The 230,633-nt window shown below is 39.1% G+C and overlaps 1 protein-coding gene and 1 long non-coding RNA gene across 4 annotated transcripts; one reads left to right on the top strand and one right to left on the bottom strand.

Moving 5' to 3' along the window:
* The first annotated feature begins 2,391 nt into the window (after positions 1-2,391).
* Positions 2,392-31,926, top strand: LOC122235367. The gene is made up of 3 exons (XR_006213433.1): positions 2,392-2,574; positions 28,681-28,769; positions 31,433-31,926. It is a non-coding gene; the product is annotated as an uncharacterized LOC122235367 (long non-coding RNA).
* Positions 31,927-34,531: 2,605 nt separating this feature from the next.
* USP9X (ubiquitin specific peptidase 9 X-linked) lies at positions 34,532-188,839 on the bottom strand. Of its 3 annotated transcripts, none has more exons than XM_042974466.1 (45): positions 188,744-188,839; positions 129,367-129,620; positions 127,255-127,400; positions 124,526-124,605; positions 122,733-122,845; positions 121,212-121,430; positions 118,902-119,017; positions 118,393-118,644; positions 118,178-118,316; positions 116,350-116,502; positions 115,070-115,174; positions 111,183-111,389; positions 109,543-109,679; positions 107,923-108,071; positions 96,552-96,639; positions 93,344-93,686; positions 90,854-90,949; positions 90,225-90,436; positions 89,043-89,283; positions 88,561-88,710; positions 87,261-87,381; positions 79,380-79,510; positions 78,911-79,189; positions 76,819-76,944; positions 75,794-75,919; positions 74,410-74,576; positions 68,425-68,533; positions 68,056-68,202; positions 67,151-67,297; positions 66,183-66,405; positions 63,286-63,506; positions 60,193-60,383; positions 55,151-55,324; positions 52,101-52,242; positions 50,142-50,895; positions 49,401-49,524; positions 48,462-48,687; positions 47,799-47,928; positions 43,970-44,155; positions 43,273-43,493; positions 43,094-43,182; positions 39,389-39,545; positions 39,026-39,238; positions 38,567-38,662; positions 34,532-36,443 (listed from the first exon to the last, which is right to left on the bottom strand). In XM_042974466.1, the coding sequence occupies exons 2-45, from the start codon at positions 129,460-129,462 to the stop codon at positions 36,306-36,308; spliced, it is 7,680 nt and encodes a 2,559-aa protein (XP_042830400.1). In that variant the 5' UTR covers positions 129,463-129,620; positions 188,744-188,839; the 3' UTR covers positions 34,532-36,305. The 3 variants fall into 3 exon arrangements, with proteins under 3 accessions (XP_042830400.1, XP_042830399.1, XP_042830401.1); XM_042974465.1 differs by lacking the exon at positions 188,744-188,839 and adding an exon at positions 163,973-164,748; XM_042974467.1 differs by lacking the exon at positions 188,744-188,839 and adding an exon at positions 163,973-164,748 and having other exon boundaries at positions 107,923-108,056.
* Between the last annotated feature and the right edge of the window lie 41,794 nt (positions 188,840-230,633).

Below are 230,633 nucleotides of genomic sequence, written 5' to 3'. Positions count from 1 at the left end.
ATGAGCTTACTTAGTGAAAATAATTCTCACTGGATCTAGCTTTTAACAAATCTATGGTCATTTTATGATTCTATATATTTTCTGGAGTAGAAGTCTGATGACCAGCACCTTTTTACCGATAAAAAGAGCTACTCCGAAGCACACAAATGTGTCTAGGGAAGGGGTCTTGTGCCTCTTTTTACTCAATGAGCCTGTGGTTCTTCTTGGTTTTCGTGTATATGAGTGTGTCTGTGTGTGTGCACATGGGCGTGCGTGTGCACATGTGTGGGAGAGTAGATCCAGGTTTTGTGGGGTTTTTTTATTTTATGATTTGGGGGATCCCTTAAAGAGAAAAAAGAACAGAACATTATGGATACAGAATTAGGTAGGAGAAGAATGTTATGCAGATTCAGAAAGAAAACACAATACATAGCATACTTTAAAAAAAAATGTTTATTTATTTTTGAGAGAGAGAGAAAGAGAGCACAAGCAAGGGAGGGGCAGAGAGAGAGGGAGACACAATCCAAAGCAGGCTCCAGGCACAGAGCCTGATGTGGGGCTCAAACTCATGAACCACGAGATCATGACCTGAGCTAAAGTTGGACACTTAACCAACTGAGCCACCCAGGCACCGCAGCATACTTTTTTTTTTTTTTTTTTTTAAGTAATCTATAAAGGGGTGTGTGGGTGGTTTAGTTGGTTGATTGTCTGGCTCTTGATTTCGGCTCAGGTCATGATCCCAGGGTGATGGGATTGAGCCCTGAGTTGGGCTCCGAGATGGTGGCATGGAACCTGCTTGAGATTCTCTCTCTCTCTCTCTCTCTCTCTCTCTCTCTCTCTCCCTCTGCCCTCTTCCCCTGCTCAAGCTCGCTCACTCTCTCTCGCCCTCTCTCTCAAAAATAAATAAATAAACATTAAAAAACTAATCTCTACACTTAATGCGGGGCTCAAACTCACGACCCAGAGATCAAGACAGCCAGGCGCCTAACATATAGCATTTTAAAGGCTGAGAAATACCTCAAATCTCACCTAATTCAGAAAACTGACATAAAGTTTTGTTAACTGCCCGACAAACCCCTACAAGCCTTTTTTCCCCTACGATTTTTGGCTGCAGACTCTTTCAGCACCGTTTTGTGTGACAACAATTTTGTAATATCATTTTCTAGCAAGAGGATAGATAATTCATTCTGGTTTTCTTCTGGCATAGTTGATGGAGATTTGGTTTTCATTATTTATAGTTTAGAAAACTTTCCACTTCAGAGTTTGTTACTCATTTAAGGGACTGCTGTCAAATATGGGGGAACCTCTATTGAGTTTCTTTTATGAAAAGCTGTACATTTTCAGAGCATATCAAGGGTTCACTTTCAGGGAGCAATCTTAAATACTCTGAATTGACAATTCTCACCAGCCAACTTGACCTCAATGTCTTTTACAGGTCTGAGATTTGTTATCTTTGTCAATGTCAGTGTTTTGGTCAAATCAGCAAGAAAGTTAAGTATTTTTCCCATTGTGTTCGTATACTTCACTTCTTTTCATTGAGTAGGTTATTAAACCAAGAACCCATATGTTAGCTCTATTCAAAATGTATCGCTTTCCCTTTTGGTATGATGTGAAAAAAAAGAAAAACTGTTACAGTTTACTTTTCCATGCCAGAATTGTTTCTATTGGTTACATATGGGCATACTTGAAAAATAATTTCATTTTATAGGGGGTTTGCAATTATATTCACTGCATTATTGATGATATTCTTAGGAGGAAAAATTTCTGTTTTGATCTGCTCACAAGTTTAGGTATTTGGTGATTGGAAGAATTTCCCACAGACTAGCTTCCGGCTCTGTACATTTTTTTAAACCTCATTTCTCCTCCTCCCACACCCCAGCTGCTGTAGTGCTCGATGTCATGATGCCAGGTGGGCGGTGGGATTATTCCCGGAAGTCATTCCTACCCCAGGATGGCCAGTAATAACTACATATGTAAACAGTTCTCATTAAAGGCACATTAAATGTATCCTCAACTCAACTTCCCCTTAGCCAGCCCCCAAAGGCCCTTGGCCTCTCCAGGACCGGAGGGGAAGTGTGACAGAGAGAGCGGGAAGAGAGCGATCTTAACCAATTACAGCTCAAATGGTTCACTTCTGCAAATCGTAGAAACAAACACGACCACGTGAATACGTTTCTGGGGCCCTGGGCAAATGAAGTGCCCTGACACTTAAGCTTCATTGCTCCGGGCAGGCATGAGTGTGCGAGGGTTTTTTGTTTTCTTTAACAAGCGGCAGCGGCATACCAAAGGCCCAACTCCAGAAGGCTCGGATCTGTGTCTCCCTATGACCTTGAACAAATCGTTCGCCTCTCAGTCCGCCTAGGTCCCGCACCTGCCAGCCTTTAGCGCGCGCAGAGGCCCTCTAGCGCCCACCCGGTCCCCGGCCGTACGGCCCCGCGGCCTCTAGAGGGCACCACATCCTCATCCCAGGCACGGGCCGCGTGCGCTCGCTCGTCCAGCGGCCCGCAGCGTCTCGCGGCTGGACTCGCTCCCGGGGACTTCCGGTGCCCTGCGCCGTAGTTCTCCAGGTGGACCGTAGATGCCGGCAGAAGCAAGGTAAAGCCGGCAGGGGCTCGCGCGGACCCCGCCAGATGGGGCAGGAGCCTCAGAAGCGGGCCAGCTTCCCCACTGAAGTTCCGGGGGCCCTTTCAGGTGTACAGAAGAGTTTTCGTCACCCATAGGCCCCCAGGGGCAAAGGGTCGGGACCCCTCGGGGGTGTGCTGTCCGCTGAGGTCTGTGAGGTGGGTGTCCTCTCAAGCATGGGGCTTTGCCACCCCTCAGGCTCCTAAAGCGTGATTTGGGGTGTCTGGGACTAGGGAGGGGGCTTAGTAGGTGATCCTGGGGTGCTTGTGACCCGGCGCGACCACGAGTCAGGGTGGGCACACCAGCTGGACACGAAGGCTCAGGGTTTTGGAGGGCCTGTGTCCGTGACACCGCCCTGAGCCGGGCCCATGATCTGATGGGGTTCACACAGCCCTTGTTTGCAGGTTGGGCTGCCCCCCACCTTCCCGCCCCCCCCCCCCCCCCCCCCGCCGTGGCCCCCTTAGAGGCTGGCTGCCTTGGGCCTTGGAGCCATGGGAATAGCTAATGTTTTCAACAAGGCATTGTCTTTGACCCCTGGGACCCAGCCCCCCCCCCCCCCAGGGGTCTCCAAGAGACTGTCCAAAGCTTCCCTTACTCCAGAGCTGTCCTTAAGTGTCTGAGTAGGGGGTTGGGGTGAGGAGGCAGAAGTGAAGGATTTAGGTGAGAAAATCACTCTGAGGAACATGACGACTGTCAGTCCTCACAGCCGAACACCCCGTAGCCCCGGTTCCGGTGGGAGGCCTCTGGGCCTGGCCCATTGTGGGCATGGCACCTGGGGCGTGGGGGTGGGGGGTAGGTGACAGGAAGGGCTGGCCAACAGAGAAGGTACAGGAGATTATCTGTGGAACCCGTGTGTTGGGGGGAGGGGATGAGCAGGTGAGAGGGTTCCTTATAGCCACAGGCAGGAAAGGCACATGGGTTTGTGTGTGTGTGTGTGTATGTGGTAAAATAAGCATAACGCAAAAGTCACTATTTTAATCATCTTAAAGTGTATATAGTTCAGTAGCATTCAGTGCCATTATGCTGTTGTGCAACCAGAACATTCTTACCAGGGCAGAAGGAAACCAGTACCTACTGGCAGTCACTCCCTGACCCTACCCCTCCCCTGGCCCAGGAAACCACTGATCTTTCTGTCCCTGTGGATTTGCCTATTCTGGATATTTCGTACAGATGGAATCATGGAATAGTTGGTCTTTGGCTTCTTTCACTCAGCATAATGTTTCCAAGGCTCATGCATGTGGTAGCCTGTGCCAGGATTTCATTCCTTTTTGTGGCTGAATAATATTCCATCGTGTGGCTATAATTGTACTGCATTCTTTTTATCCGTTCGAACACTTGAGCTGTTTCCATATTTTGGTGATTTTGAATAGAGACACACGTGCCTTTGCTGTGTGTGTGTGTGTGTGTGTGTGTGTGTGTGTGTGTGTGTGTGTGTCTATCCCTCATCTGGGACTTCCTCTGGGTCCAGTGCTCTCTGCTAATGCTGGGGTGTGAGCAGGTGTTCCAGCACCTGCGCTTTACCGTAGCTCAGGGAAACTCGGGGCCCTTCAGGCACTCAGACAAGGTCCACCTGGAGTTATTTTGTTTTCTCTCAGGCGCCAGGCCTTTACAACTCACATGCCCGAAGCAGCTCCTTTCTCTCTGTTTTCTCCTAATACATCCTTAAAGCAAAGAACAAGACTGGTCTGGCTGTGCTGTGCTGAGCCAAGGATAATAGGAAATGCTGGAAGGGGGAACAAAGGTAACACTTTAGCAGTATGGTCCTGCACATTTTCATCTTCAAATACCCCCTTGGATGACAACTTGTACAAATGACTGGAGGGCGGGACAATGAGGGCCATGGAGGCCATGGATGAGCAGACCAACGTGGTCCTTCTTTGCCAAGGCAGATGGGCACATTGTGATTGCCAATTCTAGGAAAGATAGCCAATCTCCCCTTTAGTTCCAGAAATCTCTGGGTGGGGGAATCCATCTCCAAATCCACATGCAGGGAATCCTCCTTGGGCCTGTGGATCAGTAAACAACAATGTCAAGGTAGGGTTTGAGTGGCCTGGAGTCCTTTGACCTGTTAAGTCTTCTAGTTACAGAAGATAAACCAGCCTCAGTCCTCTCTGTCCCACCCTGCCCTTTGTGGGACTGTAAATCGGCTGCTCAAGTGAACATAAGCAGCCCCATTCCAACTCCCATCACTTGGAATTCAGCATTTACTAACTGACCTACCATGGCTGAGCTGCCCTCAGAGTTCTGGTTCCACGTTAAAAATTTTTTGTTTTAGGGCACCCAGGTGGCTCAGTCGGTTATGCATCCAACTCTCGATCTCTGCTCAAGTGATGATCTCGCAGTTCATGGGTTGAGTCCCACATCAGGCTCTGCGCTGACAGTGCAGAGTGCCTGGGATTCTCTCTCTCCCTCTCTCTCTGCCCCTCCCCTGCTCTCTCACTCAAAATAAAGTTAAAAAAATTTTTTTAAATAAGAAAATTTTGTTTTATTTTATTTTAAATTCCAGTATAATTAACATAGTGTTATATTAGTTTCAGGTATACAATATAGTGATTCAATTCTATACATCACTCAGTGCTCATCACAATGAGTGTGCTCTTAATCACCTTCACCTGTTTCACCCATCCCCCCCATTCCCCCCCCCCCCCCCCCCCCCCCCCCCAGTAGCTACCAGTTCTCTGTATTTAAGAGTCTGGTTTTGTTGTTGTTGTTCTTTCTTTGTTCATTTGTCTCATAAATTCTTTTTTTATTTTTTATTTATTTATTTTTTAATGTTTATTTATTTTTGAGACAGAGAGAGACAGAGCATGAACGGGGGAGGGTCAGAGAGAGGGAGACACAGAATCTGAAACAGGCTCCAGGCTCTGAGCTGTCAGCACAGAGCCCGACGCGGGGCTCGAACTCATGGACCGAAAGATCATGACCTGAGCCGAAGTCGGCCGCTCAACCGACTGAGCCACCCAGGTGCCCCTTGTCTCATAAATTCTACATGAGTGAAATCATATGGTATTTGTATCTCTCTGACTTCTTTCACTTAGCATTATGCTTTCTCTGTCCATGTTGCAAATGGCAAGGTTTCATTCTCTTTTATTTTTTTAAAATTTTTATCTATTTTTGAGAGAGAGAGCACGAGCAGGAGAGGGGCAGAGGGAGGGAGACAAAGGATCTAAAGCAGGCTTAGTGCTGACAGCAGCTTGCCCAATGCCAGGCTCGAATTCACGAACATCGAGATCATGACCTGAGCTGAAGTCAGATGCTCAGCCGACCGACTGAACCACCCAGGTGTCCCAAGATTTCATTCTTTTTTATGGCTGAGCAGTATTCCAGTGTGTGTGTATACACGTGTATGTATATACCACATCTTCCCTATCCATTTATATCTATTGATGGACATATAGGTTTTTATATCTTGGCTACTGTAAATTATGCTGCAATAAACATAAGGGTGCATATATGCTTTTTCTTAAAAAAGTAGGTTCCATGCCCAGCATGAAGCCCAACACAGAGCTTGAACTCATGACTTTGAGATCAAAACCCGAGCTGAGCGGCACCTGGGTGGTTCAGTCGGTTGACCCTCTGACTCTTGATTTCGGCTCAGATCATGATCCCAGGGTCATGGGATTGAACACTCCAGCAGGTGGGGCTCTCCCTGAGCCTCTCCTCCCCCAACCAGTCCCCCCATCCCACCCCTACTCCCTCATACCGCTATAAAAAAAAAAAAAAAAAAAAAAAAAAAAAAGACCTGAGCTGAGATCTAGAGTCTGAGTCAGATGTTTAACAGACTGAGCCACTCAGGTGCCCCTCTTTTTTAATTAGTGTTTTTGTTTTCTTTAGGTAAATACCCAGTAGTGGAGTGACTGTATCTAGTGGTAATTATTTTTTTTTTTTACTTTTCTTTATTTTTGAGAGGCAGAGAAAGACAGAGTGCGAATGGGAGAGGGGCAGAGTGAGAGGGAGACACAGAATCCGAAGTAGGCTCCAGGCTCTGAGCTGTCAGCACAGAGCCCGATGCAGGACTCGAACCCACGAACCAGGAAATCATGACCTGATCTGAAGTTGGACGCTCAACCGACTGAGCCACCCAGGCACCCCATGGTAATTCTCTTTTAAGTTTTGAGGAGCCTCGATACTGTTTTCCACAGTGGCTGCACCAGTTTGCATTCCCACGAACAGTGCACATTCCTTTCTCTCCACGTCCTTGTTGACACCTGTTGTTTCTCGTGTTTTTGATTTTAGCCAGTCTGACAGGTGTGAGGTGATAGCTCATTGTGCTTTTGATTTGCATTTCCCTGATGATGAGTGATATTGAGTATCTTTTCATGTGTCTGTTGGCCATCTGGATGCCTTTCTTTGGCGAAATGTCTGTTCATGTCTTCTGCCCATTTTTAAATTGGATGATTTGGATTTTTTTTCTTTTTTGGTGTATATATGTTTTTTATAGTTCTGTCATTTTAGTGACAGTAATTTATTTTTATATTTTATTATTGAGTTAATAATATAGACAAGTTACAAAAGCAAAGGTATGAAAGGTTTATATTGAAAAGTGTGTCGCTTCTGTTGTCAGTTCATGTACATACATTTTTTTCCCCTCAGAGGTTACCAGTTTTTAAAAAATTATTCTGAAGATGTCATAGGAATAAGAAACTATGTGTGTGTGGGGGCATATATATATATATATATATATATATATATATATATTTTTTTTTTTTTTTTTTTTTTTTTTTTTTTTTTACCAAAATGGTGGTTTACTGTAAATAATGTTCTTCAAGTTGTATAAGGTCTTTATATATTTTGGATACTAACCCTTTATCAGATATGTCATTTGCAAATATTTTCTCCCATTCAGTAGGCTGCCTTTTTGTTTTGTTGACTGGTTTCTTTGATGTGCAGAAGCTTTTTCTTTTGATGTGGTTCCAGTAGTTTATTTTTGTTTTTGGTTCCCTTGCTTGAGGAGACATCCCTAGACAAATGTTGCTACAGCCAATATTAAAGAAGTAACTGTCTGTGCTCCCTTCCAGGATTTTTACAGTTTCAGGTCTCACAATTAAGTTGATTTTGAGTTTATTTTTGTATATAGTATTAGAAAGTGGTTCAGTTTCATTCTTCTGCATGTAGCTGTCCAATGCTCCCCATTTGTTGAAAAGACTGTCTTTTTCCCATTGCATATTCTTGCCTCCTTTGTTGTAGGTTAATTGACCATATAATCATGGGTTTATTTCTGGGCTCTCTATTCTGTTCCTTTGATCTATGTGTCTGTTTTTGTGCCAGTATTGTACTGTTTTGATTACTACATCTTTGTAATATATCTTGAAATCTGAGATTGTGATATCTTAAGCTTTGTTCTTCTTTGTCAGGATCGTTTTGGCTATTCAGGGTCTTTTGTGGTTCCATAAATTTTAGGATTGTTTGTTCTAGTTCTGTGAAAAATGCTGTTGGTATTTTGATATGGATTGTATTAAATATGTAGGTTACTTTGGGTTGGACATTTTAACAATATTGGTTTTTCCAACCCATGAGCATGGAATGTCTTTCCATGTGTGTTTTCTTGAATTTCTTTCATCAGTGTTTTTTATAGTTCTCAGAGTACATGGCTTTCATCTCCTTGGTTAAGTTTATTTATAGGCATTTTTGTTCTTTATGGTGCAATTGTAAATGGGATTGTTTTCTTCATTTCTCTTTCTGCTACTTCATTACAAGTATATAGAAATGCAACAGGGGTGCCTGGGTGGCTCAGTCGGTTAAGCGTCCAACTCTTGGTTTCGGCTCAGGTCACGATCTCACAGTTCTTGAGTTCTAGCCCTGGGTCGGGCTCTGCACTGACAGCTCAGGGCCTGGAGCCTGCTTCTGATTCTGCATCTCCTCCTCTCCCCCTGCCCCTCCCCCGCTTGTGTGCATGTACATGTGTGTGCACTCTCTCACTCTCTCTCAAAAAAAAAAAAAACATTAAAAAAGAAATGCAGCAGATTTTTGTATCTTGATTTTGTATCCTGTGACTTTACTAAATTCATTTGTCAGTTTTGATACTTTTTTGGTGAAGTCTTTAAGGTTTTCTATATATAATATCATGTCATCTGCAAATACTGAAAGTTTTGTTTTTTCCTTACCAATTTGGATGCCTTTTATTTCTTTTTGTTGTTTAATTGCTGTGGCCAGGACTTCCAGTACTGTGTTGAATAAAAGGGGTGAGAGTGGACATCCTTATCTTGTTCCTGATTTTCGGGGGAAAGCTCTCCATTTTTCACCACTGAGTATGATGTTAGCTTTGAATTTTCATCTATGACCTTTATTATGTTGAGGTATGTTTCCTCTACACTTTGTTGAGAGTTTTTATCATGAATGGATATTGTACTTTGTCAAATGCTTTTTCTGCATCTATTGAAATGATCATATGGCTTTTATCCTTTCTCTTATTGATGTGATGTATCATGTTGATTGATTTGTGAACATTAAACTACTCTTGCATCCCTGGAATAAATCCACTTGATTGTGGTGAGTGATTTTTTTAATTGTATTGTTCTATTTGGTTTGCTAATATTTTGTTGAGAAATTTTGCATCTATGTTCATTAGAGATAATGGCCTGTTCTCTTTTTTTTATAGTGTCTTTATCTGGTTTTGGAATCAGGGTAATGCTGGTCTCATAGAATGAATTTGGAAGCTTTCTTTCCTTGTCTATTTTTGGAATACTTTGAGAAGAATAGGTATTAACTCTTCTTTATTTTTTTTTTAATTTTTTTTAACGTTTATTTATTTTTGAGACAGAGAGAGACAGAGCATGAATGGGGGAGGGTCAGAGAGAGGGAGACACAGAATCCGAAACAGGATCCAGGCTCTGAGCCGTCAGCCCAGAGCCCGACGCGGGGCTCGAACTCACGGACCATGAGATCATGACCTGAGCTGAAGTCGGCCACTTAACCGACTGAGCCACCCAGGCACCCCAATTAACTCTTCTTTAAAAGTTTGGTAGAGGGGCGCCTGGGTGGCTCAGTCAGTTAAGCGGCCGACTTCAGCTCAGGTCATGATCTCGCGGTCTGTGAGTTCGAGCCCCGCATCGGGCTCTGGGCTGACGGCTCAGAGCCCGGAACCTGCTTCCGATTCTGTGTCTCCCTCTCTCTCTGCCCCTCCCCCGTTCATGCTCTCTCTCTGTCTCAAAAATAAATAAAGGTTAAAAAAAAAATTAAAAAAAAATAAATAAAGTTTGGTAGAATTCCCCTGTAAAGCCATCTGGTCCTGGACTTTTGTTTGTTGGAAATTGTTGATCACTGATTCAATTTCATTGCTGGTAATTGGTCTGTTCATATTTTCTGTTTCTTCCTGATTCAGTTTTGGAAGGTTGTGTTTCTCAGAATTTAGGCATTTCTTCTAGGTTATCCAATTTGTTGTCATATAATTTTTCATAATATTTTCTTACAATCCTTTGCATTTCTGTGGTGTTGGTTGCCATTTCTCCTGTTCATTTCTGATTTTGAGTCCTCTCTCTCTCTCTTTTATGAGTGTGGCTAAAGGTTTATTAACTTTGTTGGTTTTTTCAAAGAACCATTTCCTGGGGCGCCTGGGTGGCTCAGTCGGTTGAGTGTCTGACTTTGGCTCAGGTCATGATCTCATGGTTGATGGGTTTGAGTCCCTCATCGGGCTCTGTGCTGACAGCTCAGAGCCTGGAACCTGCTTTGGCTTCTGTGTCTCCTCCCTCTGTTCCTCCCCTTCTTGTGCTCTCTCAAAAATAAATAAATGTTTAAAAAGTAAATAAATAAAACAAAAAACAAAGAACCACCTCCTAGTTTCATTGATCTGTTCTTTTTGGTTTTTTAGTTTCTATTTCATTTATTTCTGCTCTAATGTTTATTATTTCCTTCCTACTTGTTTTGGCTTTTGTTTGTTCTTTTTTTTCCTAACTCCTTTTGTTATAAGGTTAGGTTGTTTCCTTGACATTTTTCTTGCTTCTTGGAAAGGTAGGTCTGTTTTGCTATAACCTTCTGTCTTCAAACACCTTTTGCTGCATCCCAAAGATTTTAGACCATTGTGTATTCATTTTTATTCATCTTTATGTATTTTTTTATTTCCCCTTTGATTTCTTGGTTGATCCATTCATTGTTTAGTAGCATGATATTTAACCTCCATGTATTTCTATTCTTTCCAAGTTTTTTTCTTGTAGTTTATTTCTGGTTTCATAGCCTTGTCATCAGAAAAGATGCATGATATAAGTCTTTTTTAATTTGTTGAGACTTGCTTTGTGCCTTAACGTGATCTTTTCTGGAGGATGTTTCATGTGCACTTGAAAAGAACGTGTATTTTGCTGTTTTAGGATGGAATGTTCTGAATATATCTGTTAGATCCATCTGGTCCAATGTGTCATTCAAAGCCACTCTTTCCTTGTTGATTTTCCATTTGGAGGATCTATTCATTTATGTAAGGGGGTGTTAAAGTTCCCTACTATTATTGTATAACTCTTGATTTCTTCCTTGATGTTTGTTAATTGCTGCTTTATGTATTTGGGTATTGCCATGTGGGGTGCATAAATATTTACAATCCTTATATTTTCTTGTTAGATTGTTCCCTTTATGTTTATATAGTGTCCTCCTTTGTCTTGTTACAGTCTTTGTTTTATTTTATTAAATTTTTAAAAAATGTTTATTTTTGAGAGAGAGTGTGTGCATGTGTGCATGTGCACGCACATGCACACACACACACACGAGCAAGGGAGGGGAGAGGGGCAGAGAGAGAGGGGATAGAGGATCTGAAGCAGGCTGTGTGCTGGCAGCAGACAGCTGAATGTGGGGCTCGAACTCATGAACCACGAGATCGTGACCTGAGCTGAAGTCAGATGCTTAACCAACTGAGCCAGGTGGGTACCCCTACTTTATTATTTTTTTAATGTTTATTTATTTATTTTGAAAGAGAGAGCAGGGGAGGGGCAGACAAAGATAGAGAATCCCAAGCAGGCTCTGCACTGTCAACCCAGAGCATGATGTGGGGCTCAAACTCACAAACCATGGGCACCCCATCCATCCCTTCACTTTCAATGTGCATGTGTGTTTAGGTCTGAATCACTTTTTCTTCTTTAAGGAGACCAACATTGGTTTGCCAACTTTGCGTTTCAGCAAGTTAGAGAATTAAAAAAAGAACAACAACCCATTAGTATCGTCATCATATAAGGATGGACATTTGAATTTTGAAAGATCCAAAGATCCTATAATCTCATAGGACAGTCCTAAATGGAACAAATTCAGTTATGAAAATCTTACTGTATTGTCTTGATTTCCCTCATCTGCCTCATTTTAAAAATTTGGGGTGGGGAAGGGGCAGAGAGAGAGAGGGAAGGAAAGAGAATCCCAAGCAGGCTCCAAACTGTCAGCGAGGAGCCCTATGCAGGGCTCATCCCACGAGCCATGAGATCATGACCTGAGCCAAAATCAAGAGTTGGATGCTTGGGCACCTAGGTGGCTCAGTCGATTAGACATCTGATTCTTGATTTCAGCTTGAGTCATGATCTCACAGTTCCTGAGTGGAGCCCCACATTGGGCTCTCTGCTGTCAGCATGAAGCCTGTTTTGGATCTTCTGTTCCCCTTTCTGCCCCTCCCTCCCTTGTGTGCGCGTTCTCAAAAATAAATAAACGTTAAACAAAAAAAAAAAGAGTTGGATGCCTAACTGATTGAGCCCACCCAGGCATCCCACATTTGTCTCATTTTGACTAGACAAATCCTCAGAGTATGAAGTTTGGGGACCAGCCCAGTGTTTAGAAACCCTCCTCCGTAGATCCCTCCCTTAGGGCCCCTGGGATATTCCTATCTAGTTATCTTGTTTCCTTCTTAATTATTCTTCCCAGTTTGCTTTTTTAATTTTTTTTAATGTTTATTTATTTTTGAGAGAAAGAGAGAGACAGAGCATGAGTGAGGGAGGGGCAGAGAGAGAGGGAGACACAGAATCCGAACCAGGCTCCAGGCTCTGAGCTGTCAGCACAGAAGTCAGACACTTAACTGACTGAGCCACCCAGGTGCCCCTTAGTTTGCTTTTAAAAAACTTTATTTATTACTTTAAAAATTAAAAATTAAAAAGAAAAAAAAAGAATCTTTGGGGTGCCTGGCTGGGAGAGTATGTGACTCTCCCAGTTGGGAAGGCATGTGACTCTTGATCTCGGGGTCATGAGTTTGAGCCCTATGTTGAGTGTAGAGATTACTTAAAAACAAACTTTAAAATCTTATTAAAATTTTTTTAATGTTTTATTTATTTTTGAGAGAGTGCAAGTGAGAGAAGGACAGAGAGAGAGGGGACAGAAGATCTGAAGCAGGCTATGTATGCACAGACAGCAGCAAGCCCGATGTGGGGCTCGAACTCCCGAACTGTGAGATCATGACCTGAGCTGAAGTCAGACGTTCAACTGACTGAGCCACCCAGGCACCCCAAACTTTAAAATCTTATTGAGTAATAATTGACAGATATAACTGTATATAGTTAAAGTGTACAACATGATGATTTGATATACATACATATTGTAGAATGATTGCCAAGACCAAGATAATTAACAAATCCATCACTTCACATATGTAAAACATAGCTCTTGTGCATGTGTGTTGTGAGCATGTTTAAAACTATTCTCAACAACTTTCAAGTCTACAATTCCATATTATTAATGATAGTCACCATGTTGTACATTAGATCCTGAAACTTCTTAAAGATTTTTTTTTTCATTTTTTTAAAAGATTTTATTTTTAAGTAATCTCCACACCCAACGAGGGGCTCGAACTCACATCTCGAGCATGGCTCCGCTGAGCCAGCCAGGTGCCTTGGGGTCTTTGGCTAATTAGAAATCACACTGTTCAATCAGAATCTCTTGTAGCTTCTAGAAATCTCTTAGCGGTGAGCAACGTTTATCTCCCCTCACAGATCAATTTAGGGGGAAAATGATGCTTGTGGGTTGCATTTATTTTTATTCCAAATGAAAATAACTTTGAGTCCCATGGGGAGGGGATGTATTTTCTTCCAGGGTAGAATGCGTGGGCAATCAAGGAGAATTATGCCAATGAGAGACTGGTGCTGCTTTCCAGTTTCTGAACTGTTAATATCTGGCATAGTTGAAAACTAGTTACTTAGGGGCAGCTTTCTAATTTTTTACCCTAAAATTCGTTAATAGGCTGAAGGTATAGGAAAATAGAAGGAAACAAAACCATTTTTCAGGAGGAGGCTTCATTACTCCCCATTTGATCAATCAGACTTGTTTGGATCCAGTACAGGAAACCAACTTATTAAGACTTCTGCTTGTCCTTGGTACATTGTACACTGTACATTTTAGCTGGAACTCACGTGGCTTCTAAGGTGTAGCGATAGCAGCCAGTGCTCAAAACAGCTGCTGTCCGAGGGTAGCAAGGGCTTTGTAAGAGGTCCTTAAGGAAGCCCAGAGCGAACCTACCCCAATCGCTGTTCATGAAGGGTTTAAAAAAAGTTACATGGGTGCCTGGGTGGGTTAGTCGGTTGAGCATCGGACTTCAGCTTGGATCGAGAGCTCATGGTTCAGTGAGTTTGAGCCCCCCATCGGGGCTCTCTGCTGTCAATGCGGAGCCGGCTTCCAATCTTCTATCCCCACCCCCACCCCTCCCAGTCTCTCTTTCTCTCTCTCTCAAAAATAAACATTTAAAAAAATTACAAAAAGTGCTTCTGTGTCATCAGGCAGATTTTACATAAAGATCATAAGTCAAATTTGATGTGGTTGAAGCATCTATTCACTAAATCAAGCCAGTGCCAGCTGAGCAAAGCTGTGACAAAGAATGTGGTCCAATTGATCCCTGGGCGTTTGCACTCTGGAGTCAAACCGTGAGGGTTCAATTGGTTCGATTCCGGGGGAGCATTGTTAACTAATTTAGTCACTGCTCAACCCCATGCGGAGGGACTTGCAAACAGGACCGGTGGAGTGTAAGGGAGTTAACAAGACGTCAAATACGGGGACTTAGTGACCCAGCGGAGGAGGAGCAGACACAGGGTAAAGAAAACTGAGAGAAATCACATGATTGAGGACACGCTTCAATATTCATTTCCTTATGCTTGCAGTTTCAGGCAAGGGTGTTCTTTACCAGAGCGTAGAATCGTCCGCCAGGCCATCATTTTCAAGTGGCTCTTCATTTTAAAAAAATGATTTAAAAAGTCCTGAAAGGAGGGCGCCTGGCCGCCTCTGTCTGTAGAGCATGTGACTCTTGCTCTCCCAGTGGTGAGTTTAAGCCCGACATTGGGAGTGGAGCCTTCTTAAAAAAATAAATAAATAAAGTAAATTAAAACATAAAAAATTCTGAAAGGGAGTGGTGGTGGGGAGGCTTTTCTAGAAGCTGCAGCATTGCTGCTCCAGACATCGCTGCTCTGCACTTATTTTCTGCAGTACCAGTTTTATGCAGTTTCATTACATTTTCTGCTGTGGTAATAAATGAAGAAAGCAGAAGAAAAAGGATCACCTATTTTTTAAAAACCCAACAGTTACTGGCGTTTATTCATTAATATGTATTAATAACTTTCAATCATCGCAAGTCCGTTTCCTTCTGTCGAACTGTGTCCGACACGCACCGCCGCACACACTGAAAGCGCAGCCGCTCCTTTGTTTTCTTCGAAAGAGCCAGGAAGACGTTTCTGGACAAAAACGTCTTTCATGTTCTCCCCTCTGGGTACGCAGCAGTTGTCCCGTGGGGGGTAGAACTGATTACAAAGTAGTGCCCAGGCTGCTGTGAGTGCCAGTGATCTCTTCAAACCCATAAAACCATACTCGTTTGTCCCCGGTGCTGCACGTGAGACATTTTGCCATTGAACATTGCCAGGTGACACAGCGACACCCTGTCAGCGCTCTTCCCGAACCCCTCCCCCCACCACGTGCATTTGAAATGCTGCCTCCTGTTTGTTTTACTTATTTGACCAATAGTTTGAGACAAAGGAAACGAGTTTTTGTTTTTTCCGTCTCCCTGCCGAGCAACCAAACCCAGGAAAGTCTTGTAAGCATTCTGACCCCAAATTGCTTCCCCCGTTCTGGGGGACATTTGACCTTCCTCGAAAGGTTACATGGGTTAGAGCTGCCCTACAGCTCACTGAGAACTAGCTAATCCAACCTTTTCACGTCGTCCGGTTCTGTAGAAAACACCAAATAAATGTAATGCTACCTTGTGAGGTTCCTGAGCCAAGCAATAATGAGAAGTCCCCATTGGGATTTTCCAACGCAAACAAAACACAAAGCCAACCTCCGATGATCATCCATGAACATCATCTCCCAGGCACCACCAGGAACCACTTGGTGAACTGGTTAGGCAGATGTTCCAGAAGATTCTTAGTGCTAATTTCAGCAACAGAGCCAAATTTAGACATAAAAGCATGACCCCAACATTGTGACACCCCCACATTCTCCTTGCGTTTCAGAAAGGACAGACTGGCAATGCCAGAGCATACTGCATTTGTTGCTCTAAAGCAAAACACACCTCCTGAAACATCTTGGACAAAAATAAATTAAGTCGTGTTTCTTTCTGAGATGGAAATTACTTCTGGCTGCTCACCCAGCCATGCCTTTTGCTAAATGCAGGGCTTTGTTTTTGCTTTTTACTGCAGCAGGTTTATAAACACCAGAGGCAAAATGCACCAACTCGAACAGATGGCTTAAAGTGCTATTTCATTTGTCATTATTTGTCCGGGGAATATTATTGCATAGTGGGCTGCGGGGATGGCAGACTTAAAGCTAAGAGGAATTGTCTTGGGCAGAATCAAAGCTCCCTAGTTGCAAAGCTAGGGCTCAGTACTTTTCCTTTCCTGAAAGGAAAATTTGACAGAAACCATTCTCCTCTCACTCCTGAGATTCTAATCACAGGTGAGAAAGAGCAGGTGACTAGGAATCTTGTTTGCACAAATGATGGAAGGCAGTCATGGTATACCCCACGTCTGTGGAGAGCAGCATTTCTTTATTTTTTTTTTAAATGGGTTTATTAAAGTAAATTACATTTTAATGCCTAATTAACACAATTTAGAAATGATCAATTACAAATTAAGTAGTTTGGTGACCATAATAACTTCTTATGCTCTACCATTTCCTATTTTTTTTAAGTTTATTTTTTTTAATCTCTACACGTGGGACTCAAACTCACAATCCTGAGGTCAAGAGTTGCACGCTCCTCTGACTGAGCCAGCCAGGTGCCCTACCACTTCCTAATATTTTTGTGGAGAATGCCATTTCTAACCCAGAACCCCATTATCACTTCTGGAGAAACACCATCCATTCCTTTGGACCCTGGCGCCTTTGCTAGAAAATGCGATGCTGTGGTCATTTTGCTCACACAGTACATCCTCAGTGTTCCTGAATGTACAGGATGTTTTCCTTTTTCCTTGGAATTGGTTAAGATCCTCCTGGCTCTTCTCTGGAGAAACATCCCTGCCCATCCTTCCCGTGAAACTGCCACCCTAGGTTTGCCGTGGCCTCTTGAACTGGCCACCTGTCAGCAAGGTTGTGCACCATTACAGACTGTGCCTGAAGGGCACACACCAAATCATGACGGTGGTGGCCTGTGAAGCAGGGTAAGAGAATGGGGCTGAACACTGGGGAAAGAGGGACTTTATCATAATACCAATTTCTCTCTCCCTTTTTTAAATGTTTGTTTATTTTTGAGAGAGACAGAGCACGAGCAGGGGTGGGGCAGAGAGAGAGAGGGGGACACAGAATGTGAAGCAGGCTCCAGGCTCTGAGCTGTCAGCACAGAGCCCAACATGGGGCTCAAACTCACGAACCGTGAGATCATGACCTGAGCCGAAGTCAGATGCCTAACCAACTGAGCCACTCAGGTGCCCCCCTCTCCCAGATTTCTTTTGATGGAAGTAATACTTGAAGCAAATATGGCAGTTCAGAGTAGTAGGTACGTGGGTGTCATATTTGTCTGTATTCTTTTTTTTTTAAGTTTATTTCGGGGGAGAAAGAACATGAGCAGGGGAGAGGCAGAGAGGGAGAAAGAGAATCCCAAGTGGGCTTTGCATCGTCAGCGCAGAGCCTGACTCAGGGCTCTAACACATGACCTGAGATGAAATCAAAAGTCAGACGCTTAACCAACTGAGCCACCCAGGCGCCACTGTTTGTCTGTATTCCCGTCTATAGTTTTAAAGTTTGGCAATCGCCCTGGCCACAGTTTCCATTCAAAGCACAACAGTGCACTGTGGAAATGGTTTTCAAACTCCACTGTGGTCGCATGTGGCACTTAAAAAACAAAAAGTTACAGACTCCTGGACACACCACCTCCATGCTCAGTTTCCAGGAGAGGGACCCAGAAACTGGGTTTTTCAACAAGCTCCCCAGATGTTCTTCTTCATTCAGCCAGTCTCACACCAGCCCTTGGAGCAGCTTAGAAGCAGAACTGCCTTGCAAAAGTCATTCTGGATATATTTATAATTCACCCTGTACAACACGCAAAACCACCTTAACTCACTTAAAAACCAGAAAAGCAGCAGTGTTATCTGTCCATGTGGGGATTCAATCGTCTCTGTCCAGCAGAAATCATTACTATAATAAGAACGACAGAAAAGATCTCTGCAAAATCTCTAGATGTGAAAACTAGGTCAAAACTCACTTGACAACATACCGGCTATCATCCTCATGCAGTTTTAAAGCTAAGGCTTTAAATTTTAGTAGTTTAGATTACCACACAATCTGTGAATGGCATTTCAATATAAATGAATTTCCTTCTCAGAATTTCTTTCTCTGCAGCTTTAATCCTGCCAGCCTGTGTGGGGCAATACAACTTGCCGACGGCATCTTTTTCACAGCAGGATTGGATGTTACAGATTGCACACAAGATTTCCTTCTGATTGTCCTCGTTTCAGTTTTAATTTTCTTCACCCACGTCCACTCAAAATGATCTTTTCTGTGTTTTGAAGGTAACGAGTTTAAGCCCACCATGTGAGTGCTCACACTTACATGCACACACAGTCACTCATTGGGACTGGAGCCCCAGCCTGCATGCTTAAAGCCTCTTGCTTCATTCTCTTTTTTTTTAATTAATTAATTTATTTTTAATTTACAACAAAGTTAGTTAGCCGACAGTGCAACAATGATTTCAAGAGTAGATTCCTTAATGCCCCTTACCCATATAGCCCATCCCCCCTCCCACAACCCCACCAGTAACCCTCTGTTTGTTCTCCATATTTAAGAGTCTCTTATTTTTTTCTCCTTCCCTGTTCTTATATTATTTTTGCTTCTCTTCCCTTATGTTCATCTGTTTTGTCTCTTCAAGTTCTCATATGAGTGAAGTCATATGATATTTGTCTTTCTCTGATTGACTAATTTCGCTTAGCATAATACTCTCTAGTTCCATCCACATACTTGCAAATGGCAAGATTTCATTCTTTTGGATTGCCGAGTAATACTCCATTGTATATTTATACCACATCTTCTTTATCCATTCATCCATTGATCGACATTTGGCTTCTTTCCATACTTTGGCTATTGTTGATAGTGCTGCTATAAACATGGGGTGCATGTGTCCCTTCGAAACAGCATACCTGTATCCCTTGGATAAATGCCTAGTAGTGCAACTTCTGGGTCATAGGGTAGTGTTATTTTTAATTTTTTGAGGAACCTCCATACTGTTTTCCAGGGTGACTGCACCAGTTTGCATTCCCACCAGCAGTGGAAAAGAGATCCTCTTTCTCCGCATCCTCACCAACATCTGTTGTTGCCTGAGTTGTTCACATTAGCCATTCTGACAGGTGTGGGGTGGTATCTCATTGTGGTTTTGATTTGTATTTCCCTGCTGATGAGTGATGTTGAGCATTTTGTCATGCGTCTGTTGGCCATCTGGATGTCTTCTTTGGAGAAGTGTCTATTCATGTCTTTTGCCCATTTCTTCACTGGATTATTTGTTTTTTGGGTGTTGAGTTTGATAAGTTCTTTATAGATTTTGGATACTAACCCTTTATCTGATATATCGTTTGCAAATATCCTCTCCCATTCCATCAGTTGCCTTTTAGTTTTGCTGGTTGTTTCCTTCGCTATGCAGAAGCTTTTTATTTTGATGAGGTCCCAATAGTTCATTTTTGCTTTTGTTTCCTTCACCTCCGGAGACATGTTGAGTCAGAAGTTGTTGCAGCCGAGGTCAAAGAGGTTTTTGCCTGCTTTCTCTTCTAGGATTTTCATGGCTTCCTGCCTTACATTTAGGTCTTTCATCCATTTGAGTTTATTTTTGTGTCTGGTGTAAGAAAGTGGTCCAGGTTCATTTTTCTGCATGTCGCTATCCAGTTTTCCCAGTGCCATTTGATGAAGTGACTGTCTTTATTCCATTGGATATTCTTTCCAGCTTTGTCAAAGATTAGTTGGCCATACGTTTGTGGGTCCATCTTATATTCTGTTCCATTGATCTGAGTGTCCGTTTTTGTGCCAGCACCATACTGCCTTGATGATGATAGTTTTGTTATACATCTTGAAGTCTGGGATTGTGATACCTCCAGCTTTGGGTTTTTTTGTTTTTTTTTTCAATATTGCTTTGGCTCTTTGGGGTCTTTTCTGGTTCCATACAAATTTTAGGATTGTTTGTTCTAGCTCTGTGAAGAATGCTGGTGTTATTTTGATAGGGATTGCATTGAATATGTAGATTGCTTTGGGTAGTATCAACATTTTAACAATATTCTTCCAATTCATGGGCATGAAATATTTTTCCATTTCTTTGTGTCTTCTTCAATTTCCTTCATAAGCTTTCTATAGTTTTCAGTATATAGGTTTTTCACCTCTTTGGTTAGATTTCTTCCTAGGTATTTTATGGTTTTATAAATGGGATCGATTCCTTGATTTCTCTTTCTGTTGCTTCATTATAGGTGCATAGGAATGCAACTGATTTCTGTGCATTGATTTTATATCCTACAACTTTGCTGAATTCATGGATCAGTTCTATCAGTTTTTTGGTGGAATCTTTTGGGTTTTCCACTTAGAGTATCATGTCATCTATGAAGAGTGAAAGTTTGACTTCCTCCTGGCCAATTTTGATGACTTTTACTCCTTTGTGTTGTCTGATTGCTGAGGCTAAGACTTCCAATACTATGTTGAATAACAATGGCCAGAGTGAACATCCCTGTCGTGTTTCTGACCTTTGGGGGAAAGCTGTCAGTTTTTCCCTATTGTGAATGATATTAGTGGTGGGTCTTTCATATATGGCTTTTATGATCTTGAGGTTTGATCCTTCTGTCCCTACTTTCCTGAGGGTTTTTATCAAGAAAGGATGCTGTATTTTGTCAAATGCTTTCTCTGCATCTATTAAGAGGATCATGTGGTTCTTGTCCTTTCTTTTATTGATGTGATGAATCACATTGATTGTTTTACGGATATTGAACCAGCCCTGCATCCCAGGTGTAAATCCCACTTGGTCGCCGTGAATAATTCTTTTAATGTATTGTTGGATCTGGTTGGATCTGGTTGAGGATTTTTACATCCATGTTCATCAGAGAAATTGGTCTGTAGTTCTCCTTTTTAGTGGGGTCTTTGTCTGGTTTTGGAATCAAGTTAATGCTGGCTTCATAGAATGAGTTTGGAAGTTTTCCTTACGTTTCTATTTTTTTGGAACAGCTTCAAAGGATAGGTGTTAACTCTTATTTAAATGTTTGGTATAATGCCCCTGGAAAGCCATCCGACCCTGGACTCTTGTTTTTTTGGGAGATTTTTTTTTATTACTAATTAGATTTCTTTACTGGTTATGGGTCTGTTCAAATTTTCTATTTTTTCCTGTTTCAGTTTTGGTAGTTTATATGTTTCTAGTAATTTGTCCCATTTCTTCCAGATTGCCCATTTTGTTGGCATATAGTTGCTCATAATATTCTCTTATTATTGTTTTTATTTCTGCTGTGTTGGTTGTGATTTCTCCTCTTTCATTCTTGATTTTATTTATTTGGGTCTTTTCCCTTTTCTTTTTGATCAAACTGGCTAGGGGTTTATCAATTTTGTTAATTCTTTCAGAGAACCAGCCTCTGGTTCCATTGATCTGTTCTGGGGTTTTTTGTTTTTTTTTTGTTTTGATAGCATTGATTTCTGCTCTAATCTTTATTATTTCCTGCCTTATGCTGGTTTTGGGCTTTATTTGCTGTTATTTTTCTAGTTCTTTAAGGTGTAAGGTTAGGTTGTGTGTCTGAGTCCTTTCTTCCTTCTTTAGGAAGGCCTGGATTCCTATATACTTCCCTCTTGTGACCACCTTTGCTGTGTCCCAGAGGTTTTGGGCTGTGGTGTTATGATTTTCATTGGCTTCCATGTACTTTTTAATTTCCTCTTTAACTTCTTGGGTAGCCCATTCATTCTTTAGTAGGATGTTCTTTAGTCTCCAAGTATTTGTTATCTTTCCACATTTTTTCTTGTGGTTGATTTCGAGTTTCATAACGTTGTGGTCTGAAAATATGCACGGTATGATCTCGATCTTTTTGTACTTGTTGAGGGCTGATCTGTGTCCCAGTATGTGATCTATTCTGGAGAATGTTCCATGTGCCCTGGAGAAGAATGTATATTCTGCTGCTTTAGGATGAAATGTTCTGAATAAATCTGTTAAGTCCGTCCGGTCCAGTGTGTCATTGAAAGCCATTATTTCCTTGTTGATTTTCTGCTTAGATGATCTATCCATTGTTGTAAGTGGGGTGTTGTAGCCCCCTACTATTATGGTAGTATTATCAATGAGTTTCTTTTTTTTTTTTTTTTAACATTTTTATTTATTTTTGAGAGAGAGCGTGCCAGCAGAGGAGGGACGGAGAGAGAGAGGTAGACACAGAATCCGAAACAGGCTCCAGGCTCTGAGCTGTCAGCACAGAACCCGACGCGGGGCTTGAGCCCATCAACTGTGAGATCATGACCTGAGCTGAAGTTGGATACTTTACTGACTGAGCCACCCAGGCACCCCTCAATGAGTTTCTTTATGTTTGTGATTAACTGATTATATATTTGGGTGCTTCCACATCTAGAGCATAAATGTTTACAATTGTTAGATCTTCTTGGTGGATAGACCCCTTAATTATGATATAATGCCATTCTTCATCTCTTGTTACAGTCTTTATTTTAAAATCTAGATTGTCTGATAGAAGTGTGGCTACTCTGGCTTTCATTTGGTGACCATTAGCATGATAGATGGTTCTTCATCCCCTTATTTTCAACCTGAAGGTGTCTTTAGGTCTAAAATGGGTCTCTTGTAAACAGCATATGGATGGATCTTGTTTTCTTTTTTTAAGAAAATATTTATTTTTAAGTTTATTATCAAGAGACAGAGAGAGACAGAGCATGAACATGGGAGGGGCAGAGAGAGGGGGAGACATAGAGTCCAAAGCAGGCTCCAGGCTCTGAGCTGTCAGCATAGAGCCCCATGTGGGACTTGAACTCACAAACTGCGAGATCATGGCCTGAGCCAAAGTTGGACACTTAACCAACTGAGCCACTCAGGGACACTGATGGATGGATCTTGTTTTCTTATCCATTCTGTTACCCTATATCTTTTGATTGGAGCATTTAGTCCATTGACGTTTAGAGTGAGTACTGAAATACATGAATTTATTGCTATTATGTTGCCTGTAGAGTTGGAATTTCTGGTGGTGTTCTCTGGTCCTTTCTAGTCTTTGTTGCTTTTGGTCTTTTTGTGGGGTTTTTTTGGTTTTGGTTTTTGTTCTTTTGTCTCTTCTCCCCTCAAAGAGTCCCCCTTAAAATTTTTTGCAGGGCTGATTTAGTGGTCACGAACTCCTTTAATTTTTGTTTGTCTGGGAAACTTTTTATCTTTCCTTCTATTTTGAATGACAGCCTTGCTGGATAAAGAATTCTTGGCTACATAATTTTCTGATTCAGCACATTGAATATATCCTGCCACTCCTTTCTGGCCTGCCAAGTTTCTGTGGATAGGTCTGCTGCAAACCTGATCTGTCATCCCTTGTAGGGTAAGGACTTTTTTTCCTTTGCTCCTTTCACGATTCTTTCCTTGCCCAAGTAGTTTGTGAATTTGACTATGATATGCCTTGTTGATGGTTGGGTTTTGTTGAATCTAATGGGAGTCCTCTGTGCTTCCTGGATTTTGATGTCTGTGTCTTTCCTAAGGTTAGGAAAATTTCTGCTATGATTTGCTCACATAAACCTTCTACCCCTATTTCTCTTTCTTCATCTTCTGGGACCCCTATGATTCTGATGTTATTCCTTTTTAATGAGTCACTGAGTTCTCTTATTTTGTGCTCTTTTGCCTTAGTCTCCCTCTTTTTTTCTGCTTCATTAGTCTCCATAAGTTTGTCCTCTATATCACTGATTCACTACTCTGCTTCATCCATCCTTGCCGCTGTGTCAGCTATTTGAGATTGCAGCTCAGTTAATAGCGTTTTTTATTTCATCCTGACTAGTTTTTACTTCATCTCTGTGGAAACGGATTCTAATCTATTTTCAACACCAGCTAGTATTCTTATTATTGTGATTCTAAATTCTGGTTCAGACATCTTACTTGTATCTGTGTTGATTGAGTCCCTGGCTGTCATTTCTTCCTGTTCTTTCTTTTGGGGTGAATTCTTTCGTTTTGTCATTTTGAAGGAAGAAATGGAATTAAAGTAAAAACAAACTAAAATTAAAAAGTTAAAAACAGGGGCACCTGGGTGACTCAGTCGGTTAAGCATCCGACTTCGGCTCAGGTCATGATATCACGGTCCGTGAGTTCAAGCCCCGTGTCGGGCTCTGTGCTGATAGCTCAGAGCCTGGAGCCTGCTTCACATTCTGTGTCTCCCTCTCTCTCTGACCTTCCCCATTCATGCTCTGTCTCTGTGTCAAACATAAATAAACTTTTAAAAAAATAAAAAAAAATTGAAAACAACATACAAAAAATCAAACACAAGATGCTAGATCCTAGGTGTGTTTTGGTCTAGTTGTTGAAAAAAAAAACTTGATAGATTAGAGAAAAAAGGGAAAGATAAGAAAAGGGGAAAAAAGAGGAAAATGTTTGAAAATTTGAAAAAATGGATACAATAAAATAGAATAAAATGAAATCATGGAAGTACAATAGAATTTTAAAAATTTACAAAAAAGTAAAAAATATAGTAGAAAAAATTAAAGGGAAATATTTAATGAAAATGGAAAATAAAAATAAATTTTCTTTCTGTATTCGAGAATAGGAAAAGTAAAAGAAAAAAATTGAACAGATGGACCAGTGAACAGAATCAAATACGATTGAAATTACATCCCGTTTCCCCTAGAAGTCAAACTATGAAGCACTGTATAGTCTGTAAACTAAGCAGGAGGAGAGACTTGTGGTGTTCCTCAAGAGCGGGGTTGGCCCAGTTGGGCAGGCGGGGATTAGTATAATGGCTCCGTTCTCCACTAGATGGTGCTACTTAGTTTACTGGATTGTTGTCGCTCTTGTAGGTGTGTATGCACATGCGTGGGAGGGGTGAAAATGGCATCACACAGCTACCTAGTCTCTAGTGTCAGAACTCTGTGCTCTCCTGGACTGGCAATCAAGCACTCCTCCTTTGTCTTCAGCTTCTGTCCACTCCCCGCTTATAAACTGTCCATGACCAAGCCATCAGGCTGCCAGGTGGCACTTCCTTCCTGAGTTTTATCTCAGATGGGACTGTTTCCCAATCCCTTACTTCCGAGGGACTGTGGCTTTGACCCATTCTGACCCTCTGAGAGAGGGTCTTGCTGAGCAATGGCCGGGTGCCAACCTGCCCCCAGGAACGTTTGCGAGACCATGCCACTGCCAATTCCCAGAGATTGCAGCCAGGCGCCAGCCCGCCCCAGAAAAAGTTTGTGCAATCATGTTGTAGCAGTGTTTCAGGGTTTATGGTAAATCACAACACACATCTGGCATCAGGCTTTACCATCTCTTAATGTCCTTGTTCCAACACCAACAAGTGTAGCCATTCTCCAGGGTCTGCTGGGACCTTTGCCTGTGGGGAGGCTGCACCGCCTCTACCAAATGTCCTCCCAGCAGGGGAACCGCCTCTCCCTGTGTGGTCTGAAGACCTCCGGACTTCACTCTGATCCCAGGGATTCGCCCTTCCCACAAGAGCACTACCAGGTATCGAGCTGCAGAGCTTCGGACTCTGCTCTCCCCTGTTTATAGAGTGTTAATGGAATTTAAACCCTCTCCTTTCTCCTTTCTCCCTTTTTTGTTTAGGCCCTTATGGCTGTTTCCACTTTTCCTTTTTCTGTCCAGCTGCTTTTGGGGGGGGGGGATGCCTTTCCCATACTCTCCCCATTTCCATCCTCTCTCCACAAGCAAAAATAGCTCCCTGCCCTCCGTGGCTTCTCTCTCCCCCAGTTCACCTCTCTGCGCTGTGTACCTGCTGAGTTCTGTGGTTCAGTTTGTGCAGATTGTTGTGTTAATCCTCAAATCAGTTTTCTAGGTGTGCAAGGTGGTTCAGTGTTGATCTGGCTGCATTTTAGGGATAAGAGATGCAAAAAAATAAACTTCCATGCTGTTCCAGCATCTTGGCCCCCTCCTCCCCTTGCTTCATTCTTGCTTCTTATTTCGTATTATTATTTTTTGCTAATCACCCCCATCCTTCATCAAGTGTTGAGTAGTGAAACAAGGAAGAAAATTTATTTTAAAATGTTTATTAATTTTGAGAGAAAGCGAGCATGAACAGGGGTGGGAGCAGAGAGAGAGAGAGAGAGAGAGAGAATCCCAAGCAGGCTCCTCACTGTCAGTGCAGAGCTGGATGCAGGGCTCAAACCCACAAACCAGGAGATCATGACCTGAGCCAAAATCAAGAGTTGGACGCTTAACCAATTGAATCACCCAGGCATCCCAAGAAAGCAAATTTAAATAGTCCTTTTTGCAGCTTGGTACCAGGTAGCCAAAAACAATAAAAACCAGAAAAATTTTATGACCATCTATGGTTTTCTATCAAGTATATTTTATGCCTGACTTCCATCATGACAGCTAAGACTGGGCTGTGTTTTTCTTCTTTTAAAATTTAATATCGAGCTTGGAACAGGTCATAACTTCTGCATAGAAAGGGGTCCTCCAGCCCTGGATTTCGGGACTGTATTTGGAATGAGCGTGGCAGTGAGGCTTCTTCACCGAACTCAGTGGAAATCACCCAGGATTGCTGGGACACCTGTCACGTGTCCAATAATGTCACACCTACACTTGAGCAAATAGCCAAGATTGAGGAGATTGCCCTTTTCTCGATGTAAAATTCTCTTAGTCTATGACTTGTTTACAGCTTCATCCATAGGGAAAAGTGTACTCTAAGCACAGAGCCAGAGACCTAATGGTCTACTGGTACTTGGGCCAACTGTCCCTGCTCTTTTTGCCTGGCTCCAGGCCTCTCCTAAGGGCCACTGCAGCTTTTGCTAGTTCCTTGACTTTATAGCATTAAAAAAAGGAGGGCAAGGGGCACCTGGGTGGCTCAGTCAGTTAAGGGTCCAATTTTTTATTTCGGTTCAGGTCATGATCTCACAGTTGTTAGGTTTGAGCCCCACCTCAGGCTCTGTGCTGACAGTGCAGAGCCTGCTTGGTATTCTCTCTCCCTCTCTCTCTATCTCTCCCCCACTCGTGCTCTCTCTCTCCCTCTCAAAATAAATAAACATTTAAAAAAAAAAAGCCTTAACAAAAAACAAAAAAAAAAAAAGGAGGGCAAGGTTGAATCTACAGGAGTGTTGAAACAGCAGAGTTCAATCATTTTTAGTGAAAATTCATTCTACCAAATACAAAGTGGCCTGAGTTGGACAAAATTATATTCCTTAAATGCATATATGTTCAAAATCTGAATAAGATATGAAAGAAAAAAGCAACGAAAAAGCTGACAATACAGACAAACCACTCTTTGGGTCGCATTAGCCTATCCAGCTAACCAGGCTCAACGTGATTTTATCTACAGGTAATCCTACACTTATCAAGTGTTTGATTTTAATTCTAAGCTGAGAGATTTTATTGGTTGCCTTTCTTTAAACATGAAATTTGCATTGACTGTAAAGAAAGCTGGCTTTTTTTTTTTTTTTTTTTTTTTTTTTTTAAAGAAAAGACACCAGTACATCTGCAAAACCCCAGCAAGGATGTGCCTGACAGTAGCATTTCTCCACACTGAACATATGACTTTACACCTGATGCATACCTGGGCACCTGGCAACCAGAGGCCAGAGCTTTCCAGAGACCAAGTTGGGACCCAATCCCCCATACTCAACTCGAGAGCAACTGGAACAGAGTGCAGTTTTAGGCATTATCAAAAAAAGAATGTGTGTTTGAATGGGCATCGGGGTGGCTCAGTTGGTTAAGTGTCTGACTTCAGCTCGGGTCGTGATCTCGCAGTTCATGAGTTCAAGCCCCGTGTCAGGCTCTCTGCTGTCAACACAGAGCCTGGAGCCTGCTTCGGATCCTCTGTCCCGCCTCTGTCTCTGTGCCTCCCCAATGCACGTACACTTTCTCTCAAAAATAAATAAAAACATTAAAAAATATATGCGTTTGAGTGAGAAGTGCACTTCCCACTTAGAACTTGGGCTTCAATTCCGATCTTCACCCTCCCCTGCTTTCTTTATGGTAATCTTCTTCAGCACCCCGTGACTTGTTTTCAGCATTAAGCGTTATTCCTGAGTGATCGCTACAGCAAAATTAATGTCTCATGAAAACTCATTTTAACAAAGACCAGAGTGAAATGCAAATGAGGATAAATCTTGCCCTGAGGCTACCAGTGTGCAGTTTAAATTCAGACCATTTCAGAAAGCTTTATAAGGAGGTGTGTCTTTAATCAGAATTACCGTGGTGGGGTTTCATGTGAATAAACAAACTTTTTTATTGTTTTAAAAAAATTTAATGTTTATTTATTTTTGAGATAGAGACAGAGTGTGAGCAGGGGAGGGGCAGAGAGAGAGGCAGACACAGAAACTGAAGCAGCTTCAGGCTCTGAGCTGTCAGCACAGAGCCCAACATGGGGCTCGAACTCACAGACCGCGAGATCGTGACCTGAGCTGAAGTCGGACGCTTAACTGACTGAGCCACCCAGACACCCCAAAGTATGGGATAATATAGTATCTTAGGCAGCTATATTTCCTCTTTTAATCTAGACACAAAATGCTGCACTGCATTTCAGATTTAATATATACAGTGGTGAACAAATTCAGGACACAAAAAAACCAACCTTGAGTTTTTTTTCTTTCCAGACTCACTAGTCACATTTAGAAGGCCGAGTTTTAACAACTGCTTTCAAACCAACCGAACACCGTACTTCAGTATTTAGCTGGAGATTAAGGTATGGCATTGTTTATGTCTTTTTTGGCCCTAGCCTTATATTTTCAGTTCGCTCTTTACTTGGGAAAAAAAAAAAAAAGCAGTTCGATATAAACTTTCTAGAGTTAAACCAGCTTTCCCATGATATAAATTATTACCCTTCTTGTTTCTCAGCCTCAAATTGATTTTGTAATGACTATTGCCCATCATATTTCATAGTGGAACAGCAATTAAAAGCTTAAATGTGAATTGAATATTGATAAATCTTTACTGTTCAAAAGCACTGGAAAATGTGTTACTCTTGGTTGCTCAGCACTGCGCTCTTCTAGAGACAAAAACAAAATGAGAGGAGACATCCTATAGCCATTTTTGTTTTACCACGGGAGGTAAGATGTTTTTAACATTACGTTCTTCTCCAGCCTGCACTCCTTCCAAAACAGTATGTTGGATTCTTTTCCCTATACAAATGGAGTATCTGCTAACCTTAGTGTGAGAAGCCTATTCCTTTGTTTTCAATTTAAAAAAAATTTTTTAAATATTTTTGAGAGCGAGCGAGAGCGCGAGTGAGCAGGGGAGGGGCAGAGAGAGAGGGAGACACAGAATCTGAAGCAGGCTCCAGGCTCCGAGCTGTCAGCACAGAGCCTGATGCGGGGCTTGAACTCCTGAGCTGTGAGATCATGATGTTGGACAGTGAACCGACTGAGCCACCCAGGTGCCCCAAGAAGCCTATTTCAAGTGTCTAATGTTGTATCAATATGTGCTAAACAATAACGTCGAATTTAGCACTTATGTTATTGGTGACAATTGCTAACCCACGCTTCGGTGGCTACATTAGGCAAATCTGTTCCTATTTTATTGCAAATCTGAATTTTTGGATTTTGCTTTTTAATTAGAAATCCCAACCCTGGGGCAAAAGAGAAAGCTAATGCAACCTAAGAGCTCGGTATTTAAAACCGACTCGGTAGCTTTAGCTTGTAAATCTTTAGCACATTCGTGGTCTTAGTGTTTGACTAAGACTTCTTAAGGAAGGTATGTTAGAACAGCCTTTTGGGAATCTGTATAAGGCCTGTTTTGCTGAAAAAAAGATTTATACTAAATGCTTAAGGAGAGACTCTGAAAGTAGATGGCTGAAAGAACTAACTGGTACTACCAATTAATATTTTCAATAAGGGAAGGTACTCGCCTAAGTTAAGCAGTCGTCATCTAGATTTCTGATTTTATTTAGTCAAAAAAACTTTTTTTGTTTAATTTTTTGAGACAGAGCGAGCAACATGGGGAGGGGGAGAGAGAGAGATTCCCAGCAGGCAGTGCATGGTCAGCGCAGAGTCCGTTGTGGGCCTTGGTCCTACAAACCGTGAGATCACGACCTGAGCTGAAATCTAGAGCTGGATGCTCAACTGACTGAGCCACCCAGGCGCCCCTGTTTATTAAGGTTTACTTATTTTGAGAGAGAGAGGGAGAGGAGAATCCCAAGCTCACGAGCTCATGAACCTGAGATCATGACCTGAGCCAAAATCAAGAGTCGGATGCTTAACCGACTGAGCCACCAGGTGCCCCTAGATTTGTTTTCAAATACACCCAACAGAACACACTAATCAAGAACTATGGGGCACCTGGATGGCGAAGTTGGCTGGGTGCCTGACTCTATCTCGGCTCAGGTCATGACCTCACGGTTTGTGAGTTCAAGTCCCACATCGGCTCTGCACTGATGGTGCAGAGCCTGCTTGGGATCCTCTCTCCTTCTGCCTGCCCCTTCCCTGCTTGGGTGTGCTCTCTAAATAAACAAACTTAAAATCTAGGTCAGGGACACATCCTGAACATATAGAGACCTTAGGAAAATGGATTAGGAAGGGCTTTTCCTCAGTACACTCTGAGCCCTAAGTGTCGACCTATTGCCTTGGCACCCTGCGAATAGATGCTTCCTTGTGCCAATGGCCGTGGTGCAGGCAGTAGTTAGGTCCAAAGGCAACATGATTCCGAACCTTCATGACGCAAGGCTTCTAAGACACCAGATTTAAGACCCCAAATTATCTTTACTTCTAAATTGCAAGGGTATACCCAAGGTCCTATCGGGTAAGGAATTACACGAGAACTTGACAGAAAGGCGGGCTACGTACAGCCAACGCTCGAACATGTTTCTAAATCCTTGTGCAAGCGAATCCCTCCAAAGGTCTGCTGGAAACCCTTTCGGCATCCAAAACATCCATTTTGAGTATCTTAACATCAATACGCTTGAAAGGAAATAGAAAACGAATAGGATCCTTACTCTCTTGTGGGTGATTCTGACCACGCCTCACCTTTGGGGAGGAAGAGTCGGGAGGGCGGGGAGACCTGCTTGCTCCGCCTGTTCTAACACAGGGAGTGCTTTGACAGACACAGAAGGGAAGCCCTTCTGGAAAGGCCGGAGACCACCAGTGGAGCCAAAAAGTCTTGACCGCGTCTTAACTATAGCGTGCCTGAAAAGAGAACTGGGGGCCAGAGAACTGCTTCTATAGGGCACTCCATTAATAGTCTGAGGACCCCTCAGAAGGTTCAGTTCCATCAGACTTTTTCTTCATAAACTTGCCAATTGGCCAGCTTTGTTACTCAGGACACACAAAAACGGGGATTCTGTGCTCTGCCAGGTTAATGGAAAAATAAGCCACACAACAGAAACTCAACACAATGAAAAACTTCTATTTCCAGATACTACAAAAAAAGTACTTGCTGTGGACTACTAAGAAATGGGATTCCCCACATTTTACTAGGCCTGAAAGTTGGCCCTTTCGCTTACTGGTGCACCTTGGAAGACGGCGTCTTCGGCTGAAGTGTGGTACGTTCTTGCTAACGTTGATGGAGCACAAGAGGACCTCTGGTTTTCAGAGGACAGTTAAAAGCACTCCCACTGTGCTCCGTGGAGTCTTGTACATTTAAATGAAATACCTTTAAAATAAGTGATTTTTACATGGGTGTGAAACTTGTTCTATAGATGAAAGTTTGTGTGGCCGAAGGAATTTCCTGAGACTTTGTATCCCTAAAGAAAACGAGTTAGTAAAACCGCTTACATAATCCCCAGCTTTGAACTTTTGAGGCAGAGCGATCATAAAAACTTAACTGCCAATTTACCTACCTGTAAGATGTCAGGTTACAATGAAGCACTTCGGAACGTTGGTGGCTGTGCTCTACGTAGCTCAAAATACTTAAAATGCTAACGGTTTAATGCGAGGAGCGTTCCAAGTTGCACAACAGTAGTCTTCTGATTTTATCTTTCAGAAGTATATACAAATCTGGGCTAGGTCCCTGTCGCTAGTCTTTTTAGTACTCCAACTTGGAGGACACACCACAGGCTTCTATGGAAGCTCTAGTTCCTTGGAACATTGCAACAAAGGATCACTTTTCAGATACGAAAAAGAGCAGATGAAATTTGCTGGATAACTGTTTTCACTTCTAGAACTCCCTCAAAACATGTGACCTGCTGCACTTCTGATACTTAAACGAACTTTGAAACACCAGAGGGTTTTTGCCAAGTCTCGGTTTTAGACTGAACTCTTAAGCCAGTAATTAGATCACAACTCGATTTTTGAACTTAGATGTGAATATACTGTAGATATACAAAATGAGGGCCAAAAGGGCCAAATTCCGCTATTTAAGCCCTTCCTTTTAACCTATCACACTTCTAATTTACCTCCATTTAGAGATCTTATTGTAATAAATAAAAGGAAAAACCGAAATTTAATTTATAAAGTTTTATTTTTGTATATGTGCTAAATCTTAGGAACTGTGGACAATCTTCAGTCAGTGTGTTGGCTTGTAAAAGGCTGAGAAGTGTGTGAATTTCCTTTGGGGAATCTGGATTTCAAAAAAAAAAAAAAAATCACTCATTTGCAAGTTTAAAACATGGTGCACCTTTCCCCCTTTTTTTCTTACACCTACGTATTTGGAGGAAAAGCGCTACATTTCTGCAAATGTAAAATAATTGTTATAAATACAGTCGGCATCAAGTTCTTAATACATTTAGCACTTTTTGTAGTGATGTATCACACCCAAAATCTTATTTTCAAACACTAAACACTCATGTAGGTTCGGGACCAAGTTAGGTTGAGCACTACTATGAAACCAGTACTGAATGGGGTTTGTTTGTTTTTTCCCAGAAACACAAAAGTGGGGTGGGGTGGGAAGGATGTTGTTTTCCTTTCTCTGCAAAATGTAGTACCTTCCAACTAGAGACCAAAATTGGGCACTTGTAATGAAAAGGCAATTTTCTTACCCAGTTAGAATTCTAAATAAGGCAGGCTAGATCCAGCAAATTAACCACAAAATTCAGCAAAATAAGAGTTCATGGGGCAACAGAAGCTGGAGAAATACTAAGAAAAAAAGTGCAAGAACGATTTTGTTGGAGTAGTCATCTGAATATTCACAGACCTTTGCTTTCATTTACAAACGTAATTTCAATAAAAAAGGCTCCTCAACTTTTTAACCACTACTAGGATTAAATACTTATCATTCACTAATAAAAGTTAATCATGAAAAAAATATAAAACATTTTAATTCTAAATTTGTATATAGAACAGCTAAAAGACACAAGGTTAGGAAATTATCAGAGAAAAAAATCAAGGAAAGACCAAAACCTCAAATGATTATCGTTATTTCTGCCTCTACAATGCTGAGCATGAAAATTTGGTTGGTGGAGGGCTTAGAGCAGCAATATGGTTTTTACCAAGTTGTGCACGGAAATACTTAGATCCAACAGAGCAAAGCCCTCATTCACAGATGACCAAAAATATCTTCAGTCTTTACGTTAACAGATGCGACTGTCTTCTATGAAGTAATCATGCCATTTAGAATCCTGGGGGTACTTTGAAAGGAAGAGTAGTGATTCTGAAACAAACATTTAAAGTAGGAATTATATATATGGCTCAAGAAATCAGTTGAGGGAGAAGTAAATAATCTTTAGGCACTTTGAAGACTTGAAGTTTAAAATGTGCCATTTATGTTCAGAAAAAGACCTCAACGTCACCAATATGTTGCTCTTACAGTAACATGCGCCTTAACACTTCCGCTTACATGTTAATGCTTAAGAAGTTAAATAGAGAAAATAATTCGCACAAAAAGAAATCTCCCTGTTCACTTTCCCTGGATCCTGGTCACAACACGGACAGCTCTTCCTCGAATGGAGGGGAATAGGGATTCACAAGCCCTCACCTGGCACCAAGGAGAGATTGTGGTTTCAAAGCAACCAAGGTGGGATCCTCCCTCCAAGGAGAAAAATTCACAGCCTTTTCAAACGTCAAGTTTTTTGTGTCTAGGAAGTCAGTAAAGTTTTTAAATTAAGTGCATCACATACTTTGTTAAAGAGTGGGAAATGCAAAACCCACCTCTCATATGGTGAGATGGGTGTATTTAACGACAGCAACTTGTCCAAATAAGGTTAGCCTATTCTGCTTGTTCACTGTTAAGGAAGCCTGGAACTGAGCAACTTTTACATTAAAGCTACCACTTGGGAACTGCAGTGTATAGGACTTTTGCTCAAACTTAACAAATCCAGATAGAATATATTTAAGGTGAAAAACAGGATCTATCTGGTGTTAAAATTTCCTAATTTTACAGAAAACTTTGAGGCATTGATGGAACTATGGAGTGCTGCAAATAAGATACCCAAAGCTTTATCTTAAATACCTGCCCCTTTTAATCACAAAATAAAGCAATTCTCATTTTTGTTTCTGCTTTGTTCAGTTCCAACTATAGCCTTTTTGACAAAACATTTTCCTATTAACTGAATTGTAAAAAATACAACCAAGCTTGTGCTCATTAAATATACATGTATATAAAAAACATACAAAAAGTACAAGATTGATTAGGAAACTTTTACAGCGTCAACATCCTGTTTTCTCTAAATCTTTAGTAAAGGGCCAAAGGTTGAATCTTTCTGTGCACAAAAACTTAACGTGACTGAACTCCTGAATTCAGTGTCATGCCTAAGCATGCTATATGCACAGAATTTTAATATGCAGTCCTTCAAAAAAAACAAAACAAAAATGGACAAAAAAAAAAAAAAGTAAGAAAAAAATTAAACAAAAAAAACCAAAAACCCAAAAACAAAAACACACCACAGGACAAAAAGTTCTTCGTAAATCAAATTCTATTTGTGAATTCAGCAAAATAATTTCTATAAAATAAAACAGCAAAATATTTAAATAGAAGAGGGTGGACTGTATCTGAAGGGGTATTTGGTTTTTAGACAGGTTCCAAAAAGTACACACATTCAAGTTACCGATTCGCTTTTAAATACAGTATTAACTGATGAGTTTCTTATCTTTAATTAAATGTTTATGCTGCAATTATGATACCTCAATTAACTAACCAGTAGTTTCCTTTTTAATTAGACCCTGCTTCGAACATGGAAAGTTTTGGAATCATGGACAAGGAGCTAGGACAAGTCTTGCTTTCAAGTAAAACTGTGACTGAGCAGAAAACTCAGCCAGACGTCTTGGGGCAAGTGGTGCTCCAAGTACTGTGGGATTCTGGTGACTTCCGCTTCACTGGGGTCCAGCAGAAGGAAAGTTTTAGAAGATTCACCTAATAAGCTCTACCAAAGAAACGAAACAAGCACACCAAATACAGTCTTCTATTATGCTCCAAGCATCCTGGCATAGCAAATTTTTGCATATTTGTTTTAAATCTTTAAAAATTCCCATTACTCATAGATTTCTTTATCCCACCCAGAGATTGAACTGTCAAACATTAGACATAAGCAACCTATGTGTAACTGAAAACCGCCTGTTTAATCACGTCTCCCCTTGTTTTATATTTATAGTCTAGGTGTGAGAAGGAAAAGCTCTGAGCGATACAGCTGTCACACTGGGACAACCGCGGTCATTATGGTAATTTTTTCCTCACTGGCTACACTAACCTGGTGTGAAGCCATGCTAAATGTTACAGCTTAACTATAGCTTCAAAGTGATTAACCTAATGTCAGAATAAAAAGGCAATGAAAAAGATCTAGAAACAATGTTACATCACCAATTCTCCACATCAACCAAATAATTTAAAGGTTACCAGCCTTTCATTGCTCATAGTAAAACTGCCTCCAGTGGCAAAGAATTAACATGAAACTATTGGTGTGGTTGACATGGACGGGCTCTGGTTTGTTGTTGGTGGTGTATTTTTTGTTTTTTTTTGTAAAGGAATAGATCCAACTGCCATGAGGCAGGCAACACTGGTTGCAGAGTGCAATGGGTAGAACAAGAAAATTAACTTTTGTAGTTTTTGTAGATCTGTGAGTCTCCTCAAGAAACGTTTCTTGCTTAAGAATTAACAGTCAAACATTAATATACTATATACACCTTTGCCATTTACACATTAGCATCAGGCCATTTATTACAAAACACTATACACTTTCCACTGCAGGCGGGTTATATATGGACAGCAAATTTCTGCAGATAAGACAGTGAATAAACTCTCCACTTCATGTTGATTAGGAATAGTTTTTCTAGTTTTAAATATTAGCCAGACACAGAAAAAGGTTGGACTGTAAGGCCTGGGTGCACAGTCTTGATGGAACCAGTTAAGTATGTGCATTTCACTGATCCTTCGTCTGAGGTGGGGACACTTCTTCACTGCCTTCGTAATTTTCTTGTGCTCGCTGGCCAGTTCTCTGAGGGTTGTTCATGTGATGTGCTGCTGGGCCTGTATATGGCTGTCCGTGCACATGGTTATTCTGAGAGGGGAGAAGAGATCTACGTTAAGACTTTTTCACATATTAAACTTTCAGAATCATGGGCTGAAAACATTTCTTTTATTCCTGGGACTTACAAAAAGTCAATATGCTGGGCCTGATGGTGAGGGGAAAAAAATGGTTTGGAAGAGAAAAACCCAGGGCCCCTGGGTGGCTCAGTCAGTTAACTGGCCGACTTTGGCTGAGGTCACGATCTCACGGTTTGTTGGCACGACGAGCTCCAAGTCCGGCTCTGTGCTGACAGCTCGGAGCCTGGAGCCTGCTTCGGATTCTGTGTCTCCCTCACCCTCTGCCCCTCCCTCGCTTGTGCTCTCTCTCTCTCGAAAACGAGTAAACTTAAAAAAAATTTTTTTTTTTAACAAAAAAACACACACCACCTAAACTGCAACCCCCTGAGCCCCAAATAAAAGCAGTGTAGGTCTGTGTAAAGTTTCAGCTGAAGTGATTTTTAGTGCCCCAAATTACTCAGACCAAAGTCTGACAAAGAGATTATAGCCTATTTATTGTCAAAAAACATTTACAAAAAAAGATTTCTGAGCCAGAATACATCTATTCTGACTCTTCCAAGTACCTTGAAGCTTCTATAGGATAATGATGAATCTGGTCACAGGACATCTGCATTAGCAGTGACCTTGAACACAGAATGGTGTCACTAAAAACAAAACAAGGCTAAAGATCTGGATTAACCAAGCATGAGTAATACAGGAGCTTTCTCAGGGCTGAGGAAAGTAACTTTCTTCCTCGTGAATTTGGTTTTGTAACGTTTTAAACCCATGAACCCTCATTTTTCTGTACATTCCCACCAACCAAGAAGATTTTAGATCTTTCTAGAATTTGGATTACAAAAATAAATATTATGAATATGGATTTTCTAACTATTCCGTATGCTTCTGTTTCCAGCCTGAAATATAGTCCGAAAGTATAAGTGGTTTCCAGACTAGCACCAAGCATCAATCACCTGGGGACATGTCAGAAATGTAGATTTTTCTGGTTCTACCCCAGAGCTAAAGGAATCAGAAGCTTGGGGTGGGGGCCCAGCAACCTGTGCTATAACAAGCCCAGCAGGGGATTTTGGTTTTTTTTTTAAGATTTTATTTTTTAAAAGCTTATTTATTTTGAGAGAGAGAGCAGAGCTAGTAGGGGAAGGGCAGAGAGACAGGAAGAGACAATCCCAAGTAGGGTCCCTGCTGCTAGTGCAGAGCTCCACAGCACAGGCCCCACATAGGGCTCAATGACCTTAAGACCTTGATATCATGACCTGAGCCAAAATCAAGGGTCAGACGCTCAACCTACTGAGCCACCCAGGCGCCCCACCTCTGACCAAGAGGGGATTTTTTTTTTTTTTTTAACGTACTTATTTTGAGAAGGAGCAGAGAGAGTAGGGGACAAAGGATCTGAAGCAGGCTCTGTCCTGACAGCAGAGGCAGAAGAGAGCCCGATGTGGGGCTTGAACCCATGAATCACAAGATCATGACCTGGGCTGAAGTCAGACACTTAACTGGCGAGCAATCTAGGTGCTCCCAGGGGAAAAATTTTTGATGCTTGTTCAAGTTTGAGCATCACTGCCTCAAAAGATGTGAATTAGTCACATCTGGTTTTAGAAGGAAAAGTTCTCGTTTAGAAAATTTCATCATTTAAATGTTATTTATTTAGCTACTGATCTTATAGGAAATTTTATGGAAATCTGTCAAATCCTTGGTATTTTTTAAACAGTTGTTACTGTCATTGAAGTCTTGGTTAGGCTAAGTAACCAAGAACAATTTCCTTCATTGCCACATCTTAAATGTCTTTGGAATCCATTTGTAGACTCTAACAGGAAATGTCATGATCCCTTTTACTAAGTATCATTTTATGTGGACATCAATTGTCACACAGTTTTAGTAACATAGGAGTACAAAGAAGGGCACCTATTTGACCAGGAAAACACAACAAGGAGGAGCTGAAACACATCATACTGTGACCCTGTCCCAACGATTATTCTTTTGATCATGCCCTAAAGGTAGTCTAGTCTTTACTCCTTTGCAGTCACAACAAAAAATTTAGTCATCCTTTAAAGCATAAAAGTAGGTTCTAGGGATGAAAACAAAAACCGGCCCCCCATTTACCTGTTGATACTGAGATCCAGGTGAGTGGGGGTACAACGGGGCATCTTCAGGTGGAGGCGACTCATGCTCATCAGGGGCATCTTGGTCATCCGGCTCCTAATTTTAAATATTTAAAGATAAAAATAAACTTGAATCTGCCTACATAATTGGTTTTTTTCTAGTTGAAATAAACACTTAACCTACAAAACGGACTCACAACTTTCCTTTTACTGAAGAGCAACAAATGTAAAGCAGATGAATAAACCTGATTTGGATTCTCTCAGAGAGACTACATTTCAGGCAATTTCAGAAATTTCTCTAGAAGGCGGCTCCCTCATTAACTGAAGGCTATACTGGCCTATAAAGGAAAAAAATTGCTTTCTTTCATTTCTATCTGCTATACACTTGTGGCTCTTTTTTCTTTCTTTCTTTCTTTCTTTCTTTCTTTCTTTCTTTCTTTCTTTTTTTTTTTTTTTTTACCTCCTCTGGACAGAGTTCACAAGCTTTTGCAAGTGTCATCCTGGCACTATGTGATCTCTCCAAGAAATAACCATTTGATGTTTCATTGCTTTGCACTGGAGGAGACCAGTTGTTGTAAGTGTATTGAGGATTGCCAGTATATGGTCGTCTTTCAAGTTCATCCCCAAGCCATTCCACTGCCCAGGTCCACTTTCTCTTAAGATCTCCGTTGCCCTTCAAAAGAAAATAAAACCATGTATGTAAAAGGCTCTGGAATATTTCTCAAAGTTAAAATAATTCCAAATTCCCACTATTCCTTTTTTTAAAAATGGAATCCCTAACTCGGATTCCAATTTCTACAAAACTGTAAGAAAAAACCCTCACCTGCAGAATCTGGTAAGCAACAGGACAATTGCTAAAAAGAGCTACCATACATTTTATACACTGGTATGCTCTTTTTTGATAGTGATTCTTCGAGCGCTGGATTGTGTCAAACAGCCCATCTCGGTCATCTGGGATTCCTTTAAGTGCATTATGAATTCTGAAAAAGAACCAAATATAAAAACCTGGAAGATCAAACAGCAGCTAACATTCCTTGAATGTACTAATGCTAGACAGCAGGTCATTACTGTCAAACACCTGAACAGAGGAGAAAAGGGGTACTGACAGGTTAAACGGCTTGCCCAAGATCAGGCAGCCACCTAGCAGTCTGTGCTCTTACCAACCTGTTACCAATCCAAAATGATTTTGTGATGTAATTCAAATACATTACTGGAAGTGAATTTAGGACACTAAGAGTAATACAAACTTAAAGTTAACAACTAATGTTATAACTGCTGTACCTAAGAGTTTGCTTCAAGTCAGTCCCTTTTATAAAGCTGCATTTCTTTAGGAAGTTAGAAATCAGTGACTGTGACACAGTGATATAATTTGGAAGTACAAAATGACCTTGAATTCTAATCATGAGGTGCTATACGACAAAGTAATTTTCACCAATACTACTACAATTTAGCTGATTTGCCAAAGATGGGTGATTTCATTTCAGTTTGTGCCAAGTCCCAAAAGAACAATATACAGTCAATGATTTCTTGTTCTCCCCCCTACCTCAATAAGCAACTTAAAAAAATTATAGCGGCAAAAAACCACCCTGTTTCTTTTGTGTTCAAAACCTCACCCACCAGTAAACAAAATGGGGTGTATAGACACTGTGGATTATTATTCAGCCTTAAAAAGGAATAAAATTAAGACATAGGCTACAACATGTTTGAGTCGTGAAGACATGAAGTAATGGGGAGTTATGGTTTAATGGGCACAGAGTTTCAGTTTGGGATGAGAAAGTTCTAGAGATGGATAGTGGTGATGGTAACACAGCATTATGAACAGAGTGAACGGCAATGAATTCTAACTTAAAAATGGTTAAAATGGTAAATCCTATGTTATGAATACTTTGCAGTTTAACTAAAAAAAAAACAGTAAAATAAAAAATTTACCTTCCTGCAATTCTACTCTGAGAACTGAAAACAGAGGTTTAAAAAAAAAAACCACATATACAAATGTTCACCGTAGTATTCACAACAGCCAAAAGGTAGAAACTACCAAAAGTCTAACAATGGATGAATGAATAAACAGAGTGTGGTATATCCGTACAATGGAGTGTTATTTGGCCATAAAAAGGAATGAAGTACCGACAGATGCTCTAACACAGAAGACCTTGAAAACATTATGCCAAGTGAAAGAAACCAGACACAAAAGGACATTTTATAGGATTCCATTGATATGAAGCGCACAGGCAAATCCAGAGACAGAAAGCAGGTTAGTCGTTACTGGGGGATGGGGGGGTAATAGGGAGTGACTGCTTAATTGCATATGGGGTTTCCTTTTGGAATGATAAAAATGTTTTGGAATTAGATAGTGGTAATGATTGTACAACACTGTGAATGTACTAAAACCCACTGAATTGTATACTTTAAACCAGTTAAAATGGTGAATTTAACCTCCATAAAGAAACACTACCTGTATAGTCAGGAATTACAAAAAAACAAAAAACCTTACATAAACCATAAATTTTACTTAGGAGAATGTTTCCAAATAAAAACGCAAGTTTGGTTTTTGTTTCTGCATTACATGCATTCCTGAAATCTTTTGTTTGGAAATCATGACTTCAGCAATTTTGCAAGGTTTAATAATTTCAGACTAATCAATCATGTACAGGCTTCTTGCTGTTTAATCTGAAACACTTCAGTGTATACTGTTTTTGCCTTCAGTTTTTTCAAGTGATAATGAAGTATAAGGCATTATTTCTACCACATCACATCTTCTTGCCATTAGTATTAACTGCTTTCAAATACTGTTTTGATCAATATTATCTTTGCCTGCTTTATTCCCCAATGCCTGCTAGTGTCAGGCACATGGTAGACAGATACTCTGTAAATATTCACACACTGCTTACCGAATGAACTCAAAGCTCACTATGAGAAAATTATTTTCAAGCTTGGGCCAGTGATTCATAGTAACAATACCTTACTAATCTCATTACACAAAACTCAACTGTCCATATTTATTCCAGCACACGTGCCTTTCCCATTCCTGCTTGCTTCAATAACTCAAGAGAACTAAGATGTAACCGTTTTAAAGCTATACATGCTTATAACATTTTTAAATGAAAAGAGTGAAAGATTCCATTAAAAACACCTTTTTTCAAAAAAAATAATAAGTTTATTTATTTTGAGAGAGAGATATAGCACAGTGGGGTAAGGGGCAGAGAGAAAGAGACAGAATCCCAAGCAGGCTCCATGCTGTCATTGCAGAGCCCAATGCGGCGCTTGAATTCATGAACCTTGAGATCATGACGTGAGCTAAAGTCAAGAGTCCAATGCCTAACCAACTGTGCCACCCGAGTGCCCCCCTTAAAAACAATTCTTAAGAAAAATGTCAAATCCTAGAATCCTGTTGAGAAGGGTACTGGATAGTGCTCAAAATACACGGTTATAGTTTTGGAACTACTGATTTTTGTCTCCTGAAAACTGATTTTTGGTTTAAGGCTATTTTTACAAACAGTAATATGACTTGAATCTACGATGGTAATTTTGGAGATAATCTGGAAATATGGATTCATGAATTCTGGTATTTGCAATCCCCACTAAGACTCAAAATTGTAATTTCTCTTTAAGTGTTTTGTTATAGAACTTGTTTCCAAGTTGCTGTTTTAATTATTATATTGACAGATGGGAGGCGGTCCATTATATAGATTTTGAACTGTTTCTGTCAACTAATTCCATACTTCACCATCATCTGTATAATTCTTGGGATTAAAGAGAATACATTAAACTTTAGGACAGAAAGAACAAATGGAGGAATTCTGGAGAAAGCCTGAGGGGACAGTTATGCTGGATAACCTCAGTTAAAAAAAAAAAAAAAAGAAGGGGGCACCTCGGTGGCTCAGTCGGTGGAGTGACCGACTCTTGGTTTCGGCTCAGGTCACGGTCTCACGGTTTCGCGCGTTTGAGCCCCATGTCGGGCTCTGCGCTGGCAGTGTGGAGCCTGCTTGGGATTCTCTCTGCCCCTCCCCTGCTCTCTTCTCTCAAAATAAGGAAATAAACTTAAAAAAAAAAAAGCACACTTTAAAAAAGGTTACGTATAGATTGGTTGACACGAACACAACCAGAGGCTTGCAGGAAGCCAACCCCACATTTCCCCCAGGAGCACTGGTTCAGCACTCCCCCATTCAGTGTTCACAGCAACTTTAGAAAATGTAACTACCATGAATAATGAGAACTCACTGTGCTTAACTTACCTAAGGACTATTTTTAGATAACCGAATGTTACCTTACCTCATGTGACTAATTTTAAAAGAACCCTAGCATGTCATTAATGAAATTAAGATATTTACCAAAAGCTTATGCTAGTTTTACTTAATTAAAAAAAAATTTGACAGCTAGTGGTAAGCATGCAACACGGGCAACTCTTTATTCACTCTTAAGCTTTTAAGAGGACACATTTATTAGATCTCCAGGAGGTATTAAAAAAAAAAGTGCTGACTGGCAATTTCAGTTAGTCTAAAAGTTGGGCAAGTAAAAAAGAGGATCAAACCTGTGAGTCTGCCAGGAGTCCTCAATCAGTAAGATTTGCAAAAGCAGATCCAAATAGGGCCGGAGTTCGTAAGTGTAGGAATATGCAACCTAAAATCAGGAAAGACACGGTGAAATAACTTGTTTAAAGGAATGACAAATGACAAATTATAGAGACGTATGAATGTTTATTTTCCTAACCTGCCAGAGAAGTTCACTGAGGACAGTAGATGAGAACTGAGGATTCTCCCAGCAGCAAAAACGAAGCAATTTGACAGTTTCCTCCGAGTTACTGCAGTCCTCGATGATTTTCTTCACATAACTTGTTCTCACAAATAAAATATCCGCCACATTCTGCTGAATTGGCATTATAGGTTGTGATAAATTAGGATCACCAAAAGGATTGGGAAGAGGAGGATTACCTAGAATACAGATTTGTCATCAATGAAAAACGAATAGGCTTCTCCACAATAATCTACAGGTTTCACCACAGAAAACAGCTTATGAATTTTGTATTTTCAAAAAGTAACATTTTAAATCAATATTCCTAAGTCCAATGAAACAATGAAGAAAGGAGTATCAGGCATTACAATAACCAGATAGACCAAGATGATAAGATGCAAACTTTAAATGCCAACACTGCCATTTTCCTATATAAAAAGTTAATTCGTAAACTACTTCATAAGGTATCAACCTCAGTAGCAAGTAGACAAAAAAAGATCCCCTTTAAACAGGTGAAAAAGGTATAGAACCCAAAATATTACAAAATATTCCAAAGCACAGATAGTCGGACTCTTGTTTTTATAAACATCTTCAGAATTAAAAGTAATTAACTGGGCACTACATATGGCCAGCAGTATTTAAAACCCAATGTAAAGAATGGGGCATTTGATTTTACCATTGATTGAAGACTGCATTCTTGAAGAGACATTGCAACAGCGGATCAGCTGTGACACTACCGAGTACAGTTTGCCTAATTCAGCATACTGATACTTGATTGGAGGACCTGGACCTTCATCTAAAGATACGAGCATAAAGGTAGCAGGTACATTCAATTTTAGAAGTTGTGTCTTCTCTGCCACACCTACAGTGAAAGACGAAGAAGCGGGAAGAATTACAAAAGAGAAAAGAATTCAGATGGTAAGGGCTTCGTAATAACAGTAGTTACATAAAATATTTTTTTGTAATTTTTATAATCACAAGACCACTCTTAGCACTCAGAGAATTATTTAACCAAACAGAAAAGCTATGTCACTTAATCGGATTTAAGTTTTAAGATGGTGAAATAAAGACCAGGACATTCCAGTCAAACCAGGCATAAAGAAAACGACCACCTTCTATGGCCTGAGCGTCTGGGGGGACTAACCTACAGTGCCATCCTCATCTTTAGGGAGGATGATGAAAACTAAGTGAGAAACAAGAATTCTTATGTAAACTGCCTCTCTAATTTCTTCCACAGCTAAGCTGCTTGAAAACCATGCCTAAATTTGGCTTCTTCCCCCTTTCTTGGAGCAAAGCTAAGGAATAGTTCTAAACTGTAACTACTTCCTCTCCTACTTGGATTCCTCTCACATTTTCTTTCAACCTCCTCTCCTCGGTCTCATTTGTGAGTCCTCCTTCCTCCGTCTCTGAAAAATCAATGCGCCTCAAAGTTCCCACATGAGGCTATCTTCTCCCTCTGTATGCTTATCCTGAATGATCAAACCCACTCTAATGGCTTCATGTTCCAGCTATTTTCACCCAGAGGATTCCAGAAGACTTACAAATATCTTAAATATTCTACTGAATAATGAACATCACTATTTGGGTATCCAATAGGCTCAAACTCAATTTGCCCAAACTGAACGTTCACTCCCCTTATCCATGTCTTTCTGGTCCCCCCCCCCCCCCATACATGGCCCCCACTATCTATTCAGTTGGAATCCTGGGCAAATTTTCAAAATATAACTTATTGTCAAATTGGTTTCCATATAACACCCAGTGCTCATCCCAACAAGTGCTCTCCTCAATGCCCAACACCCACCTTCCCTTCTCTCCCAGCCCCCATCAACCCTCAGTCCGTTCTCACTATCCAAAAGTCTCTTTATGGGTTGCCTCCCTCCCTCTCTGTAACTGTTTTTTCCCCCTTCCCCTCCCCCACGGTCTTCTGTTTGTCAAGATCCACATGAGTGAAAACATGGTATCTGTCTTTCTCTTATTTCACTTAGCACAATACCCTCCAGTTCCATCCACGTTGCTGCAAATGCCCAGATTTCATTCTTTCTCATTGCCAAGTAGTATTCCATTGTATATATAAACCACATCTTCTTTATACACTTGCCAATTGATGGACATTTAGGCTCTTTCCATAATTTGGCTATTATTGAAAGTGCTGCTAGAAACACTGGGGTACATGTGCCCCTATATGCATCAGCACTCCTATATCCCTTGGGTAAATTCCCAGCTGGCATCACTCTTAACATCTCTTCTGTGTTCCCCTCTCCTTAATATCCAATCACTGATTTCTACTGACTTTGCAAAGTACCAGAATCTGTCCACTTGGATCCCCCCCACTCCACTGTCTGTTCCCCAGTACAGGCCACAACGATCTTCTGCTATAGATCATTTTAACAATCTATAGTCTCATTTCCCTACAATCCATCCCACACTGTGGTCAGAATGATCTTTCTACAAGGTATGTCCTTTAAAAACTCTTACCATGGTTCATCAATGCCCTCAGGATGAAGTCCAGAATCCCTCACAAGGCTTGCCACAATATCCTGATCAGAGAATCCTGTCCAGTGCTCCTGCCATCGCCACCTTAGATCAATTCTAGACTGAATAACTTTCACTTTATCCAAACTGAGTTTATGCTAAGTCTCTGCATCTGCTGTTCACTCTGGATGGAAAACTCAGCAACCAATTCCCACATCAACTTCTCCATTAAGTCCCCTAAACTCCCCAAATCTGATCTGGTATCCCTGTGATATACTACCACAGCACTTTGTACTTTCCCTATTATAACCATTAACATACTTTATGTCAGTTATCTTTCTATTTGCTTCTATACCCCATTAGACAAGACACTTTTTTTTAATTGTCACATTCCAAAAGGTATAATGAATACAGGTGCACAATCCCTTATCTGAAATCCTGAGATTCAAAAAGCTCTTATCATAAATATAAACAAAATTATTTCATAAAGTTGGGTGCCAAAATGTGTTTGCTGGGAAAAGCTAGCCTGAAGTGACAAGAGGCTATTTCTAGTCTTCATTTATCCCCACGAATTAACACTATTCGTGTTTTACTGCAGAAATATTGTGTATGTTTATAAGGTGCTGTCTTGGATCCTGCTATAGGGATGTTACATAATGTGTGATATATATACCGCCTTACCTTTCTTAAATCTAAATAATTCTGAACCCGAAAGCATATGTGGTCTTAAGAATTTCATGTTAAAGTTTACGGATCTGTATTTGCTTTTAGCAGGGAAATTTTAATTACATTATGGACCAATGATGTATGGTTTGTGAATAGGCAATACCTAAAAAAGAGAGTTGAACAAAATAGGATTTTTGTGAATGCCTAAATTTGATATTTCATAGTTTGAAATGCAGATTGCACTTGCTTGTTTGTGTCATAAATACTCTCTCCCTTCTCAACTACAAATAACCAAGCATCTCTAGTATGGAGAGATAAAGGAAAAAACCAATTACAGAGACAAAAAGTGGAATGTTGCTTATATTAAAAGAGCCAGAGATCAACTGGTGATCAGTAGGTTCACATACAAAACAAACATGGAATGACAGGGATGTTTGAGTATTTCTGGAACTTAATTTTGGATATATGTTTGTTTTTTTCTTTTAAACTTTTAAAGAAGTTTTTTAAAAAATCACTTAAGTCTTTGAATCAGTTCCCAATCTGGCCAAATATTATCATCGCTAAGATTCTAAATGGAATGTCTCAATAAATCATTTGCGGATCAGTGCACTAACACTTGGTCGGTAAGAAATTTTTATAATTTTAGGGGCACCTGGCTGGCTCAGCCAGAAGAGCATGCGACTCTTGACCTCAACCATAGGAAATTTACCTCATACAAAGCCAATTAACAAACACCAAAATGTCAATGGAAGGATTTCTGAATATTCCTCATTATTCATTCGACATTTACTGAGGCTAATGCGCAAAGTTTTGCAATCGAGTTGGGGAGAAACACCAAAATTTGAATACAATCAAAAACAACAGAGACTAAATATAAGATAGGATAACATACTTTTTAAGGTAAGTGTTATTGAATCACTGATCAGGTGATGTTAGAAAGGTTGCTTTGAAAAGAAAAGTCTTGTTAAACAGAGATAATAACATAAATAATAGGGTAACAGAATATTTGTATTATCTCTAACTTTAATTTAGTTTACTTCAACAAAAACTTACGTACAGAGTTAAGTCCTTTCCCCAAACCTGGGTGAATATTCACAACCCTCTGGGGACTTTTTGAAAAGGTGGATTCCTTGTGCTAGCTCTGAGAATTCTGATTCAGTTGGTGTGGGATGGGGCCTAGGAATCAGTATTTTCAAATCCAGACATTAAAAATATGACTAAGACATAGATCCTGACCTGTGTCTATTGCAGAGATACACATAAATAAAGTACAAAGTGAAAAGTGCAGTGAAGAAGGTTTCATTACGTGGCTTAAAAGACTCTGCCAGTTAATAGATTAAAACAATCATAAAAACTTAAATTCTTACCTAAATTGGCATACATTACAAACAGATTGAAATACTGCTGCAAATGACGCCCATGCTCTGAAACTTCCCTTCTCAAGAGATTTAGAACTGCCCTTAGTAGGTGATCGCTCAGGCTTAAGTTGTCATAAGCCTGTAAAGGATAAAACATTGGCTATTTTTCAGTGACAAGATATAGGTACAATGTACTTCTATTTGCATAAAAAAGGGATACACGTGCGCGTGCACTCACACACGTGTGTTCACACAGTAAGTTCAATCCAGGCAGAAATTTCTGGAAGGAACAATCACACAAGAGACGATTAAAAAGGGATGCTTCTTAGGAAAGGGAATGAAGATCTGAGGTAGATTTCATTATAGAGCCTTCCATGCTGTTTTAATTTTTAATAAATGCAAGTCCGTTAAAAAAAAAAAAAACTTTAGAAATAACCTACATAACAATATGTATAATTAAGCCACTGTATGTAACTGAATGAACAGTCAATAATAGCTATTCATTGCTGCGAAGTACCTTTAATGGAACTCCTAGACATCAGTGGTATGGTGTGTGTGCACACACACTTGTTAGGCAAACATATGAAACAGATGTACATATACTTGTGACTTCAACTTCCAGGAAAGAGATTTGTAAGCATTTAATCATTAGAAAGAAAACCCGGCAATTACCTGACTAGAAGGTCCAGGAGATGCGAAAGGTGAAGGACACGGCCCATCTTGCAAGGAAAAATGTGCAATAAAAACTATAAGTTTTGCAAATGCACCCCTCACTTCTGCACTAGGGCACTCCAGAAGATATTCAGAAAAGCGATTTGAAACATTAAAAAGGACATTGTGAGCAAACCAAAATCGTACATTCTTGCTGTGACGAAGGAGAATACACAATGCATCATACCTAAGACAAAACACAAAAATCTATGAATACCAATTCAATGACGTGTCTCATATATAGTACAGATTTGGGTCTTTATGAACCCAATAAAAATCAAAGACCTTCTTTTACTACTGGAGGGAGAGAACCAGCAATGGTTGCTTCCAGTACCAATATGAAAATGACAGAGGATTACTACAACTTGGTCTATTCTCACAAAGTGACAACACAGAGAAATGAAAGCTACAAATTCATTACCAAACCATTCCTAGGTTCGATGACAAAAACAATCCCTCCCCCAACCTTCCCTTGACATCTTACCACTAGATGAACACATAAAAATCATTAAATCGAGGTATTATAATGGCCTCTATACTTTCACAGTTTGTAATTTAGGAGACTCATTTTATTTATGTTTTTAATCTATGGCAGAATTTAATCTAGGGAAGCTAAAACTAGTAATTTCTTCATTAAATAGCTTAGACTTTCAAGTATCATCCTGTAATATTTTGTACAGGGATGTCAAAGATATGACACAAGAGAACATAAGCAAAAGCCAGCTTCTGAACAATAAAAAGGCCACATAACTATTTTAGTATGATTTCTCTCACTACTGCTACCAAGAGTCTTTGTATTCTGCATTCTAGATCTGAAACATTATCATGATTTGAAAAAAATAAAGCCATATATTAAAGAACCAAACTAAGTATAATAGGAATGAAAACCCAAAGTAATACCAATCACTGGCAGAGCCACGGACTATTTTCTTGGTGTGAAATCCTGTGGTAAAAAGGAACCTAGCGGCAAGCTGAATACTAATCATAGTGATTTCTTCTGCTTCAGGCAACAGGTGATCTTGCCCTATAAAAAAATGCAGATACGTTAAAAACAAACAAGCAAATTTCTATGTCTAAGCTCCATTTTCAAACAAGTCTGCATTTCCATTGATTTCCAGAAGTCTTAATTTTGCTAACCGCACCCCACCCGGCTACTTATGAAATTCTTACTCCAGTAAAGGGTATTTCAAACTAATGCTGGAGTCAAAACCAAATTGGTATAATAAACAAAAGCTCCTCTCTTTCCAAATAGCAAGAAAATACATGCTGCTCAAAGGTAAGTCATCTGAAATATGGCTTTAAAGTAGCCCAAAGTAAAGATGCAAATGTGTCGACGCCTGTAGGAAATCCTGCAAGTAAATTAAGAGTTCTGCTTCATCACTAAGAAGGTAAATTCTTTTTTAAACGAAAGCTTACTTCTTAAAAATACTTATTTTTGAGAGAGTGCATATGTGCAAAACAGGGGGAGGGGCAGAGGACGAGAGGGAGACACAGAATCTGAAGCAGGCTCCACCCTCTGAGCCGTCAGTGCAGAGCCCAACGCAGGGCTTGAACTGTGAGATCATGACCTGAGCCGAAGTCGGACGCCTAACTGACTGAGCCATTCGGGCACCCCTAAGAAGCTAAATTCTTGATGCTCACCTGGTGGAGGATTTAAGTAAACACCATTACATGTAAGGAGTTTTTTCATGAACTGAAAATATTCCAAACTGTACTGCATTCGGTTATGCATGAATTGCACGTTCTGCTTCCGCACACTTCTCTCAATGGCTGATGGCATGATAATTTGATGGGGTCTTGTGGTGATAGCGAGCTCGGATATGTATCTTATCAACTCATCACCCTGGTCTATGGTATCCAGTCGTTCGTAAAAAAGTATGTAAGCATTCCACCACCTTTTCTGGCGCCTGTATGACATGCGCTTCATCATGTGATCAAACACTTCTCCCATGTACTCTCCACCAAAACACTGGTTTTTCATTTCTTCGTCGTCGTCCATTTTACACTCTGTTACATCACCGTCATCAAATTTATACCAGCGATTTCTCTCGCCATCTCCACCATTCCTTTGAATGATATACGAATAATAATGTCCCCCACTTGCTTGACCACTGTGCACCAGCACACCCACAAGTCTGTATTTCGTGCTTCCTGCCGTCTCACTCTCAGACTGCTCATTCTGTTGTATCAGCTGACTCTCTGGGTTTACGTTATCTCCTTCCAGCTTTGCGACACCTGCAACTGTGTAAGGCTCCATGTCCAGCTCGCGAGGAAATTCAAAGTAATCATTGAACTTGATTGCACATTCTCTTTCCCAGTCATAGTCGAATCGTTTCAGTTGGATGGCAAGAACAGGAGGTAATTTTTTAATTAGCAAGCGCTTTACGGTATCAACCTAAAATAAACAGAGCAAGTTACTAGATGTTCTTTTATAATCCACTGCAAAAAAAAAAAAAAAAAAAACCTAGAAAATTATAGCATTAAATTCTCTTTAAGACAAATCTGAGGTTATAAATGAAAACACATGCCAATGAATACAATCAAGGTGATTCTGTCACACTGGGTATTTCAAAAAATGCTAACACTAATATGGAAATAGCTGATGCCACTTGTTACAAATTGCAAACAGTAGTGAGGCAGACATTACTCACTGCCTGCCTGGCTTCTATATTGTCACTGCCATCTAATCATCGTTACTTGTTTGACACTTATTGTTATTCTAATGAAGGTGTGCTTTGTTTTGAGCCAACTGAAGAAATGTAATAGCAGCTAGTATTTCCTGGGCCATTAAGTGCCAGATAGTATGCTCAGTACTGCCTGAGCAGTAGCACGTTTAATCTTAACAGCCCACCAGACAGGAACGACTGAATGGTAGTGGGAGAGTGGGGAGAGTGGGGAGAGTGGGGAGAGTGGGGAGAGTGGGGAGAGTGGGGAGAGTGGGGAGAGTGGGGAGGGGATCAGGAGCAGCACAGAGATGGTGTCACTTGCCTCAAGCCTCAGAGCGTGGGTGACAGGCAGTATGGTTTTACAGTTCTCGTCTCCACCTCTAGACTGTAATATCTCCTTAGGTGGTGTGCAAATGTCAAAACAATACAGGTGACTGGGACGTGAGAAAATTTGGGAGCCCAGAAAGATACACATTGTAAGTGCCCAGAGATAAAACTTTATTAGGTGGGCCTAAAAATCTCATGTGACCAAATTAATGAAGGTTTCAGTAAACTTCTTGGTCTTTACAATAACTAGATATGATAGGAGAAATGTTTTCCCACCAGCTCTATAGCTTTGAGGGGTTCAATCGCAGTTTGGATGGACATGGATGGAAAGAGTATGTGGAACTCCAAGAAGAGAATGTGGTATTAAACTATTATGATTTCTAATATGTTCACTCTCACCCATTTCCCTAGCCCTTCTGGCACTAATTTCTCTCAATCTTCTATCCCTGAAAAACCTTTATATCAGTTATCTTAACTACCTTCTGTTACCACTCTAACAAAGCAGGGTAGGGAATAAAAAGAGGGTGAACTCTGATGACAAAAGCAATCAACTTTCAAATCCATTAAAGGGAAACATAATTACTTTAAAAAACTGGATAAGTCATACCTTTTTATTGCATTTTTCACAATGATATGCATTTGCACCTTCTAATAAATCTCCTTTGACATATTGTTCCAAAGAATCAAGAAGATTTTGGTGATTTCGGATGTCTACATTCAAAGTCGTAAAAGATTCTTCACACTCGTATCTAAAGGTATCATTTAAGAAATAATCAAAAAGGATTTCTTAGTTTTCTAAACATTTTTAGTTACAGACTTAATGAAAACTAAATTTGTGATACTTGTAACATGAAACCCGTAAGCCACAGAAAATTAGCAATAAATGACATGTTTTTGGGTCACTTATCCAGTGTTGGGCACCACATTAAGTTGTTTATACACTATCTATGCACCGGGTTCTTGGTCTTCATGACAAACCTACACCATCTCCATTTCAGAGATGAAGGAACAGGGGTTCAGAAAGGTTAATCTGGTCAAGATGACTAGGCAAAACGGTTTTGAAGCCGGTCTGTCTAGCTTCACAGCTTAAAGTCTTTACAGTCTACTGGGCTGCTTCCACCGTCACCTGTTTAGGTGGTTAAATACATGCCAAGACCAAAGCATGAATTCATCAACATCTGGAAACATCGGGAAAGGTCAACTATCAGAGATAGAATCTCACCTTGTGGAAATTTTCTACTAAGGGGATTTTCAGATTTCTGAGGAGACACATTCCATAAATTCAGAACATGGGATGTGGGGAATACACTCTCAACCATCAAATTCATTCAACAAATATATTCAAAGTGCCTTTGATAAAAGTACTCTGGAATAGCCACTGTTGAAGACAGTCCCTTATATTTAGGGCTTTTCAGTTTAGTTAGGGGAAAAAAGGTAGACAAAGGTATTTTTAAGTGGCACAAATGGAATATGAAGTAGATATTAAGTGCACTGCTACTTACTATAATGAAGGAACAACCCATAAAAGAGAAAAAAGGAGTCAAAACTTATGACTTCACTTAAAAAGTAGGGCACTTGAAGATGAGAAGCCAGCAACATTTTTCTATAAAAAGTAATGATTACAAGCTTTTCTTGGGCCATGAGGTCTCTGACTGTGCTGTTACAGGGAAAGAAGCCGGAGAGCAGGTAAAGAGATGGGTATGTTCCAATAACCCTTTATAAAAACAGATGCAAGGCTGGATTTGACCTATGGTGCACAATTTGTTAACCTGTGATCTACACAAATAATACTCTAAAACAGACAGACTTGGGATTCTTTACATAACCTTCTGGCATGTGCTAATAACAAAACTAGCTTAGTTGTGGAGCAGATATCTGAACTTTAGGGATCTTACCTATGATCGTGCTCTCTGGACATTTTCACTTAGCAAAGAAAAGCAATAATTTCCAAATAACTTTGAAAACATAACAAAACCAAGTTTAAAACAAACCAAGAAGGACTGATTAGAATAAATGACCAAAAAGGTGGCTATTTTAAAAACAAAAGGTTAAAATGACAGTTTTATCGCCCACGTAATGCAAAAGGTCTTCCAAAAGGACCAAAAGTTGTCCAGGCTACATGAACAATACATGGGTCTTGTTCTGAGTGAACGGTTTAACCTCACAGAAACTTCTCATTACCTCTCCACCAATCATTTCCCTTTGACCAAAATTATGAAGCACTCCCACCAGCCATATACACACACAACACTATATATAATAATGTTTGGGCTTGTAGAAAACACGGTCTTACTGTGATATTTTGGTGAAAAGTGACATGAAAGCAACATTAATCAATAACATGCAAGAGAAGTTCCGAAGTAAAACTTCCATGTGACAGGGATAAACGTGTACCTACAAGAGTGAACTATAACAGTCGTTTAACTATTTTCAGTAAGAGCCCTTAATTTCCCGTTTAAGTCAAAAACACAATTTGTTCAGTCAACTCTTGTTTTGTTTTCTACTGAAAACATACTTTAAGGATATTCACACCATAATCAATGCTGTTTTATTTTTTAATTTTAATTTTTTTTAATTTTTTTTAATTTTTTTTTTTTTGATGTTTATTTTATTTTTGAGAGAGACAGACACAGAATGTGAGTGGGTTGGGGCAGAGAGAGAGGGAGGCACAGAATCTGAAGCAGGCTGCAGGCTCTGAGCTGTCAGCACAGAGCCTGACGCGGGGCTCGAACTCATGAGCTGTGAGATCATGACCTGAGCTGAAGTTGGACGCTCAACCGAGTGAGCCACCCAGGTGCCCCTATTTTTTAATTTTTAAATGTTTATTTATTTTGAGAGAGACAGAGCACAAGCAGGGGAGGGCCAGAGACAGAAACCCAAGCAGTTTCTGCACTGTCAGCACAGAGCCTGACTGATGTAGGGCTAGATGTCATGAACCATGAGATCATGATCTGAGCCAAAATCAAGAGTTGGACGCTTAACCAACTTATCCACCCAGGTACCCCACCATAATCAATGCTATTTTAAAAATTACGGGTGTCTGAGTGGCTCAGTCGGTTAAAGTGTCCAACTTCAGCTCAGGTCATGATCTCACGGGCTGAGTTCCAGTCCTGCGTCGGGCTCTGTGCTGACAGCTCAGAGCCCGGACCCTGCTTCGGATTCTGTGTCTCGTCTCTCTCTGCCCCTCCCCCACTCACGCTCTCTTTCTCTCAAAAATAAACATTTAAAAATTTTTTTAAAAAATTAGTATTTCACTTACAGAGGAAATAGTACTCCATGTCTGTCATTTCCTAAGCTTACTTACTTTAATTCTAACATAAAGGGCAAATTTATAAGTAACACCTGTAGCTACATGCAAAATGTTATTTGATTTTCCCAGGAATGACCACACATAAATCAAAAGGAACCAAAAGTTATTTGACCAACCCAAACCAAAACGAAATCCCCAAAACAAGCAAACAAAGAACCAAAAACCTCCATGAAGCCACCACCACCACCACACACAAAATCGAAACCCACAATAGTGAGGTACCCACACTGTAATTCATCCAGTCTGAGGCATATAAATTGGTGGCATACTCCACTCTTGTACATAATCAAGGTTTTATTTTTGTTAGTAAATCAACAGTACAATTTAAATAGATAACCGGCACTTACCTATGTGGGCAGCCCTGGCAAATCTTCTGATCAGCAAAGGAACCTCCTAAGACTTTACTTAGCATAGCTGGATGTCCTAAGGCTTTCAAAGCTTCATCTAAACTATCCACCAATGAATTAAAAAATTCTAAAGCGTCATGCTGTTCGCGCAGATTAACAGGTTCACCCCAAAGCCTAAGAAATAAATGGAATAAAATATGTAACATGTCATACTCTAACAACATATGCAATCTTTTTTCAGGAGAAGAAAAGGGATACACCACAAATGACAATACATAAACACATTTTCCCCCCCTCAACTACAGAAGTAGAAAAAAAAATAAACGCTCTTTATGTATAGAGTGTAGTGGGAGAGAAACTGAGGCTCAGAGTGAAAGTGCACTCCAGTGCAAGAGGCGTCACTGTAAACTGCCAGTGTGGCTGACAGGTATGACAGGATCCAACAAAGCTGGCTGCTTCAGGTAACATGGTGAGTGCATGCATTCTGATTCTACTTGAAGACAGCATGTGGTGGATCTCACTCTTAGGTAAAGGTTATAAATTACTATTTCTTTCATTTTGCTTAAATTTCATGTTATAGGTACAGTGTGGAGATTAATTTATTTTAAAAAAAATGTTTATTTTTGAGAGAGAGCATGAGAGAATGAGTGGGGGAGGGACGGGGGGGGGGGGGGGGAACAGAGGATCCAAAGCAGGCTCTGAGCTGACAGCAGAGAGCCTGATGCAGGCCCTGAACTCACAAACTGTGAGATCATGACCTGAGCCAAAGTCTGACACCCAATTGACTGAGTCACCCAGGCACCCCTATTTAATCTTAATTAAACTGCTTTTTCCAAGTGAAAAGAGAAAGGTTTGACATGGTCTGAGTAATGAGTAAAGTATGCAAACCAATCTTGAGAAAACAAGTCTTCGACTGGGTGTTTCACAAAAATGAGACCAGACACTGCTAAAAACCTATACACTGCTGGAAAATATTAATGACATCTAATTTTTATTTACAGAGTGACATAGAGAATAGAAGTTTGAAAGCATTCTAAGAATTATGACAAATGTATTTTAAATATGGTAGAGGAATTGTCTTTTGATGCAGTATTTGTAACATTTTTTCTACATAGTAAATCATCTTATTCCAATTATATTTAACACATTTGATACAGTTGAGTTTAAAATAAAAAAATCAATTTATTTCACCATTGGAAATGACACCAATCCATTGTACTTAATTTCAAATTATCACCGATTGTCCCCAAACTTTCAAACATGTAGTCAACCATTAATTACAAAAGGGAAAAGGTACTTTCATAATGAATAGATCTAAGACAACTGATCAATTGGTGGTTAATATCACCAATAATCAGATAAACTGATACCATGTATCTCCCAATATAATGCCATAAGAAGCATTTAATACCACCTACTGTCGTTTTCTTGCCAAAAAACGTGTAACCTGAACCTAATTATGAGGAAATAATCACACAAATCAAAGTGAGAGACATTCTGCAAGACAACCGGTCTAAACTCTTCAAAAATTTCAGTGCCATAAAATCATGACAAGTTGGGGACATTATTTTAAAGAAAACTAAAGAGGTAATCACCTCTTGTGGTTCCTTCCAGGATACCAGTCTGGCATTGAAAAAAAAAAGTTACAAAGAATATTTTGGGGGAAATCAGAATACATAATGATGAGTATTAAGCATCATTTTTATTTTTTAAAAATATTTAAAGGTAGATAATTTATTTTCCTTTTTTTTTCTTCATAAGAGCTACACCCAATGTGGCACTCAAATTCACAACCCAGAGATCAAGAGTCGCAGGCTCTACTGACTGAGCCAGTCAGGTACCCCATATTAGGCATTATTAAATCAGTATTAAATTTAATAATTGAATTCATTGAGTGTGATAATGGTATTATGTAGAAGTAGGAAAGTATTTTTTTTTTAATTTCTTAAAATGTTTATTTTTGAGAGAGAGAGACATAGTGTGAGCAGGGGAAGGGCACAGAGAGACAGAGGGAGACACGGTATCTGAAGCAAGCTCCAGGCTGAGCTGTCAGCAAAGAGCCTGATGAGGGGCCTGAACCCACAAACTGAGATCGTGACCTGAGCCAAAGTCGGACGCTTAATTGGCTGAGCCACCCAGGCACCCCAGGAAGTGTCTTTATTCTTGGCAGATACAATGAAGCACATGTATGCGTGTGATGGGATAAAGGATCATGCTTACAACTTACTATCAACTGGTTTAGAAGAACCAAAAACCCAAGTACAGTTGACACCGGGAACAATAAAGGTTTGAAGTAACGTGGACTTATACATGGACTTTTTTCACCATAAATATAGTACTGTAAATGTATTTTCTCTTATGATTTTCATAATAATATTTTTTCTCCAGCATACCTGATTATAAGAATACAGTATATAATACACAGAACATACAAAATGTTAATTGTTTATGTTATCAGTAAAGGCTTCCAGTTATGGGGCGGGCATCAAAAGTTATATGCGGATTTTCAACTGTGAGGGGAACCAATGCTCCTAACCTCCACGTTGTTCAAGGGCTAACTGTATACACATAAGCAAGCATGGCAAAATGTTACCAGTTGCTAAATCTGGGTAGAGAATATAAAGATGGTCATTATACTACTTTGTCGCTTTTTCCGTTGGTTTCAAATTTCCAAAATAAAAAATTGGGCATGGGGTGGGGAATGTGATTAACCCCCATGTATGAGGAGTATATTACATGTTTAAAAAGAGAATAATCCAGAAGTGCTAGTCTAGATAAACTGGAAGTTCCACTAGTATAGGAAGTAATTTAGAAATCAAAATGCAAACGTATTAGAAGAGAGAGGTGCCTGCGTGGATCAGTTGGTTGAGCACCTGACTCGGGTCATGACCTCACCATTCATGACATGGAGATTTGCATCGGGCTCTGCATTGCCAGGGTGCAGCCTGTTTGGGATTCTCTCTCCCCATCTCTCAAAATAAACAAATACACACACACACACACACACACACAAACATATTATAAGAGAGAAAATGATTTATAACAATGATAAATTTTAAAATAGAAGCACGAAAAGTGTGAGAGTAATCTGGAAGAGGAAGAACAGAAATGCTAAAAGCCTTGTGGCAGAGATGGGACAGGCTGGGGAACGAAAAACCTGGGGTAGGCAGAGAGGAGGGTGTGTGGTATGCCAGGTGATGGGACAGAAAGAGTAAAAGCAGAGCTGGGAAGGAGGGTGGAGCATGCAAGCCAGTTACGGATGAAGCAGGGGGCTTAGGGGAATCAGAGGAATTTGTATGGTGAGTCACAGGAAAGCCATCATACTACAAAGCAGTGGTTTCAAAAGGAATTGAAACAGTGTCCTTCTAGGGAAAAGGGAAGCTGCTCTGACAGAAGCCGGGAAGATGGGGACAGGAGTGTCGGGTGACCCTTCGCTTCCCCTGTTCTCAGCTGTGTGCGAGACCTTAAAGAAGTGCTGAGGAGTGTTAAAAAAACCCACTGCTGTGTAGGATTACAGCCTCTTTCATACACACCAAAGAGTGAGGTGGTTGTACTGTGGTATTTTAGTACAGTGCAGGACACACAGTAGGCGATGATTTAAAAAAAGAAATTAAAATAAGTAAAAAAACAAAACCAAGATACAATTGAGAATTTTATTAATTAAAAAAAGTATTCCACCTTTCCTACAAAATTGTACATGAGGACAGCCATGTTGTTGGTGAGGAAAGTATCCTTTTATAGACGTATTCTAGCTAATAAATCAAAGAATGATAAAATTAGAATACTGCCATGTTGTAACCCTGATGAAATACTTTAGGCAGTGACGATTAATGGCTGTTATCATGGGAGACAGACATTATGTAATTCTCCTCACTGAGGTAAACATTACCACCTATAAAGTAGCTTTGACTGTCGTTTCAAAAAAAAGAGAAAAATACCACCTCAATCTGATCAAGTGTCTAGATCTTGCTACTTTATTTATAGGAAATACAGTAGACCGAGGAAAACAGAAAATACAAAAATACCACAGAGAGCCCATCAATAAAATCCAGATGGTGGGAAACTTTACAGGGTAAAACTACCTGTTTTTTTCCAACAAATCTCAAGGGAGAAAAAAGATTAGAAGAGGGAAGAGTCAGAGCAACATTTGAGGTATATGGACTTCATTTGGATCCCAATTTCAAAAAAACACAAGGATGTTAAGGATTTTCACAAAACATGGTAATAGTATCATGGTTATGTTTTTAAAACACCAGAGATAAATACTACACTATTTATAGGTGAAAATGTGTGAGATTTGCTTCAAACAATGTGGAAAAAAGCAGATGGGGAATGTAGATTAAACAAGATTGGGCCTGAGTTGACAACCGCCGAAGTTGGATGATGAATACATAGGGGTTCACACTATTGTCCCTACTTCTGTACATTAGAAGTTTTCAAAATAAAAAAAATTACTAACATCTTAAGAGACAAAAGAATGCTGCCTCTCTAAAGTAGGACACTTTCTACCTCCAACTTTAAAGACAAGAAGAAAAAAAAAAAAAAAAAAACCTAAGAAGCTTTAAATATTATAGCTGACACTTGAACATGAAGGTCAGGGGTGCCGACCCCCATGCAGCTGAAAATCTGCCTAGAACTTCTGACTCCCCAAAACTTAACTACTCATAGCCTACTGCTGACCGGAAGTCTTACCTACAACATAAATAGGCCATTAACACATATTTTGTTATGTTTTATGTATTGTGTGTATTCTCACAATAAAGTATGCTAGGGAAAAGGAAATGCTATTGAGAAACCAGAGGGAAAAGAAAATATATTGGAAGTACTGTATTCATTGGGGCGTGGGGGTGGGTGGGGTGGGAATTTGTGTGTAAGTGGACCCGTGGAGTTGAAACCCATGTTGTTCAGGGTCAAGTGTACTACTGCTTAAACATTCAACATAAAGATACCTTCAACATGTATTTTGGAAGTTTAATGTTAGGGTACAGAGATGTTCATAAAGGCTTAAGCAGTATCCCCATTTCTGTCCACTTATAGTTTACCTGAACTGTTTCCAAAATCCTCTGGGCACATAGTACTGTAGTCGAGAAGCAGCTAAATGACCAAAGATGACCTGAAGGTGCCTTAGAACACCAATGTTATACTCTTTCCTGTCTTCTGTTTTACTTAATGCTGGCTTGTCTTCAAATTGTTGAGGGTATCCAAACACATCATCTCGGGGATCAACATTGCTCTAGAATTAAAAAAAAATATCATTAATAAGCTAATCTAACTTTAAAGTACAGTAAAATATGTTGAGACAAATGCCCAACAGTTAGTGAACAAATGATTAATCATTTGTACTTCTAATTTCTTATATCCAAAGCACTTAACTTCCAATTTATAAATTTTAATTAAGTTAGTATTCATCCCCACCATTTCACAGAGTAGTTGTCATGAAGGAATGATGCTGACCATGTATGGGAAAGGCCGATAATAAAGGCAACACAGAGGAGTGTTGGGTGTAAGTTAGACTGAACTGGACCCCAATGCAGGCGCTGCCACTTAGAAGCCAGGTAACTTTGAGCAAGTCAGCTACTTAACCTGTGTAAGCTTCAGTTTCTTCCTGGGGATATGCAGCTGTGGTGAGGATTATGAGGTACTCACTCAGAACTATAAACAGTCAATAAAGTATGCATATTAAGAGGAGCACTCTTCAAAAAACGATGCCAGAAAAAGTAGATAGCCGTATGCGGAAGAATAAAGTTGGACTCTTCCGTAACACTAGATACAAAAATTAACTCAACAGATCAAAGACCTGAATGCAAGAGCTAAAACTACGAAGCTCTTAGGGCAAAAACGTCACGACACTGGATTTGGTGACGATTACTGGATAGGACAGCAAAAGCGCAAGTAACGAAAGAAAAATGAGACATACTAGACTTCATGAAAATGAAAACCTGTGGTGCGAAGAAACTAGAACACCTGTGCACTGTTGACAGAAACGTAAAGTGGTGCAGCCACCGTGGACCAGTTCCTTAAAAATTAAAAGCAGAATTACCACATGATCCAGCAATTCCATGCGTGGGTATATACCCAGAACTGAAAGGCCTCGATGAGATATTTATACACCCATGTTCACAGGAGTACCATTCACAGTGATCAAGAGGTGGAAGCAACCCAAGCGTCCACTGATGGACAAATAAACAAAACGTGGTCTATCCATACAATGGAATATTATTCAGCCTTAAAAAGGGAGAAAATTTGGACACAAGCTAGAACACGGATACACTTTGAGAACATTATGTTAAGTGAAATAAGCCAGTAACAACAAGACAAATTATGGTACGATTCCACTTATGTGAGGTACCCAGAACAGCCATGTTTGAGGAGATGGAAAGAAGTTTGTGGCATCACAGACCTTGGATACAGAAACAGATAACATCCAGTCCCTGCCCATGAGAAACTCCCAGTCTAGGGAAGGAAAGAACACAGGCAACAGGCAAAGAACCACAACACCCCACAAGTGCAGTAGAGAGCTGAGACAACACAGAGCAAAGGTCCCACGAGAGCAAAGATAGGACACCTTATTGGAATCTTATCCTATATTTTCTGCCTTATTTACTCTTTGCGAATATAATCAGCTATCTCTCCCCGTGCTTACCCTCATCATCCCAGAGATGTGATGGGCTGTAAAATTCTGAACTAGAATTTTAATTTCCACTTGAAGCAGTGGTTCCTAATCTGGTAGAGGTGTTAAGCATTCCCACTACAAAGCTTTTGTAAAAAGTAAAAAATGGGGGCGCCTGGGTGGCTCAGTCGGTTAAGCTCCAACTTCAGTTCAGGCCATGATCTCACGGTCTGTGAGTTCGAGCCCCATGTCGGGCTCTGTACTGACAGCTCAGAGCGTAGAGCTTGCTTCGGATTCTGTATCTCCATTGCTCTCTACCCCTCCCCTGCTCATGCTCTCTCTCTCTCAAAAATAAACATTAAAAAAAGTTTTTTTTAAATAAAAAGTAAAAAATGTGCAGATGCTAACCCCTGGATGATGTGGTTTGGGTGGATTTGGGAAGGAATTGGGACAAGTCTATGTTTCAGAAGCCCTGTAAGTGTTAAACTACCTCAGAGCAAATAGTTCTGGTGATTGAAGACAGGGAATGAGGGAAGAACCACTAAAGACATTAACTACAATTAAAACACTCTGGTTTCTCGGGGTGCCTGGGTGGCACAGTTAGTTGAGCGTCCGACTTCGGCTCAGGTCATGATCTCACGGTTCGTGGGTTCGAGCCCCGTGTCTCAGCTGTGCTGACAGCTCAGAGCCTGGAGCTCGTTTCAGATTCTGTGTCTCCCCTTCTCTCTGCCCCTCCCCCACTTGTGCTCTCTATCAAAAACAAAAAACAAAAAAAAAACCCCACTCTGGTTTCTCTCTGCAGTTCTCACCAATGCCATGAACAGGAAAAGATCAAATAAAAGCAAAGAAATACAGAATGGATATATAAACATGACCACAACTTAAGTTTTGCAATATTCTCTTGTTTACAGAGCCGTGCCACCGTTATGTCCAACCTGATCCGTCAGTACAACCTAACTTCTGCGTAGCTTTATTGTGCACTGGATACTCGGAAAGCAGCATAAATTTTGTCACAAGACCACGTAATATTTAAAGTACAGAGAAGTGTGTTTCCTAAGTAAGAAGAGCTATGATCTGGGGCAAATGTAAAAGTAACCTAAAAGCAAGCACACAAAATGAAACTGGCATAGTATATAACTTGGCATAAATTAATGGAGCTATAATTAAAAATATCAAGTAGAAAAGTGAAAATATAATTTAAACTGTTATAAAAATGAAAATCCTCATCATTATGCACACTCCAAATTATACTAAACACTTTTCACATACAAAAACGGATTATGTGAACAGCAGCTCTAAAAAAATAAATTATCATGAACATTAACTGCAGTTTTAAGTCTGGTAGATAGTGAGCACTAGACTATGTCAAGACACAGCAGCCCATGCTGGGAAGACTCTAGCTTTATTTTTAAATCTCAGTCAACAAGTCCAGTGAAAGTACAACACTCCATAAGATAGAATGACAGTATCTGGTATTTCAAACAAGAATTTCAAACAAGAAAGGAAAATGCTAAATAAAATTTACCTCATTGTCCTGCTTCTCATCCCCAGACATATCATCATCTACATCACTACCTGTGCCTTCAATTGCAAGAATACCGTTCCTGATGGAGGGAATCATGTAGAGTTGCTGAATCACAGAATTCATGTAACAAGTAGCACCGGCATTTTTCAGCCCCACAAATCCTTTAGGTGGACGGGGTCCAACAGGTGGCAGATATTCCCACTCTGTAAGCGCTTCACAAGCTGAGAAAGGAGAAAAGATTCTTGTAGCAGGAATATAGCCTTTTTGTCCACCGTTAGCTCTATTAAGCTGATAAGTTAACATCACCAACAACCCCACTACTGCTCCAGGTAGCTGAAGCAGCACACAGAGTGTGCATTTCCACCACTGTAGGGATTCCTACACCCCACTACGTCAGAACCCGCGTTTCACTGGATGTTGCTTCTACAGAAGTGTCTGAAACCATTTCATGAGATTGTACGATGCTGATTTCTATGTGCTCACTTTATTATTTAGTCACTGTGAACTTTCAACTTTTGTAGGTTTTTTAAAAGGGTCTTCAAATTCATTCTGACATGACATGTTAACATAAATCCATCCACATATTTTATAGCTTGTTCAGGTTTAAAGCATTTTAGCACCACTGGGTTCACATCCAGGTTCTGACGCTTGCAACTCTTTCCCCTTCAGGTAAGCTTCTGTTTTCTTACTAATAAATGTAAGAAGAGGAACACTTGCTTTGCCTGTATCCACAATGTTATTTTGAGGAAGTAACAAAATAGCAGTGTTTGAAAGTTCTGTGAGAACTGTAAATCACTGTACGTCTCCCTCTAACTAGTATAAACCTGGAAACAATGTAAATATTATCACTGCTTATGGGACTCATTACATACATCACAGTATACTGAATTGCACAATATATAGCCAATAAATGGAATTAGGCAAATATGTATGTGTTGATAGGGAACAATTGCAGACATATTAAGAGGAAAAGAAAGTGAAGACACCGTGTACACATGACAATCTGTAATTAAAAAAAGAAAACAAAACAAAACAAAACAAAAAACTAAGAAAAAGATTTTTATGTGGATTTTCCATACAGAGATGCTGGAAGGACAGACACAAACTGATAATAACAGTTAAGCTATTCAAGGGCAGCTGGGGACTAAAATGGGCAGGAAACATACTTTTTAGTATGTAGCTTCTTTGGTATTTCATATTTTTACCATGCAAACGTACTACTTAAAAAACAAGTAGCCTTTTCTGTTTCTGCCATCTTCAAGCCTGTGAAGGGGTACTCAGAATAGGACTTTTAAAACAGCAAATCTGGAAGGCTGTGGTCCAAGGCTACCTTTTTGCTGGTTAGACGTGGGGTTCTCCAAAAACAGAGTGAGCACACAGCTCATCTTAAAATTGAAAGCGTTCACGACCAAGATGAAATTAATTTTATCTGGGTTCAAGAGATGTGCTCATGTGTACAAAGCAAAGAACAACATAGTGACTCCTGGTGGGGAAACTGAACAAAACCAGAGTACTCTGAGGAAAGGTAACCCATGCTCATGGAAGCCATGGTATGGTTCATGCCAAATTCCAAAGCAAGCTTCCTGGACTTGGAATCTGGACAAAGCCACTGGACATAGAATCTATGATACTGTACCCCTTGAGGATTTCAACTTACTGAAAATTAAATGAATGTGTGAATTTATTAAAAACAAAGATCCTTCTTTAAAACAAAAACTGCACCTCACTGAACATGGATTTGCTAGAATAGCTAAAGGTCTAACCTTTTTTTTGTTTTTTAACTTAAACTTTTTTTAAACGTTTATTCATTTTTGATAGAGAGAGAGAGAGAGAGAGAGACACAGAATCTGAAAGCAGGCTCCAGGCTCTGAGCTGTCAGCACAGAGCCCGATGTGGGGCTTGAACCCACAAACCACAAGATCTTGACCTTAACCGACTGAGCCACTCAGGTGCCCCAGGTCTAACCTTTTAAGCAGTTTAATTAGAACCTCCTAAAATGTTATTAAGAATGTCCTTATGAAATACAATATATCAAAAAATAAATTGATGTTTTTAAAGATTTACTACGATCAATGACACATCCTTAAGCTTTGTAGATAAACACTGGTTTTCTGAAATCAAAACAGCCTCCATTATGTTTGATTTATTTCTGCTTTTTTGGTCATTGAATATTGCCCCAATCCCTCTGGGGCCTCAGTTCCACATCCGTAAGATCTGGAGCCCACAACTAATTTCAAGGGCTTCATGTGGGCATTAGCTGAGAACATAAGGTGCATTAGAAGGTTATCTTTTCATCTTCTAATCTTTAAAACTAGATTTCCTTCAAGCTCATATGAAAACAGTATTAAAGAGCTTCTAAGTGAGGAGGGCCTGAAAGGTTTTCTAAGTCATGCAACTTGAGGTTTTTTTTTTTTTTTTTGAGCCAGTACAAGCAGGGGAGGGGCAGAGAATCTGAAGCGGGCTCTGTGCTGACAGCAACAAGTCTGATGTGGGGCTTTAACTTATGAACTGTGGAGATCACGACCTGAGCTGAACTCAGACGATCAACTGACTGAGCCACCCAGGTGCCCCTGGAACTTGAGTTTTAGCTTTGAACTCTGGCACTTATTTTGACTAGTTATCACTCTGTAGTTTGGGTTTTACTCCAGATTTGACTGAGACAAAATTTATTTTGCTAAGTACTCAAACCCCTTACAGGAAGACATTTAATAAACAACTGATATTTTTTCTACATCAAGGCTCTCTGCTTGTAATGGTGTTAAATTACACATCCATTTCCTAGTTCCTGAAAGAAAAACAGGAGTTGAAGATGTTTACTAAAAGAAAAATAGGAAAACAGAATTTGAACACATCAGAGAATTACCTGTCAGCACAACACTGTATTTTACTATACTTACTAGTTATTGCTGTGCCAATGTAATACATTTCAGTCAAGGAATCTACTATCTGTTTAAGATTCCTCACGCAGCCAACCGCTAATGCTACAAGTAACTCAAAACCAGCATTAATGGTAGCTGGGGAGCTACAGACTGGAATTGCTTGTTCAGCGGGCAGCTCTCCATTTCTCATATACTGCAGGTAAACATTGGATGCAGGGAAGATGAAATCATCAATTAATTCCTGCAAGAGATGAAAAGAGGATTACACATTTAGCAGTTGTAGATGTCTGTTATATTTTTTACATATATGTATAGCTATCTTTATATAATGTTTATACATATGACACACAAAGTTGTGTGTATATCTATATATGCCTTTTTAAGGAAAGAAAGAAATCTCTCTTGGAAGGGAAACAGTGCTAAAATTAATGGTCAGAATTAAAGGTATCATCACATCTGAGAAAACTTACTTGGATTTTCTAATAAAAAGATTCCACGTCAAACCACTATTTACTACAACTTATACCCAATTTCTCAGGCTAAAAAAATTTTTTAAGCCCCAGGTTGACTGTAGCACTTAACAAAATTTACATTTTAAATAAGTTTATTCCTTTAATCATATGTATACCAAAACTCATTTTATTTATTCATTTATTTTTATTTGAGTTTGAGAGAGAGAGAGAGAGAGAGAGAGAGATGGAGATGGAGAACTGAAATCAAGAGTCAAACGCTTAAATGACAGAGCCACCCAGGCACCCCCAAAGCTCATTTTGAATAAAAATAACATGTACTGATACTTTTTGTTTCCTTTAGTTACACATATGTAAAGAAACTCATTAAAAATGATAAACAACTTGCACAGTCTAACAATTCTTAAAAAGTAGAAGAGAGAAAAAATTAAGACAATACACCAAAGACATACTATAAACCAACACACTTGGTAACAAACATTTAGGTTATGATATCTAGCTTAGGACAAAACTTACTTTAATGAGATTAGCACCTCCTTTTTCACAACCAATGTGATACTTTTTCTCAGGGGTTTGAAAGGCCAGTAATTCTTTTGTTACCCCAAGGTGGCCTTCCAAGATCGTCTCTTCAACACCGGTTTCACCTGTTCGTTTAACATCATCCTGCCAAAGAGAAAATCCCAAATGCCTAAATTATGAAAGGGAGGGAGGAGCCAGACAAGAGTAAACTGGACATATGTGAGGTAATTCCCCTAAACCTTCCCATTCTTTTAAAATAATTTTAAAAATAAATCAACATATATATACGTGTGTGTGTGTGTGTGTGTTCCAGTGTAGTTAACATACAGTGTTTGTTCTATTAGTTTCAGGTGTACAATACAGTGATTCCACACATTACTCAATGCTTACCACAAGAAGTGCTCTCCTTAATAATCCCTATTACCTATTCCCTAAAATTAAGACTCCCTTTCTTGCCAAATCGTCCCCTTCTAAGCAAGATGGAAGTTCTTTTCAGAACTTTCTGAAGGCTACAAGCAAAAGCTATGAATCTCTTTAGAAATAAATTTCTCACACAATTCTGAGTAAAGAGTATCTAGTATTAAAATCAAAAGTTAAGTGCTAGTCTATAGACTGATTTTTGATGAAAACAACTCAAACTTTTTAGAACATAAAAATCTGCAAAAAGGCTCAAGATTCTAAAATGCAAGAAGCTAAAATTAAGTATTTCAAGTTTCAGGTAAAACAAAGCATTTTATAAAACTAGTTATGCATTCATTCTGTGACTCATGAGTTACTAAGGTATTCTTTAGTTCTTTTTATTACTCTTCGATATTTTTCACTTAACCAAAATGCTCAAAACTACAAACTCTTTACAAAACACTCTTACTGATATAATAAACACAGTATTAGAAGCAACTTACCCTAATTCTTTTAAGCCAATCAATTTCATTATTGAGAAGAACTTCGGCATTGGGTATATTAATATTACTATTGTAAGCATAATTAAGAAGATGCCTTAAAAGGGTGAAGTAGTCGCCTGAATGTTTGGCTCTCTCTCTGGCTGTGCTCTGAAACAATAAAAGAGAATAATGTGAATTTACATGTCCAAGCTCAGAATCTACTTTTAAAAAACCTAGAGTTAACCAGAGCAGATATTAAATTAGTATGGGAAATTATCATTTATTTAATAAATCTAGACTGTTCTAACTTTAACCTATAACCATAAATTCCTGAATGCTTTGTTTACAGAATTAATCACATTGATATAAGCATATTAAAAAATGTCTCACCCCCAAAACGGTAAAGAGCAGAGTAATGAAGAAAAGTAGAGGCCTGTGTCCCATGCAACATCTGGTGCACATTAAAAAGAACTGCTCCTGAGCCACCTGGCGAACAGTTCTGAAATAAAAATGTTTCACATTTAATATATTATTTGCATGAAGAAAAATAACGAAATTCCAACACTGGTTTTTCTTTGGGGGAGGGGGTGGGGTGGAATAAAGGGTAAATTAAAAGTAAAAATACAAGGATACAAGGTAATACCCCCTTAAGAAGGCAACATAGAACAGACAACTTAGTAGGCTGTATGCCAAGAACTAGAACCTCAAATTGTCACAGAAGAGTTGAAGGGATGTTCTGTAACACCGGTTTCTTGAAAAAGGCTGGAAATGGTCCGCTAGATACAAGATGTTCCATAGGGAATCTTACACGTCTTTTTGGCCATCCACAGAATTTTTACTCAACTGCACTTTGGAGCAAAGAACTCTGTAGGAATTCTGTTGCAATTACAGTAAGGATATTGCTGTAATGTCCCTTATATTATACTAGTGGTTCCCAAAACATGGTCCTCAGATCAGCAGCATCAGCATCATTTGGGAACTTGTTAAAAATGGAAATTATCAGGTCACATCCCGGACCTGCTGAATCAGAAATACTGGGGGTGGTACCCAGCAATCTGTTATTTTAACAAATCCTTCAAGTGACTTTGTGTAGTAAAGATTGAGAACCATTCTATTATACAATATTCTATGATGACCCATGTGAAGAACTTATCTATGGTCCCAGTAGTGAGAATTTTATCATTGTGAATCTCACCCACACACACACACACTATATATATATATTATTATATATATACATATGTGGGTGGCTCAGTTGTTTAAGCATCCGACTTCGGCTCAGGTCATGATGTCATGGGTCATGGGTTTGAGCCCCGTATCAGGCTCTGTGCTGACAGCTCAGAGCCTGGAGCCTGCTTCAGATCCTGTGTCTCTGTCTCTCTCTGCCCCCTTCCCCACTCATGCTTTTTCTCTCTCTCCCAAAAATAAACATTAAAAAAAATTATATACTATATAGATCTCACTAGAGTAAATGTCCAAGAGGGTAGAGACATCATATATTTAGTTTACCGTTGTCCCTCCAGAACCTAGAATAGTGTCCGACATAATACAGATGTTGAGAACCAGTTCAGTTACCACATGCATAAATGTTGTTTGCTTAGAAGACAGTGGTTTGTCTCCATTAGAAAGTGGAGGGCTTTGCTTTACAGATGCCAGAGTTTCTGACACCCAGAACAATGTCTGACATATGGAAGATGCTTAACAAGTATCTGCCAAGTATTTGTGTATCTTAACAGACATTGCAAACTACATTTCGTAACTATCATGTTTCTTTGTGCTAGCTGACAGACAGCTTAGAACCAAATTTATAGCTCAAGGTAAAGGACTTGACAGCACATATTCTGTGTACTAACCCCCCTCCTGAATGTTTCTAGAAACTTGTATATGATCTTATAAACCAGAGGGACTTCAGAAGATTTGTGCGTTGAGTTTGGTGGAATACAAATAAACTGAAGTCAGGAGTACCTAAGTTTTCTGGGGAGAAAGTCCATAACTTTTATTAGATTTCCAAAGGTATATGTCATTTGCACTATCCTAGTTAATTTTTTAAAAAAGGTAAGTATACAGCCCAAATAAAGTAGGGATCTATACAGAGTATTTGTCATTTCCTGATGAAATCTCTCACATACATGCAGATTTCTGCAATGCTTCCAAAGAAACTTCTATTAGATTTTCAAAAGTATAGGTCATTCGCACTATCCTAGTTTATTTTTTAAAAAAGTTAGGTATACAGCCCAAATAAAGTAGGGACCTATACAGATTATTTGTCATTTCTTGATGAAACCTCTCACATACATGCAGATTTCTGTAATGCTTCCAAAGAAACATTTGCCTATCAACAAATCCTGTTGCTCACACCTTTACAAATTACTCAAAAATTCATTTCTCACCATTTCTAATACTACCACCCTCCAGGCACTGTCAATGTTTTATTTGGATTAAAAATCCGTTTTTCTTGACAATCTAGAACTTATTCTCAACAAAGCAACCAGAATAAACTCAAAATGTTAATCACTCAGAGCACATGATTCTTCTGCTCAAAACCGTAAAACAGGATTCCCATCTCACTTATAGTAAAAAAACAAAACCAAACAAAAAATCCATGTCGTTACGATGATCTATAAAATCTTAACAGGCTGCCTGTTTATTTTCTGACCTCACCTCCTACAACTGCCTACTCCTCACTCACTGCTCCAGCCATACTGGTCTCCTTGCTGTCCTGCCTCAGGACATTTACATCTGTTGTTCCTTATGGTTAAAAGGCACTTGCCCCATTATCCTACATGGATCACTACCTTACTCTTTCAGAGCTTTGTTTAAATATGTCACTTTCTTAGGCAGCCTTCTCTATCCTATATAAAACAACTCAATGGACTCCCTACTACTCCTTATCACCTTCCCTGCTTTATTTCTCTCCATAGCATTTATTACTATCTAACATACTATATATTTTCCCATGTCTGTCCTTCCCACTCCCCATCCTCATTAGTACTTATACTCTAACAAGGCTGACGGTTTATTTTGTTTAGTGCTATATGTCCCTAGTAGCTACGATAGTGCTTGATACACAATAGGTACTTGAGAAATTATTCACCAACAAGACTGCCTACCGTATTAAAATTAAACACTACTTAGATCTCAACATCAAAGACCTTCTGTAAACCAACTCCCACTAATCCCCTTTACAATATTATCCTGTACTCTTCCTTCACACATCAAACCAGACTACTCAGCTCTTCCCTGAAAGCACTATGCCAGGGGTGGCAAACTCAAATGCCTTCATCAATCAGAGGTACCATAAAGGAGTTAAATAGGCAGGGTATAAAGCAACAGGTGCTAGAAGCGGCTAGAAAAAACATAGCCACCTAAAGGCATTTAAATCCAGTTGTGAGTGATTACAATAAGTTCAGTGTTATGATGTGGAAACAGACTTCATCTAATATGAACAGAGGTCTGGGAGACTTTCCAGAAAACGTACTGGAAAGTGTGGCACTTTAAGTTAAAACATGAGTAGAAGCACGGGCCGAACCGTGGAGTGGTTATGAATCAAATTTAAATATTTAGACTTTATTCAAAGGCAATGGAAAGGCATAGAAAGACTTTAATAGGAAAACATGATCATGCTTGGCAAAGATCATACTGTCTGAAGTGTGGTCACCAGATTAGAATAATACTTTAGTGCTGCAGCACTAGGGTGGGAAGATTAAGGATACTGTGGTTGTGCAGGCAATGGGTGCTGGCTGCTTAGATGAGGGTGAAAGCAATATAGAGGAGGTAGAAAAGTATATGGAGTCTAACAATACAGAAGTAAAAACAACATAATGGGGAGTGAGGTTGAGGGGGAGCACTGCCAATGCCCATCTTCAATTTGTATGTATGCAGAAGTCTTACCCAAGACTCACACGTTATGTTCTGCAAAGAACCTTTACTTCTGCTCATTCTAGGTAGAAAGTAATTGTTACTCTTCTAATTCCCAGAGTACTTACTCTTCAAATTCCCAGAGTACTTTGCCTTTTATGAACCTAATTTCTGTCTCAAAGTTTCATGAGTACAAGGAACCTATCTTATTTAACTTTGGACTTTTCATTGCCAAGCACATAGTAGGGGCTCACATTAATTTGCTCATGGGTTATGATTACACCGAATACAACTGTGTAGCAGAAAGTTAGATCTCAAGAGATATGACACTGTCACAGAACTTCAGCCTTAGTCCCTTTAGCAGCAGTCTACTTCTGAGTTGCTACAGAATTAAGGGAGAAAACACATGTGGGAAATGCACTGTATATAGGTATACTGGTATACCTATAAATTTGATCTGAAGAATAGCCTCATGTAGGCAGGTCCACAATGCCATAACTGAAACTGTTGGGAGCCAGATATGTTTGGGGATTCGGATTTTAGAAAGGTAATGCCAAAAAATTATGGTCAAGTCAGGTTTGCTGTCAAATTCTTACAAACTGGAAATAAGGGATTTTGAACCTACCGTAAGTACTCAGCTATATATAAAATGATTGAAAACTCAGGGCAAGATGAGAGCCAGTACTACAGAAAATCAGATGCCTAAAGCTCAAAGAGATTTTGACCCTAGAAGACTTATTGTGTTGTTGAAGACAAAGTGACAGAGGAGAACTGAGATGAAGTGCTGTCTACAGAACTTTACTTCATTGTGTGAAATTTTGGGGAGGGGGAGAGGAAGAGGGAAATGGTTCTAATTTCCTATAAGGGGGAATTTTCATAAAGGATAGAGAGCAGAAAACCTGCAAAACCAAGTTCCTTAATACTTAGCAGCCAAGGAAGTGAAGTAAGTTCCAAATTTAGTTTCAGATTTAAAATTCAACATAGAATGAAAAATTTGCTACCTCTAGGTTTGACTTCACTATAATTGGCCAATCATCTTTCCTCTCCTCCCTCCACCCAATGCATTATTAAATAAAACCAAACTCATTCAACCTATTTTTCTTAACATACAGCGCTGTCCAATGATGATCAAGTCTTCTCAAGCAGATAGCAAGCTCAGTATTATTGGGGGGGGGGGGGGGGGGGAGGTCCTGTCAAAGGACTTTCGGAATAGGCTGTAATAGAGGTCTTCAAGGAAATTACCAAGGAACTTCTAAAATAGTAGACATTCTCAATTCACGTTACAGCATCCTATGGAATGAGCACTTTTTAAAAAGTCTTATCACTGGGTTTTATTTCAGCAACTGTTTATTCTGACTTTACATTAATTTAATCAGTGATTTCTGTCACTGCTGAATGGCATTTGAGAGAATAAAAGTGAGCATTTTGGGTCTTTTCACAAAATGCATGCAAGACAGATTAATTACATAGAACAGGGACACAAATTAGAGCTCGACTTTAAAAAATCACCTTATGAAAGTCAGGATTAGAATGACACAAGAGGATGGAAACCAGTATTTTCTACAAATCTAACTGACTTGCACAAAAAGAAGTCCGAAACAAAGTTTATGTCAATGATTAAATGATCCTGAACTGAAAACGAGGGCTTTATATAAAGTTCATCTTTATTCTCAGTATAGAACGCAGAAGTTCTTACCATAACCCTGCTTTGTGAATTTCATACTGAATCGACAATTTCTCTTAAACAAACCTGGCATGTAAGTATCCAAGATAGAATGTTAATGTCCCATTTAATTGATTTAAAGTTTATTTATTTTGAGAGACAGATGTAGGGGGAGAGCATGAGTGGCGGAGGGGCAGAGAGAGAGAGAATCCCAAGCAGGCTTTGCACTATCAGTACAGAGCCCAATGCGGGGGCTTGAGCCCATGAACAAAGATATTATGACCTGAGCCAAAATCAAGAAGCAGACGCTTAACCACCTGAGTCACCCAGGCTCCCCTGTTTAGTTTAAATCCTATAAACAAGGGGCACCTGGGTGACTCAGTCGGTTGCGTGTTCGACTTTGGCTCAGGTCATGATCTCTTGGTTGGGGAGTTTGATCCCCACGTCCGGCTCTGTGCTGACAGTTCAGAGCCTTGAGCCTGTTTCGGATTCTGTGTCTCCCTTTGTCTCTGCCCCTCCCCTGCTCATCTCTGTCTCTCTCTCAAAAATAAACATTAAAAAAAAATTCCTGTAAACCAGATTTTAAAAGAGGATTAAAATATGTACCTCACTTAGGCAAGACTAAATTCTGAAATTAGAGAAAAATTAATTGTACTCTGAGATTTAATGTTGCCATTTTGCGAGACTAAAACCAAACAAATTTAGGTCCAGGCAAAAACATAGTTAAACAAAATTTTCCTGAACATTACCATGCTGTAGAGACAATAAATATTTGATATCTGGGATAAATCCTGCCAGCATACATTTCTGTTTAACAAAAGATCAAGTTTCTTACAATTAAAAAAGACACTTACTTGCTGTGACAGTGCAACAGTAAGTCAATAATGAATGTCTGCCAAGCCTTTTCTTTACTAAGAGCATCTAAGGCTGTCGGAATCAAGGCAAAACATAATGTCATCACTTCCAATGCTTCACAGCAAACCTGTTCATCCTCCAAGTCTGGCTCATTGCCTGCATTGGTCTGTAAAATTATGGTCAGAGGCAAATTACCTAGAGATGCACTTACGAAAAATCTCATACAACTTCAAGATAGTGCTTAAAACTTACCGACTCACTTAAACCATTTGGCCTCAGCCTCTTTACCTGCAATTTGAGACCAGTTTAGAATAGTATGGAAATGACTACAATAGACAATGAAGTCTAATTCCAGTATTTTTCTACATCCCAAGGACGGAGTATTTTTCTACATCATCCAAGGAGGACACTGAGAATACCACTTGCTTTTTTGTCCTTCAGGCTTCTCAGGACCTTCTGAATAATCATTCCTTTCTCAAGAACCACTCTAGCACTGCAGAGTTAGGAACTTAGGACTAGTTCCAAAGCGTAGTGTACGTATAGTGCCGTTTTATTTGAAAGCAACGGTCTTGGCCAATCAATCATTCAGGAAGGTTTTACAATCTAAAATATGCTTCGGTAGGTAGTTATTAAATTCTAATTTGACTTTATCAAAAAGTAGTAATTACACTACATGCCTAAAATAGAATAAACATTCAAATACTAGCCCACGCACTGTACCAGACAGATGCTATAGGACTCCAACATATATCCTGGGAAAAACAGGGTGACATTGGCCATAACAAGGAGGCTCTACCGAGCTGCGAAGTTCCTACAGTTTAATTTCCTCTTCTAAATATGCATAGTGGTTATCAAAGGCAAGGTACATAGGACAGGAAATCAAAGAGTCAAACACAGACTTGCTTCTGTAAATAATTTGCTTAATTTAATCTAAGGGAAGGTCAGACATGATACCTAAATTGGCTGACACTTTCTACTTTTGACGGCTTTAAGAGAATCAAAAATATTTAAGCACCAGGATACCACAGCTGACAGTTACCTAAACGAATATTTAGGACAGAGACATTAGGACAGAAAAATGAAAGAAGAATGGAGAGAATGGGAAAAAACACATTCAACACGAGATCATTGTATCTCACCTTAGTGAGAAGTAGAAAAGGTTTCTTATTTTAAAAAAGCAGCCTCATGGCAGGATTCTGAAGTACTTTATTTCAAAAGTAAAATTTTACGGTATTCTCATCTTACCTATAGCTACCCTCTAATTTTCAGCCATTAAGATGCAAATGATTGCATTTTTAAAGATAGCAGATGTAATAATTTGGGCCTCGTGCACAATTAAACAACATTTATTTAAAAGGTAAACATTTTTGAGGTAATTCTTACCTTCTCATAAATTTTAGTGATTTCCTCATTTGGGCTAAATACTAGCTGTAGGGCCCCACATCCTGATGCCCAGATAATTTTCTGAATAGCTCTAATTACACAAATATCAGGCATATATCTTGAAGCCTGCAAGACAATAAATAATAAAAAACTGTTTGACAGAGTATTAGAGTAAGATATTAACAAGGAAAAAATGCTTCTCCTTATAAAGGAGATAGGAATGGCTATAAAGCAGTACCATTATTTTTAGGTTCCCAAATTGCTTTTGTCCTTTCCTCCCCCCCCCCCCCCCCCCATTTAACAGCAATACGAGAAATTATCTGGCCCTATACTACTTTCAGAAGAATCTTAAAATGACTACAAAGATGACCCACATCATTATACTCGTTTTTTTAACCCATGAAAAATGAAAACCAAGTCCACACAAACACCTGTATAGAATGGTCACAGCCAGAACAGGGAAATTATCCAAAAGTCCCTCGCCAAGTGTACAAATGTGGAATACTCACAATGGGATACTACTCACAGCAGTAAAGAGGAATGGACTAATCAATGGTCCACACAGCACAGACAATTCTCAATGTCATTATGCGGAGTGGAAGAAGCCAGACATGAAAGAATACACACACTGCACAAAATTCTAGAAAATGAAAACTATTCTATACTGACAAAAGATGACTGGTTACCTGGGGTTAAGGAGTAGAGGAAAGAAGGACTGCAAAGGGGAATACAGAGCAATGGAAATGATGGTGGACTTAAACATACATGCATTTGTCAAAATTGAATTACATACTTTAAGGATGCTGTTTATTGTACATGAAGAGGATTCTAACTGGAAAGTACTAACATTGATATTAGATAAAATTCATATTAAGGGAACTCTAGAGTGAGACAGTGACTAAAGTGGGCCTAGGAAAACTGAGCCCTAAATTGTGATAAGGGTTATTTCTTAATTAAACAGAGGGTCAAAAGTGGGAAGAAACAAACCTTGCAGGATTTCAGAGCTTAAAAACTTTAATACTAACCTCATCAGATATTTGCTGAGCAAGACGAATTGACACATTTCTAAGCATGCATTCAGATGATGGATTAGGAATGCTCTGAAGGGCACTTTGTAGCACCACAGCTTGATCATGAGTAACTTGGTTGACCTGAAAAAACATAACCATTTTACCTGGAAGTAAGTTGTGCAGAGCTCCCATCCATCACCACTCCCTCAAGATGACCCCCCTTCCATATATACATACACATTGGAGAACCACAGGGACTTACACAAAAAGTCCATCTTGCAAACAATGTGGGCTTCCACTTTTTCTTGTGCTACTTAGTGCTACATGTCCCTCTGCAAATGCCCATTCTAGCTCAATTCAACTTGTGTCTCTACATCTGGGCTCAGCGTAACTTGTAGAGGTAAGAGATAAACTGAAGTGATGGTTCCACAACCCTATCTAGAGGCTCAATAAATTACTCCATGTCTCTTACGTGCATGCTCCTGGGAGACCCTGCTCCCAGTTCCCCTGGTCATCATTTGTCTTCTTTGAAAACGAGAAACATTAAGGAATTTTCATAACAGAATAAAATTACCAATGTATGAAAGGTACCACTGTTCTATTTAATAGTATAACCGAGTTTTTAAACCTATTTAAAAAACTCGTACTTATTAGCCAGGCCATTCTGACTGCCTTTCAAGTTAACTCCTTTTCTCTATGTTGTAGGAAATACTTAGTATTTAAGACATGTCTGTTTTACTAAGTTTGCCTTTAGCTCCTTAATAAACTGTGTGTTCCTTGAGATTAGAGACTATTATTTATAAACCTTTGTATCTACAGTGGCATATTTTCTGAATAAATCTTGGGAGAAAAGTGAAAGTGTAATCACTTTCTGCGTACTTCATTAAGCACCTGTGTCAAGGACCATGGTTTGAATCTGTTTATCTTAATATAGAAGCACTATTTTTTATCCCAACCAACATGGGACCCTAAAAAACAATATAAACTTAGGCCATTTGTTTTTCTTTACTGTTTTAAAGGAAAACTTCTTACATATACAAGAGGGGAGAGAACAGTATTATAAACTCTCACATACCCACAGCCCAGCTTCGATAATTATGAAAGAAGGACCAAGAGTGTTTTATCTAACCACTCCCTATCACTTTCCAATCCCTCCAACACCAGAATTATTTTGAAGCAAATCCTGGATATCATATAGTTTCATCTGTAATATATCAGCAATTATTTTTTTAAATGTTTATTTTGAGAGAGAATGAGTAGGGGAGGGGCAGAGAGAGAGAGGGAGAGAGAATTCCAAGCACACTCCATGCTCAGCACAGAGCCCAACACCAGGCTGGATCTCATGATCTCATGGTTCATGAGCCAAAGTCAAGAGTCAGAAGCTCAATGGAATGAGCCACCCAGGTGCTCCTCAGCAATTATTAAAAACAAAAAGGGAGGGGCACTTCCTTTAAAACATAACCACAATATCATTATCACACCTAAAACAATTATAAATGCTATTTTCACGATATATATTACTCGGTATCACAGATTTATCATATTACAGATCTAATCAATATTCCAATTCCCTGATTAAGACCTAAGCCATTTACAAAAGAAAGAATCTATATTCCTGAAGGTTTTATCTTCTTTGGCCACTTATGATGAATACAGAAGACCTCAAATTTTAGTCAGAATGAAGTGGAGCAAGGATACCACCAAGGCAAAGACAGATTAAGAATAAGTTCAGACCTGAAGGTTAAGCCTATCAAGATGGGAAGAGAGGCTGGCCACAGGCTAAGTCAATTACAACTTTCTTATTACCAACTGTATCTTCATATATCTGCTAGCTACAAATTAATAAGAGATTCATATGCAGTTTTTATCAGGTTTAAAATAGCTGAAAGTCAAACAAAGTTTAAAGGAACAGGGAGGAATTGTACTCTTAAAATTAGAGGATAGTCAGTAAAAAGCACTTTCACTTTCAATACAAATATCATTTAATAGAAGAAAACCTTTAAAATAGGGTACCACTGGAAAGGAACTTGAAACATTCTGAATCACCTCTGAACTCAAACTTTAAAAATTACTATTACTATAAAGACATTTTTAAAAAGTCTATTACCGATGTCATGGGATTCACGCCTTCTACACCTGGCTGACAAGCTTCTGCCACAGCTCGAACGTGGCCATAGCCAATGGCAGTTAGCAACAGTTTGGCTATTTTAAGAGCATTGAGGTAAGCACCCCTTCGAGTTTCCATATCTGCATTTGGTAGGAAGTTATTTCTGGTTAGCATGCTCAGGACAAGGGGTAGGCCACCACTTTTTAAGAAGTGAAACTGAAAATCAGAGGAATCATCAGCCAGAGGTGCACCAGCAGGCATTAACAAGGCATAGACTACCTGGAAAAAGAAAAGAACTATATTAAAAGGGTTTAAAAAGGTAATTTCTATTTTCCCTATCATCATTGTGAAGAAATTCTTGACCATTTGAAAAATTTTTCATTATAAATTGTATCCACGTTCTTCACAATACCATGTAAAAGGTCAAGTTCAAAGAACATGAAGTAAATTCAAAAGGGAAAAAACTAACCTCTGTTAGGTATAGCACTTGTGAGGCTGAAGGACCAAAGAAAAGCGAGTCAAGAGATGGACTAAGGCTGCTTTCTCCAAGTTTGGCATGGTCTAAACAAATAGCTCTTAATTTTTCTATTGTTGTGCTATCTGTAAGAAAACAGGAGATATGGTCTAAAAACATAATTCATGCATTCATAGTACTTCACTTTTGTATTTTGAAGACTACTTTAATATGGCATAACAATCAATTCACTGAATTACAGGCTCATACTTCTCAAGAAATAGCCAGATCTGGATTAAAAAATAATAATAATAAACATTACAATGAACCAGGACTCTCTAATCAGTCAACCCAAACATGAGGCAGTCTCCACTAAAAGATCTCAAATCAACATGCCTCTTCAGCCAGTGGAAACCTAAAAAATACAGTACACTTCAAAAGGAAGTAATTCTTATTGAAAAGAACAAGATAAAAAATGAGAAGCCCTTCCTTCCAACTTCTCTATTATTAACCTTTATGACACTATCCGCTAACTGGTTTATTTTCCTGAAAGGGGCTTAGTGGTTACCTTAGAAACTGAACTTTAACAGGAAAGATGGGAAGGAAAAAAAAAAAGGAACATAGGGACCCTCCACCTAACACAACTTCACCTTTATGAAAAGAGGCAAAAAGCAAAAATAGCACTCAGTGTTTATTCTGCAGAGAACTGTTAAAGAGGCAGCATACAGCCCTGAGCAGCGAGAGTGGCCACGCCAAGCTCCTTCCCTGGGAACTACACTCAGCATCTCAGCATCAAGCCGCCAGAGCTTCGAGCTGCCTCTGTGAGTGAGCATCTATGCTCTTTCTTAATTTGTGCATCTGTTAAAACAAGATGTGCCCTTAGGTATCAGAAAAGCCTAAGAGGTTAACTGGGAACACTCAAAAATTTTTCCACATAAATGGTAAATGCCTCTTTGCTTTATACCAGTTTTGGCTTATAAAAGTTTTCATAGGAATACTCTACTTTGGAGTAGCAGGAGAAACTTGTAATGATTAATGTTAACCTCAAAGCAAGCACAGTTTTTTTTTTTTTTTCCCTTCATGGTATTAAAATACAAGTTTCTTTTACATCATAGTGAAAAGACAGTTAAAAAAAAATACCATGATACAATTTGGCATTGGCTACCAAACATTCACACTTAAGAATAGTCCATCAACTTTAGAACGTACTTTACTGTTTGCAAATTTTTATATAAATTCTAGTTAACATACAGTGTAATATTGGTTTCAAGAGCAGAATTTAGTGATTTATCACTTACATACAACATCCAGTGCTCATCCCAACAAGTGTCCATCTTAATGCCCATCACCCATTGAACCCACCCCTCACCCACCTCCCTCCATCAACACTGTTTGTTCTCTATCATTAAGAGTCTCTTACGGTTTGCTAAGAAGTACTCTGTTGATCAAATTATCTCCCAAGTAATTAAATGCGCTATGATTAAAACACCACTTGATAAGTAAGATTGCTTTAAAAAAATTAAAAGCTTTTTTGAAGAATAAAGATCTATTACTATAATTTCCATAGCCTAGAAATACCTTACCAAAAAAAATCTTCAGTTTGTTTTACAATTGGTTTTCCCTTTTCTGAAGAGATACTGACATATAATGTACCTAAAATATTAACTTATCAAACATCTGTGAATAGCTTCTCAGGTCATTAAATAGTCATCCCCTGTATTATTTTTAAAGATTTATTTTAAAAAATTATTTAGTTATTTGGTGACAGAGAGTGATCAAGCAAGCGTGAGCAGGGAAGGGAGAGAGGGAGAGAGGGAGAGAGGGAGAGAGGGAGAGAGGGAGAGAGGGAGAGAGGGAGAGAGGGAGAGGGGGGGAGAGGGGGGGAGAGGGGGAGGGGGAGGGGGAGGGGGAGGGGGAGGGGGAGGGGGAGGGGGAGGGGGAGGGGGAAAATCCCAAGAAGGCTCTGCATTGTTAGTGCAGAGCCCGACGCAGGGCTCGAACCCACAAACTGTGAGATCATGACCTGAGCCGAGATCAGGAGTTGGAAGCTTAACTGACTGAGCCACCCAGGTGCCCCTTCCCCTGTATTATTTTAACTGGTGAGTAAAAGGACATTGTGTCATTTTACCAGTTGCATATTATTAGGCATTTAGGTTGTTTCCAATATATATATTTTTTAAACACTCAAGATCCTAGCAGCTAAATCTTCCAATTATTTATTTCATCAGGAATAAATCCTGCAAGCAGAATCGCCAACGTCCAAGACCTCTGCATATATCATCAAATTGCTTTCTAAAAAACAAATTCATATGCTGTATGAGAATGTCTTGCTTGGTTTAAAAATATTGAGTGAAGGATGAAGGCAAAAGGGAGTAGGAGGAAATACAAACTAAGAAAAAGCAGTGAATACTAAGCAAATCATTTAATGTTGCATTATGTTATTCACCTGTGCTATGTAAACCAAATGATCATTAGTGGCTATTCCAACTATAGCATTCTTCAATCTAAATGATCTCAGATGCCCAATGATATGCAAAGCTCATTTCACACAACATGGAAAACGGAGAAAAATTTAAACCATCCACAATCCTGTCATCCAGATATAGTTAAGATTTTAGTTTATTCCCTTGTCTTTCAAAAAGATACCTAAACCTAATCAATTATATGTTGCAGTGGATTATTAAAATGTATAGAAAACGCACAGTAACACAGAGTTATAACAGTATAAATGCCAACTGCCTGCATGTGAAACCTAGAACTGTCGTTTAAGCTACATGTCCCTAGTCAAGTAACTTAATAGCTGGGTCTCGGTTTCCCCATCTTTAAAATATAGATTAAAAATAGTTAATAGCTTCATAGGGATGTTGTGAGGCTTCAATGAGCTAATAAATATGAAGTGCTTATAATGGATTCCAACATATTTTAAGATATTAATTAGACCAAACTAGCGGGAAAAAAGGAAGCACTGAATAGGAAAAGCAACTCATTGTGCTTCGTAAAGCTGTGTACATTTTAACCACCCAGTATGAAGGAAGAATCTGTTTTCCTGGTGCATGTAGGGAAAGGACACAGGAACTCCTGAGTACAGTCTAAATTACAAGAGATTAAATTACCTACACAGAGAAGACTGGAGAACATTCTAAGTTTAACAGCAACCCATACCGGAGGCACCTGACTTCAGGCAGATTCAGAATGAATGAAGAGAGGTAAAGCTGATGGCTTGGAAAAAAGCTATTAATTCCATCTTGGTGTTCTCCCCCTTTAAAATATATGCAGCAAGTGTGTACAAACACTAAATGATTATCTGCGTCCTTTCTTAAAGGAAGGAGAGCACGTGCACAAGCAGGTGTTTATGTGCATGTAGCAACCATAGTCACAGTGAGTTCAACATTTTGTTGAATACTCATTAAGTATCAGTCATTAGGCAATAGGTTTTCCATATGCCACTCATGTAATCCCTGTAATCCCATGAAATAGTTATTAGCCCAGTTACTTAAATAAGGAAGTTTTGAAAGACAAAGAAAACATGTTGAAGGCATGGAATAGCAACTTGAATCAGAACTTGAACTCAAGTCCATCTGTGTCCAAAGCCTGATTTGTCTACTGTAATATGAATATGGAAAGGTCTACTGGCCTTTTCAAATTTAGGTACTATACTTTGAAATAGGAAAAAAACACTCTTGCTTGAGCTACTGGCAAGAGCTCACTCTGTGGTGGCATTATGCGCAAATCATGAGATCGGAGATTCTAGGGTGTTTTCAAGTACGCTGTGAAGGATGACTCTGCATACATAAAGCAACAGTAACTGTTACTCAAACACTGGTAAATAAGACAATACAAATCCTAAATAATACAACAGGTAAGGGTTAAGGATTAAATTAAATGGTTGAGAGAAGCTTTAGTTAAGAACCTAAATACTTGAACTGATTATGTCTCATAGGAATCAGAAAACAAGACGGGAAATGTCAACATGATGTTTGCTTTAGAAAAAGGAGATAATGGTAACACAACGCAGTTTTAACAATTACCTGGGACAATTATTGAACTGTTTTTATCAGCAATGAATCCACAAACCACACCACAAAGAGAATGATTACAAAATATACAATATCAAAAGGACATACAAATAGGAGATGAAGAAACATTAGAAAGATATGAACAAATCAAATCATTGAAGGTATAGAGGAGATGGAAGACAGATAATCTGGCTTCGATGAACCAGGAAGCACTTGTGAGGGGAAGAGGGTACTTAGTAAGTTAATGCGCCCACTGAATCCTAGAAAAGCTAAGAATATGAAAACAATAGGTAGTTGGGAAAGAAGAGATGAATCAAAGACCAAACCAAAGTTGCTGAAGTCTGCATACATAAGCCATGCCCCATCCCAACAACAAATTGATGAAAATGGGAAGAAAACAGCTCAGAAATGTAGAGACAGATACAAATATGAAATGGCGAGAGACCAAGAAGCTGGAGTAGGACCAGTATGAACCCGTGTTTTTTCCTAATAGAGACAGACACAGAAACTGATAGAGATGTGCATTAACTTCCTCAATTTAATGAAAAGGCCTAGAAACAAGATACCCCAGTATTAAACCCAATTTAGTTCTCAGATTTTGTTCCTAAATATCCTCTATCATCACTGAAAGGAGAAATGGCTGACTACAGGGCTAGGATAAAGTACTAGATGAGCTGCAAAGTATCTTTTACCAGAAAGTAATAACATACTCAAATAATGATGAGGCTATATAACAAGGCATTAGGTCCATCCAATGACCACATCTGGGACAACTGAACATCAAAATCAGTTATGATTATAATAGCTATAACCCAACAGGGTTATATATACATATAAAACACAACAAATGGGGTTCTACTTTGCCAACCAATAAACGAAGAAAGAAAAATCAAGTAAAACGAAATCACCATGTTGTAACCATCACAGGAAGAACCCATTCAGGCAATCATCACAAAGAATGGTAAAACAAGTAAAAGTTTGATGAGGAAAAAGTTACAGGGTCTCAAAACATCTCTCCAAAAACAGGCAAAATAACTTTACATTGGAGAAACCTGACAGGTATCAATTAAGTGATCTTGGATAATGTCACCAATAAAGGACTAATGGACATGTGCCTCCTGATAGAATGCTCTTAGAAAGACAGAGCATCACATAAGTGGTACTGACAAAATGTACAACCTGTATATAACCATCAGGAAACAGACAAAACCCCAAACAAACACATTCAACACCACTGATCCATGCTTTTCAAAACCGTCTAAGTCATAAAAGACAAAGACTGAGAAACTGCTCCAGATTAAAGATACCAACGAATGATGCAATATAAGAACCTAAATTGGACCCTCAACCAGAAAACACTGTTGTAAGGTTCATTATTGGGAAAATGTGTGTAAGGTCTGTAAATTATAATAAATTATCAATGCTATATATTTTCTGATACTGTGGTAGTATTAAGAGAATGTCCTTGTTCTTAGAAAGCAATACGTATTCAGGGATAAAAAGATACGGTATCTACAACTTGTTCTCCAAAGGAGATCATCAATCTCTGATGCAGATGAGAGAGAGAGATGTAACAACTATAGCAAAATGTTAACAACTATTGAATCTGGGGAAGGGAAGATTGTACTATTCTTTGTAAGTTTGAAGTTATTTCAATAAGAATAACAGGTTTTTTAAATGCTTATTTTATTTATTAAGAATTTTTTTTTCAATGTTCTGAGAGAGAAACAAGAGTATGAGTGGGGGAGGGGCAGAGGCAGAGAGAGGAGGAGGCACAGAATCGGAAGCAGGCTCCAGGCTCTGAGCTGTCAGCACAGAGCCCGACGCGGGGCTTGAACTCATGAATGCTGAGACCACGACCTGAGCCAAATTCAGAAGCTTAACCAACTGAGCCAACCAGGTACCCCTTTAATGTTTATTTTTGAGGGGAGGGAGGGGCAAAGATAGAGGGGTACAGAGGATCTGAAGTGGGCTGTGCGTGGACAGCAGAGAATCTAATGCGGGGCTTGAACTCACTAACTGTGAGATAGTGACCTGAGCTGAAGTTGGATGCTTAACCAACTGAGCCACCAAGAGGCCCCAGAAAAAGTTTTTAATAGGAAAAAGGGACTCTACAAAAAGCAGAGACAAGCAGGGAACAGAATACAATAATGTATCTACCAGTAATAGCTTTCAGGGTAATAAGTACAGTCTGTTAGGTTGTAACACTTCTTTCTAAAACCCCAATTAGCTCACATTCAAATGGCAAACAAAAGGGTGTCAGTATGATGTGAAAGGTGAGCTTGCTCACATGTGATTTCTCCCAGACAATGGGAGCCAGTATAGCAGAAGAAGAAGTGTAACTTTTAAGAACAACCAAACCCAAACCCAACTAACCAAAAACCCCTTGGCCTGGCAGCTGTGCAGGACGAAGCCCTTTTAACTTTTTAGGAAAATGAAAAGTGAGCACCTTCCCCGGTACACTCCCAGCCTTTCATGACTCTTGGCAGGCTTTACTTGGTTCTGTGCCCACTTTAATGGTAGCTCATCTGTCTCTGAGCTCCACTTCCATCTTTATTATAATCTCAGCACTATCAACTCATCAATTTCTATTGTTCCCATGTCTTTTATGAAGACTCTTGAGGCAGTCTTCAGCCATACTCAACTATCTGGTGGGCTGTTCAAGTTATCTCTGAAGACACTAATTATTTTTACTCGTGCTATTTAAACTCTATGTGACAGGGCTGCCTAGTCTAGCATATTACAGCCCAAGCAGGGTGAAGAAGACATTCATGGAGGAGGGGAGAAAAAAAAATAAGAAAAAAATCAAGAAAGGCCCAAGATATAGGAACCTGAGAATAGGGATCCTGCCATAGAAAGAAACCACCAGATATGAGGAGGAGGAGGAGGAGGAGCAGGAAGACGAGGAAGAGGAAAAGCTCTAGAAAATAGTGAAACCTAACAGATTATATAATGCAAATAATAATGGGAACTTATTTTGAGAAGTTACTAGAAGATATGTGGGATGAACTAGTGATAGGTGTATAGAAAATTAAGAAAACGAAAAGAGGAAATCATTAAATCCAGAACAAAGTTGTCAGTAATCCAGGCAAACTACTTTTCACCAAATGTAAATCTACATTTTAGTGTCCCAGTTAGTGGTGGACTCGACCACGTGACCCTGAGATCAAGAGTTGCATATTCTCTCAAATGAGCCAGCCAGGTGCTCCTTTAGTGTCAATTTTAGATAAGAATTCAAGCAAAAATGGGGAGGATGTGAGAATAATGTTTTCATCTCCGTAAAAAACTCAGTAGGTATCCAAAATTGATACATACAGTTTAAGAGATTTATAGACATAATAGCAATATCCATATACAAGAAAAGAGTTGCACGTTAAAGTGGTTGTCTCTAAGGAATAAAAAAGGAGCAGTGCCACAGAGGACACATGGCCCATAGTACGGTGCAGAGGTCAGCACGTTTTTTCTGTAAAGAGCCAGACAGTAAATATTTAAGGCTTTGCAGGCCATAGCATGTTGGCCACAACTACAGAGCTCTACGGTTTTAAAACAAAAGCAGCCACAGATAGTATATAAGTGAATGGGCATGGCTGTACACTGATAAAAGTTTGTTTAGGACACTAAAATGTAAATTTCATACAATTTACATAAGCTATAAAATGGTATTCTCTTAATTTTCTCCCCCCACCTATTTAAAAATGTAAAAACCATCCTTGGTTCCTGGGCCATACAAAAGCAGGCAGTGGGCTGTATTTTGCCATTTCCTGACACGGTATTCTATACCACAAAGTATGTTCCATCTAGAAACAGAATTTATTAATATACCACATTATTGTCCAGCATGTACTTCACGAACATTATACATATAAAAAAAAATTCTTACCTGGCGGCATAAGTTTCATAAGTACTCTTGCTCCATCTCTAAGAGGCGGCATATTTAGGCTGCTACCTAAGTCTGCAACTTGCCAAAGGAAAGAGATGTATCTGGGATGTAGTGACATAATCTAGAATACACAATACACAAAATATTGACCTATAAATTATACGTCCCCCAATAAAAGAACCCCCAAATAAATTAATTTCCAGTTTTGTTTATTTCATTTCTACTCTCTAAAAAGGCCTGCCTTACCCATCTTCCCACCTGTATAAATCCTTCACAATGCAGACTGAATATATTACCCGAGCCATCTTCGGTAATTTCTGTGTGACAGCTCTTTTAATATTTTGTTACATTATTTCTCTCATGCCTACAAGTTAGACTCTATACATACAAAAGGCTGTCATGCCTGCTAATAAATTCCTAATTCAATTGTTGTAGGGGGCCAATTCTTCTGACACTGGAGTGGCTGGTTATCACCATAGCCATTAAAATTTTCTTGGGGAGGGGAAGTAAGAGAGGAATCAGGGTTTCTTAACATACGAGATATGTAACTGACTTGAGAAAGATTACAGACATTTTCCTACAGAAACAGTTGTGAAGAAAGGGTTCATTTCTGTGGTACAAATACAAAATACAGTGGTAGTTTTCTAAGTTTATATATTCAATAGTTATAATTACGCTGTATAATAGATAATTTTATGTAAACATATTATTGTATCTAAAGGGAAATTTTTTTTTTTAAGGTTTACTTAATTTTGAGAGCGCAACCATGAGTGGGGGGGGGGGGGGAGATCTATTCTGAAGCTGATGGTTAACTATACAGTTCTTTGATATTTTGCTTCATTAAACTAAGCTTCTCAACAAAAAAGAACTATTCTGTATATAGCTAGAGCCCTTGAACAACATGGGTTTAAACTGCACAGGTTCACTTACACAGATTTTTTTCCCAGAAGTACAGTAAATGTTTTCTCTTTATGATTTTAACATTTTCTTTTCTGTAGCTTATTGTAAAAATACAGTATATAATACATACATTCAGTATAAAACAGTGAAAACACAATAAACAATACCTGTAACATATGAAATAACATGTTCATCAACTGTTCATGTTGCTGGTAAGGCCTCCAGTCAGCACTAGGCTATGAATAGTTAAGTTTTGGGGGAGTTTTGAAGTTATACGTGAATTTTCCACTGCATGGGGGGCAGGGAGCAGGTGGTTGATACAAGGTCAAACCTTATTTCTTTACTCTCAAAGAACCTCGCATAATGCCTTGCATACAGTAACTCAAAACCATCTACTCACCACCCCAGGCAAACAGCTTTCCACTTCTGGATTGGGACCATCACTGTAATGATTCCCATGGTTTCCAGGAGATCCAGTTGAGGAATCAGAAGAGCTATCAGGGCTTGAAGGCATATTGGAACTTATTTGTGTAAGTTTGGCTGTAATTAGCTGAAAATAATACACTAAGTTATTATCAAAAACCAGGAAAAATATGCAAAACAGAAGTCAGTAACGTACCAACAAAAAAAACCCTACGGGCTATACTTCTAGAAATTCAATTTATAGGTGTTGCCTAATAACCACTTAAATAGTTTTGTTTTTAGAAATCCGTTCTTCTACTATATTATAAGTACCATAATGCCAGTCTTATGTAGGGTTGTAATCCAAATAACTAATATAGAGCCTCACACATAACATGTCGAATGAAATATTAACTAGTGAAATGAAAAACAGTCTCAGGTTTGACTTTCTTGAAAAGGTTGGCAACTGTAGATACTTACCGATTTATCTTTTAAGTTTAATTGTCCAATTAACTTTCTGTCATCTGCAGGATCTATCAGTTCACCACCCACAAAGAGCTCAATTTTTGTATGGGCAACATTGGCTTTAATACGATTGAGAATGTATCGTCGTACTGAACCGATCGTATCATTTGTATGAGACCATACATCCAAGTCATCAACTTGTCTGCCCTGGTTTGGAAATCGAACTATAAAAGAGAGGTGTTTACCACGGAAAGCTCTGGGGGGAAGAAAAGAAAAAAAATCACCCTCATCAGCAGGATTTCCTATCTTCTTATTAAACAAGAAAAAGTGAGTTAAAGGATACGTATTTTTAGGATCTTGAAAATAAAAAATTTATAATCAAGAGTCGAACACTCAACCGACTGAGCCATCCAGGTGCCCCTACTGCCCTCTAATTATAAATATTTTAAGCAATCTTTAAAAATACAACAATCCTATCTCATTGTTATTCTTGTACCTATGGTTGCAGAAAATGAGAGGTCTAGTTTTAAGAAATTAAATCAGAGACCTGAGTTAACAATATTCTATGTAATGCCATGAAAATGCAACTCACTAAGACTATTTTTAAATGTGAAAGATACTTTAGCTTGAGAATATTAACAAAAATGCAAAGATGTAAATATTTCGTGAAAAATTATTAATATCAAAATTTAGACGCCAAATATTTGTTGATAATATCTTCTTATAGATAAGACAGAAAAACTAAAATTCACATTCAAGAGGCAACTTAATATAGTTTCATGGTCAACAAAGAGAACTCTTTTAAAATAAATACTGATGGCATTCATTCTATAAACATCTCTAAATTATAAATACTATTTGAATTACTCAATGGTGAGACTTTAACAGAAATACCAGTACATCATTTGGAAGTATTTCTTGACATATCAGCTATCTGTCAAAAGCAGCTTTTAAGAGTTATTTACAGTTAATTCTCCAATCTGACTATGCAATTATTTTTAACCGTATAAATGAACAGCATTGAAATACTTCCAACTGCAAAATATCCTTGACAAGACTTAACTAACAGGCAATAAAGTGAACGGCAATAAATAAATAGATGGAGAAAACTAGACTTAATGCCCTACCAACAACAACAAAAAATAGATTCTAGGAAAAATACCAAGTAATTAATTAGTAGATCAGTTATTCACAAACCTTGACATAGGTAGAATTGTTCTTTCCTCGTGGTAATCACTGTCACATTCATTTATATATTCCCTTAACACAGTTAACACTCGAACCATTCGAACAGCTTCTTGCCTTGCACAATTAATACTGTCTTTGTCACCATCCAAAACACACAACGTGTCATAAGATGCTTTCAAACGATCAAAGCAAGACTGAATGAAGTCTTCATGGATCACCACCTACAAACAATGGGCCAAATAAAGACAGTCCAAGATACTTTAATTGCCATGATATTTAACCAATGTCTACACTGATAATAAAACACACCACATTTTGTCAAAGGAAGCCAGAGTTACGTAAGTTAACAAGTATAAATTAAAGAATGAGCTTCAAAGTAGGTAGTAAAATCAAAAGAAATTCAGTTGATATCTCATGCCATAAATATACACAAAATAATCACTTGAAGTAATCAAGATTCATGTTGTCTAAACAGCATTTTGTGGAATGATAATACAGACAAATATTGTAGGTATACATTTAATCAGAGTTGAAACAAATAACTTAGTTAATTCAGAATTCAAAAAATTCTTATAAGCAAAAGAGTTCGTTAACTAGAACTCTAATTTGTGGACGTTTTAGTGAATGTAAATCCTCACCTGATTGACCTGCAGCCTTGGACCAAGGTTTGTATATATCTCTTTAAGTAGATCTATAGCTCTGCTGGCAATATCATCATTACTTTGAATCACCACCTAGGTTCAAAAAGATTCAAGTGTAAACAACTTTCATGACATATTTTAGGTGGACATTTCAATTCAAACCATATCCATTGAAATATGGATATTTCATACCCATGAAAAACCATTATTTTCAATACAGTATTCCATAATTTAAGGGTATATTTACTTTGATAATCAAGTAAGTCAAGTAAAATTAAGAGACTGAAAAGAGTAATAAAATGCAAAACTCAAGTCTTTGACTAAAGCAATTTAAGAATGGAAGACACATTTTACTAAGAATAAAATATGCTTTGAGTAGTATTAGTGAACCCTGCAAATCAACTTGGTAACCAAGTTGTGAGACTGAAGGAGGAATTCAAATTAGTTAAAAGGAAATAAAACATATGTTAAAAATTAGTTAAAAAGAAAAGAGTGTGAAAATTAGCTAAAAAGAAACAAAGTGTGAATGAGGGAGAATTCTCAGGGAGAATGAGCAGAGAAAAACAAAAAACAAACAAAAAAACTGGCTCTCCCTTGTCCAACCAGTTTTACATTTTGGAGTACTGTATATATTTTTATTTAAATTTTTTTTAACATTCATTATTTTTGAGAGAGATAAAGAGTGTGAGCGGGAGAAGGGCAGAGAGAGAAAAGGAGGGAGACACAGAATCTGAAGCAGGCTCCAGGCTCTGAGCTGTCAGCACAGAGCCCGATGTAGGGCTCAAACTCACGAGCCATGAGATCATGACCTGAGCTGAAGAAGGATGCTCAACTAACTGAGCCACCCAGGCGCCCCTATAAATTTTTACTTTTAAAAAAGGTTCTGGCTGTTTAAAAATATTGAAACCCACTTAAAGTCTGAAAAATCAAATGACACAGTAAAGAGCCTACAGTTTGCAGAAAAATATATCCAAAACCCAATATAAACTGCTATGAACAAGTGAGATTTAAAAGTAAAAATAATATATTAATACTATATTGGCACAACATGGAGAGACATTGAGGACATTGTGCTAAGTGAAAAAAGTTCAGAGAAAGACAAATACTGCATGATCTCATGTGTATGTGGTATCTAAAAACAAATAAAAAACAACTCAGAACAGACTGGCGGTTGCCAGAGGCGGGGAATAGACGAAATGGGTGAAAGTGGTCAAAAGGTACAAACTTCCATTTATAAAATAAATACTGAGGATGTAAGGTACAACACAGTGGCTACAGTTAATACTGTACTGCATACTTGAACGTTGCTAGGAGACTAAATTTTCAATGTTTTCATCACAAGAAAAAAATCTGTAATGACTTGTGGTGATGATTGTTAACTAGATTTATTGTGGTGATCATTTCACAATATATACAAATATCAGATCATTATGCTGTGCACCTGAAACTAATATGATGTTGCATCCATTTTATCTCAAGCACATATATATTTTAATACTAAAACAGTGGAGAAGCACCTGGGTGGCTCAGCTGGTTGAGTGTCCGACTCTGGCTCAAGTCATGATCTTATGGTTCGTGGGTTCAAGCCCTGCGTCCAGCTCTGTGCTGACAGCTCAGAGCCTGGAGCCTGCTTCAGATTCTGTCTCTCACTTACTCTCTGTCCCCCCCCCACCCCCCAATTCAGGCTCTGTCTCAGTCTCAAAAATAAACATTTAAAAATTTTTTTAATAAAAAAAAATACAACGGTGGAAAAATAAGACAGTAATATTTCATTCCCTCGGGTGTTTAAAAACATCACAAGTTAAAACTGTGCCAATAAAGTATACATTTGTAACCCATTCTAAATAGTCTTCTCTTCTGTCCTCTATTTTAGCATTGCATGTATAATAATGTAAAATTAACAATGAAGGAGGGGCGCCTGGGTGGCTCAGTCGGTTAAGCGTCCGACTTTGGCTCAGGTCACGATCTCACGGTCCGTGAATTCGAACCCCTCGACAGGCTCTGGGCTGATGGCTCAGAGCGTGGAGCCTGCTTCCAATTCTGTGTCTCCCTCTCTCTCTGCCCCTCCCCCGTTCATGCTCTGTCTCAAAAACAAATAAACGTTAAAAAACAAAACAAAACAAAACAATGAAGGAGAAGAAACAGGATCTACACTGAATGAAACAAAAGGAAGAACAATGACTTCTATGGGGGGCAGGGGAATGAAAAATCTATATGGTAAGTATATTTCTAAATACACCTGGAATGATCAGACTCTAAGCCAAGACAAAAAGGATTATCAGTGACAAAACAGGGGAGGGGAAGGGAGAGAGAGAAGAAAAAACCTAATGACAAATGATACAATAAGACAAAAGTGAACTACCACTACCTTCTAGACAAGCATCAGATCAGCATATATACGTAATTTACATGCAAACTTGTGACTCCTTCTCTATTTGAAATATTTCATCAGAAAGAATGTTGACAAAGTTCCTACTTTTCACTTACCCTCCAAAGGTAGTCTAATCCTATTAACTCCAAATCATCCATCATATATGCCCTCCTTTTTGCTACTAGTTTTCCTTCTCGACAATTCACAGCTTTGAAGAATCGCTCAAAACATTTCATTCCGTTTTCAGTTAATAGGGAAGGATCAAGCTGAAGCACGTTACTTTCAAAGAAGTCTTTATTAATATCAGGATCCAAGTCTGGTTCATCTCCCATCAACTTGGAATACCACTTAAAACAGGCTTCACGATCACAAAGGTAAACTGCATTCTCTGCTAAGCACTTCCATATTTGTTTTGCCTGAGGAGCACATAGCCACAGTTGGCCATCCTTCAATAAAAATCTTGGAAAAACATAGAAAATTAGCAATTAGATCTACATAATTTTTATCCTGAAAGGCAATCTAGCAGTATATGTAGAAATAATCCATCTATCGTAATTACGCCTTAATTACAGATAAAAAGATGTCAATTCTTATTGACATCTTAAGCTTACTTATTCCTCAACTTTCATCTTGTAGTAAAAAACCCTTAGGTATTCATCCATTCATTTAACAAGCACATACTGGGCACCTAAAATGTGCCAGGAACTCTGTGAGGTGATTGAACTTAAACTGAATTAAGTATTTGTTTCCTGAACTTAAACAGTTTGGTCTTTGAATCCAGCCATTTCAAAACTATATTTAATGGGGGGCGCCTGGGTGGCTCAGTCGGTTAAGCGTCCGACTTCGGCTCAGGTCATGATCTCTCAGTCCGTGAGTTTGAGCCCTGCATCGGGCTCTGTGCTGACAGCTCAGAGCCTGGAGCCTGTTTCAGATTCTGTGTCTCCCTCTCTCTCTCTCACCCTCCCCTGTTCATGCTCTGTCTCTCTCTGTCTCAAAAATAAATAAAACGTTAAAAAAATTAAAAAAAAAAAAACACAACTGTATTTAATGGGTTGTTTGACTTTTACCATTCTGCTAATATGCCATTATTGGAAAATGAGGTAGTTCCCAAGTGACTTTCACAGATAACCATTTCATTAACGAATTTTAGGTCAAAACTACTTAAGTTTTAATGCTTCCTGATGGTCTAAGATGCATCACTCAGTACCTCGCCACATTAAACAGAATAACCTACATATGATTTAAACTTTTTATGTCAGTATCTAACAGAATGCTTATCAATTATTCAGTGATGCTCTCTAGGGTCTTTTTAGTATTGTGACTACTGGTTATTAAGACAATGAAGGTGAATTTTGGGACAGTGGCAGTCTCTTCTATCATAGCTTTAGATTTCTTTCAGCATTCCTCCACCCACCCTGACTGCCCTATCGATGAAGTAAAGGAAACGAGACACTTTATTCTGAGTAGCACATAATTTTTAGCTCACATAATGATGATTCCCTGCCCAGTTATAAAGTAAGGTGCATGTATTTCGTGGGAATAGGTTCTCTCATTATCTCAAAGCATTTTGGGATCTCAACTCTAGGGTCTTTGATATTTTAAAAGCTTTGGTGAGCTTAAAGAAGGTATCTAGCACCTTGTCCTACCTAACCCTGCTACTTCTAACTTACAGATATGATCTGCAATGTCCTGTGTGGTAACATGAATTTGTTTTCAAAGTTTTTTGTTTGTTTTTTTTAAAGTACAACAAGCAGAAAACTTTCTTAAAGCAAGAATTCTATTCTCAAGTCTGATATATAAAAGCAGGGCTGCCCTAGTTGTTGGGAAGAGGAGGAAAGAAAGAAGAAATGGGGATCAAATCTCCACCGCTTGTTCAGAAATCTTGGAGGAAGCTCCTTAGAAGCCCTAAGGCTCCAAGACAGATTTCCAAAAATCACTGGTCTAATATAAAGAGCACCGACCCTGAAGTCAGATCCAGTCGAGCAGTGCAATGCCATTATGTATGGGCTTCCAGATATCAAAGAAGCTATTAAGCCATGTCGATCTCCATTTTTTTATGAATCAAATGGGGATAATACCTGCCTTCCGCATTGCTCTGAGGATTAAGTGTAAACTGTTTAGCACAGGCCAAGTATATTGTAAGTAATGTGAGGTTCTCTTCCCTTGAGTGTGTTTTGCTACAAGTCATGAAGACAGGTACTAACAAAGCAAGGAGCAGAATAGGTCCTCTGATTCCAAACTTGAATACAGTAGGACTCATAACCACTTTTCTGTTCTAGGAAACCTACGGGATACAACACAAACCCATCAATAATGATGACTCACTATGGAAGTGATTCTCAATCTGGGGAGGCAGGTCCTTCTATCCAGGTGGTTGAAAATCAAAACACACACAGAAAAAACATTTCACTTTAAACCAATGCTGAATTTCTTGAAATTTGGTGGCTAGAGTTTTTCCTCAAGTTACAATCATTATGTAACTATTTATGTAAATGTTTTCCAGTAAATAAGCACACAGTTCAATAAACAAGTCCCTAATTAACTGAGCTTAGGAGAAAATTCCCTAATGTATCAAAATAATAAACGCAATAGATTTCCCAAAGCACTGACAATCTGGGCATCTCTCTTAGCACACTTAGAAACTGAATAAGCACTTCTGCAGCCTGCGGTTTCTGAATTCACAAGAAACCCCTCATCAACAAAACTTTTTAACAATTTCAAATCTGTTAAGTGTATGATCATTAAAGGCTAATTATCCCTGAGCAAATTCAAATTCAGCCATGGACTACATTTAGCTTTGGCTCAAGGGAATAAACCTCTTTTCTTCATCCCCATCAGAATAATGTTATTCATTCAGATGGCCTTTGTCAGCCACTGCTAGGATGAACAAGACACCACTGGATGCAAACCACTCTTTCGAGGTGCTGGGCCAGCAGCCTTTTGACTCCATTTCCCTACTGACTAGGATACCATTAAGGTCAATACAATTCTCTAGCTGGTTGTGTCAAAGTATGGAAATTTATTCTCTAAAAATAAACCTATTTCTAGCATAAAGAAACATGAAGAACAAGTATATACAAAAGCTTAAAATGTGTTCAAATATTGCAAAGAATAAGAGTTAATAATCAGCCAGTAATTTTAAAGTATTTAATAATAAGCACATAGGGAAATGTCCTTGGGACTTTCAGGTAATCATTTCCACGTGGGAAAATACGAGATGGCAGGGAAAAAGATCACCTAACAAAGACCTAACCATACAGCACATTAACTAAGCATTCCTTATCTGGGTCTTAAAGAGAGCAACACTGATAATTTAAAACAAACCTAAGGAAGTTAAGCCGTTCTTGGACTTCTTGAACATGACTATATCTACTTCCCAGCCTCACAGTTTGTGGGTCATAGTCTTCGTGATCTGCAAATTAAGAAAAATCCGGCATTATACACATGGATACCCACATCACCAAATTTAATCAACGGAAATTTAAGTCAGTTACAAAGTCATTAATTCTTTATTAAAAGGCAACCTGAAGTTTACTAATTAATTATTGATGGTTTCTACCCATCTCCTACCTTCCCTACAAAAATAAGCTTTTCTTTTACATAACCAAAAGAAAATGATCTTTTATATATGCTATCAAAAATAATTTTTCATCACAGCCCTTTTGCCTTATCAGTATACACAAGCAATTTTTGATTACAGCCTAAGACTGACCCGAGCGATCTGTGAAAATAAGCTACCAAGACAAAACTGTTTCAACTTCCTTCCTGTTCTAACAACTACCTTCATGGAGAAAAATTAGTTAAAATATTACTCATGTTTACCTAAAAACATAAGGTGCCATTCTGTACAGTTATCATAGTTATTACCAGTAGCATGTTATAAAAGTCTAGAACAGTCTCATAGAAATTCAAAAGAACTTATCCTTCAATCATGACCATGGGTAAGTGTTGGTCACTAAGCCTAGCTTAATCTATAAATTCCTTCTTTAAAAAAAAAGAAAGCTAGTAGTAAACTCTGGTTTTACATTGATTTCAAACATACAGTGGGTGGAAAAGTCTATTTGGAATGAAAGGCCACAGCAAAAAATCTTAAAAAGAACCCACTGTACTGAAAACACTATGGACAGTTGTTATCTGTTTTGACTTCGTTGGAAAAAGTGGTGTGACATGGAAATGGTCAAGGTCATCTGTGGCTTGGGGCTAAAGAGACACGAAGCAAATGCTGACAACTGCTATCAAACATGAGGAAATCATTGACATTTCTTCCAGCAAGTTGTACAAAGTATGGAGGAACAAGAAATTGTGTGGCTTCCTGATATTTGCACGCCAGATCATGGACTTTATGGTACGTGTGTGCTACTGCCAAAGAATTCTAATTGAGACCTTCCAGAAATAGTAAAAAACTCTTCAAAACTAGTGGTTTCTTCTGTGAAGAAAATCTTGGGACTGATGTAAAGATGGAACATATATGGAACACAGAGTGTTTAAAAACATCTGCTTTTCGGGGCGCGTGCGTGGTTCAGTCGGTTATGCATCCCATTCTATTTCGGCGCAGGTCACAATCTCATGGTTTGTGAGTTTGAGCCTCGCATCGGGCTCTGTGCTGACAGTGCAAAGCCTGCTTGGGATTCTCTCTCTCCCTCTGCCCTTGCCCCGCTGTGTGTGCGGGCTCTCAAAAAATAAACTTTAAACAAATAAATAAAATCTGCCTTTAATGTTTTGGTAAGAAAAGCACAATATATTAGAACCGCTTTCTACTTCCACATGTATTGCCATCTACCTAAAGTCCTAAACATGTTTTCTCTACTTCCATCAAAGTCCATTTCCTCAAGATGCAGACTTAAAACAGTTTCTCAAGAAACTGGATAGAAGATCAAATCTAATCAACTATGTAGAACTTTTCTTTTTCAGAGAATTAGTCTTGAAATATCTGAATCATCAATGGACTTCAGTTGCCTTTTTTGTTATTGTCTAAACAAGGAGTTTATGCACAGCTTTGTTTGCCTGCCATGTTCCTTTTTAGGGGAAATTTTAAATTTTAGTAATTTCACATCTAACACAAGTTTCAAAAATAATGTGTGAATTCCCTTATCAACTTCACCCACAATGACCAGTTGTTTACATTTCGCTGCATCTATTTCATTAGTTGCCACATATAACGTAAGTGTAATTTTTCTAAACCATTTGAGTCAGTTGAAGACATAGCTCTGTACCTGCCCCCACTCCCCCAATACTTAAATATTTCCAAATAACGAAGACATTTGTTTAAATAACAACATTGCAATTAACACTGATACAATACCGAAGTTAACTTTGATCATTTGGTCAAAGTGTTTCCATGAGGATTTTGCAGTGTAAACTTACTATTTTTCTCTTCTTATTAAGTAGTGGGGAGATGCCTTCAGACTATGTAAGTATCCTGCTTCTTAAACTTCTGCCCACTAGTTTTAATACCCCCATCCCTTTTTAGGTGCCAGCACTTTATCAAGAACTAGACCCTGGACAGCTGGCTGGCTCAGTTGGTAGAGCATGCAACTCTTGATCTTGGGGTTGTGAGTCTGAGCTCCATGTTAGGCATAAAGCCTCCTTTAAGACGATCCCTCGTTGCTAAATAGAAAGGGAGAGACTCGACATGTTACTACAGAGGAGATTCTGGGCTGCCAGAACATAAACAGCATGTTTGGTGGTCTTCCTTGTAAACATTCAGCTCTAGTTAGCAGCCAAAGACGATGATGCATTTGTGACTCTTGTCGCATCCAACTGACGAGAGCAGGAGATATTAAATCAGACAAAATTAAATCCAAGTGGCTATGGCTAACATAAATTGGTTCTTGTCATTACAGAATGCAAATTGCCTAGAGACTATTTAATAACTCATAAAAGCAGCTCAGTTTTGAGAAAGCATCGAGACATAACTCAAATACCATGAAATTCACAATTTAATGATTTTTAGTATAGTCTGAGCTGTGTAAACATTTGTCATCTTTATTTTAGTCATCCTAAGTGTGAAGTAGGTTCTCAATGTAGTTTTGATTCACATTTCCTTAGTAACTAATGATACTGAGCTTCTTTTTTGTGCTTTTGGCCATTGGAGGAAATGTCTATACAGATCCTCTGACCATTTCCTAATTGGGTTGTGTTTTAATTGTTAAGAGTTCTTCTATATTTTGGATAGAAGTCCTTTATTAGACATAGGACTTAGATTTTCTTCTCCAATTCTTGGACTGTCATTTTACTTTATTGAATCATTTGAAGCAGTTAAGTTTTAAGCTTTGATGTGCTCCAATACACCACCTTTTCTCCTCCTTAGGCCACAAAAATTTGTTTTCTTCCTAAGACTTTTATACTTTTAGGTCTATGATCTATTTTAAGTTTTGTGTATGGTGTGAGGTAGGGGATCAAACTTTATTCTCCTAGATGTGCATATACAAACTTTCCAGCAACATTTATCAAAAAATTACTTCTTTTCCCACTGAATATTCTTCCCACTCACAAAAATCAGTTAACATAAATTTAACTATTTCTAGACTATCTATTCCACTGATGCATACATCTATTCTCATGTTAGTACTACACTGGGTTATGTTTATTTTGTATTAAGTTTTGAAATCAGGAATTATTATAAATATAGGTCAGCCAACTTTGGTTTTCAGCATTAAAGATTATGTTGGCTATTATATGGTTCAATGGTCTCTTGCATTTCCACGATTTTTAGGATCAGCTGATGGATTTCTCTACAAGAGTAAGTTGGGATTTTTATAGGGCTTATTTTGAATCTGTAGATTAATTTGCAGAGTACAATGACTGTAACAATATTAAGTCTTCCATTCAATGAACACGGGCTGTCCGTCCATTTATTTAGATCTTTAACTGCTTTCCACAATTCTGTTCCACAGTTTAAAATGTACAAATTTTGGGGGTGCCTGGTTGGCTCAGTCAATGGAGCATGTGACTCTTTATCTCAAGGTTATGAGTTCAAGCCCTACGTTGGGTGTAGAGATTACTTTTTTAAAAATCTTAAAAAAATAACTAAAATGTACAACTTTTGTATTTTTGTTCAATTGTAAGTATTTCATACTTTATAAAGCTATTGTAAATAAAATTATTTTAATTTTATTTTCAGGTTGGTCATTACTGAGCATACAGAAATATAACTGACATTTGTACACTGATCTTAATTCCTGCAATCTAGTTTAACTCATTTATTAGCTTTAATAGATTTTAGTGGTTTCTTAAAGATTTCTATATACAAGTGTTGATTTCTGTAATTAGATAGCTATGCCTCTTTTCAAATGTGGATGCTCATTTTTCTTGCCTAGTTGCTCAGGCTAGCACCTCCACAGAATGTTAAATGGAAGTGATTAGCATACACATCTTGATCTCATTCCTGATCCTGGGGGAAAGCAGCAGATCTTTCACCATTAAGTATGAAGTTAGCTAGGAGAGTTTTGAGATGCCCTTCATCAGGTTGATAAAGTCACCTTCTATTCTTATTTTGTTCAATGATTTTAAAATGAAAAAGTATTGGATTTTGTCAAATACTTTTTCTTCATCTACTGAGAAGATAACAGTTTTGGTCCTTTATTCTATTGGTGTATCACAATGGACTTTTGGGTGTGAAATCAACATTGTGTTCCAGACATATGTTCTATTTAGTCATGATACATAGTCCTTGTTATAGGTCACTGAATTTGATTTGCCCCCTCCCCCACCTTTTTTTTAAAAGGATTTTTAATCTTTACTCATAAGGGATACTGGTCTGTAGTTTTCTTCTGATGTCTTTGTATTGTTTTGGTATCAGGGTAATAATGGCTTCACAGAAGGCTTTGGGAAGTGTACTTTTATTTTCTGAAAGAATTTGTGAAGGAGGAGTGGTAATCCTTCAAATGTTCAATAAAATTCACCAATGAAACCACCTGGTCCCAGAATTTCTTTGTGGTTTCTTTGTTACTCATTCAACTTTTTCACTTAAGTTTATTCAAAATTTTAACTGCTTCTCCAATTTCAGCAATTTGGTACTCTATTTTTTTGTGGGATCAGTAGAGATGGCCTCTTACTTTTGATTTTCATAATTGAGTCTTATTTTCTTAGCCTAGCTACAGGTTTGTCAATTTTGCTGACCTTTTCAAAAAACCAACTTTCAGTTCCATTGATCTCTAAGTTTTCTCTCCCTTACCTTACTTGATTTCAACTCTAATCTTCATTATTTCCTTCCTTTGTTCTATGGGTTTAGTTTGCTCTTTCCTAGTTTCTGAAGGTTACTGATTTGGTAACTTTCTTCTTTACTATGAACACTCAGAGGTATAAATTTCCCTCTGAGCACTGACTTAGCAACTCTCCCAAAGTTACTGCATTTTGTGTTTTCCTTCATCTCAGTATATTCTCATCTCACAGGTGTCATTTCTTCTTTGACCCACTGGTTAGTCAGGAGCATATAATGGACACGAACTTGTGAAATCCCCAAATTTCCTTAATTTACAATTTAATTCAACTGTGGACAAAAATCCTACTCTGTATGGCCTAGAATATGGTGTGTCCTACAAAATATTCTATTTGTACTTGAGAAGAAAGTACATTCTGCTCTTGTTGGATGGAGTATTCCTTATATGCCTGTTAGGTATGGATTATGGGTTTATAGTGTTCAAAACTTCTACAGGCACATGAGAGATACTCCAAGTTTGGTTCCAGACCCCCAAAACAAATCAAGTATTGCAATAAAGTGAGTAAGATGAAGTCTTTGGCTTTCCAATGCATATGAAAGTTAGGTATACTTTATACTATAGTCTATTAAGCATGAAATAGCATTATGTCTTAAAACACAACGTAAATACCTTAAAAATACTTTATTGCTAAAAAATGGTAATTAGAGTATTCAAGTCATAACCACCAATCACAGATCACCTTAACAAATACAATAAAAGAGTTTAAAATCCTGAGAATTACCAAAATGTGACAGAGACATGAAGTGAATAAATGTTACTGGAAAAATGGCACTGAGATAGACTTGCTCGATGCAGAGTTGTCATAAACCTTCAATTTGTAAAATATGCAGTTATCTTCAAAAAGCAGTAAAACAAGGCATAACTATATTTTCCCCCCTTAGGCTTTGAATGACTGGTGTCACCTACTGTCAGTCTAATTACTTTCTTTAGTATTTCTTGCAAGGCATGTCTGCTAGCAATAAATTCTCTCAGCATTTATCTGGGAATGCTTTATTTTGTCTTCATTTTTGAAAGATAGTTTTGCTGTAGGTTACTTAGTTGCCAGGTCCCTCCACTGCCCCTAGCACTTCATGTACATTTATCCTAATACTTTCTAGTCTCCAATGTTCTACAAAACAAAGTGTTAATTTTACTTGTGTTTCCTTGTGAAGAGTTCGTTTTTCTCTTACAACTTTCAAATTTTCTTACACCTATGAAGTGCCTGCATCTGGGTCTAAAGTTACCTTACTTGGAATTCTTTAAGCTTCTTGGATATATGGGTTAAGGTTTCTAAATCCATCTAGGAAGTCTTTGGCGATGATGTTTTTTCCTGCTCCCTTCTGCCTCCTGCATCTCCTTCTGGTACTCCCACTGCATGCATGTCGGTACTCTTAATGATGTCCAGTATTTCTATAGGATTTTCATTCCTTCTTCACTGTTTTTCAGATTGCATAATCTCTATTCATCAATCTTAAGTTCAGATGGAGTCTTCCGCAAGCTTGCAAGCTCTGTTCAGCCCCTGTTCCAAATTTTTCATTTTGGGTATTGTAGTTTTCAACTCCAGAATTTCCATTTGATTCTTACTCTTTTAAAGAAAAAATTCTATCTCGTTGACATTATTCTCAACTAACTGTCACGATACTTTCCTTTAATTCATTAGACACAAGTTCATACAGCTCCTTGGGCATATCTGTAGTAACTGCTTTCAAGTCTTTGTCTGCAAAGTCTACCATCTGGGCCCATTTAGAGGCAGTTTCTGTGGTCTGTATATATATGGGTGACACCTTTAATTTTTTTTTTGGTTGAAATTTGGGTATTTAAATATATTATAGCAACCTAATTTTGACACCACCCACCAACTCCCAGGTTGGTGTTGCTTGCTTGGTTATTTAGTGAATAGTCTGAACTCTCTGAGGTCTATCTCACCCACAGTATTTTTCCTCCTTTTACCTTTCAGCCTTGCTACACGTAAGCTGTTCCTGCTACTTACAACATAAGCCCCTTATTGGTGAAATGCTGTAATTAAGTCCTGCTTTGGCTAGATTATTACCCTTTACCAGTGGATGTGAGTGGCTTGGAGGCTAACATCCCAGTTCAAGGAGTTTGTTTATGCTCCACATTCAAAGACAAAGCTGCGATGTTTTCTTCCCGGAACTCACTCAGGAGGGTGCAGTCTTAGGCATGATGCATAGTCTTCTTGACTACAAGGAATACGTTTTATTCCTTTTACTTTCAAAAGGGATAAAATTTTACTTTTAAGCCTGGCTTCCTAAGAGTTGTCCCCAGGTAAGGGTAGCTTATTATTTACCCAGGGTTTGATCAGAAATTCAATTTAAGTACTTCAGCCAGTGGAGCTCAAAACCTTTGCTAATGGAATGGTGTGTGGACTTAAGAATGTTTTCAACTTGTCCCGGTCTTGCTCTGATTGCTTCTGAGTGGGTGCAACCTAATGCACGTGACCCCCTAGGACTGACTACTCCCAGGAGGGCTCATCTTGTCTCTTGATCTAAAATCTGTTAAACTCTTGGTGGCTCTGCTGTTTCATTTACCAATATGAGTACACGGAGCTGCAAGCACCCTAATTGTTCTTCACCAAAATTTTAATAATGCTCTTGTCCAAATAAGGTGAATCCCTTGAAGCCTAACTGCTGAGTTCTTCATCCTCACAGCCCGTCTCTCACAAATCATGGGATGCCTGGGTGGTTCAGTCAGTTAAGCATCCGACTTCGGCTCGGGGCATGATCTCACGGTTCGTGGATTCAAGCCCTACGTCGGGCTCTGTGCTGACCGCTCAGAGCCTGGAACCTGTTTCAGATTCTGGGTCTCCTTCACTCTCTGCCCCTCCTCTGCTCATGCTCTCTTTCTCTCTCTCAAATATAAACAAACATTAAAATTTAAAAAAAAACTTTAAAATTTTCTTCAGTGAAATGGTTCTTTTGTTGAGAAGATCCACTGAACATCTTACTCCCACTATTCAAAAAATTAAATCCCTCATCCCTTGGTTTTTTATGATCATCACATGTTCCACGTATATTAGTTGATACTTCCCTTTCTTTCAGCATAGACTGAAGAGTCTGTACTTCATTTAATTGGTTTAGTTACTTTTATTTTGGCCTAATTTTCACCAGTAAGAGCCAACTCCTATTTTTTTTTTTTTTTTTGACATGTCAACAAGATTCTTTAAGCCCTTTCTCAATTTCTAAAGTAAGATGTTGGAGGATCGTATTTACTTTCCTTACACAGACTTTGGAAATAACCATTACTCTAGAGAACTATAAGCCATTCATAAAACGGATACTAAATTAATTTTTTTTAAGTCACAAAGAACCCACACAGACTTAGCCATATTTCATGACTGTTGTGTAGGAATGAGCCAGAGCTGAGAAAGTCTAGCCTAGGATTTGACCTTAACCCACAGCACTGTTGGTGAATGACACTCATGAAGAAATTGTTTATGTGGAAAAACGTTCCTAAAAATTGCCAGTACTAGATGTAAGAGGTTGGGAAGAAGTCATGGGGAAGTGGTAGTCTATAGAAAATAGAATGCAGGGGTGCGTGAGTGGCTTAGTTGTTAAGCATCTGACTCGATTTTGGCTCAGGTCATGATCTTACAGTTCATGAGTTCGAGCCCCATGGCAGACTCTTCTATCTAGAAGCCAGGGAAAAACGGTAAATAAAACTATCAATAAATGTTCAAGTCAGTACAATGACAATCCTATCATAAGGCAAAACTTGAGTGAAAACTAAAACTGGTTTTTTACTTTGTTGTATGCATTAAAAAACTTTTAAAGGACGACTTGGTAAGCACCATTATCCGAAGGCACTACTAGTAGTAAGAACATACGAGGGGTGCCTGGATGGCTCAGTCGGTTGGGCAGCCGACTTCAGCTCAGGTGATAATCTCACGGTTCGTGGATCGAGTCCTGCATCAGGCTCTGTGCTGACAGCCTAGAGCCTGGAGACTGTTTCAGATTCTGTGTCTCCCTCTGTCTCTGGCCCTCCCTGCCTCACGCTCTCTCTCAAAAATGATTAAAAAAAAAAATACAGGAGTAAATACTGGAGAGAATTTTAATAAACTCATTAACTTTATCTAATAATAAAACAGGAGGTAGAATCAGCTGACCTAAGTACTGTGAAAACATTTTATTCCAAAGCAAAAGACACAAGTGGACATGAAACATGAGCAGGACAACATTCTGAAACCTTGATGTATCCCGCTAGATAACAGGTCTCACACCTAATGAGATCTTATAAAATATTTCTATTATACAGAGACAAAGGCTGTAATTTACTTTAGAATTTCAAATTCAGAAATTGGTGGTTGACGTTATCACAGAAGTGACTTAATGCTGCAAAAAGCTTACTGTGTAGGAGAATCTTACTAGTTGTAAAATATACTTCCCCCCACCCCCCCCCACGCCATATTTAAGGATTAAGGTCTTAATCAGAGGAGTACCGTAATGAGGAAAAGTTATCAAAATTAGGAAAAAAACATAAGGTGTGTCAATGAATTTAAGGGAACATCAACAGCAACAAAAACTCAAGTGCTTAATATGTACTAGGCATTATTCCCACATAAATAACTTGCCCAAGGTCATACGCCTAGCTAGTGTAGGTCATTTTTCACAAGTAGACAATCTGACTATGAAGAGTCATACCTCTCATTTTATGGAACTACAGGCAATTTAAGGAGGGAAAACTAAAGACTGAAAAACATTCTTTGGACAATGAAATTGAGAAGAGGCAATGACTTATATGGCACTGGACTAAAACGAAGCTGGAAACCCAAGTGAGGCTGAACTGCACATGCAACATCATCTCCTGAGTGTCCCGACAGCACTGTACTCAACTTCTGGCAATGAAATAAATTAAAACATCACATACAAATGAAGTAAGCAAAATTAGCATTGCAGCGCGGATGATTTATATGGCTCCATTTTGGGGGAAGGCCTGCAATGGCATATGTGAGGACTTTGTACCAGCAAGAAGAGAGGAGATCATAACAAAGAATCTACATTATGCTAAACTGAGCCCAGAGGCTCCCAGTGACTGGGTGTATTACATGCAAACCTCTGGTGCTTCTCTCAGATTTTGGTTGCATTTGGTACAGAACATAAATCACATGGTCACATGTCTATACTGCACCAATTATTCTATCATGCTTAGAAGGAACTCGGGCCTAAAACGATAAAAGATCATTGCCTGGGGCCTAACAGCCTCCTGATGCTTAGACTGCTTATCTAGCTCTACAATCTACTGCCTAGGAGGACTCAGCTGGCCCAGAAGGTGGGGTACATGAAAGAATAAACAGCCAACACAATCAGGTGGCATACCTGAAGAGCTGCTTAATTTTTCTATTATGCTTATCTGAATTTTATATGGGAATATATACCCTGTAAATGTTAAAGAAATCCTATGATTTATAAGCATCTTAGGATTTTATTCAAGAATGCCAAGAAGCCAATCTACTCTTCAAATGAGGAGTATCCGAAATATCATTTTTGGGGTGTCTAAGTAAGCTCAGTCAGTTAAGCGTCCAACTCGTAATTTTGGCTCAGGTCATGATCTCGTGGTTCACGGGATCAAGCCCTGGGTTGTGCTCTGCACTGACAGTGCTGATCCTGAGATTCTCAGTCTCTCCCCAACTCTCTCTCTCCGAAAAATAAACTTTTAAAAATCATTTTTAATATATACTATTGGCTTCTGCAGACTCTTATCTAGCGTAACACGTTAAATGAGTAGCATGTTCAGTAACCATTATGTTCGATTCAATCTCTAGCACTGGTAGTAGCATAAAATTTTCTATCTACGGCTATGGGAACAAAGTTTGATACGTACTAAAAACCAATCTGTACTCTAGCACAGATAGACACGGCTGCCAGAGAGGAAAAGAGTATTGAAACCGAGTTTTACATATGGCAGGAACTTAAAAACTGGCTGTTGAAACCTCAGGAAACTCTACCCTGACACGTTTAAACAAATTCACACTTTGAAAACCAACATAAACATGAAGATTCATGTAGCTTCACTTGGTTATTCTTGTGCATTTTCTAATTCACAGAGTCTGAAACACTTGTGAAATGTGGACTTAGGATTATAAAGAACTATAATATGTACAATAGACATAGACAAAACAAATTTTGTTGGGGGAAAAAAAAATAAAGATAGTGGTAGTAAGGAAACAAAGGTTGAGAATGAGATAAGTTCATTCCAAAGAAAGTAGCAACCAGTTACAGTACAGGCAGGCAGAAGTCCCAAAGAAGAAAAGTAAATCAATTTAATAAGGAGAGCTTTGCAATGCTGGGTTGGAATTTAGGGTGAATAGAAGTTGAGAGTAAAAGGGGAACATAAGCTCATAAAGAATACAGCTAATAAAACCAATTATCTTGCATCGTTTAAAATACAGGTGTTGTCATCTTTTAAGGTAATTGATAGAACAAATGCCGAGAAGTTGCTGTTATTTCCCGTATTTCATGTTAGCTTATAACACATACCTCTAGCATACAGTCTCATGCTTTCCATATAAGTTGCAAGGTTTTCTGCTACCAAAGTAACTAGGGCATGATTGTGCTGAAGTTGATTGATTAAGTCATGGCGATAAAATACATGGGGACTTCGCTGAGTTTGACTGAAACGAGAAGAACTTAACAATATAATTAGGCAATTAAACTCTGTTGTAATCAAAAGAGCTTATACAATCTAAATTCTTAGCTACTAATTTAAAACCTTAAAATGGTTTCTCCATCATTACAGAATTACACTCTTGGTCATTTACTTCAATAACAAGATCAAGCAATTTAAAATAAAATATTGTTTCAAAAAGACATTTATTCTGTTATTCTCATTTACGTGGACACTATGTTAATATTCTCCCGTCTCACACCATGGGAGTCTACTTCAATGACCAATTTCCACTCCTGTCCTATAGCAGTAACAAAGCACTTGTGTCAGTTTACAGGATTATTTCCAAAATTGTAAAACGGGAACATGACACTTGCCAAGATTAGCACCACAAGATTATGCTATGGTTGGAGTGAAAAATTTGAACAAAGAAAATGCGTTCAGAAAAATCCGATTTATTAGCCATTCAAGGTACATTCTGGGTCACTTGGTTTGTAGCCATGTTTGCCCACAGGTTATCATCAACAAACAAGACATCTAGTTCCTTTCCAACCTGTTCTGCCACCTTCACTGAAACCAATAAACTCTTAGAGCCATTACTATTCTAGTGGAAATGAAGCCACTGTACCCTGGGAGAGTATGTAAAATATCCCGCAACAAATTTAATTCATTTGAGAAAGACAAAAAGCCATTACATACAGTGGCTCCCAAATCAAAATATCTCCCTGAAAAAAATGTTAGTTACTAAGACATAAATCTGGATTTTCTCCAAGGCTTATCCTTATAGCTTTTTAAATTTCATAACTTTTTAAGCCTCCAGAAAAAAAATGAGACAAAGTTCAAACATTAAAACCAAAACATATATGGCCTTTTCTGTCCTAGGCATAATCATAATAATCTAGAGCTAAAAAGGACCTTGGCAATCATCTAACTTTACACATAAGAAAAACACATTTCTTTTGATTAGTAAATCTTTACAAGATAGTATGATTGGTTAGACATAAGGGCCATACCCAGGAATCCTGACCTCACTGTAAATATTCTTTGTACTACACCTGGCTTTCATTCTCTGCATATTATTTTTAACTTTTCACATCATGTGTTCTAACTTTTGTCAACAGAAAATGCTAGAAAATATGATTCCAGTAAGAACTCAGCATGTAAGATAATATAAAGACCACTATTTAAATCGAAATTTCGCTAAAATCAATAAAAAAAATACTTTAAACCAGATCTTGTCATCTTTCATGAGTAATACAGGATACTGCAGATTCTGATGCGTATCATTTAATTGTGGCTTACGTTCTCAATAAAGTCAAGGATGTGGATATGATAAATGAATTTTTGGTTCCAAATTGAAACTTCTCTCCGCCTCCTATCACCCCCTCCCCACTCTAATTTTCTTTTGAAAAGTTTGCTTTTACCAAGTGACAATGTAATTTCTTTTCAATAAAATACGAAAAAATACTGAAATTTTCTGTTAAAAGCCTTACCTCAAGTTTTGAGGGGCTTCACCAAACAAACTACAAATTTCTCTAATTTGTTTCAGTGCAGGAATTACCCATTTGTCATTCGTACGAAGTTCTTCTATAAAGCGATCTATCCACTGGATCTTCTGTGTGTCACGGTCCTTAAACAAACAATTTCAATGTTTTAGGTAGGTCATACTCAGAAAAACTCCAGCTTCAATTATGAAACAGGGTTTAAGATTATCCTCAGAAACACGTAATAATTGCAATAAAGGGTTTAATAAACAAAAGCAGCATTAAGTCCATTTTTATTTCACGTTTACTACCAAAACTACAAAAAGTGAAATGCTTTAAAGGATTCTACCATAAAACAAAATTCAGCAATAACACATAACCCTGTTATTCTATATAGATTTGTTTTAGCAACAATGAAGGAAGGACACTGAAAATTTGTATTTTACCCAAAAAATGGTATGGCAACTAAGTTAAAAAATTTTTCACCAAAAATCAAACTAAGGACATAACACATATACAAAAAGATAAAGGGAGAACAGTTACGAAAGTATTATAAACTCAACTAATTACTTCAAATGATATTTTACTTCCCATACCTTATTTACTTTATTCCTTCCCCTAAATCAATAGTAATCAGAAATGCAGGTTTCTGTACCTAACAATTTTAAGTTTGATTACTTATTTGAGCACATTGAGTCTCTGTTTAATTGAAAGAATGTATATCGAAAGTTATCAGTATTGGGGCGCCTGGTGGCTCAGTCGGTTAAGCGTCCGACTTCAGCTCAGGTCACGATCTCACGGTCCGTGAGTTCGAGCCCCGCGTCGGGCTCTGGGCTGATGGCTCAGAGCCTGGAGCCTGCTTCCCCTTCTGTGTCTCCCTCTCTCTCTGCCCCGCCCCTGTTCATGCTCTGTCTCTGTCTCAAAAATAAATAAACGTTAAAAAAAAAAAAAAAAAAAAAAGAAAAAGAAAAAGAAGAAAGTTATCAGTATTGAAGATACTGAATAAATATTTAATGAACTGTCACAAGCAAGTATAGTAAAAACCTGAATAGCATCTGAATCACATATACCTACTTGAACTTAATTTCTTAGCTCTCATCTAAATTTCAGTTCACTGGTGTAGCAAATAGTTTTCACAAATTGAAAATTATTCAGCAATTTCCATTTTACTGCAAGTTAACAGTTTACATGCCACAAGTCAGAATGCAGGGAAGCTGTTGTGTGATTTTCTCACAGGCAAGGCTCGAAGTGTTTTACTATTGAGGAAACTCTATTAATTGTTCTTAATTTCCCCATGAGCAAAGAAAACCCAAATTCTCTTACCTCTCAAGTCCCTCATCACCTTTAGTATTTTACGATCTATTTGAAACTCACACTTCAGCACCATGCATTTGACAATTCTACCACTATATAATCTGTTTTTTATACTGTCTTTCTCCCAAGGAGATTAAATGCTTTTCAGACGAGAAACAAAATTCTGACCTAGAGACCTGAGAAGAGGAAGGTGGACTTAGATGAAGAAAATGAGTTAATTCTTGAAGATAATTTCAAAAATAACAATGTCAAGAAAATCAGGAACTATTCTGTTCCTAAGCCATCCTGATAAGGAAGAAGGGTCAGAAAAAGTGTGCTAAGGAAGCACACCTTACCTGTGAGCAACTATAATCTAATATTTTGATGTGGGCACTGAGAGCCAGGTCCATGATGTCTACAGGTACATCATCACTATGGGCCAGATTCCACAGAAGGTTCAACACCTTATGTGCCATCACACCATCTTTATCATCTTCTGCAAGGCGTCGTATCAGCTCAAGTAGCTTTTCACGTTGCTTTTTACTTGCATTTGTCCAACTGGCCTAGAAAAAAATTTTATATGGCATGAAAACAACACATTTGCCCATCACTGATTAAATGACAGGTCATGGGATTAACTATGTTCATCAGAAAACACAGCTGAGCACAGAATTATTCTAGTGATATAGGAGAAAGAAGATAGGGCAGACTTAAACATGAGGACAAAAAAAGTCTCTATTTACAGTTAAATACCTAAGACCAGGGTTTTTCAACCTTGGAATTGACATTTGAGGCTGGAGAAATCATTGTTGTGGGGGCTGCTCCGTGCACAGAATGTTTAGCAGCATACTTGGGCCTCTACCCAGAAGATAGTAGACACTCTTCCTCTCAGCTGTGAGAACCAGAATTATCTCCATATACTGCTGAGTATCTCTGAAGGGTGGGGTGAGGGGCAGAACTGGCCTGTTGAAAACCACTGCCGTAGATTCAGTCTGTTATTTGTGACTTTAAAATTATATTAAAAGATGGCAAACATAACCTGACATACAAAGATTTTCATAATAAATTTGAAAAGCTGGTAAGAGAGCACTGTGCATTATACATATGAAAACAAACAGCTGTAGCAAAGTCTGTTATTAACCAATGAAAACAATTTCTAACTTATGCAGAAATGATACAGCACCATTTCCATTTAGAAGATATAATGCTAATTTTAAATCTATACGATGGGGGGGAGGGGGAGGGAACCTCTGAAAATGGTATTTTTACAAATGCCCAGTTTATACAATAGGGATTGGGTGGGATGTGTATGATGGTGGCATCTAACGGGTAAAGGCCAGGGATGCAGCTAAAGAATGACAAAAGCTCTATGCATAAAGTTGCCAATGAGTCTTTATAGGAAAATAAAGTGGAATCAACCTAAAGGCAAACAACAGAAGGATAGCTATGTAAATTATAGCAGATCCTTTCAACGGGATTATTACACATTTACAATGAGATAAATAAGGATGTCTTCGAAGACAACTTGAATGCATACTTCTAATTCCTCCTAGACACCTGGAAACTGCTAAGGATACAGGAAAAAACAGAGACATTAGATATTATAATTAAGAACATCTTATAAAGAAAGATAACTAGGCATTACATGCCTCCTGAATAAAGAGCACATGACCACCTAGGATGTATGTATTCTAGCAAAAGGAAAAAAAAACGAAAAAACCCCAAGCCTCTATTTTATGCTATTGATATAAACACAACAATCAATCCAGTTTCTTCCAACAAATAGACTGCAAGGAAAGAAAAAGATAAAGGGGGAAAGTGTAGATTCAAAGAGACTTAGAAGATGTGCACAACCAAATACAAAGTAAGAATTCTGGTTCAAACAAACTTCAAAAATAAAGATTGAGGGGCGCCTGGAACGCTCAGTTAGTTGACCATCTGACCCTTGATTTCAGCTCAGGTCATGATCTCAAGGTTCGAGAAATCGAGCCCTGCATTGGCTCTGTGCTGACAGCATGGAGCCTGCTTGGGATTCTCTCCCCACCTCTCTCTGTCACTCCCTAGCTCATGGTCGGTCACTCTCTCTCAAAATAAATAAATAAACTAAAAAAACCTAAAACTAAAACATTTAAAAACTAGACTGGGCAAATACACAAATACATAGGTACTTTCAGGCTAATTAACAAGTCTGAAATCATTTGGTTCCAGTCCACGAAGAACTGCAAACTGACCTGGACTTCATGTTTCCTTTGAAACATCTTTTGCAGAAAGTTACAAGAGCTCAGAAAACAGTGCTTGTTATCAAACAGTAAGTGCTTAGTAAATACCTGCTAAGCCAACGGGGAAAAAGATCAAATGGAACCATGTTTACGTTTAGCCTATTATTGTATTTAGACCATCCTCAAAAGAGGAGGGTCCAGGGGCTGTAGTAACAATTGACCTCTTTCCTTCTTCCATCATGGCCATCCTTGGTCATGCACTGTGGTATTTCAGAAGTCATCTCAAGATTAAAAATGAATGGCAATTAACTTTAGAGTACCCATGATAATGGACTCTATTATTTCCTCAGCTGCCTTTGAAAGATATCAAACTGAATTTCCATAAGGCAATGATTTACAACTTTAATGTTGCCTAAGATACAACTGAGAATGCTGCTTAAAATACAGGCTCTCAGGCCCCATACCTAGCAATTCAGATTTAGTTGGCTGTGAGGTAGAAACCAATAATTCACATTTTTTTCTTCTATTGTGACACATCAAGAAAGGTAGTATAAGTATATAGCATTACTACAATACATAATGTAAAAACCTATGTAACTATTACTCAGGTCAAAAATAACACATGGCAAGCAGCACTCCAAAGGCTTGCTGGGTCTATTTCTGAAGTTTATGTTAATGAAATCGCAAATAAGATGTATGACTTGTGTGATTTTATTCCTTTCTTCAACTTTATTAGACCTATCCATATGGTTGAATTGCTCAAATTTGCTTTTTCTCATTGTTGTGAGATCTTTCAGGATATGAACATTCCACAATTTATCCATTACAAATAATTCTGCTTGCTATTACAAATAATTCTGCTACAAATGTTAAACGTGTACCCTGGTGCACATATGCCTTTCTCTAGAAGACCTATCCAGATGTCAAACTGATGAGTCATGAGAACCTTACACTTTGAGAAATATCAATCTGGTGATTGTAACAACTTATGTACCACCAGCAACCAGAATTTATTTTATTTTATATTAATTAATTAGATACAGAGGGCACAAGTGAGCGAGGAGCAGGAAGGGAGGGAGAAATAGAGAATCCCACAAGGGAGAGGGAGGGGGGAGAGGAGGAGAGGGAGAAAGAAAGTGGGACTCACACTCACAAACCATGAGATCATGACCTGAGTCGAAGTCAGATGCTTAACCGACTGAGCCACCCAGGCGCCCCTATGATACTTTGGTCATCTAATGCCAGTTGTTACTACAACACCCCTTATTAACATGGCCATAAGGTCACATGTTCTTAAATCCACAAATTCACCAATCATGTGGTTTTTACAAACCCAACACCTGCCAACTGTAGAGAGACCACTACCCAGTATGGCCTTAAAAGATACATGATGGTACCAATGGAGATAGCACTACAGGGGCAATTGGAATACCTTATGAGTTGTATTTGCACTTGTCTATGCATTTCACCACAGAATACCACGGTATTGGTAATCCATGTTATTGACGCTTTATTTTTTATTACAACTAATCATCCTTCCCTGAAGTCCTACAGTGCACTTAAACATTTTAATAGAAATTCAAACTGCTAGAGGAGAGGAATCCAAATTGACAACCTGAGTTTAAAAGATTCCTTATTTATGGGACGCCTGGGTGGCTCAGTCGGTTAAGCATCTGACATCAGCTCAGGTCATGATGTCGTGATTCACAAGTTTGAGCCCAGTGTCGGGCTCTGTGCTGACAGGTCAGGATTCTGTGTCTCCCTCCATCTGCCCCTCCCCTGCTCATGCTGTCTTTCAAAAAGACACATGAAAAAAAAAATTTTTTTTTAATTATTTATGAGGGCTATTAATATAAAAATGAACATTAAGTTCTTATTGGGGAAAATATAATTACCAATTCCTTCACACCTGAAATTGTTTAATAATTCCTGCTTCATATTTACTGGCTAAGAGCAACTCAAAGATCTAATGAATTAATTTTAACAAAAATGAAGCGGCACTACTTTACTATGCTAGCTATTACCTTAAAGCAATCAAAAAGATGATCAAGTTGTTCAGGAGAAAAATCCCATGCCAACTTTGCCAGTAGATCATGTACATTCTTCACAATGGCTTCATGCTTCCCCGCCTATTAAAAAACCAAAGAGCAAGCAGCATATTAGAATCTGGACAGCAGAGAAGTTGTATATACGGACAGCTATTATTGACAAACTATTCCCATCATCTTCACCTAAGTGTGTACCATGAGAAAACTCGTAACATTTTAAATGTTTTAGAATTGCCCTCTAAAACCGGACTTAATTCCTTGATATAACACGGCTAATGTATACTTTGGGAATTCATGTGAGCCTTCATTAAAGTTTATTGAATTTAACGTGCCAATTTTAACATTGCAAGTAGAACAAGGTACACCAATGATCTTGTTTCAAAACTGGAAACTTAAGCATTCAAAGGAAAACAAAGCTTTTTTGGTTTCTACAGACTCAAAAAAACAAAGCTTTGTAATGTAAAACTCAACAATACTTCCTAAGTGACCCAAGATCACTTAAGATAATCAAATCACCTAGTTTCTGGCTCTGAAACCAAAAAAGTGACTTATCCTTCAGAAAAGCTATAAATCCTTTAGATTATTATAGGTCTTTATAAATAGTGATTTAACTCTCCTATTGAAGTTTTCTTTGCATTAAAAGTTTATGAAAAACCAATTACAGATGTCTTATATTCTTGCAAGAGACATCCCTTATATTAATTTACTGTTTGACTCTTATTTAAAACCACCTACAATATGTGATGTAATATCATATAAATAAAAGAAATAATGGGGTGCCTGGGTGGCTCAGTCTTGGTTAAGCATTTGACTCTTGATTTTGGCTCAGGTCATGATCTCACGGTTCATAAGTTCAGACCGCACACTGGGCTCCGTGCTGACAGTGTGGAGCCTGCTTGGGATTCCTGTCTCCCTCTCTCTCTGTCCCTCCCCGCTAATGTTCTCTCCGTCTCTCTCAAAAATATGTATTAAAAAAAAGAAAAGAAAGGAGGAAAAAATACTTCAAAAATTTGTAGTAAATACTAAACAAAACCACGTACAAACTGCCAACCTTTGCCAAACATACAGTAAATGATGAATATATTTAAAATATCGTTGACTAGTTAGATTCTTGACAGGCCTTCTATAAATGATGAACATTTAAACACACTACAAATCAAACAAAGTAAGCCTTCATATCTCATTTTAGAACGACTACTATTAGTTTTTAGTAGCTCTTTTTAGAATCCGAATAGCCACCGTCTGAAATTCCTTACCTGTGCTGCCCAGATATTATCAAGGTCTTGTAAAGTCAGAGCTTTTTCTTTGATGACAAAACGAAGAATCTTCTCTAGCTTTTCTACATACTGTGGTTGATGCAGACTGTCTCGCAATACTATAGATAAGATATTGTTCTGCTGTATCCATTCCTAAATATAATTCAAAAACTTGTTTGAAAGAAATTGAAACACAGAAGCTTTTAAAATGTATGAAATATTGTTCATACTTTTAAACAACAGTAGTAGGGACTAAAAAATACAAAATAAATACACTAGTGCAATAGGTTTATGTGTTTTAACTCAAAACTACGAAAAACAGTAATTCCATGAAACTGAATTTTGCACAGAAATGTTTCCACCAATCAGAAAAGAGTGAAATCATTAAAGAGATTCTACTTCAGCATTTATGCAGAGAAGTATTATTTTAGTGCAGCAAACACCAAGGTTTAGGTAATGAGAAGGGACCCATTTTAGGATCTTTGGACTCCTTACATCAGTTTTGTTTGGGTGAAAATATGCCCTTTTATTTCTTGCTCTTATTTATTAACCAATTATGCTATTATTGCTTATCCATTAGCTCTTTAATCTTCTGAACCATCCTAATGAGGGATATATTACCCTATTACAGAAGAGTAAACAGGCTCAGAAGTGTTAGAACTGGAATCTAAATCAAGGTTGCATGCTTCCCAAGTCTGTGTTTCTATAACACTATGCTATGTTGCTGACTGGCATTTATTTAATACCTATACCAATAGAAGAAAACTCCCTCAGTATACAAATAGGTACTAGCTCATACTGTGAAATTTCACAGTATTCAACCTAGTGAGAACAAGAAGTATTTAGCCCCAAAATGTGCTACAGAAATAGAGTTCTAGGTGGTAAAGGTCCATTTTTATTTCTAATTTGTTGCAGGTATGTCTGTGAAAATAAATATGCAGCAACTTCAAATTGCTACAACAGTTTCTGAACACTTGATGCCATTTTCTGTACTCATCCAGGACTGGCAACAGTTCAAGAACCAGAACCAGACCTCAGACTACACTCTGAGAAGCATGGTGTTCAACCTGCCAACAAGGCAGACAGACAAATCACATACACAAAATCAGATGTTTAACACCGGCCCCCAAACACAGAGCCAATGTTTACAAATCCTCCACATCTTTTATCACATTCTATTTATTGTCTCCCCTATTAAACTGAGGCCACCATGAGGGTAAGGACAGTTCTTTTACAGATTTACTGCACCAGACAGTATGCACTGAAGTTATTCAACCAATGTTTCCTAAATGGCATACTTACGTGTTTTAAAACTACAAAATACTGAAGTATCTATGGTAAATAGTCTCTTAAACTTTCAATGCTAAAACAATATAAATAGAAGTGCTTAAATTCTTACTTAGCACGATAAAACATCAATTCGTGTATATCTTATTCCAGTGATTGTATTTCCAATATTAAAATCTGTAAGTGGAATTGGTCAAATGAACAACAGGCCACTTCATGCATCAGGTACCAGATACTACCCGCTCTAATCCCAACATCACCATTATCTGTTCCATTTCAACCAAACCCCCCGGACAAGCTAATTAATTCAGAATACCTACATTCAGCAGTAAGTTTATCAAAGATGTGCTAAGCTACCTAGATCACTACCAAATAAATTGTGTTATTACAAAAAGTTCTGAGGATTAAGAGTCCTAAATCAATCTGAACACCTCCCAGTTCTAAGGTTTCTTTAAAATGTTATTGCTAACGTTAAGTAAAGCTATTCTAATTTTTGTTTGGGGCAGATTCTTATCCATGGAAGAAGAATCAAAGGACTTACTGCCATTCGTTCAGCCGTGAGCCATTCTTCCTCCTCAGGGTTACCATGTCGATGAGTATAGTAGGATACACTAGATATCACCTTATTAACTTCATTCAGTGCATTCATCTTTCCGTTGAAAGAAGAAATTTGCAGTAATCTAGAAGAGAATTTCAGTGTTAAATAAGATTCTAAACATCCACATAATCGTTTATTTCAAGAGGTAAACATCTTACCTAAGTATCATTTTTAACCTAAATATTTCTAAATTTTTTACAGTTTCTTCTTGTCCTGGGACTCTTGAAGCTAAATTCTTCAAAGATTTAATAATCATGGAAAGAGCGTCATTTTTGGCTTCATTTTTTGCTTCTTTTTTCAGTTCTTCATCAGTTAAGTTTTCTAAAAAATGTGGGACCATTTCTATTACTGGAAGAAAGTACTTTTTCACTGTATGAAGAGTGAGAAACTCATAGCATTGCCCAAATGGTCTGAAAGAACAAAAACAAACACACACGCTTAATACTTTCTTACAATTAACTAGGACTGAACTCAGATTTATTTATACTTATACTCAGATTTATATTTATACTTTATACTTATTTATACTTATTAATTTATACTTGGATTAAAAAATCCAAGTTATCAGGTGAAGAGGAAACCATACTTGCAAAAAGAAAAGTTTTACCAAGCAATTAAATAGGAATTCCTATAATACACTGAAGATTCATTTAATAATGTAACTTACTTAATAAGGGCTGCAATTATTTGAACATTTAATGCTGATCCATTAATAAAACGATCATGCAAAATCTGGAACCCATTTAAAGTGCCGAATTTGTTGAGAAGATCCACCAGCCAACCCTGCAATACAGTTAATGAAAAAGGTTAACGTCCTGCTTTCAGGGAAGAAAAGGACCATCTGAAATAATTTCTTGATTGAAAAATACTAGAAACAGGAAACTCAAATTATGTAATATCATCTGTGAAATAAAACAAAATAGTACATATTATTCATAGTAATCCTCTCTGTGAGAAAGAAGCATGAATGGCAGTACAAGTGAAATCACTAGGTCACAGTTGTGTGTTCGTACCAATTATCGCTGAACAGGAACGAGAAGCCATGTTTCTATTTCAGAGACCTCATTATATGAGAATACCTTATTACCTGAAAAATTTTAAACTTAAGAGGATAAAAAAAATTTTTAAATAAGAAAAAAGGTATTTGATGACATAAGACAATATTTGAATTCATTTTTTATTGTAGTTGTGAATAATTAAAAATTCCCTATAAATACAATCATCTTAAAGCCTGAGAGTGAACTATTAAATACAAACCCCTGGTATTGTATCTGTTGCTCCTAACTAGAACATGCTGGTTGATGCTTTTGCTGGCTCATGTGAATGCCCCAATTCTCACCTTAGAGATAACCAGGATGTAACAGTATGGATTGTCTTTCAACCTCTTCACTAGGGGATAGCAATACTCAAAAGTACAATGCAGCTGGGATAGCCAATGGTTTGTGGAGTTAAAAGCATGCCTGATATGTAAAACTTAAAGGTAATTACTGAGTCTTAAGCAAAAATAATTTCTATAGCTACTTAAAAAACAAAAACATAAAAACCATGTCCAGGACAAAGGGAAAACAGAAATATAAGGTAATTGCTCTAAAGAGACAATATGGTACCTAAAGGTAGTTTTGATAGGATTTTAAGTCTACATCAATTAAATTCTCTACAAAATTAACTACCATTTCTCTATTTAAGTTTTCATTATAGTATTTTCCTGCCTTGTTATTTGGTCTTAAAAAGCTAATACCAGAACAATTAAAAATCTGAGCATTTTAATCCACCAGTCCCTTTTGGCATTCAGCAATTCTAGGAAAGTACATACTCATTCTGTATTATATATAAATATACACACACACACACACACACACACACACACACACACACATAATAGCATATGCATGCACACAGTAAAATAATCAGTCTAAAGCTAATCCTAGGTTTTCAGCTATACTGTATGTTTAAGCAATTAGGAACATTCTGTTATTAGTAATACTCAAGCAGGGCTAGGTTTCAAAGAAAGACATAAAAAGATCTTCAACCAGAAGCCATCTTAAATCAAGTTGTTTCCTGGGAGTCTGTAAAGATGATCATTGACCTACAGAGCAAAAATTAAAGAAAGAAATACAGATATATTTTGGAGACTGTCATTGTTTGGTCATTAATTTGATTCACCAAAACAAAAAAAAGGCACGAAGTGGAAACAATATGAATCTTGGGAAATATAAAAAAAATCCCAGCTCTAAGTTTAACACATTTTGAGGATTTCCACTTTTAAATGAATAAACCAAGAATTTTATGTATAAATTCAAATTTTCCATGCTGGGTTTTCCTTTTTGTAAGGCCCACAATATTAAAGTTTCCCTAAATTCTAATATTTAAAAACTATGTATTGTTATATAGTATTTATTAAAAGATATACAGTTAGGGATGTAGTTTTTTTATTTTGCATACTCTATGCAAATATAGAAAATTTACATTTGAGAAATTTTACGATGATGTATATGTATGACATGTTCTAAGTTTTACTATTTTGCTTTCATTTATAATTTCTCTCATTTTACTTTTGTGACACATTACTAGACATAGGATATACTTGGTCTTGAAGTCAAAACATTAGAATGTCTACAGTGATCATGGCCTTGGTCAAAGAAGTCATCTCATCTATTCTACTCTTATTTATGAGGACAATTAAGGCCTGTTTCACATTAACCCAATTTATGACTATTCCCCAAAAGGCTGGCAGAAGTCAATGGGGACTAACTACGTGGAGAGGGCTAAAACAAACAAAACCATAATCCCAAACAATTTTGTCACTCATAATTCAATAAAGCTGCAGGGTGGTTGGTTAGAATCCAAACTACAAAATAATGCGGAATCCCTTTAATAGTCACATGAAATTTCGCTTCTTCACATTAACAGGTGGTTCAGATCTTTGACAGCTATGAGACAGAGCAAAACTATTAATTATGAAAATAAACCAACACACTTTTGGTGATCGAGGGTCTGGAGAACGAGCGAAGAGTTCATCTTCAGGCAACTGAACACTTGAAGAAACGGATTCACACGGACGTGTACCATTGTAGATATGGAATTTGCAATGAGGATTTAAGGCCATGGAGAGAAGTTCTAGAAGTGGAAACCAGTCTTGGGATAACTTGGCCACACATAGCTCCACCAGGCGATGCGTATTGTTGATAATACACCTCTGTTATATAAGGGGAAAAGGTGATTTAGAAGATCAGATCATTGCAACTCCAAATAGAAAGATCCTCCCATCTTAATTATATTTTAATTACCATCTCTCCATTTTTCTATCGTGATCATTTAAACTGTTTAATATTGGGATCAAACAGATATATTTAAAAAAAGAATTAACATTTACTATCCTTTATATAGTACCTACTTGAAAAAAGCCATTTGTAATGGCTTACAAAATGAAGTAGGCAATGCCCTATGTCTATGATGTCCATAGACAAGATGCAAGTTACCTTTTTTTTTTGTCTTTGCAATTTATACACTAGAGGCAGCAATTCTAACATCTACGCAATACAGTAAGTATCCAAGATGGAGTAGATTTGCTATCTAAGCCTCAAGGCAAAAGTCTAATAGCACTTCCTAAGTTTCCGTTTCTTTACTTACAAAGTTACATGTTGGATTAGAAGATTTTGCGATTTTTGTGCTATGGTTACATTCGAAAAATAGTTCACAGAGCACAAAAATATCTGCTTCACAGCTTATGACATTTCCACAGTATAAATATGGAACAGAAACTTGAAGTAATCATGGATGGCATTTCATCAATCGAAGATGCACTTTTTTTAACTTTTTTTTTTTAAATCTCTGGAATTTGATTATATCTTATAATCAATGCATACTAGTTTCTTAGACTGACGGTATAGAGAAAACTTGCATCTGCTGCTTCTGGTCACTTGGGCATACCATGAACCAGAGACCACTTTATCCATTTGAGGATTTTTTTTTGTTTCACAGCCGTAATCTGAATTTAGACTACAAAACTCTGAATACTGGCCTGTGGTTTAAATTTTCAGGTGATTTTTAACTCCTCTAAGATGCCACGGTTGAGACATACAGGTTTTTTTGCATCCCTTTCTGTGTGGTAACTTTATTTCTCTGCTTTGACCTTTATGTCCCAGATACTAGACTCCCTAATCTTAGCTGTTTTTCTTCCTTAGTGGTACATACAATGAGTACATGGTACATCTCAAAACTGATGAATGTGGTCATAAGGCACTTGAGAACCCAGAAGACAGATTATTAAACCAAAGGTCTCTAAATCTCACACCCCTAAAATGATCATGCTTTCTTCCATAGAAATTATAACTTATAAGAAGTATTGTTAAAGTTTCTCAGTTTTAGACGCTTGAATTTAATTCAATTAATGAATCAAATATATAACCAAATATGTATTTCACATACATAGGAGAAAACACTCAACATAGGCATCACTGGGGAAATCTGATTTTTTAAAGTCACATGCAAGACTCACATGAATTTCAAACTTCCAGCCACTCACTGCCTCATCTGTAAGGATTTTAGTGAATGATATTGTTAGCCCATCTCTGAAAAATCGTTGACATGCTTCACTTTTAACATCAAGGCCTAAGGGAAGAAAAATAAATGTAAACAAAGTATTTTTCTGATTGTCTCACAATGCCCGATTACATGATAAAAAGTAATAAATAAACTACTCACTGATAGGTAAGAAATTCAGACTAGCTTTGGAAAAAACATTATCGTAAGAGGTCAAAAAGACAAATACACCAGAAGTATTATCAAAATTCCTATGTGTCAAGAAGGTAACAGATTCAGAAACCAAAATAATTAATGAATTTCAAAATTATTTAACTGTATAAAAGTACATGAAATCAAGTAATAGGTGAATTGAAAACATTTCAAATTATGACACTAGACCTTAACCACACAAAGATTATCAGTGCCACTGAGAAGGAATCTAAATGCTTCAGAGCATTTTACTCCCTGAAAATAAAATTTAAAACTTAAAAAATGAGGTTTCACAACTATTTTTAAAATCTTATTTTGGTTGTAAACGATCCATTAGACATCAGTATCTTCATACTATTCTACATAAGTGTTTGATTAAATAAGATGAATTGTTTTTGTCTCCCTCTCTTTCACTGTCCCAGCATTTATGCTTCTTTGTATTTTTGCTTAATTTCATCTGATTTCAGAAAGGCAACAGAGCTGAATGCTCCGCCCTGCCAAACACAGAGAAAATCTTTAACTCTTGATAACACAATGAAAAGTGATTCAATCTGTATATAAAATGTTCTCTGATTTTGACTGCAGAAAAGAGAACATTTAAACTCAGTACTGTATTTAAAAATCTGAACCTTGCCTAAAATAAACCATGGTCCCATGGGGGGGCAGAGGGTTCTATGTCCAGTGAATCTCAAGGAATATTAAATGAGATACCATTATGTGTTCTTACCTGTCACTGTACAGTCAGGACCTAGAACATGCCTATTACAAATGTCTTCAAAAATTTCCTCAATAAATGTGTAAATGAACAGAAGAAATTTGGGTAGTAGAAAATATAATATGGAAATGTTTTTTCATAATTAGATTATTTTTCAAGATTAAAAAGATGTGGAGAGACATTCTTTAAATGAAGGAAGGAAACTATTTTAAGACAAAAAAAATATTACCCTTGCCATGGAGACAAATAAGCATATTAATTTTTATAATGATCAACTTCAATTGTGATAAATGCCTATTGATAGTTAGAACACATCCATGGCTACCCTATTTCAAAAACTAAAATGTCATTTATTTGAATATCCAATGCCTTAAAATTAAAAGAATGTTATAGTCCTTTGCTAAGAGAATTCAACTACACCTAGAGCAGACCAAAGCCACTAGAAAAAAACGATCAATTCAGGCACTGAGGTTTCACTTCTAGGCGACAAGGTAAAAACACCAGACCAGAAAGTTTCAAGCCTTTTTTAGAGAAAAATCAAATCTTTTTAGTGTATTAAGAAAAATAATAAACATGTAAGCTGAACAGTTTTGTTTAAAAATGAATATACACCAATTTTATGTGTAACTTCAGCTAGTTAATGAACACCCCTGAAGGCTGACCAAAGGACCTGAACCCTTGTTCTAGGTATATATCATAAGCCACAGCAAGAAAACTTAGATGTTCTAGTCTAGGAATACCCAGTTAAATGTTCATAAGAGAGGAAAACAAGTGTTTGGGGATAAAGTGAAAGTGAACCTAGTAACATACATTACGAAAAGCATAAGAACATCTAAACTTACCTTTTTTACTAAGATCAATAGCAGCTTCTAAAAGCACTTCTAATTCCCCTTTCGGCAAAACTGGAACCACCCATCGAGGCCTAAGGATTTTAATAATATAAAAAGATGTTTATTGGCTGCACTCTAAAAGAGGCACTATAAATGAGTTACTAATTATAATTATTCACCTCACCAGGAAAAAATTCAATATTAACTCTAAAAAACATTAAAATTTTAAAACAAGGCTGGCAGAGTATCTGCTTTGTGAAACTAAGCTCCATCTGTTGTCCCTACAATTTTTTAAAGAACTGCCAAACAAAAGATAGAAGGGGGGGGGCGGGGGGAGGAAACTATTTTTTTAATTTTTTGAGAGAGAGAGAGACCGCGAGAGCAGGGGAGGGCCAGATACAGAATCTGAAGCAGGGTCTAGGCTCTGAGCTGTCAGCACAGAGCCCAACACAGGGGTCGAACTCACAAACCGAACTGTTCAGTCACGACCTGAGCCACCCATGTGCCCCAAAAGGAAATTATTTTAGTAACAAAGAATATAAAACTAGCATAACAACCAAGTATCAATTAAATGGATACTTATTGTTTGAGTTCATAGGAAAGAGCTCTTTCAGAATTATGATGAACCTCTTAGTTGTCTTCAATTTCTTCACAAATCACAAAGAAGAAAAATTTAGGTGGAAAATGAGGGTTTTCTGCCTCAATTCACACAATTCATCAATTTATCCTGAAGGTTAAGTAGGATGTGGGTCTCCAGGCCTCTCTGTCTCCATAGGTACCCTCCTCCCTCCAACAAGGATGCAGCATACACCCAGGTGGTGCTTTCTGTGGTCCCAGTGGCAGCCCAACCATCTGCAAGTCCATCCTTTTCCTACCCCTTCTTCCTCATCCTTCTCACTGCTCCAAAAACCCTTGATTTGGGGAAAAAAAAAAAAAAAAAGTGCTCCATGACTAATATATGCAAACTTTTGTCTTCAAGCCTGCATAACAAGTACCCTTTAATAACAATCACCAGACAAAGATCAAAACGTAACAATAAAACCTTTTGCTAGGTCTCTGCTATAGAGAAAGAATAACCAGGGACAAAACAAATAACTTTATACAATTTCAATGTATATATTGTGTATATATTGTATACTACCAGAATCACAGCTAATGTGTTCTTTCAAATATACTTATTAAATACAATGAGTTAAAAAATATATTAATAGAAAATTTTTCAAGATAAATGAAGTGAGAAAAGCAAGACAAAATGATTTGGTAAGAAATCTCACATTTGTAGAAAAATCAATACAAATCATAGTAAACACAAAGATAATCTGAAGAGTCTACTCCTTATTGTTAGTAATTACGATTTTTTAAAATGCTTATTTATTTTTGAGAGAAAGACAAAGAGTGAGAGTGGAGAAGAAGCAGAGAGGGAGAGGAAGACAGAGAATCTGAAGCAGGCTCCGTGCTGTCAGCGCAAAGCCTGCCTGACGCGGAGCTCAAACCCACAAACTGTAAAATTATGACCTGGGCCAAAGTTGGATGCTCAACCGACTGAAGCACCCCTCAGGCACCCCTATTGTTAGTAATTTTTTCTTGAGACGTGTATACAGAGGAAGGAAATTATAGAGAACTTTATCAACACTGTATTTCCACGTATAACAATGCATACTTCTATTACTTATGTAATCAAGATTTGGGGGGGAAAAAAGAGGGGGTTCTATTTCCCCTGCTATTACATATATTAAGTATTAACGGATTTTTAGAAAGTCAAAGAATAAAGAAAATTTAGTAACGCAAATGCTTATAAATCTTGTGTATTTTCCTTACTTTCCTTTTTAGGAGTTAAAGGGATGTGTCACACCTCCCTAGTACTCACTTGTTGACCCCACAGCCTGGTGAAGACCACAGCCATATGTGGTTCCCCCCCAACACGCTCTTCCCTCATCCTTTTTTTTTTTTTAATGTTTATTTGGGGGTGGGGGGGGGGGGGAGGAACAGAGGGAGACACAGAATCCAAAGCAGGATCCAGGCTCTGAGCTGTCAACACAGAGCCCAACGAGGCACTTGAACTCATAAACCGTGAGATCAAGACCTCAGCTGAAGTCAGATGCTTAACCTACTGAGCCACCTAGGTACCCCATTCCCTTATCTTCTTCAAATCTTTTTCTTCCTCTGCACACAAGCTTTAAACTTACATTCTCTTGGAGTCTTCCACTACAAGTACAAAAAATTATACTCTAAACTTGCCCCTGAAGTGAAGATCAAGAGAAACAAATAGCAGAGATGGTTAAATGCCTCAGGCTAGTAAAGGGTTCCCAAGGGGCAGGCTCTGAGGAACTCATGTTCTTGTGACCTGGCTTACCTCAGGACCATGCAAAAATCATGAAAATCACCCAGCATCAGGACAAACAACATACCAAAACGAAAAAAAAACTTCATAAACATTCAAAGAGGGAAATCATACATATGGTTCTACTTCAGAAACACACCAGCTTGGGTCATCATCATTAATTCTAAAAACTTTACTGACACTGTTACTCCCTTTCGTTTTTCAAATGCTTTACGAACCATGGGTTACAAAGTACTTGGTAATCACCAAGGTGTTAAGGCTATTAAGGAGGCGGAGTGGCTAACTGTGGTATTTCTGTCCACTCTTCCTCTTTTCTTATTTACTACTAATCACTGTGCTAAGAAACCATTGGCTCTCCTGTGTATTACACACATTAAGAAAACAAAACAAATTAACTCACCTATTGATCATGTCATCCAACTTTGCCAGGTCAGTATGTGGAAATGCAGGTTCCTCATCTTCAAGCTGTGGTGGAGCATCACCTTGACCTTGTTCATCTGGGGGAGTTGCCGGGGAATTTTCATTGGAAGAATCAGGCGACGAAGTCTTAAAAATCAGATATTCCAGATTTAGGTTTCTATACCATACGCACATTTAATAATTCAAACACCAACACAGATTAGAGTAAAAGAGTAAAACTTTAAAGATAAAGTCATAGTAAGTTTACGATGCTTCAGGAAGTCTCTGTGCTACTGTGCTGTAATTTCACCTAATCCTCAAGAGCCTAAGAAAGTATTAGACAGCTATTTAATGGATGAAAAAACAAACTCAGACAGTAAGTAATTAGCCCAAGGTCACACCGCTCCAACTCTATGGTCAGGATTTGAATCCAGGTTTGTGTTAACCATGATGTATACTGCTCCTCTACTTACATTTCCCATTATGTGAGCCCTGTCACAACAGGAATGACTAGACAAATATGAAACCACATTTCTCGTGATGAGCACGGAGTAATGTACAGTACTGTTGAATCACACAGCTGAAACTAATATAACATTGTATGGTAATTATATTTGGATATCAAAAATAAGTAAAATTCAAAACAAACAAAAAAGAGCAAACCTATTGAATCTCTACTAGTTCCTGGTTTAAAAATAGCATCTTGGGCATCCAACACAACCTTTGACTATGTTTAAAGAAACCTAAATAGTGGATAACAAATTTATGACACAAGAAGACTTAACAACTCTGTCCAGTATCTATGACCACGTACTTCAGTATTTTATGGCCTAAAAGTGGGAACTGGAGAGGAAAAGGAATGACGTTGACACACTTATTTGGAAAAATAAAATTAAAACCTGACTTGCTTGCTTCTCGAAAATGGCAGAGGGAGAGGAAGAGAGGAGGGGCAAAGGGAGAGAGAGTGCATGTGTGTCTCTTTTCTACCATACTTGTAATAGACGATCTAATCTAATAATAAATGGACAATAAGAACTTATCCCCAAGTGCCAAATTTAAGTATCCCACGGTAACAGTATTTTTGCCTAAAAACTCATCCATACAGAATTCTATGTAAACATGTACCAACTGTAAGCAGCAGGTCTATGGTTCACATGCACGCAATTCAGTTATAAATTCACCTGTAAGTGCCGTTAGAGCTGTGTGTCACAAATTTTAGTATGTATGTCTTACCTGGGTATTTCCCAACTTAAAACTGTATATATTAGAAAAAGTAGCTGAAAATTAATTACTAAACTTCCACTTCAAGAAATGAGAGTATTAGCAATTCAAATTCAAAGGAAATGAAAGGAACAAAGACATGAGGGTAAAAGCACACATAGGGAAGGGAGAGCGAATCAAAGCGAAAAGCTGGTTCTGGGCCAAGTTTAAAGAAACTAATAAATCCCTAGGAAAGAGTATCAGGAAAGAATGCAAATTAGCAGTGTCAGAAATGAAAGACGAGATGTTACCACGAGTCTAAGACATTAAAAAGATATGAAAGAAGTAACAGAATCTCACACAAATTCATCCACAGAATAGAAAAAAAGAAAAAATATTACCCTATGAGTTTTAAGGCCAGCATAAAATCTTGATACCAAAATCTATTTTAAACTATTTGCAAACATTATTTTACTCAATCCTTGTAACAATCCTATGAAATAGTTATTACTGTTATCCCCATCTTACAGATGAAAACCGGAGGCTCAGAGGTTACATATGTTACCCAGTCATAGACTAGTATGCTGAAAAGCGCAAATTTGAACACAACATGACTGGAGTCCATGCTCTGTAACAGAGGCTACACTGAATGACTTCAGGCTTTGCTATGGAAATGACACAGGGCTTAAATACTTCATCTGATAACTGACTGTGTAAGTAAGACACCAGCAAAAGAGGCACCATATGCTCAAGCATCACCATCTACAGCACCTGAGCTTTCTTATTACTATTTACTTTTCTTAAAATAACTGTTTTATGGTTACTTCACAAACCGTTCAGAACATGCTTCATTATTTACTATCTCATGGTAGACAAACCAATGTAACTTTAACTAGTATCTTAAATGTCCTACCTGATTCTGTTGGAGGGGGGGCTGAGACTGTCCATCAGGAGCCTGGCCCTGGCTGTCATTCCCTCCTACTGGAGAGCCACGAGTCGTGGCTGTCATACTCGACACAGGGCAGATCTTTGCAATTTTGTCTGCTTATGTAGTTGTCTTGAGAAAAGAAATTATAGTCCACTTATAGAAGATGAAGTACCAGCATTTGTCAGTCTTAAAAAGCTCCAATTCAAGAATAAACCATCTTGCAGAGACCATTGCATAACCTACAAGAAGAAAAAAAAGTACATTTGTTTTAGATTTAAAAACCATGAATTAAGGAACTGTTCCATCTTTTTTTTTCTGAATGTTTATTTATTTTTTTTTAATTTTTTTTTTTTAACATTTATTTATTTTTGAGACAGAGACAGCGCATGAACGGGGGAGGGTCAGAGAGAGAGGGGGGGACACAGAATCGGAAACAGGCTCCAGGCTCTGAGCGGTCAGCACAGAGCCCGACGCGGGGCTCGAACTCACGGGCCGCGAGATCATGACCTGAGCTGAAGTTGGCCGCTTAACCGACTGAGCCACCCAGGCGCCCCAATGTTTATTTATTTTTGAGAGAGACAGACAGAGTGTGAGTGGGGGAGGAGCAGAGAGACAGAGTGACACAGAATCCAAAGTAGGGTCCAGGCTCTGAGCTGTCAGCAAAGAGCCCGATGTGGGACTTGAACCCACAAACCGCGAGATCATGACCTGAGCCAAAGTGGGACGCTCAACCGACTGAGCCACCCAGGGACCCCAAGGAACTGTTCCAGCTTAATGTTACCAGTGAATCTAGTCAAGAGAAGATGGCTATACAATGGGAGGGTAAAGTGAAAAGCTAAAGTCACACTGATACCATATTCAACTTAAACTGATAACTGTAGATCAGCTTGCATCAAAGCACAACCTTATGATAGATTTCAGTTTTCTCCTGGGATTCCAAAGACATTATTATAAAGGTATTTATTTAGTTGCCATTTTGATTCAATCATGGAATGGCAAAAACTGTCTTCGACTTGCCAATGCCATAAATACTTTGCAAAAAATATGTATACTCAAGACAAACCAGGTAACAAAATATTAATTTTTAAAACCATTTCAGGAAAGATTGCCTAACTAAAGCTTATCACCAGTACCAGAGCATTGTAAGTAGTTTTTGAACAAGCTTATGAAAGGTTTTAACAGAAACTTTAAAAACTTTGGGGGAAATTTTCTTTGGAAAAAGCTTGAGCTATATACTACTACTCCAAAAGAACCCAATTTGTCAAGTGACCCTGACTCTCCACTTTTGGCAATGTTTAGGTCACAGGCATTCCCAAAGACAGGACAGGATTATGGACAACTGTTTAACAATGGAATTCTTTGTTACCTGACCAGCAAAGGAATATAGGGGAATGCCACCAAACCCTCAATTCTATATTCATTAAGACCAATGGCTCTCATCCTTAGCTGCATACTAAAGTCATCTGACAGGCTCTGAAAAACACTAATGCGCACACTCCTCTCCAAAATGAATGAATTACTACATTTGAGAGTGAAGACTAGGCATCAATACATTACAACAATTCTCCCCTGGAGATTGAGAACTGTGCCATCAGATTGAGAACCTTAGCTGAGGAGTTCTAGGTATTTGGTTATTAAGTGACCATACTTTTCATTAGTCCAGAACAGTCCATGTTTACCTATTTATTAACCTCCAATTTAAATATAATCATTTAACCCAGAGATGGGTTTCTAACAAGATTCTGTTTCACTTGTCAAATTGGTATAATAACAACAAAGAAGTTTAAGACCAGTAAGATCTAGCCACTGGTGAGACTAAACACAGAAAAATGTTTAATATGTAAAGCAAAAATATAAAAGATAAATGATCGAGCAGGCTCTCTTTCACTTTTGTTTCCCATTTTCAAACACCCTACGTTACAAAAAACTTCATGTTAAGTAAACAATTTGAAAAATCTGGAGAAACTAGCCTATAATTTTCCTTAGCCATTTTGAGTCGGCTAGCAGATTACTTGAGTAACGGTCTTCTCTTACCACTCAGAATTATCAGCTAATCAATTCACTTGATTCTTTTCCACCTCAAATTTATTCCAATCTCTTCCTTTTATTTCCCAACCTGGGTTCATAATCCGCTTGTATACTCTCCTCCGAAGGATGATGTTCCCATCACCATCTCCTCACTCTTTTCCTAGATCTTAGTCTATAAATATTATGCTTGTATCTTCCTTACTGAAAAATGACCAGTTTCTGCCCTTCCCTTTTCCCAAAAATCTTAAGAATGTCTCGTCTCCTTTTACTTCTTCCATTTTCCGTCATCTGGCTGAGTCTAAGCTACCAAAGTTGCTTTTAAGCCACCGGGTTTTAACTGAGGTCTATGGATAGATTTGAAGAGCAACTCTCCTAAAACTACACACAAAGCTTCGTGAATGTGTGTTATTTGGTGGGGAGAGACGTTCTAATTCACAGATCATCAATGCTCTACTGACAAATCAATTAATTGCTTCTTGCTGTTCACCATGTTGGCCTCTTCCACCCTCCCTTTTTGAGCCCCCGAGCTTCTTAGGCTCACACAATCCTGGACTCCAGGTTTCCTTTCTATTTCTTTTTAAAGGGGACGGTGGCAGGTAGTAGTGACGTCAGTGAGGAGTATGGTTGTGAATACTGAAACACAGTTGAAAACATCCACTAGACAGTTGACTCTCCAAGTCTGGAACTGAACCAAAACTTTGGGGTCTTGAATATAAAGTCTATTATTCACTAAAGGGTAAAGGGAATGGACTCATTAGTTAACAGTATTACCTATGAGCTTTCCACCCACCCATAAACACAACCTCCACACGACTACTACCTCACTCTGAGAGTAAAGGGGCCACAATCTTGTGGGGTGTTAAGAAGTAGACTATATACCCCAAGTGTCAGGTAAATCAAGGAGAGATGATGAATCCTGACACACACCAAAATTAAAGTGGGTTTAAGGCAAATCTTTACCATTTACACAGAATTTGTGGTATTCTTCCATAAATAGAAAACTAATCGTCTAAGAAGTGACTTGACCAAAGCACAAATATTAAGTTAACAAGTCTAGAATTCTATTACCTTGTCCATTAAACCAATACTATCTCTATTTTTTGAAAAAATATTTATTTTGAGAGAGAAACAGCATGAGCAAGGGAGAGGCAAACACAGAGGGAGAGAGAATCCCAAGCAGGCTCTATGCTGTCAGCACAGAACCCAATGTGGGGCTTAATCTAGCAAACCATGAGATCATGACCTAGACCAGAAACCAAGAGTCAGATGTTTAACCGACTAAGCCACCCAAGTGTCCCAATACTCTCTCTCTTTAAAAAGTCTTTCCAGGAAGCAATCCAAGGACAAAAAAATAAACAAAATGTGGTGTGTACATACAATGAGATATTCCAACACATGATACAACATGGATGAAACTTGCAGACATTCTGCTCAGTGAAATAAGTCACAAAGAAACACATACTCTATGATTCCACTGATACAGAAAGTAGAAAGGTGGTTATCAGGGGATTAAAGGGAGATGGTGGTGGGGAGAGATGACTGGGGAGTTAACAGTTTCAGCCTGGAAGATAAAAAAAAGTTCTTGAAATGAATGATGGGTTGCACAATGAAAATATGCTTAAAGGCAAATTTTAGGTTATATATATTTTCCCACAATAAAATTATATATATAAAACACTAACTGCTGTCTTGCTTTTGCAGTCCTTTTAACAGATGGAGATCATATGAATTAAAATATCTTAAAATTATATCCTCATGTTGTTTTGTTTACACTCACTATCTTTCTATCTATTATGTATCCCAATAACCCTCCATCTATAGACAAAACTATCTGGCAAAAAGTCAGGGCATAAATTATTCTAGACAAAGTATTGTGTGGATTACTAAAGAACTTTTTTTTTTTTTTTTTAGTGCTTTATTTTTGAGAGAGAGCGAGCAAGCGCGAGCACAAGCGGGGGCAGAGAGAGGGAGACACAGAATCGGAAGCAGGCTCCAGGCTCTGAGCTGTCAGCACAGAACGCAACGCTGGGCTTGAACTCACAAACCAGGAGATCATGACCTGAGCTTAAGTCAGATGCTCTACAGACTCAGCCACCCAGGCGCCCCAAGAACTCTTTAAACAAAATAACTTTAAAGTAAATGGAAAAGGGAGAAGTGTAACCTTTCCACCAACAATGCACCTTTTACTCTGCCCACAGAACTAAGCCATCTTCTGCTTCTGGCAGAATAACCCATTGACAAAGCTTCAAGCTGCCTGCCATCCCTCTCTTATTAGTTCTTCTCACCCTTCTGTCTTCTACCTCTGTCAAGTCCTCCACATTTCAAGATTCCCAGTACTGCTGAGCAGGTATGACAGAGCTCAGCACAGCACACTCTGCTCTATTCTGGCATTTTTAACAGCCATCTCTCTACCACCACATTAAGAATTTGATGATACCTTTTCCTCAGTATGCTAGGATCAACAAATGGAAGAGCAAGAAACAGGTATGGAGCAAAGAAAAATATTTTCTGGATTAAAACAAAATCCCGGGGCATCTGGGTGGCTCAGTCAGTTGAATGTCTGACTTCGGGTCAGGTCATGATCTCACAGTTCCTGGGTTGGAGCCCTGCGTCGGGCTCTGTGCTGACAGCCTGGAGCCTGCTTCGGATTCTGTGTCTCCCTCTCTCTGTACCTCCCGAACTTGTGCTGTCTCTCTCTCTCTCTCTCTCAAAAATAAACAAACATTAAAAAACACAAAATCCCACCTCTGCCACTTACAAGCTGCTTTTTTTTTTTTTTTTGATGTTTATTTTTGAGAGAGAGAGAGAGAGAGAGAGAGAGAGAGAGAGACTGAGCACGAGTGGGGGAGGGGAAGAGAGAGAGGAGACACAGAATCTGAAGCATGCTCCAGGCTCTGAGCTGTCAGCACAGAGCCCAACACAGGGCTCAAACTCACAACTGTGAGATCATGACCTGAGCTGAAATAGTCACTTAACTGACTGAGCCACCCAGGAGCCCCTACAAGCTGCCTATCTTAAAGGCCAGTAACATCCACTCTATTTTTGCAAGTCTTGAAAAATGAGATAATGCCACCCATAAAAATGCCACAAGGATAATCTTAATAAAGGTGTTTTTGCAAATACCAAAACACACAATTCTCAAAATATGTAATTTTCTTTTCCCTTTCTATAATGTACTGTGCAGGCAGGGTTCTTGAATATCTGAGGTAATAATTAGAAAATAATGTTTTCAGATAATTTGAAAAGCTTTGAATGGGAAAAAATTATCAAAGATATGTTACAACTAAGTGTAACACTGCTTACCTTTCTTCCTCCCTTTTTCTTTCTTTCGCATTCATTCATTTCATTCATTCATTCAAAGTAGGCTCCATGCCCAGCACAGATCCCAATGTGGGAGCTTGAACTCACATCCCAGAGATCAAGACCTGAGCCGAGATCAAGAGTCAAACTCTCAACTGACTGAACTACCCAGGAGTCCCAACACTGCTACCTTTCTTAAAAACAAATCCCATTTAAGTGGAGGAACAGATGGGAATCACACTGTTTTACTTGATTTCAAGACACAGTCCCAAGGCTCTACCAGAACTTGTTTTCCAGGAGATATTTAGGCATACCTAGCAAGGCTAGGACAAGCTTTCTACAAAGTCAAAGCAGCAATGTCATCCACTGAGCAACTCAAAAATTATTCAAATCAGGGGTGCCTGGGAGGCTCAGTCAGTTTAGCAACCAACTTCGGCTCAGGTCATGATCTTGCGGTTCCTGGGTCAGGCTCTGTGGTGACAGCTCAGAGCCTGGAGCCTGCTTCAGATTCTGTGTCTTCCTCTCTCTGCCCCTCCACTGCTTACGCTCTGCCTCTTTCAAAAATAAACATTTAAAAAAAAAAGAATGCTCAAATTCAACAAATCCAAGGTGCAACTGTACTGTATAAAGTTTCAAGCTTTACATAAAGCGTCAAGTTTTATTTCAGAAAAACAAAAGTACTGTAAGGGTCGTTGTTCTCCCTTCCTTTCACTCAGGTTTTACCAGAAATTATCTTGGATTTTCTGCAATGCAACATGTAACCAAAATGATAGCATTAGATTGTCTTTAGAAGACAGCATTTTTTCATATCCAAACTCAGCATCTCAATATCTTCCAAGATGGGAGAAGCAACACCTTTACCTGGAAAAAGGTTGGAGTCATTTTCCTTTTAATAAGCTAGTACTTCATAAGCGGCAACCATTCATACTCATTTTAAAGTTTGCAGAACTGAATTTCTACAACAGCTTTCAAGTGGGAGGGCCTTAATACCAGAGAAACCCTCAAGATAAAGAATGGTCATTCTCTACCTAGTCATTATTCCACCTCTGCTGAAACGTTTCCTCTATTTCAAAATCTCTCTCTTATACAGCACGTTGAAACTCTCTACAATTTCACATATGTATATGATCCTAGTATACTTACAGAGTTCCTTCTCTTTCTAAAACTTTTTGTCCAAAAAATAAAAGTTGTTTAATTAAACAAAAACTCAAAGCTTATTCAAGAAATAGGTGTTAAGTGTTTACAACGGGCCACATATTGTTTTAAGTATAAGGGAATATGGCAGAGCACAGCAGGCAAATCTCTCTCTCTGGAATTAGCATCACAGATTGAGGATAGAGCCTTATAAACAAGCAAAAACAAGCCCAACAGTCAAACAAATTATTTCCTTTACTGGACATCAGAAGGAGTTGAGTCTCTTAGAAAACAACATGATAGAGGGGCCTGGGTAGCTCAGTTGTTTAAGTGCCTGACTCTCGATTTTGGCTCACGTCATGATCTCACAATTGGTGAGTTGGGAGTACCGCATCGGGCTCTCTGCTGTCAGTGCAGAGCCTGCTTCAGAACCTGTCTCCCTTGCTCGCTCTCAAAAATAAACATTAAAAAAAAAAAGAAAGAAAAGAAAAACCAATGTGATAGATCCTTAAACTCATCCTTGAAAATTATCTTAGCTTGTGAATTTTATCTATTATGTACCAAAACCAAAGGGGAAAATTACTCAATTATTTTTCTTTTCTAATGCCTTTCTATGTTTAACTGACATCCATAACTCGTTTTTCCCTTCTTAAAATACTTGACTCACCAGAGGCGAGACATAATTGTGAAACAAGCTGTACTTAGCCTTCACCAGGCATTAGACCTCATTACTTCTACTGATCACTACAAAATGAAAACTTTAATTACAATGGTCTTAGACAAACTATTATTTTGCAGTTAATACACTAGCATATAGAGGAAAGGCAGAACTTAAATTATACATATTTAAAATGTTAATGTAAAAATTATTCTATCTTCATTATAATCCAGTGCAAAACATCTTTTTAGTACTAAGCTTTATTTCAAAATAACCATTTTGGGGGCAGATGGGTATCTCAGTCAGTTGAGTGTCCGACTTCGGCTCAGGTCATAATCTCGTGGTTTGTGAGTTCAAGTCCCACATCAAGCTTGCTGCTGTCAGGGAAGAGCCTGCTTTGGATCCTCTGTCCCCCTAGTCTGCCCCTCCTCCTCTTGAGCTCTCTCAAAAATAAACATTAAAAAAACCACAAACCACCATTTTTGAGTATAAAGATACTCATATTTAGGCCAATAGTATTTAGAACTTTTTGAATTTTAAACTGGAATTTCTATCGCTATGACAGATTCAATATTAAATGCAAACTTTTTATGTATGCGTTGTTAGCTGGAAGAAAATGTATTCTATCCTACATAGAAGTTTTTCCACTACATGAGAAAGGACATAAATAGCTATTGCAGGTTTTATACACTTCCATTGACACACACAGAGAATGCCAAAATCCAAGAAGAACACAAAATAAAAGCACAGTTTTAACAAATAGTAATAACACAGTTAATTATCTACACCAATAGCTGGACTTCCAGGACTTTTTAATCCCTAAGAAAACATTGAAATGTGAGTAAAAATAATTACTGGTAATAATCCTGACTCTAATTTTTAGGTAACCTCATTTGCAAACACTGCTATTATATTTGCTTTAACTAATTAATTATCTACTTATTATTTCTTGTGACACACCTCATAATCAATTATATTCAGGTACTTTGATCCATAACCACTCTAGCGGGTAAAGGCAAAAAAGGTTTCAGTATTTATACTACCCAAGGAATTCTTTCGTGGACTTTTGGTTCCTTTCCATTCAGTTTCTCTGTGACTCTGCAATTATGCACCCAGTTACAATGTGTTTATTCCCTCACACCAAGCAATTCTCAGACACCAGGTGGGTGTCCTACAATTCAGCTAAAATTCTGACACCATCTGCCTGGAGATAGCATCAGATCCCACAGGTTAAGGGCTCCGTCAGTCCTACAAGATTACTCCCTGTCCCCCACTTCAGTTGCCAGTCACAAGTCCAAGTTGTCATCTATCTTTCTAACGGGCTATAGACTGGAGATTCCAATGACCCCTAAGCCTTGGGTTCGATTAATTTGCTAGAGCAGCTCACAGAACTCAGAGGAACATTTTACTTGCTGGATTACAGTTTATTATTAAAGGTATATAACTCGGAAACAGGTAGATAGAAGAGATACGTAAGACGAAGCATGGGGAAAGGGCAAGGAACTTCTGTGTTCTTTCTGGGCCCACCATTCCCCTCAGGTTTCCAGATGTTTACCAATCCAGCACCTCTCTGAACCCCGTCTTTTTGGAGCTTTATGGAGGTTTCATTACACAGCCATGACGATTAAATCATTGACTGTTGAAGGCTGAACTCAATCTCTAGTCTCTCCGCACAGCCCAAGGAAGCAGAAGGGGCTGAAAGTTCCAACACTCTAGTCACGTGGTCCCTTCCCCTGGCAATCAGCCCCCAATCCTTAGGGGCTTTCCAAAAGTCACTTCATTAACGTAACGTAAGATGCCCTTTTTTGGCTCTCACCAGTTAGGAAAGTCCTAAGGTTTTTGAAGCTCTGTGCCAGAAACTGGAGAGACGACTCAATATGTATTATAAATTACAGTATCACAGGCTCCCTTACAGTTCCATCTTAATTTATACATTACTCTAGGAAAGTTATGAGCACTTATGTATCAGGCACAATAGTGGGTGCTTTATTGTTATACAAATAAATTATTGTTATACACTCGTGTAATCACCATGACACCTATCCCATATGGCTACTAATCCAGTTTAACAAACAAAAGCTAAAAGATTAAAAGTGACTTGAGCCTGTCTAAGATGGCAGATGCCAACATGTGTTAGACTCTAAAGCCACTGGATCTTCCATTCAACCATGAAGGTTCTCCATAGCTCCCAAGATGTTCTCTCTGAATTCAAAGGGGGAGAATTAAGATGGAAAATAAAAAGGGATGCGGAGGGAACAATGATAAGGGATTGTGATCTTTCTCTTAAAATCATGGTTACTATCAAGCTTGTACCCATCCCTCCAATTATGTTTTACCTTTTTGGCATTAGAAACAATCACCATGACTCTTACCAAAATGCAAACCGTAGAATACCATAAGGCCCTGCTTAAAAATCTTAAAAGACCAGGACGAAGACCGAAATGCTTCTCTAACAGTCTACAAGGTCTTCAAATACCCAATTTCAGCCTCACCTTGCAACTGTTCCCCAGCCGCCTGTTCTAATCCCATTCAATCTGCCTTCTTGTTCCTTCAAACGTACTCCCCTCACAAGGACTCTGAAGCCTCTGAACAAGCAGTCTGCTTAGTTTTGCCCATACGAATTCACCTTCACCAGCGCTTAACTCACCTAAGAACTCATCAAGTACTCCTATCTGAGGCTCTGAGAGCCAGCTACACTTTCCTTAAAGCATCTATGTGATGATCAAACCCTCTACAAAAAGAAAAGTTCCATAAGGGTAAAAGTTATATGAACTGTAGTCATCGTTGTATCCCAAGGATTCACTGACATACAACAGGTAGGTGCTCAAAAGAAAAAATGGGGCGGAGGGGGGGTTAGTAACAAAGTCAAACAAACCGTCTCCCTTCCCAACTCCAACAATTCCTCTTTTATAATGTGTCCAAAATTAAGAGACTCCAATTTTAACAGCATCCTGGCTGATCTCCACACTACCAATCTGTTTAGCATATTAACTGTAAATTAAGCCAACATTTTCAGTCTCTAAAACCTTTAGTGTCATCCTCCTCTCTACCTTTTCTGTAAGTACTATTCGAGGTCATTCTCAACCAGCCCTTATTTTTCCTCTCTCATTCCCCAATTTCTTTTTTTTTTAATTTTTTTTTCAACGTTTTTTATTTATTTTTGGCACAGAGAGAGACAGAGCATGAACAGGGGAGGGGCAGAGAGAGAGGGAGACACAGAATCGGAAACAGGCTCCAGGCTCTGAGCCATCAGCCCAGAGCCTGACGCGGGGCTCGAACTCACGAACCGCGAGATCGTGACCTGGCTGAAGTCAGACGCTTAGCCGACTGCGCCACCCAGGCGCCCCTCTCATTCCCCAATTTCAATACTACTATAGCCAGGTCGACATACCTCAGATTTTAAATAAAAATTTTCTCACTGGGGTGCCTGGGTGGCTCATTCTGTTAAGTGTCTGACTCTTGATTTCGGCTCAGGTCATGGTCTCACAGTTCATGAGTTCAAGCCCGACGTGGGGCTCTGCGCTGACAGTGCGGAACCTTGTGGAGGTTCTCTCTCTCTCTTCTCCTACCCCCCATGCGCTCTCTCTCTCAAAAATAAACATTTAAGAATTTTTTTCTTATAGGGGCACCTATGTGGCTTAGTCAGTTGGGCATCCAACTTTAGCTTAGGTCCTGATTTCACACACAATTCATGAGTTCAAGCCCCGCATAAGGCTCTCTGCTGTCAGCATGGAGCCCCCTTTGGATCCTCTGCCAACGTCTCCAACTCATGCGCTCATCCACTCTTTCTCTCTCAAAAATAAACATTCAAAAATTTTAAAAAATTTTTTTCTTATTAATAGTGGTAATAACAACATTTGAGTGTTTACTTTGTATCAGGCACTATTCTAAGTTATATATATATAAAATTATTTAATCCTCAGAACAAGCCTATTACTGGCCCCCTTTCAGGAGTAAAGAAACTAGGGCAGAGTGAATACATAGGCGGTCAAAGTGGTACAGCCGGGATTCTACCCCACATACTACAGCTACAAGCTCCAGGGTTCTACAGTTTTAACCACCATGCCATACATCGATAATGTTGGAAAATAAGGAAAAGGCTACCATTAATTTCACCATATCCCCAACTCCAAGATAAACTCTATCAAAATGTTTTTGATGCAGAAACACATTTTATAAAAGTGTTTTGCTTCATTTGAAATTTCCCCATGTTGATTATTCTTTTACAACATTGCTAATAGCTATGGCCACAGAATTTTCTTCTAAAACACTAACACTGTATCCCTAAAAAATACAGCATACAAAAACTATGCTATAAGAAACTATTGTTCAGTGGGAGATGAGGTTTCAGGAGTTTAAAATGCAGCAAGATATTGCCAATATAGCCGAGTCCACAGCTATGTACCTAAATATCCCTAAGCAATTTTATAATGTAGTCTTTGCTCAAGAGTAAAGGACATTCTTTTCCTAGTTCCACCAGCACTGCCATTATCATTAACATAGGACCCCTCATTCTTCTCACAATTATGATAAATTAGACACAAAACCAGTCAAGGCAGCTATTATTAAGCACAGGTTCCCCTGCCCCCAAATGTGACGCTAACTCTAGACAGCTTCACATTCAATCAATAACTCAGGCTAACACAAATGAAGATGTCTAATCTTTGTTGAATTCAAATGCTCATATTCTATTACCACCACTATTAAACACCCACAGCCCTTAATTTTTGTCACCAAATCACCATATACAAATGTAACATTGGATAAACTGTACTTCAGTAACAAAATAAATGCAAAATATTTTAATAAAATCACTATGTACACTCACTGCTGCCTCCTATGGATAACTTCCTATTACGGCATCATAACAGAACCATATCCTGCATTCTAAGTTTTGTTCGTTGCAGCAAAAACGTATTCATCTAGAAATGCTTGGTAATTGGCTAAACACTCCTATTCAAACCTCCGTGCTAAGTGTCTGTCAAGTCGTATGTACACAATTAGGGTACTGGAAGCTTTTATATGTACATTAAAGCTTCAATAAATTCCAGCATCCTTTCCAAGGCATTCTCAAGTGGGAGTTTTTAAGTGGCTGCAGGCAAGGAGTAATTTTAAATTAAAAATGACTTCTGGAATGCTGGCATCAGAACCTCTGTGGATATTCTCCCCAGTGAAACCAATAACCAGTGAAGATTACATAAAAAAATTTTTTTGAGGTCCCCAGAATTGTCCTAAGGGTATACAGTAAATGAAGAAATACTTATTAAAGAAAATGTATATCTCACTAAGAACAGAGTCTGTGGCACTTTGGGCCAGCTCAGCAGGACAGAAGCTCCATTCCAGGTGGGTGCAGCCAAGAATACGGGGCTCTCTCCTCCAACCTCCCAATCAAGGTATCTGCCCAAGAGAGGAAAAACAGCTAACATTTCTCCTCATTCCCAACTGTGACTTGCAGGGGCTCTATTGCAGGCACAAGCAGCTGGGATGTCCGGGGCTCCTTTCTTCTATCCAAGCTCTACTTGTGGAGAAGTTTGGTCCCAGGTTCTTCAGGCCAAGAATAATGTGCTCCTAATGGCCTTCACTCCATCTCACTCATAGGACTGAGGTTCCACACCAGGAGAGACAAGGTGACAACACCAGAGGCTGCTGCTCTCACCCAGCACCCTACTCATGAAGCAAGGGTGTCAATCTGACAGAAATGAGCCATTGTTTCACCACCAGTTCTGAAGAAATGATGTAAAGGTTTCGCCCAGGGGGAAAGGCAGGCCGTCAAAAAGCTTCAAATTTCTCTCAAAGTGAACCGACTTTATTTGGAACAAAGTACAGGGAAGTTCAAACCTGAGAGTGCACTAAAAACAATGGAGAGCAAGGCAGTAAGCAATTAAGACGCTGGTTAATCTCATGAGAGCAACAAGCTATAAACTTTAAACCAGCTAGCAGTTTACCAGAAAGAATCAGGGAAAGAGACAGCTAAGAGCCTCCCTGAAGTCAGAGCAAACCTCAAAGACCGAACTCAAACATTACCTTCTAGAAAGAAAAAAACTGAATTGGCTCAGACTGTGGGGCAATTAAATCCCAGGCCATCAGCTGAAACAATAAAGCAATCAGCCAACAATTAGTGGAGACTAACATTTGCATGTGACACCAACAGAGGGAGACAGCTTAACACAGATATGACTAAGCCTGTACCCTCTGAAGAGTATGAAATCACAGGCTACACATTGCAAGGAAAATGGATTTCATTACAGCAGTTTGGCCAGTAGTGAGACAGACAAGCAAGTAACAAGTCCCCAGGTATGGGTAGTGGGGAATCAGTATCCAAAGTTGCTACATTAGATAAAAGAGCCACCCACCCCACCCCCCCCCCCAAAAAAAGTTTACCGGACAGGTGCGAAGAAGGGGAACTGTGGCCCGTACACCAGGGTGGGGTAGGGGAAGCAGCCAAAAGAAACTGGCTTTGAGAGGGTCCAGATGTCAGGCTTACTTAGCTAAGACTTCAACACAGCTATTACAAGTATGTTCAAAGAACTAAAGGAAACCATGCTTAAAAGAAATAAAGGAAAATATGACCACGTTTAAACAGAGACTATAAAAAAAAGATGTAAGAGCTAGAAAATTTTTTAAAAGAACCAAATGAAAATTTCTGGAGTCCAAAAGTATAGTAACTGGGGCACCTGGCTGGCTCAGTAGGTGGAGGAGACACCTGACCTTGGGGTAATGAGTTTGGGCCCCATGCTGGGCACGGACCCTACTTAAGAAATTTTTAAAAGAAAATGTACAGTAACTAAAATGAAAAAATTAACTGAAATGGCTCAACAAAAGATATGAGCTGTCAGAAAAAAAAATCGGCAAACTAGAAGATGAACAGATTAAGCATTCTGAAAAACAGAGACAAAAAATGAGTTTCAGAGAAATGTGGAATTAAGCACACTAACATATATGTTATGGAGTCCAGAAAGAGAAAAGGTATTTGAGGAAATTATGGCCCAAACTCCCCCACATTCATGAAACACATTCATCTACACATCCAAGAAGCTCAGCAAACTCCAAGCAGGATAAATTCAGAGAGACCAGACTGTAAAACATCATAATCAAAATGTCAAAAGCCAAATACAAAGAGAAATGAGGAAGCAGGAAGAAGCAATCATTGCATATATAGGTTCCTCAATAACACTGTCAGCTGATTTCTCATCAGACAATATGGAGGCCAGAAAGCAGTGGGATGACACATTGACAGCACTGAAAGAAAAAAAGCCTGTCAACCAGAACTGGTTCAAAATTGAAGCCTGAGGTCAACTTCTAGCATGACAGCCTACGGTGCTTAACAGACCCAATCCCCAGTGAAGGGGCACTGGAAAATCATAAAAAACAGTATAAAGGCCTTTCTTCTCCTTTAACTGGTTCAAAAAGCACTATATAAACGAAGTGTACATAATGCATAATTGGATTTCATATAAAAATGTTTCCCAATAACCGAATGATTTAACACGAAATGAATCAAAGACCTAAACATAAGATCAAAAACTAGAAAATTCTTAGGGAAAAAATAAGGGTAAATCTTCATGACCTAGCATTTCAGCAATGGATTCTTACAGGTATGACACCAAAAGCAGGAGCAACAAAACAGACAAAATGGACTTCACCAAAATTAAAAATGTTTGCTTCAAAAGGCATTTGTAATATTAAGACAGTGAAGGGGCACCTGGCTGGCTCAGTCAGTGAAGCATGTGACTCTTGATCTCAGGGTCATGAGTTTGAGCCCCACGTTGGGCATATAGCCTACTTAAAATAAAAATTGTATATATTAAAACAGTGAAAAAACAGACACCCCCAGAGAATAGGAGGAAAAATAGACAACACTACAAATCATGAACCTAATAAGGGACTTGTATCTAGAATACACAAAAAGACTCCTACAACTCAGTAATAAAAAAAGACAACCAATTTAAAAACAGAGAAAGCATCTGAATAGGCATTTCTCCAAAGATGTACAAACGGCTAGTAAATACACAAAAAGATGCTCAACACATCATTAGTCACCAGGAAACTGGAAATCAAAGCCTTAGTGAGATAGATTCCTCCCATCAACTGGAAAGATTATAATAAAAAAGAAAATAACCAGTGTTAGGATGTGGAGAGATTAGAATCCTTGTACATTGCTGGTGGCAGTGTAAAATGGTGTAGCCACTGTGGAAAGTGGTGTGGCCATTGCTCAAAAGACTAAATATAGACTTGCTAACATTATCCAGCAATTCTACACCCAAAAAGAGCTGAAAACAGAAGTTCAAACAAGTATTTGCAAACCCATGTTCATCGCAAGTACTATTCACAGTAGCCAAAAGATGGAAGTAAACCAAGTGTCCATCGATAAATGATAAAATGTGGTATATACAAACAATGGAAGATCATTCAGCTTTAAAAAGGAATCGACACATGCTTGGAACATGTGATGTTACACTAAGTGAAACAAGCCAGTCACAAAAGGGTAAACAATGTACGATTCCACTTATTTATGGCACATAGAATAGTGAAGTTTAAGGGTGCCTGGGTGGCTCAATCAGTTGGGCGTCCGACTCTTGGTTTCCACTCAGGTCATGATCTCAAGACTTGTGGGTTCCAGCCCTGCTACAGCTGTGCTACTACAGCTCAAAGCCTGGAGCCTGCTTCGGATTCTGTGTCCCTCCCTCGTCCTGCCCTTCCCCTTGCTTATGCTCTCTCTCTCTCTCTCAAGAATAAATAAAACGTTTAAAAAAATTTTTTTAAATGATACACCAAAAACCATTGAACTGTACACTTTAAATGGATGAATTGTAGGATATGAAAATATCAATACATCTATTAAGAGTAAATGTAAACAAAAAATATGGTGAAAAAAATCATTAAAAGGAATTAAAATACCACAGTAGACAACATCTGCTTAAGGCAAAAGAAATCAGTAAGAGAAAAAGATAAACAAAAAAAACACATGAGATACAGAAAACAAAGTAAAATGGCAGATGTAAATCTAGTCAGATTAATGACCTTAAATGTGAATGGCTCATAAAATTCAAACGCAGAGATAGACTGGATTTAAAAAAGGAAGATCCAAGGACATGCTGTCAATAGGAGAATTTTAGATCCAAGGATACAAATCTGTTAACAGTAAAAGGATGGGGGTGGCACCTGGCTGGCTCAGTGGATAGAGCATGCAACTCTTGATCTTGGGGTCTTGAGTTTGAGCCCCATGTTGGGTGCAGAGCTTTTAAAAAAAAAAAAAAAAAAAAAAAAGGTAAAAGGATGGGAAAATATGCATCATGCAAAATAGCAACCATAAGAAATGTGAAGTGTCTATAGATCTACCACAAAAAAAAAATAGACTTTAAGACAAAAATAAATTCCTAAAGATAAAAAACTTTATAATAAAAAGGTCCATTCATCAAGATTTAACAATTATAAATATATATATATACATGCAACCTACCAGTAGCCCCAAAACATATGAAGCAAAAAAAGAAAAGGACAGGGAAATAGACTTCCAACTCACCACTTTCAATAATGCATAGAACAACTAAGAAAAGATTAAGGAAGGAGACTTTAACAACACTACACCAACTAGATCACACATGTAACAGAACACTCTACCAACAACAGCAAAATACATATTCTTCTTGAGTGCACATGAACATTCTCCAAAATGGACCATATGCTAGGCTGTAAATCAAGTCTCAAATTTAAAGGATAGAAACTATGTTCTTTGAACATGGAGAAATAAAACTAGAATTCAATGAAAGGAAATTTGGGAAATTCACAAATATGTAGAAATTAAATAATTTTGGCACAGTGATCATATTCAAGCCATTTGCTAGTTCCTCAATTGATTCCTTTTTTTAAACCTGCTATCTACAAATAATAAAAATTCTGAATTCTCCTTAAAGACAAAATAAAGGCATGATCTTGTCACTGAAATATACTGTAAGACTAGTTCTTTTTTTTTTAATGTTTATTTGAGAGGACTATTTCTTCTCTTTTTTAATATTTATTTGAGAGAGAGAGAGAGGGAGGGAATGAATCCCAAGCAGGCTCCATGCTGTCAGCTCAGAGCCAGATGCAGGGCTCAATCTCTCCAAACCATGAGATCATGACCTGAGTCAAGACACTTAACTGACTAAACCACCCAGGCAGCCGTTCTTCTGGCTTTTCTTAATGTGTATATTTATACGTTAAATTTACACACGTATATTTAATAAATGCAGAAATTTAGGCACACAAAAAGATGAAACTAAAATAGCACACCTATGTACTGAGTTCCACAGCTTGTACCTTGGAAACTAAAACATTACAAATCCTCAAACACCACTTTTTTTTTTTAATGTTTATTTTTGAGAGCGGGGAGAGTGTGAGCAGGGGAAGGGCAGAGAGAGGGAGACAGGATCCAAAACGAGCTCTGCGCTAACAGCAGACAGCCTGACACAGGGCTTGAACTCACAAACCGGGAGACAGTGACCTGGGCTGAAGTCAGATGCCCAACCAACTGAGCCATTATCAGGCACCCCATACACCACTACTTTTTAAAATTGTCCAGCCCTGCATAAACAATAGGCATCCAAATATATACACCCAAAATATCAATGAAAGGTTAGGAAGTGTTAAAAACATCAATATTCAGTTAAGTACTATCTACATTTAATCTATTTCAAATTAATGATATGAAGAGATAGGGAGGAAGGTGAGAAATAGAACAGCATGGATTAAGAGCAGAAAAAGAACCAAAAAGTGAGAAGCAATGGGGCAATCTACTTGTCAGTAGATTAACATTTATTAAACACTTACCATGAGCCAGGTATCATTTAAAGGATTTTGATTAGCTTATTTAACATTCATAACAATCCCAAGAGGTAGTTTAAAATAGCTATTGGGGGAAAAAGGTAGCAAACCTAGATTTCAAATCCAGACACCTTGGAACCATTGCCTCTGCCCATTCCCTTGCCGTGCTCCATCACTTTTTTTTTTTGGCCTATTGCAGTGCTATTAAGAGACCAGTGGGAAGGAATAGAATGACTTCATCAACCCTATTAGGTGTGCTAGACAACTACTCATTAATGGCCTGATAAAATTGTTTTGCCAGAAACAGCGTGGTATACAAAAGCAAATTTGTAGCCAGAAACACATGGATTTAAATTTCTACTCTAATACCCACTGTATGATCTTGGACAAAGTTCCCAAACCTCTTTGGGACTCAGTTTCCCCACTTGAGGATACTAGGCTATGGTTGTGACGATTAAATGTAAGGTAATGATTATCTTTAAATGCCAGAAGGTCTCCAGTTAAGTATTCGCTCCCTTTTCTAACAACATTCCACTGGAGGGGAGACATGTTAAAGACAACTATTTGCAATTTAGTACTGAAGGTGGAACAGGAGTGTGGATTTTGAAGTGCAAAAGACTTGGTCCACATGAAGTCTGTTTTGCTACAAAGGATGCCGTTTTGTAATGGCATTTAGCTCACCGGCAAATGTCAGCAAACACACTTGCAAGTCATGTTAATTTGGAAGGAATTTTTCCCTGGATGCATAATGTCTTGCACCAAATAGCAGCAGCATGAGGGTGGGGCACAAAGGTGTGAACTGGATAGGGGCACCTAGGTGGCTCAGTCAGTTAAGCTTCTGACTTCGGCTGAGGTCACGATCTCACGGTTTGTGGGTTTGGGCCCTGCGTCAGGCTCTGTGCTGACAGCTCGGAACCTGGAGCCGGCTTCGGATTCTGTGTGTCCCGCTCCCTCTGCCCTGTCCCCTCTCAAGCTCTGTCTCTCTCTCAAAAATAAGCAAACATTTAAAAAAAAAAAAAAAAAAAAAAAAAAAGGTCTGAACTGGGACAGCGATCACCTCACATTCTTTTTGGCTCAGTCTGGCTACACGCTCTTAGACACACTTCTGTTCTCTCTGATCCTTTGTGCATTTTATTTCCCCCATGTGCTCCCTAACTCTGTAACCTCAACCCTTCCCTATCCGGAAGGGTTCCATTAGGTTACCTGTTTTTAAAAAATCATATTTACTATAGCTTGTCAGGAATTCAAGATGTTTTCAACTGTGCTATTTGTTTAATTAGAATTCTTATTGTTTCTGTTAGTGCTCTAATGACAAAGTTACATAAGCTTTTCAGTGATCCCTTTGCTCTTAATCCTATTTTCCCCATAAATCTGGTTACATCTTGGGGTGTGATTTTGCAGAGCATGAGGTTTGTCAGCAACTACAATGTAACAAATATGTTTAGAACAGGTACTGTTTTTTTTTTTTTTAATTTTTTTTTTAACATTTATTTATCTTTGAGACAGAGAGAGACAGAGCATGAACAGGGGAGGGGCAGAGAGAGAGGGAAACACAGAATCTGAAACAGGCTCCAGGCTCTGAGCTGTCAGCACAGAGCCCGACGCGGGGCTCGAACTCACGGAGTGTGAGATCATGACCTGAGCCGAAGTCGGACGCTTAACCGACCAAGCCACCCAGGCGCCCCAGAACAGGTACTGTTTAATCTCAAAGCATCATTTTTTCTTTCCCTCTCAAGTTGGCTAATACCTTCAGAGATTGTTGGGAAGCTCAAATGGAAAAATGTATGTTAACTGCCTTGCACATAGAAGGCACCCAATAAACAGTAGGTGTTCTAACAAGTGCTGGTTACTTTTCCCTAGAGATGCTAATTAGATGATTATGTACTTTTGACAACTCTTCATTTTTTAACCTTCCCAGGCTCCCTATAAATATGATCACTAGAGCAGTTCAGAGAAAAAGTATTCTCCCAACTATAAATTACCAGGATTCGATGCTCCTTATGTATGTATCACAAGTGCTCAAGTTGCTTTTTAAAATAAATTAATAGCCTCAACAGTTTTATACTAATATAGCTGATTTTTTTATTGTATTGCTTTAATGCAGAATCCTAACCATCAAAATTTTGTCCTACTTTTCAAAAAGTTTCAAATCAAAGATTATCTTACCATTTATAATACAACACATAGCACAGTATTCCTATCAGAATTTGTGCTGCCTCTAAGAAAACGTGATAGCAGGGAGAATAAGGAAACCAGTAATAAGACATCAAAATTCTGTGGTGCTACACAATTTACTAATTATCTGTCAAGTAAAAGAATGAACAAAACCACCACCTTCTAGGTAGAAATAGAAATACATTTTTCATTTAGTAAATATGGAATTAGAGTCCCAGTTCCAGTCACTGGACTCCAAGCACCATGGCTGGCTCAAGTTTGCCAGTTTTGGTTCTACCCTAACAAAACTTTTAAAAACTAAATTCCTTTCTATTTTTACACTGTTAAAACATATGCAATTATGAAATTAAGAATCATACTCCTTATGCTAATTGCTCTCCTACAAACTAAATACAAACAAAATTAATAATAATAGAATGTGACAGATGGCAGCACATTACTGACTGGGAAGGCATGCACTGTTCTTGAGTTTTGCACAGCTATCCTACCACCATCACATGCCACATGGGAGCCTCAGCCCTCCTACTTGAATTACTACATCACTGTGTAGACATGGTGTGCTAGGACATCATTTGTCCTTTGCACCAACTGGAATATACAGAAATATTGAAGATGAAATTCCGTCTGGGATTTGCTTCTATATATATGATTTTTTTTTTTTTGAGAGAGATCTAGAGCATGAGCAGGGAGGAGCAGAGAGAGGGAGACACAGAATCCGAAGGAGGCTCCAGGTTCTGAGCTGTCAGCACAGAGCCCAATGTGTGGCTCGAATTCACAAACCACAAGATCATGACCTGAGCAGGAGTCAGACCATTGACTGAGCTACCCAGGGGCCCCAGGATTTGCTTCTAAATATAGAAGGTATATAAAAAAAGAACAGCCCCCAAAATAAAGCTAGTTAATGGGAGTTTATTCACATTTTTGTATGTTTGATCTTTCCTTAGAAAAAGTTTGGATGGAGGATGGGTTAAATAGGTGATGGGGATTAAGGAGTACACCTGTGATGAGCACCAGGTGTTATATGGAAGTGTTGATTCACTATATTGTACACCTGAAACTAGTATTACACCACATGTTAACTGGAATTTAAATAAAAACTTTTTTTAAAAGCTTGGAAAAGAGAGAAGTTAGTTCTCCAAAGGCAGAGGATATCTACAAAATCTTCTCAGAACATATGAGCTGCATCTTAAAGAGTAACCATAAGTAGCAAGTCAAATGTGAGTTCATGACCTGAGCCAAAGATGGATGCTCAAAAGACTGAGCCACCCAGGCATCACCCCCTTTTTACTTTTGACTCCCTTCATCCATGTCTTCCCCCACGCCCACCCACCTCTGGCAGCCACCAATCTATTCTCTGTATCTGAGCTTGGTTTTTGTTTTTTGATTCCACATATAAGAGATCATATGGTGTTTGTCTTTGGCTGATTTCACTTATCATAATGCCCTCAAGGTCCATTCACACGGTCACAAATGGCAAGATTTCATTCTTTCCTATGGCTGAAATAACAACCCATTGTATATACACACACAATGGAATATATGTACACAATTTCTTTATCCACTGCACTGATGGATACTTAGATTCTTTCTGTATTTTGGCTACTGTAAACAGTGCTGCTGCAACAAACATGCAAGTACATAAATCTATTCAAGTTAGCGTTTTCATTTTCTTCAGATTCCCAGTAGTGGAGTTATTGGATAAGATGGTAGTTCTATTTTTTAATTTTTTTGAGGAACCTCCATACGGTTTTCCATAGTGGCTGCATCGATTTACTTTTCCACCAACAGTGCACAAAGGTTCCCTTTTCTCCACATCTTTACCAACCCTTATTTCTTACCTTCTTGGTTTATTTCTAAAGGCCATATTTTAGTCTGAAGTATTGAATCTTTCAAGAGCGAAGATCTTTCCAGACATACTCTAAAGCCAAACATAGTTTTAACAATAAGGTTTAACTTCCTTATCACTAATAACTTCATTAAAAAATATCTCATATTTTCAACAATTCACTCAACTGATATTTTTTTTCAGCTAGTGATTGTGAGCCACTAGAGACTTCAAGCTGTCTACTAGCCAAACTTCAAATCTTACAGGCAGCAAGAATTAAATAGCCAAAATACCCGTAAGCATATGAAAAGGTTCTAACCATCATTAGACACACGCAAATGAATATTTAGGCTACAATTAGATATTCCTAAGTCTCCACTAAACTGGCTAAAACTAAAAGGACTGACAATACTAAGTGTTGTTAAGGAAGAGCAGTATGAACTACATCGGTGGGATTCTAAACTGGTGCAACCAACTACTTGGGAAATCTGTTTGGCAGTATCTATTAAAACTAAACAGATACATATCCTATAACCCAGCAATTCCATTTCTGGGTATGTATCAAAAGACGCGTACTAAAATGATCATGGCACATTCTTTATAGTTACTGGAAACACCACAGACAGTCCAAATGTCCACAAACAGTACAATGAATACATCAATCATGGTGTATTTCATACAGTAACTACCCAGTAACAAAAAGAAGAAATTCTTATGTCAAAAGAAGCCAGACACAAGAGTTTATATTGTGTGATTCCAATTATGTGAAGCACAAAAAACATGCATAATTCACTGAAAGATAGAAGGAGTACTGGGGTTTCTTTTGGGGGAGCAGGAAGGTGCAAGAGAGCAGGAAGGTGCATTCCTTCTGGAATGCTGGAAAGGATACACTGATCTGAATAGTAGTTACACAGATGTGTACGTTGCTATACACAAGATCTGTGGACTTGACTGTATCTAAGTTATATCTCAATTAAAAAAAATAAAAATTTATAGTAGGCAAGCCACTCAAAAGATCGTGTCAAACCTCCTTTGGTTGTCTAAGACACTGGTTCTCAAATGTGGTCCACTGAGACCCTTTCAGGAGACCCAAGAGATCAAAACTGTTTTCACAATAAGATGACACTATATGCTATCATCACGGTCATTCTCTCTCCAGTATACAGTGCAGTGCTTCCAAAGGCTACAATGACGTATTCTAGCACCAGAGATTGAAGGCAGAAGCAGACAGAGAAGCCAGCTTTCTTCTACTAAGCCAAATGAAAGATCTGCAAAAATGTAGAATACCATACTGCTCACTAGTAATTTTTGTTTTCTTGGAAAAGCTATTTTTCATAAAAGTATTCTTTACATTAAGATGCAAGGAGTTTTATTTCTAAATGTGTACACAAATTTAAATTTTTTTTCCATTTTAATTTCCAACATAATAAACTTCAATGGATATAAGCCCATGTAAACAAAAGTTCTTTGACATCCTCCACAATCATAAAGGGGTCCTGAGACCATTAAGTTTGAGAATGGCTGGCCTAAATGATATACAATGAAAATAAGCTTCTTTTGCTACTTCTCTTGTAGTGACGAAAAATAAGGTACATTTTCTCTGAAACCATCTGCGCCAGACAAATCACAGCTACTATATTTATCTGCATACTTTCATCCTCGATTCAGAAAAAACAACTTCCCCTGAATATTATTTTCCCTAGCTAGCTACATCAGTTTTTAACAGCAGTTTGTCCTTAAAGCTTAAGCTAGACTTCAGATGAAAACTTAACCAAACTTTAAGCTGCTCTGCCAGCAAAGAAATTATATCCTGGCTACCAACTCTGTGGTCCCTAAATTCATACTACAAGCTGTTGGCCAAGCACAATTAGCCCATACGAATCTAAATAAAATAAAGCCCTCCAGAAAAACCCAGACACAAAGACACACAAAGGAAAAACAAGTTAGAGGAAACACTCAAATTATTTTATTACCCTTCCCTTTACTTGTCAATACAAATTCAACAACTCCTAAATCTATTAACCCTTTTTTACCTTTCCTATGCTCCTGTACTTAAAAATTTTTCTTCTCTGGAATCCAGTTTCTTCCACATCTCTAGAGATAAAGATAAAATTTATTAACTCAAAAAAAAAAAAAAAAAAAAAAAGGTAGCTAAAGTCATCTCTTGTCCAACACCACGGTTTTACAGATAATAGTAGTGAGGTCCCAAGAATTAAGTGTTAACACAAAGAAAGCACGGTAAGTGAAACTAAAACAGTCCTCTTCCACTGACTACACCTTTTTCACTTCAAATATGAGTGCTGTTTTGAAACAAAATACCTCCCAACTAGGAGCCAATGGAATGAATAGGATTGTTTAAACAGTAAGATTATTAATCTACTTCTGTATATCAATGTAATTTAAAAGCTGTAAAATAACACCTATACAAACTATGGAAAGCCAACAGTTAACACTCTCTGGATGCCAGATTCTAGTCCCTTACATTTTAGGGGAGGGAGATGGTAAGAAAGGCATGTACTTTGACAATCCACTGTTTAAGTAATACAGCCACACTGGGAAAATAAAAATACAGTCATCCTATAACCCAGATTCCTCTCTGACCTTTTGATAGAACAGACAGAAGCTCTCAAGTGGAGAGATGAAACTGGAGACGGAGGAAGAGCTGAAGAAATGAGACAATAAAGGTGCTTTGCTTTCCAGCTCAGCCTTCTCTTCAGTGACAGAGCCAAAGTCAAATTAGCAGCAACTCCCTCTTACGAGGGAGTCCCAGGTGGCACACTTCCTTTACTCCATTCTCTAAACCATTCTCTTATCATCCACAGTGTTAAAAATACTGTCTCAACTCCTCCTGGCTCCCCAACTCTCCTCTGACATGGCTGCCTGATGCCATCAGTATTATCTTTCAAAACCCCAAATCTAATCATCTCTCACTTAATTTCAGGGTCCACCTCATTACTCTAAAAACGTTAGTGCCCTAATGTGGCACTCAAGGTTGGCCCTCGTGATCTAGCCTCACCTCCCACAATCCCTTCTCTCCCAATTATCTCCAACACTCCTACATTCTACTACTAACTTTTCTCTAAAACACTATACTTTCACTTCCATGCCTAGGTTTCAAGTAGTGGTCCTCCAATTTTGTCCCCAGGACAGAGTTGGCAACCAGGGGGGTGGTGGAACAGGTACTACTGGAATCTTGTAGGTAGAGGCAGGGAGGAATAGGATGCTACCTCACACAACAAAGAATCATCTGGCTCAAACTGTCAATCGTGTTAAGGTTAAAAATCCTGATCTCAAGTTGCTCCCTCTGCCCAGAAGTCCCTGTTCTAATTCACAGGACTAACAAAACTACACTTGATTGAGCAAACCTCACTCAATCTCAAACTACAACGATTTCCATATGTAACGCAGCACTTATCACACGTAATTAATTGTCTGATCTACTTGACAATAGAACTTAGAAGGTAATAATCATCTTTGTATCCCTTGTGCCAGAATGGTATTAAGTGAACGAATTCAATTCAAATGTTGTAAGATCGCAATCACCCAATCCAAAGCCTTCACCTTACAATTTCATGTTGGAGGCTAAGTAACTTGCTCACTAGTTGATAGAGTAATTACAACTGCAACGTAAGCCTTTTGACCGAGATTAGGGCTCTTTACTACCCACTATACTACTCTCTCAATCAGGCTGAGGGAGGTTCTGAACACCTACAAAAGACAAAGCCCCAGGAACTTCTCAGAGCCACCTTCCAGGGCCTGTATCTGAAGATTCACAAAAAGTAGTAGAGTAAGTTAAAGCCAAAAGAAAAGCATTGGAAAAATGCTACCAGAATTCAGAGAAAGTAAAGACCACTTTCCGACTAAAAAAAAAAATACTTCATGTATACAGCATGTGAGTTAGACATTGGAGGCTAGCCATAAAGGGAGAGGTCAGGCTCTAAGAAGTAAAGCAATGGAAATAGAAAAGGCTGGAGCACCCACATCACGTATGGATTGTTTGATTAGGTGGGAGAACAACAAATCAACTTGGAAAAGCAGACTGGAACTATGTCAAAATGACCTCTTTTGGGTAGAACTGGCAAGGTAAATTTTAAGCAGCATTTTTCTATTTTAAGTAAGCTCTACAGTCAACATAGGGCTTGAACTCACGACCCAGAGATCAAGAGTCTCATGTTTCCACCATCTGAGCCAGCCAGGCACCCCAATTCTGAGCGGTATTTGGAGAAAAAGTGGGAAGAGATAAGGAGGTACTTGAACGTGATTCTTGTGGCTCTGTAGATGAATAGAACCCAGAGAACCTTTCCATGATTTCTCCTTTCACTGACATGATTCTTTTTCCCATGATGCACTGGGAATAACTAAGGTAATCCTTGAGTAGGAGCAATTTAAGACAGCTGACATTTATGTGGCTCAGATGATGACATCCACAATCAGACAAGGAAGGCACCTGCAGGAAGTACCATTAGGTTCCTCCTCCAACCCTCAGCCCGGACTCACAATCCCTTTCACCCCAGCTCAACAAGCTCCAAGTCAAAATCCCTCAAGAACATTGGATAATTAATACAGATCTACAAAGGACACAGTAAATAGATATATACATACTAAGTTGGAGTAAATGAGTTTTTCTGCAGTCATTTTCACAAGAGCCTACATGGTACCCTTCCTTTTCATACAGAATGCATTCCTGAAAATATGACAGAAGTCAAATATTACAAAGCTAAACAACAGATTCACATGTTCCTAGAAGTTTTTCCAACTCTGAGTGCAGGAAAGTATTATAAAATCCTTAATTATACCTCACCTTTCACATACAAGCTTTACTACACATTTGCCAAAATTTCCTGTGTCACCACTGAATGAAGTCAACCAACATAACCAATGAGCACAATCTAACCCCGTAATGTTAAAGATTTATATCCCTAATCAGTTCCCCATCAAGGATATTAAGTTTGGGACCTCGAGCTGATGCAAAGGACAGGAAACCCCTAAAAAGGATACTGAAGGATTAAATAATAGAAGTGTGAAAGAATAAGGAGTGTATAGAGCATTAGGAGAGTCAAGTAAATGAAGGGTGGAGGGGGGAGATAAAGAAAAACATGGTAGGAAATTAAGTTGGAAAGTTATATTAAAATCAATTTCATGATGAAAGTTTGGAGCAGTGTTTACAAAAGCAGTATCCAAAAAAGGAGCCGGGGAGGGAGTAGGGACATGAAACTGTCTCCTAGCCGGGATGAACAAATGGCACACACTCAAGTCCTGAGGCAGGAGTAAGTAGAGGCAGAGGGCACAAGACACAAGGATACGTGACTTAGTAAATTATGTGACCAATGAGAACGTTTGATTTAACACACATCTAAGCAACACTGTTGCTTCTAAATGATGGAATTATCAGAGGTGGGGTTTGTGTTTTGCTTTTTATTCCCTCATGCTCCCCGAACTTTTTAACAGAATACATTAATTTCATAATCAGGTGAAAAATTATAAAGTAACATCTTTAGAAAGTTTTCCATCAAATAACAAACTGGTTTAAAATATTTAAAAGGAAGCTTTGGTGATATGAAAAATTCACTTATACAAAACAATATCCCCTAAGACATCAAATTAATGAAGTATTTTGTAATGCCTCCTCTTCCAATTTAGCTTTCCTTTAACGAACAAACATCACTGCCCTGCTTTCAAAGTGGTATAGACCTTTGGGGCACCTGGGTGGCTCAGTCGGTTAAGCGTCCGACTTCAGCTCAGGTCATGATCTCACAGTTCGTGAGTTCGAGCCCCGCGTCGGGCTCTGTGCCGACAACTCAGAGCCTGGAGCCTGCTTCACATTCTGTGTCTCCCTCTCTCTCTGCCCCTTCCCTGCTCATGCTGTCTCTCTCGGTCTCAAAAATAAATAAACATTAAAAAAAAAAAAAAAAGAAAAAGTGGTATAGACCCTAGCTCTTAATGGTTTGTAGAAATTGACTTTTAAACTCATTCAAACTGGTATATATGACAGAAACAATTGCCTTGCTCACCTTGTATCCCTGTCATCTGGTACAACACCTACCACATAACAGACATTTAACGTATTAATTGCAGGATTTAAGACATTTAACATATCAATTGCAGAATTTAAAACAAAGCACAAAAAAGATTCAAGAAAAATTAGACACAATGATAAGCCTGAAAAAAGCTAAGATATGCTAGAAGTATCTCCAAACCAGTAATTTTCCAAGGGTGTTTCCATACTTGGGAACTTGTTAGAAATGTATACTCTTGAACCCCATTCCATACTTATAAATCAAACTCTGGGGGCTGGACTTTAGAATCTTGCTCTAAACCAGGGCTGGGAAACTACGTTCACAGACCAAATCCAGTGCTGAGAATGGATTTTACACAGAAACATGTACCATCAATTTGATGACAGGGAACACTAACTTTTTAATCCCCAATTAGGCAAAATACTGTACTTATTAGCCCCTCCCCATTCTATTCTTATTAGGCCTGAATTACAAATGATTGCACCAATTATCAGATTTTGAATTTCATCAACAGAGAATTGACCTAATATCCTCAATTTTGTCTCTTAGCATGCAAAACCTAAATATTTCTGATATGGCTTTTTACAGAAAAGTTTGCTGATCTCACACTTAAATTTGGGAGGTGTTATCAAGGAGACCAACCAAATCTTTCCACACTACCTTGATCAGAGATGAAACACTCTATTAGGATACAAAGGGGTCTAATACCATGTAATAATTCTCATGCTTTCTGGTGTCCAAGTTAATTGAGTAGACATACTTAGAAATTCTTAGAAGTAACCAGCTGAGAGAAAAGACCGGATGAGAAATGTAACCAACAACCTAAACTCTGAATAAACACCAAAGTCAGTACGGAGGAAATGGGTATGAATAGGGTAGGAAAGGGAGTCTTCTCCCACTCCTTTTTTTTCTTCCTAAATTTTCTTCTCTTCCCACTTCATAGGCTCTATAACCAAGGATGGGATCCAAGACTACCAGCTCAAAATCATCCCAAGGAAAACAATTCCTCTGATAATGGTTGCCCAATCAATTTGGGTCTTAAGTGTTCAAAACTTTTATAATTGATCACTTACAGAAGGATAAACGGAAAGGAGCCATAACATGACGACCCATCAATTTTGTATGTAGTTTCAGATAATGGGAGTCAAATATATTCCTCCAGATTTTGCCATTTGGGCAATTATCATAAACAAGATTATTCTACATGCTCCGTAATACAAAAAGGTAAAGGACAGAATTACTGAACTTATTTATTATCCACTACCAGAGAGAATTTAAGTGTGGATTTTAGGACAGTGACTACAAAGGTAATGGTAACCCAAGAATAATTACTGTGTCTTGTTAGATACGGAAATAGCTTCATGCAGGAGGCAGTCTACACACACTATCTTAGTCAAGTTACTTCAGCAGCTTTTTGAGCCATGTTCTTCATTTGAAAAACAAGGAGTCTGAGTAGATCTAAGACTCCTTCCAGGACTGCTCATCATGAAACAATTATCAGGTCAAAGTAAGGGACTCCAAGCAATAAAGAGAATTAAAAAAAAAAAAAAAAGAAAGAAAGAAAAAAAGAAAGAAATCATACCAGAATATAATATGGTTAACTGACTGTTCATACAACAAATAATTATACATCTATGTGCCAGGCACTTTCTAGGTGCTAGAGATAGATCAGTGACTTAGGGTCTGGAGTCTGATATCAAATGAAAGCCACTAACCTAAAAGAATTTTGGAGGACAAAAATCAAGCAAAGCATCTGAATAAGTAAAACAAAAAGAAAAGCACACCAACGGTGTAGAGGTAACTGACAGAGCATCAATACAGAAAAGGAATGGCAAGAGGAATGGCTGACACCAGAGTATGTAATTCCTGGCCAAAAAGTAAAAGCGTTGGTCAAGTACAGCTACTCCTAAACCCAATATGCAACAATTCTAATCCATTTCTACTGTACTTGACATTCGTGCTCACCGGAGAAGACCAGAGTTCAGAATGAAATTCTATTTAACTAAAAGAAACTGAAACGTAAAATAAAATTCCGTTGGCTTATACCATAACTAGGTATATTTCTTGTAACAAAATTCAGTCTCCATGTAGGAGGCACAATAAATGACAAAATTAGAGCTTGCAAGAACTTCACAGATCAGCTAGTCCCATGCCCCTCACTTCATACAACATAAGCTACTAGAAAATCGCAATCTCTAGAAAAGTGCCTAGCACATAGTAGATGCCCAATAAATATTTGTCGAATGGATAATAAGCAAACTAACACCTTAGAACAGATATTAATAATGTTAGTACTAGATCTGGGACCGTAACTCCAAGAAGATGTTCAGTAAGACGTTACGAATTGTCTTCCGTGTGTATGTACGTATATATATAAAACTCTGGAACCCTGGTCTCTCCAAACTATTAATCTAGTGTCTGAACTTTTTGCTACTTTGTGCCTGGAATTTTGGGCAGTGTGACTGGCAAAATCAAGCTTCAGCAAGAACATTACTGCTTAGTGATAGGTCACAGAACTCAGTCTCAAATCTCCCTTTTCCCTGAAATGAAGTGCAAAGAAGCCCTTAACTGCATATTAGAATTCTCTTTTGAGTTTTTTTTAATGCCTAGTTTCCACCCCAAACTTACTCACCTACAATTTCCAAAGTGTAAGATCTAGGAAAATACATTTTGAAAAAGCTCTACATGTAATTCTGATACACAGCTGAGGTAGAAAATCATTGTTAGTGACTGGAAATAGAATCAAAAACCCATCTGCTGCCAAATACACATACAGTGTGTGTGTGTGTGTGTGTGTGTGTGTGTGTGTGTGTGTGTGTGTGTGTGTGTACTGGAGCCCACAAGACTAAAACAGGCACATTTGAAGAATAAATTTAGGGAAGATATCTAACAGTATACTTTTTCACACCTTATTCCTTAGAAATACATTAACAGTGGTCATTATATTCTACAGTAACAACTGAATGAATTCAAACTCCAATATGAATATCAGAAGTTCCACAAAGTCTTTTTTCCTTGTGACACTTTGTAGCATAGAAAATAGAGGACTACATGATCATTAACAGAAAGGTCTTTCACAGATCTCGTGCCACACACAATAAGAAAGCTCATAGATTCCACATGAGCGGGCTCTTCTTGCAGCCTCAATATAGAATTTAACACAATGGACCAAGAGAATTACAAGAAATAAACACCAAATGAAGGTGTTTATTGGTACTTCATTTATTCCATAACATTATTGACCAATACTACAAAAATGCAAGATGAAACCCTTACTTTTGAAAACTTTTTGTAAAAATTACACTGATTTTAAACTAAGCTAAATAAAACTGAGAATTTTCCAATTGAGATAATAGAAGTTCACATGATACTAAGTGTTCATTTATGAGATGATTTAAATAAATTACTGGGAGACAAATGCCTGGATTTTGCACCTTTTAGGAATGTTACAGTACGTAACATTATTTTAGTCATAAACACACCCACCAACTAAACTATCAACCAGAATATGTTGGGAGACACACGGAAGAGGAAGAACCTACTTGCTGCAGAGCTTTTAGCACCTCCCTGGCTAACCAAGTTATTTCCCAAATTGCAGCTAATTGCCATATTTTTATTAAAATTTTAATCTAAAGCTACCTGGTTCAGGAAACAAACCAAAGTTTGATTTTTTTTGTTGTTTTAACAGTGATCAGAGTCATTTCACTAATGTGGCACAGTAGTTGAAGCGTCACTGGTTTACAGAGCTCAGTCCCTCATCTATATGATACAAACAACACTACCTACATAAGGTAATAAATGGCAAATGTTTAACATAGTCCTGGCCGGTTATTAATGCTCAAAAAATTACAATTATGCTGATAACTGAAAGCATTTGACAAAATAATTCATTTTATTTATCTGCTTGAAAGTTCAATGAGAACATATTAACAGCATTAACGGTGATGTTCAACCCTGACCTCATGAAAATCACCCACAGTGGTTTTAAAGTAAGCCTTTGCCCAGGACCCGTATCAGACCTAATCGGTCTTAGGGAGTGAAACCCAGGCATCAGTATTTTTTTTCCCTAAGCGATTCCAACGTGCAGTCAGGGCGGAGGGCAACGTATCAACCCTTTCCCAGACACTAATGTTAGACCCTATAAGACAAGAACTTAGTAACAAATAGGACAGCACAGCTACAATAACAAAAGAAAAAGCGAAAATCCTTTTTTCCAATTTTTAGAAAAAAAACTCCAAGATTCAGAAAACATACTAGCAAGAAGCGAAATATAACGCAGACTATCATGAAACTATCACGTTATTTCAGAATTCAAAAAAGAAAACAAAAAACAACCCAACTAGCTCAAGAACCACAGAATAAGATCCCTCCCCTAACTGCCCAGAAGACTTACAAGAGGACTGATCCTTTAACACCTCCCTCCATATATTTCAAACGATTTTCTTTAACCTAATTTAAACAAAGATTAGTTTCAATATTAAAATTCTAAAACTAAAATATAAAAACTTCACTAAAGGTGAATTTACCAAATAAATAAGCTGAACGTATGTGTCTAACTAATCAAGAACTTGACTAGCAGAATCACGACGAACATTTTCAAAAACTGTAAGGAACGTTATTAATACCACGTCAAAAAAAAAAAAAATTATCTTTGAAGAGACAGCCACGAAATCCCTCATCTTCTTGAGGCCAGAAAATTTATTTCAAGATCCTGGAAGAAAAAAAGATCCAAAGTAAATCCTACTTCAGCATTCCATTGATTTAACAAGAGAACCATGGAACACCAAAAAGAGATTACAATAATTTGGTGAAAAGTAAAATCTGCCCGTAAAGTAACTTTCTGAAGAATTTCGATTCTCACATGTACTGTTCTTGCTGTTATTAAATACCTCCAGAAATTTTCCGTCTCAGAAACTACCAAGGTCAGCAAACAAAAGGAAGAAATGGCGTGAGCACATTAAGATAACACGTTAAAAAATACAAGTTAAATGTCCTTGCAAAAAAACATATATAGGAAAAACGGTAGGGGGAAAAATTCGTATATTCCAAATACCTTATTTTCAAAATAGAGAAAACAAAACGTAATAAACATTTTGAGTCCACCTTTGGTGCACCAATTCCAAATACTTCTGATTTTCACTCTATGCAGACACTCTAAACAATAACGCTTAATCTTTAAGAACTTGGAAGGCATTTGCTGAAACCAAAATGGCAGCCCACTGAATCAGTAGACCAGAGAGATCTAAAGCAGAGTTTGCGGTCTCTATTTTTAAATTCAAGTGTAGGGATTAAGAAAGCCAAGCTAGTCGTGGTTAACGAGTCCTTACCATATAAATCGCTAAGAGTAGATCATGAGCAGCAAGAGGGAGTTAAGTACCTGCTGAAAGTTTCCTAATCAATAAATACACCCCAGATTCTTCGTCAGAAATGAAGGTATACAATCGTTATGTGGACTTTGGAGGCTCAGGGGATTCCCGGTGAAAGACTGTTAGAAATATTTCCCTCCGCCCAAAATAAGGCACGAATATTTACAGCTACAACCCGCTCAGTTAAATTCAAAGACAGTCCGAATAAATTACTCACACCTGTAAACTGCCCGCTGGAAAATCCAATTAACGTTGTAACTAGGGAACTTTCAAAAAATACTCTCAGTTTAAGAAGGTTCTATTGGAAATCCTAAAAAAATTCCCGTGTAAGTTCCAGTCGCCACAGAAGTCCCTACAAAGATTACAAAACAGTGTATACACCTGCTCCGTACCTCTTAGTATTTCACAATGAATGAAAAATAAACAATGTATCAAACCCAAAGCCTCACACCACGAGAATCTGAAGGTTTCATTATTAACAAGCTCGCACATGCTAGTATTTTTGCAGAAACGGTTAAAAATAGAAAAGTGATGGGTCCAAGCTGGCTTGGAAGCGATTTTTGCATCCAAAACAGGTTTCGCGGCTTCGGCCCTCAGCGAACGAAGGGGGGGAAGGAGGTGTAGGAGGCCGATAACCCGGCTCAGGCTCCCAGGCCACAGGGCCTAGGAGAAGCTGCCGGTTATCGCGGGAGGGTGGGGGGGCGGCGGACAAGTCGTCGGGCCTGATAGCCAGGCGTAGCCGAGGCCTAGCTCTGCCGCTCCAAATCACTCCACCTCAGTAATGGCGTTTGGTGTCAAGTGGAACGAGACTGGGGAGGAGAGCGGCCGCGAGCCGACCAAGCTGCAAGCCCGGGGACGGGGGGGCGACTAGCCCCCCGCCGCCGACCCAGCCCCCCGGGCGCCGATGCGGGGGACGCACGCCGGGCCCGGAGACTCCATCCTCCCACTCGGCCCCAGACAGGACTGGAAGGGGGAGGAGGGGGAGGGACGAAGCCGTCAGCCATTTTCCCTCACAGTCCAAAACACACAGACACGCTCCCGGGACACCGGCTCGGCACGGAGCCGGGCCCTGCGCCCCCACCCGCGCAACGCGCCGTCGCCCAGCCCCGGGCGGAGGAGGGGGAGCGGGTAAGCCCCCCGGACCCGACGGCGGCCAGCCGCGGGTGGGGGGGGGGGGGAGAGGTGGTACCGTGGGCTCGCACACCCCCCTAGCCCTCCTCCCCTCACTCGGATCCAGCTGTTGGCCCCGGAAAAGCGCGTTGTCCCAGCGCGGCAGGCTACTAACCGCACGACACAGGCGTCTTGTCTTCAGAACCAGGGCAGGCGGAGGCAGCAGGCAACTGCGAGATTCACTCAGTCCTAGGACAAGGCCGACCCCGGGTGCATCCCAGGCCCGACGGTGACGGGCGACAAAGTGTCCGTTAACACCAGGGAGCTGCACAGGGGGCGCCGGAATTCGCTGCTCGCCGCGCCCGCCCTGCAGCAGCGGTAGCGGTGGCCTCGGCCGCCGCCTCCTCCTCCTCCTCCACCAGCGGCGTTGGCGGCCCTCTTCCCCCTTCTTCCCTCGGGCCGGGGCTCTCGCTCGGCTCAGACGGGGCTCCGGGCGGTGCGTTTCTCCTGCGTCACCTCCTGCTGCTCCTCCTCCTGCAGTGGCGGCTTCACCTTTCCCTGGTCGCCGCCTCTGTCCCCGCTCCGGGCCTGGTCGCTTTGCTGCGGCTTGCTCTTCGCTCCCGGCGCCGACCGGAGCACCGGGGGCTAAGGGGGCCGCCTCCCGGGAGAGAGGCGGCAGCGGCGGGCTCCCGCGAGGCCTGTGAGCTGAGCAACGCGGGGAGGGGCTCCGCACGGCAGAGGCCCGGACGGGCCGGGTGCTGTAAGGTTGCGGCTCCGGCGGCGGCGGAGACTAGCTTCCGCAGCCGCGGACGCCCGTCCTCGCCAATATGGCGGATCCGGCAAACCAAAAAAAAAAAAAAAAAGAAAAAAGAAAAAAAAGAAAAAAAAAAGAAAAAAAGAAAAAAACCGCTCGGCCAGTGGCGGCGGTTGTGGCGGCGGCGGCAGCAGCACTGGTGGCGGTGGAGGCAGCAGCGCGGCGGCGCAGACTCCCCACTAGCCCCAGCACCGCCCAAAACCGTGAGGTTCCCCGCCCCCCGTCAAGTCCCGCCCCTCACAGGACCCGCCCCTTGGCCCTCCTCCTCCATCTCCTACCTACCCCACCCCCCCACCCCCCCCCCCCCCTTGCTCAGCTGCTTCTTCTGCTCCCTTCTCCTCCACTCCGGGCCGTTGAGCCAGGGAGAGTTGCGCGTGCCACGGGGGAAGCCGGGCCAGGCGAGAGACGCTTGGAACCGGGAGAGCTAAAGTGGGGGAGGGGAACACAATGCGGTAAAGACAGTTCACGCACAACCGTTGCTTCCGGCCGGCCCCTCTAGGGTCCCACTATGACCAGGAACTATGTTCCAAACCCCTCAAGTCGAGACCGTTGTGAGGGCAGAGGTGACACGAGGACGGGGAAAAACCGGGGGAAGGGAAGCCCGGAAGGATCTGGCGCACCACGCCGGAGAAGGAGCTGGGAGACCAGGACTGGCAGAGTGTGTGGTCAGGACAGGGTTAATCGCGCAAGCCGCATCTGCGTCCCTCTGAGTTTGACTCGGGCCGCTTGTTTTTGTTCCATTGTGAACCGTGGCCCCGCCGGCGAGTGCCCGGATGATGACGTCACCAGCCTCCCCCTTTTTCCGGGATTGTGGGGGGAGGGGTAGCGGAAAGACTAGATCTTGAGACCACGCGCTGGGCGGTCGCACCCGCGATGCGTGGGGGTCCCGGGGGGCGCAGCTGACCCGCGTCACTTGGCTCGCGAGCCAGCCAGACCCACTGGGCGGGTTCCTTGGGGGTGGCAGCGGTGCAAGGTCTCCAAGGCCTGGCCACCTGCTCCGCCCCGATAGTGGGAAGGTGTGGCTATCTCCTGCGGGGTGGGGGGGTGGGGAGAATAAGAGGAGGAGGGCCTTCTCCCCACTCTATGAAACAGGTGCTCTGAGAAACTCGTTCACATGATCCTGCAGCATCAGTAGCTGAAAGCACTTGGGCTCCCTCACAGCCTATGACCGACCACCCTTTAGCCTAAGAGCCCTTAGAACAGCAAAGAAAAAATGATTAAGTGCCACGGAAGGCATAGCGACTAAGCAGTACTAAATGTAGCAAGATTATTCTCTTTTGCCCAATCATCACCACAATTCAGAGTTAAAACCCGGAAGGGGTTTAAGAACCCATGACCCACTATGTAGGTCATGGACGACTTTCTACATGTTTATATTCCAAAGCGAAGGTTATCAGGCTAATCTCAAATAAATGGGATGCTTGCAACAATTCTATACAGTCCACCTTGGATGCCCAAATGAAGAGAAAAGAAATGTGGTTCCTAATCTACCACAGATTTCCTTTTGACTTAAAAATGCTTCTGGGCACTAAATGCAAAATTGTACCAAAACAAGATTATTATATTTTGTATGAAACAGATTTAGTTATGCTATAATTATGTCAATTTGTAATAGAGTTGTTAAAATGGAATCAAACTAATTTGGGATGACAGCACACTACTAGGGTCTTAAATTTTAAAATCCTTTCTCTATACACTACTAGACTATGTTTTCACCACAAAAATTATCTAATGAGGTGTCCAAAAAATAATTCATAGCCCTAATAATTCATAGCACATTTTACACTGTAGGTTTGCTACATACACGATTTTACTTAATCCTTATAACTCTCTGAGGTAGTCCAAACATATACTGCTATCACTAACTTTAGATAAAGAAACAGAAAGGATAAAGCAATTTGCCCAGGATCACCAGTCAGGATTGGAAAGTGCTTTTAACCCTATCAAAACTGCACCTTTAAAAAAATATCCACTTTCACCAATTCTATTCAACATTGTACTTGTGGTTTGAAACCACAGCAAGAAAAAGAACTAGAAGACACCTAGGTAAGAAAGGAGCAATTAAACCATCTCTATCCTCTATTTGCAGATGACATGATCTTATATATAGAAACTCCTGGGAAGTCCACTAGAAAAAACTGTTAGAGCTAATAAATGAGTTTAGCAAAGTTGCAGGATATAAGATCAATAAAAAGCCAATTGTATTTTTATATACTAGCAATAATCTAAAAACGAAATTAAGGGGCTCCTGGGTGGCTCAGTCAGTTAAGCGTCTGTTTTCAGCTCAGGTCGTGATCTCACAGTTCGTGGGTTCAAGCCCCGCGTGGGGATCTGTGCTGACAGCTCAGAACCTGGACCCTGCTTCGGATTCTGTGTCTCCCCCTCTCTCTGCCCCTCCCCAACTCACACTGGGTCTCTCTCTCTCAAAAATAAACATTAAAATATTTTTAAATAATAAAAAATAAAATTAAGAAAAAATTCCATTACATCATTACATCAAAAAGAGTAAAATACTAATGAATGAATTTAACAAAGTGCAAGACTTGTACAATGAAAACTACAAATCATTAAAAGAAATTAAAGATGACCAAAATAAATGGAAAAACAGCCCACGTTCAAGGGTTAGAACACTTAATTTTGTTAAGATAGCAATACCCCCAAGTTGATCTTCAGAGCCAACCCAATCCCTATCAAAATCCCAGCAGACGTCTTTGCAATAAGCCATGAAAAGATGTTCAACATCACTAGTCTAGAGGGAAATGCAAATCAAAACCACAATGAGATACCACTTCAAACCCACTGGGATGGCTTTAATAAAAAAAAAGTGGAAAATAAAAAGTGTTGGCAAGGATGTGAAGAAATCGGAACACTTGTGCACTGCTGGTGGGAATGAAAAATGGGGCAGCTGCTGTAGAGAACAGTGTTTGGCTGTTCCCCAAAACCTAAACATAAAATCACCATATGAACCAGCAATTCCACTCCTAAGCATATACCCACAAGAACTGAAAGCAGGGACTCAGACACATTTTCATCCTTGTTCATGGCTGCACTGTTCACAATAGCCAAAATGGAGAAACAATCCAAACGTCCACCAATAGATGAGTGAAAAAAATAAGCTGTGGTATATACAATGAAATACTATTCAGACTTTAAAAGGAATGAAATTCCAATACATGCTACAACATGAATGGACCTTGAAAACATGCTAAGTGAAAGCAACCAGACACAAAAGGTCACATATTGTAGGATTCCACTTAATAAGGCACCTATAACAGAAAAATTCATAGACTGCAAGCAGAACAGAGGTTACCAGGGGCTGGAGGAGGAGGGAAGGGGAACTGTTTAATGGGTAAGGTGTGTTTCTGTTTGGGATGATGAAAAAGTCTGGAAGTGAAAGCTGTTGATGGCTGTACAATGTTGTGAATCTACTCAAAGCCAATAAAAGGTACACTTAAAAAACGGTTAAAATGGGGGTGCCTGGATGGCTCAGTCGCTTAAGACATTGGCTGAGGTCATGATCTTGTAGTTCGTGAGTTCGAGCCCCACATCAGGCTCTTTGCTGTCAGTGTGGAGCCTGCTTCAGGCTTTCTGTCTCCCTCTCTCTGCCCCTCCTGTGCTCTCTTTCAAAAATAAACATTAACAAAATTTTTTTTAAATGGTTAAAATGATTTATTTTATGTAATATATATATATATTTTACCACAATCTTTCAAAAGTGGGAAAAAATTCAATTTCATGTGGTTTAGCCTATAAATTACACTCCCACCAGCTGTTCTAGGGGGACTTAGTCTATCAAGTCTATCAACTCACCAGCAACTCACTCTTTCCTATGCTCTGTGAAGCTACCATGTGCACCTTGGCTCCCAGGAGGTGTGTGGCATGCAGGACTGCCCACTTTTGACACCTCTGACATCCACTCAGTTAATGGGATAGGCAATGAACAATTCCAAGTTAAAAGAATAGGTTCAATGCCAAAGTGCAAGCTCCTTAATGTCCATATAGTCCAGGCATTCTTTCTTATTTCCTTTGTTTTGTTTTTAATATTTTTTTTAAATTTTATTTTAGAGAGAGAGCATGAGCAGGGGATGGGGCCGGGGGGGGGGGGGGAGAAGGAGAGAGAGAGAGAGAGAGAGAGAGAGAGAGAGAGAGAGAGAGAGAGAGAGGATCCCAAGCAGGCTCCATGCTCAACGCAGAGCCTGACCCAGGGCTCAATCCCACAACCCTGGGATCATGACCTGAAGATCATAACCTGAACCGAAACCCAGAAGCAGGGTTCGACCAACTGAGTTACCCAGGCGCCCCTTGTTTCTCTTTTCTAACACCTGCCCTTTACCTTTAAAACTGTAATTTTTTACTTCCTGGTTCTGTCTTGGTAGGGCAAAGCCTTATTATATTACATTTCCTCATAAAATTTCCCATTGCACTCTTATTTGTCCAACCAGAAATGCTTAATAAGTATACTCATTGTTTACTAGGACACTTATCTTCAGGAACAGACACAACGTGAAATAAGTCAGACAAAGACAAATATCATAGGATTTCACTTATACGTGGAATCTAAAATCCAAAACAAAACAGAAACAGACCCATAAATGTGGAGAACAAACTGGTGATTGCCACAGGAGAGGGGGCTGAGGGTAGGCAAAAAGGGGGGCAGGGGAGTGAAAGGAACTGGCTTCCAGTTATGGAATGAAAAAATTACAGGGATGAAAGGTACAGCACAGGGAATATAGTCAAGGTACAGTAACAGTGTTGTACACTGATAGATTGTATCTACATTTGTGATGAGCATAGCAAAATGTAGAGTTGTGGAACACCATGTTATACACCTGAAACTAATATAACATGTGTCAACAACACTTCAATTAAAAAGAAAAAAAAAAAAAAAAGAACAGAACTTCCTAGGTAAGTGCTTGATACTATTTAATACTTTCAGGGCTACAAATTCCAAAATTCTATAGATAAGGGAGTCGAAGTCGGACGCCCAACCGACTGAGCCACCTAGGCGCCCCGAAATAAATAAACATTAAAAAAAAATAAAAGTGGGGGGCGCCTGGGTGGCGCAGTCGGTTAAGCGTCAGACTTCAGCCAGGTCACGATCTCGCGGTCCGTGAGTTCGAGCCCCGCGTCAGGCTCTGGGCTGATGGCTCGGAGCCTGGAGCCTGTTTCCAATTCTGTGTCTCCCTCTCTCTCTGCCCCTTCCCCGTTCATGCTCTGTCTCTCTCTGTCCCAAAAATAAATTAAAAAAAAAAAAAAAAAAAAAGTTGAAAAAATAAATAAATAAATAAATAAATAAAAGTGGGGCACCTGGGTGGCTCAGTCGGTTAAGCGACCGACTCCTAGTTACAGCTCAGGTCATGATTTCATGGTTCATGAGTTTCAGCCTTACATCCGGCTCCATGATGCCAGTGATTCTCTCCCTCTCTCTGCCCCTCCCCTGCTTGTCAGCATGCACTCTCCCCCCACCCTCCCCGCCCCGAATAAATAAACTTTAAAAAAAAAAGTGAACCTGCAAAGTCAACCTGGTTTTCTCAACCATTTTTACAATCAAAATTGCACTGCAGTCACCCAGACCACCCATTTGGTCATTCAAACACCAACCCAAATTCTTACTACATTCTCTCTACGTGGTTGCAGCCTGGTGAAACTTCAGCTCCATTTTGCTTTCTGCCTTAGTACACCCTCTCTATTTCCTCGTGGCCAGCCTGGAAATTTTGTTTAAAAAAAAAAAAAAAGGCAAATTTTCAACCAACTCTTCCTTTTGATAGAGTTCCCTCAAAGTCCACTCTAATTTGGAAATATCATTGCTTATGTCATTATAAAGTAAACACTATATTAAGCTGCAAGGTTCTGATCACTAATTTCAACACTACAAGACTGCCCACCTCACCCCACTTCAGATGTCAAATGCAAATCCAGGATGTCACCTACGCTTCCGTCCACATGGCCTATAAATCAAAGGTTCCCGTGACACCCTCGTTAGGTTCCATTAATTGGCAAGAGCAATTCACAGAACTTGGAGAAACATTTTACTTACTAGATTACTGACTTACTATATAAAAGGACGTAACTCAAGAACAGCCAGATAGAAAAGATGCATAGGGGCAGGACAGGTGGGTAAGAGGCATGGAGAGTCCATGCCCTATCCAAGCATGCCATCCTCCCATATCTCCATTCATTCACCAGCCTGGAAGCTCTCTGAACCCTCTCACTTTCGGGTTTTTATGGAGGCTTTATTACACAGACAAGGTTGATTAACTTATTGACCATCGGTGATCTATTCAATCTCCAGTCCCTCTCTGTTCCCTGAAGATTGGAACCCCCATCTTTAGGTGCTTTCCAGAAGTCACCTCATTAACATGAACCCAGTTGTGGTGGAGAGGTGCTTGTTATGAATAACAAGACACCCATTTCACCTTTATGGCTCTGAAGCCATAAAGTTTCAGGAACTGAGGACAAAAGGCCAAATATTAGGACAAAAGATGTTCCCACTGCTCTTACTGCTCAGGAAATTCCAAGGATTTTGGGAGCTAGGAGCCAGGAACCTTGGAGAAAGACCAAAGATATGAGAAATATATTTTGGTCATCTGAATGACCAAATATGTATTTCTTATAAATCACAATACCGCAAGCTCATAAATATCCTCATTTGCTACTACTTCATATACTTCAACATAATTAATTTGGAACTTACTAAATTAGAACATGGTATTCAGACAGAAACAGTCTAGAATTCTATGCTTGCCCTATCATTCATTAGATTTTTTTTAAAAGGCATTAATCAAATCAATAGTATAAACAAAATTGTAAGAATCATTTACAATCTTGTCTCTCAGTACAGTTCTTTTGAAATTTTAGAAAAATCTGTTAAAATACTAAACTCCTGGGGGGCGCCTGGGTGGCTAAGTCGGTTAAGCATCTGACTCTCAGTTTCGGCTTAGGTCATCATCTCAGTTTCATGGATTTGAGCCCTGAGTTTGGCTCTGCGCTTACAGTGTGGAGCCTGGCTGGGATTCTCTTTCTCTCTTTCTTTCTCTCTCTCTCTCTCTCTCTCTCTCTCTCTCTCTCTCTCTCTCTCCCCCCCCCCCACCCCTCCCCTCCCCACGCTGTCTCTGTCTCTCAAAATAAATAAGCAAACTTAGAAAAAAAAAAAACACTAAACTCCTGGGGGCACCTGGGTGGCTCAGTTGGTTGAGCATCCAACTCGGTTTCTGCTTGGGCCATGATCTCACAGTTTCATGAGTTAGAGTCCCTCTCTCTGTCTCTCCCTCAAAACAACAACAACAAACAACTAAACTCCTAAATCATTCTTAGCAATTAACACAGCTTCTCTAAGGCATCTGAGAAAAGCCTAAGAATGACTTGAGGGCTCGGTTTCACTACTGCAGCTACTAAAGTTTGGGATTTACTTCTTTCAGGAAGTCAGGGAAGAATTCATCTGCTAGGAATATATAACATACAGCTGGCCTTTGAACAACATAGGTTTAGGGGCACCGACCCCCCCCCCCACAAGCAGTCAAAAATCCACATAAAACTTGACTCCCCAAAGACTTAACTACCATTAGCCTACTGTGGACCAGAAGCCTTACTGATAACATAAACAATTAACACATAGTATGTGTGTGCATCTTATATTGGATTCTTACAGTCACATAAGCTAGAGAAAAGAAAATGTTACTTTAAACAAATCAAAAAAAGAGAAAATACATTTACGGTACTCTACTGTATTTATCAAAAATAACCCACGTATAAGTGGATCTGCACAGTTCAAACCTCTATTGTTCAACTGTCAATTGTACATATTCTAATACATATAATCACGTTCTACATAGAAGATGCAATAAAGTGCTATTTCTCTAAATACACTCTGCAATTCAAATTTTTCACAAATACAAAGAGGCTTTCTTTCAACCAAATTTGGTGAGGTTTCTGGTTTTTTGCTTTCGTTTACATTTGTCGTCTAAGCATTGCATTTTTGACTGCTAGAAACAGCTATTCTTTCTTGGCTCTTCTGTACATGTTTTGCCTCTTTCTTTTAGATAAAATTTATTTTTTTTAGAAAGCATGCAAATGACGATTTGTCAAATAGCATCAATTCTTTCCCTTCTTTTTATTTTTGGGCCCATTTCAGGACTTCTTTTTGGGTTGATCTAGGTAATAGAGAGGACATCAGTGCTCTGCTCTTGGGTTTGCAAACTCAAGTAGCCATTTGCAGAAGGTGCTATTTGTGGCTGTATCGCTCACTCAATTTGCTCAAAGACTGGAGAAAAACTACATTGTCTGCAAATCAGCCACTCTTTTCTGCTTTACCAAGTCCTTCAACAAATAAGGGACTGTATATCAAAATACTGATTTATAATAGCTTTTTTCTTAATGTTTATTTTGGGGAGGGGGGAGAGAGCAAGCAGGTGAGGGAGAGAGAGGGAGACACAGAATCCAAAGCTGGCTCCAGGGTCTGAGCTGTCAGCAAAGAGCCTGATGCCGGGGCTCAAACTCACGAACTACGAGATCATGACCTGAACCGGAGTCGGATGCTTAACCCACCGAGGCACCCAGGAGCTCCTATAATAGTTTTTAAATGTGTGCTACGAATGCTAGTGTAACAAGTGGTATAAGCAACCTGGTCCAAGCCTAACCTGGACACCAGATATTTAAACAAAATAAAAGTTGCATGTGTGTCACAAATAAACATTACTGTATATGTAATATAAAATTACAAAATGTCTGGCAAATGGGAGAAATTTTCCTTACTTCCATCACCAAAACTAATAACCACTATCATTTTTGTGTATTATCTTCCAGATTTTTTCATATGAATACTCCTCTAAAAAACTATAGAAATAATGTAACCAAATTAAGAAAGTTTGGAAAATTGAAAAACAAATAAAAACAACCTCTATAATGCTAAAATGTGATTGCTATAATTTTGGTGTATTTTCTGCTAATCTTCTGAAATTACATTTCCTTTACTTATTTTTAAGATAGTAGATATGGGTATCTATCCTTTTTTATTTATTTTTTTTAATTTTTTTTAACGTTTTTATTTATTTTTGAGACAGAGAGAGACAGAGCATGAACAGGGGAGGGTCAGAGAGAGAGGGAGAATCCGAAGCAGGCTCCAGGCTCTGAGCCGTCAGCCCAGAGCCCGACGCGGGGCTCGAACTCACGAACCGCGAGATCATGACCTGAGCCGAAGTTGGACGCTTAACCGACTGAGCCACCCAGGCGCCCCTATCCTTTTTTAAAACAAACATTTATTCCCTTCAAAGAACATTCAGCGAAGAACATTCATTCATGCTATTTATTTTCTGTACCTTGCATTTTGTCACTTAAAATATCTTGCAAATCTTTCCATATCAGGACATGCAGAACTGACCTTTTTGATTACATAGTATTCCATTGGGTGTGTGCATGAGAATTTAAATAACCAGTCCTTTACTGATGTATGATACATATTTGGCATGTTTTTAATCATTTGCTGTTATAAGAAAATGCTGACTTCCAGTTTCTGGTCCAACATGTAAGAAGCTTGGAAGTCATTACCGGCATCCTTACCAGAAAGGCTGGACAGATGAAAATCAACAGCTCTTCTTAGATCCATCAGAAATTTAAGGTCACAGAGCTGTGGACTCCCAAAATCGAGAGACAGGCAAATACAGATAATTACCAGTTTACTACAGCAGAAGCCTTAGAACCGAAGCCTAAAGCTGGAAACTAGTACCAGGCTAAAAAAATTTAAACTATAATGATGAATCACTGGAGGCTCAGTGTGGACAAGCTAGAGTTCAAGACACCAGGAGTGTGTGTGTGTGTGTGTGTGTGTGTGTGTGTGTGTGTGTGTGTGTGTGTGAAAGAGAGAGAGAGGGAGTTAGAGTTGGGGGAAGGTCCAGTCCGATTATGGGGGAGGAACTCCATAATTCGACTCTAGGAGCTCCACCATATTTTCAAGAGAAATATGCCTCCTGCCTGTCAGTAGGGGGAAAGGGAAAGTAAGCCTAAGGGGGTGAGGGGGTCTCTCTAACTCCAGCCCCAGCCTCCTCTAGCCTTTGTGTTTCACCTCAATTGGAGGGAAAGGAAAGAAATGAGAAGCACTCATAAAGGGCACAGCTCAGGGGCCCAGGCTCACTGAAGACTGAGACCTAATCATAGGGCTATAGAATGCCCCCCACTATTACCACATCACTAAAGGTCCATTTACCACAGTTCCTTTTCCCCAGTATATGATCTCCAACATTCAACCAAAAATTACAAGGCATACCAAAGACACACACACACACACACACACACACACATACACAAAAGCCACAGTATGAGGAGACAGAGCAAGCATCAGAATCAAACTCAGATTTGGATGAGATGTGAGAATTATGAAACCAGGAATTTTGTAAGTCTAGGATTACCATGCTAAGAGCTCTAGTGGGAAAAGTAGACAATATGTAAGAACAGATAAGTAATGTAAGCATAGAGTTGGAAACTCTTAAGAAAGAATCAAAAGGAAATGCTAGAAACAGAGACACTGTAACAGCAATGAAGAATGGTTCTGAGGGGTGCCTGGGTGGCTCAGTCTGTCAAGGGTCCAACTCTTGATTTTGGCTCAGGTCATGATCTCGCCGACCTGGGACAGAGCCCTGCAACAGAGCCAACAGTGCGGAGCCTGCTTGGGATTCTCTCTCTCCTGCTCTCTCTGCCCCTCCCCCACTTTCTCTCTCTCAAAATAAATAAACATTAAAAAAAAAAAAGAAGGGGTGCCTGGGTGGCTTAGTAAGTTAAGCATCCAACTTCAGCTCAGGTGATGATCTTGCAGTTTGTGAGTTCCAGCCCCGTGCCCCATGTCAGCTATGCTGACAGCTCAGAGCCTGAAAGCTGCTTGGGATTCTGTGTCTCCCTCTGTCTCTACCACCCCCCCCCCCACCCCCGCCGCCGCCGCTCATCCTTTCTCTCTCTCTCAAAAACAAATAAACATTTTAAAAAATTAACAAAAAAAAAAAAGAATGCCTTTGATGGGCTCATTGATAGATCAGACATGGCCAAAGAATGCATGAACCTGAATATGTTAACATAAACTTCCAAAACTGAAATGCAAAGAGAAAAAATTAAATAAAAAGAATGGAATATCCAAGAACTGTGAGGCAATTGCAAAAGGTGTTACATACACATAATGGGAATAACAGAAGGAAAAAAAAAAAGAGAAAGAAAGGAACAGAAGGAATATTTAAAGTAATAATGGCTGAGAATTTTCTTTTCTTTTTTTTCTCAAATATTTATTTATTTTTGAGACAGAGAGCGTGAGCAGGGTCGGAGCAGAGAGAGAGGGAGACACAGAATCTGAAGCAGGCTCCAGGCTCTGAGCTGTCAGCACAGAGCCCGATGCAGGGCTAGAACCATGAACTGTGAGATCATGACCTGACCCGAAGTCTGACACTAACCAACCGAGCCATCCAGTCGTCCCAGGCTGAGAACCTTCTAATGTTAATGGCACCAAACCACAGATCCAGGAAGCTCAGAATACCAACCATGATAAATGCCAATCGAATGTGTACCTAGACATACCCTCCTCAAATTATAGAAAATCAAAGACAAAGATAAAATCTTAAAAGCCAGAGGGAAAAACACCCCACTTAACAGAGGAGCAAAAAAATAATAATAATAATAATTACTTTGGAGTTTTCTTCAGAAACCAAGCAAACGAGAAGAGACAAGAGTGGAGTGAAATATTTAAAGTGTTGAAAGAAAAAACCACCAACGCAGAATTCTATATCCAGCCAATTATCCTTCTAAAGTGCAGGGGAAATAAATACACTCTCAGACAAACAAAAATTGAGGGGACTTGTTGAGAGCAGACCTGTCAAAAGTGCATCAGAAAAAAAGAATATATAGGTGGGAAACTTGGACCAACACAAAGAAAGGAAGAACATTAGATAAGAAATAAATGAAGGTAAAATAAAACATATCTTTATGCTTAATGGATCTAACAGATAAGTTTGTTCAAAATAATAATAGTGACAATGTTAGCAATAATAATAGCAATCACAACATTTAATAAGCTTACAGATAAGTGATATAAACAACAGCAATGTTATAAGGAATATAAGGGAGGAATTGGGAATATTCTTAGGTACTTGCAACTATCATGAAGTGATACAGTGTTACTTGAAAGTGGATATGGACTAGTTTCAAATGTATATTGCACCCTCTAGGGCCATCATTTAAAAAAGGAGTATAATTGGTATGCTGAGAGGAAAGAAAACAGAATCATACAAAATGTCCTGTTAATGGCACAAAAACAGACACTCAGATCAATGGAACAGAATAGAGAACCCAGAAGTGGACCCACAAACATATGGCCAACTAATCTTTGACAAAGCAGGAAAGAATATCCAATGGAATAAAGACAGTCTCTTCAGCAAGCGGTGCTGGGAAAACTGGACAGCGACATGCAGAATGAACCTGGACTACTTTCTTAAACCAGACACAAAAATAAACTCAAAATGGATGAAAGACCTAAATGTTAAGACAGGAAGCCATCAAAATCCTAGAGGAGAAAGCAGGCAAAAACCTCTTTGATCTTGGCCACAGCAACTTCTTACTCAACACGTCTCTGGAGGTAAGGGAAACAAAAGCAAAAATGAACTATTGGGACCTCATCAAAATAAAAAGCTTCTGCACAGCAAAGGAAACCATCAGCAAAACTAAAAGGTAACCGACAGAATGGGAGAAGATATTTGCAAACGACCTATCAGATAAAGGGTTAGTATCCAAAATATATAAAGAACTTATCAAACTCAACACCCAAAAAACAAATAATCCAGTGAAGAAATGGGCAAAAGACATGAATAGGCACTTCTCCAAAGACGACATCCAGATGGCCAACTGACACATGGAAAAAATGCTCAACATCACTCATCAGCAGGGAAATACAAATCAAAACCCCATGAGATACCACCTCACACCTGTCAGAATGGCTAACATTAACAACTCAGGGAACAACAGATGTTGGCGAGGATGCGGAGAACGAGGATCTCTTTTGCACTGCTGGTGGGAATGTAAACTGGTGCACCCACTCTGGAAAAACAGGATGGAGGTTCCTCAAAAAACTAAAAATAGAACTACCCTATGACCCAGCAATTGCACTACTAGGTATTTATCCAAGGGATACAGGGATGCTGTTTCAAAGGGGGCACATGTACCCCAATGTTTATAGCAGCACTATCAACAACAAGTATGGAAAGAGCCCAAATGTCCATTGACGGATGAATGGATAAAGAAGATGCGGCATATATATATAGAGAGAGAATTGCTCGGCAATCGAAAAGAATGAAATCTTGCATTTGCGACTACATGGATGGAACTAGAGTGTATTATGCTTAAGTGAAATTAGAGAAAGACAAATATCATATGACTTCACTCATATGAACACTTTAGGAGACAAAACAGATGAACATAAGGGAAGGGAAGCAAAAATAATATAAAAACAGGGAGGGGGACAAAACACAAGAGACTCATAAATATGGAGAACAAACTGAGGGTTACTGGAGGGGTTGTGGGAGGAGGGATGGGCTAAATGGGTAAGGAGCATTAAGGAATCTACTCCTGAAATCACTGTTGCACTATATGCTAACTAATTTGGATGTAAATTTAAAAAAATAAAATTAAAATTAAACTGAAAATAAAATGTCCTGTTATAACTGGAGAATACAGCACCCCCATGTTCACTGCATTATTTACAAAGGCCAAGATATGGAAACAACCCAAGTGTCCATTAATGGACGAATAAAGAAAATGTGATACGCACATGCACACACACATACACGATGGAATATTATTCAGCCATAAAAAGAATGAAATCTTGCCATTTTGTGACATCATGGATAGACCTTGAGGGCCTAAGTGAAATAAGTCAGACAGAAAAAGAGAAAGACCATATGATCTCATTTACATGTGGAATCTTAAAAAAAAACAAAAACAAAAACAAAAAAAACAAAACCCATAGATACAGAGAATAGATTGGTGATTGTCAGAGGTAGGGGGGTGGGGGCCTGGGAAAAATGGATGAAGGGGGTCAAAAGGTATAAACTTCCAGTTAAAAAATAAATAAGGCACAGGGACATAGTTTACAGCATGGAGATTACAGTTAATAATACTGTATTAGAGGGGCACCTGGCTGGCTCAGTCGGTTGAGTGTCAGACTCTTGATTTTGGCTCAGGTCATGATGTCAGCATTTTGGAATCAAGCCCTTTGTGGGCCCCACTCTGAGCGTGAAACCTGCTTAAGATTCTCTTTCTCTCCCTCTGCCCTTCTCCCCCTCTCATGCTCTGTCTAAAATAATAATAATAATAATAATAATAATAATAATATTGTATTGGATATTTGAAGAGAGTTAAAGTAAATCTTAAAAATTTTTTTAAAAATTCAGTTTGTATGGTGATGTATGTTAGCTGGATTAACTGTGGTGATCATGTCACAATATATGCAAATAGTGATTCATGTTGCACACCTGAGACTAATACAATGTTATAGGTCAATTATACCTCATTTAAAAGAAAAGAAAATGCAGAAAAAGAGTAGAAGACAAAAAACAAAACACAAAGAATGAGGACAGTGAATGGAAAACAGGAACAAATATGACAAATATTAACCCAACTGTATCAGTAAGCATCAATGGTTTAAATGTATCAAATGAAAGAAATTGTCAAAGCGCACAAAAACAAAAAACACCAGACCAAACTACTTGTTGCCTATAGGAAACCCACTTTAAATATAAAGACACAGATAAATTAAAAGTAAAGGGACAGAAAAAGATGTACTATGCTGACACTAATTGAAAGAAAGCTGGAGTAACTATATTAATTTCAGACAAAAATATCTCTATGAATATCGTTGTACACATAACTTTTTTTTCTCATTTATAAGACAGATGATCTCTTTTTCTCTAAACTTTTCTGTTTTGGTTTTTTACGGAGGTGTAAAATACACACCATAATGTGGGTAAAATCCATGAAACAGTACAGCTTGATGATTTTTTGTTTTGCTTGAAACTTTTTTTTTTAAGTGTTTTTAATCGTTTTTATCATTTGAGAGAGAGCACAAATGGGGGAGAGGGACAGACGGGGGAGGGAGAGAGAGGGGGGGGGAATGAATATCCAGCAGGCTCTACACTCAGTATGTCAGTGTGGAGCCCGACCAGGGGCTCGATCACACAACCCTGGGATCATGACCTGAGCCCAAATCAAGGGTTGGATGCTCAACCGAGTAAGCCGCCTAGGTGCCCCTGTTCTTTTGTTTTTTCGTTAATAAAAACTTACTTAAATTCCAGTTAGGTAACATACAGTGTTAGTTTCAGGTATACAATATAGTGATGTAACATGTCCATACAACACAAGGTGCTGATCACAAGTGCACTCCTTGATCCTCACCATGTATTTCACCCACCTCCCCTCTGGTAAACAGTTTGTTCTTTATAGTTAAGAGTCTGTTTCTTGGTTTGCTCTCTATTTTTTTCTCTGCTTGTTTGTTTTGTTTCTTAAGTTCCACATATGAGTGAAATCATATTGTTATCTCTGATTTCGCTTAGCATTAATACTCTCTACCTCCATCCATGTCGTTGCAAATGGCAAGATTTCACGCTTGATGAATTTTTACATACACACATACAATTTCCACAGTTGTAACAATGTTAATTTTGTTAATGTTAATAATTTAGCAGTTACCATGTGGTAAGCACTGTTCTAAGAACTTCACATGTACTAATTCCTTTAATCCTCATAACAAACCTATAAATTAGGTACTATTATCATCCATTTTAGAGATGAGGAAACTAGGGCACAGATTTTTTTATTCTCAAATTAGTTAACATACAGTGTAGTCTTGGCTTCGGAAGTAGAACCCAGTGATTGATCTCTTACACACGACACCCAGGGGGCAGAAACAGATTAAGCATTTGGCCAAGGGCACATGGTTTGTAATGTCAGAGCCAGAATTCAGACCCATGCAGTCATGCCCCAGTATCTGAGTTCTTAACGTTCCTATAACAACATGTAAAGATAATCAGGGAAGCAGCTTAACACAGTGTCTGATGCACACTATTAAGTGCTTGATATCATCATCTTTACTATTATTAGTTTCATTGAATCTGGGGTGCCATCAATTAGAAGACACATCATTATTCAAAAAAAAATTTTTTTTAACGTTATTTTTGAGAGAGAGAGAGACAGAGAGAGACAGAACATGAGCAGGAGAGGGGCAGAGAGAGAAGGAAACACAGAATCTGAAGCAGGCTCCAGGCTCTGAGCTGTCAGCACAGAGCCCGATGCGGGGCTTAAATACACGAGCCAAGAGATCATGACCTGACCCGAAGTCGGACACTCAACCGACTGAGCCACCCAGGTGCCCTGACACATCACTATTTAAAATGCTACTAACAAAGAAAACACTGTCAATCATAATTGAAGGCTGTATTTAGTGTTGTAAGATGCATTCCAATTTCAAAGATCTTTAGATGTAAAAAAAAAAAAAAATGTACTTTGTAGAATGAATGAAATTCAGTATTACTATATATAGCTTTGCAGTTATGTTGTTTAATAGCTTTAAATACCATGCATGTACTGAGGGGCCCCACATTATATATTCAGTCGCAATCACTCCTTTGAAGTGGAAACCTGCATGCCTAAAACTGAGTTCTCGATAGCCTTTACCATCTTGGCATACAGCAACTCTATTCTTCTAATTTTTCAGGCCAAAACCCTTGACATCAACAAATTCTGGGGTCCCTACCTTGTACAGAAATCCAGAATTCAGCCACTGCTCACCACCTGCACTACCAAAACACTATCCCACAACACGCTGTGGCAGAGACTCTTAGCCACTCACCTAATCCATGGTCTCCTCTTCTTCCTGGACAGACACTTCCCAGCTTCCCTTGCAGTTAGGTGTGGCCACATGGAATGGGAGAATAGATTCCATGTACCAGTTTCAGCCTACGTGAACCTACCAAGCATACTGTGTGCTTTTCTCCACTTGAAGCTTGCTGTAACAGAGATGGCTCTGAACCTTAACCCTAAGGTTGACCTTGGTAGCCATGTGTTGAAGATAACAAAGCCTCTTGTCAGAATGAAAGCATGGAGGGCTGTCCCAATGACCTGTTCACCCACCAGGTATGATAGGATAAGCAATAAAGAAATTTTTGTTGTTTGAACCAGTGAACAACGAGAAAAATGATATTGGAGGCTAGAAAGATGGAGAATCCAAAAAAAAAAGCTAAAAAAAAAAAAAAGAAAGATGGAGAGTCTTGTTAAATAGCAGATGTTACCTATAATAAAAGGAAGTCAGGCCAAGTGCCTTCTGAGCCTACAGCTTTAGGAAAGGACGATGGAAAGTGATGTTAGCGTGTGTTGACAGTTACTTGCTGTATTTAAGCAAGGCGTTACAAGAAAGACAAAAGCTCAGGCAAAAGCTTGGCTGGTTAAGGTGCAGAAATAAGAAATTTGGGGATGCGAGATTAGAAAAGCAGACTGCGCCTGTCTCCCAAATAAGAATACTGAAAAAGGCTTTGTGTAACGAAAGTGTAAGGGAACAGCTCCATCGTGACAGAGTGATGACTCTGCACATCTCCATGTAGGCCACATAAACAAGGTGTCTGCAGTCTGACTCAACCCATGGGCAGAATCCTCTGTGATTCCTCCTGGAACAAGGGGAGATAAGAACAGGCAGCTGCTACATACAGTGTTGTTTTTCGTCCCTATCTCGTGGGAGACTGCCACAAGGCTGTTTCTTATCCATCTCCCTGGTCTGGGGGAGAGCAATGCTTTCTAGCTTCCCCACCTCCCTGCTAGGATCCAGCTGGCAGCTTCTGTGGCCTTCTATAAAACAGCTTGGCTCCACAGCAGAGTGGCTTACCACTCTGGTGGTCCGTCGTTTGGTTCTTCATGTTCAGTGTTACCCTGTGGGGCTAGGGACATGGGGAGATGACACCGTGCTGATCTGATCTTATGTTGTCTCTGTAAGTAATATACTATCTAAAAACTATTTGGCCGCATTACCTCGTACCAGCCTAACAGCTATAATCGGGTCAGCCACCCTGCCGTTGCTCAGGGACTGTGTCACCTCTTGACACAAAGACTTATAAGACTCCTTAGTTAAATAGGGGGACTCGGTGCGCCTGGGTGGCTCCACTGGGTAAGCGTCTGACTTTGGCTCAGGTCTTGATCTTGAGGGTTCACATTAGGCAGGGAGAGATAAGAGAACTTCAGGAAGGCACATTGCAGCTACAAGTAGGAGGCTGAAAAAGCGGGGGAGGGGTGGGATACTGGTATTCCAGACCTGCCCAGGCTAGGTGCCATGCGTAGTCTCTCACAAACTTTCTCGTAAGATCCCAATAAAAAGTCAGGGACAGAAATCGTCGGCGGCTACCCACTTGGGACCCCTCTCACTCTTGAGAGCTTAGTACTTTCTGTCAAATAACTCTATTGCTCCGCTCACTGTCCCCGGAGCCTGCTTGGGATCCTCTGCCCCCTTTCTCTCTGCCCCTCCCCTACTTGCGCGCATGCTCTCTCTCTCAAAAATAAATAAACGTTAAAAAAATAAAAATAAAAAAGTAGATGGAAAGTGGTGGGGTCCTTCTCATCTGGGCCTGCTGTTTGCGATGGCACCAAGGCAGCCACCGTTCATTTCAAAAGGGAGCAGCACAGGAACGAGGAGGCAAATACGCAAAGCAGACTTTACAACTATGTCCAGGAAAGAACTCTGGCAACATCCGAAGCGAACAGATCAGAGGACTACTAAGGTATTAAGGGAACTGAATCACCAAAGGAACCAAGACCCGGTCTGAAAAAGCTGTGAGGTTTAAAACAATGCTTGGGCGGGAAGCGATCTGGGAAAGCAGACGTAGTCCCCATCATTAACTCTCTAGGGTCAGTTCCTTTTTGCCCCCCTCACTCTCTGTACCGACCAGCCTCCTGACCATTCCCTGAACATGACAAGCACATTCCCACCACAGATCTTTGGCCTTCGCTGGTTCCTTCCTGTCCCTGACAAACCTTTCTTTTCAGATATTTACACAGTGTTTCATTTTTAGGCATTTCATATATTCACAAGGTCCATCATGGATCCCCAGCCCAGGCTACACTAAGGAGGAACTGAAAGAAACTAGCTTTTTCTTCCTGCAGTTGCCACTCCACAGCAACCAGGTCCACCGTTGGTTGCATAAAACAAAACCCAGGCCTAACCCAACTGCCTGGCCGCCTGGTCGTGCAAGGACCTCAAAGCCCCAGAAGACGTACCTGATTATTTCTAGGACTTGCTAGGGATTGTCACACGCACTCAGGAACAAGTCCAATCCAACAGACCCCATGACACACTACTACTCTCAGCTGGATACCACAGACATGGGGGCCGCTCTGAAGCCTCCCTTGGGAGTACTGGTAGCTCCAGCTCAATTACACTACCGCCTTGGTAGCCCGAGGGCACCGTGAGGAGGGTGCAGAAGGCGCCTACTGCTTTGTGGAGTGGTTAGGGTGAACACCTCTCTCGTCCGTGTTATCTTCTGCTAAAGCTGCCCAGAGCAGTGCCAGATGGGAAATGTAGGATAAGGGCCGCTATAGTGAGTCCTGTAGTAAGAACATTGGCACCCTCCTAGTACTCTTGTCTTTAGGGTATACTGAAACACAATTTCCAATGTGTGGGGTGGGGGGCAGCTTTCCCCACACTGATGAACAATTCTCAGAAGCCAACAGGGTGTCTGAGAATTCAACTCAATGCTGACTCTACCTACCTGGAAGGAGTATCAGATCCCACAGGTTAAGGATTCAGTCCTACAAGACTGCCCCCCTCCCACCCACCCACACACACCTCAGTTTAGAGGCCGGTTGCAAGCTCAGGTTGTTACCTGTCCTTCTGACCAACTGTCTCCAGACAGGAGTTCTTGGTAACTCAACTCAAACACCAGTTGCAAGTCTACGTTGTAACCTGTACTTCTGACTGGCTAGGTCCCAACAAGCTACTCCTTGGGTTCAATTCATTTGCTAGAATGGCTCACAGGACCCAGAGAAACATTTCACTTACTAGATCATTGGCTTATTATAAAAGGATATAATTCAGGAGCAGTCAGATGGAAGAGGGGAACAGAGGGGGGAGCTTCCATGCCCTCTCCAGGCCCGCCACTCTCCCCACATCTCTGGGTGCTCACCAACCCGGAAGCTCTCTGAACCTCGGACTTTTAGTTTAAATCAATGGCCAAAGGTGATTGATTCAACACCAGCCCCCAACCATCAGAGGTGGGACTGAAATTCCCACCCCTCCAATCACAAGGTCGGTCCCCCTGGCGACCAGCCCCCATCCACAGGTGCAGTCCAAGTCACCATTAACATAACAAAAGACACATTTAGGGCTCACTACAAAGAGGAGATTCCAAAAGGTTTAGGAGTTCTGTGCCAGAAACGGGACCAAGACCACATATACTTATTATAAACCACAATATCACGGTCCCCCCTGGTTTTCGAACACGGATCCCTAACAGCAAAGCAATCATAAAAGTCAAAAGATACTGGCACATCACTAGAATCTCATCCAGTCATTAATAACTACCTGTCCAGCATCATATCCTATTTTGAAAAGGTCTCCCAGGCAGAGGCCACTCAGGTTTGCAGGCTTCCATTCGATCCTGTCAGGTTCCCAAATCAAGAGTGGTCTTCACCTTCTCAGGCATCTGGTACACTCAAGCTAAGAAATAAGATTATCTCCTGCCCTGAGCCTCTTTGGAGATGTTAACGTAATATTGGGCTCTCCCCCCACCCCCCATTACATAACCCATGTATTCATTCCCTTACCCTCAGCTACTATTTTTCCATCCCTCCATTTATACCCAAACATTTCCACCTTTAGAAGGGACATTGGGTTCGTTCACTGTGCTGGTGTAGACTGTACGCAACAAAACTAGTCTAGCAAGTCACTTCCCCTCAGTCCAGCTCTAGTCAGATAAGGTAAGGTTACACACGTGCAGAACTAGTGGGCTATCTTTGCCACCAGGCAATATAGCTGCATTCACTGTCAGCCCCAATTTCGCCCGAAGGGACGACGGCCATCCTGCCCCATCAGGCCCTTAGGAATCCTGACATAAAGGTTAAAAACACAGTTACGGTTTCTTGCTTAGAAATCTAGCCCTTGTGGTCCTGGGTCCTGTGACCACTGCATCAAGTGGGGGGGGGGGGGGGGGCGGGGGGGCGGGGAAGGTTGAGGTGATGTGGAAAAGCAAAGAATACTAGCACCTTCCACCCCTCCTCTTCTCCAGATCCAGCAGAGAAACAGAAGAATCTATCCAGTGGGGACATTCCTGCAGCCCTCCTCGTACTGGTGTCGAGTGAGCACACACACCCGTGAAGGCCTCGTAAGCCAGCCTCCTAAACGGGTTTCTCTCCCACCTGGTCCCCCCTGCCCCTCCACTTTTAGAAAACCACTGTTTTTTGTCTTGTTTTTAAGAGAGAGAAAGGAGAGCGCAAGTTGGGGATAGGGGCACAGGAAGAGAGACTCTCAAGTAGGCTTCATGCTCAGCTTGGAGCCCAATGTGGGGCTTGACCCCACAGCCCTGTTCATGACCTGAGCCGAAATCAAGAGTCGGATGCTCAACCGACTGAGCCATCCAGCCACCCACCCTAGACAACCACTGTTTAATTCCCCACTCCATTCTCTGTGAAACTAGTACTCTCAGGAGGATACCCCTGCCCACTGTTGGACGTCATCAGCTATAAGGTATATTCTTTGGTCTGAAGAAATGACAATGGGCCGTCCAAAGTAGCACAGTATCTTCGGATCTGGCTCTTTCACAGCACTCCGAGCATCTGCCCCTTGGGCTGGGTAGGCAAAGCCCAGTCTAGAGTCAGTGACTATTCCTATCAGGACCCACTTGTAGCCCCAGGACTGCCAGCATGAGTCTCTCTCGCCAGCTATGTTCAGGGCCTTCCCACCAGGGAACCTGCCACACAGCCATCTGCAGGCTCTGTCTCCTCTGCTAATGGAACAGGTCTTATGGATATTTTGTGTCTCAGAAGAGGCAAAGAGGAATAGGTCTGGAACCAGCCCACCTCTGCATTGCTGCAGACCCCCCGTGTCCACTCATCTCGGGGACCCAGGTGGATACCTGAAGGGAACCCAGGGGGTATCTGCTTGTTTGTTCCAATCCCCTTCCAAACCTGGAAGGGGATTCTGATGGGCATTGATATGTCCCACTGTAATGCACCTCTCAAATTTCCATAGGGCTATGCCATGCATGGACATCCCTTTAATAAGCCACGTGTCTGTTACCCTCCTGCTGACCACAAGCCCAGACCACCAGCCACTGACCATTTGTCAGTAAAAAGTCAAACATACAGGCTTTTTTATCACTGTTCAATTCTTCCATCACTGCTAGCAAAATAGCATGCAATTCAGACCACTGAGCTGATTGGTTTTTACTTTTTCCAGGCAGAATGGAGGCCTTCCAAGCAAGCTGTGGTCCTTTCCCCATGGAATTTCTGTCTACACACCAAGCAGCTCTTAGTCAGTCAAGAGCTGTTTATAGGGCATTGACCAAGTGAGGACAGAATCCAGTAAGCAACTCACAAGGCTCCAGAATCAGTCCCAGGGGGAATGGGGCTCCCTGCCTATGAGCAAGCTCCCCCTTGCATTCTCCAGGCATTGCCATCCCCATAAAGGTGTTTCTCTAACACCATCCTAGACATTGTGGGTATTTCAGGTTTCAAGATCACGTATGTCTTTCAGTCACAGGACTGGCTTCAATCAATAATATCCAATAGCGGGGCACCTGGGTGGCTTAGCCGGTTAAGTGTCCAACTCAATTTTGGCTCAGGTCACGATCTCACGGTTCATCAGTTGGAGCCAGGTAGCACAGCGCCTGCTTGGGATTCTCTCCTTCTCTCTCTGCTCCTCCCCTGCTTGCTCTCTTTCTCTTAAAATAAATAAAACTAAAAACTAAAATAATAATATCCAATAGCAAGATAGTAAATGCCCCTCAAAATTATCGTCTCCAGAGTCCCAATAGTGGTCACTGGGAGGCGCTCGCAGGCTCTTGCCATAAACCCCAGTCTACACCCTAAAAAGGGCTATTGCAGAGAACTGGTCTCTACCAGCATTCCTGCTTCTACCCTACACCATGTGTGCACGGGCGTCTCACTGGTTCCCATTTAGCATGTCTAATTACTTTTGCTTGAAGAGCAGGCATACGTGCCTTCTGCGTTACAATACTAGGTAGGGGTAGTGTGCCCCAGTCAGATATGTAACATCTATCCCTTAGCGATCCCCCAATATTTTGCCTTTTAACAATCAGAGAAAAGAAAACCACTTCACATAAAGTCTATTCAAACATACAAATTCTCCTACAAACTTTTACAGTAATTCCATCAACTCTTCTGTTCCTAGCTGTAGCTTCTGTTAGGACTTCATCAACAGGTTATGGTTTTACAATAGGGTAAGGGAAGTGTTCCTCAACCACACTTAATATTCATTCCTATAAAACATTCAGGTAAAGGTAATACAATTTCTTTAGAGAATACCAGCTTACACATTCCAACTTTCATAATCCTATCAACCCTAGGTGTTTACAATCTCTCAATCTTATTGAAGCAAGAGTTAGGGCTTCACCAGTGGGCTTTGTTACCATAGTTCATGGGGCTCCCATGACAAAGAGTCCTGGAAATCTCTTCTTTGGCCATTTTACCCACTCTCATCCTAAAGGCTTTGGATCCCCAGTGAGGGGGGTCCATCTTATCTTGATTAATCTGCCTAACTATTGGCCCAAGCACTTGCTGGTCAGGTATTTCATTGTGATTTTTTGCCTTCCAGCTTGTAAAATTTCTCCAAATAGGGGTAAATGAAACAGGTTTGGGGCCCTTTAATGCTGGGAGACTAACAGGGATCCATCTGACCTGACCAACCTCATGTAGTGCTTTATTAAAACCTTTGTCATAACCCCATCAATGTCTGTTTCCTTCTATACTTTTTTTTAATTCTGCAACTTACATATATTAAACAAAAAACCCAGTTTACCCATTTCTTAATAATCATGTAAAAATTTCCACCCACCGGAACGAATCCCCTTCCTGTTTCCTTTTTGTTTCGCACCTATCAATAATAGTCACTTTACTCACCAGATTTCTTAATAACAAAAAATTTCCACCTGGTTCGGAAGCGAGCGTCCCGTGACTTTCCCCATTGGCTTGTTAATTAACCTAAGGTTTCTATTAGCATCTGTAAGACCCCGAGGAGAAGCGGAGACTGCAAACTCGAGGAGGCTTCCAGAGCTGTTTTTTTGGTTTTGTAACAATGAGGTTACGTGGGGCGCCCGTGTGAAAGGGGCCCCCTCAACCCTGGCATTTACCGTGACCTGGGTAACGGGCATATTCGGCGGGTTAACATCTGGGTCGTCATAAAGCCAGTCCCACACGCCAGGAAGCCTCGCAGCTGCTTCATCCGGGGCTTTCCACTAGGCATTTATCGGGGTTAAGGACAGAGCTCTTTCTAAGGATTAGAAAGCCTTCGGGTGGCTTTTGCCCAGTCCGCCAGGCTGGCTGTTCCCTCGGCAGTGTCTGGATCACGTACAGCCGCCTGTGGCTGTGGCACAGCGAGCCGTGGGTCCCGCACCAACCCAAACATGCCCTTCCCCCCCAGCAGCGTTCAGACCGAAGACACCACCCCCAATCAGTTTCTCTCCCCAATCCAGCTCGGCGAGGCTTCCTCAGGAAGCTGAGGATACCGATCTACAAGACGAAAACAACCCTTTCACACTAATCCCCGTAGGTTCAATAGGTTCTTGGTTTTGCCCTTCCCCCATGGTGATTATTACCTTTGGGGGGCGGTTTTGAGGCTAACGGCCAAAGCTCAGACTCACTGAAATCGGACTTTGGACTAGCATCAAAGTCCAACCGACTTTCCCTTTTAGCTTAGCTATTACAGAGAACAATGACGAAGGGATGGAATATTTTGCCTTTTTCTTATTAGTATGCATTTCCTTATTCCAACTGCCCGGGAGTTGGGTCCATCTTTAGTAACAACGCAGCCTAGCTGCCGTTCCATACCTTGGATGACCACATGCACACCTAGGAATCAAAGGTTCCTCATCCCCACCCTACCTCCCTTCATACCTTCTCTTCCCAACCCACATGTTTCTGTGAGCCAGGACCGTTGAGCAAATCCCAACTCACTGACCACCAACTCTTTTGGGTTCCCGGACCCAAACCCAAAGTTCGGGGGTGGGGGAGGGCTCCCCACACAAAACCAAGCAATTCCTGACCTCAGCAGTGAGTCCCAAGAACTCAACTCAATTCGATACTACTTACCGGGAGAGAGCATCAGATGCCACAGGTTAAGAATTCAGTCCTACAAGACTGTCCCCTCCCCCACCACCCTACTTCAACTTCAGATGTTAACCACAAGCCCAGGCTGTTACCTGTGCTTCGCACTGACCAAGCTATACAGTGGAGATTCCAATGACCCTCTCCTTGGGTTCAATTCATTGGCTTGAGTGGCTCACACAACTCAGAGAACATCCTACTAGATCACCTGTTTATTATAAAAGGATATAACTCAGAAACAGCTAGATGGAAAAGATGCATAGGGCGAGGTGCAGGGGAAGGATGAGGAGCTTCCGTGCCCTCTCGAGGCGCGCCACTCTCCCGGAAACTCCACGTGTTGGACCACCTGAAGATCTGTGGGCCCCGTCCTCTCAGTTTTTATGGAGGCTTCATTACATAGTCATGATTGATTTAATCATTGGCCATTGGTGATTGATTCAACCTCCAACCCCTCTCCCCTCCCCAGAGGTCAGAGGGTGGGACTGGAAGTCCCAACCCTCTATTCAGACTTAGTTCCCCTGGCAACCAGCCCCCAGCCTTTAGGTGCAGCCCAAATGTCACTCGTTTACATAACAAAAGACACCTTTGTAGCTCTCCTCGCTTAGGAAATTCCAAGGGTTTTAGGAGCTCTATGCCAGAAATGAAAGGGAGGCCAAATACATATTCCTTATTATAAATCACAGTATCGCAGCTTGTAAATTGGAACTACGTTTCGGAGGACGTATTTTTAACACCTGATGCAAGTTGTACATATGCATTCTCTCTGACCTAGCATTTCCACTACTCTATCTACTTTAGAGAAACACTCCTAAACAGGTACAAAGATGCAGGGGCATTAACATTCATCATAGAATTTGATTAAGAGTGAACATAGGGCGGGGCACCTGGGTGGCTCAGTCGGTTGAGCTTCTGACTCTTGATCTCGGTTCAGATCACGATCTCACAGTTCCCAGGATCCAGCCCCAGGACCAGCTCTGCACGGACAGATGGGAGCCTGCTTGGGATCCTCTCGTCTCCCTAGCTCCCTGCCCCTCCCCCACTCGTGCTCGCTCTTGCTCGCGCTCTCTCAAAATAAACGAACTTAAAAGAAAGTGAACATAGGGCAACAGCGGAATAAACAACGGTATATGCACACTAAAGAACAGATGCAGCAGGTGACTTCCAAGACAAATTGGTAAATAAAGCAAATTGCAAAAAGATATGTACACTATGAAATAAAAATTGAAAAATCTACAAACAATGCCGTATACGCTTTAATAAACATATATACCTAGAAGAGTACACGTACATGGTAATCGGTAACAGTGGCTGCCTCGGGTAGGAGGGAAGAGAAGGGAATCAGAATGGGGGCTGGTGATGGAGAGGACTTTAGCCTTTTCTTAATAACCATCCTTCAAGAACAATTAATGCTTCTGTAATTAGAAATGAATGTTTTACAAAGGGCATTTGGCTGTGTAGCAAAACTGTCTGCGGCCCTCACCTTCTCTTTTATCACTTTAGCTCACACTGGCCCAACTTCCAGTTGGTAGCACCTGCGTTACTTTGCCTAAGGGCTTTCTCTGGCCACCGGAACCTGCTCAGGATTTGGGGGTGGCTTTGCTACGCCTGCGGCCCACCAGAAATGCTGGGGAATAAGCTCCCTGTAAACAGCCTTCAACCAATGACTGATGGGAGTTGCTATCCATACCTCTCATTAGAGACCAGTCAGGAGGAAGAAGCCACATTAGTTATGTGGACAGACAGGATTTGCTATTGAAAAACAAAACAAAACAAAACCAAAAAAACTGTTAACTAGGCATAAAGTTGTTAAGTGGGTACCCCAAGGGGTGAAAAGAGAACTCTAAGGTCTCATAAAGAAAGTAATAGCAAGAAGCTGCTACCCTCCACCCACCACCCCCAGGGATGGGGTAGAAAGGAGAGAGAACGGAATTATTACAACCCAGAAGCTTGGAGGAAGGGCTCCCCTCTGAGGATGGGGTGCTGCTCACCTGAGGCTGGTGTCTCTGATGGGGAGGGTGATGAGACTGATTCTGGAACTGCTGGAAAACCGCAAATTGGATTCAGCAGTAGACAAAGGAAGGCGCTGCAGGTGGGGAGGGGTTGGAAGAAATGTTCCTTGGGGGATTTTGACAGAAACAAGAAACTAACAGGAGGGAACACAGAAAAACAGGAAGCAATTTAAGCGGCTTCGACCCCTCCAGCCTTGTAGTCTCCTTCTATCGCCCCCTCTAGGCAGAGTCTAGCAGGAAGCCGCTGGCAAAGCAAAAATGTAGATGGTAGAATCCCATCCCCAGAATCAAAAGGCAGAGTATAGGAGGGTGAGTTTGAAGCTTCGTAACTTAATGGCATGCACAAAGGTAGAGAATAGTTTACTGAGCCCCAGTTCATCTATCACTCACCCTCAAGGGTTATTACTACTTTGGCTTTCTTGCTTCATTTGTTTCCCTCTATAGTTTTCCCCTGGAGTATTATAGAGCAAACGACATAATTTCACCCATAAATACTTCAGTGTCTAATAGGATACAGACTTTAGGAATACAGTACCATTATCACACCTAATAAAATTGACACTAATTTCTTAATATAAGAAATGTGTTCAAGTTTTCCTGATTGTCTCAAAAACTATGTGTTCAAGTTTTCCTGATTGTCTCAAAAATGCCTTTTTACTTGGGGTGTCTGGGTGGCTCAGTTGGTTAAGCATCCAACTTCAGTTCAGGTTATGATCTCATGGTTTGTGAGTTCGAGCCCACTTCAGGTCCTCTATCTCACTCTGTCTCTCTCTTCCCCGCTGGTTCTGTCTCAAAATAAATAAATTAACTTTTAAAAAATGGCTTTTTACAGTTGGTTTGAGTCAAGACCCAAACAATGTCCAGGTATCGTTTTTGTTAATGTATGTCTTAAGTCTCTCTTAATCTATAATCCTTTCTTCCCCCTTCCCTGTTTTCTATATATCATTTTAATTCACCAAAGAAATCATGTCATTTGTCCTGTAGAAACGTCCCATATTCTAAATTGTCTGGTCGAATCCTGCGAATCCTGTTGGTATCATTCAACATGTTCTTCTGTCCCTTATATTTTCTGTAAGCTGGTAGTTACATCTGGAGACCTGGTTAGATTCAAGTTCAATTTTTTGGCAAGGATATTTCATAGCTTACTGTATACTTCCTATTACCCCTCATTGGAAGGCACTACGGTCATTTTTTTTTTTTTTTTTTTTTTAGTTTATTTATTTTGAGAGAGAGAGAGAGAGAAAGAGAGAGAGCATGAACAAGGAGAGGGGCAGAGGAGAGGAGAGAGATAGAATCTCAGGCAGGCTCCTCACTGTCAACTCCCCACCATGAGATCATGACTTGAGCCAAAATCAAGAGTCGGACACTTAACCCACTGAGCCACCCAGGTGCCCCCACTATGGTCATTTGTTTAAACTGAAGTATAGAGGCACCTGGGTGGCTCAGTCGGTTGAGCACTTGACTTCAGCTCAGGTCATGATCCCATGGTTCGTGGGTTTGAGCCCCACATCAGGCTTTGCACTGACAGTGGGGAGCCTGCTCCAGATTCTCTCTCTCCCTCTCTCTCTCTGCCCCTCCTCTGCTTGCTCAAATTCTCTCTCTCTCAAATAAATAAATGTTTAAAAAATTTAAAGAAATAAAATAGAGGTAAAATTGTTAAATTGGGGTATACTTTATCTACAATACAATGCATAAAAACTAAGTAAACAGCTGGAGGCATATTTACAGATTATGCATCCATGTAACCACCACTCAGATCAATATATTATAAGCATTTCTGTAACCCAGTCCATTCCATCATAAATGGTGATTTTCCAGTTCTGTTATCCTTTCAGAGTTTGAATTCTTTTTTAATGAAGAACTTTGTCATCAATTCTGAATGCTCTGGAATACAGCCTGGCAGGATGTTTAATTTTTTTTTCCTTTGTCAACTCTATGACAAAGTTGGTGTCCTAGCAGCCTCCAAAAAATGACCAATGAGGTTCTATCTTTTAGTATCCCTATGAACTCATGGAGTTCTAAAATATTTGGTACATAAATATATATACTACTTTGCAGTCATTCTGCTTTTCAATGCTTAAAGTGTTCTATCTTGGGCCAGTGAGAACCCCTAAAAAAGTTGGTTCCCTAGTCCTTTAATACAACCCTTGTAGACCTTAATTTCTAGTAAGACAGAATATTCCAGGTTCATCTTTTACAGTACAGTCTCAGAATTGAAATTAGCTATTTCCCTAAGGAGCTCTGCATGTTTGTTTTAAATTATATTTAGTCACCGTAATCTGGATGCTGGGTATTTATTGCTATCATGTTGTCACTTCCTTTAGGTCTTTTCAGTGCACAGAGCTAGGAAAGACCTACTTGTTAGAAAAAGAAAAATGAACTATGAATTCACACTGCCATTTCCCATCCAAATTAAAGATGAAAGGGTTTTTACTTAATGTCTTTGATTCTGCGTTTGTATCTCTTTTCTCTCACATATAAAACCGTGGTTCTTAACGATACTACCATAATGACACATCGGCTTGATTCTACTATATGGATAGAGTAGCGTCAGGGTAACACTGTCAATGTTATTGCTGACGGACCACCACTGAATGCCGTTTAAGATTTATTTGCAGTTCTTACTGTCCTATGGATCTAGCTCACTAGGGATATACTGTAAAAATACTGTGTTTGCAAGTCACTCGAAATAATTATTGTCTGTGTAGTTTTGCCACCAACTTGATAGACACTTAGGTTCGTTTGTTTCAGTTTGTCTTCCATTTTTAAGGATTATATTCAGTTTTTAAATTATTTTAGATAATTTTATGGTTCCAACATGTACTAGTGATCTATTGCCGCATAACAAATTACACCTAACTTAAAATAACATAGATTTATTATCTCACAGTTTCTGAGGGTCAGAAATCTGGAACGGCTTAGCTGGGTGGTTCTAGTTCAGGGTCTCTCATTAAATACAGTCAAGATGTCAGCTAGGGCCGCAGTCAGCCCAAGGTTTAACTGGACATCTGCTTCCAAAATGGTTCACCCACGTGACTGTTGGCAGGCCTCAGATCTTCACCATGTGGGACTGCTCAACAGGGCAACTGGCTTCCCCCAGAACAAGTGATCCAAAAGAAAGAAAGAATAAAACAGAGGCCTTATTGTCTTTTAGAGTTTAATCTTGGAAGTTACATACTATCACTTCTGCCAAATTCTACTGGTCACACAGAACAACCCTGCTACAATGTCAAGGGAACTTCACAAGGATGTAAATACCAGGAGGGAGGAATCCTTGGAGGCCATTTTTTACTGACAACAAAAATACAAAACAAGATATATTCTGAGAGGTCTAGCTTCCATCTTTGTGCTTTCCACACTTCATGAGTCCCCTTTAGGGAACCACTTTTATTATTCCTTGCTTTATCTCTCTGTTGTTTTCTACTGAAAAATATCAGAAAAGGGGCACCTGGGTGGCTCAGTCAGTCGGGTGTCTGACTTGAGCTCAGGTCATGATTTCACGGTTTGTGAGTTCAAGCCCTGTGTTCAGCTCGGAGTTGAGTTTGCAGCCTGGAGCCTGCTTCATTTCTCTGTCTTCCTCTCTCTCTCTCTCTCTCTCTGCCCCTCCCCTTCTTGTGCTCTCTCAAAAATAAATAAGTATTTTTAAAAGAGGGAAAATACCAGAAAATACATACCTGTATTTACATTCCCAAAATATATTCTGTACCACAACTTTCCTGCACCTTGTTTTTTTCATTTAAGGCCATATTCTAAAGATCACCTTAAAGCAAAACACAGAGATTTTCCTCACTCCATTTTACAGCTTCATTAAACTTCATTATATAGATATACTATAGTTTAAATAACATTTTAATGGCTCCATTGTTTATTAATTCTTCTCCAGTTTTTGGATGTCTAAGTTGCTTATGATTTTCATGATTATAAATTATGCTGCAACAAATATCTTTGTGTATACAGATTTCTCTGCATATAGGATTATTACCTTAGACTACTAAACTCCCACATATTTATTAAGTCAAAGGTATGAATAATTTTTATGCTCTGTTTATGTACTGCAAAATTGGTTCACAAAAGAGCTACACTGCATTACATCTCTACCTACAATGTATATAGTGTGTTCATTTTCTCTGCACTTCTTATCTGACTTGCGTAGCCTAATTCTTTTTAATCTTTACTAATTTGATTGACAGATACACTTAAGTATATTCTTGTAGTGGCCATGTATTTTCATGTGATATTTTAGTACTAAGCTAGTTTACTTTATTACTCTGTATTTCAAAGATAATGCTGACTAATCTAGAAACTATATTATATCAAAGTTCATTTTTTACTATTTAAATTTATTTTTCTATATCTTTAACCTGAAGTGCATGTGGACTTCTAGGATATTTTTCTGAGCTAGTAAATATTTAGTACTTACATGCAAGCCTATAAATGTGTGCAAAAATTATAAAGGGCAATAATGATCACACAAGTAATATAAAATGCAATAAAAATTATTCCAGCAATTTTTAGTAGAATATATTCATACATTCAGAGATTGTAAAATATTCAAGTCATTTTTTTGGATTTGTGGCACTATGGTTTAATTTTTGCTATAAACATAGATGTTAACCCTTTTTCAGGAAGAAAATATCTACTGGAGTAAGAGATCTATTATTCATTAACTACATATTCAGTAAATGTTTTTAAAACAGCACTGCCATGTTTCTCATTAAGATACCGATGGCATATGTTTCTAAATTCATGTCATCATTCTTCATTGGATTAATTAGCAAAATGATGTTTTTCTCCTTTTACCTTTCTGAGTGATATTTTAAAAATATTTTTGGCATTTATACAGAGTACAATTTATAGGTCATAAAAATATTCATGTCACAAACTATTCTTGCGTAGTTCTGCTGCTGCTGCTGCTGTGAATACTAATTATGAATATATATTTAGGTATTCGTAACACGTAGCCATTTTCCTGAAATGTAACCAGACTCAGCAGCAGAGCCCTCCAGGGGGTGAAGTGGGGGTGGGAGTCGCTAACACCAAGACCACCTGCAAATTATCACACTGTTATCAATAAACAAGTCTAACAAACTGGGTTGAAATGTACTGAAATTCTTCTGGGCAGCGGTTAAATGGAAACATTGTTAATCAGTATGTTTCATGCCTTGACCGGCAAAACAACTCAGGCCTGCTGGAATTAACCCCCGCAGCACAATAGCAAAACACTGATTACATCTCAATACTTTCCAAAAAACCACAATGCAGAAATTAGCAAATATGGACAGTAAACATCAATAGAAAATGCAAACTAAACCTAGGTACTTTTTGAAAATATAAAACTGATGAAAATTAATGAGAATGTGACTATCCAGTGTTCAGTAAGGACAGGCCTCTTCATTCACTGCTCAAGGAAGACATAAATTTGCAAAGGTACAAAAGGCCTTTTGAAGGGCTTAGAGGCCTTTCTAAGGTACACCTTGGTAATCTGCATCAAGATTCTTTAAAAGGTACATTCCCTCCTCCTAGCAATTGCATATGTAGCATTTCATTCTGAAGAGATAACTGAGGATATGGGCAGAGAAAAATTACAAGGATGTTTATTGCAGCACAGTGAATAATAGCAAAAAGATGGAAACAACCAAATGTCTAGCAATATGGATACTGTTTCAGTAAGCTATATCCATATGCAATTATTCAAAATAATGTTGTAGACGTCTATTTGTGTCAGGCTTTGTTAAGTGCACACCTAATATCCTTTTCCCTATTCCTCTATGCTAACGGGAGCCAGGGATTGTTTAGGGCGGGGGGCGGGGGGCAATGTTCCAGGCACAAAATCGTTTGACAGTCCTGTTCCCACTTTCCCAGCTTCCCCTGTGCCTAGGGATGGGCTTGTAATCCAATTCTGGCCAATTAATTTTAAGGGAAGGTCTTCTGGGGACTTCTGAGAACGGTTTGTGTTTTGTTGTTGTTGTTGTTGTTTTTGCTTTCCAGATAAAAAGGACAGAGGCTGTTGATGCCCGCAATTATCTACTGCAGACATTCTGTTAAGTGAGACAGACTCCTATTTATTAAGCCGAATGGCCGGGTTTTCTGCCATTCAGAGTCAAAACTGTCCCTGACGATGGTGGATTCTGTGATGTGCTGCTCAGATACCCCTTCAGGACTTCCAGCTATTGGGAGTATTAGAGGCTTCATCTGCTAGCTATCTCCAGGAATTGTGTTCCCTTGAAGACAGCTGCCTTACTCAGTGTCATACCCGCTTCTCAGGAGGCAGCCACACCTAACAACACCTAATAAAGGCCAAGTCTCTTCATTTTAGGACTTACAAGGCCCTATAAACTATGAACTTGGAGCCCCTGTTGCAGCTGCACTGTGGCCTAACTTGCTGTCCTCTCTAATCCTACTTCATTCCTCTCCCCCATACATGTTGATCCTGAAAGCCTCACCCAATAAACTTCCTGTACCCAAATCTCTATCTGAGTCTGTTTCCTGGGAAACCCCACCCACAACACTACTGATACATTTATTCACATGAAAATATGTTGAAAATATATTGCCGGGCGCCTGGGTGGCTCAGTCCGTTAAGAGTCTGACTCTTGCTTTCGCCTCAGGTCACGATCTCACGGTGGGTGAGTTTGAGCCCTGAGTCAGGCCCCGTGTGGGATTCTCTCTCTCCCTCTCTCTCTCTCTCTCTCTCTCTCTCTCTCTGCTCCTCCCCTGCTCAAGTTTCCTCTCTCTGTCTCTCAAAATAAATAAACTTAAAAAAGAAGAAAATATATTGCTAAATGACAAAACAAGTTATAAAGTACTACACATGATGTTGTCCTGTTTTCTTATTACACAAATTATATATCTGCAGAGAAAAAAATATCTGGAAAATTTTTTAGGAGGTAATATAGGAAAATTATCTTTATGATCTTGTGATAGTGGAAAATTTCTTAAATACAATCCAGACAGTAAGACTTACACATTTGAACACACTTAAACTAAAACCTAATGATAATCAAAAGACATACATGAAAAAGTGAAACCATAAGCCACAAACTAGGAGGCAATATTTTTATATTTTCAACATGATAGCTGAGGACTGTATCCAGAATACACAAAGAATCGATTAGAAAAAGTCAAATCCAATAGAAAAGAGGGCAAAGAATAAGAAAAACAATTCACAAAAGAAAAATCATACATGGCCAACGAAATATTAAAGAGACTTGCAACCTCACCAACTCTCAGGAAAATGCAAAACATTTTTTAGCCGTTGGATAGACAAAATTGAAATGATGGCAAGATATATAATACTATGTATCAATACAAACATCAATATGTAATACTAAAAAACAGCCTTTTATAGGTAATTTGACCCAGCTTTTGTGGACAGTAATTTTCTTTCAAGACTTTATTTTTTTTTAAGATTTTAAGATTTAAGTTGTTTTAAGACCTACTTTTTTAATATTATTTTTTAATGTTTATTTATTTTTGAGAGAAAGAGACAGAGAGAGAGCATATGCATATGAGTAGGGGAGGGGCAGAGAGAGAGGGAGAGAGAGAGAGAGAGACGACTCCCAAGCAGGCTCCAAGCTGTCAATTCAGAGCCCGATGCAGGGCTGAAACTCATGAACCTCGAGATCATGGCTGAGCTGAAGTCAAGAGTCAGATGCTTAACTGCCTGAGCCACTCAGGCACCCTAGATTTTTTTTAAAGTAATCTACACCCAACGTGGGGCTCGAATTTACAACCCTGAGATTAAGAGTTGCATGCTCTACTGACTGAGCCAGTCAGGTGCCCCCGGTGAGTAATTTTTAATCGCAAAAAAGTTTAAGCAACCTAAATTTCTACTGGGGAATGAATAAACTATGGCACATTCTACAGGGTAGTAGGTGGCAGTTAAAAAAAAAAAAAAGAAGCTAATGTACACTTGCTGACATAGAATGATCTCCAAGACAAAATATCAAGTGAATAAAGTAAATTACTCAATATGTTAATTGTATAATCCCCTTCATGTTTTAAAAAGATAACTGTATATTTATATATTTCAATATACATACATATGCAACTCAAAGAAAAGGATTTGGAAAGCTATCTACCAAACTGTGAATAGTGGTTACTTCCGGAAAGGTGCAAAGTTTGGGGTAGAAAAAGGGGAACTTTTACTTTTTACTAAATCTTTTTCTATGTTCTTTTAATTTTTCTCAACATCTTATTATGAAAATTTTCAAACAGGGCCCCGGGGTGGCTCAGTCCGTTAAGTGTCTGACTCTTGATCTGGGCTCAGGTCATAATCTCAGTTCCTGAGTTCGAGCCCTGCATTAGGCTCTGCGCTGCCAGCGTGGAGCCTGCTTAGGATTCTCTCTCTCCCTCTCTCTTTCTCTCTCTCTCTCTCTCTCTGCCCCTTCACTGTTCATGCTCTCTCTCTCTCTCTCTCTCTCAAAATAAATAAACTTAAAATTTTTTTCAAACATACAGCAAAATTGAATTTGATAGTGAACACTGGTATACCCCACCTAGATTTTACCATCAACATTTTACTAGACTTGTTTTTATCACAAATCTATTAACCCATGCCTCTGTCCATCCGTTAATTTTTAATGCACCTTGAACTAAACTCTAGACATTGGTGCACACCCCCAAAATACTTTAGCAAGCAAAGAATTAACTGGAATTGAACATTTGTTTACAGTTTTTACTTGATATAAAATCTATCTATAATTAGATACATAACATGTATTTTTTAAGTAATCTCTACACCCATCATGGGGCTTGAATTCACAACCTCGAGATTAAGATTCACATGCTCCACTGACTGTGCCAGCCAGCCACCTCAGGACACAAATTTCAAAAGTATATTCACTGACTTTTGACAATGACATGTGATCCAAATCCTTACCAAGATATACAACATGTCCAGGGGCACCTGGCTGGCTCACGTGGTGGAGTATGTGACTCTTGATCTCGGGGTAGTAACTTTGAACCTCATGTTGGGTGCAAAGCTTACTTAAAAAAATATGTTAAGGGGCGCCCGGGTGGCTGAGTCAGTGAAGTGTCTGACTTCAGCTCAGGTCATGATCTCTTGGCTCAGGGGTTTGAGCCCCACATCAGGCTTTCTGCTGTTAGCACAGAGCCTGCTTTAGATCGTCTGTGCCCCCCCCCCCCTCTCTGCCCCTTCCCTGCTTGTGTGCTCTCTCTGTCTTTCTCAAAATAAATAAACAAGCTTAAAAAATTAAAAAGATATATGTTAAAAAAAAGACGTATAACACTTCCATCATGCGTCAAAGTTTCCTCATATTCTTTCCCTGTCACTACCCACTACTCTTACTTTTTCCAGTGTAGATTGGTTTTGTTCATTCTACAATATCATACAAATGAAATCATACAGTATTTACTCTTTTGTGTAAGGCTTCTCTCACTCAGCATTATGTTTTTGAGATTCTTTATGCTGTTGCATGTATCAATAGCTCATTCCTTCCTTTTTATTTTCTTTTGAGAAAGAGAGAGAGCACAGGCATGTGTATGCACTGGGGGGGAGAGGGAGAGGGAGAATCTTTTTTTTTTCTAATAAGTTTTTTTTTTTTTTAATTTTAGAGAGAGAGAGCACATGCGAGCAGGGGAGGGGGCAGAGGGAGGGAGAGAGAGAGATAGAGAGAGAGAATATTAAGCAGGCTCCACGTGCCTGACATGGGGCTCAATCCTATGACCCTGGGATCATGACCCTATTGATGGACACCTGGGCTCATTTTCCTATTGATATTTGCTCATCTTGACTATTATAAAATAAAGCTGTTATGAAGATTCACGTAGAAGTCTGTGTACACATATGTTTTCATTTCTTTGGGGTAACTATCTAGGAATGGAATGGCTGGGTTACAGGGTAGTCAATGTTTAGTTTTATAGGAAACCGCCACATCTTTTTCTAAAGTTGTTCTACAAGTTTACATTCTCACCAACAAGGTGGGGTTGTCGGTCATTTAAATTTGGTCATTCTTTTTAAAAATTCGTTTCTATCTATTTTTTAAGTAAGCCCTTCACTCAATGTGGGGCTCGAACTCCTAACTAACCTCGAGATCAAGATGCACATGCTCCACGGACTGAGCCAGCCAGGCGCCCCTAAATTTCGCCATTCTGATAGAGGTATAGTGGTATCGGTGAGGAGAACGCAAGAGAAATGTAGCTAAAACAATGTAGCTCAAGCTAGATCTCCTTACAACTTGCAGTCCCTGGATAGATCCCTGAGCCGTGCAGAGTGTGACGTTCCTCAAGGAACTTATGGCTGCCTTAATGTTGATGTTTTATTAGAGACTAAAAGCAACCTTATCTTAACAATAGCTAGCCCTCCAAGGTCCTGGAGACCTTGCTTTTTAACATGCACAAATTCCTCAGAGACTTATGTTACCCCTAACCCACATTGAAAAGTATATAATCAGCCATTTCTCACAAACCCCGTGCAGCTCTGTCCCTGCCCGTGCTATTAAAAAAGCACCTTTTTTGCGTGGAAAATGCCTCAAGAATTCTTTCCTGACTGTTCAATGGGTGACCCCACATCAGTATTTCATTGTGGTTTTAATTTGTATTTCTCTCATGACTAATGATCTTGATCACTTTTTCATGTGATAATTGGCTATTTTCTTCTGAGAAATGTCTTTTCATAGCTGTTGCCTGTTTTAAGTTGGGTTCTTTTTGTTTTTTACTACTGAGTTATAGAGTTCTTTATATTTCTAACGGAGCAGTTCTCTGTCAAATAAATGTCTTCTGAATATTTTTTCCTAGTCTGTAGATTGTCTTTCAATATTTTCAGCGGTGTCTTGATGAGCAGTTTTAAATTTTTTTTTTAATTTTTTTTTAATGTTTTTATTTATTTTTGAGACAGAGAGAGACAGAGCATGAGCAGGGGAGGGGCAGAGAGAGAGGGAGACACAGAATCCAAAGCAGGCTGCAGGCTCCGAGCTGTCAGCGCAGAGCCCGACGCGGGGCTCAAACCCACAAACCGCGAGATCGTGACCTGAGCTGAAGTCAGACGCTTAACCGACTGAGCCACCCAGGCGCCCCTGGAGTTTTAAATTTTGATGAAATCTAATCGATCAATGTTTTCTTTCATGATACTGCTTCCTGTGACATGCTAAGCCAACTTTACCTATCTCAAATCATGAAGATATTCTTTTAAAGTTTCATTTAAAAATATATAGTTTACCACTTACATTTAGGTGTATGATCCATCTCAGATTAATTTTTGTGTATGGTGTGAGGTAGAGGTTAACATTTGTATTTTTACACATGGATAGATAGTTACTACACATCATTTATTGCATAAACTTTTCTTTCTTTATTGGATTGCTTTGGTGCTTTTGTAAAAAATCAAATGCCCATGTAAGTGTGGGTCTATTTCTAGCTCTCTATCCTGTCAATTTACATGTCATACTCTCTTGATTAGTGTAGCTTTAAAATTAGCCTCGAAGCCAGGTAGTGCAAGTTCTCAAACTTTGCTCTTTTTCAAATGCTTTGGGTCGTCCAGGTCCTTTATATTATCATACCTTTAGAACTAGATTTTCAATGTCTACAAAAATAACTGCTGATATATGGATAAAGATTGCCTTGGCAGGGGGGCATGTGGGTAGCTCAGTCACTTGAGTGTCGGACTTTGGCTCAGGTCATGATCTCACGGTTCATGAGTTTGAGCCCCAAGTTGGGCTGTGTACTGACAGCTCAGAGCCTGGAGCCTGCTTCAGATTCTGTGTCTCCCTCTCTCTCTGCCCCTCTGCCCCTCCACCACTTGCACTCTCTCTCTCTCAAAAATAATAAATAAATGTTAAAAAATTTTTTGAAAAAAAGATTGCATTGAATCTATAAATCAGTGTAGGTAGAATTGACAGATTAACAATACCAGTCTTCTAACTCATGGACATGGTCTATTTTCCCATCTATTTAGTTTTTCTGTAATTTCTCTCAAAAAATGTTTTTGGGGCATCTGGCTGGCTCAGTCAGTAGTGCATACAACTCTTAGCCTTGGAGTTATGAGTTCAAGCCCCATGCTGGGTATAGTGCTTACTTTAAAAAAATTGAAAAGAAAAGGAAAGGAAAAACTGTTTTCTAGTGTAGAGGTCTTACACATGTTAAATTTATTTTTAAGTATTTTATGTTTTTCATGCTATTATTTAAATTCATTTAAAATTTTATTTTGTAATTGTTTGCTACTAACATATAAAAATATAATTGATGGGGTGCCTGGGTGGCTTAGTTGGTTAAACATCCAACTTCGGCTCAGGTTATGATCTTGCAGTTCATGAGTTCGAGCCCCGCGTCGGGCTCTGTGCTGACAGCTCAGAGCCTGGAGCCTGCTTCAGATTCCGTCTCCCTCTCTCTCTGCCCCTCCCCAGCTCATGCTCAGTCTCTCTGTGTCTCAAAAATAAACATTAAAATTTTTAATAAAAATATATATAATTGAGATTTAAAATTAACTTTGTATTCTGTGACTTTGAAAGATTAGGTTGTAGTTGTGTATATTCCTTAAGGTTTTCTAAATAAATACTTGTGTCATCTGCAAATACAGACCTGTATGCATTTTCTCTTTCTTGGCTTGCTGCACTGGGTCAGGCTTTCAGTATGATGTTGAATAGCAGTGGTGACAATGGCATTTTACCTTGTTCCTGCTTTTAAGGAGAAAATGTTCACTATTTCGCCATTAAGTATCATGTTAGCTGTAGGATTTTTTGGTAGGTGCCCTTTGTGATTTTGGAGGAGGAAAATAATTCATTTCAAGACATAGTAATAGAAACTATCCAAAATTAAATGCATAGAGAACAAGAAATTTTTTAAAATTAAAAGTGCATTAGTGACATCTTTGACCACTTAAAGTGGTCTAGTACATGGTAATTAGAGTCCCTGACAGGGAAGAACAAAAACAAATTTGAAGAAATAACGGACAAAACATTCTCAGCTTCATGAAAATCATAAATCCACAGGTCCTAGAAACTCAACAAACACAAGTAACATACAAAAAACTAGAATTCTATACCTGGGAACATATCTTTCTCAAAGTAAAGGAATATGAAGTCATTTCCAAACACATGAAATTTGAAAGACTTCATCACCAGCACACGTGCAGCACAAGAAATGTTAATAGAGATCCTTCAAGCAGAAGAAAAGTGATACCAGATGGAAATCTGGATCTACACAAAGAAAAAGTTAACTACATGGGTAAATATATACGATTTTTTAATTATGTAAATCTCTTTACAAGATAATTGACTGATTAAGCAAAAATAATCACAATGTATTATGAGGTTTATAACCTATATAGAAGTTAAGAACATGGCAACAATAACATAAAGACCAAGAGGAGAAAAATGGAAGTATACTGTTGTAAGATTCTTACACTATAATTGAAGTGGTATAATATCACTTAAAAGTAAACTGGTAAGTTAAATAGGTATATTATAAACCCCAAGACAATCATAAACATTTAAAAATAACGTATAGTTATTTTCTATTGCTGCTTAGTAAGTTACCACAAATTTGGCAGCTTAAAACAACACCCATTTATTAGCTCCTAGTCCTATAAGTTAGAAGTCAGGCACAGGATGGCTAGGTTTTCTGCTCAATGTATCACAAACTGAAATCAAGTTGTGTGGCAGTTCTGGGGGAAAATCCACTTCCAAGTTAATTCTTGTTGCTGACAGACTTCAGTTCTTTGTGGTTGTTGAGCTGAGGTCTACATTTCCTTGCTAGTTGCCCTTTCTGGGTACCTCTCAGTTCCTAGAGGTCACTCACATTCTTTGACACATGGCTTCCTCTACTTTTAAGGCAGCAACAACAAAATCAATCCTTCTGGTGCTTTGAATCTTTGACTTTCTCTTTTGCTATTAACCAACAAAGGCGGTAAAAAGGAATTATACAAAATATTCAATTATGAACAACAAAAAAAGGAGAAAAATGGGGAAAAGGGAACAAAAAACAGATGAGTCAGATAGAAACAAATAGCAAGATGATGGACTCAAACCTAGCCATATAAAAATTACATTACATGGGAATGCAAGCTGGTGCAGCCACTCTGGAAAAGAGTATGGAGGTTCCTCAAAAAACTAAAAATAGAACTACTCTATGACCCAGCATTGCACTACTAGGCATTTATCCACGGGATACAGGTGTGCTGTTTTGAAGGGACACACGCACCCCCATGTTTATAGCAGCACTATCAACAGGAGCCAAAGTATGGAAAGAGCCCAAATGTCCATTGATGGATGAATGGATAAAGAAGAAGTGGTATATATACACAATGAAGTTTTACTCGGCAATCCAAAAGAATGAAATCTTGCCATTTGAAACTACGTGGATGGACCTGGAGGGTATGATGCTAAGTGAAATTAGTCAGTCAGAGAAAGACAAAAATCATATGACTTCACTCATAAGAGGACTTTAAGAGACAAAACAGATGAACATAAGGGAAGGGAAACAAAAATAATATAAAAACAGGGAGGGGGACAAAACACAAGAGACTCATAAATATGGAGAACAAACTGAGGGTTATTGGAAGGGTTGTGGGAGGGGGAATGGGCTAAATGGGTAAGGGGCACTAAGGAATCTACTCCTAAAATCATTGTTGCACTATATGCTAACTAATTTGGATGTAAATTTTAAAAAAAATTACCATAAAAAAACAAATTTTAAACTGAAAAAAAAAGTTGAAAAAAATTACATTACATATAAATGGCTTAAACACCTAAATTAAAAGGCAATTGTATGCTGCGTATAAGAAACTCAAGTACTCAGAAAGGTCTTGTGTCAGTAATGGGGAATCATTAGCACCAAACTGATCATTACTCCAGACCCACCTAACAAATCATGAGAGCAAGACCCAAAAGGATAAAACTATTTTAAGTAGCTAAACTGCATTCCAGCACAAATCTTAGGGATATTTATAGGAACACAAAAACATCACCAACCAACAAGGTAAAATTCACAACATCTGGCATCCAAAGATTACTAGGCATGCAAAGAGGCAGGAAAATGACCCGGGGTTAGGCAAAGATGTCTTAGATATAATACCAAAAGTATAATCCTTCCCCAAGTGATAAATTGAACTTCATCAAAATAAAAAAAAAACTTTTGCCCTTTTAAAGCCATAAGGGAATGAAAAAACAAGCCATACACTTAGAACAAATATTTATAAAACTTACACATTTAAGGGTACCTGTCTGGTTTGGTTGGTGGAGCATGCAACTCTTAATCTCAGGGTTGTGAATTCAAGCTCCACACTGGGTATAGAGATTACTTTAAAAATAAAATTTTTAAAAATACACATTTAACTTTTTTAAATTGTGGCAAAGTTCATATAACATAAAATGTACCATCCTAATCATTTTTTTAGTTTTAATTAAATTTTTTTTTACATCTTAACCATTTATAAGTGTACATTTATTTTTATTTCTTTTAGATTTTATTTTTTAAGTAATCGGTACACACAATGTGTAGCTCAAACCCATAACCTCAAGATCAAGAGTTTCACACTTCATGGACTGAGCAAGCCACGCACCCCAAGTATACAGTTTAAATAGAATTAATTGCATTCATTTAGTTTTACAACCAACCACTGGAATTGTTCATCTTGCAAAACTGAAACTGTATTCATTAGGGGTGCCTGGGTAGCTCAGCTGGTTAAGCGTCTGACCTTTGATTTTGGCTCAGGTCATGGTCTCACGGTTTGTGTGTCTGAGCTCCATATCGGGCTTTGTGCTGACAGTGCTGAGCCTGCTTGGGATTCTCTCTCTCTCCCTCTCTCTCTGCTCCTCCCTTGCTCGCGCGTGTGGTCTCTCTCTCTTTCTTTCTTAAAATAAATAAATAAACGTTAAAAAAATTTTAAAAAGGGGAGCCTAGGTGGCTCAGTCAGTTGAGTGTCCAACTTCAGCTCAGGTCATGATCTCACAGTTCGTGAGTTCGAGCCCTGCATGGGGCTCCACACTGCTTCAGATCCTCTGTCTCCCTTTCTCTGCCCCATCTCCACCCTCTCTCTCTCAAGAATAAATAAATATTGAAAAAAAAAAAAAAAAGAGAGAGACTGTACCCATTAAACAATTCATTCTCCCCTCTCCCTAGCCCCTGGCAATCACCATTCTTTCTGTCTCTATGAATTTAACCACGCTAAGTACTTCATGTAAGTGGAATCATACAGCATTTGTCTTTTTGTGACTAGTTTATTTCACTCAGCATAATATCCTCAAGATTCATCCAAGTTGTAGCACATGTTAGAATTCCCTTCCTTTTTAAGGCTGAATAATATTCCATCGTATGGGCAGACCACATTTTACCTATAACATATCCATTGAAGGAAACTTGGGTTGCTTCCACCTTTTGGTGATTGTAAATAATACTATGAACATAGGTGTACAGATATTTCTTTGAGTTCTTTCTTTCTTTTTTTTTATTATAGATTGAGAGAGAGAGCACATGAGCAGGGGAGAGGGGCAGAGGGAGACAGAGAATCTCAAGCAGACTCCATGCTGAGCATGGGGCTCAATCCCACGACCCTGGATCATGACCTGAACCGAAATCAAGAGTTAGACGCTTAACCAACTGGGCCACCCAGGCATCCCTAAGTTCCTTCATTCAATTTTTTTGAGTCTACACTCAGAAGCAGAATTGGATTATGTGATAATTCTATTTTTACTTATGAAGCATATATTTTATAAGGGATTTGTATTAAGATATATAAAGAGCTCTCAAAACTAAATAATAAGAAAACAAACAACCCAATAACATTTGGGAAAATGATTTGAACAGACACTTCACCGAAGAAGATATGTGGATGGCAAAAAAGCACTTGAAAAAATGCTCAAACCATTAATATCATTAGGAAAATGCAAATTAAAACCATGAGATACCGCTATATACCTATTAGAATTGGAAAAATTAAAAAAGACTGACTATACCAAGTATTGGCGAGGATGCAGAAGACTGGAACTCTCACTCCCTGCTGGTAGAAATGGTACAAGCACTTTGTAGAATATTTGACAATTTCTTAAAAGTTAAATATACACTTACCTTATGATCCAGCTACTCCACTCCTAGGTATTCACCCAAGAGAAAAGAAAGTGGATATCCATACAAAGACTTACACATGAATGTTCAAAACAACTTTATTTGTAATAGTCAAAAATTGGAAACGACCCAGATACCATCAACATGTGAACAGATAAACAAATCGTGGTGTATACATACTTTGGAATTCTCCTCAAAATAAAGGGGATGAATTATTGATACATGCAACAACATGGATGAATTGCAAACTAATCATGCTGTGTGAAAGAAGCCAGACAATGACTATGTACTGTACAATTGCATTTATATAAAATTCGAAAAAATGCAAAATAGCCTATAATGACTGAAAGCAGATTAGCATTTGCCTGGGGCTGGGGTGGTATGGGAAGGGGCGGAGAAATTACAAAGGGGCACCAGAAAAATTTGAGAGTGATAGGTATTTTCACTATATTGATTGTGGTGATGATTTCATGGATATATACTATATATAATTAATATAAAACTATACATTATATATATATATATATATATATATATATATATATAGTTTTCAAATTATACATTAATAGGTGCAGATTTTTGTGTTATCAATTATACTTCAATAAAAACATTCAAAGAGGGGTGCCTGGGTGGCTCAGTGGGTTAAGCACCCGACTCCTGATTTCAGCTCAGGTCATGATCTCATGGTGGTGAGATCTAGCCTTGCATTGGTCTCTGAGCTGAGCATGGAGTGTGCTTAAGATTCTCTCTCTCCCTCTGCCCCTCTCTCCTGCTCATGTGCTCTCTCTCTCTCAAGACAAAATATAAATAAATAAATAAATAAATAAATAGCTTATTTGAAAAAGATAAAAAAACAAACAAAAAAAAAACCATGCAAAGACATGCCCAGACTTGAGTTCTTTACTTTTCTCTACCCCAAAACAGTGGATCTGTGTTGTCTTACATAATCTTGACAACAGGGAGACAGAAAAATTTTGGCAGGGGATTACCTAAGATTGTTCTCCATTTGGGGCACCTGGGTGGCTCAGCTGGTTAAGTGTCTGACTTTGGCTCATGTCATGATCTGGATGGTTGTGGGTTTGAGCCCCACATTGGGCTCTGCACTGAGTGCAGAGCCTGCTTGAGATTCTCTCTCTCCCTCTCTCTTCTTCACTTGTGCTCTCTCTCTCAAAATAAGTGAATAAACTTAAAAAAAAAAAAAAGACCGTTCCACATCCATATGTGGATTTTCTTACAGTAGAAAAAGCCCACCAAACCCAAATATAGAGCAATGGAGCAATAGTTTCCTGGCTATGGCTAAATATCAAAAAGCAACCTTTGGGATGCTTTCAGGAGGATGCAGTAAATGTACTTATTCCTTGATTTCATATGTAAAATAAGCATAAGAAGACTGAAAGGTGGAGAGAAGACATCAGACCAATTAGGGACCTCAGGACCAAGCAACTCTCCAACTGAGTGCTGGAAAAGTGAGCAACTCACAAACATCAACAGGCACAGACAACAACAACAATAAGAACAAGGAAAAAAAAAACTCCAAGAAAAGCCTGCTCTTTCTAGCCAAAAGGCCAGGAAAAGGACAGCCTAGCAAGACAGAAAACTTTTTTTAATGTTTATTTACTTATTGACAGAGAGAGAAAGACAGAGAGCAGGGGAGGGGCAGAGAGAGAGGGAGAGAGAGTCCCAAGCAGGCTCTGTGTTGTTGGCGTGGAGCCTGACACAGGGCTCGAACTCACAAATTGTGAGACCGTGACCTGAGCAGACATCAAGAGTAGGACGCTTTATGGACTGAGCCACCCAGGCACCCCAAGACAGAAAACTTTTAATCAATAATTGCTTTACTCTGGCCAAACATCACAGGGGGGGAAATGTGGCCCCGCTCTGCCAGCAAAGGCCAAGTGGGAAACCTAGACTTCCAGCCTTGCCAGACTATAAGGAGGTGCCCCAAATCACACCTTCCCCATCCAGGTGGTATCAGAAGGCTTAGTGGGAAGGTGGGACTTAACATTCCTGCTACATAGTAACAAGCTCCCCACCAATTGGTGTCAGTAGAAACAACATGGGAGCCTGGGCTTCCACTCACACCAGGCAGTAGCAAGGTGCCCCTCCTCCTCCTCTCCGGGGTGATATCAGTAGGGACATGGGTGGAGGATCAGGATTTCACCACCGCTCAGTGGTTATGGAGCCACTGTCTTACTCCCCACTCCACAGTGAAGGCAGCAATAAAGCACCTTTAGCCCCAGCAGCCAACGTAGTTCCAGTGGAGGCCTAGTAGGGAGCCTGATCTCCCACCACTGCCCAGTGGTAACATGGAACACCCCCCCCCCCTCCACACACACACACGAATGTCAACAAAAGCTGAGTGGAGAAAATGGACTTTCACCCCCATCTGGCAGTAGTGAGGCAGGGTTCTCACTTACTGGTTGTCTGCTAAATCACAAGATTTAAATAACATTTGGAATCTTATAACAACATGCCCCAAATGTCCTGGTTTCGATCAAAAAGGAGTCATCATACCAAGAACCAGGGAGATCTCAGTTCGAAGGAGAGAAGACAATTAACAAAGGCGACAGAATTGTTAGAATTATCTGACAAGGACTTAAAGCAGCTGTCATAAAAATGCTTCAGTGAGGGGCACCTGGGTGGCTCAGTCGGTTAAGCCTCTGACTCTCCATTTTGGCTCAGGTCGTGATCTCATGGCTCCTGAGTTCGAGCTCCATGTCGGGCTCTGCACTGACAGCATGCAGCCTGCTTGGGATTCTCTCTCCCTCTCTCTCTCTGTCCCTCCCCCGCTCTCTCTGTCAAAATAAATAGACTTAAAAAAATGCTTCAGTGAATAATTACAAACATGCTTGAAAGAAATGAAAAAAAAATCTCAGCAAAGAAATTCAAAATATAAGCAAGAACCAAATGGAACTTTTAGAGCTAGAAATTGCAGTACGTAAAATAAAACTCGATGCATTTACTCAAGAGCAGAATATGGAAGACAGAAGAAAGAATCAGAGAATTTGAGGCTAGAATAGAAAATCCCCAATGTGAACAGCAGACAGAAAATAGACTGAAGAACAAAATGAATAGAGCTTGGGACATGTGAGACTATAACAAAAAAACTAATATTCAGATCATAGGAGTCCCAGAAGGAGAGGAGGAAAAAGGTGGAAGTGAAATAACGGCTAAAAATTTCCAAAGTTTGGCAAAAGATATAAACATACAGATTCAAGAGGCTGAGCAAACCCCAAACAGGATAAATTTAAAGAAATCCATGCCAAGGCCTATCATAGTCAAACTTCTGAATATTAAAACAAAGGAAAAATCTTGCGAAAAGCCAGAGACAAATGACATTACCTATGGGGAGAAAAACAATTAGAATAATAGCAGATTTTTTCCTCATCAGAAACTGTGGAGGCCAGAAAAAAAAAAAAAAAAGGCACATTATTCAAGTGCTGAAAGCAAAGAGCTTTCAACACGGAATTGTATAGCCTGCAAAAATATCCTTCAGGAATGAATGGGGAAACCAAGACATTTTCTGATGACAAAACAACTAAGAGAATTTGTTGCCAGCAGATCTACCCTTATGAATTGCTAAAGGAAGTTCTCTAAATAGAAAACTATAAAAGAAGAAATCTTGGCCCATCAGAGAGGAAGAAAAAGAATGACAGCAAATATATGGGTAAAGACCATAGACTTCCATTTTCTTCTTGAGTGTTCTAAATTGTGTTTGATGGCTGAAACAAAATTATAACACTGACTCATGTAGTTCTCCATGTAAAGGAAACATTTAAGACAATTATATTATGTATGGGGGGATGGTAAAGAGTTGGAAAGGAAGTAAGCTTTCTACACTTCACTGGAACTGGTAAAACGCTGACAACAGTAGACTGATGAGTTACATATATATATATATATATATATATATATATATATATATATATATATATATAATGTAATTCTTAGAGCAACCACCAAAAAGATCTACAAAGAGATACATTCAAAGAACACTATAATGCTATAGAGGGGCGCCTGGGTGGCTCAGTCTCTTGAGCGGCCAAGTATTGATTTTGGCTCAGGTCATGATCCCAGATCCTGCCCCGTCAGGCTCTGCACTAAGTGTGGACCTGCTTGAGATTCTCTCTCTCTCTCTCTCTCTCTCTCTCTCTCCCTCTGCCCCTCACCCCCGCTCAAGCTCTCTCTCTTAAAACAACAACAACAACAACACTTATAGATAAATCAAAATAGGATTCTTTTCTTTTCTTTTCTTTTCTTTTCTTTTCTTTTCTTTTCTTTTCTTTCCTTTTCTTTTTTAGTAATCTCTATATACAACCTGGGGTTTGAACTCAACCCCAGATCAAGAGTTATGTGCTCTACTGACCGAGCCAGCCAGGTGCTCCTCAAAATGGGATTCTAAAAAAATGTTCAAGCAATCCACAGGAAGGCAACAAAAAGGTTATTCTGGTGGCAAATGAAAGGTTGATGGGGGTGCCATGAGGGAGTGAGAGTGGAGGCATCTCCACTGTATGCCAGGGTTATTCCTGAGCTAACATAGACCCTTCTGCCCAAGGAAGCGTAGTTCATCCTGCTGCTTTGGGGTGCATTGGAGGTGAGGGCAGGGAGAGGAATCTGCAAAGCTCTTCCTTGGAGCTTTCCCTCAGGAGTTATGGTGGGTTGATGACTGTTTATATTGGTACTCAAGGAAGGCTATTTCCAGGCCAGCAGGCTGAGCTGCCATGACACCGGAAGGAGTTCCTTGCCAAGGCTTGGGCTCAGCTAACCTTCGGCCCCATAGGGACTCCCTTCTAGGGCAGGATGGTACCTTTGTTCTGATTGCAAAAGCCAAAAGCACTGCTTTGTGTGTGACCTATACTGCTGGGAAAATGGAATTAAGGTAGTTTGAAAAGGGCCTGATGCAATTTTGGCAAGGGCGGAGAAGCCAACTCCATTTGGAGCTCTGCCCTAAGTGCTTAGGCAGTATTTGGGTTCCAAATCAACCTTGGCAAACTCTCCATACTAGATATAAAGATCTATTTTAACAGGCATCTTTAGCTTTTGAACAAGTAGGAGGAAAATGATACTATGTTCCAGAGTAGTTCAAGTTCCTTTTCATTTACTGGGGGCAGGAATTCTGTATGGTTCTTTGGAGGTAGTGAGCCTCCAAGTCTTGTAGTAGATCACCCTCTAGGACCTACTGACCCTCTGTTTATGGCCCCCCAACCTTGAGTTTCCCAGAAGAATGCTTCTGAAGGCTTTCCCTTATAGTTTATAATTTTTAAACTTTTTCTTAAAAAAGAAAAAATGTGTGTGGGAGATATTTGTGTCATTCATGATTCCAAATATCATTTTAATAATTTCAACATGAAAGCATCTTAATATTCTCAATGAGGGCACCAGTAACTTGAAATATTACAATTCACATAAGGAAGAAAGGATAAACTAGACAATCTGCTCTTATAGATACAATACCATATAAATGCTTACCTTTAGGTGATTGGTGGAAAACTGATATATTTGCAATTAATTAATTCTTCCAGTCTAGGTTTCCTTGCATTTCTATCAATAATATTAATAGTATTTTATAGCTTTCTTTGCAGAGTCCTGGCATAACTATGCTAGATTTATTTTACATATTTAGTGTTTTTTTGATGCTAATATAAATGACTTTTCTTAAAGTTTCATTTTCTAATTTTTTTCCTAATTATTTTTTGATGACTTTTATGAATGCAACTGATTTTGTTTTGACATTTTATGCTGCACCTTGCTGACCTTCCTCATATACAGCCTTCCACAGACACAATCATGCTGCTAACAAGTAGTGACAATTTGATTTCTCTTTTGCTAGACGTGATGCATTCTTATTTATTCTTTCTTGCCTTATTTTTTTTTAAATTTCTTTTTTAAGTAATCTCTACACCCAACGCGGGGCTTGAACCTACAACCCCTAGATCAAGAGTCACATGCTCTAGTGACTGAGCCAGCCGGGTGCCCCTCTTGCCTTATTATTGTACTGGCTATGTTACAACGGGGGTTAAATGATGAGCGTGGACATCCTTGTCTTCTTCCAATTTTACAACCTTAAATATTTTATCATTGTGTGTGACACTCGCTGTAGGGTTTTCTTGGTGTCACTTTAAGGAAGCCCATTTCTATTTTGAGCTTTCTAAGAATTTTTATCATGAACGGATGTTATATTAAATGCTTTTAATGCATCTTGAAATACTCATAATTCTGCCCCTTGTTAATATTAACATGGTGACTAGCATTTATTTTCAAACTGCATACCCATCCTGCATTTCTGAAATAAACATATCCTTTTTCATAAAAATAAAAAGGCAGTCTTTGGCAGTTCTACCCAGACTGCGTCACGATGACTCACAGTGGCAGCCCTCTAGAGCTTTGAATGTTTCTTGGTGTTTTGTGCTGGAATTTTGCGGAAAGTGTATTCTCTAAGAGGTAATAACCTAAATGGGAAAAATCTTTAAAAAGATTTACTGGTTGTTTCTTGAGTGAATGAGTGTGTATGTGTGCCTGTGTGTGTGTGTGTGTGTGTGTGTGTGTGTGTGCTTGTTAAAAGTAGATTCATAATTATCCATCCTTTTCTGATTAATGTAGGTGTTATCTATTTTGGTTACGCATTGCTGTATAACAAACCACTCCAAATGTAGTGGCATAAAAAAAAAACCCTGGTATTCTATTACAGTTGGAGCGGGGAGTCATGCAGGATACAGCGAGGTTGGCTTGTTTCTGCTATATGATATCTGGGGTTTTCGCTGGGGGACTGAGATGTCTGGGGATAACTCGGAACAGCTGGGGAAAAGAATCACCTGGAGGCTTTTCACTTATACGTCTGGTGCCTGGAATGGGATATTTCAAAGTCTGGGGTCAGTTTGGATTATCTACCACAGTGCCTTTCTCCTTATGGTGTGGGCTACCCCAGGATAGTAGTTCCACGGTGGTTGGACTTCTTCCATGGCAGCTCAGGGCTCAAAACGAGGGTAATCTAGTGAGCAAGGTGGAACTGCATGGCATTTTATGGCTTAGTCCAGGGCTCAGCACATTTCTTCTGCAAAGGGTCAAGATAGTAAATACTTTAGGTTTGAAGGCCATACGGTCCCTCTTGTAACTATTGTAGAATTTGTTGGTGGACGCTGAAATTCAAATTCCGTGTAATGTTCACGTGTTTCTTTTGAGCTTTTTTAAATGATTAAAGAAAAATGCAAAAGACGTTCTTAGCTGATCATATGAAAATATACAGTGAGCCAGATTTGGCCCATGGGGGCGTAGCTTACCAACCTCCGATAGAAAACATTTCTATCCCTTCAAAAAAAGTCTCCCTGTTGGTCTTTTCAGCCAATGCCTACCTTCATTCCCAACCCCAGGCAACCATTGATCTGCTCTCTCTCACTGTAGATTAGTTTTGCTCGCTCCAGAATTTCATAGGAATGAAATCCTCCAGTATGTGTGGCTTTTACTAATGATAATGTTTCTGAGATTCCTCTATGTTGTATATGTAGCTTGTTCTTTCTTATTGCTGAAAAGTATAATTTCATATGGATATGCCATAATCTGTATATCCATTTTTCTACTGACAGACTTTCATGTCATTCTAGTTTTTGGCTACTACAAACAAAGTTGCTATGAACATTTGTGCACAAGTTTTTGTATGTTTTCACTTCTTTGGGGTAAATATTTAAGAGTGGAATTGCTAAAGGGTGCCTGGGTGGCTCAGCTGGTTAAGCGTCCAACTTTGGTTCAGGTCATGATCTCATGGTTCATGCGTTGAAGCCTTGCGTCAGGCTCTGTGCTGACAGCTCAGAGCCTGGAGCCTGCTTCAGATTCTGTCTCCCTCTCTCTCTGCCCTCCCCCACTTGCACTTTGTCTCTGTCTCTCTCAAAAATAAGTAAACATAGAGGCGCCTGGGTGGCTCAGTCGGTAAAGCATCAGACTTCAGCTCAGGTCATGATCTCGTGGTTCATGAGTTCTAGCCCCACATCGGGCTCTGTGCTGACAGCTCAGAGCCTGAAGCCTGCTTCAGATTCTGTCTCCCTCTCTCTCTGCCCTTCCGCCACCCGTGTTCGGTCTGTCTGTCTGTGTGTGTCTCTCTCTCTGTGTCAAAAATAAATAAAAACACCGAAAAAAAATTAAAAGTAAATAAGTAAACATAAAAACATTTTAAAGTATCTTTTTAAATTTTGGCCTGTATTTTAGGGAATCGTTTATCTTATTGTTTTGAGAGTTTGCTATACATTTTGTATACAAATCTTTTGTCATATGTATTGAGAATATTTGTGCTCAATCTTGTTTTTTCCACTTTCTTACTACTGATGTTCAATGGGCTGTAGTTTTAATTTTGATCAGGTGCAATTTATTATTTTTTTCTTGTATAGTTCACATTTTTTGTGTCCTAAGAAATCTCTTCGTAGTCCAAGATGACAAAAATTTTCTCACGTTTTCTTATGAAGTTTTATTTTTCAGTTTTAGATTTAGGTCTATGATCCATTTTGAGCTAATATTTTTATATGTATGGTGTAAACTAAAGTAAAGCTTCATTTTTTCCCATATGAATATCTATTGTTTACTAAGTATTGAAATCAGGTAATGTAAATCCTCCAACATTGTTCTTTTTCAAAATTATTTGGGCTATTCTAGTTCCTTTGCATTTCCATGTAAAATTCAGAAACAGTTTGTCAGTCTCTTAAAAAAAAAGAGAGAGAGAGAGAAACACTGTGGAATTTTCATTTGGAAATTTCATTTGGAATGTGTTGAATCTATAGAGAAATTTGGGGAGACCCGATACTTTAACAATATTGAACCTTTTACTCCATGAATATTGTATCTCTTGCCATTTATTTAGGTCTTCTTTAATTTCTCTATGTAATATTTTGAAATATTTAGTGTATAGGTCTTGAACATATTTTGTTAAACCTATTCCTATCTCATGTATTTGAATGCTATTGTAAATGGCATTTTAAACATTTCCATTTCCCATTGTTCATTACTTGTATATAGACATATAATAAATTATTGTATTTTTTTCCTTGTATCTCGCAAACTTGCTAAACTCACCTATTAGTTCTAGTAGCTTTTTTGTAGATTCTTTAGGATGTTTTATGTATATGTTCATGTTATCTATAAATAAGTACAATTTTACCTTTTATTTTCCAAACTTTATGCCATTTATTTCTTTTCCCTGACTTATTACACTAGCTAGCACTTGTAGTACAGTATTGTGAGATGGGCACTTTGGTCCTGTTCCTGGTCTTACTGGGAAAACACCTATAATTTAATATTAAATATAATGTTAGCTGTATTTCAACACAGACATTCTTTATCAGGTTAAGGAAGTTCTCTTTTATTCCCAACTTTCTCAGAGATTTTATCATGAATGAGTGTTGAATATTGTCAACTGTGGTCTTGTTTTGTTGTATTGAGGTGATAATATGTTTTTTTTTTTTTAGTCTGTTAATATGGCCAATTTTACTGATTGGTTTTCAAAAGCTGAACCAATCTATATAACTTAGATGAATATCATTTGGTCATGTGGTCATGTGTATCATCCTTTTTATATATTGCTGGATTTGAGTTGTTAATATTTTATTAAGGACTTGTGTGTTTACATTTATGAAGAACACCACTTTGTAGTTTTATTTTCTTGTAATGTCTTTACCAGGTTTGAGTATCATCAGGATAATGCTCTCCTCATAAAATGAGTTGGGAAGGGTTCTTTTCAATGTTTTGAAAGATTTTAGTAGGATTAGAGTTATATCTTCTTTATGTGTTTGGTAGAATTCAGTGAAGCCATCTGGGCACACAGTTTTCTTTCTGGAATGGTCATTATTTGTGAACTCAAGTTTTATAATTGATATAGGGCTTTTCTTCTTTTTTATTTCTTGTTGAGTCCATTTTGGTAATTTTTGTCTTTCAAGAAATTTGTCCGTTTCATCTAGTTCTTAAACTTGTTGGTATTAAGTTATTTTATATATTATATATATTATCTTACATATTATATATAATATATATATCCTGTATGATCTACATGATCTATTCCTGTTGATACTGGTGATTTGTATCTTCTCTCTCTTCTTCTTGATCAATCTAGCTAGAGGTGTATCAATTTTATTGATATTTTCCAAGAACCAGTTTTTAGTTTCATTGATTTTCTTTATTATCTGTCCATTTTCTATTTTATTGATTTCTGTTCCTATCTTTACTTTTCCCTTCCTTGTAATTACTTTGGATCTCATATGTTCTTTTTTTTTAGCTTCTTAATGTCGAAGCTTAGCTCATTGTCTGTAGACATCTCTTCTTTTCTAATGTATTTAAAGTTATAACATTTCCTTGTGATTTCTTCTTTGACTCATGTGTTATTCAGAAGTGTACTGTTCAATTTCCAAATATTTGGGCATTTTTCAGATATCTTTCTCTAATTGGTTTGTAATTTAATTCCATTGTGGTTAAGGAGCATGCTCTGTATGATATAATCCTCTTAAACTTATTAAGACTTGTTTTATGACCCAGCTTATGGTCTATTTTGCTGAATGTTCCATGTGCACTTGAAAAAACAACATGTGTATTCTGTAGTTGTGTGGAGTATTTTTAAATGGCAACTAGGTCAAGTTGAACAATCGTGTTGTGTTCTTTACTCATATTGATTTTTGGTCTGCTTTTCTTGCAATTACTATGGGAATTATGTTGAAATCTCCAATTATAATTTTGGCTTTATCTATTTATTTCACTTCTGTTAGTTTTTGTAGATAGCATATACTTGGGTCTTGCTTTTTAATATTTTTAAACCCTGTCTGATAATTTTTGCCATTTTAAAATTAAAGTATAATTGACATACAATATCCTATTAGTTTCAGATGTACATCATTGTGATTTAATGTTTTTATACATTACAAGGGGATCCTGGGTGGCTCAGTCAGTGAGCATCTGACTCTTGATTTTGGCTCAGGTCATGATATCATTGTTCATGAGTTCAAGTCCTGCATCAGTCTCTGTGCTGACTGTGCAGAGCCTGCTTGGGATTCTCTCTCTCTCCCTCTCTGCCCCTCCCTCACTCACTCTCTCTAAAAGTAAATAAATAAACTTAAAATATTTGTATACATTATAAAATGATCCCCACAATAAGTCTAGTTACCATCTGTCATCATACAAGTTATTACAATATTATTGACAATATTCTCTATATTGTACATTACATCCCCATGACTTATTTATTTTATAACTGGAAGATTGTACTTCTTAACACCCTTCACTTTATTTTGCCTGCCCCCCAACCCCTCCCCACTCTGGTAACCAACAGTTTGTTTCCTGTATCTATGCATCTGTTTTTGTTTTGTTTTGTTTTGTCTTGTTTTTTAGATTCTACATGTAAGTGAAATCATATATTTGTCTCCCTCTGTCTGACTTATGTCACTTAGTGTAATTCCCTCTAGGTCCATCCATGTTGTTACAAACGGCAAGATCTCATTCGTTTTTATGGATGAATAGTATTCCAGTGTGTGTGTGTGTGTGTGTATGTGTGTGTGTGTGTGTGTGTACCACTTCTTTATTCATTAATCTATTCATGGATACTTAGGTTGCTTCTAGATCTTGGCTATTGTAAAAAATGCTGCAGTGAGCATGGGGTGCATATATTCTTCAGATTGGTGTTTTGGTTTTCTTCAGATTAATGCCCAGAAGTGAAATCCCGGGTCATATGGTAGCTCTATTTTTATTTTTTATTTTTTTTTAATTTTTTTTTAACGTTTATTTATTTTTGAGACAGAGAGAGAGAGAACATGAATGGGGGAGGGTCAGAGAGAGGGAGACACAGAATCCGAAACAGGCTCCAGGCTCTGAGCTGTCAGCACAGAGCCCGACGCGGGGCTCGAACTCACGGACCGCGAGATCGTGACCTGGGCCGAAGTCGGCCGCTCAACCGACTGAGCCACCCAGGCGCCCCCTATTTATAATTTTTTAAGGAACCTCTGTACTGTTTTCCATAATGGTTGCACTGATTTACATTCTCAGCAACAGTATATGAGGGTTCTCCTTTTCCCACATCCCTGCCAACATTTGTTGGTTTTTGTCTTTTTTATAATAGCCAATCTGACAGGTGTGAGGAGGTATTTCATTGTGATTCTGGTTTACACTTCCCTGATGATTAGTGATGTTGAGTATCTTTTTGTGGGCCTGTTGCCAATCTGTATGTCTTTTTTGGGAAAATGTCTATTTAAGTCCTGTGCCCATTTTTAAAATCAAGTTAGTTGTGTTTTTTGATATTAAGTTGTGTAAGTTCTTTATATAATTTGGATATTAACCCCTTATTGAATGTACGATGCAAATATCTTCTCCCATTCAGTAGGTTCCCTTTTTTGTTTGTTCGTTAGTTTGTTTTAAATTTTTTTAATGTTTATTTGAGAGAGAGACACACACAGAGTGTGAGTGGGGGAAGGGCAGAGAGAGAGGGAGACATAGAATCGGTAGCAGGCTCCAGGCTCTGAGCTGTCTGCATAGAGCCTGACATGGGGCTTGAATTCATGAACCATGAGATCCTGTCCTGAGCCTAAGTTGGATGCTTAAACAACTGAGCCACCCAGGCATGCCCTCCCTTTTTGTTTTGTTGATGGTTTTCTTCACTATGCAAAAGGTTTTTAGTTTGATGTTAATTTCTGCCTTTTAACTGGAAGATTTAGATGATTTACATTTAATGTATTAGTATGATTAGCTTTAAATCTAACATTTGCTCTTTATCTGCCCATTTGTTTTTTGTTCCTTTCCCCCTCTTTTCCTGTCTTCTTTTAGATTGATTACTTTTGTATTCCATTTCATTTCCACTATTGATTTGTTCCCCGTACCTCTTTGTTTTGAGGTAGTTGCTCTAGGTTTTATGAAATTTGTCATCTCCTCACAACTTATTTTCAGTTAATATTGTACCATTTCACATATAGTATAAGAACCATTCAACAATGTGCTTCCCTTTCTCCCTCCTGACCTATGTGTTAATTTCTACATGCTATAAACCCTACTTTACATCATTATTTTTGCTTTAAACAATTATAAAATAGACAATTGGAAAAATGACTTAAAAATTTGTAAATGTTTATTTAGTTATTTTTGAGAGAGAGAGCACAGGCAGAGGAAGGGCAGAGAGAGAGGGAGACAGAATCCCAAGCAGGCTCCGTACCATCAGCACAGAGCCTGATGCAGGGCTCGAACCCGCGAAACCAGGAGATCATGACCTGAGCCAAAACCAAGAGTCTGACACTTAAATGACAGAGCCACCCGGGCACCCCAGAAAGTGACTTTGATGTTTAACTGCATATATGCCATTTTAGCACTCTTCATTCCTTTGTGTAGATCTAAGTTTCTTTTTTGTATCCTATCCCTCTGCTGGAACAACTTCTGCCTCTTCTTCTTTTTCTTCTTCTTTTAAGTTTATTTTTTAACAGAGAGAGAAAGAGGCAGAGACTCAGAAGCAGGCTCCACGCTATCAGTGCTGAGCCAGAAGGGGGACTTGAACTCACAAACCGTGAGATCATGACCTGAGCAGAAATCAAGAGTCAGACATTTAACTGACTGAGCCACCTAGGTGCCCCTGGAAGAACTTTTTTTTTTTTTAACGTTTCTTGTAGTGCAGGTGTACTTTGTGCCAAATTCTCTGTTATTATTTACCTGAAAAAAAATTTGTTTCACCTTCACTTTCGAAGAGTGTTTTCTGGGTAGAGAATTCTAAGTTGACTTTTTAAAAATTCCTTCTAGGGGCGCCTGGGTGGCTCAGTTGATCAAGCTCTGACTTCAGCTCAGGACTGATCTCACGGTCTGTGAGTTGGGGCCCAGCATCGGGCTCTGTGCTGACAGCTTGGAGCCTGGAGCCTGCTTCAGATTCTGTGTCTCCCTCTTTCTCTCTGCTCCTCCGCCACTCCTGCTCTGTCTCTCTCTGTCTCAAAAATAAATAAACATTGGGGCGCCTGGGTGGCGCAGTCGGTTAAGCGTCCGACTTCAGCTCAGGTCATGAGCCCCGCGTCAGGCTCTGGGCTGATGGCTCGGAGCCTGGAGCCTGCTTCCGATTCTGTGTCTCCTTCTCTCTCTGCCCCTCCCCCCTTCATGCTGTGTCTCTCTCTGTCTCAAAAATAAATAAACGTCAAAAAAAAATTTTTTTTTTAATTAATAAAAAATAAACATTTAAAAAAAATTTTTTAAAATTCCTTCTAGCTCTGTAAAGACCTGCATTTATGTCTTTCATAGTCTCTGAAGAAAACACTATACTGATTTTTTACCTTGTACATCTGTACATAATGTGGCTTTCTTCTCTGGCTGCTGTTAAAATTTTTTGACTCTCTCTCTTTTTAGGTGACACAAACAAACTTTATTTAGCATTTCACGAAATAGACAGTCTGCTTTTGGACAACTGCCAAGATTTTCTCTTTATCAGTCTTTTTTTACAGTTTCATTTATTTAAGTAATCTCTATAGCCCACATGGGGCTTGAACTCATGACCCCAAGATCAAGAATCACACATTCTTCTGACTGATCTAGCCAGGTACCCATTTATCATGCTTTTCTAACAATTTGATTTTGATGTGTCTTGATGTGGTTTTCTTTGTGTTTATCTTGCTTGGGGTTCATTGTGCTATTTGGAACTGTGAGTTTATAGGATTTTTAAAAAGACTTTAGTTTTTTAGAGCAGTTTTAGCTTTTCAATAAAATCAAAGGTACAGAGATTTCCCATATATACACAGTTTCTCCCATTATCAACATCACTTACGAGAATGGTACATTTTTTTAAAGTCAAGGATTAACCCACATTAACATATCATAATCACCCAAAGTTTAAATTTTTTTGAATGTTTATTTTTGAGAGAGAAAGAGAGACAGAGCGTGAGCAGGGGAGGGGCAGAGAGAGAGGGAGGCACAGAATTTGAAGCAGGCTCCAGGCTCTGAGCTGTCAGCCCAGAGCCTTTCGCGGGGCTTAATCCACAAACCACAAGATCATGACCTCAGCCGAAGTCGGATGCTTAACTGACTGAGCCACCCAGGCACCACATAATCACCCAAAGTTTATAGTTTACATTAGAGTTCTCTCTTGGCACATTCAGTGGGTTTGGATGCATGTATAATGACATATATCCATCATTATAATATCATACAAAATATTTTCACGGCCATAAAAACCCTCCATGCTCTTTTCATCCCCACTCCTACCACTTGCTCCTACCCAGCAACCACTGACCTTTTTACTGTCTCCACACTTGTGCCTTTTCCAGAATGTCATATGGTTGGAATCATGCAGTATATAGCATTCTCAGATTTCACTTATTACTATGCATTTAAGATTCCTTCCTGTCTTTTCATGGCTTGATAACTAATTTCTTTTACCACTGAATAAATAGTCCATTGTCAGGATGTACCCAGTTTATTTATCCATTCACTTACTGAGGCTTATCAGATTTAAAAAATCATTTTTGGAAAAATTTTGGCCATTATTTCTTCAAATATTTTGGGGTTCCCTTCTTTCTCCTCTCCTGGGATTCAAATTTGTTCATATGTTAAAACATTTGATATTTTCCTATAGATTATTGAAGCTCTGTGTATTCTTCTCTTAGCCATTTTTCTCTTTGTGCTTCATTTTGGGCAGTTTCTGTTGCTATATCTTCAAGATCTCTGGTCTTTTCTTCTGTGGTGTTTAATTTTCTGTTAAATCCATCCAGTGAAATTATAAATTCAAGTGCTGTGTTTTTCATATCTAGAATTTCCACTTGGCCCTTTTTTTTCCCATATCTTCCCCTTCTATTTTCATTTGTTCCTATTTTCTTTCACTAAGCTTCTTGTTTTTAAGAGAATATTTATAATAGCTGCTTCATCATCTTTGTCTGTTATCCCTAGCACTTTGTAATTCCCGTGTCTGTTTCTATTGACTATTTTTTATTTATTGGTTATATTTTCTGTTTCTTTGTCTGCTAGGTAATTTCTGATTGGATGTCAGGTATTAAGAAGTTTACATAGTTGCGTCCTAGAATTTGCCACATTACTTTAAATACTGTTGGACTTTGTTCTTCAGGCAGTTATGTTATTTTTTAGGTCATCTTGATCCCTTCAAGACTTCTTTTCAAGAATTTTTTAGGGTAGGTCTAGAGTAGCTTTCCCTGCAGGGCTGAATTAACTACACTCCTAAGGTGTGACATTTCTGGGATCAAGGTCTCTCAGGTTGATAAGAACATGAAGATACCTCGTCCTGTGTTAACCCTGGGAATCAACTGAATACAACTTTCTGGTAGTTCTTTGTGGGGAAGTTCTTTATCCAGCCACGTAGAGTTTCACTCTAGGTCTGTGAGACCTTATTGCAGATTTCTAGAACTCCTAGAATTATGCCTACTATTTCATGCTGATCCACAAATTTTGTTTTGCAAATTTTATTTTGGTGCCCTGAACGACAATGAGGGTGAAATTCCATGAATGTTCTAAATGATCTAATCTCTATTCTAATGACCTCTCCAGTAATAAATCATTCTGTTAGTTTTGCACTTTCATTTAGGTCTTGTGTTCTAACCATTACTATGCCAAATTATACAGTACGATGAAAATATGAACACAAACATGTAATTGGTATTACAATAGATCACTTTACTGGGAAAATTACTTTGAGTAGTTCAGTATCTCCATGTCACCAAAAAGCACACTTGTTACATGTTACTGCTGCTTCCATTGTTGGAATGAAACAAAGCCAGTATGTGCATAGAGAGCCTCTCCATAGTTCACTGCTGTGCCCAGAGCATTTCCCGATGCTTTCTAAGCTTGCTGGTTTTCAGTCTAAAGGATTCTGAAACCTTTGATGGTAAGGTAAAGATAAAATGCTATGGCAGAGATGGATTACTAATTGGCCATCTCCTAGCTGCATGTATGAGTAAGTCAGTTGGAATTACATGTAATAAATCAACAAAGGATTGTCTTAAAACATGAGATAATTACATATTTTTTCATGTTATTTGCATAGATGATTCATTTGGCCACATGTTAGCAAAATTTAGTGATTTTTGAATGATTTTTGCTCTGCTTGTGAGAGCACCATAACTTTGGCACTTTTGTAGGGGAAGGAATCATAGTTTACTATTTTTAATCATGTAATTGATACAGTAAGTACCCGGCTAGACACATGATTTCAAGGGTAAGGACAACTGCTGACTTGTTTGCCTTTCTCACTCCAAATTTTTCAAATGCATAAAGATTCCACTGTGAAAAGTGCAGAAAGGGTACTAAGGAACATATTTTCAACAGAATCCTTGTCAGTGAAATTATAGCTTTGCATTAGGCTATTTTTTTTTTTTTTGCATTAAAAATCCAACTAGAAAAATTTTAAATTATTGGTGATTGTTCTGAGTAAAGGCTTTTCTGAAGTCTGTTGTTTATTAATTACAGTTTTGACAATTACGATTCCTGATTACCATATCAGATGCTCACTAAATATTTTTCTTCTGAGGTGAAAATAATTAAAACACTTGAGGAAACATGTTTAATGGTTAACAGCATTAGCATTTAGTGGAGAACGTCAGGCTGCTGAATAAATAGATGTTACCAAAAAATCAATACATTTAATAATGCTAAATCACAATAATTGTTCTAAAATGACCATGTTTTTCTTTAGACTTTAAGTGTGTTTATATTGTCATTTTTGTTTGTTTGTTTTTACCAAAAAGAATAAAATGGTGTACTGATGGTTCTGGAGTAAAAATACCTGGGTTCAAAATTCTAGCTCCATTACTACTTATATTACTTATTACTATATTACTTATTACTTATATGATCTTAGGCAAGTCACATAATCCTTCTATACCCTGGTTTTCTCATCTTAACCAGTATACCTAGACCAGTAGTATCGACACCACCTGGGAACTTCCTTAAAGTGCAAATTCTTGGCCCCGCTCCAGACATACTGAATCAGAATCCCTGGAGGTGGGGCTCAACACTGTGCGTTAATGAGCCCTCCCTCCTGATGCTCACTAAAGTTTAGAACCACTGTTCTAAGCCACTGTAATGCCTTCTATGGTTTCTGCTAATCTCTTTTGGTGGTAAGTGATTATAGTTAATCTATTTCTTGGCACTGTCTTTAAAAGTTGAAATTTTAAGCCTCCATTAAATGTGTATGTTACCAATGAGTAACTGAGAGATTATAGATATTTAAATAAAACTACAAGCACACTAAATTTCAGAGGCACAGAAGACCCTCCAATAAGAGATGTACTTTTTTTTTTTTTTTTTTTTTTTGAGAGAGACTGAGCAAGCAGGGGAGAGGGGCAGAGGGAGAGAGAGAGAATCTTAAGCAGGCTCCATGCTCAGAGCAGAGCCCAATGCAGGGCTCGATCTCATGACTGTGAGATCATGACCTGAGCCAAAATCAAGAATCAGATGCTTAACCAACTGAGCCACCCAGGCACCTCTGTTTGCTTTTTGTGTATATATTTTTCTTTATGTATATATATTTTCTCTTTTGTGTTTGTGTATGTATATATAATGTCCCCCTTTTACCTAAATGCTACCATACTATATTGTTCGACTCCTTGTTTTTTTCCCCATTAACAATATACCTTGGATATATTTCCATATAACCACATGGAGGGCTTCCTCATTTTGTTTTCATCGTTGCATGATATTCCATGGATGTACCATATTTTATGTAACTAGTCTCCCATTGATGGATATTTAAGTTGTTTTTAATCTTTGGTGTTCAAAATAGCCTTACATGTATATTAGTTCACACATGTGTAAGTATTTCTGTAGTAAAAATTTCTAGAAGTGGAATTGATGGGTCAAATGATTTATGTATTTGTAATTTTTTTTCTTTATCTATCTCACCCGTCTCCCCACTCACCTCTCAGCTGGCAACCACCATTTTGTTCTCTGTGTTTAAGAGTCTGTTTTGGGGGGCACCTGGGTGGCTCAGTCAGTTAAGCACCTGAGTCTTGATTTCAGCTCAGGTCATGATCTCATGATTCATGAGTTCGAGCTCCACATGGGGCTCTGCACGGACAGCATGGGGCTTGCTTGGGATTCTCCATCTCCTTCTCTCTCTCCACCCCCCTCCCCACTCTCTCTCTCTTTCTCTCAAAAGAAATAAACATTTTCAAAAAAAGAGTGTTTTTGTTTGTTTGTATCTTTTTTTCTTAGTTTGTTTCCTTGTTTTGTTTCTTAAATTCCACATAAGAGTGAAATCATATGGTATTTGTCCTTCTCTTACTGAATTATCTCACTTAGCATTAAACCCTCTAGGTCCATCCATGTTGTTGCCAATGGCAAGATCTCATTCTTTTTATGAGTGAATAATATTCCATTGTGTGTGTGTGTGTGTGTGTGTGTGTGTGTGTATATATATATATATATATATATATGCCACATCCTCTTTTATCCATTCATCTATTGACAGACACTTAGATTGCTTCCATATTTTGGCTATTGTAAATAATGTTGCAATAGGGGTGCCTGGGTGGCCCAGTCGGTTAAGTGTCTGACTTCAGTTCATGGTCTCATGGTTCATGAGTTTGAGCCCTGCAACAGGCTCTTTGCTGAAGCTCAGAGCCTGGAGTCTACTTCGGATTCCGTGTGTGTGTCTCTCTCTGCCCCTTCTCTGCCTACTCTCTGTCTCTCCTTCAAAAATAAGTAAACATTAAAAAAAAATAATGCTGCAATAAACATAGGGGTTTATATATCTTTTCAAATTAGTGTTTGCATTTTCTTTAGGTAAGTAAACAGTAATGGAATGACTGAATTATATGGTATTTCTATTTTTATTTTTTTTAAGTTTATTTATTTTGAGAGAGAGTGTGGTCAGAGGAGGGGCGGAGAGAGAGGGAGAGAGATCTCACAGTTCATGAGATCATGACCCGAGCCAGAACCAAGACTGGGATGCTTAACTGACTGAGTCACCCAGGCACTTCTCTATTTTTAATTTTTTGAGGAACCTCCATCCTCCATACTGTTTTTCACAGCAGCTGCACCAATTTGCATTCCCACCAATGGGTGCACAAGAGTTCCTTTTTCTCCAAATTCTTGTCAATACTTGTTACTCCTTGGCTTTTTGATTCTAGCCGGGTGTAAGATGATAGATATCTCATTTTTAAAAAAAATTTTAATGTTTATTCACTTTTGAAAGAGAGAGAGAGACAGAGAGAGAAAGAGAGAGAGGGAGGGGCAGAGAGAGAGGGAGACACAGAATCTGAAGCAAGCTCCAGGCTCCAACCGGTCAGCATAGACCCAACGCAGGGCTCGAACTCACGAACCACGAGACCATGACCTGAGCCGAAGTCAGACACTTAACCCACTGAGCCACCTGGGTGCCCCCTCATTGTGGTTTTGATCTGCATTTCCTTGACGATTAGTGATATTGAACACCTTTTATTGTGTCTATAGTCCATCTGTATGTGTTCTTTGGGAAAATGTCCATTCAGGTCCTCTTCCAATTTTTTTTTTAATGTTTATTTATTTTTGAGAGAGACTGAGAGGGGTGGGGAGGGGCAGAGAGAGAGGGAGACACAGAATCCAAAGCAGGCTCCAGGCTCTGAGTTGTCAGCACAGAGCCCAACACGGGGCTCTAACTCACAAACCGTGAGATCACGACCTGAGCCGAAGTCGGATGCTCAACCGACTGAGCCACCCAGGCACCCCTCTTCCCACTTTTTAATTGGATTGTTTGGGTTTTTTGGTGTTGGGTTGGGTTATGTAAGTTCTTTATATATTTTGGATATTAACCACTTATCAGATATATCACTTGCAAATATCGTCTCCCATTCAGTAGGTTGTGTTTTTGTTTTGTTATTGGTTTCCTTTGCAGTGTAAAAGCTTTTATTTTGGTGTAGTTCCAGTAGTGTATTTTTGCTTTTGTTTCCCTTGCCTGAGAAGACACATCTAGAGAAATGTTGTGGGCACCTGGCTGGCTTAGACAGTAAAGCATGTGACTCTTGATCTCGGATTGTGAGTTTGAGTTCCATATTGAGTATACAGATTTATTTTTTAATAAATTAAAAGAAATGCAGTCTGTAGAAAAATGCTGCTATGGCTGATGTCTAAGGTGTTACTGCCTATGTTTTATTCTATGAGTTTTATGGTTTTGGATCTCACATTTAGGTCTTTAATCCATTTTTGGTTATTTTTGTGTATGGTGTAGAAAAGTGGTCCAGTTTCATTCTTTTGCATGTAACTGTCCAGTTTTTCCCAGCACCATTTGTTGACAAGCTTGTTTTCCCTCCATTTATTGTGTGTTTTTGTCTCCTTTGATTAATCGACCATTTAGGCATGGGTTTATTTCTGGCCTTTTTATTCTCTACATATTAGTAATTCTGATAAATTTTGCAAAATTAACCTCTGAGGTTATACCGATTTAGGCTCCCACTAGCAATTTATGAGAACAACTAGAGACTAAATATTTTAACTATGTATTTTTGCTGTGTGGAAAGGCCGATGCTATGACTACGGAAAAACAGTTCATGGAAACAGTTGCTACAAGCATAGGTCACCAGGTAAGGCAAAGCCAGACACCTCATGTCTTTCATGAGGTTGGAGAAAGCTGCTACTTTATTTAGGGAAGCTCATTAACTAAGAAATCTTTATAATTTGGAATATTACATTCTCTGCTTTTTATAAGCTAAAAGGTGAATCATAATCCCACTACGATGACCAGAATAAGGCTGCTGCTTTAT

Source organism: Panthera tigris, chromosome X, assembly GCF_018350195.1.
Source record: "Panthera tigris isolate Pti1 chromosome X, P.tigris_Pti1_mat1.1, whole genome shotgun sequence".
In the NCBI taxonomy this organism is placed as follows: Eukaryota; Metazoa; Chordata; class Mammalia; order Carnivora; family Felidae; genus Panthera; species Panthera tigris.
This window is presented reverse-complemented; position numbering and strand designations above follow the sequence as displayed.

Excerpts from the sequence above, each read along its gene's own strand:
- USP9X (XM_042974466.1), bottom strand. The coding sequence starts at position 129,462 with ATGACAGCCACGACTCGTGGCTCTCCAGTAGGAGGGAATGACAGCCAG. Across the intron at positions 121,431-122,732 it reads GCTGGAAGTTTGAAATTCAT|AGGTGTATTATCAACAATAC; the intron begins GTGAGTCTTGCA and ends CTTATATAACAG. Across the intron at positions 79,511-87,260 it reads TATGAAACTTATGCCGCCAG|ATAGCACAACAATAGAAAAA; the intron begins GTAAGAATTTTT and ends GTTTTCTTACAG.